A 283,791-nucleotide genomic window follows, 5' to 3' on the forward strand; every position below is an offset into this window, starting at 1 on the left:
AATCTAACCATGGGCCTATGTATACAAAATAATTTTGCAATGAGAAATAGTAAACTTAAGTGTGCAGTTTACGTGCAAAGAAATCCAATTTATTTGCAATATTTTCTTGATTTAGTTGTATTTTGATCAGATTGGTACATATTCATATTTGTAGCCTACTTTGAAGATATATAAAATTTTATGATAAAAGTGCCAGTATTTCTTAGACCAACCCAGATGTTGCATGTTGCTGATGATCTTTAACGTTATATAATTAATAGATATGTGTACACTAAGACTAGTGCCATCATTTGTTCAAACAAAAGCACTGAAAACCCAAACGTGTCCATGTTAAAAGTGATTTAGAGGCTCTCAATGCGCGCGAAGCGCGCGAAAATTTTGGGTTTTGAAGAGGAAAACTTTTTTGGCCCCCCCTTTCCTACCACCTAAAACTTTTTGGTCCCCCCTCTTTTAAGGTCCAAAACTTTTTTGGCCCCCCCTCCCTTTTTACCAGCCCCCCCACCAAAGTATTTCTGAACACTCCCTAAATACTGTCTAAACGTTCATACCCCTTCCCTTAAACAGGAAGCCCCGCTTGGCCAGTTCTCCACAGAAGAACTGACTTACACCTGTTACTTTGATGACAGACAGAACAAAATTTACATGGATAAATTTTAACCTTGGCTAATTCCCTAAGGAATTTGAACCAAAAGTGGGGCTTTCACTTTAAGCAGAGAAGATGTAAGGAAAAGGCTTCCTTACATCTTCTCTGCTGATTATACCACTTCACTTCTCAGTATCAATGAAAACTATCATAAATTATAATTTCTATCAACTACAGTCCCAGAAATTGTATCAAAAACTATCTATATAAGATAATCATGATAGGCCTAATAATAATTAGGGAGTGTTCATTAATACTTTGGTAGGGGGGGCTGGTCTAACTCAAATTTTTCGCTCGAAAACTTTTTTGACCCCCCTCGATGGACCGCTAAACTTTTTGACCCCCTCTTTTGACAGACAAAACTTTTGACCCCCCCCATTATCGTATAACAAACATTATACTTAATGTTGTTTCCAGTGGTGTGGTATCTGGGTCACATGTCATTGTGGGAGGCAAATGTTTGAAACAATTGCGCATGAAATTTTCATTTTATACTTAATTTAGATTTGTCCCAAATCAGGGTGTTTATCTGATTTTACAGGGATAAATGAAATAGAGGATTTATTTGGAGGTTCATCTACACATCAGCATATAATTAGGATCTGTGGCTATTATGATAGTACAAATGCGCGCGAACCGCACAAAAAATTTGGCCATATTGAAGCTTGAATGGTCAAATATTGTTAAAACTGGAACTAATTTATGCAAAAAGTTAAAATGGTCAAATATGAGATTAATTTGGTCACGCAAATGTACACAGGTATCAGTTTTGGCCCCCAAAGACCGTGGCACCTGGGCCTGTGCCCACTCTGTCTTATGGTAAATCTACCCATGAGTACAAATAATTTTGCAATGAGATATAGTAAACTATTTATTTGCAATATTTTCTTGATGTATTTTGATCAGATTGGTACATGTTTGTAGCCTACTTTGAAGAGATATAAAATTCTATGATAAAAAGTGCCAGTATTTCTTAGACAACCCAGATGTTGCATCATCTTTGATGTTATATTAATTAATAGATATGTGTACACTAAGTGCCATCATTTTTTCAAAGAAAAGCACTGAAAACCAAAACTTGCCCATGTTAAAAGCGATATAGAGGGTCTCAATGCGCGCGAAGCGCGCAAAAATTTTGGGTTTTTAAAGGGAAAAACTTTTTTGACCCCCTTTCCTACCACCTAAAACTTTTTGGTCCCCCCTCTTTTAAGGTCCAAAACTTTTTGGCCCCCCCCTCCCTTTTTACCAGCCCCCACCAAAGTATTTCTGAACACTCCCTTATGGCCTATCGCTTCTATCAACTAGGCAAATAAATTTCTAGTATTAGATTTTAATATAAGTCATATTTATATTTTCAAATAGGTCGGCTGCTTCCACCAGGCGTGGCTGCTTCAACCATTCTACTGCCACCACTGGAAGCAGAACCAATTCACATCACAGTCAATCAATCAATTATCTCTTATACACGTACTACAACCGTTGCTCTTTTCGTTAGATGATAACAACGGCAGGGAACGAAAGTATCTTGTGTCCGAGCTTACAGTTATCAATAACTGATAGCCGTATTGATTGGTACTGGATAACAACATTGTAATTTGTAACAGGTGAAATATGGCGGAGCGTCTCCGCAAAGAAGTGCTTCCTCCGCCCTGGTCCTACGGGGTTTCTAAAGATGGGCGGATATTCTTTATCAAGTGAGTGTTTAGTTACGATTATATTCCAACTATAAGTTGTAATTTAAAGAAGTGACAGAACTTGTGAATGATATATTTTGATGTGTTTGTATTGCACTTTGCAGTGACCAAACTCGGATCACAACTTGGATTCATCCTGTACGAGGAGTGCCAATTGGAACGGGATTCTCCAATAGAGAAGGTAGGCAAGAATTACATGTAAACACCAGGCGTGTGAATGTATTTGTATTTGATTTTTACTTGTTTCAAATGTTTTACACAACAATATATTTCTATAAACGTATGTACAGCTTGGGTGATAAGTGCGCAAATATATTCCTTCATTCAAATTGAATCACGTTTGAAGATTCACTAACTGATGCTGGATTGCTGGTGTTGTTGATATAAATCGTGATACATGTTGAAAATCACTTCCGGTCTGCGAAGGTGCTAGGTGTCCTATAGTATACAGTAGAAGATGAAGGCATGATTTCCCAAGCATGCATGAATTTACAAAAAGGTCATATGGCTTCAATTGATATGCATCAGCATTATATATAATCTGACATTTTTAGTAATAAATATATGACACATTTCTGGTCTCCCTCCCGCTTCCTTTTAAATTTTATGTTTATTTTTTAAAATTCAGTTATAACTTTTGAAAAAGATGTCAAGGAAAGTTCAGATACTTTCTATACCACCGCATTTGCGATGCATTGCTTTGCGATGCCGATATATCGATTACTTTTTGCCGCAAATCAACGCAACAAAATGGCTTCAATTGGGCCATCATTTTGCAAATTTTTGGCTTTTTCAAGTAAAATTTTACACAATAATAGTGCCAAAATGGTCTACCAAATATGGCTTCAATTAGGTTTTCATTTTACAAAAGTTTCTCACTTCTGAGGGGGCACATCCCCTCTCAGACACCCCCTGTCTTGCGCAACTTAAAGCAATGATTTATATAACAGTGAAAACTAAAATTTTACACAATAATTGTGCCAAAATGGTCCACCAAATGGCTTCAATACGTGGATTTAGGGTTTCTCCACCGGAAGTCAATTTGTGCCGAAATTCCTTCCCACAATGCAATAGGCATGGATTAATCTCCGAACTGTCAACTGTATCTTGTTATGCAATACGCTGGTTGCATTGTGGGGAGGAATTTCGGCACAAATTGACTTCCGCTAGTATACAGCTTGTCATGTTTGATCGGGTCTAAGGAGTGTCAGGAACTGGGGGTATAAAAAGGTGCAGAGGGTCCGGGAAATACTGTATTTCGTCAAATAAACGCCCCCCGGGGCATTACATTTTCCCAAGGGGGGCGTTTATTCAAGGTCAATTTTAGAACGATAATTCACGTTAAAATCATTAGGTAAACTTAAAACTCACGCTAAAATGATGAACTACATGTATGAACTAGAATCACTGACTTCTGGTTCACTTCCGGGTTTCCAATCCAGATTTTCGCCAAAAAGTGACGCTATTATCGACCATGTGGGCAATTTGGTAAGCTTACCACACAAGATAGCATGGAAATATCAGCATTTTTTAAACATCTTGGTGAAAAAAGTGGTGGGGGGGTTTATTTGAGGGGGGCGACTATTTGACGAAATACGGTATCCATCAATTGGGTTATTTTACAATAGGGTGAAAAAGAAGTGCCTGGCTGTAATATTTTGGGAAAACTTTCATCTTTCAAGATACTCCTGTAGAGCCACAGGAAGTGTCTTTGCCAGTATTTGCACATTTATGTCAGTGAAACGTATTGAAGCTTTGCAGTAGTTATCAACAACTTCCTGAATTGCTGTGAATTGATGTTTAGCATCCTGATAGGGATGTTAATGGCTTAAAAAAATACCTTTTTGCTGTGAAAGTTGAAAGAAATCTCAAGATTTTAAGCACAAACATGATGAGAGAAGTAATGATCCTCCTGGTGCTAGACACAGACTCCGCTCTCACTTTGATTGCACCTGCCTTTCCCCTCTGAGATCTCACAAAAAGGCCAGAGATTCCTCCTTTGCTGCATAGATTATCAATCTACAGCTTGTCCACTCTCAAGTACAAAGTGACAACGCGCGCGTATACAGCCATTAACAGTGCGTAGTGATGCGTCTCTGCTGCAGGTATGCGTGTTTTCAAAGTCGGCACAATGTGTGCGTCCGCGTCTGTACTTTGTACTTCAAAGTGGACTGACTGTATGTTTGTTGTCAGTGCTCCTCATATTTGGAATAACATGTCCACAGAGAATTTGTGAAGCAGGATATGTGTGTCATTTCAAGCATATCTTGAAAACACCCCCCCACTTTTTAGATTCTTGGGGTACCATGATGAAAATGGGTAAAAATTTGCAACAAATCTGAGGGTGGCCAGAATTCCACAGAGGGGTGGGCAAGAGGGGGAGGCAGGGCTTCTGAAATTCACAGTTTGAGCCCTTTTTAACCCAGACAGTTTTTGTACTATGTACAAGCCTGTCCATTTTTTGGCAATTTTAGCCAAATGGCTGCCAATTTTCAAATGGCATATATCCATTCAATAATTTCAAGATCTGTTCATTTTGTGAATTTATTTAGCTGATAATCATGTTATTATTGTGATTTCAGATTTACCATCTGGATGGCAAGAGGCAATTACTCCAGAAGGTGCTGTTTACTTTGTAGAGTAAGTACAATATCTGTTTTTAAATAATTAACAAAAGAATTTGTAGAGGGCAAAAAAAGGTTTGTATCATTGTGGGTACATGGGCTAGGTTTGATATGTTATCCTGGGATTTGACTATCTTTTAAAATAGTTTGTCTCAAAGCTGCTGATGAAGAAGATTTTGGTATACAATTAATTTTGAGGTTCATGATCATTGATGTATATTGAAAGTTAAAAATTGGTATGAAATGAACCAAAATATTATGCTTAAATAATTAGAAACTGACAATACAAAACTCTAATATTGCATCACAATTTAGGAAAAACAAATCATGAATACCAAAAGGAAAAAAAATATGAAAGAAAGAAATCTGTGTAGTGTGTAGTAATTCCTGACATGCTTTGCATGCCTGGGATGTCCCCTTTATAGGAGGTCCATCAGTGTTGAGATCAAGTGAAATATCTGCAAATACAAGGTACCATGACCTAATTAGCACCTTCCCCTAATAAGTGCCTACTTACAGATTTTTTACAACTCCATGAAGTTGGGCCCTTCTTCCACGAATATTGGGTTATAAAAGAGGAATTTTGTTCATCAATAAAATCTGCTTTTCACTACAATAAACTTTCTTGGTAACATATATGTGACACGATCTGGTCCATGGGGGCCAAAGGCAGCAAATTTGAAACTGAGATAAAGGCAAAAATATGGAGTAAAAAAAAAATACATAAGAAAGTATACATCAACAAACTTCGTAACTTTTAAGAACCAAGTATGCTAGACCTTTGGTGTTTTCAGTAAATGATAGCCTATTGTATGTATAATGTAATAATTACAGTAACTCAATTTTCAACAATACCTCCTTTGGCCCCCATGGACCAGATCGTGTCACATATTACATGCTTCGATCTACTTGTGCAATTAATGGATAATTATCAAATTTCTGTAGCTATTTATAACACATCTGCTTAAATGGAACTGGCACTTGCAGTATATTAGTGGAAGAAGGAGTCCAACTCCAGCTCGTATTAAGACCTGTACTGTTGCCATGGAAACATCATATAATTTCGTATACATATAATATATTAAATGTATTAAAGGTCCCCTGAAGATGAAAACATTCTGCCTATAAAACTTTTCTTTCCAAATATTAAGTTTTTTCTTAAAAAACAGTTTTGATGGAGTTGGGCCCTTCTTCCATTCAGGTATTCAATTGTTTCCATTGGTTACAGTGACCTTAAACAAAATTTAAATAATGGAAATTGCCTTGATAATATCTTAAGTCCTGCATATTACAGTACATAAAAAAAAGGTTCATGCTAAAATCACTAAAATCTTAGTCTTATCCTTGACCTATATTTAGCCACAAGGATTCATGGTCATAGACCTTTTATTTGTGTGGCAAAATAAGTACACTGCTGTCCACTATCTCTGCAATCTCTACAATCTCTACATACGCCATCTTTATTCTTGCATGACTGGAACTACTCTAGCATTGATAAATGCCAGGGACAAATGATTTGTGCGGAAAAAAATAGCAAATTGCGTGGAAAAAATAGCAAAATGGGCGGAAAATAACAACTAATTGCGCGAAGATTGTGCGGAACTTTTAAACATAAAACACTCATTAAATAGAGGAAGGAGTGTAAAAATATGAAATTATATACCGTGTCATGTAGGATATAGGCCTACTTTTTAGCATTTAAGGCCCCTAACAGTCAATTTTGAGTTTCCCGTCAAATATTTTCTGAACATAAGTGAGGTAACCTTTTCATTATTCATTATTTTTCTGCCTTTCATTATATGACCAACATCCAACATGCATGTAAAATGTGTTGCTATTTGCTGCTCACTCACTTGAAGATGGATGTTTAGCCCAAATGAGATTCAAAAGTATATTAAAAAGAGTCTGCAAGGTTGACGGCAAAATGTATGGACTCAGTACACGGTCGATCTTACCGCTTCCGATGTTGATTAAGATACTTCTTGCATCGATCCCGAGATGCGGAAAAACCAATAGTCATTTTGTCCCACATAAATGAATAAATAACAAAAACCCCGATCCCCGGTGGACTCACCCAAAAGGTGACGTCACACCATATGATCGTCCTTATCCTCCTTGGTCTCCGACTGACACAGACGTGCCTATCGATTGTTCATAGCACTGTGTATCAATTTATCGACCAAGGCGAGATATACGGTTGTAGTTTCACACCTTAGGTAAAACCAAACCGGTATTGTTCGGCTGAGGATAGTTTTGACGGCATTTTCTGGCGAAAAAGTGACAAAAAACGATCCAAAACTTAGCTACATATCGTGCCTCCGTTTGTATACGGGACACACGAGCAATTCAAAATGGCCGCTTGTTGACGCCATTCATTTTGTTTCCCACGTAAAACAACCATTGCAGCCTGTAAGTTACAATAGATGTTTGTACATACACATTGTATTTCATGTACGGTAGGTTATTGTTGCTATGTTAGGGTGATTACTCTATCGTTATGTCTTCATTACCGTCCGATAAGACGAGTTAATCAGATATTCATACGGTGGGGATTGGTAGGGACCCGTCTGACATTTTAGTAATAAAGTTAGCCAGTCCTTACTTTACCACTAACGTTAGCGACCAGCCTCCGTGCTCAGGTTTGCTTACTGGGCTTGAGTCGCGTGTTGGGGGGGGGGGTAGTTCCCCCCTCCCTTGCTTCTCCTCGCCTCGGCCCTGTCGGGCTTGTGACGATTGGGATAGGCTCCATCATCGCCATAAGACGAAGAAGAAATCTACCAAGGGCACTGGTAAGGTCGACACGGTGGATTCTGCTGTGACAGCCCCTATGGGTCATGGCAGGTCTGCTTAAGGGGCTCCGGTCCCCGGACAAGCAGGCGGTTCCTTCGGGACTGCTAAGCGTCCAAAGGCTCAGCAGCCAGCGAAAGCACTGACTATACGTCGGAGCAAAGTAGCAGGCAGCAGAGCGGTAACCACCAGCGAAAACCCTAGCGGGTTTTGCAGCAGGAGGATACCAGTCGACACGGTAGATTCTGCTGTGACAGCCCCTATGGGTCATGGCAGGTCTGCTTAAGGGGCTCCGGTCCCCGGACAAGCAGGCGGTTCCTTCGGGACTGCTAAGCGCGTCCAAAGGCTCAGCAGCCAGCGAAAGCACTGACTATACGCCGGAGCAAAGTAGCAGGCAGCAGAGCGGTAACCACCAGCGAAAACCCTAGCGGGTTTTGTAGCAGGAGGATACCAGTCCTCTAGCCAAAAATCCTCACGGGTTTTTAGCAGGAGGACACCCGTCTGTTGCAGGCATATCTCACGGGCTCAAACAGCCACAGTAGTAGCCAGCGACGGGCAGCATGCAAGGGTACCCGGGCTTGCCTGGGTTGAACCCTAGCATGCATGGGTTCAGCAGAGACGATACCGCTGCTAACGCTGTGGGTGTAGTCTTAGCAGAACCAACTGGGGTGTCACAAGGCAGCGTTCCATGGCGGGACCGCCGAGTGATACCCTGGGCCCTAGAATAGCTGCTGGCTGTCCACAGGGACTGGCTGGCGATTATTCAGGGGTTGGGATCGCAGTCTCTCACGGGACAGCGACCCAGGTGCATTCGGTGGCAGCTACAAAGACGAGCTACGGCTTGACTTCAGTGGTAGCCGCTATGCACCCGCCCATAGCTGCCGTGAGTGGTCCGCCACACACAGCGACCTTTGGGCGAAGCTCTAGAGGGTACAGTAAGTAGCTTGAACAGCCTAGCTGATCAACAACCCACTTATGTCCTCGAGAGCCAGCGGAGCGTGGGTGATCCATTATCGTCAATGGGTCAATTACCCTCTCTTGATCGATCACTGTCAAATCAACAGGGCGTAGCTCCATTGATTGACGCTGCCTATTCAGGTGGCGAGGTGATTGATCGGGGTATGCACGCTCAGCTACCCGTGGTACTAGGCAAGCTCCCTCTAGCCAAGGGACAGCCGGTATAGCGGGGTACCCATACACACGGCTTGATCCCCTTGCGGGGAACGCAGTGAGGCATGGGTACAGTGGTACACAGCCGGGAGCCCTCACGGGCACCTACGCTGGAACCACGCATACAGCGGTACACAGCCGGAACCCTCACGGGTACCCATGCTAGTACCGCGCGCACGTACCACGCCAGCACACAGCTTGATCCCCAAACAGGGAACGCGGTGTGGCGAGGGTACAGCGGTCCACAGTTGGGAACCCTCAAGGGTACCCACGCTGATACCGCACCGGTACCGCAGCACCGCTTTAGTCGCCACAGTCTCTGTGGCAACAAGGGGAGGCGGTGCTGGTACTGCAGTACCATGGGGTTACCCTGGTGGCGGATCTTTTCAGGGTCAGCTGCCGGCTGGGTATGCCCCGTGCGACCCGCCGCAGGGTGCTTCTTCCACGGCCTAGCACCGTGGCAAGTGTCGCCTAGCGATGGCCACGCAGTACCAACATCAGCTGTTGACCAGGCCAGCCGGCATGGGGCTAACCCAGATCTTGATCAGGGTAGGCCCGTGCTGCTAGCGCTAGGACGACGGCTGCGAGAGCATGCGGACCCAGTGGTGCCATGGCGGATACCTCAGGGTCTTGCGGGAGTACTCCCTCTTCTGCTGGCAGGTAGTCGGCGAGCCACACAGTGGTTATGCCTTCTTACCCGCTTTCAGATGCCCGTCCTCAGTTACCGTCATGATCGGAGCATGATACGGATACTGTGGGCGAGGGAAAGGAGTCGGAAGCTGAGTCCGGTAGTGACATCACTACAATCTCCTTCCCCCTGCTGCTGCGAGGGGAGCAACAGCACTGATCTTCCCGGACACCCCCTAAGGGGAGTCCATGGAGGAGGACCAGGGGATCCTTTCAGTAGGATGCTCAGCTGCTGCTTCCTCACCGGGGACGCCTGCACTATCATTCCCGGCAAACCTTACGGGTAGATATCGTAGGGCTGTCGAGCTCAGTAGAGCTATGACGCCGCGCGCTTGCCCGCTTCCTCTGCGTGTAACGCGGGAGGACCACGGACCTACCTGAGGGGATCCGAGAGGGACCCAGATGTCGCCAAGCGTATCACGCTCAGACAACATCTGAGCTCTTCCGCGAGGTGAGCCTATTAGCGGTGCTAACAGCTAGCCTCAACGAGAGCTCCATGGGCCTAGCCCATAGGGTGTCCACTCAGCGCCGGGGTGGGGCCTGCCACTCCAATCGCTCAACGCGATGGAAAGGCAGGGTCCTTTTTCTTTGGATGCTTCTGCGCTACACGGTGGAGGACCGTGCAAAGAAGCTACCAACGGAGCACTCTGAAGAAGTCGGAAACTGCCCTTACCATGGGTAGGAGCTCCGACTTCAGCAGGCCGTCAGCACCACCAACAGTACCCGAGCCCACTACCTCTGTAGCACCCATTTCTGGGAGGCGCAAGGGTAGCACAGGAACAGCTGGCAAGCCCGAAGAAGAGCAAGCGCTCTTCCAAGGGAAGCTAGGCAGAGCATTCCTGGGGGCTCAGCGGTTTTTCCACTGGGGATCTCCCAGTGGACGACCGCTATGGCTTTCACCCAGAGGTGGGAAACCATCTCTTTGAGTGCCTGGGTATGGTCAGTGGTGAGTGGGGGTTACAGACTGGCAACCCAGTCTCCCCACATTCGCCTGCACATTTCAGAGGTCCACAGTAGTGCCGTCAGACGGCCCCCAGCGTCGGGCACTACTGACAGGGATCACACAGCTTCTCACGACGCGGGCGATTGTCCCGGTCTACCCCCCGTTCTACGGGTGATCTTGGAGCCATTGGCTCCAAGGAATACCGGCGACGGGAGCCCCATCCGGAACCGCAGGCTGTTGAACACGTTCTTCAGGCCCAAGAGGTTCAGAATGGGGACTCTCGCCTCGGTGCTAGCCTGCCCCATCAGGGGCATGGGAACAGCATCGCTAGATCTCTCGGACGCCTATCTGCATATGCCAATCGCCTCTCAAGATCGGAGGCATCTGCGCTTCTAGGTACAGGATCAAAATTACCAGTTTTGATACCGCCATCCGCCTGTCCATCTCTCCCAGGGTGTTTAACACTCTTGGTCAGAGCGGTGGCAGCGCACCTGAAGCACAGGGGTGTCAACATCAGTTGCTACCTGGACGTTTGGCTCATATACGGACGCACTCCACTGAAGACGTCGGGTCTCATGGGGTTGATAGTCCGTAGGGTGCGGGCCCCTGGATTTCTTGATCAGCTCAAAAAGTCCAGCGTGGTCCCGACGCAGACACCACTTTTTGTAGGGGCCCAGATCACCCTCACGGAGGGGTTCGCGGTGCTCTCACCCGAGCGGGTGACGAACATGGTGCGGTGTGCCTGACTCTTGGCCGAGTCTCGGGCAAAACCCGCTGTGGCATGGATGAAGGTGGTAGGCCTAATGGCCAGTATGGTAGACCTCGTACTGTACTGCCGTTTCTACGTTAGGCTTACCCAACTACACCTTCTAGCCTGGTATGTCACGTAGTGACGACCATAGCGTCAAAACGGGGCTGGGGGGTCCACATCCACGGAGACTCCGTCTCGGCCTATGGGGGCCATAGAGACAGAGTTTCACATCATCCTCCCTCGCTCACGAGGAGGTGATCGTGGAATCACATACCGTTGTCCTGACGGATAACACAACCGTGGTAGCCTACCCCAACAGACAAGGGGACTCCGGGCCACCACGATTGAGCCTGCATGCACGACACCTGATAGGGTGGTGCAAGTTCAGGCAGATTACGGCGAGAGCGATACACATCGCTGGCGTCACCAGCATCCTCGCGCACAATCTGTCACGAGGAAGGGTGTCAGGACCAGCAGAATGGTCCCTTGCTCCGCAGGTCGCTCAGACGATCTTCAAGGGGATGTACCACCCCTCGAAAGATCTGTTCGCATCTCATCGCAATCATCCACTGCCGGTGTACTGCTCAAGGGTCGCGGACCCCCAAGCATTCACCGTGGACGCTCTGTCCATAGACTGGGGAGGGATGACAGCTTATGCAGTCCCTCCGATCTCACTACTCATGAGGGTGGTGACCAAGATCGGGTGGGAAGACTGCATTGTCATTCTGCTGGCGGCAAGGCCGCTGGCACTCCCAGTACCAGATCTACTCCGGATGCCCGGAGCGGAGGTACCCAGTCTATCACTAGAGCACCTGCAGTTAGCTGCATGGCCCTTACCAGGAACGCGCGGAGGGATACTTTTCATCAGAAGCTGTTTTTCTCATCGCCGGGCTAGACGGAAGTCTACCCTCCGTGCGTATAGCCAGAGTCTGGCTCCATACTACGCTTGGTGCTATGAGACAAATAGCTCTCCCGCTAGAGCCTCTGTGCTGCTAGTTCCGGAGTTTCTGACAGAAAAGTTCCAAGCAAGACTTCAGCGGGCCACTGGGGCCAGCTATAAGTCAGCTGTCCTCTCCATTCACCGAGGTTTCGAGACGGGTTGACTATCATAACCGATGGTTACCTTATTAGTCTACGCCTCGGCGGTATGTTCAACGAGTGTCTACCAAAAAGGAAAGTGATCCTCCTAAGGGATCCCAACACAGTCTTAGATTACTTTAAGGGTCACCCTTTTGACCTTCCGTCAAAAGCGACGCTTAAATACGTAACTCTCAAGATGGCTTTCCGGTTTGGCGTTGGCTTCGGGCCGGCGGTGCTGAGTTGCACACGGTCTCGAGGTTAGCTTCCGTGTTCACAAACACTGGAGCGACACTGTTTCGGCGCTCTGTTCTCGTGGCTACGCACGGGCGCGGTGCATACCGACATTCGTCCCTCTCCAATCCCCAGGGTTGGGCAAGGTTCGGCTGAAGCCAAAGATAGGCTGGGGTGTCCGATAAGGCGCTGCAGCACTATTTCTTCCGAACACAAGCCTTGCGAGGGACTCACGACCGCATTCATCACCCTTACAGAGCCTTTCGGTCCAGCCGCTGTCGCATGGCTGGTCCAGGTGTTGTTGGGGTCCGGGGGATCGCGAAGGTTTCGCGTCCCACGACCCACTCGACACGAGCTATCTCATCATCTTGGGTATACCGTTCGGTTGTCCCTTGAGGAGATCTAGCAGGCGGTGTCCCGGAAGCCACCTTCGCCCTTCTCTACGATACTTCCGCTTACGTTAGTAATCAGAGACGGGCGGAGGTTTACCGGGACATTGTTCGGGCGATCATAATACGGTGGTGTACGGGTACCAGGTTTTCAGACTATACAGAATACTCAGCATGGTAAGAACCAGTGTCGCTATTCTTAACCACCAAACTTATTAAGTAAGGAGGTTTATGTCTGTGATCGCGTGGTCTTTTTGTTTTCCCGACCGCTGGGAGAAAATATTTCTGACCTCGCGAAAACCATCGTTACCGCTCCCGATCCCTGATCAGATGCTGACCAATCTTGTACCTCCATCCGTCGGTTACTTGCTAGATCGATCTTTCAGATGTTGATGCAAGAAGTATCTTAATCAACATCGGAAACGGTAAGATCGACCGGTGTACTGAGTCTAGTCCCAAACAAAAATGTTTGGTAGACTCATAACCGGTGCGATCTTACCTTTCCGATGTGGATTAACCCGGACCCAGGCCACCCCCTACAAGTTGGGTCCGTGTAGGGGATCCCAAGTCGGATAAGGGACGATCATATGGTGTGACGTCACCTTTTGGGTGAGTCCACCGGGGATCGGGGTTTTGTTATTTATTCATTTATGTGGGACAAAATGACTATTGGTTTTTCCGCATCTCGGATCGATGCAAGAAGTATCTTAATCAACATCGGAAAGGTAAGATCGCACCGGTTATGAGTCTACCAAACATTTTTGTTTGGGACTATTTTGATTTTGATTTTTCCACAAAAAATAAAGGTATATATCGGTATTTTTTGGAAAATCACAATAATGAATTCAAGTGAGGGTCAGAAAATGAAGTGAGGGCAGGTGATGGGAAACTCAAAATCGACTTTCATTGGCCTTATGATATCTATATATATATATATCACACAATTTGTGGCAATTTTAAACCCTTTTTAGGCATTTTGGTAGCCATTTTGAAAAGCGCCCTCTGTCTCAAGTTTCCCACCATTTGGCAAAGTTGCATACTTTTTACATGCTTCAAATTTCGCAGCACTGCGCAAAATTAATAATAATTGATAATAGCTAGAGATAATATCACTGAATGAAATGATATAGCGTTTAATATGAAAAGTGAAATTCTTATCTCAGCTATAGTATCAATCACATTGTAAAAAGCACACTGACATGGTGTGGCCAAATGATGATGAAGGTGGATGTGATCAGGGTTATAGCTAGGCAAATTTTAGTGCCGGGTGAAATTTATATGAAATGGTAAAAAAATTTAAAATTTTGATAAGAATTGCTAATTTTTATACTGATTGTTCTGATGTTCAGTGATTTTGAAACATTTAAGACTGGAGTGCCTGGTATTTGGGCTCAAAATTAATTTGAGTGCCGGGTGGAAATTAGGAGTGCCGGGCGGGTCCGCCCGCCACCGCCCAGCGTAGCTACAACCATGGATGTGATGATGGCAAATGCAAGAAATTGAAGAAAAATTAGAAATAAATGTCTGTTATGCCCGGGGGGTCACTCCCATTGTGGCCTGTACACCATCCGCGATTATCAACTTTTGAAAAGCACCATTAACAAGGATTTAACCCTTGGCTAAAATGATTCCCTAAACAGGTAACACGCGCCTGTTTTCACACCCTAAACAGGGATTTTATTCCTTGCTTCAAATTTCATACCCTTAAATTCCATTTCCGCGTATTAGCAATTGCAATTTTGCTACCCTTTTTTCCACTTTTTCATGTTTTTGACACCCTAAACACGATACGCTTTATCGTGCCTACCCACCTAAAAAGCTACCCTTTTACGCATTTTTATTACCATGGATGGTGTACAGCCCACAATGGAAGTGACCCCTGGGCTGTTATGTTACCAGATAAGAATCCTCACACACATTCCAAATCTTCTTTCATACCCTACACTTAAATATAATAAATTTAAATGATGAGCTAAAATCCATATTGAAATTTTTTTCATTAGGGCAAGGAATTGTACCATATATATGTCAGTATGTCACATTTTGTAAAATGAATATTCTCCACATGACATCAAAGTGTGAAATTATGTCATTTTAAGGCATTAAAATGGGCATTATCAGAAGGCAACTGCTGACTGTGTTTTGAATGTGATGGGTCACAATGTGCAATGTATATTGTCATACAAACTAACAAAAGGTATCTGTCTCAAATCTTCAAAAGTCTATGTTCAAATATATGAGAGGTTGTGTCTTAGCCTGCAGCAAATATCATCACATTTAAACTTGTGTATTCTGAATTATTCAGCAGAAAATGCCATATTGTAAGGTAGCTTTAGGTCATACCAGGGATACCAGCATTGCCACTCAGCAAAGAAGTGATTCACTGGAAGTCAATCCTTTTGACCTAACACCAGATTTAATATTCATTTGCAAGCAACAATCACTGTGGCAATCTCTGTGAGGATTGTTTACTAGGTTTGCAAACTTCCAAATGATAAAAAGGGGGCCAGGGACAGGGGCTACGTGAGCCAATTGACACCCCCCCATGTCCACATTTTGGGAATCAAGCAACCTCCAACCAATGATGAAAATATTGAGTATGTTCCTGGTAACCTACTAAAGCCTATAGGAGAAGTGGCTTTATATACCATGAAATTGTAAGAAGAACCTGGGAGAAAGATCCCTCTGCAAAGATCAACATAGGTACACTCCCAAGACCCATGGGCCTTGGTAATCAAACTTTGAAAATTATTTTTTTATACCAATGTATAATACTTTCAAAGCATCATTACATTGACATTCATTTACAAGTAGTATTACGTATTAAGACCGATCAAATCTTTACTCGTTGGAATCTTTCTGAAATAATCTACATGTGTGCACACGCACAAGTATTTCAAAGGAATTGTGTCTATATTGTGACCCATAACAAATAACCCCATGTACATCAGTATGACAGCTAGCTTGAGGGCACAGGGTACACCAGGTAAATGCCTGGTTGATCATTTTCAATGGCAAGTTGCCAGTGCGGAGGTTATGGATCAAATGATGTGAAGACTTTATTTTTCCAAAGTCAAATCTTACTACAACTTCAGCTCAGCATGATTGTGTGTGTGTTGATTTTCAGTATTGTGAAGTGGATATTTATAGTAAGTGTGTATTGAGCATTTTATTTGAGTGTTGATTAATATGGGCTTGCCTAAAGTCCAAAGGGCACGTATATGCACATTGTACATCCCCATAATATTATCTTTTGAAGAAGTTTGAGGATGCAACTTTTGGTAGAATAAAATGTAGAATTTAAAAGCTCATTCGTCGCAATTAGTCAAGAACAGTGGCGGCGCCAGAAATTTTTTCAGGGCGGGGGGCAAAGGGGAGCAGAGCCTCCGGGAGGGGGGGGGCACTTTCACCTAATGTTGGCTAAAAAGTGGCTTTTCACCCCTCTTTTCAATTTTTCTGGGGGAAATTGGGGGGCAGAGCTTTGGTCTGGGGGCCATGCCCCCCGTAGCGCCGCCACTGGTCAAGAAATAGAGACACTGTGATCACAGATTACTCCATTACCCTATTGATTTGTACATATTTAAATTTTTAGAAATTAGTTATTTTATTTTAAATAAAAGCAGGGAAAACTCTCAAGTCCAAAATATTGGTTAACAAAGTTCAAATGAGTCTACTAATTGATCTTATGGCACACTGACCATTTAATTAGGGAAGTACCACTATTTCAGGCTATGTTCATAAAAGGCCAATGAGAAACTCCTGAGGAACAACTATGATAGGCCTACATGTAGTAATTACAAATCTGCATGTAATTGGAGTAGAGTTCTTGCACACAGAGCTCTTAAAACAATATGTGGAGTTGGCTTACCTGAGTTGATTGTGATGACCTCATATTCAGGTCAAGCTGTCAAATGATGAGTTCAATTAGTCATGACATTTTATAGCTATGGTGAAGATGCCTATGGAGTTGTGTGTATTACTATGATCATAATGAATAATTATGTTCAGCCTAGACAAGGGTTGTTTTCAGGCCTATGACTATGAGTACAATACAAGAGTCCTACATGTACATTGAGTAAAACATGGTTTTTAATAGCGAAATAAAGTGATCAATGTTCAAAATCTTGGCCAGCATACTTTGGTTGAACAGCTCAGGTTAACGCGGCTGTGTACTCTAGACATTGTTTCTTTCGTGAAATTGAGTTTTTTTTATATGTTTGTACTTTGTTTTTTATAAATACAAGGAATGAAAATCCAGATTTATAAACTCCAACTGCAATTTTTATTTCACTATTCCACTCGTGTTTGCAATTTAAAAGGAAAGAAAATCTTTGTTGTACCAGCAGGGTACATCGCTGCAAGAACAACGCATCGCGCTTGCGTATCGCTGTAATTTGGTAACGCACAGATACGCTTACGCATACGCCAAGCACTTATCTGCATGCGTGGTGCATCTTATGGAAACACCACGGAAGCACTGATTTCACAAAAACCTAGCGGTCAAATGGCTCCGTTTTAGCTGATAAAATGTGATTTTTTTTCAAGTTCTTTCCCCCGATTTAAACATCAAGATATGAATAGATTTCGCCCAAACTTCTCAAGGAGCTGTGGATTTACCCGATGTTCACGTAATGTAAGGTAGAAAAACGAGAACTGCCGCATTCGCCCGTAAGCTTCGATCAAAGTGCAAAATGTGACCACTTAAAACTTCAACGGCCTTTATTTCAATGTTCATTTTCTCGGCAAAATGATGATTTAGGTACACGATAAGTCGATAACTCAATAAATACAGCATCTATAGGTAAGCAATTATGCTCATCATAAAAAGCATGATTGACTTAAGAAACGGTTTTCTCATTTTTTTATATTTTGGTCTATTTCCAATTTTAGGCATCATTTTGTGCAAATAGGCGGTTGTGAATTTTAAAAAGTTCATTTTGATGCCTTATATTATATGGTCAATATCTCCAAAAATAAGGCCAATATCAAAAAACTAAAAAAAAACGTTTTTGGAATGGTGCCTCAAGATTAAGAAAAAAGCAAAACAAAAATTTTTGGAAAGAGTGTTTTTTTGTTATGATGTACCGAACAAAAATTGCCAAAAATTCACTTTTTTGTGATTTTCTTCATAATATTTGTTTTTACACCAAAACTGTACTTATATTGAGATTCATTGATGTCTTGCCTTTATAAAAAGGTATACTTTTACATGTCTTGCGTGAATAATTACAAAGTTATGGCACTTTTATTACATGCGTATCTGAGAGTAAACAGCTACCTTAAACTGTATTACAATTTGGCACATTTTTTATAGAACGGACAAATAAATCATATTTTTTTGTTATACAATGTAGAAAATGACAGTGATAGATGGACCCTAGAGTAGGTATATACAATGAATGTTGGCTGGTCAAATACCTAGCAAGCACATCCAACTCTGAATAAATTTTTATGAGTAAAATGTTAACCATCAATCTGTCATTCCATATTAAATATAATTGAACCACTTAAGGTAGGAGCATCGGATAATAGGCCCATGCAGGAAAATAGCCACTATTTCAAACCAGAATTATGTATCCATTTCAAATATATAACCAATTAAAGATAAGTCTTTACTCCACTGATTTTTAATGTTTCATGAAAATTTTAACAATTCTTATGTTTTTCTTTATTTTTTGAAAATTCCCTAATTTTTTCTACTAATAATTATTGCTAGCCTAGAGGGAATGTGATATGGTTTCCATAGTTTGTGGGGTGGTTAATAAGCCTAATATCTAAATTCTCTCGCCAGATTTTTTGGATAAAATGTTTATTTTTTGAGAAAAATCATATTTTCTATTTTTAAATTAGGGAAATCTAGAAACACCCATAACTTAAAATAGAAACACTTTATTAAAAAAAGCTGGCGAGGAAAGTTTCTAAATTTAATAACCTTTCATATGAAACCTTGTTTGTTAGAATTGGCCCTATGGTTAGCTCAGACAATAATTATGAAATTGGGTCATTCAGTGTTTCTAGATCAAATCAAGAAAATTTGAGCAAGTACTAACATTACTTTCAAATATCCCCTATATTACTGACCAATATATTGGAAAAAAGTCAATAATATTATTTGGTAACATTTTTGTAATAAAAAGATCCAAAAAGCAGTTCTATAAATGGGATAGAAAGGAGAAAAAATAATATTTAAACATAGTATCCATTTTCAAACTTTTACCAATTTTAGTGAACGAGGCTTAGTGTCAAAACCACTTTATGTACAAAGTCAATAGGGTTTTCTAATGATAAAAAATGGCATAACTCAAAAACGCTTTGTTGGCAAAAATTAAAACTTGGCAGGCAAGTTTTTCTCACCCAACTACACATCCTGTATCATTTTAAACCAAATCTGTGCATGACACCGTAGCCGATGTTTCTACCTTAATATAAAATCCAAACCAATAACATCCATTTATAGCTGCCTTCCATGCTGGGAATGTGGTCTCACCCCCTTGTCAGGTGTCCTGAGTATCTTGCAGTCTCTCCAACAAGATCTTGCTTGCTAGCATCAGTTACACGGCAGAAAATGTGTTGTGTCATCGTGGATGGTGTGACAGAGATTGAGTTAATGTCCACTAAAAACTTCATATAAGTATTAAAGCGTCAATAGGCACGTTCAGACCTGAATTATTACTCGAGTTAATTTTTTTACAACCCGTGATAAAATACCACAAATATTTTCGCTAACTCGACTGATTGTCCATACATAGCTTACCCCGACCTTTTAACACAACCTGCTGACGTGAATTTACCACGACCATTTTGTACCCAGGGATAATTTCCGGAAGTAGCGCGCAGGTTCTAAAAGTAAATATGCAATCCGATTGTAAACCAATTTCATTTGAGTAAAATTCGCAACGGAAAATGGAAAACGTGATGCAAAACATTCTAAAAGAATTTGATTTAACTGTTGACAAAATATTTTACCAAAATCAAATATAATGTTTTAAAAACGTATTCATGATCTTTATATAACCCGACATTTAGGCTAAATGCTATTAAAAAGTTTTGTATAACATGTATTTGCAGGGTCATTAGGCCTACACTCTTCAGCTTAAGAAAAAACGCACGCCTTTGATTCATGTAAAGTAGTTTAGAGCAAGAACTGACTGAACGCCGATGGTTAATTTGTAGTGAGGTCAAATCTGCAGATGTTTACCTCGACTGTTACCTCTAGTGCGATCCACACGGGCATCAACCTCGACTGCTCTGACTTTTTTCAGAGGTAAATCAGTCGGGTTAAGGTCGGGATAAGCTGCCCCGACTACTGTCCAGACGGGCACAAACTCGCCATTTATCACGAGCTTACCCCGACTGGGCACTTTACTCGAGGTAAATACCCCTTTACTCGAGTTAAATACCCTACGTCTGAACACGGCTAATAGATGTATCAGAGGTAAGTATCAGGTCATTGAGCATCAAAGAGTAGGAATAAGTCCTGGTATGTAGTAAAGAGAGCACATTTTTGCAATGAAGATCTACTTTCCATGACCACACTGTATATCTGTAGGCCTACATGTTGGTAGGAAACTTAACTAGATGTATATATTCTTCAGTATCCATTTATGATGTTTCTTTGCTTAGGGGTAAGTTTTACTCACATGGACCACAGCTTAACAGCTCTATCATCTATGAACTCTTGCAGTACATTCTCAAGTAGAGAATTTTACTCTGTATCATGAAAAAGTGCCACAATCTATATTGGCACTATTTCCAATTCTATGATTGTTTTTTGATATTGTTAAATTAGGGGTACTGACATGTGCGCATAATCATAGCAGCATTTATGCCATCGAATCTGGAAATCAACCTTATAAAAGGTGGCATATGGAGTACAGAACATGAATGTTCACTCTTTACAGAGTGACAAATCAGATTGAAATAAACTTTCATGCAGATAAGTTGTAAGGGAGAGGGGTCATAAAAGTTTCTGACCTAACATGATGGGGGTCAAAAAGTTATAGTTCCACAAAGAGAGAGATAAAAAGTTCCTGGTTTGCAATGAGTAGGGTTCAAAATTTTTTCATTTGAATAGATAGATTCACAATACTTAGGGGGTTAACATACCCACCCCCGGGTACCCACCCAAAAATGATGATGTGCCTGCCCAGTGAGTGTGAACTCAAAAATGATCACTCAAAAGTCTTCACTCATAACTAGAAGATAAAGTAACAGACATGGTACAATGTATGTGTGTGCTTGGCTGGATAACTATAGTCCAATGCTTTACATGCTCTTACATTGATAAATAAGCTGGCAAACACATTTCATACTTCTGTTGTCTTGACCTATGTATATAAGACATGTCTAGAAGTTCAAAAATATGACTTCAGGCTACATTGTATGCCAGGAAACTGATTCTGCATTGAGCATGGATTTAATATGAGTTTACAATATTGTTGTCAATAGTATAGTGTATGGTACATCATGTATACGGGCTGGGTGGGTACATGAATATATGGAAACATGAAGTGTTTGCTTACAAATTTGCAGACAATACTAAGTATTTGCATTAGTGTAGCAGAAGTAACCAGATAAATCAATATTTTTTGAAAGATCTTTGGAAGTGCTTTGGCTTCTGTTTTCACAGCACTTCAACTAGTGATGTTAGGATTTTCCCATAAAGGGTGATTTGACTCGTGGGTAAAATTGTCAAGAAATAAGTTTATGATCAAGAGTAAAATAAATGAATGACCAGGCACTGGTTATCAATGATCTAAGAGTATTTAGGGACCGTTCACAAACACTTGTAAGGGGGGGCCTGATGCAAAAAAATTTTATCGAAAATTATTTTTGGGGCCCCCCTTTACAGACCTCAAAAATTTCAGAGCCCCCCTTTTTGACATGAAAATTATGGGTCAACCCCATAGAAAAGCATATAAACTCAATGGTCATTTTTTTCAGCCCCCCTTAGGAGGGTCAAACATTTTCAGGGCCCCCCTTTTTGCATCAGGTCCCCCTAATAAGTGTTTGTGAACGGTCCCTTAGTCAATTTTAGGGGTAAAGAATCAGATGGAGGAGCATCAAATACTGCCAGCTTTGAGTTTACAACTTTAGGCATTTAATATGCCTTTGCACTTGACTCTGAGTTTCCCATTACATATTTGCAGAAAACAAAGCACACAATCAATTTTGCATTATTCATTCTTTTCCTAAGTTGCATTATCAGTAAAAATGCAGAATTAAATGCAGCCTTCTATTCACCAACTTATCCAATAAACATGATAAAGGAAGGAGGCACCCGCGGGAGGCACACTCCAGCGAGTGATAACCATGCTTACAAAGCGAAATACACAATTAAGTCTCAAATCGCTACATTAAGGGCTGGGGTATGAACGTTTGGACAGTATTTATTTTGGGACATTAGAGCACATCAGACATATCGAATTGCATTCTGAATACAAAGAATGTCATTCTGATATCAAATAATTTTGAATTTTTGAAATTCGCAATTTAATACACATTTTATGGCAAATCATTAAAATTTATATTTTGATATTTAACAGTACTTGAAGTAAACTTTATAAATCTGATGATTTATACTTAAAGTGTATGTAGGTGGGTTGAAAAGCCGACGATCAATTGAAAATTTTGACCTTTTCAGATTGAAGATATGGATTTTTTCCCAAAACACCAACAAAAATTAGGTCTTTTGGGAAAAAATCCATATCTTCAATATGAAAGGTCAAAATTTTCAATTGACCGTCGGCTTTTCCTCCCTGCTACATACACTTTAAGAATATATCATTAGATTTATATAATTTACTTCGAGGACTGTTATATATCAAAAATTCATAAAATTTGTATTATATTGTGATTTTCAAAAAATGAAANTTATTTGATATCAGAAAGACATNCNTCGTATTCAGAATACAATTCGATAGGTCTGAGGTGCTCTCATGTGCCACAAAAAATACTATCGAAACGCAATAAACGCTCATTTTAGATCCCTTAAAACATTGTATGAAATTACAACAGAAACAACAACATAATAAAATGAAATTAAGCAACTTTTTAAACATTAAACAAGTAGGCCTATGTTTTCATTGAACATTTGAATTGATTAACAGTCTTATATAGAAATTTTAATATTGTGAGGACTATCAATTATTCCAGAGTTCAGCTGCAGCAGAAGTACCATAAATGCATGATATTGAAGACCAAAACACAAGAGTTGACACTGGTGGAGTTACAAGAAGAAATTGAGAAGTAGAGCGAAGATTCAAAAATGGACATTTCAATTTTGGAAAAATCACAATAAAAATGAATAAAAATGTGGTCATGAATTTCAAATGTGGGCGCGTCATGGGAAACTCAGAATCATGTGGGCATGAATTTCTAATGCAGGCGGGCAATGGGAGCTGTAGGCAGATTCATGTGCAAATAAAGATGTTGCATAAAAGTATAATCCTAAACCAAGGATAATCTTCAAAAACCTGTGATCTAAGAACTAAACAGAAATGATATTTTTGTTATTCAGATATCCAGGGTCCTTTAACATGTTCAATGTCATAATGTTTAGATATCAGAGACTAAGCAATAGGCATGTAATGAGAAATATCAATAAAAGAAAGAAAAGAAGCTGAAAACAAACAAAATTGTAGTAGAAGTCACACATGTAACTTCAGTGCTGACTGTGGAAAGTTTGGTGCATTTGGCAAGCTGAATAGTGTAGTATGTACAATACATGTATGAATCATAACAATGCAATCATGCAAATAATTGACCACACTGCTATGAAAAGAATTACTAACCTTCTGTTTCTCATGAAAAAGCAAAGATTGTTCCATTGTTGCTTGTTTTCTTGATGAGAAAGGTAATATCACAAGTTTTTAAGTGAATCTGTTTCAAATTACATACCATACTTCTTTTCTTTCTTTCTTTCCTACAATGTACTTGTACATGCCACAGTTTACTTTTGGTTGTTTTCTGGTTATTAAGATAGACTGAAGTTTGTATATAAGACTCATAACACCGTATTGATATAGAATGGCATGCACGCAGCTGGGTGTAATGCTTACGCTAGTTGTGCGTCGTGTAATATGTGACAGGCGCACGCTTATGCGAATAATTTCCGCCTTATATAAGCCGAACAAACTTTAGAACTGGTATAGTTCCTCGCACCGGTGGGAGGGGAGGCGTGCCTGGCCACAATTTTATTGTATCAGAGAGACCCTGTCACATACTAGGCATTGAACAAATACTAAGATAGACAAAAGTAAAATATACTTTGCATAGACCCACTGCAGGTTGATGTTCAATTTAAATTATAATCATGTTCTCTTTTAATTTTGCACAAATATTCTTACTTTTGTGTGACATTTTACTTTTATGTATTTCACCCTTGAAGCAGCTAACACAAAAATACAATATTGCTTCAATAGGTATGGGGATATACAAAAGAAGCTTTAGTTTAAGGGGGTACTACACCCCTGTCATGCCTGTGGTAAATTTGTGACTATTTTTGCATTTTTGGGTCATTCTTCGGTAAGGTGCACGTTTGAAGGTTTGGAAAATAGACATTTCAAAATGATTTTTCTGTTAATTTTTTTTTACAGATTAAGAAAGAGACATGTCTCCAGTGTAGTAAAAAAGTGTTTGGCTCAATCTTTATTAGCAGCTTGATGTAATTGTTTGGCTTTTTCTGCAGCTAATGTCATCTCCATCACCGTCGTCATCTCCGTCACAATTGCAATGAAGTTCAACTGATACCAAAAATGTGTCGCATATTGAACATTTGTTTTTTACCTACAGAAGAAGGGAGTATTACTAAGATTATGCAACATATCATTACATTTCCATTTGACCAGTTTTAAGGTCAAAGCAGGGCATTATCTGTAGAGTGACGGAGATGATGTCAAGGAATGGAAATTCTGCTGTATCATCTCCGACATGTGACGGAAATGATTCTCTCATAGTGAAAATCACCCCCAAACGTCATATCCGTCACAAAATTGTGACGGATATGACGTGATGGTATATTACAAAATTAACAAACTTACGACCCTAGTGGTACAACTATAACATACACAAGGTCAATAAAGGAGGTGAATAAAAATAAACGTACAACTGTTGTAGTTTTGACAAAAGTAAAATAAATAATGCGAACATTTTAGGTATCAGAAGCGTTCGGAAATGATGATTAATAAAGGTACCCACGCGTATGAGTGAAGAAATGGTTATAGTTTTGATGAATTTATTGCGCCAACATGAGGAAAAAATGTCTAAATGAATTTACTGCATATTGACTTGTGCTCTCTAGGTCAAATAAATGACCTTACAAAATTAGTATTTTTCTCCAGGCGCTTCTAAATTTTCGTGACGGTAGATGACGCAGACATATATAGGGACATGAAATTTTAGACATATAGGGTGAAATTATTTTTACTCCTGGCTATGAAAGATGTGTTACAATAACTTTTTCTACAATGTACAATAAATAAAAACTCCCTTTAAAAGGGAAGGCCAGCCTCATGCAGAAGAGGTCTTGTAAATAGTTTGGGTCACCGTGAAGGGCATTTTTTAGGATCACGCTTACATCCATGTTACATGACAGTTCACCAAACCATCAATGGTGAGAACATGCACAAAGAAAAAAAAAAAACATTAACTCCTATAACTCCTGTCAACTCTTTAATTCATGACTCCAAATTGTTCTGTATTTTTGTCTTTACTGCTTTTTACCCATGCTTATTATTAAAATCAAGAAATACACTGCAGTTGTTAGTTAATTCGCTATGTTAACTCAACTTACATGCACATTTTATTTTAAAATAATTTTATATTATTACGCAATGTATAGTTTACTATAAAGTAGATAGTGGCAAGCACATGATAAAGGACTGATCATTCACTACAATCTTCACTTTTAAACTGTATTTTTGAATGTGTTGATTGTTAGTCCGAAACTCCTGCAAAGCTATATGGACATGGCATCTTACCTACTCCATTCTGTAATAGTCTGCATTGTGTGTTTTCTCAGTCTTCAATCATTTTGTTGAATGTAATTTTATGAATCAAATAAAAAAGATAGAAATTGGCCTCACTTTAGTTATGTGTCATTTTACAGTATTTATAATTTATAAAGTAAGACAATAATTTATTTATTTTCTATAAGTGCATGTCAAAATATGGGATATATTGTTCAATATTATAGCTAGCCCTAAAAACTTTATTTTCAATCGGATTTTTCCCGTTGAAAAGACAAAACTGATGTTAAAGATAGCAATAATATCATCAATAACATTTTGAGTCAATTTTATCCATAAAACGATACAGGATAGGATAGATAATTACTTTGACTTCAATGTGGTCCATATAATGAAGATTTTGATTCTACAACATTATTAAATCTGTTATCAACATATCAATTATGCACTCACAGGCAACCAAACATCATGCTATGCTCAGTAGTCCACTGATATGACCTCGTGATCATTCCCCCGTTTTGACCATGTCATTTTTTTTTGATATGCTGATTGCTGAACAAGTTTATGTTTATATGTGTAGGCCTAACCTATGATAACTTTTTAAGTCATAATTAATTCAAACATAACTTTGGCAATACTCAATCGTTTTTAGTTCGTTGAAACGGCAAAACATACTTTCTTTTCCTTGCAAATTGAATTAGCAGACATCAAAAACATTTCCACCACGAGAAGTAAAAAAAAATAATTCATACCAATAGAAGAAGGCTATAATCTTAGCTAATCTTTAGTGTACACAAACGCCATCTCAGAATTAGGTACCAGCCCTATGGGCTGGCGATAACTTGTCATTCCCGGTGTTTTTTACGATGCTGAAGTTATCCAGTAAAAGATATCAGCATCAAAAATTTTGATGACCCCAATCGGGACATGGGGTTTTGGGGGTTGTGACACCCTGTATAAGCAAGTTTCTCGAAAATAAGAACTTCTTTTAATATTTTGATGTTTTGAGATATAAAAGGAACGTCAATACTAAACAACTGCAAAAAAATAAAATTCAAATCATGTTTCAGTATTTTAGTTATGACTCCTGAAAGTGGAGGGACTGCAATCGTGCACCTTACCGAAGAATGACCCTTTTCTCAAAAAATAATAACACACTGGTAACAAAAGTTATGTATATTATTGGGGCAAGGAATCCAACTACTACTGTATAAGTGGTTATTTTCGCGTACAGTTATTTTCGCGAATTGGAGTGAGAGAGACATTTTTGGGATTGTTATTTTCACGATTGCCTAGTCTTGCCCTATACTTGCAATACATTTATACATATATTCGCGAGGTGTTAATTTCGCGGATGGCACTCCATTCGCGAAATCCGCGAAAATAAAACCCTCGCGAAAATTACCACTTATACAGTACACTGAAATTTCAGTGATTCAAGACAAGTGGTTCAGTATTATATGACAGGAAATGAGGTACATCCTAGCGTTACCTTATTTCTTATCATAAATAACAAACCGCTTGTCGTGGGACACTGAAATTCCAGTGTAGTAACTGGATTCCTTGCCCCTATAATATACATAACTTTTGTTACCAGTGTGTTTTTAGTTTTTGAGAAAAATGCAAAAATAGACACAAATTTAACGAAGGGTGTAGTACCCCCTTAAATCATGAATTTTGCAACAAGCGAAACAGGTTTAAGTTGATGAAGCGCAAAGATTAATCTCACAAAATTCTACTTTTACACAGCGTTATATTTATTGGATGTCTGGTACATGTCATGTATAACTGATTTTGTCTGCATATACAGGGTGTCCCAGAATGATCTATACCGGGAAAGATGGAATTGTTTAGGTATGAAGGGCATGTTAAATGGTCATATTGTTTTACATTTTAAGTTTTACATATATTTAGCTTTCTCAGATTTTTTAGATTTTAAAAATTGGACGTTTCTAGTAGAAGTTATAGAAGATTGCGTAAAATGGTGAATTCTAAGTTTTGACAACACAACCTATTTTGAAAACCTGTAACATTACTAACCGTTCAGCACAAAGTTATTTGAAAAAAGTTATGCAGGTATTTTAGTTGTGCCCTGTTCATATTTCCACTAAATAGCCGATATCTATGTATTATTTATGACTTTACGAAGCAATCATTATATGGAATTAAGGATTTGCGACATAATTCCATTCTCTCTTTGGCGGTAGTTTTATTTATTGTGGTGTGAGGTCCATGTCATTTGAAATGCTTGCAGAAGTCGTGGTACAGAAAAGATGGCTCCTCAATTTATTGTACAGCAGCGTGGATTTCTTTCAAAAACTTAATGGCAAACCGGCAGCCATGTTGAGACGCAAAGAAGATTCATTAGACGATTTCTGCGAGCACGCATTCCAGTCAAAGGAGCGATAGTGTATAACGTAAAGAAGTTTGACGAGCACAGAACTGTCAGGAATCGAAGCTTCAGGTGCTCGTAAGACTGTAAGAACTAAAGCGAACATTGCAGCTGTCCGGCAAGCTTTAAGGCGCAACCCCAACAGTAGTTGTCGTCGAAATGCTGTGCCAAACATCCCACGTTCTTTATTTAATCGTATCGTACCATTTTCAAGGGTATGCGAGTCGTTTGCGCTGAAAATGAAAAGCAGGTTTTCATCGATTTTACATTATTGCATGCCACGCCAAAACAAATACAGGTAGCGTGCTGAAATTAACAGAATAATTAGGAGACATGTCCAGCATTATAATGCAGGTATCAAAAATAGCTACACTTCCCGTCTTCTATTTTTAGTTTTTTTTGCAAACACGGTACAAATCATTCTGGGACACCCTGTAGTACAACAAAGCAGTTGGAAACAAACAACAGACACAACATATCTTGGTATTTGTACAAAGACCTGTGAAGTTGACATGCATTTATCTTCAATACAATATCTATTATTTTGCTTTCCCAATCAATATCATATGCCTTACATTGACCCCATCAATTACAAACAGTTCAGTAGCCATTCATAAATAATATAGGCTTATCTGTGAACTTGAAAGTTGGCTTACTTGTCCACTCCTTGTTGACAATTTGACTAGGTGTGGGCAGGCCTGTAGTCAGAATATTTTCGTGGGGGTGCGGATTTTCCAAATGCAGACCTTTTCAAGAGAAATCTTCATTCTGGCTTAAAGTGGACCTTCATCCCCTCTGCAATCGATTTTTGGATCCTATTAACATGATTTGGGGTATGTTTATTAAAATTATTGACATTTTTGGCCCAATTTTGCTGTTTTTTACAGGCAAGGTAAATTTTTTGTAGTTTTATGTAAGTGTGAAGGGCCTGGTCTGCATGTCTGGAGCAATTGTTTGCCAATTCTCTTCTAATTTGCACCATTAACCCTAACCCACAAGTGGTGGTATCACAAGTGTTGGTGTGGGTGCTCACCTCCATCCAGGGGGTGGTACCCTGGATTTTGGGTTTTTGATAGATTTGGCTGGGTTCAGATTGAAAAAAAGACACTGCTCACACTTGAAAAACTTGCCATGATTTAAAAACCAAAAGAGTATTGAGCAAATTTTTAATAAACTTGCTAAATGCAGCATTATTTTCATTAACCCCATTTGTTGCTCTGTGATCTTGTTGAAAAAAGTTACAAGCATTTCTATGGTAAATGGTCAGATTTCAAATGTTGTGGAAGTCCTGGATCATTTTGCATAGATTACTGGATGAGTATCCAATGCGGTATATGTTTTTAACTTTGATACTGGGTTTTTATTGAATTTCCAAATGAAAAGTTATTGAAGTTCACATATTTTATTCCATATGTGAACGGAATGCTGATGAGTGAAAGTAGAAGTAAACTGATGTGAAATTCAGACACCTGGTACATCTTGTATTGTTTAAATTTGTAACCTTAGGGCAAAATATGTCCCAAAAAAGAACATTTACTATCAATATTGATATCTGAAGTGGGTCCTAATGCAGTCATCCATTCATTGATTGGTTTGTTCCAAAGATTAAGCATTGATTGTAAGTACTAATCGGTGATATACAAATAGACTTATTGAATCAATTTATGTAGTACTTGAGTATGAAATGGTCAGGGATGCAGTAATTTTGTTCATTATTAGTCATCACATAAATGAATTGAGGAGAGGGCTGGGTTACAACTTGATTCGATGAATGTTCACAGAAATATTTAAATGATGGGATTAGGGGTAATTATTCCACCATAGCTATGTATTAATTGAAAGGATACATATTTTGAGTTTCTTTCAGATTAGGCTTCAGTAGGCTGGAATTTATTACAGTTTCAATTGAATCATCTTGTTACTCACAAAATGAACTTGTATCTATTGTAGGCCTATATATCAATTAATTTGACCTGACACTTCCTTCTATCCAGGGCGGCGCCACAGGGGGGCAGGGGGGGCAATTGCCCCCCCCTATGATTTCCAAAAAAAGAGGTAAAAGGAAGGAAAAAAAAAAAAAAGAAAAGAAGGAGAGAAAAGGAGGGGAGAGAAAGGGAGGAGGAGAAGAAGAAAAGGAGCCATTCCCTTCCTGGCCATAAACTCCCCTTCGGACATCTTGCCCCTTGTGGAATGCTGACCTCACGCGGTTTTAAAGTTGTTGGTTTTATATTTTGGGCCCATTTTCGCAAATCTTCCCCATAAAAGTTACATGGTCTCTCTTGCCTTTCTCCCAAATATTTTGGAAAAATCCTGGCTACATCACTGTCCTGACGCGACACACGCAAGTCGTGTGTCATCAGTGCCAGCAATTAGGCCTAATCATTATAAATAAGTTTACTTTCAGTCCGATATCACACATTTTTACGGGCTTTCATCACATTGTATATCCAAAACCTATACTAGAACGCCTCTCTCAGATAGTGTAAAAATTATGCACCAATATAAATAAGCAATTGGCTTCTTAATACGGCCAGGGGAGTAGCCAGGAGGCATTGGGGCTGATTTTGAAAAGGTGGACCTGTTTTGGACTTTTCCCTAAAATTTTGACCAAGAAAGCATAAAGAACCCAAATTTGTTCACTCGCTACGCTCGCGAGTGGGCATTTTGGCCTTTTCTGACTGAAAAAGCATAAAAAACCTGCTTTTTTTTTTTTTTTACGCTCTCTACGCTCGCAAAGTTCACCTTTTCGCGCAACTTTATTTAACTTTTCAGTGCACCATATTTCACCAGTATAATCTTCAATATCGCAAATTTTCGCGCACTTCGTGCACATTTGTACCATGAATTTATTCTGTTGCCAAAAGGTGTTGGATTTACTACGTAATTGAGTAGGTCCATGCCTAAAACCAGCGGGCCGAAAGTCGGGCCGGTGAATGAAATCGATAAAAATATGCGGTTGGAAAATAAATAAATAACCCCCAAAAGGGTGAAAATGTTGAATCAAATGGCTTCATTTGTGCTTTCATTTTGAAAATTTTCCAAATTCTGAGGGGGGCACATCCCCCCTCAGACACCCCCCTGCGTCGCGCAAGCGCGACGGCCAGCGCTATCGCCAGTGCTGTACGGTGCAAAAACTGATTGAGGAGCCAATGGCTCCTAACTTTATATATTTAGGCGCCCAAATTTTGCTCCCAGGTTACAAATCTGAGGTGCCAACTGAACAGCCATGTGTGTTGAATGTTCATATACTCTGATCTTCATATTCCCATTGAACACTACACACTTCATACGCAGCATTTACAGTACACGTAGGCCTATATGTTTTCCAGGAAGTCCCCATTGAGATATCATGATAAATGCATATTCATAGCATACATTTGTACTCTTGAATGCTACATTACATACATGTTTTGTTTTTGGCGATTAAAAGCTTCAGCAGTTGGTCGCCATTGGCGCCAGGGATTGAATATTTAGTCGCCATCAGCAAAAATCTAGTCGCCAATGCGCCTAAAATGGTCCCACCGTACAGCACTGGCTATCGCGCCGCATACCAAATTTCACAAAATGTTTGCCCCCCCTATCAAAATACCCTGGCGCCGCCCCTGCTTCTATCATATGTCATATGGAGTGCCCGGGATGGAGTGATGATGATGTTGGATGCCCGGGGTTGGATGACTTGGTCAATGTCATTACGTCACTCAAAACTGCTACATTTTGGCATTTAGTAATAGTATTGTTATTTTGTAGAATTTCAGTTTTATCATCTGGAATCGGCTTCATTTACTGTAGATATCCACCTCTGAATTCATAAGATAAAAAATGCATATTTATAGACAGTAGAGAGAAATTGTTCCAATATGATTTTTGTAAGAAGACTGGATGCAGAAATAATTTGCTTTGAAAAAAGTTTCAAATCTTGTATTTGAGGATTCACCCTATCCTGTACTTTTCATGATCATCAGCAGCGCTGTCACTTCCATAAATTAGATATTGTTGATTTAACAACTCACATGATGGACATGTTGAAAAAATAAATTGAAAACTAGTTGATATATTTATTTGCTATGTGATCTTCAAGTGACATTTTTATGAACTTTGTAAGAGCAGTAACACCAATGTGTATGTCACTGCTAAGATGCCAAGAGCACCGATGTTGATTTAAACATTGGATGTCGGAATTTGCATATCCCATGCTCCTTTGGATGTACGTACAGAGATAAATTTGATCTCGGAGGAAGGTGTGGCTGCTAGAGACATGGCAAAGGTGCTACCCATAGATGGCCTACCGTAAAACCTCGTCTACAAGCACATAGTGTGCTTCTGATGAAAGCTACATTAATCCAGGCGCCATTATGGAGTTTGAGCAAATAAATTACGGATCCAAGCATATACAAATTAGTATTATTTTAAGACCAATCTATTGTATTGGTATATTTACACTTGTCTCAAATTAATTTAGCTTTTATAAAAAAACACTATATATGCTTGTAGACGGGGTTTTACGGTATGTGCTGCCAGTCCAGTGACCAGCCTACCCGAGTGTCCTGATTTGCAATTGAAAAGTAATGTAAACTCATGAAAATGCTGAATTGTCATCAGATTGTCTCACACTTCTCACTCTTTCATTACATACGTACATACATACATACATAAAGGTATTTATATAGCGCCTTTAAAATTTATCAAAGCGCTGAACAAGGAGAGAAAGGATGGGGGAAAAAAAGAAACACAGCGGAACAAGAAAGAAGCTAACTGAAAAGGTGAGTTTTCAGTTTCTTCCTGAAGACTGGAATTGATGGAGACTCCCTGATGGCTTTAGGGAGTTTGTTCCATTCCATTTCATTGGCCCGCTTTGCCATGATCTGATTCAACCAGGCCAAAGAAGGTCATTTTGGAAATTGAAATATTGTCACCCTCAATTTGCACAGCTATGTGTGTGTGTGACAACTGATGACATCATATATATACACTTCTGAAATATTGTTTACAAGATCCATTTTCTTTATAAATGTGTTATAAATTTTTATGCTTCCACTGCCACTGCTTATAATTCTCCAGTCTTAAAATAGCAATAAATGATTGGCTCAATTATACATTAAGTTCATGATGTACAAGTATAGTTCATGTTCCCAGAAACATTTTTGTATTTGCACGACAAATATAATGAAAATGACACTTTCTTTTGAAATAAAAACTATTCTCTTATTTTCTTTCATTTGTTTAAATTTACATTTGTTTGATTTTTTTTATCGTATATATTTTTGGGAAAAATAAATGCAAACTTTACTTACAGTATACATATTATAACAAATATGTAGGTAAACAAGCAAACGAAAACAGGAAATTGTAAATAATAGGATCAATTTTACAGTATTTGAGCATAGACTGTAGAGTGATTTGATCCTATTTGGTTTGCTTGAGAGAACTGGTCCTCCATGATATCACATATTTACAGCCAAGTCACCTTTGATACCAATATCAACACTCAACAGGGAACTGCATGCTGGGATTTCTTAAAATAGATCAGCGCATATGATTGCATTTCTATTGCTAGACAGTCATAGATGTAATTTACACCTGGTATTTCCCACGCTGCTTAGCAATAGCTAACCGTATTCCTCTGCTGGAGAGTAAGGACGGACGTGCATGTAGCCCTAGAGGTGTACATAATAGTCGTTCACTTGAGCTTTTTAAAACAAATATTGTCATTTTTATGAATATATACAAGTTCAGAGGCTAATGAGTTTGAGTGTAAAGTAATTAGCGCTTGTTATTTTGCCCTCTAGTGACTTGGGTTTAGAAACACATGGGTAGCATATTTTGATGGTCAGTATATTGTCAGAAAAAAATAGGTTTCTTTATGTATTTAATGCAAAAGTTGATTTTCAGTATTTGCTTACAACAGGGCTTACAATTGTACATGTATATGTTTATAATAAAAAAATATATTAAAATGGTTTAAAATTTGGCATTTAAAATCTGGATTGGATTTTAAAAAACTGCATGTGTGTTTACCTGAAATATAAAATGGGTAAATCGAGAAGGTTTAGGTAAAACTATTTCATTCTTGAAAATTATATCTTGTTCCTGCAAGTAACTTCTGTTGAAAAATTGTATGATTTTAATAAACAAAAAGAGAGAGAGAAAAAAAAGAAGAATTGACCATGTATAATGCATCACTATGTTGAAGCATCATGCATAAATAATGTTAGCTACCTAAATGTAAATAAATGTAAAGGTTAACCCATCAACCTTTCCTACATTAGTACATTACTTTTCCAGTGCAGTGAAATAAATTCACCATATTCAAAATAATAATTCACAAAGTCTATGTTTGATTGATGTCATTATTCATCTGAATTGAAATAGGAATAAATCAATTTTGGATTGGCGGGATAAATCAACATTATGTGACACAATCTGATTCACTCGAGCCAAAGTCTGAAGTTTTGAAAATCTAGTTGTTACCATTTCTACATTGCTCAGTACCTAAGATTACTAATGTCAAAATCCTTAAGTTCCTAGCGTTCTTGGCTGCAAAGTTAGTACTTTTTGATGTGTCTAACTATTTCTTATGTATTTTGTTTTTTACTCATTAACTTTTGCCAATATATCTCAATTTTATTATTAGCGACTTCAGCCTGAGGGGATCAGATTGTCATATATCACATATGGCTTTATACATTTTATGTATGTACTGGTATGTTTATATTATTGACTGAATGACTGTGGTAAGAAACTTTGTGGTTATGCATTCCTGAATGTGAAGTGAATTGACTTGTAACATTTTATATTTGTGTGCTTTGCTTCTTACAGTCACAATGACAGGCAGACCAGCTTCATCCATCCTATAAAAGGCAGAACAGAAGTAGAAAGTGATGACCTTTTACTCCTAGAACCGTAAGTATACATTGAATTATTTTCCTTTCATTTTCAGCCAGGTAATTACAAAATCTTATTTTCGATAACTCATGATTTTGTTTTAAGGTATGTAAATGACTGGTTAGTTGCAGGCCTTTTTTGTTTGTAGCTAGTGATCAAAAATGAAATTTACATACACTTGTTATTGTTAATTAAACTTGGGAATTAAAAATAAGAATGCAAGGCAGTTATGAATATGAGTTTCATTCATTTAGTGTTTTGTGATTGTTGAATATACCAGTTATCTTCATCAGATATCCAGTAAACTAATCACTCACAACTATAACGGCTGCTAACTGCTGGTCTAGAATCACACTAGAGAGTGATATTTGAGCACTCGCTTAGCATCATACTAGTGAGAGATTGACCACTCGCCTTCAAAATCTAGACACAAAAGGCTGTAGTTAGGTGTGTGTTGGTTATTTTCTGTAATAATAGTAGGGCCTTTATAGTGAACTTATAGTATTTTGTATTCAGAGGAAAAAGACCAATAACAGCAAAGGTTTTATAGACTAATTTGGCAGTGAAAAATTAGGAAGCCTACAAGGTCTCAGGCACTTTGGAAGGAACAGTTTGTCATGTTAGGCATATAATGCAAAGCACTGACCAATTTATATCTTTCAAAGTGTTTTTATGATGAATTAAAATGCTAAAGTAGAGTTTTAAAAAAGAAATGTATAATTTCATCAATTTAGAAAGTGCTATTTTGCTCATACTTTTGTTTGCTCATAATTTATTACTTTTACATTGTTCTTTTAGACATGATAGAGAAAGATTACACCCCAGTTCTGCAGAACAAACCATGTCGGCACCTCCTTCCTTCAACGTCTCCGCCAAAGTTGCCTCGCCTTCACCATTCAGACCTTCTACCAAACAAAACACTGCTTCCACTCCAATGTCTCCTGCATCTCCATCTGGTGGTCTATCAGACAAGCCTAGTTTCAAAGCCAGGACCATACCAAAGGTTGCCACGCCAACTCCCAAGAGAAGTGATAACTCTGACATCGCAATGGAGGGATGGCTGTATAAACAGGATAGTGGTGGACTTAGATTATGGAAGAGAAGATGGTGTGTTATATCTAACTACTGTCTATTCTACTACAGAGGTAGGATTCAATGCCTATACTTTGATCAGCTCGTAATCGGTGGGCCTTATAACATCACAGATTAATATAAATATATTTTATTTTGAAAATTGTCTTGTAACATCTCGCCAGAGTATCGCAAATTATTAATTCAAGTAGATACTTTGTCTACTTTATTTAACATGCACAATATAGACCAGACAGGTCAACTATATGACACTAAACGTGGGTCTTCTTTTCGGCGTAGTGGTAAAAGCCTAACAATTCCCACCGATTACAAGCTGATCAAAGTATATATACTTCTTTCTGGCCTGTGTTTTGACTATTTGTAGCACCATCTGAATGATCTGAACCAGCTTAGGCTATTGGCTACTTGCATTGTTCCGCCTTTATGTACTATGTGCGTGGAGAGCCTCAAATATAACATTCTGTGTAAGGTTACATAATTCTTCCTTTCATGTATGCTGCCAGTTCGAGGCTCTCCCCGCACATAGTGCATAATGGTGGAACCATGCAAGTAGCGAATAGGTGGCAATTTTGAAATCAGTTTCTGCTTTCTGCTATTAATATAACACATTTGATTGATTACTGTGCAAGTTGATGATGATAATTGCTAAATTTTCAAAATTGCCTCTTTGACTTTATTGGCTCAGATTGTGTGTAATACTCACATTTAGTTATTTTTGCTTAAAAAGAGACCTAAAATTAAAAGATACAGGATGGATCCCATTTGGCAGGATTTGTTAAACTTAATTTTTACAATATATATATAGAATGAAAAAGTATTAACTTTTATATTTTAACATATATCTTTGGGAAGGAAATGTGGGGCACTTATGTGCATGTTTTCATATATTTTCTTTGTTAATGTATGGTTAAAACATTTTGTGCATCCTATCTATTTATTTATAGAATGCAGTAAAGTAGTTATGAAGCCATGAATTTGTACAATGTTTACGGAAGACAGTCAACAGAACATCAAATAGGCATATTAATATACATCAAATCTAGCCACCACAGGCATGCATGCTGGTAGAGTATAGACAGCCAAGCACAATTTATGTATTTGATTTAAAGAGGCATGGTCTGACTTGTCATGTTCTGTTTTCTATCTTCGATTGAGGCCTACCATAAAGACAATATGTTTCCAAATTTTGAGCTGTATTGCTCCAGTGGTTCTGATGTGAGAAACAAAAACGTGTATAATGCCCCATAGGATAGTACATACACTTCTGGTGTGGTTACCACAAAGCACTAAAAAAATATATCGTGCGGAAAATTTCACAGGAGAAAATTATGAGTTTTCGAAATTTCTTCTGATACCAAAATCTCAATTTTGAAGAAGGAAAATAGGGATGAGACTGTTGATTTGATCAAGGACCTTAAATGTAAAAGTACATTGAATGTAAAGTATTGGTTTTGATTAAATTGACAAATTCTTCATTACTATTTTCCTAACATTTGTTATATTCAGAGAACCTTTATGGATAGCAGACTTCCTTCTATCTATCTTACTTTGTCAGGTCAGACACAAGTGTCTGCACATCCACCAATGCTTTAGTGTAAGAAATCATCAAATAACTGTGAATGTTGACAAGAATGTGATTGAATAACGGTGATTGTGGAAAAGAAAATGGCATTTAATTATCCTCAACATTTATATTTCTTGACTTCAGAAATTTAATTTACAAGTTTTCCTTAGTTGCGCTGGACAAAAGTGGGCGTTTCTTTTTTTTCTTCTTTTATTGTTACATTTTCTACATTATATTTCCTATCTTTGTCTTTTTAATTGAATGAATATTTGAAGAATTCAGAACAAAACATGATATATCCGAAAAGGCTGCTGCATGTATTTTTTTTAAATTAATATTGTTATGCATAGATTTAACCATCACTGTATCGAAGACAAACAGCACAGAGCAGCACATAGTGTATAACATGTTCTGTACCTGAATTTGTTATTTATTTTTAGCCTTTCAATTCAGTTGTAGCATCCTTATTAGAAATGGCCTCTCAATGGTCAATCCAAGCGAATATTTTCATGTTTTTATTGCAAAACCTTTCTATATATACAATCTTGAGGTCATTAACATTGAATAACTCCAAAGCGTTACTACATTTGAAGGATGCAACATACAGTTAGTGATGTAACAATTGGCGGTGGGGGAATGTATTTTCCTACACTTTTTGTTAACAAATGAAAGAAGAACTACTTATAGAATTTTATGTAAGGCAATAACAAATTGAGTTTTGGAATTGAATCTAATACTGGAATGTACCTTTTTTGCAGCTTTTGCAATAACAAATTATGAGTAGGGGAGAGCGGGGAGTGTTCGCCCTATTTTTTTCTGACCAGCCTAGCGATGTCAATTTTAAGGTTAGGGATGACCTGATTAGCCCATGTGAAAGCCCTATGTCTTAACTATATACGGCCACAATCCCAGACCTATAGGCCTTACAATAGCAACAGGATAGAGCAAACAAAAAAGTTTTGCAAAGTGGCGAACTTGCCCCATATTGGGACAGGTTCGCCCATATGGTGGGGTAAGTTCACCCTAATCACAAAAAAGGTTTAAACATTGCATAACAATAACATATTCAATGCAAACATTTAGCAAGAGTATACAGGGCATTCGTTCTCTTCTGGGGAGTCACTAAATTTGTTGCAGGGGTCGGGTCAGGGTAAAATGTAGGGGTCCAAAGTGAGCTTAAACGTATCATGTTTACAACTTCGGGGAGAAATGGATTAGGACATAAACTGTGGTATGAGTAATACCGATATCACATAACTTTAAAAAAACATGTTTTTCAGTAGTTTTACCTTGTTTAATGGTTTAATTATCAATATTTTGCATAATACGCTGATGGGGCAGGTTCGCCCTCCAGTTTGGGGTAAGTCCGCCCGGGGAAGATATAGGGCGAACATGCCCCGTTCTCAAAAGGGTGAACGAGCCCCTTGTGCACATTTTTGTATTTTCTTCAGGGTATGCAAAACACAAATCGAATCAGGAGATTATAACTGCATTAAATCTTTGACAAATCCCATATGTTCCCAATACAGATTTCCATTAAAACCATCTGTATTTATGTGTCAATGATATTGATAATACAACATTATGAATGCAAGAAAAAATTACGTTTTGGTGTAATTTTTTGTTTTGGCTGCAGTTCGATGAACACGTCTCTATATGTCGCGTAGCTAATATGAGAAGTTTATAATGACATATGTCACCTAATTTTGCCATCACCAAATTCCCTGATAGCCGTAGTGCTGAGAAACAAGGGATGGGCGAACCTGCCCCTAAGGCGAACACTCCCCGCTCTCTCCTAAATGTTCCCATCATTGGAGTGGTACTATATACACATAATAGTGTTTTGTAATCAATGCATTGTTAAATGGGAAGCCAGTGAAGTTCATTTGTGAGTTCGGTGTACTTAAGTGATCTTGAATTACCTACAATGGGTAAGGATCCAAAATAGGTTCTTATTAATTTATACATACGTTTGTGCATTGAAATTGTAAAATTAATGTATTCATGAAATAAGAAGGTCCTTTCCAGTAGACAAATTATGGAAATGTTATACATAATCACATATGTGCTGTAAAGAATGTGTTATCAAGATGTTTGCAATTTTCTCCCATCGTATGCTGTCCATACATTTTATGCCATCCGTACATCTGGTCATTCATCCCAACCTGAGCTATATTTATCTAAATATTTGCCAGTGATGCCAATAGTATTTCATTCATCTGCGGTGAAAACAAAGGTCAAAGGTTACCAAGGGCTGTGGTAACCCGGTATTTTGTGGATGGAGTATAGGGACATAGGTCACTTGGTTGGTGGCACTCAAAAGTGTAAGATTTATCAAGTTGATAATTAAAATCTAGTCAACTGGACTTACTATTTTTGACTGGCGATGTTTCACACCCTATCCTGGATGCTTCCTCAAGCTGTCTGATTTTTCGGGTCACAGATCTGACAGCATCCAGGATAGGATGTGAAACATCACCAGTCAAAAATAGTAAGTCCAGTTGACTAGATTTTTATTATCAACTTGATATTTTATGTTGAGCCACTTTTTACATTTACTGTCACTATGCTCAAATAAATAAAGCAGGACCCAAGTGCAGTGTTACAAATGAAACATATGTATGTTTACTTGGTTATGATACCACAAAACTTTAATCAATATTTTGCACTTTCTCACAGTGAGGCGCCAAAAATCATTTGCAAATTGGCTCAACTTACCCCAATGGTGGGGTAAGTTGAGTCAATCGCTAGAACAAGTTGAGCCACCATAGAAATGCACAGTATATGCCATAGCTGTGAAATTCAATTTTGCCTTTTTTTTTTTTTTTGTTGTTTTCAGGTATTTATTTCGAAATATAGTTTGATATAGAAGTAGTTTGATCTAAATATTGCATACAAGTAATTTCTGACAAGGTTTTGGGGAAATTTCTACAGGTTTTTCCTATGCTCAACTTGCCCCATGGCCTGTGGCTCAACTTACCCCATGTGACCCTTTTTGTCAACAACCAAGCCTCCCGCCTGACTAAAACTTGTTACAGTTGTAAATAGTTTTCTAAAATAGTGTTCATATATCACATCCTCAATACCCAGAATGCTATCATTTTAGCCTTTTTCTTTCTGGGTGAAACATGAAAAAAATTGGTTTTTGCCAAAAGTTCAAAAAAAGTGCGAAAAATGAACTTTTTAATGCAGCTTTCTTACCTTATGTGCAAGTGATTATACCCGCATGCAATAGCATGCAGGGTATCTTCCCATCCTGTGGTTTCTTCTCCTTCTTATACCCGCATGCGAAGCATGGACGGGTATATTGCCATCCTTGGGTTTCATCTCCTTCTCCTCCTTCTCCTTCATCAAACACATCATTCTGTCAAGGCTAGCGCTAAAACTACAAAGGCCCTGGGGCCCATATGTGGTACACTTATGGGCCCTACCCAGTAAAGTGCCTTTTGCCCATCTTGGCCCCAGAGGTCAAAGGTCACGGGCCCCAGGGGCCCAAATGTGAAAATACAAAGCACGCCATTTCTCATCATATGAAGCAGCCTCAGGGCCCTGAGTTGGTACACTAATAGCCCTAGGGGTACTCTATATATACAAATATACAAGAGCCCATATGTTATATATTATGGGCCCCAGGGGCCCATATGTTAAAATATGGTGCAACAGATTGACAAGCCTAGCTCTATAAGTATAAGATGACTAGGGCTCATATGTGGCATATGTATGGGCCCTAAGTTGTAGATGTGCCTTTTGCCCATTTTGGCCCCAAATGTACAAGGCTAGGGGCCCCAGGGGCCTAAATGTTAAAACAAAGGGCCGGCCGTTTCTCAGCAAATAAAGTAGCTACAGGGTTCAGATTTGGTACACAGATAGGTCTTTAGTATTATATTGTCATATGTATATATAACCCCCATATGTCACATAATATGGGCCCCAGGGCCCCAAAAGCTAAAACATAGGGCCGGCCGTTACTCAGTAAATAAAGCAGCTACAGTGCCCAGCTTGAGTTTTCTGATAGTACTTGAGAATTTTACTTCAACATATGTACATGAGCCCCATAAGTCAAATATTATGGGCCCCAGGGCCCCAAATGTTAAAACAAAGGGCCGGCCGTTTCTCATCAAATAAAGCAGCTTCAGGGCTCAGAGTTTGTACACAGATTGCACCTGAGAATTATATAGTTATATGTGCATATGAGCCCCATATGTCACATAATATGGGCCCAGGGCCCCAAACGCTAAAACACAGGGCCGGCCGTTACTCAGTAAATAAAGCAGCTACACTGTCCAGCTTGAGTCTACTGATAGCACTTGAGAATTATACTTCAACATAATTATGTAAGTCATAAGTCAAATATTATGGGCCCCAGGGCCCCAAATGTTAAAACAAAGGGCGGGCTGTTTCTCATCAAAGAAATCAGCTTCCGGGCTCAGAATTTGTACACAGATAGCACCTGAGAATTGTATTTTTACTAACACCCACACACCCATCCACCCCACACACGTGGACTAAACAGACAGATCGTGCGTATTATGTCATTATTGGAAATACCAGCGTGAAGCGTTAAGGCTGTTCAGTTAAATTACATACCCATTGGCTGTTCCATTTAATTTACATACTCCCTCTGAAATGTCCCCCTAAAGGCTGTTCCGTTTAATTTACCTACCCCCTCTGAAATGGCGGTTCCATTTAATTTACATACTCCCTCTGGAATAGTTTCCCCTAATCATATTGCATAGCCTCACTGTGAGTAAGAGAGACTGACAACAGCAACTTATGGAGAGTAAGAGAGCGACTCCCCTGGGAGGGACTTTATACAATTTCTTTATTTTAAGTGCTAAGACAGTGCAACCTACATTCAATTAAAGCTTGTGACTTGGACTTTCACTTTTTACACATTTTCTGCCCAATTGGACGACTTTTTACAATTTCTTTATTTTAAGTCCTCAGAAATAAGGACTATAAGTTTGGCTACACCGATAACATGCGGGTATAGCCGTATTTGTGTACAAATATATAGCCTTCTAGTTCTTTTCCTCCTTCTCCATCAAACACATCATTCTGTCAAGGCTAGCGCTAAAACTACAAAGGCCCTGGGGCCCATATGTGGTACACTTATGTGCCTTACCCCGTAGAAGTGCCTTTTGCCCATCTTGGCCCCAGAGGTCTTAGGTCACGGGCCCCAGGGGCCCAAATGTGAAAATACAAAGCACGTCATTTCTCATCAAATGAAGCAGCCTCAGGGCCCTGAGTTGGTACACTGATAGCCCTAGGGGTACTCTATATTTACAAATATAAAAGAGCCCCATGTGTTATATATTATGGGCCCCAGGGGCCCAAATGTTAAATTATGGTGCAACAGATTGACAAGCCTAGCTCTAAATGTACAAGATCACTAGGGCTCATATGTGGCATATGTATGGGCCCTAAGTTGTAGATGTGCCTTTTGCCCATTTTGGCCCCAGATGTACAAGGCTGGGGGCCCCAGGGGCCCAAATGTTAAAACAAAGGGCCGGCCGTTTCTCAGCATATAAAGTAGCTACAGGGTTCAGATTTAGTACACAGATAGGTCTTTAGTATTATATTGTCATAGGTATATATAATCCCCAAATGTCACATAATATGGGCCCCAGGGCCCCAAACGCTAAAACATAGGGCCGGCCGTTACTCAGTAAATAAAGTAGCTACAGTGGCCAGCTTGAGTCTACTGAAAGCACTTGAGAATCATACTTCAACATATGTACATGAGCCCCATAAGTCATATATATTGGGCCCCAGGGCCCCAAATGTTAAAACAAAGGGCCGGTCGTTTCTCAGCAAATAAAGTAGCTACAGGGTTCAGATTTGGTACACAGATAGGTCTTTAGTATTATATTGTCATAGGTATATATAATCCCGTATGTCACATAATATGGGCCCCAGGGCCCCAAACGCTAAAACATAGGGCCGGCCGTTACTCAGTAAATAAAGTAGCTACAGTGGCCAGCTTGAGTCTACTGATAGCACTTGAGAATCATACTTCAGCATATGTACATGAGCCCCATAAGTCATATATATTGGGCCCCAGGGCCCCAAATGTTAAAACAAAGGGCCGGTCGTTTCTCAGCAAATAAAGTAGCTACAGGGTTCAGATTTGGTACACAGATAGGTCTTTAGTATTATATTGTCAAAGGTATATATAATCCCCATATGTCACATAATATGGGCCCCAGGGCCCCAAACGCTAATACATAGGGCCGGCCGTTACTCAGTAAATAAAGTAGCTACAGTGGCCAGCTTGAGCCTACTGATAGCACTAGAAAATTATACATCAACATAATTATGTGCATAGGTCTCATAAGTCAAATATTATGGGCCCCAGGGCCCCAATTGTTAAAACAAAGGGCGGGCCGTTTCTCATCAAAGAAAGCAGCTTCCGGGCTCAGAATTTGTACACAGATAGCGCCTGAGAATAATATTGTTACTAACACCCACACACCCATCCACCCCACACATGTAGGACTAAACAAACAGATCGTATTATATCATAATTGAAAATACCAGCGTGAAGCGTTAAGGCTGTTCCAGTTAAATTACATACCCATTGGCTGTTCCATTTAATTTACATACTCCCTCTGAAATGCCCCCAAAAAAGCTGTTCCATTTAATTTACATACTCCCTCTGAAATGGCTGTTCTATTTAATTTACATACTCCCTCTGGAATAGTTTCCCCTGAATCATATTGCATAGCCTCACTGTGAGTAAGAGAGACTGACAACAGCAACCTATGGAGAGTAAGAGAGCGACTCCCTGGGAGGGACTTTTACAATTTCTTTATTTTAAGTGCTACGACAGTGCAACCTACATTCAATTAAAGCTTGTGACTTGGACTTTCACTTTTTACACATGCAATTTCTTTATTTTAAGTCCTCTGCAAATAAGGACTATAAGTTTGGGTACACCGATAACATGCGGGTATAGCCGTATTTGTGTACAAATATATAGCCTTCTAATTCCATATTACACTTGAGAAGCCTCTGTTATGTCATATACAAATAAGTGGAACTGCAAAGTAAGATAAGTTTTTAATTTTCTTTCTAGAGGGGGTGGCTCAACTTACCCCTTGGCTCAATTTACCCCACTCTCCCCTACCTGGATGACTGAGAATATACACAAATATATAAGATTTTGTATCAATATGTTTTTCAAAGTTTTAGGGGCCTGAGCTTTCGATCCTAGCAGGATCTTTATCAAAGGCAGATAAAGATCCTGCTAGGATCGAAAGCTCAGGCCCCTAAAACTTTGAAATTTTACTTAACAGGCTATTTTTGTGGATAAGCAGTTTACAACAGCTCACTTTTTAATGTCAATATGTTTTTGGCGCTTATTGATCATAGCAGTAAGAGATGAAGCGTATCAGCCCTGTGTGTGGATGATGTCATTTCCTCTGATAGCTAGTGATCTATCTTTAATGAGAGCTTCAACAAAATCTTTAGGATGTACAGGTGTAGTGGCAGGCATTCTCTTGTGTAAATTTTGTTTTCAGATTCAGAATGTCTAGCTGCTTTCATTGATTGGCATTAATTACAATGTATGCCTATATATCATATCATCCATACAACTATTATACAGGTCTACTGATGAGAACATTTTCTTCTCTGTGCGTTAGTAGTACGTATCTACAGGCTTGTTCCTTCTTTGTAAAATAATAATGCTTTTAAAGCTTTATTTTGCAGTTCCAGCTAAAAGCATTATATTTTTTAATGAATTTGCACATTAGTTATCCATATTGTAACAGTTTTTTGTTGTATTATTTAGTTGTATTATTTTAAGAAGTTAAAAAAAACACAAAGGAAAAAGTTCAGTTAAAAAAAGCATTTCAAATACATGTTTTACAGAGTGTGTGCTCTCTTTTCATGTGCAACCTAATTTCCTCCTGAAAAGTGCAAATTCAGGAATTGACACATAAAAATTAATGAACATACATACATTTATATTAACAAATAAAACATACAATTTCTCACTAAGTATGTATACTTAAATTGATTATGCTTAATTAATTAATTAGGCTAAAAAACTACTATAGTTTGTTTCCCATAGATGACCTGAAATGTTTTAAAACACATTTTTTAAGAGTCTAAATACATATGCCTCAAGCGATAATACTCCCCATTCCAGAAGAATACACTTAACTACTTTTTTAGAATTAAAAAAATATTATCCTGTTTTGCCAAATGAAACATAGCTAAATCCTAATCCTTTAGTTAGTCCTAACTGGCAATAAAAGTCAAATTTTAATAATTTTGCAATTTGAGGGAAAATGGTCCAAAAACATGCAATTTTGCAGGTTTTCTTACAATTGTAGTCACAAAATTGTAAGACTTGGCACAAGTCTAAGCATTCAAAATATTGAGTATAAGGTAAGAGTTAGCTCATAACTTTAATATTACATGTATTTTTACTCATTGGTTATGAAAAAGATTCCAAAAATTAGATTGCATAACTTGAAAATTAGTCTTTATTCAAGTCAGGGTTCCCGTTAAGGTTTTAAAAATGTGCGTCCGTAATGACGCAAGTTTGCTGACGAGGTTGCAAAAACTTGCGTCCAGACAGATTTTTGTGCATCCATGACGATACACACGTACCCCGGGTCTACACCTCATCAAATGTTGATTGTTAAAAAAAAATAAAAGTGCATTTTCGCCGTGATATTCCATCTCCATTCGCTATGATAATTTTTCTCATTTCTGTGTCTGTTTTGGTCCGAAACGTGGTCAAAACAGGTGCAAAAACATGAGCAAAGTCTGTCAATCTTGAGCAATTTTCGTTCGTACTTTCACTTCCGCATTTCTATTTTTAAATTAACGTGTTGTTGATGCTACAAAAACTAAAACATGCGCTGCCACAAATAATACGAAAAAGGGTTATCATTTGGATTTTGTCTTTAAAATTGCTTTTATTCATCGTAACAATAATACTAATAAAGGAAACCTAGATTATTTATGAGAAAATAAAATATTAAAAATTGAATATTGTCAGGTTGTGATAAATAATTAAATAAACATTAACCGCACGTTAGCGGCATGTGCTTGCTTGTAAACAAATCAATCGGGACTTCCCCAGGCCATCAATCAGCTGTACAGCGATCGTTTCGAAAGCATGCAAAAAGTGCACGATTTCCTGACGTTGCATTTACAAATATTGCAGAATTTACTTCAATTCTCAGCAGGTGGGTCAAAATTTTGGGGCTTTTATTATCTTAAAAATATAAAAGAATAAATATTTCTTATTTTTATCATCAATTAATGATAAAATTTCGAAGTTTTGTCTGCGTCCACATGCATGTGACATGGACGCAAAATACTTGATTAGCCATGTGAACTTGCGTCCAAATTTGTAAAATACGCTGCCTGGGCGCAAATGACGCTTTTACACTAACGGGAAGCCTGATTCAAGTCTTTGGTCTTGATTGTCATTGAATACGAAAAAGGTAGAAAAACTCCTTAAAAATGCATGTTTTTGGCACTTATTTCTAAAAATTGACCAAATATTAAAATTTTATTGCCAGTTAGGACTAACTAAAGGATTAGGATTTAGCTATGTTTCATTTGGCAAAATAGGATAATATTTGTTTAAGTGGAGTGGAGTGGGGAGTAAGTCACAAATATTTATTGTCAAATCAGTGCAGAGTAGGTTAGAAATTAATATCATAAGTTTTAGGAAAATTATAAATTGATTTTCATATGCAGACATTTCCATGTCATAATATATGTCAGAATAAGTAAGTAAAACTGGCATTTATAGATTTTTATATTGCTTGTAAAACAAAATGTTCCAAAAAAAATTTAGCCATTCATTTCTTGCTTGAAAATGATTTTTTCTTATTTCTCAAATAAAAAATATGAAATGCGGTAAAAATGGCTATTTTGGAACATAACCAACAAATCAATAACATGACATGTGCCGATCAGTATCATCATCTGTGATCATCATCTAAAGATGTGAGGAATTAGCCTATGGGTTCATATAAGTGAAACTTATACCCTCACATCATGTCATCCTTATGGCATGTCATCAGTTTGAATTTCATGCCCAGCTATCAAAATAAAAGCAGAATGTACGCTGTCTTCAGAAGATGGAAGAATGAGTTGCATTCTTCCACGTTATATCAGTTTTGGCTATTGTTTCTAGAATATCTTTGATCAATCAACTGATTAATCAAAAATAGTAGTAATTTTAAATCTCTTCAATGCAAATATAATATTGCAAATGACTTTATTAATTTAGTAAGAATACAAAAGTGACAACCTTGAAGTTGATATTGAAAATACTTGGCATTTATGTAAAGAGTTTCTGTTATGATTCTGAATACTGAATGGTCCTTTACATTGGTTATTTTTGGATTTAACCTTATAGGTAAAGATTTTCTGTATATGATTTTGAATATTGAATGGGCCTTAAAGTGATCGGATAGCAACGTTTGCACAGTATTTTATGTGTGACCTATCGGATACACCAAATTGCATTCTGAATATAAGGAATGACCTACTGATATCAAATAATTTTGATTAAAAAAAACATTGAAATACAATACAAATTTTATGGAAAATTATTAAAATTTGATATTTTTGATATTTAATAGTCATCAAATTAAACTCTACTACTTAAAGTGTAGGCCTATGTAGCTTGTTTTGCACAATTAGTCATTATGTAGATGTAACAGGGCAAAGAACTTTACTCTTTTTTGTGTGTGAGCCTTATACACCCATCACTACCAAATCCACCCGGTCTTACCATTTCACGCAAGTTGCCCACAAGGAGACAACAGGGATACCTCTGACGGTTTGTTTGGCCATAGCTCAGCATCAGTTGCTCAACATACAATAAGTTTAATATATGTCGCATGATGATAACACACAAAATTGGTTGTGAAAATTGCATTCCTACATTTTTTCTCTACCCTCTGATTCAGGTGCTGATGAAATGAGCAAACCAGGCGCTATTATGTTGCCCAGTTACAAGATAAGCCCAGTTACACCCAAAGACAAAATCAATCGCAGGTTTGCATTCAAGGTAAGTGTTAGTAATTATCACTGTATAGTGTAAGAGTATTTGCTGTTAGATAGGGTGTCAAAAAGTATTTAGAGGTGGAAGTAGTTTTCATGCAATATCATTTTCGTCTACAGTTTCAAACAAATTTGGATTATTTTGTCACTCCTCCACAACGAGTCTATTTAACTCACCTGCATAAGTAGGTACCCATTTTACATGTGGGTGAAGTGAAGCAACCATTGTGTCATTTCCCAAAATAAATATACAATATGCTGGCTATGATGTGACTGGAACTCGCAACCCTATGATTACGGATCAGATCACTTCATTCCTGTTATCTTTTTTGAATTCATTTCAATTAAGTTCAAGATTTCCAGGTGTTTTTAAGTCTGGCTTTAATCCATGTGTATTAAAGTTTCTGCTTTCCATAAATAATCCCTATACATATGATATACAAGCTTACACACCGAGCAATATGGTTGAATATTACGTATTTATCCAAATTAGCAATCAAAAATCATAAGTGAAATATTTTGATATTTCATAATTTCATTTATACTAGATCAATATGTCAAAATTTGATTATGCCTGAATACTGATCTTATCTGGGTTGGTTGTTTTTTTTGCTTGACTGAAAGAACACACATGCTTGACTTTCAGGGTCTGCATGAATGTCCATATACATTAGGTTTTGTATAATTATATAGGTGTCATTTAGGTTTAAGTTTTTATGGTCTCATTGTGCAGTTTGAACATGGTATGGACCAAGGTGCAAATGCAGCAGTATTCATCATTGTATAGCGCATTGGTGACAAGTAAGATATATTTTATAGGGGCAAGGACTACAACTACTGCAATGAAAATTCAGCAACTCAGGGCAAGTAGTTATTGATTTATTGATGAAATATTAGTTTTCCCTCATTTATGACTGTAACTCCACAACTGTTGTCTGTGCTGAAATAAAATTTCCAGTGCAGTAGTTGTAGTGCTTGCCCCTATAATATACATATCTTACTTGTCACCAATGCGCTATAATTTTTGAGAAAAATTCAAAAATAGGCACAAAATTGGGCAAGGGTGTAGTACCCCCTTAAGTGAACTAAAGATGTAACAATATAATCTAGCAAAGTTTATTAAGAGTTAAAAATTATTTGACATGAAATTCTGCTTGTGGTCCAAGAACTATATGTTACTGCCATGATATAATTGTGATTTCACTTATATGTGTGCATCAAATATTTGAGGCATGTGGCCATTCTACAATTAGGTTAAGTGTCCTGACCTATTTGATTGCAATGCTGTCCAGCATGCAATTAATCTAATGACCACAACTTTGCTAATTCAATTGTATCTAGGCTAAATCAAATCACCCACATATATACCTTTTAACTGTATTTTTCATACCAATTATAAAATAACTTGAGTATATTTTTATTGGAATTCCAATTGCAGCAATTTGGAGTCAAGGTAATCTACCATGGATATTTGTATTTGCATGAAAGAAAGCAAAGTCAGGCATATCTAGGTAGATACGTAAATTTTACATGAACAGCAATACAAAAGTTATGACAAGTAAAAAACATAATTTCTTTACTGATAGTGCTGCCATCCACAGGACTGTACACTTTTATTTACATAGCCGGACTGATAAACATGATGTACTACTACCTCCGTGGACTTGAACATTTTAGATGAGTGATATAGACTATCCTTAGAAACTCTTGAAATTGCCTTTCTTTTCAAAATATATAGTTTTTTATGGTATTTTGTAGTTGTCTAAAGCACACAGATCTTGTGCAATACATTATACTTCTCCATTTTTACCTGCAGATAGTAGGCGTCTTAAGTGCTTTGACATTCAATTATCCAACCATCTTTTGAAAACTCTCCTTTACAATTTGTGAATTTACGGTCACATTCTATGATTCTATATAATTTTGCTTTAAGTGATTGTAGTTTGCTGCAAATAAATCCATTTGTTTAAAATCAAATTAACTTAATTTCCAAATTCAGAGCATTTGCATATTTATCTGTCACTCTTACGAATTCCCTAAGTAAAACTGATAAGACCATACAAATCATTGAGTATGCAAAGTTACATTGTATTGTCAGTTTTAATCAATTGTGACGTGTCAAGTCAAAAGGAGACACTTTTGGGCAGCTTATCAATTTTGAGATTTTTACATATCTTAAATATAGAGATATTTTGCTCCCAGTGGCGGCGCCAGGAATTTTTTTTCGGGGGGGCATTAGGGGGGCAAAGTGAATTTCAGGGGGGGCAAAATCAACAAACTTTTGCGCAAAATTACCGTAAAAAGTAGAAATTTTCGTAATTTTGTGTTTTTTCTGGGGGCAACAGGGGGGCAAGAGTTCTGACTGGGGGCATTTGCCCCCATGCCCCCCCGTGGCGCCGCCACTGTTTGCTCCACAACGCCGTTTCCCCCCCATGAAATCGGATCGTCCTAAGCGAAGATATTGAGTTCGTAATTATATATAAGTTGGGGTATTATAAAATTGGAAATTTAGATATCGGCCTTTACAAATATTATTGGCAATGTTGAGAGTAGGAATTACCTTGCAAAATGTCTCAAAAATACAAGATGCCAGTTGTATTATATTCCGGTCTGAAACTACCAGACAATATTCTAAACATTAATAATATCACAAATTCGCTACAAATGCAAATTGTGAAAAAATCACACCCGGGCAGGTTTTTGGCTATTTCTCCATTTACGATCCTGCCCAAAAGTGACATGACACACCAAATAATGATATTATGTGATTTGTTACACACAGTGTGAACATGAGAACATGAGGACCTATTACTTTGCTGCAGAGAACCAGGGTCAAATGAACAGGTGGCTCCCTGCCTTCAAGTTGGCTAGTATGGTGAGACAAGACAACGTTGCTGGGTAAGTGAACACCTCCGAAATTCCCTAAAAATTATTGCAAATTTGAAAGCCTTGTTTGGCAGGATATTATCAAGTTCAGTGTTAGTTTTTGGACTCTATTGATCACAATTGACCACAACCTATATTAATGGTGTTATTCCACCAACAAAGCATTCTAGAGAGTGAAAACTGACTTTATTGGACTTATTTTTACATAATAAACAGTTTCGTTAAAAATCATAGAAGTTTTAATTTTTTAGCCGCAGTGGAGCCTTTTTTACCGCATCCACTTCCGCTGGGAACAAAATCAAAACCCGGTTAGTATCCGTGGCTGGGGGTGTAGGGTCAGTATGCACTGAGGAAAATAAAACTTGGAAGAGTCCACAGTAAGACCAATAAAACTCAAATGGGCGTGTCCTGCAAGATGAATAAAATTCAAAATACTTCTGGGAGAGATTTAGGGTGTATAAAATAATAATATTACTTTATATTTTGAAACAGTTCAGACATGTCTCTTAAATGCAAAGAACACTCTGTATTGGTAAATCATAGAAAATTTTTGGTCAGTATACTGTCTTAGCACTTAATCCGCTTTGTTCATACTCACTTGTAATCAACTTCATTTCAGAACACCACAAAATGGTGACACAATAGTGATGCCAGATGACGATGATGATGCTGGGTTTGGCGAATATGTACCACGATCAAGACAAAACACAGCCACAAGTAGCCAACCAACTTCACCCACATCTCCCAATGGTAGCCTCCCAAGAGATCATGCCTACTACCCACCTCATCAGCAAAATGGTCGGAGACCACATCCTGAATTTGATGATCCAAGGTACGCCGCACCATCAGGTCCTCAAAGACCTCAAGACAGACATAGCAGCATATCATCTGGAGGAAGCCGTGACCAACCTGCTGATGGTTACGGATCAACAACAGGAAGTGATAGACAGAGACCAAGGAAAGGACAATCACCTGCCAAAAGAAAGCTCTGTGATGACTATTCTTCTCCAGAGGAAGGTGCCGGATCACGGTATGATCCTAGCTTGGATCCGTTCGCGGATGATGATGATGATGAAAATCTAGCCCCGGTGGCAGTTGATTTTGACCAGTTTGCACAAGACAGTGTGGATAGCTATGCAACACCATCTGATGATGATGTCTTTCCCAAAAAGAAAGTGCCTCCATCTTCACGTGACCAACACAGAGTGCCTGAAGTGGACAAGTTACAAAGGAGTAGTGCGCAGCAGGATCATGCTGGGTACCCAACGAACAGAGGTGATGGCAGACGTCCTCGAGGTCCAAAAAATGACTATGAGGATATGACGGGTGAGTTGCAATCTGTTTGTAAGATCCTATGATAGTAGTGTTGAATTGCAGTACATTCAATAGTTATGATAATCAATGAGTTGCTGTTCATCAATTGCATGCCTGTTTTTTAGATCAAAATAAAAAAATGCACATGAGTTTAAAAATATCGTAATGCAATTAAACAGAGTGAAATTTAGCATGTATCATAGTTTTTAGTTAAACTTTTTCAGATATGCTTTGCACTACTATAAATCGCAACTTATCTGAACATGTCATAGTGTTTAATAGAACCATAGTTAAATGTGCATACATGTAGTGCATAGTGTTTTATTTAGGTAATTATACATGCATCTAGATTGGATGGAGAGTAACAGTGACACATTTTGTTCAATTATAGAGAAACAAACCACTTTGAGACAGCTGCGGTAATTAAGCATGTAATCAGTATAACAATAACTTGCATCATGATATATTTTAGCTGTACATGCACATGATATGGCATGTTGAATACCATTTCTAAAGCATAGTCATTTGCATGTCAGTGTATATATGAGTCAGTGGGGAGGTCTGGAAGGGTGGAGCCAATAACATGTGGAAGAACCACCTTAATCCCTTTACAGGAATTGATTTAGATTTTTCAGTTTTAGTTAATTTGATGCCAATCGTTCACAATTTTTTTTTATTGAACAGTAGGTTTTGTGATTTTCTTAAAGTAATGGAGAATTTCAATCCTGATAATGTGCAAAGATTAGTTGGTCTAAAAATGTCAGTAATTATTTAGTTTTTTTTTTTTAATTGATTTTGTGATTTATAGTTTTCTAACAATCATAGAATTATTGTGTGTACCTTTATATTTTTGGTAGTAAACATGTCTGTTTGATATGCAAAAGCTCACCTTTTCAACAATCAATTTAGCATCCATTACACAATGCTCTGGCTTAACGATACTGACGGTGTAAAAGAAGTGCCATTAATGTACTACTCTCAAAATAACTTATAACTAATCCCATCTTGAGTTGTACTCAATCTTCTTACATCTTTCCTTAAATCCGGTAACTTATCAAAGTGATGATGTACACTTGAGCAAATTGTGATCCTTTTATGAGTGGAATTGTAATTCTTTTTGTAGCGACTTTGAGCTATTTCACATTGTTTGTAAAAAAGCCCTTTTTCAGCGTATATTAGTCAATATTGACTAAAAATGGCCACTTGAATTTGTAAGTTAAATTATTGTTTAAATTTGTGTGACTTTTCGAGAATTTTTTTTCTAAGCTTGTTTGTGGCTGTAAGATAACATGTCCAAATCAATATTCAGTCATGCGATCCTACATGTGAAGCGATATTATGGTCAAAGCGAAATTATGGTCAAATTATTTTTATATCCAGAAGTTGCTCAACTGAATCAATCTCCAATATAAAGAAAAGCTAAAAACCATATGTACATCACCATGTTACTCACCAATGTCACTTCTATATATATAAAGCATTGTGTAACTGGATGCTATATTTAATCAGACTCTGTTTAGATTTTTTTGGTGTCATAGGCCCTATCGTATAGTTTCAACAAGCTCATTATTCAATCTCAAGTAATTTTTATCTTCAATTCTATTACTCTTACGACCCATTATTCAAAATCGCGCACTGTGATTTGTTAAAACACGTCATGTGAGAGCCCATTATTCTGCAATAATGGGTCAAGCGCCATAACATTCTAAACACAGCATTACGCTTGGTTACGCATGCAATATTTCCGCGATACGCGCTGTTACTTACGCGTTCGCGTTCCACCTTAAACAACTTAAAATATTTGTACCAAAAAATAATATTTTCTCTTTAAATTCTCTTTAAATCGCACTATTTCCTGGTAATAGAATAGAAATAAAGGGTGCAGCATTATCCTTTACGCAAATAATGTGTCCTCGGCAGTAAAAGCGTTTAAATAATGGGTTCGGCTCGCCTCACCCATTATTTACGCTTTTACTGCCTCGGCACATTATTTGGGTGTAAAGGATAATGCATTACCCTTTATTTCTTAAATATTTGGTGGCAAAGACAAAAATGACATGAAACGGATAAATACCAAATGCTTGTTGAAAGTATACCGGGAAGTATAATACTTGACCAAATAAAAAAAAGTCGAACTGAGCCTTAGTTTGTGCATTAAGTCAGATTCTTACTCCACATCACAGTGTGATGCTGTAATGCTATTAAAACATTGCAGCATCGTGTGATGAAATTGAAATGTACATTTTAATTTCATCGCGCGATGTTTCAAAAGTATGTGGGGTCTGCATCTCATTCTGCTGACCTTGATTTTCCAGCAGCCAATCACAAGCATGCACGGCTGCAGTTATATTGCAGTGTGATGCTATAAAGTTTTACAACTCAACCGCGGACCGAAATTTCCATCGCGCGATGAGAATTTTCACTGCCAAGCTCCTAAATCCTGGCTCAGATTTCCAGTTTTTATAGCTACACAGCATCGCATCGCACTGCGATGTGGAGTAAGAGTCAGACTTTACACATGAAATTCAAATCTGACTGGCTCTCTGTATGTACACATGGATGATGCTAGGCTCACAAATCAATCTTAGTTTTATTAGCCACAAATTGTCTGTCACATGGTGTAATGATTTTTAATAGATACAAGGAATATATTACAAACTGCATAAAATATCTATGGGTGGCTCTGGGGTGAATTTATCTGAAATGTGACAAGATCAAAGCAAAGTTATTTGATAAAAGAATGATCATTTTGAAGAAAATGACCAATGAAGTTTTGTTTTTTTAATTTCCATTATCAAGTAACAGAAACTTGATGATGGAATTTTTTGTTGTAACTTCAGTATAGTGGATCATAATCCTAACTCTTAAACTAAAGCCATAACTTTTATCCTAACCCCACATTGAACCTAACCATAACATTTATCCTATCCTAAAATCTAACCAAATCCTAATCGGCTGGAGTTGCAGTAATAAGTCTCATCAAGTCTCTGATCAACTCTTAAAATAGTTTTTTGTTATTTAATTATTAAAACACCATTTGATTCACTTTGTTTGATCTTGTCATATTTCTTGGTTTGAGTAAGCTTAAAACTCAAAGTATAGACCTATCAATGGTACAGTACTATTGTAATGACGTCATACTCTATCACTTCTAGGATATACACACATTGTAGAAACCATTGACATTATCTAGTCAATCGCTTTTGACAGTTTTAGGTTTCAAGACATGTGTTCACCATTACATGCGTAATCCCCTACACATAGAGAAAGCATTTAGTATAATGTAATCTATGTTTCATCATTCTCTTTTCAACTGATGATGGATGGCATATACAGTCATGTGTAAAATGGATACTATTACATACAGGCATAATTTTATTAGAGCATACTTGCTCTTGATATTAATTCTTTTTTGTCATCATGGACCTTTTTTAATGGCATTTTTTAAAGGAAGAAAATATGAAAAACATAAGGTTGCTTGATGTTGGATTGTATCTGCAAATTTGTTGCCTCAGTTGAGAGTTTGAAAATTTTGTCTCAACCATTTTAAAGACAATGTACAATTTCCATCAAATTTTAATTTTTTTATTCTTTACTCAAAATGCTGAAATAATATTAAAATAACTAACTGTCAGGAAGGTTTTTAACCATTTATAAGCCAAAATAACAAGGTGAAGTGAAAGAAACTCACTGGTTATTTTAGCCTTGGAACATAGAGTTATATGGGGGACTTAATGTCTGAATACGATATTATACCAAAACTGCTCTGTCGAACCAACAAACACAACCAATTTGGCTGATTCCATTTAGTTGTAAGTTTGGACATATGTGTAAATAACACAAATTGCCCCCCCCCCCCCAAAAAAATCATGTTTGAAAAAATCGAACCAATTTTATATTATAAGAACATACATGGCTTTAAATGAGAGATAAATTTGCTGAAGAAAATGAAGAAAAGTGTCTGAAGGCAGGCCCTTTAGGGGTGCCAAACCAAAAATAATTTGAAAATTTGAAAATACTTAAAAGTGTGTTTTTCACAGTATATATCCAGAAGAAACAATGTGACTGCCATCCAACCTCAATTGAGAATTTTCAATTAAACCTACTATATAGAAATCATTCCCTATTTATATATAATTAACATGCATGCTAGGTGGCCAGCGACCAGATTGGAGAAATGGTGCTATACCTGATGAATACCTGGAGATGAACAATCTCCCAACTGTTGATGTCGACCAGCAATGGGACACAGGATCAGAATCAGGTTCTTCAGAGTCCGAAACAGATTCCTATTCTGATGAGGCAGAAGATGAAGAACAGGAAGAGGAAGATGATGAATCAGCAGAACCAACATCTCCAGGAGATACCCCATCATCCCCTCAAGATGACCCATCATCATCATCATCATTAGCTCATCATCAAGATGCTGATGCCCCGTCTTCCCCAAGGAATGCAACCCGATCTCCACCCAAAAGCCCCCCTCATACCCCAGGGCAATATCCAGCTTCATACAACACACTACCAAGACGCAAGTCAAGAAGTAGATCTAGCAGTACATCTAAGGAAGGTAAAAATACACAACATTATCCTGAATTCTTTAAAACAAAAACAAAATGAGCATAAATGAGGAATTTCAGAGGTTTTAGTCAGTAAATTTGAGATGATGTTAGTTTGTTTATTTAACAAAGTATTTGAAACATTAAAAGAAAGTAGCCAACAGCCAAATTTAATTTTTGTTAAGTCGATTTATCTTTTGACTAACAACATTAAGAAAAAGTATCTTTGTGTCATAATATTTAGAAATTCACTACTTTTAATCAAAAAGTACTATTAATACATCATTCAGTATATTTTACTAAGAAATACAAATGGCAGTCCAGCAGAAAGCATATTGGTAGATAGTACAAATGACATTGTAATTAAAAACTTGAAGGAATGAAAAAACCTTTCAAAACTAAACAGAAAATACCTTCACAACATGCTGTTAGAATTTGACAGCTGTCTGGTTACCAGTCCAGTTCACACCTTGCACACTCAAAATTATATATCCTCATATCTATCATACTGAATAACTTGTGCAACATTACTAAACCATTCATCATACCCATATAGCATTGATCAGTAAATATGGTGTAATATTAAGAAGGGTATTCATTAGCATTTAGCAAGGAAGTCTACATTTTTGTAGTTGTGGTATTTTAACACACTACTGTACAAATTTTCCTCTAATAATGGTTATTAAATCAAAACAATCTAGGAATTGTCTTTTGCACGGGGCTTCTGGTGAAAACAAATTACTAACATTGATCATTAACCTTGCTCAAGCAGTTTTTAGAGTGTGTGCAGATTAACAAAATCCTGAGTGAAATGAGAGTGATTTGCTGTTTACAAGAATGAACATGTGCATGCATTTAATGCATCATGCATGTTTGAAAAAACATGAAGATCATGTTGTTGGAATGTTTTTAGTAATGTGGGTCTTGGCATGAGATGATACGTTATCATCAAGATCTCATATGCTCAAATAAAGATGTGTGGATGCATATCTATGTTATAGCTATTCTGGTATATATATGGCTAAAATTGGAGCACAAAAGATGTGTTCTTTCATAGTATTTATAAATTACTCATTTTTGTGAGGAATTTAGTATCACAAATGTGGGAAAGAGCTCAGATGTATAAAATTAATTTTTCACAAAATTCGGATTGTCATGGATTTGTTCAGAATGTTATTATGAGGTAGGGATAATGCAATAGATTCCATTTTGTTGGTGTAACTTTAAATGAGACAGTTTCAAATGAAATCTTTGACGCAAGTCGCAAGTCTTTTTCTGTTAATTGTCTTATTATACAATTTTTCATCTTGATGAGGCAGTGGCATCAGCACCTTGAGGCATTTGTTTGCTTGGGCATCTATGTGGCATCTTTATACGTGTGTGCGATGTGTGTGTATGCCAGCAAATTTAACGAACACTCGTGATTTGAAGCTGCTCCCAATGATATGCAGGCACTAATGTAACTGCCTCTCCAAGGTGAACAATTGTATTGTATTCACTTTGAATGCTGATTAAGCTTGTGATTTGATAATATTGCAAAATCATTCCTGATTTGATGCTAAACAATTAAGGAACACATATTGAAAAAGGCAGCTATTGCAATGAAAATCCAATTAAAATTCTATGAAAGTGGGTGGGAATGCATTCTTATGGTCCATCCAGATCCAGATAGAAGTGGATCAAGTCATACTGCAGCTCATTTATAGATAACCCACTAGTGATGAGCAAGTGCTTTCTATCCAAATAACTGATTAATTTTGGGACAAGAGATGAGGAACTATCTTAACAGTTACCAGTTACCATCTTAACAGTTACCAGTTACCATCTTAACAGTTACCAGTGAATAGCTGTTTAAATCTTTATATCATGTATATTCTGTAAGTAAAGCTGGTTTCATACTACCCTGCCGCTTGCTGCTGAGCGGCGTGGCGCACGCGCATTGCAGACAAACGGACACAATCAAGGCTTGTCATTGGTTGAAACGCCCTGCCGCTTGCCGCAGCGGCAAGCGACAGGAAAGTATGCTGGGGGCATAATGTGTACAGATGGGCTACCATGGTCTGAATGGATCCTCTCTACTAAGCTTGTGTTTTGCACATTTATTGCATTGTTGTATTCATAAACTTTAATTTGTAGATGGTCAGCTATCACCTCGGTCATTATCCAGTGAACGTGACCCATCAGCCAGGCCATCAACATTACCTCTCCCAAGGAAGCAATCACCAAGAGAGGCTGATAGGCGTCACAGACGTACATCTGATCCACCTGAGTAAGTAACTTACCCTTTGTTGTAGGGGCTGTGCAATAATCTGACATAGGGCAGTTTCAAAATAGTGTGCCTCCACTCTCCAAAAGTCATGGTGAATCCATATTCCAAACTTAATGGGTATCATTGGAAGATGCAAATTAACAGTTTGGACCTGCAAAAAGTTTTTTTTACAATTGGGAGTAATGACATCGTATTTGAAATCAGTTCAAATAAATCTAGTCATCATTGAAATTACATTTCTTGAAATTTACCTGGTTACCTTAATAACATTTGCTTTTGGCTTGTGTCAAATTAAAATATAACTTGTGTGTCCAGCTGTTTTCAGAATTTTGCTTTATCAAATATCACAAATTCATAACCTCATCATATCTTATTAATTATAAACAAGTGCACGTAAACATTGGTTATTGATATCATATAATGATTGCGTCTGGTGACGTAATACCTAAATAGGCTTTATAATGACCGCATTGGACGACATGTTATGCGTTCGAACAATTTGCACGCACCCTTGCTGCCATATTTGGACATTTGATATCATATAATGATTGCATCTGGTGACGTAATACCTAAATAGGCTTTATAATGACCGCATTGGACGACATGTTATGCGTTCGAACAATTTGCACGCACCCTTGCTGCCATATTTGGACATTTGATATCATATAATGATTGCGTCTGGTGACGTAATACCTAAATAGGCTTTATAATGACCGCATTGGACGACATGTTATGCGTTCGAATAATTTACACACGCCCTTGCTGCCATATTTGGACATTCCATGATTGCGCGCTGTGTGATTGGTCATTAGCGGTATGTCCCTCAGCTGTTCATTTTTTTACAGGGAAAATGAAAGACAAAGTTACAATTCTAAATGAAGAAAATGTGATGCAGAGGGAATTAAACAAATGTGAAAAATGATGATTGTGAATGAAGTTAATGACTGTGCACAAGTTATTTGTCATGTATTGTGAAATATCTAAACATTGTGCTTTGGATCTCGGAATATCCCTTGCAATATTCCTTGGTTCCAATGTTTAGATGTCACAATACCTCATACAACTGAATATGAATCAATAAATTACCCACAAAACCTTCAAATAATTCCACTTCAATGAATATTTTCTCTGGCCTTCAGCATGTACGCAGGGGAAATATGAACATTGATGCTTGCCTTCAACATGTGCATTTTCATTCTAGTCGATTGACCGTTCCAACATGTCGTCAATTTAATGTGTTCAAAAATACATTCCTACAGAATGACTTGTGTATCATGTATACGTTCAATAATTGGTCATGTCTATGTTACATGAGCCAATCTTAATACAGTGTTCTTGTGCTTTGATGCAAATGTGGATTGCTGCCAAAGCTCTAGTGCGGTATGTTTTTGCAATTTGATCAACAACAGCAGTAATATTTTAACTATCAAAACAGGGTTGAGTACTGTCATTGCTAAAGGAAGATGAATCAAGTAGAGTACTGGTGTGTAATAACCAGGCTTTGCTGCAGACAATTACTGTAGCTAGAAAGTAACAATAATTTTCTTTCTACATTTTCCAAAAGCAAAGAAAATATTCACCAATGTTTATCCGCATGAGATATGGTAATTTTGTTGTATGTTAGTGATAAGTGGATTGTAGCAAAAAAGTAAAATAAAATTAGAATTAATTAAGAGTACAATATTAATGATGCTGATAATGACATTGATAATATTGATAATGAAAATTTATGATGACAAAGACGTTGATGACAATGTGTGTGCCCCAGGAATATATATGAAGTCAGATTGATTTTTATCTTCACATGAGCAGGCAGCATGAAATTCAAATACATAACAATGCAAATAAACAATGTAATCTTAGTGCCCATTTCAGTCTGACTCTATGGAGATTCCAGAGAATGCAAAATGTTCTTTCTATTCATATAGTGAGCATTTAAGTCTGACTCAGTGTTGTCTGGTAGCTCAGTGGTTAGAGTGTCCGCCCGACAATCAGAAGGTCTTGGGTTCAAGTCCCCGCACAGGCAGGTATGTCCGGAGTTTTTTCTCTGGTTTATTTGCCTGGGCATGTTAAGTTTCCAATACAATTTCATGATTAATTGTGCTAGTGTGTGATGCATGGTTCTTCTTTTCCCTGTTTATTTATAAAGTAAGATTTAAATCCAAGATATGCATCCAAGATGGTTGAAATCATCCAAAGGTAAAGTGCTAGACCATAATGGGAGCTGAATAATAAATTTGAATTAAAATGACATTAATTTTAATAATTAATGTAGCTGTATCAACACAAGTCCAAATTAATTAATTAAACTAAGATTTATACACCTGAAACTAACAAGAACATTAAATGATTTTAGAAGATATTAGGAAGTTAAACGGTACACCATATGTCATGTTGCCTGAACACATGAACAAATGGGCAAGTCATTGCTGCATTTTCTAAACAATAGTCTTCTGTATTGATAGGAATGTCAAAATACTGGAGAAAAGATGACACTTCTATGTTAGAACAAGGACCTGTCACCTTGCATTCAGTTACAGTAACCCATATTATATTTTGCATACAGACCATCACACCAATCTCACCAACAACCTCCATCACAAGCTCAGCCATATGCCAGACCGCCATCTTACCAGGATCCAAGAGGTCCAGCTTCATCACCACCTTCTTCCCAACGTGTTTCATCACCAAGTTCTGTTTCTAGTGGATCACGCAGTGGTGATGTCAGACCCACACATGGAAGAGATGACAGGTATAGCAAGGGACCTGACAAACCACCAAGAGATCAGAATGAAAATGTCTTCCATTATCCAAAGCAACCAAAACATGTAAGTAGATTGGTTTTGTTAGGTATCCCAGACTTACAGAATTTTTATTAGGTAGCCCCCGGTCTTGTAAACCTTTGTACTATCTCTGAAGCTCCTTGTACATATTGCAGTAACACATCAAATATTGTCTTTCAGGTGGAACCCAAGTCACCAGAGCAGCGTTCCTTCCTGCAGAGTCCATTGGTACAACCAACCTATCCTGTGACACCAGAGCAACGTATTGATATCAATAGCCCAATGACGTATGATGGGCGCCCTCAGTGGCCACAATCACAACAGCCAAAACATCCAAGAGATGCAAAACAAAGGTAAGATTGTAAGGAATTCGTCTTTCATACTTGATACAAAATCAGCTACAAAATAGCTGTAAAGAGACATTTGGGACACCCTGTACAAATGTTAAATGCACATAGGCCTAGAGATAGCATTTTGCTAACTTTTTTATTTGTTGAACTTTGTGTTAATGGACAGATTTGCATGATATATCACACATGAACACATACTAATTAATATAAGTGAGAGAAAAATGATCATAATAAAAGAATCTTACAGAGTAATTTCAAGTGCATTTGATGTACTTCAATTGATTCTAAATATATCTTATCATACATAAGAATCTATTGTGAAGTACGATGTTGTTTGCTTACAATACATGATAGCATCCTGGACATTCCATGCTTGCATGGTTGAATGCTAATATCATTTGCCAATTTACATTGGCTGTAATTTTTGTTTAAATCTTCTTTGGTATGACAGAAACACTTCAGTCTAAAATTTTCATTTGAAATGTAGGTGTTACATGCTTATAAATATAACCTTTATGTCTATATTTCTACATTTATTATTAATTAAGGATTTTAGGGAAATTAGTGAAAATAAAACAACAAATTTACCACTCACAAGTATATTAGCCAAGACAGATAGGGATACAAAGTAATAACAGACAAAATTGATTTGCACACCAATCTTCTCCTCAGATTTAATTAGAATTTATCATGGTATTGTTATGTATCAAATCGCCATGTGATTTTCTTGTGTTGGCCTTCTATAAGTTCCTCTTAATCTTTAAGGCAAAGTAATTACATATCATGATTTTGATTTAAACTTTTGATCCAAACACAAGGAATTAATTCCTACCTCGGAATTTTCAGATGGTACTCCATCTTTCATCACCGAGTGAGTGACTGTATCAGGTCGTGATCTTTTTGACCTTTGACCTGATAACAGACTCGTAGACTCCTGAGAGTTTGAACCGCCCCGTCTTTGTTGAGAGATGGTTGGTTGGCTTTGATGTGAACTGCTTCCTTGACTCCACGTTGGAACCACCTGCTGTCCCTATCGAGTATGTGAACTTTATCCAAGTCCACAAAATGTCCAGGAGACTCGATATGGATGTGGTTTGAGACCTCTGATGCTGTACTGCTGGGCCTCCTATGTTCCTGAAACCGTGTTTTTAAGGAGCGTTCAGTTTCACCAATATAAGATTCTTTGCACTGTCCGGTTACAGTTTTGCCCTGGCATGGGATGTAATATACATATCATTGTGCATTATTGTTTGTTGTCACACTCAATAGTATTACGGTGAGTATATAATTATTAAATATTGGAAGTTAAATAAGTAATAATGAATTTTAATTCATTATTAGCCTGACTAAAATATTACTTGTACATCCTAGATATTTTGTCACTATTAAGGAAGACTAGGAATAAGGTTGTTTTATCCATAATTTTGCTTTATGTGGATATCTTCAAATTTGCATAAACATTATGGAAAGCATTTTACATTGAAGACTAGAGAAGTACCCAGATTTTTTCAGAAATAGTTGTATGAATAAATAAAATGGTCTTGATTTTTCAATTAGAGATTAAAAGTATTGTTTTGAGACCCAGCAGTGTGTCAGTCAGGCCCGTACGCAGGATTTCAATTGGGGGTGCCGATTTTGAAAAAGTGGATTTTTTCCAAGGGTGGGGCCGATTTTGTGAAAAGTGGACTTTCTTCCCAAAATTTTGACCCTTTTTGTCCAAAAAAGTTTAAAAAACCTTTTTTTGCTCGCTACGCTCGCAAATTCTGAAATTTTGGGACTTTTTGTATATTTTTTCAAATTTGGGTGCGTCGCACCCCGCACTCCCCTGCGTATGGGCCTGGTGTGTCTGTTGTCTGATATATGAGTGGATTAACAGGTATCTATCTGTGTTATATCAGGCGATAGATATAAGGCTGGATTTCAAAACAATATTTTTATGCCTCCCTTATGCCTCCACCGCGAGGCATACTGTTTTTGCAACGTCCATGCTTCCGTGCTTCCGTCCATCCGTCCGGAGGCTATATCTCGGGCATGGATGGGCGGATTAACTTCAGATTTTCAGGATAGGTGGGTCATGGTCAAAAACTCTGGCTACTTTTTTTTTGGGTGAGGTTCAAGGTCATCTACTGAGGTAAAAGGTCATTTGAGGTCAAGGGCCCCATTTTCCTTATTTACCTCTTTTCTCGGAGACTAGGGGTCGCACGTTCCTCAAACTTGGTGGGTGGGTGCATCTTGACCCCAGACAGAACAAGTTTGTATTGGTTAGTGGGTCAAAGTCTCCTGAGGTCATGTAGGGGTCATTTGAGGTCAAATTAGCAAAAATAGTCATATGGCCATGAAACGTGGTAGGTACAGTCAACATTTAGAGCCAAATTTTTGGAGGGGCATTTTGGGGTCATCTGGGGTCACCCAGGGGTCATCTGAGGTCAAATTAGTAAAAACTGTCATATGGGCATGAAACTTGGTGGGTACAGTCAACATTTAGAGCCTTATTTTTTGAAGGTCATTTTGGGGTCATCCAGGGTCACCCAGGGGTCACCTGAGGTCAAATTAGTAAAAATTGTCATATGACCATGAAATTTGATGGGTACAGTCAATATTCAGAGCCAAATTTTTGAAAGGTCATTTCAGGGTCATCTGAGGTCATCCAGGGGTCATCTGAGGTCAAATTAGTAAAAACTGTCATATGGGCATGAAACTTGGTGGGTACAGTCAACATTTAGAGCCAAATTTTGGAAGGTCATTTTGTGGTCACCAGGGGTCATCTGAGATCAAATTAGTAAAAACTATCTTATGGGCATGAAACTTGGTGGGTACAGTCAACATTTAGAGCCAAATTTTTGGAAGGTCATTTTGGGGTCAGCCGGGTCACCCAGGAGTCATTGAAAGGTTGTTTTGGGGTCATCCAGGTGTTGTCTAAGGTCAAATTCAGTCTCCTCTTTTAGGCCACATCACACCCTTTGGTGGAGGCATCACGGTCTACGCTGTGCGTCGAAAACCGCGACATCCGAGAACCGCGGTCCATCTAGTTATTGTTATTCTTAAACAGATCAACCCGAAATATTGTGTTTGGATGCAATTTATGTACACTTTTATGACCTTTTTTTATATAGTTCACTCTATTATGAAGTTGGGGAATCTACTAAGTCTTTATTCATCCACACGAATGCAAAATGTGACACTAATGCGTGACGTGTGTATTGTGCATTTTTGTCATATATGGTGTGTGCATATCTATTGTGAGATATAACACGGTTCAGATATGAGAATAAGGCAGGCGGATTGCCAAAATTATTATAGCTGTTTAAGAATTTTGTTTATAGGTCACAAATATTCATATTTTCAACCAGGCATAGATGAAATTGACACAACAACTTAATATTATAACTTTTAAATAAGACAAGTGAAGATTCTGGTTCACAACTTAAGAATATGTCCCTACATGAGATAGGTATTACCATAGACTAATGATATACAGATACCATCCACCAACAGGCAAAGTCTGTGCTTTGCATATTCATGAGGGCCAATCATTCAGATGCCATTGTCTAACAAATCATGCACATACCATTTGAGCTGTGTTAGGGTTTATTATCAGCTTTACATAGTGCCTAAACATTGACACAATAGATGCCAAAACTGTGTTGGAAAAATAAGCCGTAATAAGCACAGAATGGGTGTAGCTTTTTCATGAGCATGATTTATGGACCGATTGGTTCTCATTAAGAGATGATGCGGGACTTTGCCTGTTGGTGATTGGTCTGTATAGTATTAGTCTGTGGGTATTACTTTCAAGTGTTTGCCCATTAAGATGCTCACTCTTAGCCCTGCATGAGACCGGTATTACTTTCAATGGTTTGCTGGCCCATTTAGATGCTCACTCTCGGTGCATGTTATTTATAGTTCACAGTCTTCCAAAGATTTTGGTAGCTCTGATCGCATAGTGCCAACAATCCAAGAACCAGTGCAGGCTAGTTCATCACCATGGCAGCAGTCAGCTCCACCACCTCATAGCAGTCAGAATGGAGATGTGCCACCACAGAAGAGAACCCCGCCTAGTTACGATATTGCTACAAAGAGGAGTGCTAGCAGGGATAAATTGTCTGCATGTAAGTTCTGGAACAGATTGTTGTGCACAAATTTTAGAGTCAAAGAATGAGAAAATTGTCTTTGGAAATATATGATTAATGTTACTTCAAATCAACAATTGTGAAATCAATGAAGTTCTGGATTCTATCATGAAACAATGCATATTTGGTGTGTGTTTAATGCTATGCAGTAATGCCAGTTCACTCTCATGACAAGGAATTTACTGTTGAACTTTAGGTTTTACCATGATTAGCCATGACTAGCCATGATTAACCATGATTTAACCATGAATTTGTTCAATCATCTTGTGTTAAATGGTTCGCCAAATGATTTCAGTGTGGTCAATTGGTTCATCAGGTGTCTCCAATGTGATCAGTGACAATTGCAGAACAGAAGCTGCATAGGTTTTGCAGAGAGCTGAGTAAATCTGATCACCAACCAGGATGCAGATGGCAGACTTTTAAAACAATGTTAATGTTTGTATACTACCACATCCCATTCTTCCTGGGAATTCTGAATATCTGGAATAATTATTGGACTTTTATAACTTAAATATCTTCCTTGCAATAATTTTCTCATTCATTTCACTTTGTTTGACCTTTTTCTGTCAGCTCGAGACCAGGTTGATATAGCGCCATCAAGAGAACACATAAGACCATCACCAAAAACCAGAAAGAGGGATACACTTGAGAGACAAGAGATAGAAGCAGGAGATGAATTCCCATCAATGGATCATGAGAGGCTGAAATTGGTAAGGTTAAATGGGCTTTTCCAATTGAATTCCATATACCCACTATGGAAGAAGTGACCTTAATCTTCCACACAGGGAGTGTGAATTTCAAACAGGGTTGCATGAATGGGTGACTTCATTTGAAATTTACACCCAGTGAGGAAGATTAATGTATTGTTTTCCATAGAGGTGTATGGATTTTAACTAGGATAGCCCAAAACCATGTAATGCCAATTTGTCCCATTTTATAAGATAAGTAATAATTTTCTTCCAATAAGAATATGTCTCAAGTGTGTGCAAACCTGGCATTCATTCTGCATTCACCACATCAAGTGTATTCAGGCTAGCGGCACTCTGTACAAATTGCCTATACCGATTCCGAAGACAAAACCTGTGGCACAGTCGCATCCCCTGCTTTGTACATGTTTCCCAGGTCACGGTACGTTTACGTGACAAACACTCAAGGTCAGAGAACAGCGCAATCTGTCTGCTGCCGAGAGCCGTAATATATTCTATTAGTCACCTTTTGTACCGTTCGCAGAGAGCGTGGCGCCTGCCCAACAACAACAATATGGGCATATTTTATTTTATTTATTTATTTGAACGGACGTTTTTAGGCCTATATCAGTGGCACACACCTTAATTGGCGGTGCGTTCATATAAAAGACAAAAAAAAACATTTAAAACAACAACAACAATAACTCATAGGAAAATGAACCACATACATCCAATGACAGCGCCTTTTCGTAGCTACGTCACATTAGCTCATTCATATCATTACATATTCAAAATCACCTTTCAGGATTTGCGGCGTGACGAACAGACTCTTATACAGGTACTGAGCTCACACTGTCCTCACTTTAGCGATCGATGTAGCGTTCTCTTAATTTAGTACTCGCAGGTGTATTCTTGTTTACCAATGAACTGCTCAGTTTTAAAATTGACAGCAGAGAAAGACATACACTACCAGATAGCTGTTGCTGCTGCCCCAGAGGTACCCAGCTACTTTATTGATACTCTAGACTATACTTTACATGTACACTGAATTGGTGCTGCACTGGTAGTAGCCATAAAGAAGATGGGCAGTGTACATCTGGGGTCAGCAGCAATAGGAATCTTGTGGTGTATAAAAGAATTAAGAAGTAAGAATGTTGAACTAGCATTCACGTGTTGGATACATTTCAAAATTTAAATGTGCAGATAGTAACAAATTGTTGAAGTATTAAGATAAATGTACTTACACAAAACCTATTCATTGACAGGAAAAGTATTTTCGGCACACAAGAATGACCTGTAATAATGTCTCCTCTTCATTTATCATTTCAAGGGTGTTCAACCAACCAGTCGTTTCCGAAAATGGCAGCAGAAGATTCAACCCTACATCACCTTATCAACCGGTATTCGGTTACGTTTAAGCATAGCAGGTGATGAACTACTGGGAAAGTCGGTAAGAAAACATGTTTATGAAAAAGTTTTGTTGTCACTGATCAGGAACTTGCAATAGATAAGAATGGCATTAGGTATGGTGAGTAAATACCCATTTGTAAACAATTAGGGTTATAATGTACTGTACAGGCCAAAAGGGTTACCATATTATGTTTCTCAGCAGCTAGAGAAAAGCAGCATCAAACTGATGATGAAAAGAATGTGTTAAAAAGTAATATTTGAAAATGTGTATGTTTATTTTATTTTTGTGAACAGCATGAAGAATTGGTGCTACTGTTAATCCAATTGCGTCGTGATCAAGCTAACTTACAATGCTGGTTAGAAATGTTGGATGATGAGCTCTCCTTAGTGAGAGACCCAGATTCCCTTCAGGGTAGTCCTACAAGGATGAGACACAGGTTAGCATACTTCTTTGTTATTTCATTTATTGCTATCATTGTATTGCCAATAACACTCTTGTTGACAATGGTTTTCCTATTTCTTCCTTTGTTCTTGTCTTTGCCATTTTCATCCTCCTTTAGTTTCTTTCTTTCTGTGTCTTCTTTCTTTCTACCTCATTTCAGTATTTTTAGACTGTAATAAATATTGAAACCAGATTTCTTAAATTTTGAATATATTTACATTATTTTGGGAGGGGCTTCAATTTCCAAGACTTCTCAAGAAAATTTCTTGTTGTTTCTTTGTTAGAGTTTGCACCAACTAATTTCTGTTGCCAAAATGTAGAATGCAAAAATGACAACAAAAAAGTGCTTTTATAAACTATGCACTTCATTTAACTGGGAAAGGTGGGAGAAAGTGAAGGAAACAAGGAAAAAGACAGGAGTTAGTGATCTCCAATATTGTGATCAAGGAACTATGCTGTTTGACTTGCTATGTAATACATACAATTTTTCATAACTTTTGTTTTGAAAATGGAATACTTCACAAGTCTTGTTAAAGTATCCAACTTTAATGACCTGTATAAATATTTATTTTGCAGGGATCAGATGAGACAATCAAATCCTGATCTTACAGAGGATCAACAGTACTACAAGGAATTACAGAAAGAAAGAGATGAAGTTGAGACAGAGTTAGAAATCAGCAGACCACTTATCAACTTGGTGGATAACTTGGTCAGAATGGGTAGTTTATATGGTGGACAGAATGAACTTATTGCCCAGGAATTTTATAAAGTAAGTTTATTTTGTTATTGTCATATCAGTGATAGTTGTTGATCTGGAAAGGACAGACTTGCATGCTTGGACAATATTAAAAGTATATGAACCATTGATGAAGTTGATTTAATGCCTCTGTGTTTGTTGTAGTTAAATGCTAGCAAGGGCTTAAGGTGAATAATACATATTTTGAATTGATAAATTGCATTATAAAAATGTATTGCCATCATGGGTGGGGAAGTACTATGTTTCATAGGTACTATCAAAATGCTTTTTCTTATGTTATGTATATGGCAAACTGATACTTCATTAAGTTGGGATGATTTTCAAGGCAGAGTGCGATTCCACTCAGGAGGCTAGATCACTTGAAATCACACCATGAGCATTCTACACATATACACACCCCAACATGCTGTAATACACATACAAGAAATGCGATTATTTCCCAGATGTGGATCCAAATGCAATGTATTGACCTTTTTCCCTCTATCCCACAATGCACTATTCCAGGGGGGTATGGCGTAGTTCATCAACCTCATAGATCGTGTGCATCCGATGGTCTTTGCTAGGCCTTTGCAATTATTTTGTCTTAATATGGGCATGCTGATTCCATGTATGCGGATTATCGTAAAGGCCATCGATGTTACTAATTATGCAATTATTGAATACACAAGTGATGCAGTAACGGAGCGATGCAGAACATCTGTGTAAGAGATTTTGTTTACATTTTATTTTCATCTCCGAAAAAAGTGAAATGGACGCCGACAAAATATCACTGTGTGTCCCGTCATCAGTTTTTCACCATTAGGTCTATAAAATGTATACAAAGTTAGGTTTCAATAACAGGAAACTTTTTTTGGCAACGACACCATGTCAATAAGGCATAGAAATGTTGTTTTTTTTCCCCCGAAAGGTATTAGTGATCGCGGCGCCATTATCATGATTATCAGCTATTATCAGCGATTCCTTTTTTGTGATGAAGGCACCAGCCGAAATGTTCCGTATTCCAGAATGTAATGAACATAACTCTGTACTCCCCGGGAGATGATGTATTTTATGACACTCATACCCCTGGAATAGTGCATGATGGGAAAGAGGGAAAAAGGTCTATATAGAACTTTGCTATTATTGATGCAAATCTCAAGAGAACACATTTATGGACATGGCTGCAGATCTGGCTCTCCTGTATAGTCTCCCTCTATGTGTGGGGGTGTGTGGAGTGTACTTAGGTGTGGGGGTGTGTTTAGATGTTGCGGATATACAGTAACAATGTTTTTATGACTTTTTTTGATAGGACAAAGCTGGCATGGATGCTCAGTTTCCACCGCCCAAGAAACTGATTGAATTCAATCGTCGACGTGAAGAAGAACTTCTTAAGAGAGACCTTGATGATGAATGGAATCAGGTCCAGACTGCTGAAGACAGACAATTAGAGGTATGTACAAAATATGCTGAGTCCAACAAAGCTTTTTGTGAGAGTTATTTGTTATGCCTTTTATCGATATAAAAAATTTTGGGAAACTGTCCTCTATTTTTGATTTTGTTTTGCTTTGATGTTGTTGAGCTATAATGCTCGAGGTGAATGATTAATTAATCGTACTATCTGAAAAATGCGATTTTAGGTTAAAAACTGTATATTTGTTGATCAGAAAGGAATTTGGTATCTCTTTACAATAAAATAACACAACACTAAAAACAAAGACAAATACACCGGACAGTCTGTGGAATAACATAAAAACTTGATAGTTAGCTTATATGCTTACTATCAAGTGCTTTTGAAAACATGAAATTGTACCATAGTCCAGCGCTTTACCAACTGAGCTAATGGGGTTGAGACACAAATTTGCAGGTTTACTTGTTCGTATATAACTATGTGTATCGATGCTTTGTTCAAAACCCTTTACACTTTTGTGGATGGGGCTCTTCATGTTTGCATGTTTTAAAAGTGCTTGATAGTAAGCACATTATGCTAACTATCGAGTTTTTACAGTACATCACATATTACTGAACTCTGCGTTTGTTGCGTTCAAACATCTTTGCAGGACAAACTTGATCAGCTTCATAGACTAGACAGAAAACTGCAAGAAATCTCCACACAAGTAAGCTTACTAAAAGAAGAGAAAGACAAGATTGAGTCCTCCATGGAGAGACTTCATAAGGAGATGAGGAGAAGCTGGGAAAACCCTGACAGAATGATGAGTCTGGAGGAACAACAGAAAGACTTGAAGAAAGAACTGGTTAAAGTCAGGACCCAACTGGCACAAGGGACAAAGGTAGGTCTATTTCTTTGATATGTTAAAGTGTAGTTAGAAGAATTCGTGAAGATCACTATACAGAGATTGAAGGAAAAAAAATTTGCCCATTCAAGCTATATTGATAGAAAAGACAAAGATTCAGAAATTCTTTTGGGGGGAAGTTGTAATGTTTGGAGTTTTAAATTTTTGGACATGTAACAACTGCATTGTTCTACATTATTAGGTAAAAACTTACTGTGAACACCATGGGTTTTGTGGTTGGTGCTTTGGTTTCATCTTGAGCATCTTTCTTATCATTTCAATCTTTTCACAAATAAATGCCTGTAAATAATCTCTCTGATCTCCTAAAACTTGTGGATGTAAGCAACCCAATATTGGTAAGCAAATTGTAGAAAATCTCATGTTGTATTTTTTTCTTGGGCAGGAATTGGAGGAAATCACCGCAGAGAATGCCAAGATAGAACATGATGTAGCAGTACTGAAATCTAAACTTCAAACTCAGAGGAACGCTACACCCCATGATCCAGTCAATGTAAGTTCACTTTATTTGTCACATTTGATATGTAAAAAAAAACTTCTTACAGGGTGCAATAGTAAAAAATAAAATGGGAAATTCAGTTGGTCAATCAATGTTGGGGTTTTTCCCCTCTACAATTATAACATCCCTCTGACAATTTCTCATTTAAAATAGAAATATTTGTGAGGCTCGTAGTTAATTTTGTATACATTTGCCACTTGGAGCTATTAAGCCATACACTGCAATGCATGATGGGATATCCCCTTCAGCTCCTGTGATTGAAATCATAAAAAGTGTAAAACAAAAACAAACAAAAAGCCACTCTCAAAATTAAGTAAAGAAGAGAAAGGTAACTTTTACTTATGGATGCATTATTAGGATATCTACTTATTCTATATTTTGTTATTTTATAGGGTGGAAACACCACAAAGCAGAAACTTCAGATGGAGAGAGAAGTGTCCAGAGTTCAGTCGCTGTTGTCTAATCTAGACCAACAAAGAGATCTTCTCAAAACACAGATGCAAGGAATACGTAAAAATGGAGACGGTAAGAATTATTATTGACATTGCTTTACTATCTCTATGATTTATAGGCATATTTTTGTTAAGTTAAGAATGTCACCAGGGATGAACTCTATATAAGCCTAATGCTAATTTCAAAAACTGAAATCCTTCATTCTAATTGTACCCCAAAGAGGTCAGACTACTTCCAATTCCAGAAAAATACAGCACTAATAATTTTGGATTAGAATTTTGCAACTACAGTTGTAAGAAAACAGGTAAAATTGCATAATTTTGGCCCATCTTCCCTAAAATTGCAAAAATATTGAAAGTTTACTTTTATTACCGGTTAGAACTAACTAAAGAATTAGGATTTAGCTATGTTTCATTTGGCAAAACAAGAATATATTTTTTTAAATTCCAAAACATTAGTGCTGTATGTTTCAGGAATCAGGAGTAGAAGAGTTCAGACTTGGACATGTTTTGTATCACTCATGGCAGGGATAATTCTGGATTATTTTACCATGTGCCCAGCAAATATTTGGTTTATAAGCCTTGTGCTAAATTATTTGCATGTGTAAACCTTCGTCACTCATGTTTTGTGACAAAAGTCAAATTATTATTGAATTTCATTCCTTTGCTGAGATAAGTGCAAGAGGTACTCTATTTTAATCCCACCCAATGCATGACATTCTACTATGTCAGGTTTCACTGAGTAAATGTACATGTTGCTATAAAGCAACTAGTTTGTTCACTATGTCAGAATGATTTGGTATGCCATTACATATGATCCAGTAATATATATTTCTTCTTTTTCTTGTTCTTTCTTTGATCCAGTTACACCACAAGACAAAGGAAGCCAAGATGGACTGAATTCTCCCCAAGAAGAATTTGGTCATTATTACTCCACTAATCTGGATACCATGGAAACCATTGATATGTCTCCCAGTTACCGTAGGTCGCAGTCAAACTTACAAAATAGGTCCACGCCTACCAACAGTTTCTCTCCTGCTGGTAGAAGACAAATTCCACCAAGCAGTCATGAGGTACCATCAAGAAATGCCGTTAGCAGTCGAGTGAATGTAGCACCACCCAAAGGCCAAGATTGGAGAGGCAGTGGCAGCAATATTGGTGGAAGACCATCATCTGGATCAAGTGGAAGTGGTAGACATAGCATGCCACCTGATACGAGAAGGAGTTATCCGCCATATCAAACAGGAAGTCCAAAGTCACAAGATGGCTACCAACAGAGTCCAATTCAACCAAGACGTGCTGATCAGCTCCAAGCAAGTCCATCATCACCTGTGGACTACAGGGGCAGTCCAAGGCAGCAGAGGCGTAGCATGGATCCACGACTTGGCCCAGCACAGCAGCAGCAGCAACAACAGCAGCAACAGCAACAACAGCAACAGCAACAGCAACAACCTTATGGTAGCCAAGGACAACAGAGACATAGAGGTTACCAATCAGGAAGGCAGAGCTATCCTGAACACCAAAGGGAATCTGCAGTGCCTAGGAGGAGGGACTATGAAGACCCTCATAATGAGAACTATAGACACAGTGCACCACCTGATACATATAGGCAAGATTATGATCCGAGCGGACATACAAATTCATTTGATAGACCAATCACTCACTCATCTTCCATGCCAAGAGAAAGGAGGGATGTACCAAGACACTCAGATCCTGTAAATAGACATTCAGCGCATCCTGCAGAACAGAAGTCCAATACACTTCCAAGTAGAAAACCTTACACTGTAACAGATCTAGACACAAATGAATCGCAACAAATATCACCAGAATTGTATGATAGAGATCCCCCATCTGGTAGCAGCTCAAGTCAAAAGTCAGCAGACACCGCTGATGAATATTTTGTGACTCCTGAGACTCGAATTGGAGAGTCGCAAGGAGCGCCCTCGTATGGAGGACAGTATTCAACTCTCCCTGGGAGTCGAGAGTATGACTCTCAACCTGGACATGAAAGATATCATACCCCAAACTATGCAGCTCGTACACAGTCATTGCCCCATCCCCAGCCATCTCATCAAGGGTCATCAAGTAAACCGTACCTAGTAACAGATCTTGATACAAAGGAGTCCAAAAACATATCTGAAGTTGATCTTGGCATGCCAAGTGGTAATCGTCCTCGGAGTGAAAATGGGAGTCGACAAGCGCCACCAACGCAACAGAGATCGGACAGCTTGACAAGAGTAAGAGTGAGTGCATGATCTGCATGGCATGCAGGCATTAATCTTTTGTTAACCCATTCTAACATCATCAGCATTTATTTGTACCATTTGTATGTTTGGCAGGTTTCTTGTATTTTTTAAAATCTGATTTGAGTACAAGGCATGGCTGTACTTTGCATATATATATCGGTCATCCTAGTGCTTAAATCAACCACAGGTTAAGTGAAGCGTGTCTTAAAATTGCCTTTTGCATGTATTAACATCGGATTTGATCAAAGTTAAATACCATTACAAATTAATCAATTCAATAATATTAAAAATTGAACTTGACCAGTTATCACATGAGACCCAATGAAGTAAATTTTCCTAATCTAGAGACATTTCAATAATTGAAAAGAAAAGAAAAGTATTTTTATCCATAACATAGATAATTTAATTGCATGTCTCCAAAATGTATTACTTCATATTCTGGTTTGTTTAAAAATTATGATCTTGTAAATAAGTCCATGGCAAAATGTTTTGCAAACATCTCAAATAAAATTCCCATCTGTGTTTCTTGGAATTTAAGTGATTTGTCTGGTAGATGTGATATCCAAATGACCATTTATGTTTGTTCCTATAAACCATAGAACAATTGCCAATGTCAGCCTTAAATTCATTTTACTTGTGTTCAGTTACATAGGAATGGATATGACATGTCATACCTACAAAATGCCAGCCTTATCAATCACAGAGTATGTAATCTCAATTGATTTAGCACTGCATGGTCATAATGTTTCCATTATCATACCACTAATACTTGTCACTATAGCATGTCTGTAGTTATGAGCAAAGACAGTTTCTCAAGATTTATCAATGCTATAGCCCATCAGAATAATATCTATATTGGAATATTTGTGCTGTTGATGGGGTGAGCATTGATATCAGATCAGTAACACATATTACAAAATAGAGAAAACAAGGTCCAGACAGGTATATGTGATTACTTTGTTATTTTACAATCATGTGATACACATCTTGATCTCAGGTTTGTTGTTTTATAATACATGATTTAGATATGATATTGATGTTCACCTCACCAACGATAGGACAGTGCTAATTACAGGAATGGTCTATTATATTTATCTTAGTTTCTTAACAGCAACATTTACTACACGCATGAGGTTTCTCCTTCAATGTATTTTGTAACTTCCATGATACCTCCTTGGCATGTGTTAACATTTCAGTAAAATGTCTTTTTCTCGGTTTCGCATGTGGTTCATACAATGTTGCATGTTTTCAGTACCACACTTTCGTCTCAGATTGCTCCCTATTGGATCTGCTGTTGCCAATGTATAAAGAATTTTATAAAGAATATTTTACATAAATTACCTCAGATTTAAAAAAAAATTCTAGGATATACCATACAAAATTTATTGCTTCAGAAAGACATCGCTACAGAAAATCACCATTTTGGATTTGTGATCTTGACCCAAACCACTTCTTGGTTTTTTTGTGGACTTAAGTTTTTTTGGAAGCTAAAAAATCGTAAATAGATAGTTGACAGCATGGAAAATGACACCATCATGATATAAAAATGTTGCGATATTGCTACCTTACATTACATATTGCAGACCGTTAGAGAAAGGACTTCGATAAATGTTTTACTTCTACTTCCATTTGCATCTATTCACAGGAAATGCAAGGGCAGATGGCATCACCCTACCAAGGTTACCATCAATACTCTAGCCCCACTAATCCTACTCAACCCCCACCAGATGTAATCAACTCACCCATCCAAGATGGCGTCTATTTTGCTGTGCCTTCACCTCGTCACTCCATGACAGAGAGCAATGATGCTGATGAGTGGTCTCGAATTGATGCCAGAACTATAGAGAGGAATTGTAAGTAAATGTACTTTGTCTTCTGTGCATATTTTTCTCACCTTTGTAACTTGAGTTTCAAAAGAAGCTTTTATTGTGATGTCAATATAGGTTAATTGAAAAACAGAATAGAATTACCAATACTCCGTAGATAAGGGGGATATAGTGCATCTCATCTTTAGTGATTAGAGTAAAGCCATTTTGGATTAAATTTATTTACCCAGTTACATCGCCAGAGTATGGACAAATAGTGCTTCTATGTGTGTTTACACCCCACACAGGATTAGATTAGCATGCGTGATTCAAATCTGCTAATGCGCGATCCAACATGATGATTTTATTGATCCCTGAGTAAAAACTGGGTTGAAGCACAATGGCCAGGGGTTCAAATCATGGTCAAAGATGATTTCTTTTAATTATTTGGTCAGTTCATAGGAAAGAATATCTCTGATAAACTAGTATTTCTTCCTACAATATAAAACAAGTAGGGAACATACAAAAGTAGGTGGAATGTGTTTGGAGTATCATCAGTAGAAATGAAAACACCTCAGCTACTTTCATAACAAAGTAAATTTAAGTAATATAATTAATGTTATCACAATTTAGAAGGAAAAATGTTAAAGGTGAGATAGCAATTAAATAAATCCATTTGTTACTGCTTACAGATCCCCCATCTACATCGGTGCCAACTAGGAATGGTATGCCGGAAGACAGACATGAAATGATTTCAAAAACTCAAGCTGTGGTAAGTTTGTAATGTATTTTATTTGGCTCCCTGAGTGAATACACTGTTAAAACAAAAATCATCACAACATAATGTCCTTTCTGTATGAGGGGTGCATTATAAAAACAAAATAGATTTCATATGTAATTGACCACAGAATGAAGTAAAGATTGTGTAAAGTAGATATATGAGAGCATCTTGTCAAGCGTAAGGAGCTTGTATATCGCTCATTCTACAAAATCCGGTGCCAATAGCCCTTTTTCCATTCTTTGGTCCACAAATACTTTGTCGAGCATTTAGGGCATCAAATATGTTGTTTTTCTGGTAGAACTAAACGAGATCTACACGGACATATATAGTTGTCCATACTTTAAATGCTTTCTTCAGCCTGATTAACCTTGCAAAGGCTCGAAAATCGCTAAAATTATGTTTCCACTGCTCAAGTGTCAAATCTGATCCTTAATATTTTCTTTGAATAAATGCGATATCTTTACATATTTGTTGTTTTTAATTAGATAAGGCGTCATCATATTGCATATCAACATTATTTTTAGTGATTAAAACGTCTTTGTGTAATTCTAAAATAAATTGCACTTTCCACCAAAACGCTGTGAGCTACGTTACCCCTTCTTAACACACAATATTGGAAAGACGTAAAACAGAGGTATCAACGTAGTTTACGGTTTTTGAAAGGAAACACTCATAGGTTTTAAAAAATAACAGTAAAAATCGTGATGCTGTAGCATTTTTGGCATAGAAATGTTGTAAACATTGAGATTTCGACCGACCATGTTAAGATTGGTGAGCTACGTTACCAGAATTCCATAGTATGCACTTGTATAACAAGTACTTCCTAATAATATGTGATAGGTACCAGTGATCGAACCCCATTTATATTAGAATTAACCGACATAACATTCTAACGCTTCGCAAATCACATCAAAAACATTAAAACCCCGTGAACTACGTTACTGTGAGCTACGTTACGCACTCATTTATGCATCTTCAAAACTTCTATGAAATGGTGAAATCGGTGTTACATTTCACTCAAGTGATCTTTCGTTTGCTTTTTATGACCTTGGATTAAGTAAAACCAGTCCATTTTGTAGCCGTAACGTAGCTCACATTACATTGAGTTTTAGTGTTAAAAAACATCATGAAGTCCTGAAAGAAAAATATACAAGTGGTGTTGACAATCTTTTACATCTGAAAGTAGTGATACATTTGCTCTTAAAAAACACAAAAAGCAGGTCTTTTTGAACAACTTTATTTTTTTCAATTTTTACAGTGGATTGGCACCGGATTTTGTAGAATGAGCGATATGACCATCTGAGACTTCGACCTTTTGCATATACAATGAGGTTTCCTATAAGTCATGTATGGCTATGTTGTGTTTTGCATTTACATCATGCTTGGGGCATGCATCAACCAAGCATACTGGAACTCTGAATATTTTATGATACTGTACCAAGTTTAACTGTGTTTAAAAAATAAACCTCAAATGATCACTCATTTATAGACTAAAATTGTTATACCCAACCTTTTTATTTCCCTCAAATAATCCAGGACCAGCACATGGCTCCACAGACATCATATCACCATTCTGATGGTCTGAGTAGTGACCGAGAAGTTTTGTCCGAATCGGAATTGGGCAGTGATCAGGTATTTCATTTTGTTGCATAAATACTCTATTTGAATACATGGATATTATTATACACCATGACAGTTTCTTCAGTATATCTCTAGATACTTATTTTGCTTAAATGTATATAATAATATTTGAATGGGTTACCAGAAACCATCCTAATATAAAATGTGGCTTTATACTTGGCACTTTATACATAGTGCTAACCAAGACTATTATGAACAGACAGAGTTTTATACTATAAAAAATATAATGGCATCATCTCTATTCTTTGGTGCATATGTAAGGAATGTTTGCAGCAATTCGCTGTAGAAGTGACATAAGGCTACCATAGCAATAGATGAATACAATTTTTGATTAGGTAGCCCTGCACTCTATTCAAAAATTGTATTCATCTATTGCTACAGTAGTTAATCCGATTATTACTTCACTTCTACAGCGAATAGGAAATATATCCTTATGAAGAAATCGCAGTAACTTTCCTGGATTTTTCGTGAAATTTGGATCTGGGGCTGTAAAATTTTAAATAATTAGATGTGGTTTTCAGAATTTATGACAAGTACCTGTGTTACATTTATGCAAGATACAAGATAAAATTATTTTAAAAAGTTGTACATAATTATTATTCTAAGGACCCAGGATTGCTAACCCTTTGGTGGTGGATTAAACTAACATTTATTTAGTGTATGTGACATTAAACAATGATATATCTTCTGTAAACTAAAACACAGTATCTGTAGCAGTGGTTTTATCGGTTTTCAACTAAGCATCATAAATTTTTCAAATGCAGAATGTTGCCCAGCATGTCGTGCCTTTGGAATGAATGCATGAATTGATAATATATAACACTATAATAGCATGCTGGATAGACTACAATCCAGGAAAAAAAGGTTGGCACAGTTTGCCTGTCTTTTGGTATATCTCTGCCCCCGCTCCCCCAATTCAATGTTGGACCAAGCCATGTTGTCAACAGGTCCGTGAGACCCTCCAACATTGAATGATGGGGAGTGGGGAAGGGTGAGATATAGGGGGGAGTCTGTACTTCACATATATTGCATGCATGTTTCCCTCGCCTCCCCAATTTTAATAGGGCACGCATTTCCATTGTTTAGTGCATGTGTGCCAACTATTAATTTCGCGGATTGTCCGAATCAATTCCAAAAATATACATCTAATTTCATATTTTGGCTTGTAAAATAAAAACCACTAAAGGTATGGCCACCAAATTTTCAGGGAATAATCCTCACATTCATATCAATATATGAAATTAATATTAACAAAAAATATTGTGAAATAAGGTATAAGTCAAAAGAATATTATATAATTGCCGATTATTTTCGTAGTTTAAAGCTATGATAACTCGTCCAAAATATGCATCTAATTTCATATTTTGGTTTATAAAATAAAAACCATAAAAGGTATGACCACCAAATTTTCAGGGAGTAATCCTCACATTCATATCAATATGTAAAGTTCATATTGATAAAAAATATTGTGAAATAAGGGATTAGTCAAAAGAATATTATATGATTGCCGATTATTTTCGTAGTTTAAAGCTATGATAATTGTTCCAAAAATGCATCTAATTTCATATTTTGGCTTATAAAATATAAAGCATTAAGCATATGGCCACCAAATTTTCAGGGATTAATCCCCACATTCGTTTCAATATGCAAAAATTAAAATTAATCAAAAATATTATCGATAATCAATTATTATCGATTGTCGATAATCAATAAATCCTTTTTTAATATTCAATGTTTAAAAATGTATAGGCCTACGCAACCAACAAAACTGTATATCTGCAGTAATTTGAAAATATGACTTTCTCCTAAGTGCTATAAAAGCATCATTTTTTACCATTTATATGCACATCATATCTCATGCAACCTGAAGGAACGAATCTTGTTTCCGGTTTGGATTGTAACACCTTAAAATTCACATTTTTCGTAAAATACGGTTCAAATATTTTTTTCTGAATTGAACAATCTCTCATGGTATATAATGGCCATATTAGGCATTGTGATTGTCAATTTCAAACTTTTTTTAGTTCAATCATCATGGCCGTGGACACGTGATGCTCTGTTTTGAAAGCCATCCGAGTTTCCATTTTGACAAACAACTCGGTGCGGCAATTATGGTGATATTTGTACAGTGCCGTAAAATAAAGGTAGAAATACAGAAAAAAAGAAGGACGGACATTGGCAAAAATTAATCGAATGACGAATATAATATGATGAAGGAAATTGTAAAATAATAACAAAAAAGAAAAGAAAAAGAAATCTAAATATATTCAGGGGCTCGAACCCGGGTTCCACTGCGCCTGTGGCAGATGCCGTATCCATTGCACCACAGAGCTGTGTTACTTCAACAGGCGTAAACTATAATATAATGCTATTCAAGATGCATGTATATAACTATACGCTCTACAGACGATAAACGGTCAAACAAATCACACTTTTACGGCATGTGTTTCATTAACTGAATATTTATCATATAGCAGGTGTTGGCTGACATTGTGCTCGACATTTATTTCAGTTTTGGGCCGGGGTATAATGACTTTGGGACAAAAACGAACGATATACACGTTTGTATAAATAAAAAGAAAGTAATATTATATTAAAATTCTTTACTCTTTAAAGACGTGTATACCGTCCGATTTTGTCCCGTAGTCATTTATCTCGGACAAAAACTGAACTAAATGTGAAGCACAATGTCAGCCAACACCTGCTATATGATAAATATTCAGTTAATGAAACAAATGCCGAAAATGTAATTTTTGGACTGTATATCGCCTGTAGAGCGATATTTATATACATGCATCTTGAATAGCATTATATTATAGTTTAAGCCTGTTGAAGTTACACAGCTCTGTGGCGCAATTGATACGGCATCTGCCTCAGGCGCAGTGGAACACGGGTTCGAGCCCCTGAATGCATTTAGATTTCTTTTTCATTATTATTTTACAATATTCTTCATCATATTATATTTGTCATAAGCCAATGTCCGTCCTTTTTCTGTATGTCTACCTATATTTTACGGCACTGTACAAATATCATCGTAATTTCCGCACTGATGATGTTTTTATATAAACATACGTAAAATTGCCCTATCTATGATACGGGTGCAATTACATTAACTTGATGTAATAATAGCTGATTGAAAATTGCTCATTCAGTTCTTTTTATTTATCATTTGAATTAGAAGCAATTCGATGTAATACTGCATTTAAAAATCATTCTTTCTTTTTTTTTTTGTCAAAGAGTTTTCGCGTAATTCAGACCCAAGCCAAGACGCAAAACCAGGCATTAGCGATGTTTTTAATGACCACCCCCTAAATAAACAAATACATTTTTTCTATTATTTTTATTTATCGTAAAGCCCTATCACTTATATGTTTTTGTGTGAAATATGAAGATAATACAACATTCCGTTGCAAAGTTATTGAGTAAAAACGGAAAACAGATGCAATATTTAGGATTTGACTCGGACAATCCAGGAAAAAAAGGTTGGCACAGTTTGCCTGTCTTTTGGTATATCTCTGCCCCCGATCCCCCAATTCAATGTTGGACCAAGCCATGTTGCCAACAGGTCCGTGAGACCCTCCAACATTGAATGATGGGGAGTGGGGAAGGTGAATATAGGGGGAGTCTGTACTTCACATATATTGCATGCATGTTTCCCTCGCCTCCCCAATTTTAATAGGGCACACATTTCCATTGTTTAGTGCATGTGTGCCAACTATTAATTTCGCGGATTGTAGTCTCGGTTTAAGTATGAAGTAAAATGGCTTTATTGGTATTGTTGTATCTTCTTCCTATATACGTGCTGTACCACAATTTTGATATCGCACAGGCTTTACATGCACAGTTTACCTATATGCACAATCCTGGAACCTAGGATTGATTGTAGATATCAGAATTGGAGATGGTCCCACTTCTCTTTTCGAATAGCTCTGACACTTTCTGTGCACAAGGATGACTCTTCCTGTACACGGGACCAGTAGCTTTATGTGACCTCCAAACCACACATTATCTATATCTGCATATGCTGAGCAGTGTATGGGTATTTTTTTCTATGATTATGATTGGAACTTTTGATCAAACACAAATTTGCTCTGCAACTAATTGAATCAAAGATATCTTGCTCTATACGATGGTTTAAAATTACCTTTATATTTATCCAACATGATTTTACTTCATACGTAAGCCTAGAAGACATTATGCATTTTAATATAACTTGTTTGGTAATCACAATTAACACTTTTTATTTGGTATGTTCTCTCCTCCACATACTATCATCATCATCTGATTCCTTGTCAATATCATCTATCTATACACTTTCAATTTTCACTCCTCTTCACTTTACAATCTTTCACGGCTTCATTCCATTTGATGGTGTGAATCACAGCTCAAATCGAGGGCGCCACATTTGCCGACACTTACACCTGCACGACGGTCTCTTCCTAATCTGGCACAACTCCCGGCGTCAGATTTGCATGCAAATCCTGGGAAGAAACAACAATCTCCTATCGCTGCTGCTAAACTCAAAAGATACGCATCTCTTGATGGGTCGAAAAGGCTACCGATGCGAGTGCCGTCATTTCAGGCATGCAGTATTATAACTAATCTGAATTGTAGTTTGATAAGTATCAAAAAAGCTAGCTGTTAAACTACCTCAATAAATTTCCTGGGAAAAAATTAAAGATTTATCTATCAACCAATTTTGTTTTGAAGGTGTTTTGATGTGCCCAATTTACATTGCAATCAAGAAGGAACTAGTAAGCTTTTATATGCTGATCAAAGTATAATAACTGGGATCTGTTCGTTTGGTAGTGTGCAAATTTTGTTGTAGATGAAACTTGAACGTGTATGGGTGTAGTGTGGTGTGGGATGTGTGGGGTGTGTATGTGTGTGAGAGAGAGATATAGAGAAAGAGACTGAATTAGTGTGAGAGAGGCAAAGTGAGTAAATATTTGTAGTCTCTTGTGGACTAATCAACTAATTATTGCATGTGAAACTCTGCTTGCATGCTATTATATCTATATTTCTGTCATAGACCCAATTATTGTGGACTTACTAACCAGTGCTATATGTTCTATATTCTTGTTTTGATACTAATTCTCTGACTTTCATATTAATGATAACTTTTAAAAGATCTGTCTTAATGCATGAAATAGTAATTTCTGTCTAATTCTTAAATTTGGGCATGATGTGTTAGTTTTTGTACTTTGATGATGTTTGCATACATGTACATTTTAAATAATACATGTAAAGCTCTGTTTGTAAACTGCTGAAAATTAAAGTGAAAATAACAGACTAGATGTGATGTGAATTTAGTTACATGTGTAGACTAATAACAATGATATATCAATGTGATATCAGGAATCAGTTATCAATTCTATGTAATGTTTCTTGTAGGTTGAGATATTGGCATGAGATGTGAATATATCATACAAATCTATAAAAACCCCTTCATTGTAAGGTTGGCAAAATGCTAATAAAATCACTCAGGAAGTGCATTTGGACTCTGAATTATCAAAGTTAATTTCATGTGGAATTGAATAACTGTACAATTTATGGTTGGACTACCAGTACAATGGAAAATATCTGCACATTAGATTTAATGTTAAACTTGCATCCCAAAAATTATTTAATTAAAACCAATTCCAAGATGGTTACCCCTCTCCACATGGGTGTCGACTGCAGACGACAAGTTTGAAATTTTCTCTAAAAAATTCAGAATTGTACACTTTCGTGACCATATTTAGAATCATCATGAAAAGTGCATTTAAATTAATACAAACAGGTGGTTTTTGAGAAAGCTCTTGATATTTGTGAGAAAATGTCTTTTTATGTTGAAGCCTATAGGCAGCATGCAAGCATTAACATTGCTCATTCTTTTGATTTACAGCGTCTAGGAGATGACATTGACATCTATGACATAGAGAGGGCTCTGAAGACCCAAGAGGATGAAGATGATGAGGATGACATGCAAAGAGTGCGTGGTTCACAGGTATACCGTGCCAATGGCAAATCAGTGGAGGTAGATGAGTCTACTGGTGGTGGCTTGGTAATTATCCCTGCTTGGCTAACTCTGAATATCATAAAAGCATCTTAGGAATCATGGGCCATTAAATAATTAATAGCAACATTTCTCCTTGTAGAATACTATAATATCGTTATTGCCCTATACCTAACCTCAATGTCATGGGTAAATCTAGGGGATGTGGAATTTGCTTCTGCATTCAGATGTATGGAACAATGAAAGAAAATATAGTCATTGAAATAAAAGCAATAACCACTGAATCCAAATTTTGCATAAAAATGCTTCAAATTGTAGCTGTTCTAGATAAGGTATTTATCTAATGTTTCTATATAGAGGAATAGAGCAAGAAATAATGATGACGGAAATTAAACTATTAAAGTGGAATTTGCTCACCTGAGAGCTTTTGGAAGTAGCACTATTCCTTGTCCTATCAGTGATGGACTGGTAAATGATGCTTGTTACTGGTCACAGACTGTCTGACTGAAATTAGTCACATGACATGCTCTGACATAGTAAAGAGTTGTAAGCCCTGGAAAATTTATGGCAGCCCTGGTCCTTGTTCAAGCAAGAAATCCACTAACACCAAGGTGCCAGATCCCACACTCCTAGATATATCCCATGGATTATTGATAAGATTGAGAATGTTGTGTACCATTCCAAGTCTGAATACCTCATTTAAGATGCAGTTCTTCCCTGAAACAGTAAACCTTAACTGGCATGCTAGGGTATTCTAAAGTTTTTGGAAACACATGATGTATATTGGAGATAGACTCTCATTTTGATTTTTTTGCAATTAATAAAATAAAAAGACAAAGCAAATGTGAAATTTTACATGAATTTTGCTATGAAAATGGAATATGTTCCACTTACTTCGAAACAATTTCTGTTGAGCTTTTCAAGGTTGGATAGTAGATAGTTTTTATGCATTTTGAAAGTCTGTATCTAAACACCACTCTAGTATATCAGCAAGCATCTTGCCAATTTAATATTATGAGGTAGAATGTTGAGCTTTTTTTTTAGGGATAAGTCAAATATAGTTCACTTATAGCATTTAGTTTGTCCAATTCAGATTACGAAGCTTTTCAATGACATTCAAGCAATATTCATGCTTTGTGAGATAAATTACGCCAATCAGCTCTATTAATCATCTGCATGTTTTTTCTCTCTCTTTCTCTCTTTGTAACAAATTTTCTTTCACATTATGTCATTCATCCATCTTCATGTTGGGCTTTCAAAAGTTTCATCGCCAAGATTCTGTGCCGCTAACATACCAGCAGGCCAAGCGCCAATGGGCACGTCAGAAATTCTTTTACCCTGATCCTCAGGTTTCTCATTTTCTTACAATTCATTTCTTAGATGTTTGTTTGGTTTTGAAATGGCTTCAAATCTAAACTGCTGGTTGTCTAATAAGATCAAAAATAATTTTGGTAGCAATAGAGGTTTCTGTTTGATTATTGTAAACTTATTTTTTCAAATTAAATCATGAGAGAGGGTTATAATTACCAGCAGTTAATATTTGAATGTCTTTTGTGAAGTTGCATGCATGCTATTTAATTTTGTATAACTGAGAGTAATTAAAACACCAATGCAACCAAATTATGAAAGACTATGGCATAACTGTATGTACTACCACTTGTGACCTTTCATTTCTTTCTCTTAGAGTTCTTCATTATTACATGTACATTCATGTTTTTCTATTGTCATCAGAAAAATTCAAAATTAGGCAATTATGTATACATTTATTACTAACTTGCTTCTTGCTAACTCATACAATTGTTTCATACACCATTGAAATGTGTGAATTTGTATGTTATTCTGTATGTAAGTTGTATATACTTTTATTCTTAACACTTTGTTTGATGTCCTATAAACACCATTGTAAATTCCCATATAGTTTCATATGGCACAATTAACCTTCCCACACATGGTTAATAAACCTACCTCTTTTGTTTTGTTTACAACTTTATGGTATTGTGTTGCTATTAATGTGTATCTACATATTGACCATTCCACGGTTTTAGGTCAAAGGTAGGTAACTTGAGTAACCAGCAATATTTCCTCTCTCACATACATGAAGCAAGTCATAAGAATTCTAATTGCAAAGACCCAAAGTATTGTCCTTGATATGATATCATATTTTTACTGTGTAACTTGTTTCATATGAAAAAGAGAAGAGGCAGTGTTGACTACTCACATTACTTTCCTTTGTCCAAAAACTGTGGAATAACCCATATCTGTTATGCAATACATCAAGTGAAAATAAACATTAACAGTATTGATTCAGTATTTCTTGAGATAAGTCACTTAATGAAGATTTTCAGCCTGCATAACGTTAGTAAATCTACTCAGCAATATTATATAACAAGCTGAATTAACCAACTACTGCTCTGTTATCTTGTGACTGATGTGCACTGCACATGCACTAAATATTAGATGATGAAATCATGTGTACCTTTGTTGTTGAAGTTGACAAAAAATAGATTGGTTCTCTAAAGGTGTAGATCACTCTGTCATGCACAATACCACACAGTCAGAGAAAATGTCCACTGACTCTTCAGAGTTTTATTTGCCTTAAATAAGGTTCAAAATCAATGCTATCTGAACCCTTGTACTTAGTTATTGGTATCAAATATATTCTTAATTTCTGCCTGCCCCATGATAAATTAAGAATTGGACAAATGAACAATGAGGGTGCTTGTACCTAAGATGCAACATTGAAGCTCTTAAGTTCTATGGTTTTACTGTCAGTTTTGGAAATGTCCATGTTGCATTCAAAAGCAGTGCTTCCATTACCAAAATGAAAACCCAATTATATTTTAGGTTACATTTTTCAGCATAATCATATTGCTTTAAAATGATTTCACCTTGGAGACTAAGAACTTCAAACGGGATTACCTGAATGGGTGACTCATTTGAAATCTACACCTCCTGTGTGGGAGATTAAGATCATGTCTTCCATAGGGGTTGTATGGATTTTAACTAGAATAGCCAGTGTGTTTGGTAAGTGTCAACACAAAGCCAGAATAGAAACAAACGCAGAGTGAAATGGCACCAGAATAGAACCATGGGGCACATCCAAATAATCAATATTTTGTTTTATGTTGTTTGGTTCAGTGTGAAAATTAGAAGTTAACAAATTGTAGTCACACATGGGTGAATGTTTAATGTGCATTAATTTTTCAGCTTGGAATGCCAGCTAAAATCGTCATCCCAGAGAGATACAACCCCTTAGAAGATGACTCGGAGGATGACACCGGCTTATCTCCTGAAGAACGTGTCCAACGTGAGAGACGAGTCGAGAACATCCAGAAGATGCTATCCTCTCATAGGTAAGGCTTATGGCTGCCATGACGACTCATCTCCATGACAGTTGTCATGGTAATTACTATGTTTGGATGTACTGGTGGTGGGGTTTTACTTTTTTTCCATTTCTGTGTGTTCTTTTCATTGAGTGTGTGAATCTTAATTTAGCACCACTGAGCACAAACTGTTGTATTTCAGTTTTAAAAAACTCAATTTTGATCACATCTTTTAAACAAGGAGCACACTTAATTAATTTTATTTTTATGAAATTTTAATTAACATTTTATAATCTTGATTTCTGCCAATTTAAATTGAAAAAGTGATTATATGATGGTGATATGTTTAAAATAAAGATATCTTTATTCTGCTTTTTCTTATAGTTTGAATTAATTCCAACTCTCAAAGTTATTTTGGGTAATAATACATAACTATCTCTTGATATATACAAAAGGGGAAGTGAACACAAAAATTTACCATTACTAAAATCAGTGTTTCGGGATAAGACAAGAAACTTGCCATGGTCTGTCAAATACAAGTTTATCATCAGAATTTCAATCACTTTATCACAATTTTCAATCACCGCTTTATTGATCCTAACACAGCACAATAAATGATCTGTGAACGAATTCTAAATGTATATGAAATCACCTCATGTTCTGTACCAAGCTTTTTGTGTTCATGTGCCAGTGTGTGTGCTAATGTTTTATTCCTTCATGTCATGTATTCAAACTTTATACAGCTTCTTACATCCTGTACGGAATACTTTCAGGCAAGCAAGCAAACATTCATTGAAAAATATCCCATGCAACTTCCCATCCCAAAGACTCAGTTCAGTGATTTGTATGTGTATCAGGGTTGTAGCTATGCCGGCTGGGGCCAGCAGGCAATGATGCTGGCCAACCGGCACAAAGAAAAATTAACATAATACTTTTTTTTTAATGATATTTTTTTTCATCATAAAAAGAGCAAAAAACAATGATTCCCGATCCCTCATGTTCACTAGAAAGATTATGCCCTGAGCCTGCACTCTAATTCATGAATTGCTCAGTAAAATTAGCCAACACTCAACTTGGGCTAGCTACAAGCCTGATGTGTATGCATGATTTATATTGTAATGCATGCCCCAAATCACAGGTTGTACTTGTGAGTGTGCATCAGTGAATGCAGCTTATTGAACTGTGTCATTGGACATTGGACCATTTTGTCTCATAGTTGGCAGTGTGTATCCATGCTGCTGCTTGATTGCAAAGTCCATGCTTATTTTTCATTACTCCTCCAAAACCCTATAAATCCAACCAAATATGACAGCAAAATATAGTTAAATATTGCTACTTCTGGTTTAATTTATCTGTAAAAGAGTTAAATAATTCTAGAACCTTGTCAAATTTGTGTAAGTCCTGTTTGAGCTATTGTAACCAAGTATCACCCCTATATTTTCCACCCTGTGTTTTCTATTTTGATTCTTTCTTTCTTCAGTTTGCAAGAGTGGCACCCCTCTGAGATGTAAGTCTCTCTGGGAAAAAATATGCATTTGCATTTTGGATATTGCATGTTGAGTAATAAGCCTAACCTCAAAACCCTTCCCTCAAAACATTTTGCCAAGCTGTTTTTGTAACCTTCCGCCATAAATCTGGCTTATAATTTAATTTTGAATGAAAACTTTGTGATTTGCATTATTGAATAACATCAGCAACAAAATTTTGCAGAAAACATTGTTTGGTTATTATGTTGATATGAAGTGATGCTTAACATTAACAGCTGTTTTGATAGCTTTTTCACATATTTTAATCAGGGGTTTGATTTGTCTGGGTTTTTCCAGATTGTCTGGACTTTTTGTGACCAAAATTTACACAATTTTATTGATTTTCAGCCTGTGTTGGGGTATTTTTGCCCAATTTCATGCTGTTTTTCTGGATTTTTTTTACTATTTTCTGAATATTTCACAAGCTTTAAATCACATCCCTGTTTAATGAAGAATTTTAATTAAAAATGGGTATGTGCATCTTCGAGAGAATTTGTCAAGAAAATCAATTACTGCATTCGCAGTTCTGTACATCTTGTGGTTCCTGCATTAAGGTGGTACTACACCCCCTGATAAATTTTGTACACACTGGTAACAAAAGTTATTGTATATTATAGGGACAAGGAATCCAATTACTTCACTGAAATTTCAGTGATTCTAGACAAATGGTTCATTTTAGCGGTACCTCTTTTCTTATAATAAATAATGTACCTCTTGTCTTGAGTCCCTGTAATTCCAATGTTGTAACTGGATTCCTTGCCCGTATAATACACATAACTTTTGTTACCAGTGTGTTATTATTTTTTGAGAAAAATGCAAAAATAGTCACAAATTTATCAAGGGGTGTAGTACCACCTTAAGGCCAAGTAAGTATTGCATATATGAGGTGACACTTATCTACAGCACCGTAAAACCCATTAAAAGTACAATTATTTCTCGGAGCCTCATTAGTGAATTCTGAAGAAGATTACCTAGGAGCATCACCTTAATATCTGAAAACATGCAATCAAACAACACAATACATATGTTGACCTATCAGAAAATGCCAGCCAACGCATTGATTGAACACCATGCTATATCATTCAGGCTATTACAATGTGCAATTTCCATTATGCGAGTGCTTGTTTGACCCATTGAAAAATAACTTCTCTGTGAACACTGTAATAACTAACAAGCACTTACATTATAATCTAGTGAATGTAATCTTGTGACTAATGGCAACCCTACACCTGCTAGACTAATAAATGTATTACCTTCATATGTGTATATGTTAGTTGATGTTGTTTGTTTTGTTCCAAAGGTTGTTTTTTTACATCAAAGATCCAGAAATGTAGGATTTTTTTCCAGATAAAGAACTAATTTATAATTACAAACACCAGATTTGGATTACATAGTTCCTAAGTGGTAGTCAAGTTTTGACAAGAGTAAGGCATAAACCCCTTACTGTCCTAGGTGCTGTGTGGATATTCACATACATGATCTCCACCAAGGCTGCTGTTGTGGAGGAAGTGTACTGATTCTGAACAGCAGGGATGTATTCTTGATGAAATTGTGTATTTGTATATTTCTGATCGGGAGCCACATCCTGTCAAAGTGGTTCTTGGTTCAGCAAAAACATTTTCAGCAAATTTTAAACCAATTTCAGAAATCACTGGACCTTAAGCGACAATGATAAAGCAGTTGCCTATGATATGATAGAGTCACAGATACTTCTTCAGACAGGAGCAATAAATCCCTTTTTTGGGATTTTAATGATATTTGAAGATAGACCCTTTTCTGAGAATGAGTGACAGTTGCACTCTGGCCTAATTCAAGTATCTGTTTGTATTAAGCTTAAAAGGGCATTTCGTGATCCACAGCCTCATCCCCCCACTTTTCTCAAAAAAAGTTGAGATTTTTATATTACTGGAAACCTCTGGCTACATAATGTTTATGTACAAAATATTTCTTGCAGATTAATTCGTTTAGCAAAGATATCGTGAAATTTACAACGTATTGTCTATGGAGCAGTGTAATACATATAATCATGCATAACTCGCAAACGCAAAATCGGAATCAACTGAAATTTTGGGAATATGCTTTTTTCGTGGATATGTACTGAAAAATGTCATAAAAAGAGGATGCTAGGATCATGAAATACTCCTTTAACTATATTTTGATATATTTGGAATATAAAAAAAATGTTGAAGAAATGCTTCGGAGAACCAGAGTATCCCACTTTCTTGGCATGTAGCCTGAAAGACCCTCTCTTTGGAAGGTGGAATTGAAAATCTGAAGCAACAAAAACTTGATCAAGATGGTAAGAAACAATATTTATATACATGTATAATAAAAAGGCCCGTGTTGTCTGTTGATGTTGTGCATGCATGTTTCTAGTAGGCATGATTTACCAGGTCTAACATTCACCACAGGCTCCTTTGGGTATGAATTGTGAGAACCGATAATTGTAGTAAAATATATGATTTTACCCTATACATGTACATTGCATTACAGTGTATTCCATCAGTGTTGGGTGGGGTGATTGCATGATATTTAACTGTGAACACAGGCTTTTATATAGATGTGTTAATCATTACAGTGAATGCTGTTAACCTTTTTTGATTTAAAGAAACATTTTTAGTAATGTATGAGAATAATGGCAAGTGCTTACGAGACCTTGGATTACAATTCCTATAGTGTCACAACAAGCCTGTGTACCCAGCAAAATGTCATGAATATCCTCTCGTCATGATTCATTGCAAGCTATGCCTCATTATTACCAGCTACTTAACTCATTCAATGAACCATTGGCATTATATGTGTTTTTTGTGTTTGTTGCTTAGTAATACAGTTTAGTCATGGTATGAGGTACCAGCAATATGTGGGGATCATTAGTCACACCATACCCTCATCATTTCATTGAATTTGGTCATGAGACAGGGTTGCCAAAATTTTTAAGAAGCAAAAATCCTAAGCAGCATATGCCCAGAAATGGCTTTCAAGAACCACAGTTTCCATATTAAAGGGAAATACACCCGAGGCACATACTGCAAGATGCTTCATGGATATGCAATATTTAATGCAGGGGAGTTAAAGCATGCAGGAGAATTGCTTGCCTGCTTGCCTGCTTGCCTGCTTGACCCCCACCCCTTCCTAGGATCTCCAAATTCTGCCCACCCCCTTTTTTTGATATGTAGAGACTATATGTCCTTCTATCAGTATGTGATGAAGTGTATCTAGGTAGATATATTAAATTGTGTGTACTACTTTAGTACTTTTATTGTATCATTCAAAGTATCTTAAACATTGCATGCCAAAAGATGCTCCATCCTGCACTTGACCTGCCAAAGAATTTACTCCTCCTTCACCCACAGCTGGTAAAATTGTAATTTCATAAGGTCAGCAACTTTTGGCATTTTAAAGGATTACACTAAGATCCTATATTAGGGAATTTCCCTTTCATCATTATATTTCATCCAGTTATTATGTACTTGTTTGTATCATGTTGGTGAAACATACTATACACATATATCATATATGGGCAAATTCGTATTTGTTATTGCATGTATGTACCCAAATCCATCTGTATATCCCAAACCTATTTTAGTCTTCTTCATATGTTATTGAAAACTGGGTTGTATCTTTACATCCGTTCATACACCAGTGGCAGATAACGTGCCTGTTGGGTGGGTACAATTTCAGAAACCCCACCTGTATGGTAGTAGGACTATAATTTTTTATTTTAGAATTACCAACTTAGCTACATGTATACAATCAAGGGAAATAATGTTGGCACACTTTCAACATGCTAACATCAATCGCAATCCCCTTCCCCAATACAACAATGAGTAAAGCCATGTCAGCAGCACATCTGCAAGAGCTCTCAATGTGGAATGTGGCATAAAGGAGGGAGCAAATATATGGCAGACATGTGTAAACTGGATGCAAGGTTGTGATACTGTACTTATTTGAAAATAAAATAGACAAATGTGCCAAATATATTTTTCTTGATTGTAGCAAGAAGCAATAAAAATATGTTAAGGTACAGCCCAGAGTGAAGAGGGCCAATCATGCTTGAGTATTAATATGACAAAAGTAACATGGTGAAGCTGGTGCTGGGAGCATAATCAGCCTGTTTGCTCCGAGCATGCAAGGGGCAACATTCTGGCTGCTCAGAGCAATAGGGCAACAACCCAGTTGTTGCTCCATTGATTGGGAAATGGATAAAAAAGTATGATGTATATTAGATGTATTAACAAAAGCTGTGTAGTAGCAGAGAAGATCATCTTCTCTGAGTCTGGTAGTAGCCATACATCCAGAACACTTGTGAGCTGGATACATTACACAGGTTTGTAGTTTGTACTCTCTGTTGGTGTGTCCTTGTTAATATGCTTTAAATTTCTTGTGACATGCATTTGGTACAAAAAATTATGCAACATATTATGATATGCATGGTATTTAGGGTAGTATTAACTGTAGATGACATACTAGTAATATTAGTATGAAGACTCCATTCTTGTTCATTTTAAAATTATAGTGTTCAGACAAATTTACAAAAACAAGTTACAAAAATAAATATTACTTTGTTTTGTTTTCTTGATTAACAAGATATTTTCCAAAATTAACCACAAAAGCATTTTCCTATATCTGCCTTTTTTCTGATAAGGTACTGTAAACACTTTCTTCATTTATCTTTTGATGAATGCCAGAGAGTGTTGGGAAAAAATAGGCAAACAAATTACAATTTTTAACACTGATTCTTATTAATTTGTTTTCTAGTATGCCTGAGTGGGGACAAACAGAAGATGGGGAGGAGCAGGATTATCTGAAACGCAAGGTGGAAGAAGAGAAGATGATGAGACAAGAGGTTTTAGTGAAACGCAGGGAATTGGCGACAGAGATTAAACAGCAGACAAGGATTATTGCAGGTTAGATACCTAGTTTTTTTTTATGCAAATGCAAAATTCTGACAAAAGTCACTGGAATGAACCTCTTTTTATGAGGTACATGTAAATATGAATTCAAGAACAATTAAACTCACAATTTATAGGCCTATTTTAGTATATATTGTAATTAATTGACAAGTTTGTTAATATTGTTTTATATTTTCATTCAAATAACCAGTTTTTTTTAATACATGAAAGTGGTAATTTTAAAAGCTTTTGCTTAAGAAACACTACAAAGAAAAACTACAAAAACTCACATAAAGCTGTCAAAATTTATTAAAAGAAAATGTGCACAATTAAAGTAAGTAGTACTTTTTTCTGAAACTAAATTTATATTCTTGTGAAAATACAATGCATGACATACTAGTTTATATCAAAAATGGTTACTGCTTGTTGTCTTGAAATTTCCTAGTATAAAAATGCAACAAAATAATTTTTTTCATTGATCCAGTCATTTTAAAATTACTTATTTTTCTGCTTTTGTGTTTACATTTCAGCTCAAAACATGACTAGAGTTGGTGGTGATCACAACAATGTTAACCTTTATCGCTACTAACTATGGCTGACAGACAGATGTGTAAAACTAATTAGTTTCTGAATCCTCATGCCCGAAGGAACTTAGAAAAGTTTTTGATCCAGAATCCTTGGGATTGATACATGTGTATCCATAGGTGTATTAGACATGAGGAAATCAGGAATACAACATTCAGTGAACCAGTTTCTTTGAGTGAAAACACCAAGAATGCATTCACAAAGTATGGTAGGACAATACAGCTGTACCACTGTTTATTGCATATAAGTCGGTGCTATATGGTAAGGGATGGCAATAGTTTTGTGCAGAAACGTAATAGATTGGTGACAGATATAAGTGCCCTTAACCAACATCCAAAAGTATGTCAGTGGCATTTCTTCATTCCTTCTAGTGGAGAGGGACATAGCAGCATAACACAAGGGACACCAAGAAATGGCTGCTTTCATACAGCAGTAGACGGAAAACAGTTGAAGCCAACACTGATGAAAAAGAAGTAAGCTTGAAACTCCAAAGTTATACAGAAAAACAGCTTAATTCAGTGTACAGGTTTCAAGAGATTCCAATTTATAAAATTTCTGCTGAGAATATGCGTATTTGTAATTGTGGACCAACATTTGCAAAAGTTAATCAAATCAAAATAACAGATTTTTGTAACATTTTGCATTGAAATATTGTTCCAAAAATAACTTGTTTCACAGTTATCAGATAAGACCCCGAAAGTGCTATTTGCATGTGTATTTAGTTATATGTATACCATGAAGGAAAGAGGATGTTTTGTATGATGCATGATTTACAATCATGATAATTTGATGAATGTAAGATTATGTTTAAAAATACATTTCCTAGTAATCAACTAATCTGTGAAGGTACATTGACAATTTAGATGAAAATGAATGCTGGTGTGCTCACCAGTGGCTGGTAAAATTTTCACCTTGATCATGTAAGGTCTCTCCACAACGCCTTATATTTTCCTGAAATATATTGGGCAGCATTGTCTCGCAATCTTTTATGGTTTATCCTTTGTGTAAAGCTGCATGGAATTAGCCTATAGCCTAGTTGACTTCATTTAGACTGTTGTGTCCACATGTGATACATGCTCGATCCAACGTGCAGTCACTCTATGCTGCATTGTGTGCTACAGATGAACCACTTTTGATCGCGCATGTATCACAAGCGGACGCTAGACTCAAGGAAGGTACATGGACTGTAAAACTGAAATCTTCTATTGAAGGATTATAATGCTTTATTATATAAGTTGCTTAATTTCTCAATGGAGTACTTACACTACACTGGGTTTCAAAGAAGAACGGCAGTCCCTTGCTCAGATTGATGTGAGCGCCCTGTTAAATAAGCGACATACGCGAAACTTTGTGTTCCCTTCTAGGGTGCCGATCAAGGATTTGACGCACAATCGGCCAATCAGATTATCGGTCTGTTGCTATGATTGTCAGACGATTGATTCAGCCAATTAGAACCCCACTCCCATGTATACGCTCTGCACGCTCTCAAAATGTAAACAAGTGACAAAAACTTAAGTTTAACTCATGAATTCTTACACAAGAATACACCATTTTACCCTGTAAATCAGTGCCAAAATATTTTATACAATACAAGCAATTTGTACCATCATCATGGAAAGTGATTTTGTATTTGTAATTTGTAGGTTTATTGACCCTAATCATCAGTATGAAATGTGCCATTAATTTCAGCATACATATAGTATTATGTGTTTTAGTTTGATCACATTAAAGTGGAATTCATAAATCAATCCAATACCAGATAAAATCGCATATCTGCTTTATTGAATGTATTTCAGTCGGTATTAATCGGGTTTGAAATTTGTAAAATAAAATTGGTGCATGAGAAAGTAATATGTTGATGTGTGCATGCCTTATAAAATATACATAATACCAACATAATACAAACTCTATATGGAATAAACATACATGTGAAAGTTGACCCAATTTTATTGTAATATTTCAAGCTTTTGCCATTCTCGCCAATGTTTTTGTTAATTTTTGTATTTTCGTTAACTTTCAATTATTGAACAGATAATGGAATGAGAGTCATTTCTAGAAATCAGACAGTTCTAGGGCTGTTAATTGGTCCACAGTCCCCCCCCCCACCATTCTCATATTAGATAGGTTAATGAAGCAATATTGTATGATTGGCATTAAAATATATTTTCTTTTTTTGCTAAATATTGATAGTTTCCACTGCAAGATTTGTCTTCTTTTAATTTCGGGCCTAACAAACAAGAGAAAATTGCTATTTCATGTATATCGTTCAATATGTGTATATCAGTTGCGGTTGATCTGCTGAAAATCACATACATGGTAACATGCATAGCTTCATGCAAAGGACGTATAAATAAGATGTTTAAACCTCTGCTGCATAGTAATAGCATAGTTTATACGTCAATGACTCATGTTTGACTGGATTCATTACCAGGATTCATTACTGTAGTTTTAGGCTTTAGTCTTTCACAGAGTATTTAAATACATCATTGGGTATTACAAGTGTGCAAAGAGTAGCAGTTCAAGAGAAATTGAAGGCATTGATGTGAGCAAATCGCACATTATTGCTTTAGTTAACAATAGGTCGTACATGACCAGCTTGCCGTAACTTAAACTTGTGCCTTACACCATACGACTCAATGGCTTATTACTTAGTTATGTGGTGTCACATGCTAGCCACCTTCAAATTATGTAGCATAAAGGTAATTGCTATATTGACAGTTTTTACATAACATTTTCTTATGTATTTTATAAATGTTTGATTGTGAATAGAGAGGATTTCTAAGTATTATCAAATATTTTTGTATAGATTGTATGGGGATTGATATCTCATAATTCACACTATAGTGTCGTCATCCTGGTATCAGTAATGAACACTGTCATCAGTAATGATGAGTGTTTGTTCTCAGATCATATAGATTTTCAGTTGGTTGATTTAGAGTACATGTATGTGCATGAATTTCTGCATATTACCCGTAACCACCCGGGTATAAGCCCACCTTCAGGTATAAGCCCACCACCTATTTTTCAAAACATTCTGGGAACAAGGGTGCACTGGGCTTATAGCCCAGTACTAAATTTTGGCCAAGTTCTTAAATCAAATCAATGCTTTTCTCTCACATTTAAGAACAAATTAAAAAAAAATCAGCTGATGATTAACATTCCAAACTTAGAATGTTAAGAAATTGACATAGATGATAGAAATTACTGGTACATTGGGCATATACAAATGGGGATGATTCCCGGGGATGATTTTTCTTATTTCTAAATTCAAGTACTAGCCCCTCCCCAGGTATAAGCCCACCCCATTGTGAAGTGAAATCTGCCATCTAGGGGGTGGGCTTATACCCGAGTGGTTACGGTAATTACAGGTGTGTGCCTTTGGTAGTTTTTAAGCATTATAGTAAAAATGTACAAAATGAAACTAATCAAGATTGCAGTGCAATTTTGAATTGAGTTCATTATTCATTCCCACTTTAAAAATACTAAAGTGTGGTCCAAATCCTGGTAAAATTTGATTTTAAGGTTATGAGTGATTCTATAGGAGTAATAACAAAAGTAAAACATAGGAACATATATCCCTGTTTTATCAATAACTCAAAGTCAATATTAGCAACATTTATTCTCTTGATCGTGCCAATTTTGAACCAATCATGCTGTATGTATTGATGTTTTATACTTGCGATGTAAATGAGTGTAGATTTTACAGTGGCTGGCCCACTGTGGTTAAAGGTGTGGAGAACTGGGCCCAGTTTCACAAACACTTGAAATGCATCATAAGGGTGTATATATATATTGTAAGCCTTCAAACTTACGGTAACTGACTTGGAAATTATGTTAGGCATGATAAATGTGTTTCAAATGCTTGTGAAATCACACCCAATAGGATTTGACCAATTATGAAGTGACAAAAGTTGTTTATATTCCAGTCGCTTGTGATAAGTTATCAATTGTTGACCAATGGAATGAACTGGTTTTTTTTCTTTCAAAAAAGTTATAGCTGATTTAACCCATTGTGGGACGTTTTTCCAACAAATCCAGGCTGCCGGTCAATCATCTGTACCTCGTCTTTAGCGTCATATGCATGATCATCCGGTAGCCTGAATTTGTTTGAAAAACGTCCCACGATGGGTTGAATCTGCTTTAACAACAATCATCCTTCTTCGTCAACTTTCAATCTCTCATCAAAAGTGTCTGGAGCATAAATGCTGATTTATTTAATATATTTAGAAGCAATTTGGATATATATAGTATTAAATGTTTAACAGGTGATCTTGATTTCTTCTTACCTTGATATATCTAGCCATGGTTTAGCCTTACCACACATGAATGGAAAAATGTGTGAAAACTTGCCTTACTTTGAATTGAATATTTATATCACCATATAGTCATGCTTTTGTATTCATTCACAGTATAGCCATACTTTTGTATTCATACCAATCTTGCAGATGAGCAAATCATGGTGATTTTGTGAATAATAGTTATATTTGGCAGTAATAAAATGCCTGTATTGAAAGAGACACTTAGCTCTAAGGGCTGCTACAGACTTGGGGTATTCAGTCGATGTATAATATTATACAAATATTAACTGCTATGAGGGGCATGGTTAAAATTATAGGCCCAAGGTAATCTCAAAACCATGCATGGTTTTGAGATCACCGCGAGCCTATAATCTTAACCGTGTCCCGATAAAGCAGTCAATATTTGTTTTATATACCGAATGGATATGTGGATGTTGCGATTGCGTAGTTTGATCGGGACGCACGTGACCGGTCCATAGTTCATTTCCATGGACCGGTCCATAGTTCATTTTGCGGGCATAGTTAATTCAATGACTGCACTTTTAACCAATCAGATGACAGGAATCTATATTATGAGGTATATAATTGGTAATATATTTATTTACGTTATTTAATCTAGTCCCATTCTATTTCCAGTAATGTTTAAGTTCTAACGAATGTTTGATGACGTAAAATCGATAATATGTTACATATAATATCTGGTAGAAATATATTATCGATTTTACGTCATCAAAGATTCGTTAGAACTTAAACATTACTGGATATAGAATGAGACTAGATTAAATAACGTTGATATGTTACATCAAATATATTTTACATAGAATAAAAAGCCTGTAGGGTCACTTAGTTTAGTAAATGTGATCTTGAATGTTTGTGAAACACTTGTTAGTCAGAAGAACTTTGGTGACGTTTTTATGACTAGCTCCAGAGCTCTTCCAAGGATGATTCATGCATGTCACATGCCGGCATAGTCAAGAGAAGTCTCATTTGCAATTATGTGCTGAGAATCTGTTTAATTATGTAAAATGTTATGGTAACAGCATGGATGAACATGCATGCGATGACTGTAATGGTGTTGGCTAAGAAAATTGCAAAGAAAAAGCCATATCATATTATATAATTCATTGATTATGCCTTAAATTGTTATAAAGTTACTTTCGTAGAGTTTATAAACTTATAATATATAGTTTTTTATTATTATTGTTTCTTCCATGTAAGTTACATATTTCAAATTCAGTGTAAAAATTTATTGTAATACTAATGTATTTCCAAAATGTCATATTTTCATAAAGTGCGATGATTGTCACTAAATTTAGCATGTTTTTCTAGTCTGAAAAGGACAGATCATCTGTTTAGTTTTATCACTGGCCGTGAAATTAGTGATGTACTATGATTTATAATTATGTTGGAAATTGCAATACTACGAATACTCCAATGTGATGTATTTAGGATATGTGGATTGATACATTGTATGTTGTATGAAAATGAGAGAAAATAGAGCCAAGTGTAAAACACAAATGCTGCTTCCTTAACTAGTTGCTCCTTGTTTAGTAGATAATGTTAGGATTTTCTCATACTCACAAACCCCAGATAATATGAATCATCTCTTTGTATTTAATCAACTGTAGAGGGCGACATCTAATTTTTTGCAGCCATTTTTGTCATTTTTGCTACATTACAGGGTTGCCAGACCTGTGATTTGGGAGCCCAATTGGGTGACTTTTGAATATTTGGTCCAATAGAAACCAATGGTTAAGTAAAAAAATGGGGAACTTTTAAACATTGGCGCCAAAACTCCCAGGAGTTTCCTGTCCTAAGAGAAAAATTGGTTGTCTTTTCAATTATTTGACTGATTATGGCTGAAATTTGATGTCAAGCCTGCTACATTGGTGCAAGGTTATGTATCATAGGGAAGATTTGTAGTTATCTGGGATTTATGAGTATGTAGAAATCTGGATGGTTATGAATATAGGTTTTACCCACCCAAAGCATGCTTATAGAATTTTGTACTGTACACAGTGCAACCCAACACCTGACATAACCTTTATATTAATAACTTGTATGTAATATTTTATTATTAGAATATTGTACTGTCTCTTGCTATATATTATGCCTTAAAAAGTTTCTATTATATCAATGATTTGTAATATAAATATGAAAGTTTGCCTTTAAATGAATTGTATTCAATAATCAAATTTTGTGATCAGTTGGATTGAATAAATGCATGAGAAGCATATTTTGAATTGGTTTCTTTTTGTACTTTTTTCATCCCTTGGCCTAAACGAAGTGTCACATCTGAGAAGGATTTTTATTCGATTTTTTTTTAAAGATGCTTATCGCAAGCAAAATCAGGGTTTTCAACACCACCTATGAAACAGAGCTTTTATATAGCTGTGAATCTTGGGTAAATAGGCCTATATGGGACATGGAAAGGAAGATACATGCATTCGTATACCGTATTATGCTACTGTCTCTTACAGGATTGTGCTCAGTCGTCCAATTTTTTTCTTAACCATTTGTTTCAAAATATAATTAGGGAAGTTAGATTAATTGATGTTTATATACAGTTCCATCTCTTCGTGCATTTTTAAAGTGCTCTAGTCTCAGGTTCTCAGTAGTTGAATGAAATGTCTGCAGTGCACCCAACTAATGCGGGCTCATGTGCCTATTATTCTACAAAAGCTTACATGCAGTAGCAAATTCTGACAACCTATTAACAGATTCTAAAGAGAAAGAAATGTACAAAAATGGAAATTTAAAAGACAAGGTGTTTTCTTGGCCTAAACGCAGTTCCATATCTGGTCATAGACACAAACTCATAAAAAGAGTCGCAAATTGGAGCTATAAAATTATTGTTTCACAATAGTTTATTGTTACATTATTATTATAGCATCTGAAACATGTATCAACAACGATTGATGACATTTTAGAGAGCAGCCCAGCAAACACAAAACGTTTCACAGAAAATGTTTACAGGTCGGGTATGTATAAAGGGCAGGCCTACAAAACGTTTTTAAAATAACATCTGTTGAGATGCAGGTACCTGCTTACACGGAGTAGGGCCTAACAATCCAGATATATAATCCGCCATTTAAATGCTATTAAAACATTTCGACCAAAACACGTTTATAACGTTTTAAAACATTGTGTTTGCTGGGAGTATGCTCAATGAGCATAAGCATTGCCCATGCTTCAAACCCATTATAACTTATAAGGCTTATACACTCTAAAACAACGTGGTCAAAATGTTAACCCCCTAACATGGTCATTTTAAAATGACCTAAGTGTAGTCATTTTGGGGTCAGTTTCTTTATCGTCCTTATTAGCACCCCCATTAATCATATGCCCTCAAACATAGATTTTGACCCATCATAATTTAAACCCTGTTGAGGGTACTTTTGAGCGCAATTTGGGGTCAAATAGATGACCATGTTTGTGGGGTTAAATTCTACCTTTTATATAGTCTGTGCATAGTTGACTCAGGAAATGGGGTCAAAAATGACACTTTTGGGGTCTAATTTTGACCTCGTAGTTTTAAGTGTACAATTAATAGGCTACAATAAAAAAGTGTACAGTAACATCAGACGGAATTACACACCAAATATTACACTTGTAAAACTGATAGGATAGCACAATATATCAAACAGTACAAAATTTAAACAATAGTGATAACAATAAAAGTACTGATATTGGTAATACACTTCAGACGAACATTTTGATATTTCAATATAAGAATATACGATTTATGACAAAATATATTGCATCAAAAGAAAGTCCTGTCTTTTTTTCAATTATAGAGGCAGTCTATATTTCATTGCAAAATCAGAATCTTGACTCAGTCATACAGTGGTCAAGATTGAAAATTGCTCATTATTGAGACTGCCTCGCCAAATTAATAAAAGTTAAAAATTTCAAAACCACAGTTCCAAGTTCTGTGTATTTTTATTAGGTATGATTATAGTGCGTTATAAAAAATCCATGACTTCAAAGACCACGATCATTCTGGTCCGCAGCGAAAATAGAAAATGGTTTTAGTGTTATTTTCCCAATTCATAAACCATTTTAATGCAACTTCAGAAAAGAGTGCACGTTTTTTCCTCAAAAGCCCCGTTAACACGCAAGAGCATACACTGCCAAAACGTGGGTTAAAATTTTTAACCAACAGGATTACCAGGTGAACCACATAATTGTTGGTTACAATTTTTAACCAACAAGTTTAAACTTCTGATGACATGGGTTAAAAAGTTTAAACTTGTTGGTAAAAATTTTAACCAACGTTTGTGGTGTCACCTGGTAACTCTGTTGGTTAAACATTTTAACCCACGTTTTGGCAGTGCAGATAATTTATACTGAATGATATAACACGGAAAACGTTGTATATGTCCCTTCCTGAAAATATTTTCTTTAGAAAAAAGGTCATGTAATTTTACGTTAAAAAGCAATAGTTGATACAAAAATATACCATGAGAATACAACAGATCAAAAATATATCAAAACAAAATCAAAATAATAAAGACTGGGATATCCGACCAGGAATCGAACTCACAACCTTCAGAAGCAAAATCAAACACCTAGCTGACTGTGCCAACAAAGTCAAGAAATATTTGTGTGTTTTGGGGTCATTTTGCTACACAATAGTGATTTTTACACATCTTTACCAAAACAGCATTGTAATCTATTTAGTACATATTTATTTTAAACTAGGGTACCCCAAAAACTGCCTCAAGCTTTGGAATCTATGAAATGTGCTTGATAACTATCTATAGAAAAATGACAAAACTTATTCAAAATTGGTTGTTACTGAGCATTTTTTCCTTAAAACAGCAGGGATGCAAGTTTTCCTGCTTATGCAGGAATTCCTGCTTTCATGCAGTCCAAATTCCCGCACTTTTTATTATTTTCAGCCCGCTTTTGAGGCTTTTGGCCCAGATTCGGGCTTTTCCCTTCAGGTCAGCTTGCTTCCCTGAAACACCAAAATATGTCCATTTTGGTACAAAGTTATTACACTTTTATACAGATATTTTGCTCTACATATTTTGTTGCAATCTGGCAAGCCTTCAAAAGTTCCTCTTAAAATGTGTTGCCAACAAACAAAATGTTATTTCGCGTAGTTTTTAGGTCATTGTATCCAAATTTAGATATTTTACGCAATACAGATCAATCAATTTATACACCTTAAAATGTCAAATTCATGAGCTTTGGAATCAAGAGAAACTACCCAATAAAATATGTCTTCTTTTGATAAAGTGACAAAAAGATTCACAAATGGGTCGTGCAGTGCCTATTTTCCTTTAAAACACCGTAATTTGGTGATTTTTACTAATTTCAGTTTTAATGTACAGTAGGCGTATATACAAACTGTATTGGTTACCGTACTCTCTGAACCGAAGTCCAAGAGGGTTGTATCAGATCTCTGATGTATGCTGCAGTACAAAAATTCACTTTTATAACATTTACATTTCGCAGTTTGATATTTGGATTTACATCTACGTTACATAAGACTCTGGAACTGATGGAACTGCTGATGGAATCATTGATGACCACACCATCTCCAGATAGTCATTCATTCCAGTCCATCCACTAGTCGCTAGTGCTATATAGGTATCGACATGATCGAGGAACCGACTGTTTGTATTTGCCAAACCCTTGGCTTTAGTTACAGCAAGCAACATGTAATTTTTCAAGATCTTTCTGACCACTCTCAAGTATAAGCCATGTTGGTCATGATAAATATCCTTTTGAAGATTTGTAACATACAACATCCATACAAAGATCTGCAAAAGAACAGCTTGACTTCCTTGAAGGGCTTATCCTTTACTATCCCGGCAATAATGAGTGAAATGGATGTTATATGCCAAGGCTTGCTTGTGGTACACTCTGGCCAGTTTGATGAACAAGAGTGGTCATGATTTCTTTCGGTGTTCAGTTACCATGGTTACTACCAAGCACTTGCATAGGCCTACCATTGATACCTCAACATCTCGCTTTCTTCCTTTTGGAAATGTAGCAACAAGGGGGAACATTGGTGTCTCTCACACTGTGGTGTCTCTTAATCTGTTGGAAACATCATTGTAATATAAATTGCGTATGGGTCCACATCCTCGTGTGAACAGACCTTAAATCCTGGAGCTTTCCTGTTGTCGAAGACTGAGCCTTCTGATGATCCTCAAACCGCCTATACATTACTGTTATGACATATTCACGAATACAAGTTGTTGCCATACTTGTAGAAGTGAAACAATATTCCATGCTCTATGATCTTTTTGTGTTCTTTCGTAGGAATATCTAGCACTTCCCATTCCTTTTGCTTGTGCTTTGATTGACTGGCTGTTTGATATATGCATCCGAAGAGCAGGAACACCTCGGCATATTCATTGAATGTGCCAGTGATACAGTTTCTGTGAAGTTCCACGTGTCTGAATTTGCCGTAAATTAAGTCACAAGTCCTTTGACTGTGTCTGGAATTGGGTACAAAGGGGGATATGTCCTGAGACAAAATAGTCAGAATATCTGATTTTGTACTTTGAGTCAAGTAGCCAACATTATCTTCCTTCTTCATTAAAGCTTACAACCGAGACCAACATGTTTGTCCCAAATCTTAAAAATTTAATTGAATATGTTCAAGAAATCGTGCATTTTGACAGTAATTATATCATTATTTTCCATCAAGTAGGTATCATCAATTGAGAATCGTCAAGTCTTGTCAGCCTGTAAAATACAAAAACAAAACAACAACAACAACAACAACAAAAATCTTCGGACAAGATTTGGAATCTTCAATGTGTTCAAGAACATTTTTGGAAAAAAAAATGGTTTTAAAGGGCAAATATGAAACGAAACTTGTTAGGAATCACTTACTAAGACAAGAAGGCAAATGGTTTAGGACAAACAAAAACTCAAGACATCTTGGAAGCAACTAAACACGTGAAATGGAATTGGGCAGGGCACATCATATCAGTAGAAGAACAGAAAACAGATGGACAGCAGCCATTAACTGCATGGAGACCTACGGTGGGCAGGAAAAACCGGGAAAGACAATGCAAGAGATGGAGAGATTAGATAGACTAATACTGCATGAAGTAAATTGGTCAACAAGGCTGTACTAGAGACTACGCAGCGGAAACATGCTGAGGCACTTCGTCCAGCAGTGGACTAACAAAGGCTGATGATGCATGATGTTATTTTATTGCGGTCACATTTTGTCACGTTTTAACATTTAGGTGGTGTTCTAGGTTTGAACATCCAGTGTTCAATAGTGGAACAGACCTAGAAGAACACCTTGAACACTGCCGTTCATATTTGGAACACCACCTTGAACACTGCCGTTCAAATTTGAACACCAGTGTTCAATAGTGGAACATATTACGGTGTTCAAGAACTGTTACAAAAAAGGTATTATCAGGCGTCCAAAAATGTTAGAGTTAGGAATCTGCATGCTGGGTTTCTGCAACTTTGCTACGGAGAAGATTCCCTTTGGTTAGGGCCTATATTGGGCTATTCCAGTTGAAATCGGCTATTTCAAGAAAGACATGACCTCACTCAAGGGGTGCGAATTTCAATTGGAGTCACCCATTTAGCGGGCCATTTAGGTATTAACTAAATTTAAAATACATATATTCCCTTCCATAGGGGCTGTATGAATTTCAACTGGAATAACTCATTGCAGTGCAGGCTACTATATCTATCACATGTGAGTACACGTGGTCTAGCAAAGTTTGCCATGGTTTATACATAGATTTATACATAGATTTATACTATCAAAGACTGCCTAAAGCCAGCATTTGTACAAAAAACAAAATGAGTGTTTTTAAGGATAAAATTGCCAGTAACAACCTCTTCTGGATAATTTTTCTCACTTTTTTTTACTTCTATTCCCTTGATTCCAAAACTTAATTTAAAACAAATATGACCTAAAGTAAATTACAATGCTTATATTGTAAAAGATGTGTAAACTTACAATTCTTGGGCGAAATGACCCATAAACTACTGAATTGTTTTTTTTTTGGCAACACCCTATTCCATACAGAGTCGTATAGACGAATCCAACTTCACGCATTCCTACTCCTCAGTGGCAGCCATAGCCGCGACGGGGACCCAGCTATCTCACCTAAAATGTGATATGATGCGGCCTTAAAGGGTATTTTAAACTGCATTCTATCACCCGTGTTACACGTAGACAAAAGAATAATGACAGTTTACAACACAGAAAAGAATCTAACATCGAATTTTAAGCGGGTTTAATCCACCCAATTGGGCACTCACAACACCTGTTTAGTGCAATATGCGGGGAACCAAATATGGACGACCAAATCCTGACCATGACTTGGCTCGTTGGATTCGTCTATATTGGGATGAAGTTCCGAAGAATTGCCAACATGTAATACAAAAATACCGACAACATGTTTAATTTGATCCAATGGCCATCCATCTATTGATCGTCATTTTCACGATGGATAAATGGGTCGGATCCTGAGCCACGTCTAAATAGACAAGATAAAAATGAAAAACTAAACAAAATAAATAAATGATGAATAAATAAAGAACTTGAGTTTATCTTCAAGTTGCTTGATCAGGAATATGAAAATATTACCATTTTCGTTTTTGTCATACGTCTATATTTTGCGTGTTGCGGTTTTAGCGTAAGTGTTAGCAAATTTCACGTCAAATGTGTTTGTGTACAGGTGTAGGGATAATTATTATGGATAAATATGCAACTATTGTTAATGGCATAGGCCTACTAAGCTATTAATTTGCTCATTCGTAAAATCGTTAAAATCATCAAAAATCAATTTTTTGCCACTTTAGCTCTGTTAGTATAAGATGTGCTATTAGGCCCTATATAAGCCGTGTACTAAAGACAAGATAATAGCTCTACTTAAAGGAAGTGTCCGGCAATCACAACATTATGTCTTATATGTTAGAAAAATAATTATCAAGCACGAATGACATAGTTTTATTTAAAACAAAGTCATATTAACCATAAAAACTAATAAAAACAGCCATCTCTTAAAGGGGCATTTCGTGATCCACAGCCTCATCCCCCACTTTTCTCAAAAAAGTTGAGATTTTTATATCACTGGAAACCTCTGGCTACATAATGTTTATGTACAAAATATTTCTTGCAGATTAATTCGTTTTGCAAAGATATCGTGAAATTTGAATTTCGTTCTGGTGCACCAGAACGAAATTACAACGCATTGTCTATGGAGCAGTGTAATACACATAATCATGCATAACTCGCAAATGCAAAATCGGAATCAACTGAAATTTTGGGAATAGGCTTTTTTCGTGGATATGTACTGAAAAATGTCATAAAAAGAGGATGCTAGGATCACGAAATACTCCTTTAACACGCGATATTCAAAATTCCCGCGCCGAAATTGTCCAGAGCAATGACGTACTAATAATTCAATGAAGCCTGACGACAATGAGCACAAATAACCATGACGTCATTGCTCTAGAAAATTTCGGCGCGGGAATTTTGAATATCGCGTTTGAGAGATTGCTGTTTTTATTCGTTTTTATGTTAATATGAGTTTGTTTTAAATAAAACCATAGTGTGATTCGTGCTTGATAATTATTTTTCCAACATATAAGACATAATGTTGTGATTGCCGGACACTTCCTTTAAGTAGAGGAATCAGCTGCATGCATGTATTTGAATGGGGCTTCAACTTTGTCAAGCTGTTTTCCTTGTTTTTGTTTGTTTTTGCCAAATTATTTCAAATATCTAATGACAATTTTAATGACTTACCTTTTATTTTAAGGTTAAGGCAAATATACACAATTTTATTTTTTTAACACTTTTGCTAGAGAGGATCACTGAATGGGCATTTAAATGGCAAGGTTATTTTGAACATTGGAATAGAATGAACATAATAATGGTTTCACTGGGTTTTTTTTCATGTTTTTAATTCATTCTATCAAATCCATTTTTGGTAACATAAATTAGTAACAGATACATACTGTAAGTAGTTTCATGCTGCTACGCAGCACTTCATCAGACCGGCAACCTTGCTTCTTCCTTCCTGAAGTTCCTATACGTTGGCGGTGCTAGAAGCTGGTCGACAATATTCGGGAAGAAATAGTTCCCGTCATCTCTATTCATGGCGTTTCAGGATGAAATTGTAACGAAGGTATGTGACCATAAAGGGATTTGATAGTAGGCCTTTGAATTCCAATCAAACAGTTTTTAATTGACAATCCATTGAACCTAATACCCGGGCCTATACAACATATAAATCGTTTCAGTGTCACTGTTTTGACAAGAATTCCATTCCTGCAGTGAATAATAATCTATATAGGCTATAGTACAGCAAAAGATAATCTCAAAAACGCCGAAAAGACTGAAGACCAGAGGTCCGAACAAACCTTATCATATGAGCGGAAAATCGCGGTGGAGAACCCAAACACCCATAAAAGCGAATGAAATGGACTTTTACTTTTAAAGGCCTATCGACGTCTTGCGCGGAGGGTTTAATGTTGTACGGGGGACACTCACTAAAAATGGGTGACGGGCATGTGTGGCCATATAGACCCCTTTCTTCAACTCCCTCTCACCCAATTACCCCGTTTTTTGTTTTCCTGTCACCAAAAGACCCCTTTTTTTCAAAACTTTTGGGGAAATTTCTGATTATTTCCCACTGAATGACCCTGTTTTTTCATTATTTTTAAAAATTTTGTATCAACTTTTAGATTTTAATCCAAAAATTTCCCAGTCTCTTGAATGAGCCCTCTTTTTGGTAAGATTTCCCCCAGTCTCATGGAAAGACCCCCTTTTTGGAGGCCTTCTCACTCTTTTTCGGTGTCTACGCCCGGGGTCTACGCTCTCACCGAAAGACCCCTAGAACTGCTGTCCGCACATCCCCGTCACTTTGAGTACCCCCTCCCCCTCCCGGGGATGGTGCATCAGACGTAACAGCTCATTTACCGTAGCGTCTACCCCCCTTCTCCGCTGCGGGAAAAGAAGAGGAATAAAGCCTCAAACAAAGATGATCATTTAGCGAAAAGAACAGCAGACAAAAAAAATAGCTGCGAAGAACGGAAAATGCGACGTCTATCGCAACGGCAAATGCCCACAAAAACCTGGACGTTTGTTGCTGTGTAAACCGCGGCGGAAATATCTGTTATACGATTGTCGCAATGGCATGTATTATAGGATGTGTATACAGGCAAAACATGGAAGTATTCTAGCCTTTTCTGGCCCTTTTGTAGCTCTGAAAGACACTGGCTTGGTGAGTATTTTCATTGCCTGCATGTAGACCTATTTATCTACCTTTTGCAAGATTGCACAAGTAATATTGCTACTACGATGATTAAAATCAGAATTACTCCTCCCAGTACTGCTCCAACTATAATGGTTTCTTCTTTGGCGCGTTGCGACTCTATGGAAAGAAAATTGACAGATGAAATTATCAATGCATGTCCAATGTCAAGAGATCTTCCAACTTCATCGTCGTCATTATTATCGTCATCCTCGCTGTAACGGTCAATTGCTATCATCACCATCATCATCATCGTCATCGTCATCATCATCATCATCATTATCGTCGTCGTCCCTAACATCATCATCATTTAATGTAATTTGGGGTCATTGTTGTCTTCATTGCTGCCATCGTTGTCATCATCATCATAACCATCATCATCGTCATCATCACCATCATCATCATCATCATCATCATCATCATCATCAGCAGCAGCAGCATCATCACCACATCGTCGTCATCATCAATGGGCTATTCCATTTAAAATCCACACTACCCCTGTGGAAGATTTTGGAAATATCTTCCACAGGGGAGTATGAATTTTAAATGGAATGAACACATTCATTTCAGCTCCATTTGCATTTCATACACCCTCTGAGAAAGATTCAACCTGAATTAATCTCGCACTATTAAAGGGAGGGTGAGTTTCAAGTGGAGCTGCTAAATTCCATTTGAAATTCATACTCCCCCTGTGGAAGATATTTCCAAAATCTTCCACAGGGGAGTGTGAATTTTAAATGAAATAGCCCAATATTTTCATCATTGACATCGTCATCACTAAAGAGACAGAGGCCTAATTTTGAAACAAATTTTGTGTTTTCAATTGACTGACAGATAATTAGCTTTATGTCTCTACTGTTCGTAAACTAATTCATACCTTGTTTATCGCCTCTACATGCTTTGTATTCCAGAGGATTTTCTAGTGTTGTACATTGGATGTACCGAAATTCACTGAAAGTGAAAAAAAAAGATGTGTTATAGGCCTACTCACTAGAGAATGAATTTGGAGAAAACCTTCTGATAATTACAAACACTTGCTGAGCAGCAAGACCTTCCCTTTAAGCTTTTAATCCGATAAGCTGATTATCTATTTGTTTTCATGAATTGGAAGACATTCTTTGATGTATTACTGAGCTCAATCATCTGAAGTTACTGGAGCGTGAGTCACCCAGGCTGGTGGCTCAGCATAGTATTTTATTAACAGAAGGATTTCTCTAAATTCGTTTCCTAATGTGCATATTATATACTAGTACATACAGCAAATAATAGCGTTCGATATATTTTTGATACTTTCATATAAAACGATAAACGATATTGCAATGAAAACATATTATCTCGTTTATATAATTTCTTGAAGAGGGTTTAACAAAATTTAAGGTGCTTCAAGCACATAGATACATTTTAGCCAAATTGATATTAATCTTTTAAATACCCAACTTTATATTGCATATTTGCGAATTAGACTGATAATGGAAATTTACAAAATTATTTAATGGTGTTAATTCAAATTTATATTTTAATAAACATACCGTATGCAACTATAAACAAAAGAGGCAAAATTATTTTTGGTGCCAACCGTAATATTTTCGAACATGATAGATGTCACAAAGGCCAAATATGTAGGGAAAATACACTTAATCAATGTATGAAATTAAAAAAAAGGGCAGTGATTTATAGTGCGCTACGCACAGGCGCAACGCCTAGACGTTGATCCACAAGCCTCAGCAGTCAGCACACTTTACAGGTTGTCGCTGACCACTACGGCCCCAAATTATTGACTCTCGTTGTTACCCATTATATTTGAATACTCACAGAGGATCGTAGGTACAAATCCATGGTAATCCAGCTACGTCGAGACGTCTTTCCAATTCTTTAATAGATCCCTTTCCACACTTTTCACTGTAAATGGAAAAAGTTTAAAGTGGTGAGTGATTGGCTAGATAATCGATGGAATGATTAATCGATTAATTTGTTAACTGATTAATCGAGGGAGTGATGTTCATTGTCAATCTCATCAAGATAGATTTGACACTGAATTATTTCCAGTGATGCTAACTAATGTTTTTAAACGAATGTTTGAAGACGTAAAATCAATAATATGTTATGTAGAATGTCTAAAGGAATTATCAATTTTACGTCATCAAACAGTCGTTAGACCTTAAGGGTATACGAGGTATTGTTGGTCGAAGCAGCCAAATAAAATCGATTTTCATTATCTGAATCAATATATTATTGAAAAATAACACTTTGGTGTTTTGCAAAAGAATCATATACTTTGAAAACTTGCTTAATTTAGTGTTGTTAATGAGTTATGTGGGTTTTACAAAAGTGTTGTTGTTTCTCTGAGTCCTCTTCACAACATAACTCAAGAACCACAGGCCCTACAAAAGTATATCTGTGATATTTGAATTCTTCAACACGCTCGCTATGAATTGAGCAATGCAATTTTTGCTAAAGCTCACTACCATTCGCAAGATGCTGTGAACTACTTTTTTCTGCTGCTTCGACCAACAATACATCGTATACCCTTAAATATTACTGGAAATAGAGTGGAAATTGATTGAATAACGAAGACATGTATACATCGAATACTCTACATCCACTAAACAGTCTGTAGCGGCCCTAACGGATCTCCGTTGTTCCTTGTTCGATTTTAGATTGTCAAAAATGAGGTGTCAAATTACAAGGAGGCATCTTCTGTAACAAAATGTACCGGTATACTTGGTTTTTTTGTTTTATTGAACGAATTATGAACAATGGTGACTTATAAAACAGATTAATTACTGGTGTTAGGGTGTATCATCATCCCAGAGAAGATGTATAATTACACCTTCTCTGATCATCCAAAGACACTTACCCTTCCTCTGTTGACGTAATATCTGGCACCAACAAGATCTCTACCATGGTAACTGTGTCTGGGTTTAAATTTGGTAGTTCAACGGTAGCGAACACGCTGTATGAAATAATAAAACAGTTTTATTCATGTTGTCAGGCTTGTGAGTTTACACCAACGAACTGTAGCATCTATTCATCTATTGTTTCCGATTCGAGCGCTGACATATTGGAAAATGTTACCAATCAATATTCATGAGAGTGTACATTCAACGTCCTGTTTTCGAAATTGGGTGACTTGTGTTTGGCAGGTAGAATACATCTGACTGGGTGTTTTAATTACGTAACGCACAAAGGTTTCGGCATCATTGAATGGCTGCCTAGTGCTGTTAGGTGTTTAGTTTCCATAATAAAAATTATTAGCTTCTTTATTCATTCCTTTCTTATACCTTTAGGGGCCTATAGTATCACTCACGTACTCTACTTCTCCCTCTCTCCCCTTCCCTCTCCCTTCTTTCTTTCTTTTTATTTTTGTCTCCCTCCCCTCCTCCCCACCCACTCGATCGCCCATCCGCTTCTCTTTTCACCCCTCCCTCCTGCGCTCCCTCACATTCCCCCGGCTTTTATAATTGATATTCCATTATTTAAAAAAAAATACTTACATGAATAGAAGCATGATAATGAAATATACTGCGAAATAGTTAATTGATAGAAAGTAACACAGCTAGACATGGACCTATTATACCTGGCAGCCACGCCATGTTGTTACTACATAGTAATCGATCAGCAGCTGTATTCAGTATTTTAAAATGATGCGCCTCAAATATGGTGGGTAATAAATAACTACATCAACGGCTAAAGTGTGCTTTATTGTGCCTGCGACGGCTCTGTCACTTATGTGGGCTGTGTGATAACAAAAGGTACCACTTGCGCAAGTGGGCGCTTTCACATGACTTTCTTTTGTCTTGAACAAATTAATGTTATACCACTTGCTGAGTAGCTTGTCGGTAAATCAAATCAGCACAAAGGAACAATGCGTTACGTAATCACCTCCATTCTTATTTCAACCTCCCTGGTTTACACAAAGAAACGATACAACAAAAAAGAGTCTTCACAGAAGTAGTTTATCTCAGGTTTTATGTTTACCTTGTGTTCCTGAAAGCTCCACCGTCTCTGTGTGCATTTAATGCTACAGATACTTTTCCTGTCGCTTGTCTCGAAAACTGTCGAATTTGATGAAAAATATACAAATAAAGCGTTCTAGATAATAATAATCATTAATCACATTGTTTGGTTTCAAAAGTTTATTCACAAATCTTGTTTGTAAGAACATCATACCAAACGAAAAAAACATTATCATAGCGGTTGTATGTAATCATTCTTTAACACAAGTTGAGTATACTTGAACTACAGCAGATGGGCTGATAATTTATTAGCCTAGTCTACGGCTGACAAATTTTTATACGAGCAGTATAATAGTGATAAAAAAAAAGAACTTGACATTTCTATAATCTGAGTGCATATACAATCATATATGTTTAAAGTTACCTCTCTTGACGCGGCTTGCCAGAATCTAAAAGATGTCTCGTTTTCGCATGCACCCCATTCTGGACATTTTTCGTAATTGATTCCATCTACACTGGCTGGGTCATCGTCACCACACCATACTAGCTGATTGGCCATATATCCTGGTAGAGATTCTTCCAGTATCCTAAATTTTGAATATTCATTTTTAATACAGCGCAATATACGTCAATTTATAACCATCTTAGAGACGCACCATTTTGAAAAACAAACAAACAAAACAAAACAACAACAACTTCCGCCACTACATGAGCAAAAAAACCCAAAAAACAAGAATCAAATAAAAAAAAACACCCGGGCAATACCTAGTGTAACGGGGAAAAAATCGGCTGCGAATTTTGTGTGTGTTTTTGTTTTTGTTGTTGTTATTTTGCCCTACCTCAACTCCCCCAAGTCAAATGGTGTGTTCCTTATATCAACATTATTTTTTGCGAGGATAACAAGAGTGTGGAAAGTCTACATTACTCGTATCATAATTATATTGTGCTGTGCCGGGTCAGTATCTTACCATGCTTACGTGTATCGTGTCAAAACAAGCATAGCAATAAAACATTCATGTCCTTTTGTAAAATTCTACTGATCTTCAATTTAACTAACGATGTATTAATTGATTTGATTGATTCTATTTTAATTTATCTATTTTATAATTAATATAATTTTATTTACCCTGACATGAATAGTTACGCGTGAGTTATCGAACTTACGTGTAACTTTCTTATACAGGCCTATTCAGAAATCTTTAGCTCTGATTATTTGTGGGGTAATTTTGACCGGGAATTTTGATATTTGAAATTTGCAACCCTTACCTGTATTGCATGGAAACTCGTGCTACATTTAAAGCAGCATCTAACAAGCCTGACCAGAAAAGCGTCTGTATAACATGATTGAATTGAAAATAAGAAATGAGACCATTATTTCCTAAATGATGACCCATATAGTATATTTCACTGCAAATACATACTTAATTCACTGCAAATATCGGGCCCGTATAAGATTTACTAGAATGTATTGGAATAGACATGTCTTTAACAACAGAACACCTAACATTTAGAAACCCGTGTCTTAGCTGACATAAGTAAGTCATGTTCAAATAGAAGACATAAAATCAAGACGTGTCTCAAACTGGCTTCGCGCGACACGTCTTACATTTTCGACATGTTTTGCATCGAGACATGACTAATGATGACTTGTGTGAAATGTCGTGAGTATAGAGACGTGATTTTGTTTCTTTCTGGAGAAGTGTCTCATAACTGCATGCATGGTCATGTCTAAAATGCAAGACACCATTGCTAAGACGCACTTTTTATAATGTGCGGGTTTATGCGTATCTGCCTCAACCTTCCTAGTCTTACTATTTGTTGGATATTCATACTATCAAATTCATTTTTGGTGACATACCTAACAGTTTCATGCTGCTACGCAGCACTTCATCAGACTGGCAACCTTGCTTCTAGGCTTTCCTGAAGTTGCTGCCGGAGGCGGGGCTAGAAGCTGGTCGAAAATATTGGTAAGAAATAGTTCCCCTCGTCTCTGTTCATGGTGTTTCGTCCTCGTTTCCTGATCCGAATTGCCTCTCTAATCTGTCTTTTGTTCCTGTTAGCCTCCCTTGATCTGACATTTTCGACCAGCTTCTAACGCCGCCTCTGGCAGCAACTTCAGGAAAGAAGAAGCAAGGTTGCCAGTCTGATGAAGTGCTGCGTAGCAGCATGAAACTGTATAAACAAGGTAGGCCTATGTCACCAAAAATGGATTTGATAGTCATGATAGTATGAATTTCCATCAAATAGTATTTATGAACAATCCAGATGAACCTAATACATCAACTTCCTAGTCTTAAATTAACATACCTGGTCATCTGGTGTTATCGGTACAGCCATGGTGAGAACATCATCGTAGACATCCGCAGATGTATTACACGGGTTCTGGTGCTGAAACGCCCCTAGAAATTCAATCCATATTGCCGTGCAATTAATAACTTTTGGTCTGAAAACAAAACACAACAAATGATTTGCTGTTATATACTATTTTCATGTTCTCATTTTGACTAAGACGATTTATACGGTTCTGCCAAAAATGCACTATATTTATTTTCAAATGAAGGGCATGCTAAAATAAGATCTCTTTTAATATAGGCTCGATGCAGAGGAAGGTAATAATTATGACGAAGAAGAACAAGAAGGGAAGAATTCAGAAGAAAAATTACGAGAAGTTCTAATGGATTGTAATATGATGATAAAGGAGAAAAGGAAAATATTTTTCCGAAGCATCGGCGTAGATCGGGGGGGGTCCATACAATCATCCCCCCCATGTTGACGCCTGTATGGGTTTCTGACTAAGGGGCCGTCCATAATTTTCGCCATTTTAAGTTATGCACAAAGCGTGCATAAGAGGGGGGGGGGGAAAAGGGGTAAAAATTTGGGCATGTGTGCATAAGAAAAATGGCGATTTGTTTGAGCAATTAAAAAATATGAAAGTGTAAAATAATGGTATTTTCCCAACATTTTATTCATCGCTCTTTTAAAAACCTAAGAAAATTTTAATGAAATTGTTTAACAAATTCTATTATACCAATAGTGATTTTATCTTTAATGTTTTATTATGCACAGGAGTCCTATACCTTTTGCTGAATACAAAACTTAATTATAGCACTCTATACAGCATCTTACCTTAATTTTCAACAGAAAATTCCTAAAAGTTGAAATAGTAAATTCAAGTCTCTCTTTCGTCAAACACGGTTTAAATTCTGGGCAAGTTTTCTGAGACCCAGTAGGACATACTCAAAAGAAAATAAAGTTGCAAGGAGACCTTAACACCATTCCTACTGTTTAATTTTGATTTATAGTGGGTACTCCCGCACCAAAGTTGCATCGTATAGGCTACGCCTGTACTAAGGTATCCACAGAGTATTTTGGATCAGTAGTAGGTCCCCATTCATAGCAAATTTTTCGCCATTTTATTTGTGCATAACTCGAGGGGGGAGGGGGGTAAAAAGTTATGCACCTTTTGTGCGTAAGTGAAAATGGCGAAAATTATGGATGGCCCCTAAATTAACGTCATATTTGACCATTTTAGCCCCAAAGGTGCCAATTTTGTGCCATTTTCGCACCATATTTCATCATTTTAGCTTCTTAGCTTCAATATGGCAAAAAATTTTGCACGCTACACGCGCATTTCTGCAATAAACTTGGTCTCCAAAAGGTGCTGGATTCACTATACTTCATCAAGAATGTTTTTCCAACCACATCTCACCAATAAAAGAAATCTAAGCCACTGTTCTGAAGAACCTAAGAAATAATATTAAATAACAAGAACCTCCTGTTGCATTGATCAGTTTGCAGACACTGTATATGTTCATGGCATCTTCCTTGGAATATTTCTGCTATATTTTTTGTTGTTCCTGGACCAGCATCCGCCTGTCTTCGCCACATGTGTGCGTTTGCTTCAAGAGATGTCAGAAGAACAATACATAAGATGATGCAGAAATGAACAACGGGTTGCAAAGTGGTGTTTTTGCCATCCATATTGTCAATACCAAGCTGTTAAAATAAAACAAAATACGGTAGGTCGACATCACAATAAAACGTTATTTGCAGTTTATTTGTATAAATCAGTTGGTTTCAAAAATAATAACGTTTAGATCAACCTGTCCAATATTCAGAATACATTGAAGCAGTTGCTATAACTTGCAACGTGTCCTTCGATATTTCTACTCTCCTGGTGATATTCTTGCTATAAGTGTATCCATGACAATTCCGTTTTGTTTTATAGGTGACATCACCAAACACAAACATGTTTTTAAAACGTTATAAACGAATTATAAACGCGTTTTGATTTTTTAAATTATTATTAAAACAATTTTTTAAATATTGAATAGAATCGCAAATTCCTAAAACGTAGGACTTATTTTTTATGGGAGCAGTTTTTTGTTTAAAGAACAAATAAATTGACGTAGGGACTTATTTGCTTTTGATAGCATCGGTTTAAGGTGGGACAGGTGTAATTGACACTTTTTTGTGTGGAAAGATCATAGAAACTCTTTACATGATTCATTGTAACAGGCATAGAATTAAATGTAGAAAAACAGATTCAATTCAAATTTTATGCATATTAATTAGCTAATTTGCATATTTAATTAGTGAATATTAGCCGTTTTTCTATCAATTGGTTACTTGACGCCAAGACTTTAATTTCTAAAAGATAACGTTAAATGTCGGGTTATATAAAAGACTTTAAAAAAAAATTTTAACATTTTATACAAAAAACACTACAACAACATATTTTTGAAAATGTTGTCAAAATGTTATTGCGTATTTTTGGCAAAAAGGTTTGCAAATTATTTTTTCAACTCTTTAAATAACATTTATTTATAGGCTAGAATGTTTTGCATCAAGTTTTCAAAATGTTTTCTACATAATTAGAACGTTTTGAACTCTTTACACCGTATAGCGTTCAAATTCAAGTTATCGGATACACGGTATGCAGAAGCTGCAGTTTGACTTCTGTATTTGTAAAACTCTTTGATATTTACAGCCGATTACATTTAATTTCTCTAATTCATGAAATTTAACGATATTTTGTGCACTTGGTGTGTATTCATGCATGGACTAATATATGACCTCTTTATTACTAGGCCTGATTCGGAACGAGTGATTCGGAACATGGACATGCTGAATACATCCTGATCACCTGATCTTGGTATCATGGTAATCAATACCTTGCAATAATTACATGGTGTCTCAAAATTATTAGAATACTTTGGTATAATCACTCCAGGTGATTTAGATAACAAACTTATAATTTCAATATCTTTCCCGCAACTGCTAGAAACACTTGATTTTATTTTCATTTTTATGACAGTAACATTCCTACATTAAAGCACTAATTGATTTAGCAATAGTGATTTACATAAAGAATTGATTCCTATTTAAATGTTAGATTTCACTGATCACATTGTCCCCTTTTGATTTCGTCCCAAACATATGAACTATAAAACGAAGAAAATTGCTATTTCATTCTAGCGCCTACAAATAAATTATGCGTGTACATATAGCTCACCGATCGCATCATGAATATTGGCGTATAGCTTCACGCAGCTGGGACGAACAAACAAGACGTTAGACGAACAGCGACATGCACACAGTTTATACGCCACTGATTCGATGATTCAATAAAACACATGCACGCGATGCACGATATACCACTCGATCGGAGAACTCGGAATAAAACCGGAAATTTCCGGATTTAATATAAAAACTTAAATTTTAATGCAATTAGAGCACTTCAGGCTTAGTCTTTCACGTGGTATTTAGTACCGTACACCATTGGGCATTACAATCATGAAAAAAGTAGAAATTCGAGAAAAATTCACATATTAAGGCTTTAAAGTAGGGTCACTGGGGTTAGCAGCACTTTTGGACAGATGTTGATGGTTTTAAAGCAAAAAAAAAAAAAAAATGAAAATGGCGTATATCGCCTTCATCTGATCTCTTATTGTGTTCAATGACACTACAAGGAAATGGCCGCCAAAATGGTGAAAATCATCGTCATTACCAATTTGGTAAAACTGACGCATGAAACGCTTCTAGAAATTGAAACGTTCTGGAGCTTCTGCTTGCTTCGCATAAGGCCAAATTAAAAAAGCCCTATTGCCCTTTCCCGACCGATCCACATTTGTAATATTTCTAAAATGTTTTTACTGTGCAAAAGAATACCTACCCAAATATTTGATTTTCAGGATTTTTTTATATTCATATTCATAAATTGACACTTCTTATATACTCAGAACATATAGTTTTTAAATAGTCATACCCATTGCAGTGTTTACAATGAATAACGGTCCCGAAAAAAAAACAAGAAGAAAAAAGAATTTATCGACCTATACCGACCATCACAATTTTGGAATCGAAAGGGAAATAGTTTTTTTTAGGACTAAACCAACGGATAGTAGTAGCCTAGGCCTAAATAAAAATTCCCTTTAAAAGGGAAAGCCAGCCTCAATGTAGAAGAGGTCTTGTAATTAGTTTTGGTCAATGTGAAAGGCATTTTTAGGATCACGGCTTACTACATCCATGTTACATGACAGTCCACCAAACCATCAACGGTGAGAAGATGTACACTGAAACTGCAGAAAACATTAACTCCTAATCTCCTGTCAACTCTTTAATTCATTATTGTTCATTATTATTAATTCATTATTGTTCTCTAAATTGTTCTGTTCTGGTTTTATTTGTCTTTTCAGCTTTTTACCCACGATATTTCAATTTTCAATTTTTAATACCATAACTTACGAACTCAATTTCTTCGCTTAGGAATGTCCGATTTTATTGGGGAAAACGGCGTTGTGGAGCAAAATAGCTCTTTATGTGAAAGCCTCCAAATTTATAAGCTGTCCAAAAGATGTCTGTTTTTGACATGATACGCCACATTTCTTAAAGACCCATTCAGTGATCCCAGTGCAAGAGTAAAAAATTAAAATTGTTTATAAATTGCTTAAAAGAGAAGGATAGGCCTAAGTCATTCAAATTGTCATTTGGTATTTTTGATACTGTCAGTATCTAAAAATACAGATTCGTGTAAAATGTCTTATTTTGTCTTAAATAGGCCTACACGGCTTTTGGCTGAACCATTCGCAGACTTAGCACATCTATGTAATAACAAAGGTACGGTACCAAAATTTTGATGATTTTTACGATCGTCCGGATGAGCAAATCACTGAATGGGCCTTTAATATTAATAATAGATAAGCTGCCTTTAAAAATATAAATTGCTTAAAAGAGAAGGATAGGCCTAAGTCATTCAAATTGTCATTTGGTATTTTTGAACTGCCAAATTTGGCAAAAAAATTAAAAAAAACAGCAGTACTGACGAAGTTCAAGCCCCGCCATTCAAATACTTGTAGCTAATTTTAGATACTGTCAGTATCTAAAAATACAGATTCGTGTAAAATGTCTTATTTTGTCTTAAATAGGCCTACACGGCTTTTGGCTGAACCATTCGCAGACTTAGCACATCTATGTAATAACAAAGGTACGGTACCAAAATTTTGATGATTTTTACGATCGTCCGGATGAGCAAATCACTGAATGGGCCTTTAATATTAATAATAGATAAGCTGCCTTTAAAAATATTATTGACAATGTTGAGAGTATAGGAATTACCTTGAAAAATGTCTCAAAAATACAACATGCCAGTTATATTCCGGTCTGAAACGATCAGACAATATTTTAAACATTAATAACATCATAAACCCAAATCGTGAAAAAATCACCCCGGGTAGATTTTTGGCTATTTCTCCATTTACGATCCTGCCCAAAAGTGTCTGCTTTCGATATACCACGTCACAAATACTACACTGCACTGACTGCAGGTTTTAGTTAAAAGGGCATTTCGTGATCCACAGCATCATCCCTAACTTTTCTCAAAAAAGTTGAGATTTTTATATCACTGGAAACCTCTGGCTACATAATGTTTATGTACAAAATATTTCTTGCAGATTAATTCGTTAGCAAAGTAATCGTGAAATTTGAATTTCGTTCTGGTATACCAGAACAAAATTGCAACACATTGTGTACACATAACCATGCATAACTCGTAAAGGCAAAATCGGAATCAACTGAAATTTTTAGAATAAGCTTTTTTGTGGATATCTACTGAAAATGTCATAAAAAGAGGATGCTAGGATCACGAAATACTCCTTAAATTCGCCATATAACATAATATAAACTCACCTTACATGTACATTTTTTATTTTAAAATAATTTGATATTAATTCGCAATGTATAGTTTACTATATGATAGATGGTGGCAAGAACATTTATAAAGGACTGATTACTCACTGCAATCTTCACTCTTGTGTGTTTTGACTGTAAGTTTATGAATCAAATAAAAAAGATAGAAAGTAGCTTCACTTACGTTATGTGTCATTTTATTTATAACATAGAAGTTATTAAATTAATAAAGTAAGACAATTTATTTATCTATAAGTGCATGTCAAATGGGTACATTGTTCAATACTATAGGCCTACATGCATAAATTATGCCCATATTATAGCTAGGCCCTAAAAACTTTATTTTGCATCGGATTTTTCCCGTTGAAAAGGCAAAACTGATGTTCATGATAGCAACTATTTCATCAATAGCATTTTGAGTCATTTTTATCCATAAAACGACACAGGATAGGATAGATAATTACTTTGACATCAATATGGTCCATATGATGAAGATTTTGATTCTTAGATCTGTTATCAACATGATATCACCACATCTGTGATATCACGCTGTTCAGTGGTCAAGGACCCCGGGTCAAAGACACTGAAATGACATACTTTTCTTCTGCTGACCATATGATGCTGTATAACTATTATTGTTACATTTTAGTATACCTAAAACTTTTATTATTAATTCAAACATAACTTTGTTACATTTTTCGTTCGTTGAGGCCATATACTTTTCTAAAACTTTTTAAAAAAATTTAACCACAAAAAGTAAAAAAAAAATCATATTAATTCAAAACATAACTTTTTGTCCACTCCTTTACCGACATAATACTCACTCCCCGTTTTGATTGGTATTGTATTCGTTCGTTGAAACGGCAAAACATACTTACTTTTTTTCCTAACAAATCGAATTAAAATATTTTTTTTTTTTTTTTTTTAACCAAAAAGTAAAAAAAAAAAATCATTTCAATACCACTAAAATATAATCTCTTGAGTAAACTGACCCCAAACCTGAAACAGATCCAGCCCCGAATGGGCCGATCAAGCTTCTTCCATGAGTAAACTGACCCCAAACCTGAAACAGATCCAGCCCCGAATGGGCTGGCGAGCTGGCGCCCAAAAATGCCACCCCCACAAAAAAAAAACTAATACATTTCCGCCACTCATATACCCAGTAACAATTAGGGCATTAAAGTTAAACCGATATTTTCAGAAATTAAAGTCTTGGCGTCAAGTAACCAACTCATAGAAACTTAAACCGATGCTATCAAAAGCAAATAAGTCCCTACGTTAATTTATTTGTTCTTAAAACAAACAAAAAACTGCTCCCATAAAAATAAGTCCTATACGTTTTATAAATTTGCGACTTTCTTCAATATTTAATTAACATTTGTTTAAATTAAGCAATCTACATAGTTTAGAGCTAATTCTTCTCAACTTCAATTAAAAACCAGTCACGTCAAAATGTGCGTTTCAAAAGTGGTCAGAACATAATTAATTCTGACTGCAGATTATTTCATTTTGTAATATAGCATATTAAACGCGTGTATATCGATGGTCCACAGATTATGGTCTGTGTAGTAACTAGCCTTGATCAAGGCTTCCTCCTTACTTTTTCTCTATTCATGCTCTTCTTAGGACCCATGGTCGAAGTATCATGGTCGAAGTATACTGGACTCCCTCAAATTTTTAGTCAGGTCAGAATTTTTGTGTGGAACATGAGCTTAGGGAGGAAGTATACCGTGTGGACATGGTGTGCATTTTGCTCAAACACTACATGTACCCCTGCAGTGCACAGTATGCCTGGGATAAAGTGTGATAAGAAAGTCCACTATCTAGCAATTCAAATGTCAAATAGATTTTCCCAAAGTTATGATGATAAATATATATGTTGAAAGAATAAATAACTTCAAATTTTGGAAAGAAATAGAAATTTTTGGCAAAGTTTCCATGAATTTTACATTCACTAACTATGGACGCCAAAGGACTTGAAGCAAGTCTATGTAGTAACAGGTACCGGATTGGCACTGTACTGCACTGGTATTCTAGAGTAGCCAGTAGCTGGGCAGCAGCACCTATGGGTCGGCTGCAATAAGAATCTGGTTGTGTAAACGTAGAATGAACTTGTAAACCTATTTGAGCGTGACAGGTCACGTTTACGTTTACGTACTCCACGTAGGGTCTAAAACAAATAGACAACCTGGAACAAAATTCCGAAAACTGTCTTTGAACCCAACTAGGCATGAAAATTCCAAAACTAAATATTAAATGTACTATATAAACACATCCAAAAAAAGAAAGTCCCTACTAGTCTAGTCTGAGTGGTCATAACTTTGAGCACAATTAATTAAAAACAATAAGACTTGATAAACGTGTGGAGAATTTTGTTCGCTGGCTAGGCCTATATCATGATACCAAACTTGTGTGCAACAAATTAACAATTTTTTGTGAAATTTCGTGCGATTCGAAAGTTGCACCGTCATTTAGGCCTATAAATACGTTTGAATGTGTCAATTTTGGAGAGCATTTAAAAATGCTCTCCAAATTGAAAAGACCGCGATCAAAGTGGGTCATATCCATTGATGGCTCACTCTGACCAGGGAAGTGCCACTAGCACTTCCCTGCTCTGACCACCGCCTACTTCAGGCGAGTGGAACATGTTAAGCCATGCAATTGTGCAAGTTTTCAAATTGCACCAAGTTACGTTATACGTCATTTCGATTCGTTTTGACTCGATCAATCTTATTGCTTTTAAATTGTGGTCAAAGTTATGACTACTAAAAGTAACGGGGACTTTCTTTTTTTGGATATGTTTAACAAAATACACCAAGGGGCTGTGCAATAATTATGTGTACCCCCATGGTGGTGGATTCTCAAATGCCCCCCCCCCAAATCGCTTGCTCCCTTTTTAACATGCCAAAAAATCTTTGACCCCTCTTCCGACATGCTAACAAATCTTTGTCACCCCCTTTACATTAAAACATATCGAAATATCGAAACGGTGCCCAAATAGCTGTGTCAAAAATCGCTTGCCATTCCATTCTTTTGGCCTGCCAGAAAATCTTTGCTCACCCTTTTTTGGCCTGTCAAAACACCCCCCCTTTTTTTTTGTTGACATGTTCTCGAACCCCATAATTCACCTCCCCGGGGTAGGGGGCCTACACACCGGCACACCGTGATAATTGCAATACCCCTAACAAACCTTAAAAATACAATCTTGCTATATAGGCCTACACGTACGTAGGACCACAGGCCTAAAATACTTCCAAAACGGAATACAAGCATGACTTCCATGCAGTTTACTGACTTCATTACTTCCAAATATAGGTATCTTTAATTTTAAAATGTAATTCCTTACCTGCAACCACTTCAATGAATGCTTTTTACACTGCTTGTGTCTGAGTTCACAACTGCCTACTATCCTAGTGACTACTATATAACATGTGCGTGCGAGAAATCGAAACTATGCATGTAGAAGTTCACTTCCTCATATTATTGCCAAATTTTACCATATATTTGGAATGATGTAAGAGGTCACCGGAAAGATATAGGATGCATAGAAAATGTATACCTTGGAAACACTGTGAAAAGGTTCACAAAGAATGTAGAGTTTTTCAATGAATTTAAATGTGACGATTGCATGGCGACCATAATCTACACACCCCCTTAAGGCGAGTCGGAGGGAAGCATGACCTATAGCGGTGTCTGATAAAGCTGACACACAAGAGGAATGGCAATATATATGGCATGGTCATTCAATAAGTTCTACCTCTACTTTTATAACTTGGTTCTGTAGATGCGAGCTTCTTCAAACTTGTGGTGATAAAAAGTCACCTGCACTTCCTTGCAAATGTATATAATATACTGATACCTTTTCCAGAGCTTTCAAGATTTTTGTAGGTGATCTCAGAACCAATATCAGATTTGATATACCGTAAACGGTAAAAAGTCTTAAAACATTTAAATGAAAATATGTGTATGTGTCCCTCTTATAAGATTAGCTCGATTGTAAGTGTTATGATTAGAAGATTAGAACTGAAACAACATCTAATGTAACAACAATAACATGAAATGCATTGTATTTTTTTAAACTTATCCCAGCATCCAATTTACAATTTTTTTTAAAACTTTTTTTCTACAAATTTACACTGTTATATCTATAAATGGCCTTTCGGAGCATCTGCTTAAGTTGGGACCATCTGTATGAAATTTAAGTTCCGTATGAGAGCTGGAAGTTGTGGTCACTTTCTATTTCAAATTAGTTTCCTTCTGAGTTTCCTTGGTGTTCAATTGTCAATTTACCAAGTACCATTTTCATAGCAGTGATTATTATGCCGTTAGCCCTTTTTCCAATACAGACACTTTCTGCATTAATGACTTTTAGGCATTTTAAAGAAAAATGTTAAATTTGATTACGTCTTTTATACGACTATGTTGCTTCAGAACTGCTCTTTTTTTGCAGAATTATCAGCCTATATTAGTGATAAGTGTATGTTACTTACTTACTTACAAGAACCGCAAGACATATTGAAATATAAATATATTGGCTCTCCTGACTCGTTTCCTATGATAGTAATGCATTATTATTAAGAAATATAGGCCTACTGCAGTTTTTTTAAATTTTTTAATTGCTAAAACTGGAAAAATATGGCTATAAATGGCTCCTGCCATCCGACTCGCCATAAATACACGATGTTATTGCACACCTTGGGTATTCCCCAATCGTCAGTCGTCACACTTCCATGATCAAAATGAACCAGGCCTTCACTTTGACTTTGACCTATGGACTCAACTGATTTGCCGAACTTTTATTTTACATGCAACTGTATTCCATTACAGTACACTCTAGGCTATACGCCGGTCTCGAATGAGCAGCACCGGTATTCTATGTTAGGTTCAATGAGCTTGTGTGTACTTTCAATTTTTCAAAGATACCACTTCACTTTGACTCTAAACCAAACACAAGTAGGCCTATGTTTTAAAACGTTTTAGACAGAGTTTTTAAAACACATTTTAAGGCATCATTTGTTATTGTTTGAAAATGTATTAAGTTAAACTTCGTTTAAAACATTTATAACCCAAAATTTACACGATTTCTGTCAACCTTTGCTGTGCGCCCTTTTGTATGTTTTGAAACCATCGCAAAAGGATTCGGCCTGTTTGTCCAAAGGGTCAATAGTCCGAAGGTTCCTTAATACGAAACCAAAATTGAATTATTTATCCAGAAAACCCATTTGTGTTGCAGCATATGTTTGTTTGTTTGTTTGTTTATTTATTACTTACGTATGCATTTATTGATTTTTAAATCTACTCTTTCTGTCTCTCCTGCCTTCATAATATACGAAGTTTTGGGATATCTCCATTCCCAATGTTTCTTTTAAAGCAAGAAATAACTCCGGCTCCGGTCACTTTCTGCTCCTGCTTGTGCAATAGGCCTACTGTGATAGACGACATTTGAAACCGTATTTGTTTGTTGTGGCGTTTGGGGGCGTTAATTAATTGTTTGATTAATAATTGTTTGATTAATAATTAATTAATTAACTAATTAATTTTCAGAGCCATCAACCCTTTAATTTAGCAGATAGGTGAGGTCTGCTTATTGTAAGGGGCGGTTTTCAGTGAACGGCTCTTTTTAGAGCCACCAAACCATTTAAATTAGCAGATAGGCGAGGTCTTCGAGGTGTTCAGTGAACGGCTATTTTCAGAGCCACCAAACCTTAGCAGATAGGCGGGGTATGCTTGTTCTCTGTTGACAAGGGAGCCATCAGTAGGTAAGGGGCGGCCTACATGTCTCATACTTAGGTACATTGTCCTGAAGAAGTCAGAGCTACTCCTGATGAAAGCTTGACAGTTCTTAACTTGTCCGACGGCGAACCCGCTAAAAACTTACCAATTGTTATGAACTCCCGTCGTAAAAGCCGCTCCCACAATTTTTATAGCTATATTGTTAGGTTGAAATTCTATGAAGAAATTATTTCAATCTATCATCATCAACCATATCATTACAGAATAAGATAATTTTTTCTCTACATTTCACTGGAAAAGAAGGGAAAAGCGATGTCTAAAAATTTCATATTTTTAAATTCTCAACGAGAAACTTAGGCACATTTTTGTTTACCAGTATTGACATTGTCCATATGTCTTAACGAAGGAAACTGTAGCATGTTTGGTATCCAAATAATTGCATGAATCTACTATATCCAAATATGTAGTTTGATTTCCCCCTATATGACAGTTCAAAATGGTATCGAGACTTTTGGGACACCCTGTATTTAGAGTAGTCAACGTGACGCATGACGGGTCTCAACACTATATTTTTGTACCTTTGCGTTGATTGAATAAAATACGCCCACAAAATGAAAATCTTTGTTCTTGTCATATTAATTAGGCAACAAAAACAAGTGTTTTTTTCGGTAGGTACCCGCGTATAATTTCGTTTTTGGGAACGAGTTTACCGTATTCGTTTTGCTATTATTTTGAGAAAGCCTGAAAAATGAAATTTTAAAGCAAATAATTAATGACAAGATTTTTTCTTATACATTTTATTTACAAGCAATATGATATCATTTAATCCAATGAACATCAATCTATTTTTCTACAACTTAAAATGTAATTTCTTATCTAACCTACTCTGCACTGGTGTGACAATAAATATTTGTCATTTTGAGGCATAAATCTTGACTCTACAATACATCAAAAACATATATTATAAAACACATTAGCATGCACCCCGGTTTATAGATATACTAGAAACAAACTTGTTTCGGCTTTCAAAAAACACCTTCGTATATTTGTTCATCAAATCAAAGTTACATAAGACATTTGAAAAAAAAAAAAACCCGAAGGCACAGCAAATCGAAGTTAGGCCAATATCTAATGAAGTTTCGAAATGTTTAATTTTTTGGCCAAAATATTTGATTGTCTAAAAATGGTGTCAAAATACTCCAGGACTGATAAATCGATATAGAAAATTCTTTTTTTAGATCGAAAGTTCCAAAACTATAATTTTTGAGACCATTTTTGAATGTCCAAAAAAGTTTCTATGTTGTCAATAATTGTATCAACATATTACTAAACCTTACTCAAGACCATCATTTTCATTATTACATGCTAAATACACATATAGATATAATATGAAATCTTATGGACTTGTTATTTCTTTAAAATTAAGATAATCTAAGTGCGGGTCAAAATTTAGACAATGAACTTGTCTGAACAAATTTCAAATACTTACCACATTTTGTAATTAATAATCGTTTGGTTAGTAAACTTACTGACCTGTTAACAGGTTTTTGTGCATGATTTATCAGATATATATTAATCAATCGAGTGTGTTATCAAAATTAAAGAAAAGACGCAAGTTGTGGAATAATTGTAAAAAGTTGGCCTTTTTTGGCCTCGTCCTCGCCCTCGCATTGTTCTTGTTTGTGATTTTATACTTCTTCAGAACTGATAACCAAATTGGTCTCAAACTGATGACAGTGGACTTAGTAGTTTTACAGATTATTCACATATTATGCCAGTTTAATCATTTACTGATAATTTGTTGATTTCGTTGGAGGACGGAAATATTTCTGACACCCGAGATCATCAGAGACATGTATAAGATAACTTGACTTAGCATCTATTTCTAACCAAATTGGAGAAATACAGTTATATACTATTGCGGTGAGTACTCGTAGAAACGGTTATTAGGGATAGTGTTAAAATATATTAGGGTTGCATTTTCATGCTTTCATATTCATATTTTAAGAACCAAAAGACCGGGCAAGCTGAGTGCTATATTGAACAAGAAGGTGATGCCGGGAAGGCGATTGGTTTTCACTCTATACTTAAGTGATTTGTTAGACCACACCACACTGAGTTTCTGATATCTTAAGTTTAGGATTTGGGGTTATGCTTAGGCTTATTTTTGACAGGGTATAGGGTGCAGAGGGTATTCTATTATTTACCTATATATACACACTGTAAACTGTTAATTTTAGTGATTTTACCCTGTTTTTATTTCTATAAAGTGACGTGAATTGAGATAGTTTGATTTGATTAATGCATTTCCAGTTTTTAATAAATAAAGTAAACTGTGTTAAAATTGCTGTGGAGAATAAATTTCACATGCATATTCAACATCCATCATCATCCGATGAAAAAATGCATCATTATCCGATGCACCGGTATGTGAATAATAACAATATCTTGGACATTTGCACAAATAGTCAATGCGATTTTCTGTCTCATAATTTTATTATAGTCTTTGATCTAAAACCAAAACAACCCCCACAATACACACCCCACACACCCCCTCACACACCCCCACACATAAAAACAAAGCAAAAACAGCCTTACCGATTGAGTGAATTTTCATCATTGAATCATTTTTAAAACTGGGTCATCCATATCGATTTCTAAGGTATCATTTACAAAATTATCCATATCTTGAAAAGTATTGATGCTATGTATACAATTTTAGTATCATTTTAAAGCTTATTGTCCCGTGCTTACAATTTTATTCAAATCATGAAATGACAAAAATGCGACTTGTTCTTGGTTTTGTCGGAACGAGTCACATATTTGCAAACATTTTTTGCCAAATATTTTGTCAACACAAAAATGTTTTTTGTTGTTAATGTTATGAAAAAGTTTTATATCCTTTATTTAGACCTACCCTTTATATAACCCGCCATTTAAACCTTTTCTGATAACCTTTTATAACATTTTACGAATGATGTTGAAAACGTTTTGTGTTTACTGCGTACGGTCCTTTTCAGCGTTCAAGCGAAATATTGAGTTCCAATGCAATAGACTGATGACGTATATTTATGAATAGAAGTCTCCTGCACAGCCAGTTTGGTTACGCGTAACCAAACTGGCTACGGAGGAGACGATACGTTTCCAAACCATTGCGGTACAGCAAACTCTTTTGATGTTCATTGATGTATATAAAGAACGGCCCTCGCCACAAAAAATTGGGAAGATTAGTTCCCGATTGATGCACACAGTTATGTGGGTCATGTAATGGTTACTTGCATAATAAATACAATATTAAATCCTTGTCTATAGCACGTTTGTGTGTAAATGATTTGTCATGGATGCTAATTCTAAAATGTTTTTTTTTTAAAAATTTTAGTCCAAGTATTTCTCATCAAGTTGATATAGGCCTACATATGAATCACATTTTACTAATATATAATAAAAAAAAAAGCGGCCTGATTTTATTCATATGTGTAAAACCATTAAATTCAGATTTGATTCAGAGGTGTTTTTTTTCTGATCATGACACCAGTAGGGCCTATACGTATGTGCGTTGACAGTGTTGGCAGTTCATTCTCTCAAAGTTGACCGTGTTCATATTTTTACGTCACTGTAGTTTCTAGGTCAAATTTGTTCGTTTTTCTGGAATATCAATTTTAAACAACTTGCTTACTTGCTTAGCTTAAGATGAGTGGTGTCCTCGAACTACAACAGCACGCCAAACCCTTCTGTCCTGCATGGCCGTTCGTTCCCAAATCCATAACATCCAGTCCAGTGTCCTGTTTCAATACATCCACGTATGTTAGAGGGGGTCTGCCAGGTTTTCTGTTTCCATGTTTTGGTGTCCAATGGATCAGCTTGGCTACAGGCTCATTTTTGCTTCTGTATGCATGCCCAGCGAAACGTGTCCTCCTCTCTCTGATCTTCTGTGAAAGTTTCGGTAGGTCCCCATACAGCTATTTGTTTGTGATGTGCTGCTTCCAATTGATGTTGTAAACTGCTCTAAGCATTCTTGTGTAGCAACCATCAAGTTCTTTACATAATTTGGGAGACATGGTCCATGCTTCACATCCATAGGTTAGTACAGATTCGACGGTAGCAGAAAATAAACGAGTCTTGAATTTCCTTGGGAGAGTTGACCTCCAGATTTTGTTGAGGCTGTTACATGCTCTCCATGCAGCTGCTTTGCGTGTTTTTACGTCTTTTTCCGTGCTAGCCATCCATGCACCCAGATACTTGAAGTCGCTCACCTCATCTAGTTTGGTGCCATTGTTTGTCTGCATAGATATCTCTTGACTATGGTTGAAAGACATGAACTTTGTTTTTGAAGCATTCATTTTGAGGCCAACTTTTCCAACAGATGATTCAACCCTTTGCAGTAGCTCTTGTGCTTGGTGGATTTCCTCTGAAAGTAGGGCTATGTCGTCTGCAAAGTCTAAATCTGTTAGCACTTCAGGTCCTATTCGTCTGCTTCGTCTCTTTTCCAGCTGGAATCCAAGCTGCTCTTCTCTGCCTTCGACTGCCTCCCTCAATGCGTAGTCCAAAACCACCACAAAGAGGTATGGGGCAAGGGTGTCTCCTTGCAGTACACCAGCAAGTATATCAAACAGATCAGTTTCTGCATCTGGAGAAACTACTTTTGCCTTGGTATCTTCATACATTCTTGCTATACCTTCCACAAGTTGATTAGGGATTCCATAGGCTTTGAGAATTTGCAGCATCTTTCCTCTATGAATGGTATCAAAGGCTTTCCTGAAGTCTATGAAAGTTATTATTGCAGGCAGGTTTTTGGCCTTCACTCCTTCAATGATCCTCCTTAGGGCCAGTATGTGGCTTACTGTTGTTCGGCCTACCCTGAAACCATTCTGGTTGATCCTAAGCACTTTGTCTACTTCAGGCCTGATCCTATTGAGAATCATTTTGTTGAATATCTTGGCTACAACTGAGCTTAAGCTTATCCCTCGATAGTTTCCTGCTTGACTAAGATCTCCTGACTTAGGAATTGGTACTATGTTGAGGATAGACCACTGGTCAGGCTTGCTTCCTTTAATCAGTGCATTGTTGCAAAAGTCCAACACTATGCCATCCAGATCACATCTTTTAAGTACCTCTGGTGGAATGCCATCCTCTCCACAACTCTTCCCTTCTACTAGTGCAGACTTTGGCTTTGCATATTCCTCCTGACTAAATGGTGCCACATTGATGTTGAGATCCTTGGCCACCGGTACAATATCCTCATCTTCTCCATCTATTTCTGGAGGGCTACCTAGGAGATCTTTGAAGTGGGTGAACCAGTTGTTAATCCTTTCATTCTGTGTGTCTCCCTTCAGCTGACCTTTCATTGATGCTTTTTGTCCAGTTATTTCATTAATTAGCTTCCAGCTTTGTCCATGCTTGCAGTTGTCATGCGCTTCCTCAACTGCTCTTAGCCTTTTACTTAGATCTTCTTCCGTAGCAGTGTTATATGCTTCCTCTAAGTTTGCCTTGGCTTCCTTATATCTGTGTCTGTTTTCCTCAGTTGCATCCAACTGGTACGCATCATAGGTTTCTCTGATGTCATCTCTTGCTCTCGTCACTCTGATATCACTTGAAAGCCGCACCTTCCTATTCTTCTTTTTAACTGGTATCACCTTTTCTGCTGCTTCCCTGTTGGCTTTTAAGAATCTTTCATACCTATCAGTAGCTGTTTCCTCCACTTCCTCCAAGGGTTGAAACCTGTTGTGTACTTCAACAGTATATAGCTCCTGAAGCTTGGAGTCTGAGCAGAGTGTTTTCCAGTCATGGTTCTTCCCTCTAGGCAGGGTCTTGGTCTTTCTCAGGCTGAGTCTGATCTTTGATGTCACAATTCTATGATCTGATCCTACACTTGAGAAGGTATTGTATGCTTCTGCATTTAGTAGGCTGTTTCTCCACTTTTTACGAAGAAGGATATAATCCAGTTGGTACTTGCTTCCTGCTGGGCTGCAGAAAGTCCACAGCTTTCCTTTCCTCTTCCTAAAATAAGTGTTAGCACAAATCAGGTTCTTTTCAATTGCCAGATCAACCAAGAACTTCCCATTCCTATTAGTCATGTCATGGTAGGTGAACTTTGCATCCTCTGTTCCAATTCTGCCATTGAAATCTCCTATAACCATCAAGACATTATGCGCAGGGATGGAATCTATAGTTCTCCTCAAGTTGTCATAGTGATCTTCTACCTTGTCTTCGTCTTCCACATTGGTGGGACAATAGGTAACAATAACAGTAGTTGCAGGGTTTCCTTGGAAGTTAGCAACCAATATTCTTTCTGTATGTGGTACCACACCAGCCAGTGAAGCCTTTGCATTTGCACTTAGCACTATTCCTACTCCCCCTGTAGCTGCACCTGCTCTGTTCCTGGTAGCTGATGTTGTGATAAGAGTCTGTCCCAGGATGTCTTCATATTTGACTGGTTCTTTATGTACTATGCGGTGCTCCTGGATCCCCAGGATGTCGATGTTGTATTCAATCAAATTTGACACTAGCTCTTCTCTACATCTGTTCTCTCGGATGGTTCTCACATATTCATTGTGGAGATGTTGACGATTTTCTTGCAGTTCATTAGGTTTTTCCTGTTACAAACGCTCTTATCAGACTTGTCCCTTCCCGGCTTTGAAGAAAAGTCGTCATTTGACTTCTTCAAATCAGCGTCAGTTTCAGAAATTGATGTTTTGTTAGGGACTTTAACCCTAGTGTTATATAGGTTTGCTGTCATAGTTTTTCTGTTGCTCTATAATATCTGTGGTCGCAACTCCTACAGAATGGTTTAACATTGGAGTTTTCCTTCTCACAGCTGTCCAGTGGCCGATGCATACGAGATATTATCTGATCCACATCGCCCTTCACTCTTACCATCCCGTCTCCAACCAGATATGGCAAGTAGTACAGGTCCCAGGACTCCCTGTTTGCGTTCACTGGCCGTGATATGAATGTAATCCATGACACCCTTATGTTCTCAAAAAAGAGGAGTCATTTTCATTGTCCTCATAATATGATGATTGTCAATGATATGATATTGTCCGAGCAATATATATGACCTTTAAAGAGAATTAGCCATTGCTCATTGCAATGAATCTAGACTATAGACAATATAAGTGTGCTCTTTCAGTTAATGACTTGAAATTTGCAAAATATTGTATGGATCAATCGGGGTTTTGACTTTTAAAACCTACATCTTGGTCAAAAATTGTGCACGAAGAGGCCGTTTCAACAGATTTACCACATTTGCCTTGCTATAAACATTGAATTTCGTCATCTGTTGACGTACATTTGTAATGAAAAAAATTGTTTTTAGCGGAAAGTGGTAGCTTTCGTTCGATGTAAAAACTTTTCTGATTGGATGAAGGAAACTATCGGGGTTTTGACAAAACCAATCACAGATGCTGTATTTTCCACTAGTCAGCAGCTAGAAGCTCACACAGCTCTTATGATCCTATGCACTCAACCGTATAGTGTAAACACAGACTCACTGTGCTTGGACAAATTTGTGTACTCAGGTTTATCGAGGTGGAAACTGTGCATAGATGCATTTATAATAGTATCGTTTAGCCAAACCTTTCGATATGTTGTTTATAGAAGTGTGGATAGAACAGACGCGCATTGGCCTGAATCAAAGTCAAAGGTCCATTCTGTGATCAATGTGGTTAGCATCAGCCAAAGAATGTTATTTTGAGCCATTTTGAACAAAAATGCCATCTTTAGTAAGTTTGTGACTGTCAAAAAATAACAGAATTTCTATACTTATTGGTTCTAAAGATGCCTGTGTAAATTCTTATGCCCTAACAAATTCTCTGATTTTCTAGCTGTCTTATATTTTAACAGATGTACAACATGGCCGAATTTATGCTTCTGATGGTGATCACTATTATTACTTATGTATCTAATTCTGTACAAGCAGGTACGTTTACAAATTATTATAGCCCCAAATACATGCATGAAAATACACTACAAGTAGGGATGCCCACTGTCAATAAAGTTTACACTAGAACGATTCTTCATTTACTGTGTGCGTGCACTCACACACGTATTGTCTATGGAGAAACTGATCGATACAAGAAATCCCAGGCCTGTTAAATGGCGTACATACTTGTTTTGATCCAAATGTAGGCCAATATCAGGGTGTTTCAAGAAATTCCTGATTCCACCAGAAAACATTAACCAAACTTTTTCCTGTTTGGTCAGTAAATAGAGAGGACCATCCTTCATGAAGAGATCAACTTTTTTAATGAAAAATTTAATGAGATGAGAACTACAACAGGTTGAAGTGACACCATTCCGTGCATCAGGTGTTCAAACGCAATTATCTCCGAATTTGGAGTGAATCAGACAAGCAAACTTACATACTCATAACATTTAACTATTTTTGAAGACAAAATGTGTAGGATGTTAAGAAATTTAAGAATGTTTAAGCCTGCGGCCCATCTCAAATCATGCACTTCCCCGTGCACTTCTCACTACCATGTCCATTTCATATGCTATCCACCGGGGCTATCCATCATGGCTTCCATGCACACACAGTGTATTGCTCAATGTAGTAAAGTTAACCTTTGAGTTGGAGCAAATTTCTCAAAATTGGTAGTGATTAATGTTACCAAACTTATGCCATGATGAAATATAATAATTTTTGAAGATAAAATGTGCTGACCTTAAAAGATTGAACAATGTTTAAGACTACCGCTTTTCATTTGAAATAATGCACTTATTGTACATCTCCTCTATGGAGATATTTTCCATGGCGGCCATCTATATGATCATGCTTGAGGTTTCACCAAACAAACCATGGGTTTTGAGGTCTTATATTTTTTGTTGTATGTCAACAAAATCGATTAAATTTTCAGGATGATCTTATTTTCATGTTGTTATAAGCAAATATAATGTTCCAGATAAGCTAGTTAATAAATACATTAAGAAAAAGTACCTTAAACTTGCACTTTCTGTTAGTATTATTTTTTGGACTTTAACTTTTTTAAATGTTCTAGCAGCCCTATATAAAACCGTGACACTCGAAAGGCCATATCTCTGGAATGAAACGTCCGATTAAGATTATTTAAACGCCAAAATGTTTCTTTCGTTAATTCCCAGCCAATAAGTTAGGTCTGAATCAATTTAAAAGTACTTCAATTTTTAGTGGACATGCCTACTACAAGACATCAGATATACAACTAATCCCTCTGCATGGTAAGACACATCCTCATTCAACCCCAACCCCCCACATACACGCCCCACGAAAACACCACATACCCCCACTCCACCCACCCCAACACCTGCAACCACCCACCCCATCCATACGGATTAATAGTAACGAAATTAAGTTTCCCATGCGCAATGGAAGTGGATGCGGTATATTTTAGGCTACACATGTGGCCAAAAACGAAAATTACCAAATATTAACGAAAAGGAACAAATTTCGAAACAAATTATTAGTCGTATAAAAATAATCCAAATAAGGAATGGTTTGCACAGTCTAGAATTCTTCGTTACTAGAGTAATAACAAGAAAGACATTTACCGTGTCCGACTGGCGGAATTTTTCCCACCACCAGCGCCACCTCTGATACGACCGTTTTCTTCTGTTCTGCTATTGTTTTCTATGTAAAGACAAAACAAAACCTTATGACAATTGTATTGGCTTATCCTTCATGTTTAAGCCAATCCATACCAATGTTAAGTTTTAACTCCGAAATCACCGATAGAGCCTTTACAGGCCAGTAGCCTATATTATATATTTCATAGTCCCACAAGTACTGCAAGCTACGGCCTGTATGTCCTGTCATGAGTGTTTTGTGATTTTGTACTAAGATATATTTTCTGTCTGTTTCAACTTCTAATACAAACACTCTTAATTGTTTGTCTTAATTGCAGAAGATCTGGCCTTTATTTCTGATTACACTCTAAATAAGATTTACAAGGCGACAGTTCCCGAGAATGGTGACGGCACATATGCGTTTACGACACTTGTTGCCGCTGATCCGTCAGCAGGTCTTCGGCAGGTTGCTTATGATCCGCTTGAAGAAAAGGTATACTGGGCTGAGTATCTTTTACATCGAATTGGACGCTGTGATGTGACTGGATTGAATGTGGAATACTTTACAACTGTTTTTAGTAAGTTGTCAAAAGTAGTTTCATATTTTCAAATATCGTGCATGGGTAATTTCCTGAAGATTGTCATGAAATTTGCTTCATGAAAAGATAAAAATGTCAACTTCCATTTCACGATAAACACAGGTAATTTGAAAGGTTTATTCCTAATGACAATATCTTGCGTCTGTTCTAGCACAGATCCTTTTTTTCAGGATTATAGGCAATGTCAATGGGTTGTGCATTTTAGTATATGTCAAATATTTGGTATATATTATTATGTATGTACTACAAATACACCAAATTGCAAAAATGAATATGGCGTAATTTGTAATATATTAATCTGATAATTATGTCATACTATGTTGGGTAGGAGTAACAATTTATTCATGACGATGCGTGAGATATTACTCATTTTCCAGCTTTTTGCGTGAGATTTACTACCTGGGCGTGAAATTATACTACCTTGGCGTGAGACCGTGAGAAAATGACCCAATGCGTGAGACTCACGGCCAATGCGTGAGAGTTGACAGCCCTGGTTCTATTGACCGACGTAAGAGCACGAATAGCCTCATAGCCTTTTCAAGCTTTGGGGTCTTTCACGCACGTTACTGAGCATAACACGTGGTCATGAATTTTGCAAATAGATCGATATCGTATTGTTGTCAATGACGAAGGCCATGTTTGTCTTTTATCTCCACATGAAGATTGACATACGATGTACACCAGGCACAAAAAGAAACTCGTCAGTTATATTCATCCTTGCTGTTCAATACAATAACTTGATAGTGTTGGATTATTCTGAAATATACATTTTGTTAATTGGACTTATTTTTCATTTGACACCCTGTTCGTGAACATTGAGCAAGAATTGACCAAGATATGCGCCTCAAACTCTCAAACCTCCAACTGTGCCTGTTACACTGTGTGCTTTATTGATTGGCCCGTGGTGCTTGTGTGCAATACAACGATGCGTTCCCATTGAAAATTGTTGAAAATGCAACTTTTGATTTTGGGGTTTGAGGCTTTGGAGGCGCATATCTTGGTCGATTCTTGTTCGTTTTTCACGAACAGGGTGTCAAATGAGAAAGCAAAGTCCAAGTAACAAAATGTATATTTCAGAATAATCCAAAATTATCAAGTTATTGAACAGCAAGGATGAATATAACTGACGAGTTTCTTTTTGTGCCTGGTGTACTTTGTGTAAACACTCGACAGCCGTGTAAAGCCGTGTACAAATCGGGAAATTCGGTATACCGATTCAGCCTATGGTCTAGTTTCTTTCTTTAACACTACGCTATTTGTTGCTCACATCTGGAACATTTTCTCTAGGTCGACTAGCGTCTTCAGCAGATCGTAATGATGTGATCATCATGATATCTTGTCTACAATCGGGATAGTCCTTTTTGATACTGTCAATCACATGACGTCATCAAAAAGGGCTATTCTTATTGTATACAAGATTATCATCACAACATTACCTGCTGATAAACGTCTATACAACAAAGCAACACATATGACAAAAGTGTATTCCAAAATAATTTGTAAAGTCCTGCAGAGTCCTGTAAAGCCCCGCAGAGTCTCCCATATGCAAAATACTGCACTGCATGACCAGGGGTGTATACGTAGCAAGTGCCTCGGGGCACATGAAAAGGAGCCCTAACATCTGCTTTATCAACCCTATCCCTAATCCACCTCATTTTCGCTATTGTTCGGGCCCCTGAACCATTGGGCCCATAGATTTCGTCCATCCTGTCCAGTCGTTGCTACGCCCTTGTGGTTATGGTTAGAATTGTTCTGCGCGTGTATGTGAGAAGAATGGCTAGTCAGTTAAAAGTTTTAAAAGTTTGATCGATTAATAATTATTTGTCCTCTTTGTACACAGACCCTTGGGGTGTTGCACTGGATATAACCAATCGTATCATTTACTACAGTGACTACACGAATGACGGTGTAAGCTCATTGGCTATGGCTGATTTTCTTGGTGGTACATCGTCTCTAATAAGCGGAACTACAGGTTTAGGAATGAATCCGAGACAAATCGCTTTCGGTCCAGAAACAATGTTAGTCAACGAGAATGTAGCATGTAATCTTTCTATAAAGGCTCCACATCATTGACCAGATGTCTTATTTCTCGATATGATCAAAAATATTATCCGCAGGAACCAATGATCCTGTCTTCAAATACAACAAAGTCACAAATGACATATGTAGCACTTAGTCGTATTCCCAAATGCCCAGGCCAAATGCTAAAAGAAATCTTGGCACTCTTTCTTTTATTAATCGTAGTCATGATAGTATAAGCCTGAGAAATATGACTTGTATTCTTGGACTTGTATTGTATAGGCCTACATTTGTTTTGATGCCTCCAGCACCCTTGAAGCTCATCTGTTAAGAGCACTTGTCCAGTGACCCAGAGGTCCCGGATGCGGACACATTATCAGTCCTAATGCACCTACAGGAAAATACGCGGTGACTTCAGTATTTATACAACCGTAATATTTTTCATTTAAACCTTTTTTATTTAAGTCATGATCTTTGGCTAAATACATTGATGTTGTACATTTGGGCATGGAGTCATAGGATATCCATACCCCAGAAGGATATCATTCCTGACTGACATGACACTTTGATTTTCAACAGGTCTTTGTATGTAACGTATACTAGTACTGCCGGTACGGGCCAAGTCTTTCGTTATGATGTGAGTGGTAGCGGACAGACGCAATTATTTGCTAATACCCTCATGATGAAGCCGAACGGGATTTACGTCGACGAAATCGGTATGTTGAATTTTGAATAAATTATACAAAACGATAGATCGAATTCTTCTTAGTTGGGCATCCAGAAAAGAAATGACATTTTACTTGGATTTCTATCGGAGTTCTTCTCCTACAATGAACCATGAATTCTAACAATACTATATAAATAACCAGGTTGTCTATATTGAAATGCACTAATTTTGAAAATGCATAATTTATTAATTTATTTACAGCACAAGAACTCTTCTACAGCGATGTGGACGATAATACAATTTTGTCGCTGAATCTCCAAAATATGGCACAATATAATGTATATTCAGGTAATATAGTATTACTGGGACACTTGACGAGAAATATTTTTGAAGCCTTTTTGGCTTGAACATTACCAACGGTGTGTTGGTTTCAGTTCAGGAACTTACCCAAAGTGATACTAATAATTTGATAAATAATATTTTTGAAATTGAAAACCACAGGGAAGATGATTAACTTAAATAAGGCAAAGATGTGAACCTTGCGATGAAAGAAAAAAATTGATATCATCAACCATTCACATATTTTGTGAAGTGATCTTCCGAATTTTGTTTGTCTACGATTTCAATTTGTGACTCGAATATTGCATAAATAACCTTATGTCCGGAGTTTTCGGTATATTAACGAACTCCGTACTAGTTAATTTCTAAAGAGTTAGTGCAACATATTTGACTTGCGAACAAACCTTCCCATTGGCCCCCCATTGGTCAATAAATGTTCAGGTGATAAACAAATCACAGAAATAGCTGACGACGGTCGGTGAAACCGTGAAATGGTACCTATAGGCGATACATTAGTTTTACATATACTGCTCAAAGAAAGTATCCTTACACTTGAAAAAAATAATTACAATTTCAAAACTGAACCATATTGGGGTAACTTTGTATCTTTAATAGATGCACTATCTAATCCGGCACATCTTGACACCCCATGGAATCCAATGTGACTTCAAGAAGCAAAGTAACACGCATTTGGATAGACGAAGGTCCAGTTTTAAAAGTGACACACTGGTCTATTCAAAACTCCACGGACTAGACATCTGGTTTGAGAGTGGCTAATTTGTGTGTGCCTTTAATTTAAAAAAAAAGGAACAAAAGAAAACTGAAACAAAAGAGCTGACAAATAAAATGCAAGTTATGAAAAGTACAGAGAAGTAAAATCTGAAATAAACACTGCTTTTAAATAAGGCTTCATTGAAGAAACTGTGTAGTCTCTTTGTTGTGCTTGTTGAAATCTTTTGCGCATTGTACACTGTTGTAGGCCAATTTGTCACTTTAAAAACTGGATCTTCGTCTATTCAAATTGCTGTAACTTTAATTCTTGAGGTCATATTGGATTCAACGTGGTGTCACAATGTGCAGGATTAGAGAGTGCATCTATTACAAAAACAAATTTACAAGTTTTGAAATTGTGATTATTTTTCCAAGTCTAAGGATACTTTCTTGTCGCAGTATAGCTGCAATGTTACATGACACTATCAATCAACCACTTAGTAGCCTACTACTGTACTAAGAGGGTACTTCGAATGTTTTGAAGTACAAAACTCATCAGCGACTTGTTCTTTACCACACACAGGTTCAGCAACTTCGCCACGCGGATTGGATATCTATGGAGATCAGCTCTACTTTTGTGACTTTGAAAAAAATGTCCTTTTTAAAAGTCCAAAAGACGGCAGTGCTCCATCATCGCCTACGGAAGTCCCTGTAACACTTGATGGCGCTATGGGTACCCCCGGGAATTCGTTTCCTGGATGTTCCGATATCCACTTTTACAAAAGTAAGTTGTACGATCAAATGTCTCCGTTTGGGGCGCGATAAAGAATATAAAAGTAAAAGTAAAATGGTGGTTTAAAAAAAATCTTTTTACAAGAAATGAAAGAGAAGTCTGGCCCAAGTTGTTTCAAAAGAGGGCACACCGGCCTGTGGTGAACACTTGTTCGTCCCCTTTTTACAACAAAGAGGACTGTTTTATCTACCATGCTTAACTTGTGCAAGTGTTGGCGTACGCACCAAGAGATGAAGCCGGATTTCCTAAATACCAAACGTTTGTAAAGGGGTTCTGGTCACGTGATTTTACATTGTTGTGGTTAAGCTCTCGCCATACCTATTGAGTGTTATCAACATCTTTGTTCAACACCTTTGTCACTTGACAAAAGTGTTTTCGGGCTTGGTTTTAGTTTCGTTGGTAGGCAGAAGTGTCTTACGACTAGAGAGCTAAATGCAATAACTCCATGGTCAACTGCCGTCTAAGCGGGGGTCTAAGAGTTATAGTGCGTGTACATGTTAAAACGACTTCATAATATAGAGCATTAAGGTATATACTAACTATTTTCAACTGTTGTGATTTGGTCGTTCACAGCATCCTGCGAACGGTAGTGAGCTTTGGCAAAAAATGCAAAGATCATTTTATAGCGAGCGTGTAGAAGGATTCAAATATAACAGATATACTTTTGCAGGTCCTGTGGTTCTTGAGTTATCTTGTACAGAGGGCTGAAACCACAGCATCTTTGTAAAACGTACATGACTCATTAACAGCAATAAATCAAGCACATTTTCAAAGTATATGATTTGTTATATTGACTGAACATCTTTTTGACTACCTCGACCAACAATATTAGTTAACTCTTAAACTAATAATTACAGGCAAGTTTTATTTTTTCGTCTTGAGGGCAGTGGACACATTTCTGGAATAGGCCAATGATCAGAAAAATACATCAGGCCAGCCCAAAGAAGCTAAAGCAACATCAAAGTTCCTATTTATGCTAAATATATGGTGAACATTTTCCCAATACAGTACCAGTAGCGTGTATTGCGAACCTGATAGTTACTTCTGTGTCAGCGAATCAACTTTCATTCACATGGGATGCTTCAACCAGCGCATGCCCTGCTGATCTATTCCAAATTTCATACGAACCTATCAATGCTGATCAGTGTTTCGCCACTGTGAGTGACACATATCCGGTTACTCTGGAATGGCAGACAGGTACATCGACAGTTCTGGATGACTTAATGCCATATACAACCTACAAGATCACTGTTACTCCAGCTTTAAGGGATATACGAGATAGCAGCATCATTAGGGCAGGGATATCTGAAGAAACTTATCAAGATACTGCGGAAGATGGTGAGTGGTGCAATCAGAATAAATAGCAGTACTATGTTGTTGTTACCCCGCAAAATTCGCGTCAAATGAAGAGCATGGTTCCAAGCTATGTTAAATCCACAAAATACATGTTTCTGATTTTACCTGTGCGATATTGCAATGGATTGTGATGCTATAGGTATAGTAATTTCAGTTAGATGCACCATTACAAAGCAAACAGTGGATGGATGCAAAGTAACAATACTGTGTGAGTCATTTGGTTCCCAAATGAGAACAATGGTCTTCATATTGTAAAGCAGCATTGTAAATAATGGCTTGTTGATGGTACAACTCATTGTTGCTATGTGAAACTTGTCAAAGTAGTTGTGATTGTATCCCACAAGTAAATGAGAAACACATGGTTTAGAAACAAGCTCTTCAAATATGGAGAGTATTAAAATCAACGGAACTGACTGTAGATGCTGCAAAGAGTTCCAGAGCTTACATTTAAAACGTATGAAGCTTGAAGCAAAGGTCTTCAATATTATGTCTTGGTAGAATGATTGAGATCTAAACGAGTTGTATCATAACAGATTATTCTCAGGTCCAATTATTGATCTTCTTTTTCAACAACTCCTCCTATACCTTTGTACAGGAGCCAACCGTTGTTAATCCGTGATGAATCCACACTTTTACTGTAGCGTATACGCGAAAGCGAGCGAGACTACGCGAAAGCGCGTAAAATTCGTCATGCCTGGAACGGGGCCTGGAACCTTTGTGCGTATGCAAGCTTACAAGTTGAATTGAGTATTTTTCAGGTAGCGGCTAAACTTTGCCGTTTTATTCTGTAGTCATTGCTGATATTAACAGAGAAATCATCGAAGTTTTTGTAAGGCTTAGTGACAATGATTAACTGACATTTCCTCGTGAAATAATCGTGAATTATACGATCTTCAGTTTCTTTTCGTTGTTGAAAGGGATTCAATCATGTTTCACCGTTGTGCATCACCGTTTAACAACTCGCGTCCGGCGCGTCTGCGTGGTTTACTTCGCTCGGGCAGCTAAAGCTGCCCTCGCGAAGTAAACCACGCAGACGACGCGGCCGCATCGTTGTTAAACGGTGATGAACAACGGTGAAACATGATTGAATCCCTAAATACCTTGATATTCTGAAAGTTTAAGGGGAAATGAATGTGATAAGGGTGGACATGTTAACGTGTAGGTACTTCGTAAGTTCATAGTCATACCAACTTTCCCTTGGGTGACGATGTTGATAAACTAAATTGGATAAACAACAAGCATAGAACTCAGATGTTTAATCATTACTTCAAATTTAATTCCTATGACTTCAAATTGCAGTTCCTTATGGGCCACCTGGTGAATTGATAGTTAATACTGCCACTGAAGATTCGGCCACCTTCTCCTGGAGCGAAATACTTTGTGGATCTCGAAGCGGAGTAATTCAATCGTACATGTACCGACTGACTTCCAACAATCAAGTGATCTATTCTGGTGTCACATCTGATAGATTCTTTACATATGATGACGTATTCGACGATCTTCCTTGTGGTTTGGTTACATTTGAAGTTGCAGGAGTGACAAACATTGGTACATCACCGGTTTTTAAAAGCACAGGATATGACGTTGTGTCGTCAGGTATGTTTTGTCAATCATTTAATATTCAAGGTATTTAAGTCTAAAAAGGATCAAACTGTTTTCACATGCATCAAAGGCAAACTGGCGAAACAGATGTGCTGATTTCAACCGATCAGTTTCACGAAGCAGAATCTAGGTACAGGTCGGTGCAATTGTTATTGTGAAAAATGGTATTGAGGTTATTGGAAGCAGTAGCACATGTATGCTTTTAGTAAGGGTTGATATGAACACAATGTATTTTATCGAAGATGAGAAATTTAAACTGATATTATTTTTTTTACATTTAAGAACCGTTTAAGCCAGGCACAGATATATCTATATCCGGAGTCACACATACTAGCGTAATGGTATCCTGGAATCCTTCTGAATGTCAACCTTCAAATTACACAGTCACTGCCCTTAATCTTGATCAGCATGATCAATGTCCAGCTGCTCAAACTGAAACATGGTTTGGAATCGTTCGTGAACCACCCGTGACACTATCGGGATTGGCACCAGGGTCCTTTTACCAAGTTGTAGTCAGGGCATCAACTGAGGGTGGTGATTTGCGCATACGTACCACAACATTTCAAACAACCGAATTTTGTAAGTACACTATATACTGGATGGGTGGGTGGTTGGGATGGGTGGGTGGTTGGGATGGGTGGGTGTTGTGGTAAACTAAGGGGCGGTGGTAAACTAAGGGGTCAGATGTGGAATTGCATGACAGCTATATAATGTGTAAGCGCACTATGGGGGCATAAAATAATGGTTAGTCTATTTACAATAGAAATCATTGATGTAAAGGCAACTCGAGTATAAAAGCGTTACCGTACTATGTCAAACTGACATTATCTTTAGCCTTACTTATTTGTGTGAGGGTGTGGGTGGGGTGTGGGTGGAGGGGGGGGGGGGGGCGTGCGAAGGGGGCGATTCAGTTGTTGGAGATACTAACGAAGTCGAGAAGTTTAAGTACGGGAGGTAGCAAGATATGGGATGTGTGAACTGCGGACATACATTTGAGTTATGCTTTACGTAAAACCTTCGTAGGGATGAAATCAAAACTTGCCGCCGGTTCCGTCCGGTGCCATTGTTTAGAATAACAGAAACCGGACGGAACTGACGGTCAACAACCGGTCGAGTTTTGATTTCATCCCTTTGTATGTACTAGAAAGGCCACGATTCAGAATTAAGAATACATCTAAACTATGGTGACTATATTTCTTCATCATATATTGCAATCTAAAAATACCGCAATACGATGATCTATTAAAAGAAGTAATCTAATGGTCAATATGAATTAAACCACCAGCATATAATGGGGCGCAAGTGAATATTGAAGGTCAAACAACAGGAACCACTACCAGCTTTGTATGGGATGAGATTCCATGCGACTCTCGTGATGGCATTATCCCAACTTACTTCTGGAGAGTCTTTGTCGGTGGAAATGAGTTTCTTTCAGGTCAAACTACGAGCAGAATGGTTATGTTGAGAGATGTGCCTTGCGGTACAATAACATTCAGTGTTGCTGTTGGTTCAAGTGATGTGCCCAGTGCGACCGTAGCAGAATTACAGTTAGAGGTGGCATCTTCAGGTAAAGAATAAAGGGAAGCAATGAAGATACCATGCTTGCATGACCAGCTCAAGAAGCTTTAGAGCTGTTGTAATATCACTTTCTATAATAACGTCGCTATGCATCTGAACGAAAAGTTGTTGATGAATACAAATATTGCTTCTCATGGTACTCTAGACCTTGTGATCTTGAGTTAAGGTTACAAAGTGCGATAATAATTAAAAAATAATATTTTGACAATATGGTAAAACATGTATCGACTCAGTACCCTGTACGAACGCGTGCCTTAGCCAGATGAAACTTCGACATGTGAATGTTGCAAATGGCTGTAAAAAAACGTTGAATTCCTCTACTGACATGGGGTATATAGAGTTGGGGTCATAGTCAAGGTGTTTAAAAAGACGACTGGGTGGATCTCGCATTTTGTATTTCGTATTGTATTGTTTTTGCTGCAAATACGTAGGATTGCCAATGTCCAAAATAGAACGAACTTGTGATGAAAATAATAATAATAGAAACTAATACGAAACACTGATTGGCAACTGGCGATTCACCTTTTAATTTATTTCCTTTCTCAGATCCTTTTCTACCCAATACTGCTCTGGAAGTAATACCACTCTCGGATACATCGGCCCAAATTTCCTGGACAAGTAGTCGATGCCCCTCATCACTATTCACGGTCACCTATGCGTTAACAAATTTGGAAGAGTGCAGCGAAACAAGCTCTATTACCCATTACACGAGTGCAACGTCAGTAACATTAACGGATCTGCTACGGGAATCCTCATATAGGGTGACAGTTAGTGGACAAACATCGTCTGGAAATACGGTTGTTATGGAAACAGGATTTGTCACACAAGATGGCGGTAAGTTGTCAAGAACAGTTATATGTATGATAATTAGCGAAGAAATATGTGAGGCATAAAAATGTAGTATTGTTTATAATTCACTGAGTGTGTCGATAGAGTGCACAGGAACTAGAGTTGAAGGTATACAGGGTGTGCAAAAAAAGATGCTTTCATTTTGTTACAACTCCAAGCCATCAAATTCAAAAAGGATCAAGTAGCACGAAAGTGCAAATTGCGTTCGATTCCAAACAGTATGGTTACAAAGAAACTGATGATAACGTATGTCACAATACAGTTCATTCCAAATTTGGGAGCGATTGCCGAATAGGGTGCAACTCTACTAGTCTTATTACAAGACTGCCCTACCCCAACCCTAAACTCTAACCCTAAACTCCGTAAACGAGGACTGGACTCAAGTCTAGCAAGTTGCACCCTATTCGGTAATTGTAATAACGGCAACATATCATTTGCATTTCAATTTTTCAAATGTTTCAAATTAAGCCAGAAAAAAACCCGGCAATGGTGCATCTGATGCCGAATTCTGAAATGTTGCTATAATATAGAGCCAATTATGTCTACAATGATCTTAGAGATCTTTAAAGTGACAGTAATTATTGATCATTTTTCAGTTTTATTTCAATTTGCTATTCTTCCATATTAGGAAACCTCGGAACAGGTACAACACACACTTTGCAGATAACGATCACCTCCATAGACACTCAACCTGCTGTCTGTTTGCCTCAATATGAAGATTCCAATTCGCCAGAGTTTATCGCAATTACATCAAGATTTATTGCACAAGTGAGCTTTGTCTTGTTTTTGGTGATGGTATATAAAGTGAAAATGTTGGATAAGTCTTTTTTTATGAAGTTACTCAAATATTGTATAAATATACATATAATCACGGTGGGGGGGGGGGTATCAACTTGGTATATGGATGGGTAATATTTCAACATGTTCCCAATTATTTTTGAATTTTTGCCTATTACTTAGCCACAATTTTTCGAAATTTGCTAACAATTTTGGAAAGAATGGCAAAAAATTTGGTAGTTTGCATTCAATTTAGCCGAACAATTCGACTTTTGTTGTAGCGATGGGTACAATTGTTTTCTTGGAAATTGATATATAAATGAATCCGCGTTCAAACTTCGCAGTGGTACATCCCCACCTAAACCAAACTTGAGTATCTCCCAGGCATTCACTGATTGTCACATACATGGGTCGGGTTGTGTTCAAGTAAATCGATAATGTTGAATTATTCTTGATTAGCTGATGTATTGTGATATCTCTATATTCCCTTATTTCAAATTTCAAATTTGGTTTCCCTTTTGTTCAGAAACCAAAAAGCATGGGATTAAAAAGTAGAGCAGATCTGGTCTGCAATCATAACACTATTGTGCTAGGAGATCACAGTATAGGGTATATAACCATAAGTATAATGGCCTAACATAATTTATCGATATCTATCACTGCGGGTGGTATATTTGATGTGTTTGAAATCTGATTTAGTCTTACTTCAGATAAGTATGTCGTAGGTGGCATACTTTTATGTCACCGTATAATTACACCCCAAGTTCTAGGCTTAGACATCATGCGCGTATATTGAGGGAGGAGCTTTGTTTGTATGAAACAAAAACGATGATGGAGATGATTTGATTATGAATTAGTTTATTGCCCCCGGTAAGCACAATTAACCCATACCTCTTACCTAGGCTCCTCTCTACCCACCTATATAACCTCCTCTTCCCTAAGTGTCTCCTTCCTCATTCCTCTCCTCCCCCTTTTCCTTTCCCATCTGTTTCTCTTTCTACCTTCCCTTACATCCCCACACACCCTCTTTCCCCCCTCTCTCCCTCTGATCATTTTATAATATCTCGAGTAATAAATAAAAGTCAATTTAAACCAGCCTAGATATTGGAAGTCATATAGCTTTCTGTTCTATCGATCGTATGCATTATGCATGCGATATACATATAAATAGAGAAGTGTATAATTGTATATTTATCACTCAAGTGTCTATTCTCAGGGTATTCTTTTGTTATATCGGTGGAAATATTTCGATGGTCTATATTTTTTCACAGTGAAATAAGCCTTAGCTATTTCCAAAACTAAATCACGCTCTTAAATGAAGATTGACTTGTGCGACTTCTCTGCTCGCGAATATCAGATATTGCACTGCGAAATTTAAAAACTTCTTTTGTATAATTTGATCAAGGTAACTTCAAACCTGATTTCCGATTACATAATAAACTGAATTAAAAACCGAAACGGCTTGATACCAATTTTAAGTTTCTAACAAAGGGTACAGACAAAGATATCGATAGCTATCGATAATGACGTCACTCAAGAACTTAGACAGGGTAATAGGAAATCGACTTCAAAAAACTAAAAATGTAATTTAAATGATTTATTTATTTTATCGACCAGCTGATCAAAAATCTCCGTGAATTAATAATTGCGTGTATAATATATTTTTTGTATTCCCCTCTTGTTCTATTGATACAACTACTTCTATAGATGAATAATATCCTTGGAAACGAATTAGCTTACCAAAGTTGCCTTGTGCATAGCATTCAATGTGGAAGCCTTATTCTTCAATTTGATGTTGTATATAACACCGCCTACGATCTCAATAATGTGGTGAATACTATCAAAGCAGCTGCTGGAACTACTGGATATATTGGAGACCAAATTTATGTTGTCTTAGGACAAGAATATTCTGGTGAGACTGATGGTGGCTGTGGTGGTGGTGGTGGCGGTAACATGCAATAAGGAGGTGACTGTTTTACAGCATCATCCATTCACTCTGTCGGACATCCGGAAACATTGTCCCCTTCGTCCCCTTTGTACAAGCGCGAGCATAGCAACCAGCTCGAGAAAGGGGAACTGCACATGCGCACACTGGTTTTACAAGGCTATTTCCCCTTTGTGACGTCAGCCCGATCAAGAGAATGAGAACATCTTCCCCTACTTTTGTTTCTTTGCCAGACGACCTATATAACTCTATTGTATGGAAAGTTCATTATTGTTCATATTTTCTATTATTTTATTCTTTGTCCAACATCGTTAAATTTGTTGACATATTTTAAATGTTGCAGATCTATGTCCTGCAAATTATTGTGCAAATGATGAAGATTGCATCGCGGATATTTCATACGGTATCTCTTTATGCAGGTAATATCTTAAAATGTACCATCTTTTTGGTTACTCTTTTTCTAACCATTTGTTTTTGTTTCTTTACACTTCGTCCACGTTCAATGTATATTTGTAGGGCAACAGAGCAATAAGCGAATTAGTTGTTTGTTCAGACATTTAAATCCCTACATAGAGCATTACAATTAAGTGTTCAGGATAATGAGTGGATTGTCTTTAATTCTACCTCAATTAAAATGACAAGAACATCTTCATGACAGCTGTTACTAATTCAATTACGACTATTGCATTCCCTTTTCTATCGAGAATTTGTTTTTGCTTCATCGATATTATTATTAATTATAGATGCGAGTCTGGAATAGTTGCTGCTACCTGTTCAGAGAAAACCACAGCCTCAACCTCAAATGGTAAGTTGTGGAGAAAACTTACTGTTGTTACAATAGTTAAAACTAAACATTATGTTCTTATCCACTGAGTTGTTCTTGCTATGAACAATTGGTATTTTCATTATGAATGTATAAGGTAGGAATAGGGTCCTCTAAAATATTATGATTCATATACTTTGATGTAAAGCAAATAAGCATGGGCTCTCTTTTGTGTGCTGTTTCAAGTTTTAAAACAACTTTATGCATATGGAGGTCTGCAAATCTCAAATAATTGTTAACATGACTATAATTTTTTGTTTCTGATACCACCACCCAGATGTTCTCATACCAGTCATTTCAGTGGTTGCATCTTTGATCATAATTTTGAGCATCGTCACTGTCTGTATTTGCTTTTATCGCCGTCGTACCAGCATGAAAAGTGAGATTCCGTCTCCGATCTACGGTGAGGCAATAAGTGATGACGTATTCTTTGGGTCAAGGAACCAACCTCAATTTTCCAGGATTGCCTCACCATGGGGCATGTATGAACGTGAAATCTGGAGTCCGAGGTAGGATATACATTAACACAATTAATTCAATTTCAATTATAATACCGCGGCAACATCTTTGCATCAGTTATGTACAGATCGACCAAAATGTTCAAATCATGAGTACTTGATGTGAGGCCACTCTCAACTTTTGTTAGTTGTTGCTGTAACACATTCTTCTCTTACAAGAGTAATCAACAGAGATTTCATGCAGACATTTTCAAATTTTGCAATCTATTTCATGCAATATGAGTTGCATATTCTTACGCGTAAATGAGCAAATTCAAATAGTTTTACAGATAAAGTGATGTATCTAGATTTAGACGTATTATTAATCACACTCACTTCCCTGATCACACCCAACTCTTATTTCCTATCGTATCTAGAGGACCTGATGACAATAAAAAATACACTGTTGTTATTTTATTTCAGATTCATCGGATTTGACCAAAATGCTATGTAAACCGCCAAAACATTATGAAAGATGCAAGAAGGATCACGTTCGGCGGGATATTTTATAACTTATTTTCACCATAGCTTACGAAGTGATAGGAAGTGTAGGAATCTGGAATGAATAATTCAGTTTTGCGAAAATGACACAAAACCGATGTTTAAAACCGTCTACCTGTCAGCATCAAAGTAACACATAATTTTCAGTCAAGTGAGAATGGCTCTTCAAATTTCAAGTGTGTGAATTTGATGAACGACGTTGAAATACAGGGTTCAAAAGGTGCAAGTCCCCCTAAGACATTTTGGTCTGATCCAAAAACTACTTGACCAATCTCTTGTTTTAAAGTTTGGAACTGATTGGTTCTGCCAGTGAATATTGTTTTTATTTTATCATTAAGAACAGTCATTTATAACATTTCTGGCCAAGAACGTTTTATACATAGGCTTTTTATGCATGCATTTGTGTTTTATCAGATAATATTTATTATATAGCCTCGTCAGGCATGTTTTATTTCTTTACTGTGAAAAATGAAGAAAATACTATACAAATATTATTTTAGATGCATGTGCATATTCGAAGAGTTTTTGGGTTTGTTTTTTGGTGATTATTTGCATAATAATAATTGCTTGATATCTCCTCTGACATACATTTTCACGATAAACCTGAACTTTTTCACGATACACTGTGTTACTTAATGTTCTTGGGAAGTGCATGCTGGTAGGTAGCAAGTTTGGTGTCTGTTTGGTGTCATTTTTATTTTGTGTATGTCGGGTGTGCACGGTTGTTTGATGATATTTAGAACTGTATTCATTTTAAAGCAAGATTGAACACTGATGGTGCTATTTATCTTAAATCTTGTTTGCATCTTTACAAAGGGGTAGGCATTTGTATAATGACATTAAAACATTGAAAAAATACAAATAGCAAGGAAATTTTCTATTTTTTTCATCATGAAATGAAAGAAATAACTCACATTAATGGGCTAAATTTAACTTAAAAATATATGTAAATAGCGCCCTCAATTTCCACACAAATATACAATCTACCATAAAAGGCAGAGTAAGGTGACAATTTTTATAAAGAAAAGAAAATCTATGTTAAAAATAGCTACAAATATATGTGTATATTAGTATGATAGCAGTTGGTATTGTCCTGGTCTAGAATTTAAAATTATGTAATGTTTTGTTAGAAAACTCAAACAACCGCGTGTGTGTGTATGTAGTATGTATATTATATCTATTTATATGAACACAATTAATTATTTAATTTTACTGCTGTTAGTAGCGCTGTACATTGGCATTCTTACTGTAAGATTTATAGCTCATAATGGGAGAAGGCAAACTCATGTAATTATGATAGCTTCAACAAGTAAATATGGGTGTGCACGATTGTTTGATAACATGTAGAATTGTATTCATTTTAAAGCAAAATTGAACACTGATGGCGCTATTTATCTTAAATCTTGTTTGCATCTTGCAGGGGTAGGCACTTGTATAATGACATTAAAACATTAGAAAAATGAGTAACTAATAGCAAGGAGAATTTCCATTATTTTGAATCATTAAATGAAAGCAATAAATCACATTATTGGGCTAAATTAAATTGAAAATATATGTAAATAGCGCCCTCAGTTTGCACACAAATATACAATTTACAGAATAAAAATTACAAAAAAAAAAGGCAGAGCAAGGTGAAATTTTTTATAAAGAAAGGAACATCTATGTTAAAAATAGCTAAAAATATATATGTACTAAGTATATATTAGTATGATAGCTGTTGGTATGTCCTTGTCTAGAACTGTTAAGTATGTATGTTTTGTTAGAAAAATCAAGTAGGGGTGTGTGTGTATGTAGTATGTATCCTATATATTTATTTATATGAATACGATTAATTATTTAATATTACTGTATAGCTTGTGTTCATGACATATGGGAGGTGGCAAACTCTTGCAATCTCTTGCAATTATGATAGCTACAACAAGTACATTCAGGCAGTTCTTTTTCATTTCTTGTATCTATGTTTCCACACGTTCTACTGTCCATGGACTATCCTTGTAGGTCTACTTGGAATGCACAATATAATACAATAAGTGACAAAAAAAATCTTGGTGTGTGTGTGTGGGGGGGGGGGGTGTGTGTTTATTTTGAAGCTGTTTAAGGGGATTTTATTCAAGGTCGTTTATTACAAATGGACCAGTGCCATCCAAGACCTGTGAGGCTGCGAGTAAAAGAATAAAAATGCTTCCCCTCCAGGTTTCAAACCAGGCCCGTGTACATGTTTTAGGTCAAAGTCGACAATTAAAGACTCTGTAAAAACAAACCAAGAACGATCAGGGATAATTCATTTAAAATTAAGAATAGATGCAACTCGTGAAACGTAGCTGCCAAATGCACTAATTGTTATCGTCCTATATTCATTTCTCGATAAAACAAACTTTAAAGACAGTAGCCCACATACATTTTGCCCAAAAGATCCTCTCCCCTTGATAATTGCTTGGCAAATCCTTTAGGAAAGTTGAAATATACAGGCGATGGTAAGAATGTTGCTGTGTATATATGCCATTTGTGGCGTCTAATATCAGTGCAAAACAGATGATAATATCCTTTTTGAATTTACTTTGGTCATACCTATGAGCCCATCCCTTGTTGTTACATTTTTGATTTCCCATAGAAATCACATATAAATAGCTAGAATAACTAGACCAATGACGAGCTGGCTGGAGGAATATGCAAATATGTATTTGTTTTATTGTACATGTGCATTGTATTCCTTATGTTTTTCTCATTCATTTTGACACTCACCCAACACTCTCAAATTTACCAAATACAATCTTCGATTCAAAAGTGAATCTGAAGCCTCCCGGCGTAAAGAAAGAAGAGTGAGTACGCCCTCTTATATTAACATTTCTTTGTCCTTGATACATTATGCTAAACCAATATGAATATACACATTATACTTTGCATCTTTAGTATTCTGCCAGATTTACACGTTAAGCTTTATAAATAGACATAAAAGTCAATTTTACAGTAGATGCAGACTCCAAAGCCCAGTCGTAATGATTTGTAGCTATATTTTGGTTATCAGAGGCGAGGTACCAAACATGCACTGTTTTCACTCGATGTGCTTTCAAAACGGCGAAGTCAAATATTATTAAAACCTTTGATTTACATAGTGTGGTTCAGTTCCCAGTTGTGGCAACTTGCTGGGGCATTGGCTTGGAAAAATTCTTATGCGGCCCATACACGATCAAAATATTGATCAATATTGGGGACCCTAGACGCAGGAGTGGATACAAAATCTACTATTGTGCATGTTCAATGGTAGATTTTGTATCCACTATCTTATCTACGGTCTTTGAATTTGATTGACAACATCTGTAGATAAAAATCAGGCGTCTTACTCGGGGAGCTAGGACAACTTTCTGTGCACCCCCACAGGACCAAACCAAACCAACCTTTTTAGGTTCCTGAGATGACCCCAAAACATAATCAGGATGTTCCCAAAAATATAAACTGGGCCCAAGGGGGGTAAAAGGTCATCGAACTTTGCATAGGTCAAAATCCTAGTCACAAGGATTCAGAAAATGTATAGTTTGACCTATCTAGGACGTATTGTTCTTGAGTTATAACCAAAAAGGTCAAAGGTCACATTTTTGCTTCTATAGGGGTCGAAAACAACAAAGTGCTCCGATTTTGCCAAAAGAGGTGTCAAATTGTTCGTTTTGGTTAAACAAATCAAATGAGGATATTGACCTTGTAATATCTTGATGCTTCGTTACCTAGGTAACACAAAAATCCAAGATCAAGTAGGCCCTACCATTGATCTATTATTTGACCTTTGTTGTGTCATCAAAACGAACATTTTGACACCTCTTTTGGCAAAAATCGAACACTTTTGATGTTTTCGAACCCCATAGAGGCAAAAACGTGACCTTTGACCTTTTTGGTTATAACTCAAGAACGGTACATCCTAGATAGGTCAAACTATACATTTCCTGAATCCTTGTGACTCGGGGAATACATTGGAATGGTTTTCAACACAATTTGAGCAACTTCAAAATTTTGACCCTATGCAAAGTTCGATGACCTTTTACCGCCCTTGGGGCCAGTTTATATTTTTGGGAACATCCTGATTATGTTTTAGGGTCGTCTTAGGAACCTAAAAAATTTGGTTTGGTATGGTCCTGTGGGGGGTGCACAGAAAGTGGTCCTAGCTCTCCGAGTATCTGCTCTTGCCATGGTTTACTAGTATTCATAATTGGTAATTGACACATACGAGTACTATGTACTCTGTCCTACGGAGGGGACGTTAAACCGTCGGTCGCGTGTGTACGGAGTAATGTAGAGGCCGCAGAGGACAAATAATGCCACTCAATAATAAACATAATTAGATGAATAATTTTTTTAAATACGACCAAAAGTGGGGGAAAATATACAATCGGCAGCAAAATCAAGTGATTTCCTGCTTAATTAACGTACCACGACCATCATCATCAGTGACTACAAGTGCTGACTGGGCGTTAATGCTTGCAGTCATATATTCTATCTTAGGTGCGCTGATGACAAGGCCTAGATCTGCTGCTGCAGTTGTAGTCCTAGTAAGCTGTGACTGGGCCCAGGCTATGGAAGATTCCAACTGGGCAATATCACCAGCAAATTCCAGGTCATTCAGCATCCTAGTAGGATACCTGTTTGGCTAACGTGGGTAGGTAACAATTCCAGCTTCAATTCCAGAAGTTGATTTCTTCAGAAGGTAGTCTACCAGGATAATGGACAGGAATGGTGCCAACACGTCACCCTGAAGCACTCCAGTTGTTACTTGGAAAGGCTCTGAGATACTTCCATTTACCATAACGGCACTATTGGAGTCCTTTTTTTGAAGTCCACAAAAGTGACTGTCAAGGGAAGTTGGTACTCCTTGAAGCCTTCCATGATCCTCCTCAAAATGTGTATTTATTGAGCACAGCTGAGACCTGATCTAAAACCAGCCTGGTTACTTCTCAGTAAAGGACCAATGTGAGGTCGAATCCTGTTCAGAAGGATCTTGTTGTACCATTTTGCGGCAATAGACATAAGCGAAATACCACGGCAGTTTGTCATGAGACAGAGGTCGCCTTTCTTTGGTAGAGGAGTGATTACATTTGTGACCTATATTGACGTGGCCGTGTCAGCGACCACGGACAAGATATCAAACATTGTACAAAGCAAAAATAAGTGTTGAAATATATTGGAAATAATGAAGCTTTAACATGCCCAAAGTCTGGCCAGATGAAGGGGGCTATACCCGGCTACCTGTACATGTATAGACCCGTGACGTCACGCAGACGTCACGGGTCTATTAGATCTGTCGATTAAATGCACTTTTTTGGCCCAGATATCTATGCTGTTTCGTATATTTATCAGCGTTTCCAATATATCGGGCATCTCAGAGCATTACCTGGTTTTTCCATATGGAAGTAATTAAGGTGTTCCATCAAAGCTTTCGTCGTGTGCTGCCATCTAGCGGTGGTTCCGGGAACGTTGCGTCTAGAAGAAAGAAAAAGCGACAAACTCAGAAATTAGTGTCATGTCAAACTTGTCAAAAGCTAGCTTTTCTGATAATTTGTGGTTGCTTTATATATGCCTACGACTAGTCGCATGTTCAACTGTTGGGTTTCAGATCACCTTGTGAGTGAATTCTGTCACGCGATGTATACACGGACGGCTGATTTTTCCACCTTAAAACTTATTAATAATTGTCCTTTGTTGGTTATTTACCTTGAAAAAATACTCCCTATATAATTCAGCCTCATTTAAATGCATATGGGGATTGCTCACTAGCGATCTGCCTGTTAAGACTTTGTATAGTCTCAAACTATTATCAAATTATTAATGTTATAAGATTTTACACGAGTCTTTGTTTTATTGTAGAATGATCTCTGTCCTAGCATAGACTCTGTCTTAAGAGTCTATGGTCCCAGACGGTTTGTGGCTCCTTCATCTGAGAACGAGACTATTGTATGCAGTTGGTGTTATCTTCTGTACAGATGTGTTTCAAGTTTATTACTACTCCACTATGGTTTGGTACGTGCAAAAACATTGATACAAGAAAAAAGATACAACTAGATCTGGTTACAGATCTGGACCTAGCCGGGGCCGGAAATGCCAGTCTTAACTTAAAGTTTGACCTTTGACCGGCTATTATGGACATCTCACACCATTAATGGTGCATCACTGTAGCATGTAGGGGCTTTATCCATCTTCCATAGGCTGAGATACAGCTACTTTTCCGTAATTTTAAATTTTTTTTTGCAAATTTGACGTTTTGACCTCCTTAATGACCTTTGACCCCAATATAAAAAAAACCTCATATACACCAAAAAAATGCATTGTTACAGTTAAAATTTAAAAAATTTACAATACTTAGTTATGGAGATAAAAATTCTTGAAGTTATTTAGCTTAAAACCGGAAATGACGTCTAAATGACCTTTGACCAACAAAATAAAAATACCGTGCATATATCGGGTAACACTAATGCATATATGAAGTTTATATTACTCTGGTCTGGTTACGTTTTGAGATTTAAAAAATGAACATATTTGATAATTTTTGGTTTTTGACCGGAAGCGACCCCTTAATGACCTTTGACCCCGTAACTGTAGACACCCCAAAGACCCTGGTTAGTAGCGATGCATGTGTGGTAATGACAACACTCTGCTATGTAATTTGTAAAGACAGTGATTTTTTGAATATTTTTAGCATTCTCACCGGAAATGACCCCCTTAATGACCTTTGACCCCTTATCTGTGAACACCCTATAGACACCAACCCAAGTCAAGTCACATGACTTAAGCATGTTACCATCACATGTAATTTGTGGAAGAAGAAGCATTTTGAAGATATTTGGTTTTATACCGGAAATGACCCCTTAATGACCTTTGACCCCAAATCTGTGAACACCCTATATACACTGGATGTAGACGATGCATATGTGCAAGTGACGTCATTGTACGATGTAACATGTAAGAGAAGAAGCATTTTGAAATTTGTTGCCAGAAGAAAGAAAGATCCGATAGCATCACAAGACCTAGCCGGTGTCCCGGCTAGGTAACTGTATGTACTTGTTGTAGCTATCATAATTGCAGGAGTTCGCCACCTCCCATTATGTCATGAACACAAGCTATAAATCTTACAGTAAGAATGCCAATGTACAGCGCTACTAACAGCAGTAATATTAAATAATTAATTGTGTTTGCCATGTTTATAGAAACGTTACTAGATAACACTATTTATTCTTAAGTGTGAGCATTACGTCATTTCAATATATGTATATGGTCGAATCCAACCAAAAGTGTCCACGGGCCAAAAATAAAAGTCCGAAATAAAAATGTCTCCACAATTTTTTCCTTTTGCCCATTGATTGATGACATATTGGCCTTATAGGAACCAAAAGTGCCATTACTAATCTTGAAAAATAAATCCAGGACGTGTGATAGTAAATGTGATATCAAAACCCAATGTTACCTACGAATACCACTAGGATGCTTTCACTATCGCAATACTAATCAACCTAAAACAAATGGAACATTCCCATTAACGATTTTTTCGTGTAATGCAGACCACAGGGTGTCAGGAAAATGCTAGCTCAACTAGAAAATATTTGTTTTATTTTTATAACGCGATCAATATGATCTTAGTCAATTTATGCTAGTTTATTTTTGAAAATGAAGTTTAGGTCAGTTTCTGTATTTTATTTATCAAATGAGTATGAATCAATTTACACATTGTATTAGAACGAGTAGGATATATGTTTTCAAGAATATTAGGAATTATACACATACACCTAACGCTTTATACAATGAAAAGGTGAAGAAACCCGGGTATTCGTAGGTAACATGAGCGATTTAACAATATCTATATTGAGTTTAGAGGTTTAAATTTTGCTATTATGGTAATGAATTAATAAAATCGTAGTTTTTAGATCTCTTTCAGATGGTACGTCCAAATGAATAAATGCTATTACCTTAGATCAAAAAATTTTGATGCTTTTAGCAAGATTTTGACCACTTCATTTTGATATACAAGTAGTTAATCAATAATTTTACATAATAAATAATTGTTGAATGAATCCGTATATGGGTAATAATAGTGTCCTGGGGTACCGCTTAAAGTTTTTGACAATTAATTTCCATTGGTAGAGACACTTCATTACACATGTCATGTATTATGCTGTATTCGTAAGTAACATTTCAGTATTTGTTGGTAAGAATTAGACTTTTGGTGGATATCGCTATCAAATCTTCATTTTATAAAGCACTTTGAATGTATTATTTTTTATGTGCGTTTATTGATACTTTAGACCCTATCATGTATTAATAATGTCGGTTCACAGCGGTTGAAAGAGGATTGAAGTAAGAAACAAAGGCACTAAAGTGACTTTAATTTGCTTAATTGCACACAAATCGCTTAAAACCGTTATTGCAGACTTGTGAAGTCCATCTTGGAGTCAGTTACGTCTTGTGGCCTTTCGTTTGAGGGCAACTACAATTAGCTTTATACCAGGGTCCATCAATGTGTTGTCTAGATCATGAGACAATGAGAACAGTAGTTTTTTCCATGGTATTCGTAGGTAACCTTAGCGAAAACGTCAAAAGTTACCTTCGAATAAATCAATTTGGACACAAATTACTCAGAAACCAGAAGGTCGGTAAACATTTAAAATGAAGCACACATGACAGTTGACAAATCCACGTATTTATCCCCTTCTAATCTTCTTTGAATCTGATTTTTCTTTCAAATGAGCAGACCGTCATCTATTTCAGTACATATTTTTCACCAATTAAGCCGTATTCAGTTTTGCATGGTGGGCATGTATGTGAATTCGCAACTTTCATTGACAAATGATTTGATAGCAAACATACAGGCCTTTGTTATGTACCAATATGGGCATTGGCATGAATGGCGGTGTTTCACAATACTGTCATGATGTCAAATTGTATTCGTAGGTAACATTCGGTTACCGAAATTTACCTACGAATACTTGCTTTTATTGTTGACATCTCAGAAATATTTAAACGCAGGCTATTGAAACTTGGTAGAAATAAAGAGTGTATTACCCTGCACCTATTGCTTAACTATTGTTTACTATTCTCTCACTTTGTGGAAATGGCACAGCTTTTAACATGTATTCGGAGGTAATGCATATTTTTTACCAAACCTACCTTTGTGCCATTTAGAATTTCTGGCAGCTAAACACAATAATAAAGATGTCCGAATGCAATGCATTTCAGTATTGGACATATCAAAGCTTGTATCAATTGCGCATTTATTAGTGATTTCCATTTTTAAAGATATATCTAGTGCTATGAAAAATTGTATTCGTAGGTAATGTAAAAAATACCACTCAAAAATTATCACAAAAATTCATAATTATGTACAAATATGTGAAAAATTGAACAGGCAATCTTTAAATACACACCTTTCAGGAAATCAATTTAGATTCAATCCAATGACTTCTTTTCATAACTGATTTATATGTTTTTAAAAATACTATAAGAAATATTTTGAAAAAATGGGTAAAAATAGCATGTTTTGGGGTCTCTGTGTCTAAGTTTTTCACAGAAGGGGGTCTTATTATATATGGCGCAAAGCGTATGATCAAGGCGAATAAACACAATACAAACACGAATGCCAATTGATTAATACTTTTAAGTTATGGCCCTGAACATGCCGTGTACACTTTTCGTTGGATTTGACCATATGCCTAGGTCGGTTTGCATGTGTTGCACAAAGGATTATATGCGCTGCTCACATTACATATGAATGTTAGATAGATAGATAGATAGATAGAAATCTTTCTTTATTGAGGGTAAAACAGCTTCAGTGACAAGCACTGCTTTCCAAGCAGGCCCTCATACAAAGTACATTATAATATATACAAACATCATAATTAAAATTTACACAAGATGTACACATTAAAAAAAAACAAAGCAAAAAGGTATCAAGTTACTAGAAATACAAAGTTATGTGATAATAATGAAATTGAATGAAACTTACAATGTACTCAAGGATAAACTTTTCAGACAGGAGCTTGGTAAACTTTTGATTTGAATTGGCCTATTGAAATATTCTCCAACTCTGCTCTAACTACCGGAGATAAATTATTCCATGCATAGGCTGCTCTCACATGAAATGTACGTAGCCCTGAATTTGATTTAAATTTTGGCACAATCAATGTATTTGTACTATGATTTCTAGTTTGGTGGGTATGGATATCATGTACAAAGTTAAATTGAGATGATAAGTATGATGGACTTAAGTTCCTTAAGCATTTAAAAATGAGCAGTAATAATTGATTATGCCATCTATTATCTAGTTTAAGCCACTGAAGTGTTTCCATCAATTCATTTATTGGCGTTCTAATATCTGCAGAAAGTATTGTTCTGGCCAAATTATTATGAAGAACCTGTAATTTGTTATGAAATTCAATTGAAAAATTTGACCAAACTGTGCTTCCATAGTCAAGGTGAGGAAGAACAAGGGCATTGGATAACATTACAGTGGTATGGAATGGAAGAAAGTGTTTTACACGCCGTATAATACCAGTTCTTTTTGAAACATTCTTACACATATAATCAACATGAGCTGACCAGGACAAGTTACAGTCAAATTTTACACCTAGATACTTAAATTCATCAACTCTTTCAATAATGTTACTATCATAGATAAGTTGAATTTCACTGAACCTTTCAAGCTTATGTTTTGTGCCAAATATCATAAATTTAGTTTTATCAACATTTAAAGTGAGTTTGTTAGCTTTGAACCAATCAGCTACTTTACTTAGACATGACTCTAATTGCATTTGAAGATCAGAAACAGTCTTAGCTTTGCACATTAATGATGTGTCATCAGCATACATAACAGTTTTACAATTACAACCAACAACATCAGGCAGGCAATTGACAAAAATTATGAATAATAATGGACCTAGTATAGAGCCTTGAGGAATTCCTATGTTGACAGATTGAAAATCAGAAAGTGTTGAGTTTACACTAACAGTCTGCGATCTGTTACTCAAATACGATTTAAACCATAAAAGTTCACTGTTCTCTATGCCATACTTCTGAAGTTTGTTAATAAGAATTTCATGGCTCACTGTATCAAATGCTTTCTTTAAATCAAGAAATATTACACCTGTAGCATATCCATCATCCATATTATTTAGAATGAAATCTTGAACATCAAGTAGTGTGGTGGAAGTGGAATGATTTGCACGAAAACCTGATTGAGCATTAGACAGTAGGCCTGCATTAGTTAAATACATATACAATTGATCATGCACAGCCCTTTCCATAATTTTAGACAGAATTGACAATACTGAAATGGGCCTAAAGTTCCCTACATCTGTTTTATCACCTGACTTAAATATTGGTGTCACCTTTGCTTTTTTCCATTCATCAGGAAAAGTAGATCCATTCAATGACAGGTTGCAGATATGAGCTAGACTATTTGAAATGAAGGGTCCAGCCAATTTCAACAACCTGACATTAAACTGATCCAATCCTGGTGATTTGTTATTTTGCATATTACTAATATGATTACAAACAAATTCAGGTGTAATTTCATTAAATTTAAACTTACATGTATTTACTTTACAATATTGTCCAGAACACACATTATTACATGGACATTTGATATTATCATGCTCATTAAATTTTTTGCCAAGTTGATTACCAATAGATGTAAAGTACTCATTGAATTCATTGGCAATCGCTTTATCATTTGATACACATGTGCCCTTATTGGAAATTGAAGTTGGTACACTTGAAGACTTGTTTGGTATAATTTTCTTGATTGTTTTCCATAAGTTCTTACTATCATGCATATTATTAATAATAGCATCATTACAATAACTTTTTTTCAGATAAAACCTCATATTGTTGACTTTATTTCTGAGTGACTTTGCCTGTTTCCAATCCTCTTGATTATTTGTTTTATGTGCCTTTGCAAAATAATGGTCCCTATCTTTGCACAGTCTTAAAAAGTCTCCATTGATCCACTCTGGCAGATACCCTTTAATTTTTTTCTCTTTAAATGGTGCATGCTTATCACAAGCTTCTGTGAATAAGGTTTCAAATTTGTTTAGAGCATTGTTTACATTGTCAATAGAGCAAATGTTGTCCCAATCAATATTATTGACAGTGTTGATAAATTCCAATTCATTGAAATTCTTAAAGCATCTTGATTTTACAATTCTTGGAGGAAGTTTAGGTAGTTTACATTTTCTTACAACATAAATTAATGAGTGATCACTGAGCCCTAAACTATGTACACCAGATGATATCACACTCTCTGGCTTAGACACAAATATTAAATCAATTATAGTTTTACTAGTTTCTGTTATTCTTGTATAATCTTTAATTAGCTGTTTCATGTGTGAATTGTTTGCCAAATTTGACACTTTCTTTTTCTTATCAGTTTTGGAAATATCCAAATTGAAATCACCTAAAATATAGACATCATCATAAAGATTATTGCACTTTTGGAACATAATATCAAGTTTATCTAAGTATTCTACAGTACAGCTTGGTGGACGATACACATTTCCAATGACAATAGGTTTGGTTTTTGGCAAGTTAATTTCCATGAAAAGAGCTTCAATATCTGTATCATATAGATCAGTATTTTGCTTATATGGAATATTATCTTTTATGTAATATAATACTCCACCATGAGATTCATCATTTTCATTTTGCCTGTCAAGCCTACATACACTACTATAGCCATTTATCTTAATCTCTGAATCATCAATATCCTTTGTAAGCCAAGTTTCTGTTAAACAAAGCACATCAATACCATTATCATGTAAAAGGAGATTGACATAATCCACTTTATGGATGAGACTTCTGATGTTTAGATGAGCTATTTTTAATCCCTTTTGCAATTTACAGTTTAAATCAATAAAGCCATCACTGAAAGGAAGTTCATCATCACAGGTCTTAGAGAAACAACATTTGCAAAACCAAGTTTTAGATTTATCAACATCAGAAATATCAATACAATTAACATGGAAATCAAGACTACATTTGTTACAAGTTACAAAAATATCAAATTTGATTATTTTGTTTAAACAATTACCACACATAGAATTACAATTATTATCTTTGCATATTGTCACATTTTTCAAGTGTTCAAGCTGCTGGCTGTCGTATATCTTAAAAAAGAAATAAAGTTCTTTGCCAGTGTTGTAGTACCACTTCTCTTGAGATGCAGTCCATCGCGTGCTATGTGATTAGGTCCTATATTTGAATTATCGATGAATGTCCAATCAAACAGTTTACATTTTTCAGAGAGTCTAGTATTGTACTCTTTCAGCCATGCAGTCCTTCCAGAATGGATATTTTGCGCGGTTAGTGATGACACAGCAATGTGAACATTAGCGTTAGTCCTTTTAATAATATTTCCAAGTTCAAGTAGTAAATCAAGACACTCTTCAGGGTAGCAAGCTCCCATGTTATTTGTTCCACAATGGATGATCACACAAGATGGTTGAGTATCTGCAATTAGGGTGGGGGCAAGTTTGATCCAATGTTCGATATTGCTTCCACGTATGCATTCGTTGATAACTTTCAGTCTACGTGATAAGCGTCTTCCTACAAGATATTTGGGTATCGAGTCCCCAATGATGAGTACAGTTCGGCTCTTTGTATGGAGATGCGGAGATGGAGATGCGGGTTTTGGATCTGGCGGGGGAGTAGATGTACTTGAAGCTTCTGTAGGCTGAACATTTGCAGATTTAGTAGATGTACTTGAAGCTTCTGTAGGCTTAACGTTTGCAGATTTAGTTGATTTCTGGGAAGAGTTCTTGGAAGATACAGTTTTCCATGGTAAGGGAATAGGGGGTAGATCATCATCAGGTTCCTCAGGGGTATCATCCACTTCAAGGACACTGAAGGGATTACTTGTAGGAATTGATGGAACATCATTTAGATCAGCAGAAGGGTGTTCAAAGTTGGATGCATTCACTTGTTGAACTTCAGGTTCATGTACAATGGGGTCACATACATGTATTTCGGTTGCAGTAGTGTTTATATCATCAGTCTCTGTTGAAACAGTTGATGTTGAGACATGGCAAATGTCTGTCTGACAAGAAGCGTCACAGTGTGTAGGTACAACATGTACAGTGGTGGTTTGTATTCCAACTGAAACAAGGGAGGACTGTTCTGCCTTTGGAGTAGATGTAACTGGTAAAGGGAGTGGAATTATATCTTCTTCATCACTGTCCATTAGTAAGGATGAGTTGCAGGTTTCAGGAGTAGCCTGCTTAACAAATGATGTTTCAGAGTCAATTCTGTCACTGATTTCAGGAAGCACAGAGTCTACCCATTCAGTATGTTGGGTGCCTTGGACAGAAATAGTAGATGTTGAAGTATACACAGTAATAGTTGCCATTGGAGTTAAAGATCTGAAGATAAGTCCACATTTGCCCTTGCTTTCAGGGGAACCATACATAGCTGATAAGTGGTAGAGAATTTCGTCAACACACTCAGGATCCACAGCTATTGTAGTGGAGAATGTTTTTGGAGTAATTTTCCATTTTTCAGTGTTGTAGATTTCTCCATTTGTAAATCCAGCAAAGGACAAGTTCATAAAACTATGTAAAGTACTCCATGCTGAGCCAATTGTCCTGTTCAGAGAAGATGCCATTGTTCAATTCATTGATTTACTAGATTCGGCGTCTCCATTTACGTGACGATTTCAACAGTTCTATTAAAAGTCATGGAAAGTTTGCGTGTGTACGAAGATGTTTATGTGGGCGGTGATGATGGTGGTGGTGGTGGCGGGGGTGGGGGTGGTGCTATGGTGTTTGTGCGTACTGATATTTATAGGTTATTTTGCAATGACATGCAGAGACAGGAAAGTCTACCTTGATGTCTTCCTTGAGAATACAATGGCCCGAGACTGCTACGTCATGCTACCCTCTTTCCCCTTTGTGTTTATGTGCGGGTTATAAAGTGCAGTGGCGTAGAGAGTGGAGGGGGGGGGCAAGGCAACGTCCAAGGGAGAGCGAGTTGGCGCAGCGGTTGTTCTCTCTCCTTGCACCACTAAAGTCCCACGTTCAAGCCCCGGCCATGCCCTAGGACCGTTTATCGCTCTCGCAGGTTTTCTCCGGGATCTCCGGTTTCCTACAGCTTTAAAAAAAATCGGTGATTAGTTATTTGGTTATCAAAAATTTCCTTCACCCAATGAAATTTGGGGAGTTTGAATGATAATTGGAAGATAGGTATGCGCCAGATTCAGCTGCAAGTGGCCTCTGATTGTGATGATTCACAATGGCAGCAAAATTACAGCGCTTTGAATCCTCCAAGATCTGGACAATAGCGCTATATAAATCCGAAATTTAAGGGGGCAAACTTTAACGAAAATAGTCAAAATGTGCTAAAAGTACAAAAAACAATCTTAAATATCAGGGCGGCCAGAGCATCAGGTAGGGGGGGGGGGGGGCTTCTCACAGGGGGCAGACCTGCGTAAAAATGTAAGCTTCAAATTTTAAACGATTTGTTGAATCTAACCGATATTATATTGTACGAGTTGAAAGGAGTTAGATACACAAAGCAAGAAATGCGTGTGATCTTGGCGAGATTATAAATTGCTGCAAAAAATCAAGGAAGCATATTTGCAATGTATTCAGAAGTTCACTCCAAAAAATCCATCTAGTGTTTTTGTGCAAAAGTCGTATTGTAGTGGAGAAATCTGGGTAATTGAGCCACCTGCTGTCTTTCAGACATACCGTACTATGTCATCTTTTAATATGATAGAGACATTTCCGCGGGGCTTATCAACTTGGATCGAGGAAACAAAACTAGTTTTGGTTTTGAACTCTGACAGTGTGAACCTAGACCATATTGACATTCTTGAAAATTTCTCGCTGCAATAAGCAGACTTCGCCTCGAGTCATCTTTGCATCGTGACCAACAGTATCATCTATTTTTGATAATGTGTAGTAGTTTATATATATTGTAATAAACAAACACCACTTTGTAATCGAATTAAAGTTTTAATATACCATGATGTAGTTATAATTATTTAAATTAATGTTTTAGTTTCTCTCCGCAAGGTACAATCTGACTTGTGTATCACTCTGTGCTTAATACTCCTTTTATATCGAAAAGGGTAGCATCACTATGTACATATCTCGTATGACACTAAACACCCTAATTGTACCCACCATGATAACTATAGTTAAAGTCAACGATCGCATTGATGACTGCATATATTGTGACTACATATTATAAAAACAAGGTAACGGTAATTTCATGAGAGGTTGAATCTAGGATCTATTGGGGCGTTTTTCTTCATATATGTATTTAAGGATTTTAATAGTGTCTTTTAGCAAGGGGAAGAAGATGTCAACGTACATGTCCTTGCTTTGTGATCCCGTAATGGTTTTTTAGATAACATTAAACATTGACTCTTTCTTGCAAAGTGGGTCTGTAAATCCTGACATAACTTAATCATATCATAATATTTTTAAAGGAAAAGACAAAGTTCTCGATAGAAACCACAGAATACCTATTCTTCTACAGTCCATTTGATTTCGCTGTGTAGAAACCTGGGTACCATATACGTCACCTATTATCATACACTGGGTCTGAACATAGCAAACGTCCCTGTCGTTCCTGTTTTACTTTAGATATATTACTGCCCTGTAACGTGCTTTGCCTGTGGGTAAATCATTTTACCCTCTATCCCCTTTGCTGAAATAAATGTTGTGTTCATATGCGGGTCATGAAGTGGTGCTGACTTAACAGGTCAGAGTAAAAAGGTACACTTATAACGTTATGATTTGTTGAATCTAACCCAGGTTTGATGGATGGTACCATACTAAAAGAGTTGGAACGAGTTTGGTGCAAAATGGCAGAAACCCGTATGATCATATAGAGATTATAAATGATAAATTGCTGGGAAAAAGTCAAGAAAGCTTTAAAATGTGTTCAGAAGTACGATTCAATAACTACATCCAGGTTTTTAGTGCTTAACTTTAGAGAATCTGGGTAATTGAGCCACCTGCTGTCTTTCAGACATATCGTACTTATGCCATCTTTTATCATGATATAGAGATTTCCTCGGGGCTGCTCAACTTTGATCGAGGAAAAAAAAGCAAGTAGCGATTTTGTTTTCAAACTGTGACAGTGTGAACCTAGACCATGTTGACATTCTTGAAATTTCTCGCCGTGATAAGCAGACTTCGCCTGAAGTCATCTTTGCGTCGCGACCAACAGTATTATCTACTTTTTAAAACTATATAAAGCAGATTACAATTAAGTAGTGCATGTGGTATAACTATCAGCTACTATCCTACAGTTGGAAAATCATCATACAGGTATCAGAGTACAGCACAGAAACCAGTGCTAGTGCATACCATTGCAATCGCCTTTGAATGTACTCCACATTCCAATAAATAACTTTTCACAGGCTTAATATCGAGATTGTACAAATTGATATTATTATAGAATCTGAAGCCTTAAGGTAATTATTCATATCTGAAGATGATGAACGTACTGCTATATTAATAATGACTGCTGGAATAATCTAATATAATATAAGGTATCATAGGTTCATAGCATGCAGATTGTATTCCTACAGTTGTAACTGTTCGTAGTTTATAGTAACTGCTTGAAAAGTCAAAATCATCTTTGTGGATATTGCATAGAGACTTGAAATATTCGATATCCATTTGTAACACAAGTATTCAGCTGGTACATAATTTATTTTACCTCTTGTACAGTAACTCCATGTTCTAAATTAATGGGAATAATTTCGGAACCTCTGACCCAGAATACTAGTAATCCACCTTCACCCAATGAAATTTGAGGAGTTGCACAGATAATTGGTGGATAGGTTTGCGCCAGATTCGGGTGCAACTGGCCTCTGATTGTGATGATTCACAATGGCAGCGAAATTACAGCGCTTTGATCTGGACAATGGCGCTATATAAATCCGAAATTTAAGGGGGGGGGGGGGCAAACTTCAACGAGAATGGTCAAAAAGCCCTAACAATCTTGAATATCAAGGCGACCAGAGCATCCGGGGTGGAGTGGGGGGACTTCTCACAGGGAGAGCTTCACCTTTGCCCCCTAGGCTATGCTAGTGATGTGTGGTGTTAATGTGCTAATCAGACCTGCGTAAAAATGTAAGCTTCAAAATTAAACGATTTGTTGAATCTAACCGAGATTTGAAAGATGAACGATACCATACTGTACGAGTTGAAAGGAGTTACATAATAAATACACAATGCAAGAAACGCGTGTGGTCTTGGAGAGATTATAAATTGCTGCAAAAAATCAGGAAAGCATTACAATGTACTCAAAAATTCACTCCAAAAAATCCATCTAGTGTTTTTGTGCTAAAGTCGTATTGTAGTGGAGAAATCTGGGTAATTGAGCCACCTGCTGTCTTTCAGACATACCGTACTATGTCAGCTTTTAATATGATAGAGACATTTCCGCGGGGCTTCTCAACTTGGATTGAGGAAACAAAACTAGTAGCCATTTTGGTTTCGAACTGTGACAGTGTGAACCTAGACCAGGCTGACATTCTTTAAAATTTCTCGCCACAACAAGCAGACTTCGCCTCGAGTCATCTTTGCGTCGCGACCAACAGTATTATCTATTTTTAATAATGTGTAGTAGTATATATATATTGTAATAAACAAACACCACTTTGTAATCGAATTAAAGTTGTAATATACCATGATGTAGTTATAATTATTTAAATTAATGTTTTATGTTTCTTTCCGCAAGGTACAATCTGACTTGTGTATCACTCTGTGCTTAAAGCTCCTTTTATATCGAAAAGTGTAGTATCACTATGTACATATCTCGTATGAGACTAAACACCCTAATTGTACCCATCGTGATAACTATAGTTAAAGTCAACGATCGCATTGATGACTGCATATATTGTGACTATATATTATAAAAACAAGGTACCGGTAATTTCATGAGAGGTTGAATCTAGGATCTATTGGGGCGATTTGCTTCATCTATGTATTTAAGTATTTTAATCGTGTCTTTTAGCAAGGGGAAGAAGATGTCAACAGACATGTCCTTGGTTTCATGTGATCCCTTAATGGTTTTTTAAATAACAATAAACATTGACTCTTTCTTGCAAGGTGGTTCTGTAAATTATGACATAACTTAATCATATCATAATATTTTTAAAGGAAAAGACAAAGTTCTCGATAGAAACCACAAACTATCTTTTCTTCTACAGTCCATGCTCTATTTGATTTCGCTCGGGCATTTCGCTGTGTAGAAACCTGGGTACCATATACGTCACCAATTATCTAAACATAGCAAACGTCCCTGTCGTTCCCGTTTTATTTTAGATATATTTACTCCCCTGTCACGTGATTTGCCTGTGGGTAAATCATTTTACCCTCTGTCCCCTTTGCTCAAGTAAATGTTGTGTTCATATGCGGGTCATGAAGTGGTGCTGACTAAACAGGTCAGGGCAAAATGGTTATGATTCGTTGAATCTAGCCCAGCTTTGAAAGATGGATGGTACCATACTATAAGAGTTGGAACGAGTTTGGTGCAAAATGGCAGAAACCCCCATTGATCATATAGAGATTATAAATGATAAATTGCTGAGAAAAAGTCAAGAAAGCTTTAAAATGTGTTCAGAAGTACGATTCAATAGCTACATCCAGGTTTTTAGTGCTAAACGTACAGTGGAGAATCTGGGTAATTGAGCCACCTGCTGTCTTTCAGACATATCGTACTTATGCCATCTTTTTATCATGATAGAGAGATTTCCTCGGGGCTGCTCAACTCTGATCGAGGAAAAAAACTAGTAACCATTTTGTTTTCAAACTGTGACAGAGTGAACCTAGACCATGTTGACATTCTTGAAATTTCTCGCCGTGATAAGCAGACTTCGCCTTAGGTCATCTTTGCGTCGCGACCAACAGTATTATCTACTTTTTAAAACTATATAAAGCAGATTACAATTAAGTAGTACATGTGGTATATACGTTTGAAGCGTATTATAATCGCTTAATGTTTTTAAATAACAATTTAAGACAAAAACACAGTTCTCGATCAAAACCACAGAGTACCTATTTCAGGTATTTAGTTTCGTTCACTTGCCTAATGTTACAATTGTTGTCTAAGAATGTCCTTTTTTAAATTGGGTAAATTTTGAATTTTTGGAAAGTTAACTGCCTTAAGCACCCTTTGGGAGATGGGTAAACCACCACGTCCGTACTTATAAATTAATATCCACATTATCCACAAATATTTCTGTTCATTTGCACACTATCTGGAAGACGATTCGCATAGCGAATGTCTTCCCTTTTGTTTTGTCCTTTGCATGAAATTAAAGTTCTTTTTACGGTAGACGTTCTATAGACAATACCTACATTATGCATACCATTGCAATCGCCTTTGAATGTACTCCACATTTCAATAAACAACCTTTCACAGGCTTAATATCGAGATTGTACAAATTGATATTATTACAGAATCTGAAGCCTTAAGCTAATTATTCATATCTGAAGATGATAAACGTACTGCTATATTAATAATGACTACTGGAATAATCTAATATAATATAAGGTATCATAGCATGCAGATTGTATTCCTACAGTTATAACTGTTCGTAGTTTATAGTAATTGCTTGAAAAGGCAAAATTATCTTTGTGGATATTTCATAGATACTTGAAATATTCGTCCAGAAACCATTTGTATCAAACGCAAGTATTCAGCTGGTACATAATTTATTTTACCTCTTGTACAGTAACCCCATCTTCTAAATTAATGGGAATAATTTTGGAGCCTCTGATCCAGAATACTATAGTAATCCACCAAGCACACATACGGAAAGTATCGTTAAACTTCAAAGATTTATTTTTTATTTTTTTCAACTTTATTTTGATACGGTAGGTCAAGATTCAGCAACATGCTGTTATTCCCTGTGGTGTGTTACAGGTAGAAATTAAAATTGCAATGAGATCCAGAAACAGGAAAGTCTACCTTGATGGCTTACTTGGTTAGTGTACAATGTCAAGAGTATAATTGGCATGATTTAATCTTTACCTTGTCCTTCGGTGCATTTGTGTGTGAGGTTTGGCATGTGCAAAGCGTACAGATGTGGGGTATGTTTGTGTATGTGTGTAGGGTGTGACGCTGCATTGGTGTCAACAACACGCGATCGCCAGAGCTAAGTATGTGATAGTTCTGCATTATCTTTGTATAATAGTTGCAAATGCACACATTCAGTTTACACCCCCCCCCCCGACAATCCTGGCGGAAAATCGTTACCACTCCGGCGTATGCAGCATTGGTGTTAAAAGCATGCAATCGCCAGAGCTAAGTAGGTTATGGAATAGGTCCACATTATCGTTGTATAATAGTTGCGAATGCACACATTCAGTTTACACCCCCCCCACAATCCTGGCGGAAATTCGTTACCACTCCGGCGCATGTAGCATTGGTGTTAAAAGCACGCAATCGCCAGAGCTAAGTAGGTTATGTAATAGGTCCACATTATCGTTGTATATAGTTGCGAATGCACACACATTCAGCTTACACCCCTTCCTTGGGAGACTGTAGTGTAAAGCCCAAAATTTTCTGCTTTACAATTGTCAAATTCCGCTTTTCTCCGCTTTACAAATTTTGCGTTAATAAAATGTTCACAAAAAAGTGTTTTTCGGGGCGTTTTTGGAGGAAAATTCCGATCAGGTGATTGCAATATCACAAGACAGAGCCTATGCGGGTGAAATGACAGTTTGTTAACTTTATTTCACTTTATTATGTTGAATTCTGAAGCCGACTTTATTATTTAGTAATTTCAGTTCATTTAAAAAATATTTTTTTATTAACATTTTTTTCTCTTTTTAGTAAAACTGTGCTTTTTCCGCAGAAAAGCCGCAACGCGGAGGACTTCTGACTTTACTGTAATGTAAATGTGATGACGATGTTGTCCAAATCAACATTGCAATAGGGGATCGGGGGGAGGATGTTGGCAAATTAATGCTTTAGTGTGGTAAGCTTTTTCGCGCAAGGATTGTAATACTGATCGTAGGGCTTCTCCTTATAACTCCTACATGATTGCAGGATCTGATTTTAATGGAAAATTTAACAAACTTCCCTATCAAATCATTCCGAGAACTCGTTTTATGTTAGATATATCTAGTACTGCCCTGTCACGTGCTTTGCCCGTGGGTAAATCATTCTACCCTCTGTCGCCTTTGCTCTAATAAATATTGTGTTCATATCCGGGGCACGCAGTGGTGTTTACTAAACAGGTCGGGATAAAAATGTAGGTTTAAAACGTTAACGATTTGAATCTAACCCAGATTTGAAAGATGGATGGTATCATACTATACGAGTTAAAACGATGATGCAAAATAGAAGAAACGCGTGTGATCATGGAGATATTAAAATGAGAATTTGCTGGATCTTTTTTAAAAATAATTTTAATGTATTCCTTTATACAGATATGAGTGGGAATTTTTTTAAATATTTTTTACTGTAAATCAGGGATGCAATTTTTTTTTCATCTCACTAGTGGGCAATGTTTTTTGCTCACAAGTGGGCGAAGTTTTTTTTTCTTTCAAAAACTCCCATGCTACCCACTGGAAATCTAATGGTGCGCCCCTAACCGCACCACCATGATAACTATAGTTAAAGTCGACGATCGCATTGATAATATTACATATTATGTGACTACATAAAACAAGGTAACTTAATGAGAGATTGAGACTATAATCAAATTAAGTAATTCTTGGCCAAACTGGAACATGCGCGTTGCGTCCATGTAGTGTACTAAGCGTGTACGCAGTGTAAGGCGCGTGTATACTTTCTTATGTACCGCGCTATATTCGCGTGTGTTTATCGCGGAGCCACTAGCGTTCACAGTGTTCCAGTTTGGCCAAGAATTACTTAATTTGATTATAGGATCTATAAATGGGGGCAATTTGCTTCATCTATGTGTTTAAGTCCTAGAATAGTGTCTGCTTAAAGCAAGGGGAAGAAGATGTCAACAGACATGTCCTTGGTTTCAAGTGATCCCTTAATGTTTTTTAATAATCTTAAACATTCGCTCTTTCTTGCAATGTGGTTTTGTAAATTCTGACATAACTTAATTATATCATATTTTTTAAAGGCAAAAATAAAGTTCTCGATAGAAACCACAGAATACCTATTCTTCTACAGTCCATGCTATATTTGATTTCGCTGTGTAGAAACCTGGGTACCATATACGTCACCAATTATCTAAACATAGCAAACGTCCCTGTCGTTCCCGTTTTATTTTATTTACTCCCCTGTCACGTGCTTTGCCTGTGGGTAAATCATTTTACCCTCTGTCCCCTTTACTCAAATAAATGTTGTGTTCATATGCGGGTCATGAAGTGGTGCTGACGAAACAGGTCAGAGTAAAAAGGCACACTTATAACGTTATGATTTGTTGAATCTAACCCAGGTTTGATATATGGATGGTACCATACTATAACTTGGAACGAGTTTGGTGCAAAATGGCAGAAACCCGTGTGATCATGGAGAGATTATAACGGTTGCCCTCGTCTCGGTTGAAAGTGGGGCCAACACATTCAACCGAGACGAGAGCAACCACTTCCTACCACACATTTACGACCAATTACTCCACTCCAAAACGCCACCAACGTCGAGTTCCAGCAGGAAACAGATTAGGAGTGTGAGAGTTGATCAGTCAATTTAAGAATGAACTACGATGTAGTACGAAACGTCATTGAGGTATGTTTATAACATTTTTATACCGAAATACTTTTGGATTTGTACACCAGAACTTTTGTAAATAACGTGACGGGGTGGGTTGCCACACCAACAGCATATGCTGCATTAGTGTTAAAAGCACGCGATCGCCAGAGCTCAGTATGTGATAGTTGCGCATTATCTTTGTATAATATTTGCAATTGCACACATTCAGCTCACCCCCCCCCCCCCTCAACAATCCTGGCAGAAATTCGTTACCACTCCGACGCATGCAGCACACAATCGCCAGAGTTAAGTAGGTTATGTAATAGGTCCACATTATCGTTGTATAATAGTTGAGAATGCACACATTCAGCTTACACCCCTTGCTTGGGAGACTGTAGTCTTTGTCAAAGACTGACTCGAGATAGTGTCGGACTAGCGATCAAGGGTGGGGGGTGAGCGGCGAAGCCGCGATATTCGAGCCGCGAAGCGGCAAGTACGAGCCAGTCTTTGTCTTTTACGAGCCAGTCTTTGTCTTTTGTGTGCCCACTATGGTTTCCGAGAGTGTGTGGTTCCCAGTAGTTTCTCTCCCTATGGATAATATAGGTACACGGTCTGTAACACAGACTAGGGAGACTGTAGTGTAAAGCCCAAAATTTACAAATGTCAAATTCCTCTTTTCTCCGCTTTGTTAATTTTGCGTTAATAAAATTTTCACAAAAAAGTGTTTTTGATGGAAAATTCCGATCAGGTGATTGCAATATCACAAGACAGAGCCTATGCAGGTGAAATGATAGTTTGTTAACTTTATTTCACTTTATTATATTGAATTTTGAAGCCGACTTTATTATTTAGTAATTTTAATTCCTTTAAAAAAATATTTTTTTATAAATTTTTTTAAAGCATTTTCAGTTCATTTTTTTCGCTTTTTAGCAAACCTACTTTTCAGCATTTCTTCCCGAATTCCGTGATTTTCGCGGAAAAGCACAAACGCGGAGGACTTCTGGCTTTACTGTAATGTAAATGTGATGACGATGTTGTCCAAATCAACATTGCAATTGGGGATCGGGGGAGGATGCATTGGCCAATTAATGCTTTAGTGTGGCAAGCTTTTCGCGCAAGGATTGTAATACTGATTGTGGGGCTTCTCCTTATAACTCCTACATAATTGCAGGATCTGATTTTAATGGAAAATTTAACAAACTTCCCTATCAAATCATTCCGAGAACTCGTTTTATGTTAGATATATTTAGTACTGCCCTGTCACGTGCTTTGCCCGTGGGTAAATCATTCTACCCTCTGTCGCCTTTGCTCTAATAAATATTGTGTTCATATCCGGGACGCAGTGGTGTTTACTAAACAGGTCGGGATAAAAATGTAGGTTTAAAACGTTAACGATTTGAATCTAACCCAGATTTGAAAGATGGATGGTATCATACTATACGAGTTAAAACGATGATGCAAAATAGAAGAAACGCGCGTGATCATTAAAATGAAAATTTGCTCGGAAAAAGTCAGGAAAGCTTAATATGCATTCAGGTATACAATTCAATAAGTACATCCAGATTTTTGCGCTAAACTTATAGTGGAGAATTTGGGTAATTGAGCCACCTGCTGTCTTTCAGACATATTGTACTTAAGTTATGCCATCTTTTATCGTGATAGAGAGATTTCCACGGGCTGCTCAACTTTCAATCGAGGAAAAACCTAGTAGCCATTTTTTTTCAAACTGTGACATTATGAACCTATACCAGGCTGACATTCTTGAAATTTCTCGTCGCAATAAGCAGACTTCACCTCACGTCATCTTTGCGTCGCGACCAACAATATTATCTACTTTTTAAAACTCTACAGCAGGTTATCTTAATTGTTATAAAAAACACCCCAAAACACCTTTTTTGTATAATTGAAAACAATTGCAATATACCATGATGTAGTTTTAAGTTTACTAATTTTTGTATGTCTCTCCGCAATGTAAATTCTGACTCGTATATCAATAAGCATCTCTCTTTTATATCGAAGACTGTGTAATCATCTCTGAATGAGACTATGAGACAATGAGCCTAAACACCCTAACAGTGCCTACAATGATAACTATATGTGACGTGTCATGTCAAAAGGAGACACTTTTGGGCAGGATCGTAAATGGAGAAATAGCCAAAAATCTACCCGGGGTTATTTTTTCACAATTTGGGTTTCTTGCGAATTTGTGACATTATTAATGTTAAAAATATTGGCCAATAGTTTCAGACCGGAATATAACTGGCATCTTGTATTTTTGAGACATTTTTCAAGGTAATTCCTACTCTCAACATTGTCAATAATATTTTTAAAGGCTGATATCTGAATTTCCAATTATATAATACAATAACTTACGAACTCAATATCTTCGCTTAGGAATGTCCGATTTGATTGGGGAAAACGGCGTTGTGGAGCAAAATATCTCTATATTTAAGAATATTTAAGAATGTAAAAACCATAAAATTGATAACCTGCCCAAAAGTGTCTCCTTTTGACATGACACGTCACATATTAAAGATCGCATTGATGCTTACATAGCCTATATGATATGATACTACACAAAACAAGGACTATCATGAGAGATTAAAATCCAGGATCTATTGAGGTGATTTACTTCATTTATGTACGTATCTCAGTATTAAGAATAGTGTCTGCATTTTAACTCCTACCCAAGGGCAAGTAAATATCAACCGAGATGTCCTTGTTTTTAAGTAGTACATGTGGTATTTATGCTATTTTAAAATTCAAGGTATTGAAAGACCAAATTACCAAGTCCGTTCTCATGTCATCTTACTCATCTTCAACTCGAGACATGAGCCAAAGTGGAATGTCCAAGAAGTCATATAACTGTTTTCTCACCGCCATGATGTATTTCCTCATTGTTTATGTGTATATTTGCTGTTTGTAATTGTGTTTACCCTTGCCTGAGATCGGTATGGACCTCAGTTGATCTTGGGGTTATATGTTCTTCTTCTTTTGGTTAATAAAGATGATTAAATAAAAATCATAATCGTTTTAATGCTTTTCAAGTAGGTCCTGTGGTTCTTGAGTTATGTTGTAAAGGAGGCTGAAACAACAACACTTTTGTAAAATGTACATAACTCATTAATAACAATAATTCAAGCAAGTTTTCAAAGTATATGATTTGTAGAATGATCTTTTGCAAAACATCAAAGTGTTATTTTTCAATAATATATTAATTTAGGTAATAAAAATCGATTTTGTGACTGCTTCGACTATGTGTACTCTTAATGTTAGACCTAGAAAGGCTTAACATATTATGTAGATATTGCATAGAGACTTAAAATATTCGTCCAGATATCCATTTGAAACACAGGTATTCAGCTGGTACATAATTCTGTTTTACCTCTTGTACAGTAACCCCCTTTTCTACATTAAATGGAATATTTTTTGGACAATCTGATCCAGTATATCATAGTAACACACCAATCAGATACACGGAAAATATAGTTAAACTTCAAAGATATATTTTCATTTATTTCAACTTTATTTTGATACGGTAGACTAAGATTCAGCAACATTGTGCCGTGTTTACAGTGAGAAATTCAAATTGAAATGAAAGACAGCAACAGGAAAGTCAATCTTGATGTCTTCCTTGGTTAGAGCAGTGTTCAATGACAAGAGTACAATTGTCATGCTTTAGTGTTTACCTTATCATTGGCTGCATTTGTGTGTGTGGGGTTGGGGGTGTGGGGTGTTGGGGTGTGGGGGTGTGGGTGTGGGAGTGTTGGGGTCGTGGGGCATGTGGGGTGTGGCACTAATATGCACTGCAGCAAATCAACGACGTAAGTGCCCATAATGAACGCACAATGGCTAATCATATTTAAGTCGTGAATTGCCGATTATTATACCATTTAGCTGTGTAAAAACTTTAAATTAGTTACCATATACGCCAGCGTATCAACTTACCGTCCTGCCCTAAAACATAACAGCCAACTGCCATTCACTGGGCTCCATTTCACAGAGTAGCCAATTAACAAACGAACGATTGCGACAAAGAAAAATACAGAAGTAGCTAATTAGAATATTTATCATTCTAGAGTTGTGTGTGTTTATTTTCGTGATTCCCCTTTACATACAATTACACCAGCGTGTGATAAAATACCGGTAACCTAAAATCTAAGTTGTCCTGTGCGGATGAAAATCAAATGTATTATTCATTCCTGTAATACGGTTCCGCAGGGATCTAAATGGGAATGACTTTCAAATCCGTCGTGTTATATAACTCTATAACAGCAGCAGTCGAGTTTACTTTACTACTAAAGACAACATCTGGCAACAAGGATACGTATCAAATCAGTGTTAACAACCAGTACTGAACGCAGGGCTTCACCTTATAACTGGATAAAAGATCGTGCATAATCTGATTTTAATGGAAAATTTAGCACTCGGCCAACTTGGGACCGTTTCATGTTAGATATATCTACTGCCCTGTCACGTGCTTTACCCTCAGTCAATCCTCTTTGCTCAAATAAAATGTTATGTTCATATGCGGGTCATGAGGTGGTGTTTACTAAACAGGTCGGGGTAAGATATGCTTAAAATGTTAAAAATTTGTTGAATCTAACCCAGATCTGGAAGATGGACGGTATCATACTATACAAACAAATTCTATGCGTGTTATAGAAATATTATTGATAAATTGCTGGGAAAAATGTATCCAGATTTTTAGTGTTAAACTTATAATGGGCAATTGAGCCACCTGCTTGCTTTCAGAAATATTGTATTTTGTCATCTTTTAATATGATAGAGAATTATTTTTCTCGGGGTTGCTCAACTTGGATCGAGGCAGTAGTGTAGGTAGGGGTTGTGGCGCCCAGGGCTAAGGATGCAGAATGGCGCCACCCACCCCAATTCTTGAAATAATTGCTCGCGGAGCGCGCGAAAAATTTCACAAAATAATATGGTTAATCACTAATTAATTTTGGTTATACTGTAAACATGGTTCGTTTTGAGCAATTCCAGTGCAAAATGATGTTGATCTACTCACATTTTCAGTGACGTTTCACCACTACACTAGTGGTTTCGTCAGACTGCAACTCATCACATCTTGACTGCTTCCTTTTATAGTCCACAGTAGCCGTTGAGGGCGTGATGAGTTGGTCAAAGATGTTGTTGAGTGAATAGGCCCCTCGTCCTTGTTTAGAGTGTCTTTTCCTTTTCGGCGTATCCAGATAGCCTCTTTTAGCCATCTGGTGGTCTTGTCAGCTTCCCTGTCGATAACTTTTGCGTCCTCCCAATTGATGGAATGATTAGAAGAAGCTACGTGGTCGGTGATAGCTGACTTGTGAATATCTGTGATAGATGATTTTCGGCTAGCTCGAGTATATGGTTTGCTTTCAAGTTTCTCCACCTCTTTTTGGTGTTCTTTCAAGCAGACTCCCAAGGGACGGCCGGTTTCTCCAATATATGAACTAGCACAGTCTCCGCAGGGGATTTCGTAAATCGCCTCCGCTTTTTGTTGAGGGAGGAGTTTGTCCTTGGGATGAACGAGCATGCAACGTATTGTACGGTGTGGTTTCATAGCAGTTGCGAAGCCATGTTTTTTAAAAACTCGCGAGACTCGCTCAGTAAGTGGTAAGGCCCTCTATATAAGGAACTACAACCATGCCTTTTGACTTTTCACCGTCATCTTTTTGCTTAGAGGTAGGCTTTGTTTTGGGAGTAACTCTGTCTTGTTTTACTTTCTTTATTGACCAATCCGGGTATCCGCAGCACGATAAGGCTTCACGGATATTTTTCTCCTCTTTTTGCTTGTCCGCTTCTCAGTGACTAAAGCATCACTCCGATCTAACAGAGTTCTGACCACTCCTAATTTTTGATGTAATGGATGGTGGGAGGAAAACTGCAAGTATTGATCAGTGTGCGTTTTCTTTCTATAAATGCTAAGTTTCACTGAACCGTCGGGTTTTCTGGTGATAAGAGTATCAAGGATGGGAATAGAACCCTCTTGCTCTTGCTCGTAGGTGAATTTTACACTGTTGGTGGGATCAATGGTGTTTAAATGATCTGTAAGATTGTCTACTTGTCCTTTGCGTACTATTTCCAAAACATCGTCAACATATCTCTTCCAGAGACGGGGGCGACAGCTTGCCGGAGCTTTCTGCTCAAGCCACTCCATAAAGATGTTGCAAGCGAGGGGGCTGAGGGGACTACTCATGGCCATGCCGAAACGTTGGCGATAGATTTGACCTGAGTAACTGAAATATGCGACCGTAGCAAGGCAAAATTTGGTAAGTTCTATTATGTCGTCGATGGAGAGGAGAGTTCTGTTTTTAAGATCTTTATCCTCATTTAGTCTTTCTCTGAGCACATGAAGAGTGAGATCAATAGGCGTACTCGTGAAAAGCGCCACCACATCATGCGAGTTAAGGATCTCATCTTCCTCAAGGGTTACATCTTTTAGATCTTCAGCTAGACTTTTTGAGTTCAGAGCATGGTGCTCAGATTGGCCAACGATAGGACTCAAAATATCAGCAAGGGACTTGGTCACGTCGTAACCGATTGAGCCTGTAAAGTCTACTATAGGTCGAAGCGGAGTACCGTCTTTATGAATTTTGGGGCTACCATAAATTCGAGGTACATTTTCCGAGGTGGGGTACAGAAACTGCTTGTCCGTTTTTCTGATCTTATCTTCTTTTTCAAGCCTATGTAAAATTGCAACCAGTTCTCTTTTGTGTTTTGGTGTGGGATCACGATCTAATTTTTCATAAGTCTTTGAGTCGCTGAGGAGGGTAGCCTACACATTTTATCTTGGTACTCTGTTTTGTCCATGACAACTGTTGCCCGTCCTTTATCAGCACCCAGGACCATGATATAATCCTCTTTTTGAAGCTGGTTAATCGCGACTCGCTCATCTTTACTGATATTTGAGGGAGGTAATTTCGCGGATTTTAATGTTCCTACAATCCCCGCACGTAATTGTGCTGCTTCAGGTTTGGGAAGCTTCCAACATGCTTTCTCACAACTCATCACGCCCTCAACGGCTACTGTGGACTATAAAAGGAAGCAGTCAAGATGTGATGAGATGCAGTCTGAAGAAACCACTAGTGTAGTGGTGAAACGTCACTGAAAATGTGAGTAGATCAACATTTTGCACTGGAATTGTTCAAAACGAACCACGTTTACAGTTCAATCCAACATTCCAAATGAACTTGTTCAAAAAAAAAAATAATAATAATAATTTTGGTTATAATTCATTTGGCGCGCGAAAATGTTGACTTTCATCGGTTGGAGGGCGCAGAATTGATCCCTAATTGGTCAATTCGGCGCCCCCTAAGGGTGGCGCCCAGGACACGTGCCACCTCTTGCCTCTTCCCCGTCGCTACGCCACCGGATCGAGGAAAAGACCTGGTAGCCATTTTTGTTTTCAAACTGTGACAGTGTGAACCTAGACCAGGTTGACATTCTTGAAATTTATCGCAGCAATAAGCGGACGTAGCTCAACGTCATCTTTGTGTCGCAACAAACAGCATTATCTAATTTTTAAAACTCCACAGTAGATTATCTCTATTGTACTAAAACTAAAACAAACAAAAAACACTTTTTCACAAAATTGAATGATTTAAGTTAATGTTTTATGTGTCTCCGCAAGGTAAAATCTGAATAAATGATTAAATGATAACTATAGTTCACGTCGACGATCGTATTGGTGCTTGTATGCATGTTACTACACAAAAGCAGACAACTATCATGAGAGGTTGTAAACAAGGATCTATTGAGGTGATTTGCTTCATCTGTGTATCGCAGTATTAAGAATAGTGTCTGCTTTTTAGCTCCTACCCAAGGGCAAGTAAATATCAAGGAGATATCCCTTGGTTTCAAGTAGTACACGTGGTGTACTCTTTAAAGCGTATCATAATCACTTAAGGGTACAGTACACGATGTATTGTTGGTCGAAGCAGCCAAAAAAGCATTATCTAAATTAAAACATTTTTGAAACATAACACTTTGATGTTTTGCAAATGTTCATTCTGAAAATCACATACTTTGAAAACTTGCTTGATTTATTGTTTTTAATGAGTTGTGTACGTTTTACTAAAGTGTTGTTGTGTGTTTCAGCCTTCTTTACAACATAACTCAAGAACCACAGGCCTTACAAAAGTATATCTGTGATATTTGAATTCTTCGACACACTCTCTAAGTCGATCCGAGAAGGAATGTATTTTTCGCCACACCCTACCCTACATACCATTCTCATCTCCTTTTATACTCCAGATTCCAATAAATAATCTTTCACAACTTTAATATCGAGATTGTACAAATTAAAATTATTACAGAATCTGAATTATTTATACCTGAAGATGATGGCCGTACTACTATATTAATACTACTGATATAATCATACACTAATTGTATATGTAATCATATATATATATATATATAAGGCACTATAGCATGCAGATTATATTCCTGCTTTTCTTGTAACTGTTGATGCTATATGGCTACTGCTGCTTCTTAGTCTAATGTTTGTTAGTAACCTTCTGGAAAGGCACAATAATTTATATGGATATTGCATAGATACTTCGTCCAGATATTGATTTTAACCCATGAATTCAGTACATAATTTTGTTTTACCTCTGGAACAGTAACTCTTTTTCTAAATTAATTGCAGTATTGGTGTATTCCAAGGCTGCCCATTATCCTGCATCCTATTTCTGGCTGTCTTCAACTTAGGTCTTGATCTGCTTGATAAACACAGCCACCTTGTGTACCGTGTGAGTAACACAACCACCGAATCATCAGCTAAAGCCTACGCAGATGATCTCACCCTGATTGCCAAAAGCCCAGAGGATTGCCATAAATTGATCAACACAGTCAATTACTTCCTCAGGTGGACACGAATCAATCAAATGTCGGTCGCATGCAATGAAAAAGTTCGTCCAAAACGCTATGCAATGCCAAGACGAGAATTACGTTCCTCGAGAATATGGAGACTACCTGCACCAAACACTTGAAGAGATGGGCTGGAGTAAGCCGATGCACCACCAACACCGCCCGTACCGAAGTAGGAATATATACGGCTTACAGCTAAAGAGGCTCACAACTTCTGTAAAGTGCATGCAAGTCACCAAGTATCATCGCAACAAATACTGGGAGCATTCAAGCTCAATACTGTCTCCGAAAGAAGGCAAAGCAATTCAGATAAAATGTAGTCAATGAACAAGAGCAGAGAAAACTCTACCTCATACTAAATAATATGTGCAGAGGACAAACAGATGAGCAAGAATCAGAAGTTAATCAAAGCTGTTGTCGTTTCATATCAATGCCATACATGACCAACTGTCAACCCCCACGAGCCTAAGATTGTGGGGCACGACCAATCTTGGATCCTGCCAGCTATGTCATCACAGCAACAGTACACTGTTCCATATACTCAATGGCTGCGACACTTCTCACTGCAAAGTGGGCGATACAACTGGCGTCATGACCAAACCTTAAAAGCCATAGCAACTGGTGTAATACCCTGTGCTCTATGAATTTAGAGCAGCAATGTGTTCACAAAGTTGAACACTTGGAATCAGCCTACTTGGAAGTAAGTGAAACTAACTTCAATGTGAGTGTCGTCATTGCCAAAGGATTTGCATTGAAAGTTGAAACTGAACATTATTTCTGAGAGTCGTCCGGAACATTGAGTGCAACAGAACTTTATAATCAACAATAAGAATGCTGGATATCTAGCCTAAACATGTATATTTTGTTGATTGTAATTGATTGTATCATTCATATATATTGTGATGTGCCCTGAGTAATTTAATTTGATGATTTAACTTTGTGTACAATTAAAATCTATTTCATGAGACATTTTAGGGATTCCCCTTTCTTGCATCAACTTGATCAAAAACAAATTGAATCATTTCTAATTTGGATCATTCTGAGATTGTAACGTTAAAATGACATCACAAGTGGGAAAAAACCCCACAGGAAGTGATGTAATGTGAAAGGTTAATGTTATGCTTAAGACTTGGGAATTCCCCAGATTGCAGCATAGTGTGAAGGTAGTAATTGGTTATTAATAGAATGTGTTTGGTATATAAGAAAATGTAAACATGATTCTTCACAGTTTATAGTGTTGTTTTGGGCTAGCCAATGTGCTTATAGTCCATTACTATACCTTCAAAGAAAGGAAATTGCGAACCAGAATTATTTTATGTAGTCGATGCACTGCAACCTGCCAGTGTTGTCGAAGAAGATCTAGAATACGTCAAAGAACGTATTTCTTCCAAGAAAGGAATATATTATATTCTTCTGTCGACTTGCTGAAGTCTGGTTTAAGAAACAACACATCTGTCAGTATAAGTGGGGACAACTGCATCACAGTCCTGATTCCTGAAGATATTATGTGAAAGGTGGAAATAGCAGTTTGTAGAAAGCAGCGCAAGGAGTTGAATGTTTGGAGAAAACAGCACCATTTTTGTGTGAGGATTTTATACGCAAGGATATGCAAGTGTACAAAGGACTCCGCTGATTTTCGCAGGACATGTGATTTACATCAGCCGTCCAGAACATTACAAGAACTCTATGATCACCTACTGCTGGTTAAGTACTGTCAGAGTAGTTAAAATATTATTGTAATTGTGTGATTATTTTTGTATATGCATTTGTTGTCATATATTGTACCTATCATATTTTGCTTTTAATTAAGGATCTTTTTAGCTTAATCAATCAGTGTATTTGTGTTGTGCATTCGTGTGAATTTGGGTAAAAGGTAATTTTGGCCTTGTGTCAGTACGACTCGTAACAACATTTATATGCAACGATATTGTCCAATAATACTCTATTTTTAATCACAGATTAAAATTATGTTATATAAACAGTGTGTTATCGTTGTGCATTCGTGTGAGAAGTGGAAAAAGGCGTATTAGGCATTGAGCCCCCCCCCCCCACCACCATCACCAACTCGTAACAAAAGATACGTACCTAATCATTGTTAATTCAACTGCCCTGTCACGTGCTTTGCCCGTGGGTAAATCATTCTACCCTCTGTCGCATTTGCGCAAATAAATGTTGTGTTCATATCCGGGTCATGAAGTGATGCTGACTAAACAGTTCAGGGCAAAAAAGCACACTTAAAACGTTATGATTTGTTCAATCTAACACAGTTTGAAAGATGGTCCAAGTTGGAAAGAGTTTGGTGCAAAATGACAAAAACTGACAAAAATTGCTGCAAGAAAGTCAGTTAAGCTTTGTATTGTACTCAGAAGTACAATCTAAAACATCCATCTAGTGTTTTTCTGTTAAGCGTATTGTAGTGGCGAAATCTGGGTAATTGAGCCACCTGCTGTCTTTCAGACATACCGTACTTTGTCATCTTTTAATATGATAGAGACATTTCCGCGGGGCTTCTCAACTTGGATCGAGGAAAAAACCTAGTAGCCATTTTTTTTTCGAACTGTGACAGTGTGAACCTAGACCAGGTTGACATTCTTGAAATTTCTCGGCGCAATAAGCAGACTTCGCCTCGAGTCATCTTTGCAATCGCGACCAACAGTATTATCTATTTTTTAATAATCTGCAGTAGCTTATATATATATATATATTGTAATAAGCAAAAGCCACTTGTAATCAAATTAAAATTGTAATATACCATGATGTATTTTTAATTATTTAAGTTAATGTTTTATGTTTCTCCCCGCAAGATAAAATCTGACTCGTATATCACTCTGAGCTTTCAATCGCCTCTATATCGAAGAGGGTAGCATCACTGTGTATTCGTCTCTTACGACACTAAACACCCTAACAGTGCCCATAATGATAACTATAGTTAAAGTCGACGATCTCATTGATGCTACATATATCTGACTACATAAACAAGGTAACTATCATGGAGATTGAAAACCAGGATCTATAATTTGAGGTGATTTGTATATCTCATTATTAAGAACAGTGTCTGATGTTAGCCCCTAATACAAGACAAGAGTGATATCTTCTTTGTTGTTTACAGTCTGCGATATTTAACATATTGGCTAATGGCCGCCAAATGGCTGCTCGGAATTTCTCTTTATGAAGATTCTTTGAAGTAAGCATACTTCAAAACCTCTTGTTTTAATTTTGTGATTTTTGCCAGAAGTGAACATCTATAAGGCAGATACCTGCCATGTTCCAAAATGGGGACCATATTGGGAAGTTTGGTGGCCAGCTAGAATGTTATGATTCCAGAATCATGGGAAATATTATTTTGATTTTATTTGTCACTAACAACATTAAGTAATTAATAAAAACTTAAAATAATTGGAATCATTTTGAAATTGCTGCTCCCACCACCACTACAACCCATATCACCTCTCCTCTCACGGCAGGTATAAAAGACTGGTCACTGATTACTGATTGCTGATCACTGACTGCTGATTGCTGATTGACCAGTTACTGATTACTGAATGGGTACCTGATTACTGATTGATCAGGAGCTGATTACTGATTGTTCAGTCACTGATTGCTGATCGTTCAGTAGCTGATTACTGATTGTTCAGCAGGTATAAGACTGATCACTGAATGCTGATTGTTCAGTAGCTGATTACTGATTGGATTGCAAACTTGCTGAATGACTTTTTAAAGGGGCATTCGCAAATTTGTGAATGAAAAAAATCTAAATTAAAGGAATATTAATCAAGTTGTTTAAAGGGGCATTTGTAACTTTACGGTTATTACCTCTAAATTAAAGGATCTTTAATGAGCTGTGATTGACAGATTAATGGGGCATTCGCAATTGTAGAGCTATAAATTGAAATTTAAGGAATATTAATTGGGTTGTTGGATAACTTGTTTAAGAGGCATATGTAGTTCAACATCGTTTGGTATTTTGCACGAGTCAATGATTTTCAGGGCATAAATAAAAGTGAAACCCTTGCCTAATCGTAATTTAATACTGTTGGTTTTTTTTGGTTAGCCCAATGCAACTAAGGGGAAAAGATTCAAATTACTATCTTTTGGAAAATATCAACATCACGTTCTTCTTCAAATGAGCCCAACAGTTGAGGCTAATGCAAGAGACTTACACGAACAAAATGTGCTACAAACAACAATATTCAAATAACAATCATTTTATTACCTCTTTCGCATGAAACAGCAAATAATTTATACAGTAATTAATAGCTAATAAATAAATCTTTATCCCCGCCAAAACATCAATTTATTTACTTTTTTTTTTTTTTTGACCGTTCACAAAGACATGTTAGAGGGGGCCTGATGTAAACAGGAAAATTCACATTTTTCAGGGACCCATTTGCGGACCTAAAATTATTTTCAGCCCCCTCCCTTGAAAAATGTCTGTACGCATGTCAACTCATAGAAAGTAGTGTAAGATCATGGCACCCCTTCCCAGTGCCTCCATTTGCATCAACCCCCATAAGTGTTTGTGAACGGTCCATTAATTAGCACTTTACGTACTAAACTTAGCGGGAAACTTGGTAGCAAACTAATAAAAAAAAATACTGAAATACTAAAGGTCTAATTGTTACACAATTTGGAAATCAACTTGCAATATTATTATTTGATACTTTCATCTGCTTTTTCCTTTTAAAAAGTATCAACACCGAAATTGAATCCCGATGGGCATTTTTGAATTGAACATAAAAAAAAAAAAAAAACCTACATTAATTTCTTAGCAAAGTTGAGCTACCGTGATTAGACCCTAATCGTAGGCTAAGATTGTTGATTTCTCTTGTTTTGAAAGAAAATAATGTTATCTATGTGTGCTTTCCAGCAAGTTTTCTAGTCTAAACATATTAAGAGTATAAAAAAGCACATTTTCCTGTTTATGCCATCAAAGGTATGTGCTTATTTTATGGATGACACACCAATTTATACTGGGAGCTAGCACTGACCACCACCTTTGCATCCTCCAGGTTTTTATGGTTCCAAAACAGATTCAAGATGTTTCCTATCCCGGGGGGGCACTCAACACAAGTGAACATAAGGGTATGCTCCCCTGGAAAGCCCCCCCCCCCTTTGGATTTCGCAGCTCCGAAAGACTCCCTATATTTGACCAAAATAGAGCTCCGAAAGATTTTTTTCAGGCAATTTTCAACCAGAAAGCCCCTTGATTTGGACTGTTTGCAGCTCCAAAAGACCCCCTTTTATCGGTACGCTGTCAGCTCCCAAAGACCCACCACCTCACAATTCCGGGGGGGGGGATACCCACCAAAATTTTTCGTTGTGCCCCCTCCCCGGTTTCCTAACTTAAGCAGGCATGAGAATGATCATGCATGAAAAAAACCTGAATAAGTATGTGAAATTAGGCTGAAATTAGGCTAAAAAGGCCAAAAACGGGCTGAAATTAAAAGATATTGCCAAAAAAAAAAAAAAAAAAAGCTTTACAATTCGGCAAGGAAAAATGTGACGTGTCATCAAAAGGAGACACTTATGGGCAGGTTATCAATTTTGAGGTTTTTACATATCTTAAATATAGAGATATTTTGCTCCACAATGCCGTTTTCCCCAATGAAATCGGATATTCCTAAGCAAAGATATTGAGTTCGTAAGTTATGGTATTATAAAATTGGAAATTGAGATATCGGCCTTTAAAGATATTATTGACAATGTTGAGAGCAGGAATTACCTTGAAAAATGTCTCAAAAAATACAAGATGCACCCTCAGACAATATTTTTAACATTAATAACATCACAATTTCATAACAAACCCAAATTGTGAAAAAATCACCCACGGGCAGATTTTTGGCTATTTCTCCATTTACGATCCTGCCCAAAAGTGTCTCCTTTTGACATGACACGTCACAAATAATGTTATAATGGTGCCCTAGGGGTTAAAAAATGAAGAAAAAAATATAAAAAATGATCTTCGCTGTAAATGGCAAGTTGTTTTTGTGACATTTGACCCTTGCAAAATTAATCAAGCACACATCCTTGCTCACAAATATCGATTTTTATTTTATGTAAAAAAATGCTCATTTTTGGTCAAAAATTGGACATGAGTAACTAGTATTTCTTCTAAATATATTTCTTAATAAATTGACACTAAATATGACTAAAAACAATATTACTGTACGAAAATATGACCAAAGTTACCCCATTTTACGGTAGTCTTCAGTGTTTTTATAAATGATAATCATCATGTAATAAATTGATATCAAATGAAAGATCCTATTTTTCTCATTAACATACTGAAATCAGGAGCTCCAAATTGGTGTATTTCTTAAGATGTCAAAAAACTACTGAATTAGTCGAAAACATGGTATACCGCAGTTGAGATTAAATCGATTAAAGAGCCGACCAACCGACCCTACTTGAAAAGTCTGTCCGCCCGTAGAACAGGGTTTCTTTTTTTTGTCGTCTTAACAATAAACATCTGAATTGGTGATTACAATTAGGCACGGTGAAGTTGGCTCGAGATTAGAGATTCGTTATTATACGTTGAATATTACACTTTTAATATTTTTTCTGTATCGATCAAGGGTAGGCCTAATGGCGTCATTTGAGACCGTTTTTGAACTTTCAAAAATTTTTGGCCCAAAAGTTTTTGAACTTCGTTAGGCCAAGTAAAAATTAAAACATGTTTCACGTCCGGGTTTTCGAAAAAAAGGAGGAAGAGGGGGCTTTTTATTTTCTATTTTTTATCGCAAAATTGGTGTAAATAAGCTTAAATACCCATACTTAGAGCTGTTTTAGTGGAAAAAGGAGGAGGCCCTTTTTTATTTGTTGTTCTGAGAGTTGCACCCCTCTAATGATCACAAAACCTTCCTAAAATGTTTCTTGTATCTTAACAAGGCTATTCGCTACTTGCACGGTTCCGCCATTATGCACTATGTGCGGGAGAGCCTCGAACTGGCAGCATACATGAAAGGAAGAATTATGTAACCTTACACAGAACGTTATGACTAGTTCAATTCCCATTCATGTATGCTGCCAGTTCGAGGCTCTCCCCGCACATAGTGCATAATGGCGGAACCGTGCAAGTAGCGAATAGAAAGCATCCCAACTTCCTAGACATATTTTTTGAAAAGTTATAACTGAATTTCAAAAAATAAAAATATATTTGAGGAAACATCAAAAAAGAAGCGGGAGGGGGCGTGAAACATGTTTATTTTTTTATTTGGCCTTATTTGGGCCTAATAACCACTTTTATGTATCGGTCAAATGTTCTAGAGTATTTTGACACCATTTTAGGACATTCAAAAATTTTAGCCAAAAATTAGAACTTCAATATGGTAAATTTCGACTTAATAGCCACTTTTATGTATCGCTCAAGTGTTCTAGAGTATTTTGACACCATTTTTGGACATTCAAAAATTGTAGCCAAAAATTTTGGAACTTCCTTATTTGGCGAATTTCTACCTAATAACCACATTTATGTGAAATTTATGGGAAATCACGAAAGTCTTATAACCTTGAATTTCTAAAATGCAATTTTGGGTAAAAAATAGTGTCAAAACTGTAGAAGACTTAAAACTATATATTAGAGTTGTTTTTAGGTCAAAATTCGGCCAAATAATGAAGATTCTTCAAAATTTTGAAATTTTTAGCCATTTTTTTGCAAAAAATGGTGCCAAAAGACTGTAGAAGACTTAAACTATAAATAAGAGTTGTTTTTAGGTCGAAATTTGGCCAAATAACGAAGATCCAATATTTTGGCAAAATTTTTCGGATGTCCAAAAATGATGTCAAAACCCTTAAGAAGACTTATACTATATAAGTAAGAGTAGTTTTTAGGTCTAAATTCATCAAAATAAAGGAATTTCAAAAACTTTATATTCAACGTATTGAATTATTCAATTGCGAATGTCTAATCTCGAGCCAACACCACCACGCTGATTACAAGCTACAGCTACCTACTTAGGCCTTGTTTGATTGGCGTAACCGGACTGACCCTACAAATAGGCCCAACCCTTTTTTTTTTTTTTTTTTTTTGCAAAAAAAATTAAATAAAAAACCCACAAAACCTGAAGTTAAAAAAATAAATAAAAAAAAGCAATTTACAGCATAAGATGTGTGTAAAAAATAAATAAAAAATATAATAAAATACCAACGACCCTATTTTTTTTTATGTTACCCCAATCAAACAATTTTTAGGCCTTATAAAGACTGCACAAAAAGTAACGCAGGCTGTTATAAAATGCGTATAGCTTAGAACTAATACCTGTTTTTACAATGTTTCAACACTGATAAAGGACAATTTATTTATTGTGATACCCCACATTTTGATACCCCATTCGTCCAATATCAACAACACAGCAGTTTTTTTAAAGAAAAATATCCGAATTTAAAAGTTGCAGCTATTTGTAATGAGTTTAACTGTGCAAAGATAATGGAGCGTTTTATGTGCCAGGGTGCTTGCGTAATAACCATTGATCGCTGTAAACTTTTAAATTTGGGTATTTTTCTTTAAAAGCACCACTGTGTTGTATTGAACAACGTTGGACAAATGAGGTTATTGAGGTATCAAAATGCGCATAAATTGTCCTTTCTATGTCAAGATATTGTGAAAACAATAATTATAGTTCTGAAGCTATACCAGTAGGTGTGTTTATAACAGCTGCATTACTTTTTTGTGCAGTCTTTAGATAAAAGGCGCTCTTACTTCCATGATCATATACCATGCATGCTGGTCGTTACCTCCAGTTCGATTTCAGATCAAATAATAAGGGACCGTTCACAAACACTTGTTAGGGGGGCCTGATGCAAAAAAAAAGGGAGGGGCCTGAAAAAGTTCGAGCCTCCTAAGGGGGGGGGGGGGGCCTGAAAAATGAGTTTCTATGGGGTTTACCGATAATTTTCATGTCAAAATTTTCGAGGTCTGTAAAGGGGGGACCCCGTAAAATTTTCGCGATAACATTTTTTGCATCAGGCCCCCCTTACACAAGTGTTTGTGAACCGTCCATAATGGCAGAAGTTTTCTCTTAAAACAGTAAAATACATGTAGCTATATTTTTATGTTTTTTAAGTGAAATAAACTTTAGTCCAGTATATAAAATTGTTCTCTCCTTTAGGGTTTAAGTTGCATGACTTAACATTTTCTTGCTTAAAATTGATGCCTAACATGTTGCGACGTCAAAAATGACAGGGCAACAGGGAAGGTGTTATGCTATGGTTACCAAAATTAAGCTTAATGGTCGCATGTCAGAAGGTGGTCCATTTTGCGTTACAGGCCAAAAACTTACCAAAAAATGATTTTGGGATATTTTGGAGGTTTTGACCCTTTTTATTAATCAACATGACTTTTGAAGAAAAAATATGTTCCGTTTTTGCGAAAACTGACGGTTTCTGCCTAATTAATGTACAGGATTCAATGTAAATTTGAAACTTTAAATGCATTTTTCTCCTTTTCGACTATTATCAGAGCAATTTACATTGCACATCATTGAAATAGCTTGTTTGGAATATTTTGTATCAGAATATGTTCCAAACATGATTGTGAACATCTGGGAGTCAATAAATGACTCTTTCAATAAAAGGCGTCTTGTATACAGGGTGCGGAAAAAGTATGTAAAATGAATTACAATTATTTTTTTGAATTTTTAAGGACAATTTGTTAACACTTCCACCTACTCAATTTTGAATGCAAATTTTGAATTTGTCAGCAAATTTCACCCCAGAAAATGTATACTTTTAGCATAGTAGGGTGACTAATAAGCGTGCTATGGCAAAATGCTGTTTCTTCAAATTCGATATTAGAAAACAATAGAATACATAAGGAATTACAAGTGCATTCCATGCAAATGAGCGTACCACTTTACAAGTACTGATACTAAAAATGTTTAAATGTTTCAGAACAATACTCTCATGTGTTACTCACAATTAAATACTTAAAACAGCTCCTTATATATTGTTTAAAAGATATTCATTGCAAAACATGTCTGGGTGTGAAAAAAAAACAATATTCCCATTCACTCAGCACACTCAACCTCCTCCTGACCCACCTGCTCCTCCACACCCCTGCAATTACAAATGTAAACTGCTGCCATTTTTTTGTTTAAACTTCTGTTTCATTGACATTTTCCACAATTTTTACCCTATCCTTCAACTTTAAAATGAGACCTCATCTAGCTCAATAGGACAAGGGGGTTGTTGCAGTATAACATTTTTCATTCCGTCCCATTTAGAAAAATGTAAACACCTCCACCTTTTTAGGGTACGACCTTGTGACATGCGACCTAATACCTAAATTCTCTCACCATGATTTTGGATGAAAGGTTTACTTTTTTCCAGCTTGTATTTTAGGGAATGTTAGAAACACTGTAGCTTAAAATAGAAACACTGAATTGGAAAAAGCTGGTCATCTTTAAAACCCCTGAAAGTTTGGTAACCATTAGCATCTTCCCTATTGGCTAATAAAATCCTAGAATTTTAGTAATTAATTGTTTCTACAAACAATACAGATAACATGAAAAAGTACCATCAGTTCTTTTAAATATATTCTTACTTGGTTGGTTTGCATTATTCTGTGATATATTGGCAGCAAATATACAACTGCTAGTTCTAATAAAATCTTTGTTTTCAAAGGTTTGGCTATTTTGAGAAATTGGCAAAGTGCCAAAAACACTTCCCTGTAGTACATGTAATTCATTGGGATTTTGAGATGACAAACAAATTGCAGATATCAAAACTGCTATTTTTTGGGGAAAACCTTAAGCAATCAAGGTTTACTCATCAATACACAGTGTATCATTTTCAAGTAATTCTGTGCATGACACCGGAGCCGATACAGCCATCTTAAAGCAAAATATTTTAGGCATACCCAAATTAACTAACCCACAAGTAAGTTCTACCTGACTTACTCATTAAATACTGACAGACCCTCATATCTTATTCTCTGCAGAATAAACTACACAAGCTTTTGTATTCCAGGGAACAGACTGACCTGCATCACATGTTCAGTATTTTGTAAATACTACACAGGATTTTTTAAAAATAGAATGTGTTTCCTTGTTTTGGGCCTGGGGGGTCACTCCCATTGGGCCTGTACACCATCTGCGATAATCAACTTTTGAAAAGCACCCTAAACAAGGATTTAACCCTTGGCTAAAACGATACCCTAAACAGGTGCGTTCACACCCTAAACACGGGTTTTCTAACGGGTTTACCCTAAATTTCATTTCCGCGTATTAGCAATTGCAATTTTGCTACCCTTTTTTCCAATATTTCATGTTTTTGACACCCACGAAAAACTACCCTTTTTACGCGTTTTCACTATCGCGGATGGTGTACAGGCCACAATGGGAGTGACCCCCCGGGGTTTTGGGCTCAAAAGATAATGGTAAAAAGACATGAAGCACAGTTAATCTTTTTTTAATTACTTTTGGTTTTAAAGCAAATAATATCCAAATTGTTAGCAAACTTGATTACAGGTCAATCTAATACTGGAACTAAAACTTTGCAACTCACTACGTTGCATTCGAAACCATCTGACATCGTCAGGCATCTGATGTGACATCAAACCTTCAATTTGGTTCCAGTATTAGATTTAATTTACAAAATAATATTGATTACATGTGCCACAAGCTACCTGTGGGTCTCTCCGAGACACAAAATATCATATTTTTTCATATTCAAGAATATTTATGATCCCTTTTCAACCTGCAGATTAAAAAAGGCTTTAAAAAATGTGATATTTTCTCCAGTATAAAAATTATTTTCACTACGCTCGTTTGTTGTGTGACATGTAAATGTTTACTCCAGTAGTGTTTTATATTATTCTTTGCGATTTTGTTTTCAGAATTTTTTCTTTGTAAGTGAAAAAAATTCTAATGCGCAAAATAAAACCTAATGGGCATGTTACAGGAAACAAACTTTTTTTTTTGTCTAGAAACATTAACAAGACATAAATAAACACCAAAATTCCATTTAAACTGTCCATCTTTAATTCAATGGGGTTTTGAGATGACTTTTTTCTTCAAAAATGCTTTCTTTAAAACTGTGCGAGTCTATTTGTTCTGATCAGGTAGTGGCTTCCAGTTCCTTTCAAATTTTGTTCTCTGGTGGTTGCTTTAGTTCCAATCCATGGGAATCACTCCAACCCTGCGTAAGTAGAAAAAATTTTTTTAGTTATATGGGAGCAATATGCTATTTTACCATGATTACCGATCCACAGTCTATTATTCAAAATCATGCACTGTGATTTGAACAAACTCATCTCGGGAGGGTATATTACATCTAAAATGCAACACATTCCATGCATACAGGCAATAAGAAAAGAAAAAGTAAATTCATGCTTGGACGTGGTGCCATAATAAGAAATCTAACAGGAATCCAATGCAATTGAAAATATAATTGGAATGTTATTAAAATAACACATTTTTGTAGCTGCACACGCTTTCTCTTGCATACATTTGGTATCGATTGGTATATCACAAAATTCAAAGTCGATGGCAGTGCTGCAGTTTTTATGGATACAATTTCATATGTAAATGAATCCATCAAGCCAAGTGATGGTCAAAACTAATTTGGGGTGTTTGGTACAAGTTGGAGGTGGGGGTGTCAAAGCAGGTAGTTGACATCATGAGCTACCAGAGGATGATTTAAGGAAGCCCCATCATGCACTGTAAAAGTGTTATCACTAGAGTTTCAACTGCCACTTTACTTTTCAAATCCCATTGAACTCTGTGCAAAAGATGTTGTTTTAGAATTGCCCGTGTGTCATTATTACTTGGTCGATTTCAGATCGAGAGTGATGTATGCATGAAGGATATATTCACACCTTCTGTAGATAACATAAAATGTGAAATCGACTGGCATTTTGAATGTGTATTTATTGTAAATATATCAGTCCAAATTCAAATTTAACCATGCACGTGTGTATGCAGTGGGCGGGCAGTGGTGTCATGTTCACTCACACAGCTGTGCTAACCGCAAGACTTGCTGGGAAGTGCTTAAATCATCCTCTGATGAGCTACATAAAATGCCTGATAGTAATTGAACTGGAGTAGCTTTTGATGGGTAAAGGTCATCAAACTTTACACAGGGTCCAATTTCAAACTTGCTCAAATTGTGTTTCAAACCATTTCATTGTATTCCTCTTGTCAAACGGATTCAGAAAATGTATAGTTTGACCTATCTAGGACATCCCGCTCTTGAGTTATAACCAAAATGGTCAAAGGTTCTATGGGGGTCAAAAACATCCAAGTGCTCCGATTTTGACAAAAGAGGTGTCAAAATTGTTCATTTTGATAAAACAGTTCAAATAGGGATAGGATTGCACCATCTAGGACGTTAGGTAACACAACAAAATAAGTCGAGTACCATTGAGGCCTGCGCCTGTTGACCTTGACCTATTTTGCTGTTTTTCGACGGAAAATGTTAGGAAAATTAGTATTAACAGAAAATTTGAGGGAAAAAAACATTAATTACCGGAAATCAGGCATCCCTGATTGGAATGGTTTTTAACACAATTTGAGCAATTTTGAAATTTGACCCTGTGTAAAGTTCGATGACCTTTTTTTTTTTTTTTGACCTTTTTCCGGTTCAATTGCTATGCGTTTTTATGCAGCCCATGATGTTAACTACCTATGGTAAATGTGCAGCTTTGCCCCCTCCCCCCAGCTCATATATATCATCAATCTTTATTCAGCAAAACAGACAAACAAAGAAAGTAATGAAAAACAAAGACTGGACTTACGCCCAGGACAAGTTGGTAGACAAAAGTCATCAACTATGCAGGGCTATACATGCAACGACGCGAGCAACGAAAAACTATAAACTGGACGAGTGCCAAAGAAGATTAAAGCTGGAGATGGGGTTGATCAGCAGTGCCCCAGGAAGGATCATGGCGGGCATTCCAAATAGTGTAGCTGGTCAACAGGGAAATTTTGCTGAGGTCTTTTGGCAAAGATCTCGGTGGTTTTGACTTACCAAAAGAAAATATAGTAACCAAACGCTCTTTGGTTTCAGGGGTAACCAACCCACGGGATCCGATTTCGATGCAGGTGATGTTGCATGCATAGCCATTGTCAACAATATCAGAAACTAAGTTCTCATACTTAAGAGTTTTACGCGCATGTGCACTAGAGATATTTTGTTCAAATGGCACAGTTACCGTAACTCAATCAAGTGGATAGATTTCTGTTTTTCATTGACCATGACAATATCGGGACGTAGTTTGGAAATGACAATGTTGACTGGGAGGGTCCCTCCTGTTGTAATTAGCCAAAAAAAAAGGTGAAAAACACAAAATTTAATTTCCCAGTTTAAAAGGGCATTTTGTGATCCACAGCATCACTTTACTTAAAAAAGTTGCGATTTTTATATCACTGGAAACATCTGGCTACATAAAAAAAAAAAATCAAAAATTTTCTTGTAGATTAATTCGTTAGCAAGTTAGATATCCTGAAATTTGAAGTTTGATCTGGTATACCAGAACGAAATTACAACACATTGTCTATGGAGCAGTGTAATACACATAATCATACAGAACTCACAAATGCAAAATCGGAATCAACTGAAATTTTGGGTATAAGCTTTTTTTTGTTGATATCTGCTGAAAATGTCATAAAAAGAGGATGCTAGGATCACAAAATACTCCTTCAAGCCATTAAACCAAAAAACAATGTATACGTGTACATCCTAGTGCTAATATTTGAATGGTACACATAGGAACCCAGTAAGGGACTGTTCACAAACACTTGTTAGGGAGGCATGATGCAAAAAGGGGGGACTTTTACAGTTTTGACCCTCCTATGGGGGGGGCCTGAAAAAATGACCACAAATTTTCCCAGGAAAAATGAGTTTAGATGCTTTTCTATGGAGCTGACCCATAATTTTCATGTCAAAAAGTGAGGTTTGAAAAGTGGGGCCCCGCAAAACTATGCGATAATTTTTTTTGCATCAGGCCCCCAAACAAGTGTTTGTGAACATTCCCGAATTGCTTTTATAATGTTATATCATGTTAACTAGTATTACTATAACTACCAATGTACCTAAAACTAGCCATGTCCTTTAATTCATGTGCTTCTAATTCTTACCTTTATGAGGCTGAATGCCTGTTGGCATCAGATTTGACAAATTCATCATGATATGCATAGTTCCAGCAGTCACTGATAGTATTAACTGCATTGCTGCAAGAATAGATCAAAGCAAAATCCAATTCATAAGTCTATAAACATCAGCAGATTAACAGATCAAATTGAGATCATGAAATTATACAACTTAATGGCAGGTTGCCAGATTTTTTCGTATTGTACCTCACATTGAGGCCTGTACCGAAATAATAAAATTCCCAAGTTTTGATGCAATTTGCACTAGCTGTTTTTAAATTAGAAAACATGTTTCACTATTGTCCCATAGATCAGTATACTGCACTCACTGAGGATGAGGCTATCACTTTTTCATTCATAACATCAAAACAGAACATAATTTGGGCTAAAATTTCACTGGGATTATGAAAAAAATATGAGCTCTCTTCTGATGCCAAAATCTCCACTTTGATAATAAAAAAAAAAAGAGGGGGGGGGGGTTGATGCTGTTGATCAGGACAAGCATCTGTAAATTCCTATTCACATTCTGATATACATTTGTCCTGTGGCACTTTTCCACTTGAGACAAATATCGCTTCAACATGTACTATCTATACAATATTTCTAATCATAGTACCGTAACTAATACATTTTCGCCATGGCACTGTTCCAAATTCCACTTTTAAAGACAAACAATGGTTAAAACATTTACTATATACATAGTAAATAATCCTAATCAATTAGGACTTTATTTTAAATACATTTTGCCATGGCCCTGTTCCACTTGGGACAAATTTCATGGCAAGATGCAGAATGCACTATTCTTTTAATTATAGTATTCATGTCAATACATTCTGCCCTGTGGCACTGTTCTACTTAGGACAAACATTGGTTCATTGTACTATTTTTCCTAATCAATATATTTTAGCTAATACAATAACCCTATAACACTGTTTCAGTTGGAACAAATATTTAAGCTCACCATGTATTTGTCTTCATCAAAATATTCTAGTTAATAATACATGTTGTCCTGTGGCACTGTTCCACTTGGGACAACCAAGGGGTTCAACATACACTAATCAAAGTAATCTAGTTAATAATACATTCGGTCTTGTGTGACTATTCCACTTGGGACAAACACTGCATGGTTCAACATGTACTGTTGTTACATTTTGTCTTGTGGCACTGTTCCACTTGGGACCAACACTGGTACAACATGTACTATTATTCCATTTTGTCCTGTGGCACTGTTCCACTTGGGACAACCATGGGGCTCAACATGCACTAATCAAAGTAATCTAGATAATAATACATTAATTCCTGTGGCACTATTCCACTTGGGACAAACACTAGTTCAACATGTACTGTAATTACATTTTGTCCTGTGGCACTGTTCCACTTGGGACCAACACTGGTGCAACATATTCTATTATTCCATTTTGTCTTGTGGCACTGTTCCACTTGGGACAAACACTGGTTCAACATGTACTGTTATTACGTTGTCCTGTGGCACTGTTCCACTTGGGACAACCATGGGGCTCAACATGCACTAATCAAAGTAATCTAGATAATAATACATTTTGTCCTGTGGCACTGTTCCACTTGGGACAACTATGGGGCTCAACATGCACTAATCAAAGTAATCTAGATAATAATACATTTTGTCCTGTGGCACTATTCCACTTGGGACCAATACTGGTGCAACATGTACCATTATTCCATTTTGTCCTGTGGCACTGTTCCACTTGGGACAACCATGGGGATCAACATGCAATAATCAAAGTAATCTAGATAATATTTAATACATTTTGTCCTGTGGCACTATTCCACTTGGGACAAACACTGGTTCAGCATGTACTGTTATTACATTTTCTCCTGTGGCACTGTTCCACTTGGGACAACCATGGGGCTCAACATGCACTAATCAAAGTAATCTAGATAATAATACATTTTGTCCTGTGGTACTATTCCACTTGCAACAAACACTGGTTCAACATCTACTGTTATTACATTTTGTCCTGTAGCACTGTTCCACTTGGGACAACTATGGGGCTCAACATGCACTAATCTAGATAATAATACATTTTGTCCTGTGGCACTATTCCACTTGGGACAAACACTGGTTCAACATGTACTGTTATTACGTTGTCCTGTGGCACTGTTCCACTTGGGACAACCATGGGGCTCAACATGCACTTATCAAAGTAATCTAGATAATAATACATTTTGTCCTGTGGCACTGTTCCACTTGGGACAACCATGGGGCTCAACATGCACTAATCAAAGTAATCTAGATAATAATACATTTTGTCCTGTGGTACTATTCCACTTGCAACAAACACTGGTTCAACATGTACTGTTATTACATTTTGTCCTGTGGCACTGTTCCACTTGGGACAAACACTAGTTCAACATGTACTGTTATTACATTTTGTCCTGTGGCACTGTTCCACTTGAGACAACTATGGGGCTCAACATGCACTAATCAAAGTAATCTAGATAATAATACATTTTGTCCTGTGGCACTATTCCACTTGGGACAAACACTAATTCAACATGTACTGTAATTACATTTTGTCCTGTGGCACTGTTCCACTTGGGACAACTATGGGGCTCAACATGCACTAATCAAAAACAAAATTTTTTTTCATATTAGACTTTAAAAAATCTATTTTTTTTCAATTGAGCACAATCTGGCAGTTGATGTTGTTGTTGCAAACTGTGCGCGCAGTAATAAAACAATAATTTGTTTTAAATATTTGGTTTTTCTGATGACTTGCAGTTAATGTAAGATTTATATTTGTGTGGCTATAGTGTAAATGATGATGATGACGACGACGACGACGATGATGATGATGATGATATGATGATGATGATGATGATGACGATGACGATGATGATGATGATGATGATGATGGTGTTGTTGTTGTTGTTGTTGTTGATGATAATGATGATGATGGTGATGTTGTTGTTGATGATGATGATGATGATGATGATGATGATGGTGATGGTGATGTTGTTGTTGTTGATGATGATGATGATGATGATGATGATGATGATGATGATGATGATGATAATGATGATGATGATGATGATGATGATGAGTCGTGATGGTGACGATGATGGCAGTGATGAAGGATTTAATTTAGTAATAAATTTTCAAACCCCTCCCGCCCCCACCCAGTCAATGTTGTTTTGATACTGAGACAGGAACGGACAATTGGTCTAGTATTGGCTCCAACATTGCTTTGGGGGAGGGGGGGAGGATTGCAAGCAATATGAAACATTAATGTTTGCCACTCATGTTACTTGTAATGTTTAAACAAAGAGAACGTTTCTATGGTATCACTCACAGTAACCTGCTTACTTCTCATGTATGTTTTTGCTTAACACGTGTGCTATGAGCCATCATCTCCAAATACACAGTTCAGTGACCTCGAGGCCTCCATTCAACAAGAAAGTAAACCTGCTGTTATCGAGGATGAGGCCCACGTGCCAAGGCCAAATCGACTTTTACAATGTTTATTGAAGAGATAAAATATGCATAATCTTAGTTTGCGAGAAGATAAGAGGTCGAATTTTTCCATGTTAAAATAGAATTACATGCTAGGCATGTTTGTTCCTCTTTATCGTTTGTGTATTAATTAACATCATCATCATCATCATCATCATCGTCATCATTATCATCATCATCGTCGTCGTCGTCGTCGTCGTCGTCATCATCATATCATCATCATCATCATCGCCTTCATCATTACCTGACTACTAGCCACAAACCCATACCAAGGAAAATAAAATATCAATTTTGCTGCAAGCCCTCAGAGAAAATTAATATACAAATGTTTAAAATCATGTTTTATTACAACGTATCTAATAGTAATTAGAGTCACGCGGTAGCTTGACCAGCAAGTTTTAAAAAAACGACTGATAAAGAAGAATAAACAGATGCACCGCGGGACTATATTTACACGAAACAAAACGCTATTGTTCTATGATATTTTTAAGCTGGGTACAAAATATATCTAAAACCATGCTAAATCTTATTTACTGTCCAAAGTGTAATATTTTAATAACTCATTAATTCAAAATGTTACACCAATCTTACAGTCAATCCGATTGTTTGACAATAAACAAACATTCTTGCTTCATTTCACGCGGTATTTTATAACCAAAATTAGTGGCAAATCATAGCTAATCATACTGATATCCAGAATCTTTCGACACTGCTACAGCCATACATGGCTGTCACTGTCGCACTACCTTTTGAGATTCACTTCCAAATATACCCTAGCATTTTCCTGGATACCCTCCATACAAATTCTGGATCCCATTCGCCAAAAAATCAAATTTTTCACTATTCTTTTATTCTTTCCGGACCACAGCATACATTCATATTAATAAATACTCCACTTTTACACGTCGTTATATCGAGACATCCCCGTGGTGAAGCGGTTAAGGCCATGGACTTCTAATCCATTTATGACTTTTTGCTCAAATTCGAAACTTCCCACCACCTTTTTTTTCAATGTTTTATTAACCAATTTATTGTCATAAATCAAGAATAACACCATTTTGAACACCCATTGGTATGGTGATATTATTTTTTTTTCATCAAACAAACAATTTATCAGTGGCTCTGTTCACAGCTCAGACTGAAATTATATTTGGAATAAATATTATAAATTGTCACAAATTAAAATCACAAACCGCGAAAGATCGCCAACAACTGCCGCTAAATATTGATATCCAACTAGATTTCCCCACAGGGCTATAAAGAACCACAAACCGCGAAATTTGGATATCCAACTACATTGCCCCGCAGGGCTACAAAGAATCACACACCACGAAATATGGATATATCCTACAAGCTTACATTATAAATTAGCTCCCGATAGAGGGCAGGGCTTGATAAGGGAAATTCAAATCACAAACCGCGAAAGATCGCCGACAACCGCCTTTTAATAGGGATATCCAAATATATTGCCCCGCAGGGCTACAAAGAACCACAAACCGCGAAATTTGGATATGCAACTATTGCCCCACAGGGCTTCAAAGAACCACAACCACGAAATATGGATATCCAACAAGCTTAAACTATAAATTAGCTCCCGGTAGAGGGCAGGGCTTGATGAGGTAAATTAAAACCACAAACCACAAAAGATCGCCGATAACAGCCGCTTAATAGGGATATCCAACTAGATTGCCCCGCAGGGCTACAAAGAACCACAAACCGCGAAATTTGGATATCCAACTAGATTGGCCGCAGGCCTATCGATTATAAAGAACCACAAGCCATGAAATATGGATATCCAACAAATTAAGACCACAAACCGTGAAAGATCAACAACAACTGCCGCTCAATATTGATATCCAACTAGATTGCCCGCAGGGCTATAAAGAACCACAAACCGCGAAAGTTGGATATGCAACTAGATTGCCCATTGCGCAGGGGCTACAAAGAACCACAAACCGCGAAATTTGGATATCCAACAAGCTTAAACTATAAATTAGCTCCCGATAGAGGGCAGGGCTTGCTGAAAACAACAAACCACGAAAGATCGCCGACAACCGCCGCGTAATAGGAATATCCAACTAGGTTGCCCCGAAGGTCTATACAAAGAACCACAAACCGCGAAATTCGGATAGCCAAGTAAATTGCCCCGCAGGGCTACAAAGAACCACAAACATCGGAATTACTCTCTGTGTCTCTCTGGCATTGTCAACATTGGGTGTGTGTTGTTCATATTTACATTTTCTTTACATATTTACGTGTATTAAAATGTATATTAACATTACAGTCACGCGTGATTTGAGCAAGTTTTAAAAACAAACGACTGATAAAGTTTTGTTTAATTTATTTTTTATTGTCATGAATCAAGAATAGCAATCTCAAACATCTATTTTTCGTTTTATTCGTTTTATGGAGCACTTCGTAACTTGATGACTTTCCAAGCTTGGAGCTGATTGACTACATTCATAAAAAGAAAAGAAATCTACCAAAAAAACGTTGACAACGTAAAGAAATCAGCAAGTTTAAAAAAACCCACCTCGGCTCACTTTTTGAAACTTGGTCCCATTTTGAACACCAACACCAAATCACTGTTTTTATTTGATTTCAACAGAATACAGCGTTTCCAACAAGATTACAAGCCTACTTGTTATTCGTTTAATTCAATCATTAATCATGATTATTATAAAACAAAACACAATAGGATATTGGTTTACCATGCAAGAACAAGATGATAACCTTTCAGGTCGTTTCATTTGCACATTAAAGATACATATAACACTACTGGAAATGTTTTAAATTTATATAAATATGATAAAGTTTAAATCAGTATCTTTTACAAATGGGACCAAGTTTCAAAAAGTGAGCCGAGGTGGGTTTTTTTATACTTTCTGATTTCTTTACGTTGTCAACGTTTTTTTGGTAGATAGTAATTTACACACAACCATGACAACTGCTAAATTAAGCTGAAATGAAAAAAATATAGACTATAAAAAAGTCTATAATGAAAATAAATGTTGTTCAAAGTAATCTAGATAATAATACATTTTGTCCTGTGGCACTATTCCACTTGGGACAAACACTAATTCAACATGTACTGTAATTACATTTTGTCCTGTGGCACTGTTCCACTTGGGACAACTATGGGGCTCAACATGCACTAATCAAAGTAATCTAGATAATAATACATTTTGTCCTGTGGCACTATTCCACTTGGGACAAACACTGGTTCCAACATGTACTGTTATTACATTTTGTCCTGTGGCACTGTTCCACTTGGGACAACTATGGGGTTCAACATGCACTAATCAAAGTATAAATCTAGATAATAATACATTTTGTCCTGGGGCACTATTCCACTTGGGACAAACACTTGTTCAACATGTACTGTTATTACATTTTGTTCTGTGGCACTATTCCACTTGGGACAACTATGGGGTTCAACATGCACTAATCAAAGTAATCTAGTTTTAAATAATACATTTTGTCCTGTGGGGCTATTCCACTTGGGACAAACACTGCATGGTTCAACATGTACTGTTATTACATTTTGTCCTGTGCCACTGTTCCACTTGGGACTAACACTGGTGTAACATGTACTATTATTATGGACAAACACTGGTTCCAACATGTACTGTTATTACATTTTGTCCTGTGGCACTGTTCCACTTGGGACAACTATGGGGTTCAACATGCACTAATCAAAGTATAAATCTAGATAATAATACATTTTGTCCTGTGGCACTATTCCACTTGGGACAAACACTGGTTCAACATGTACTGTTATTCCATTTTGTCCTGTGGCACTGTTCCACTTGGGACAACTTTGGGGCTCAACATGCACTAATCAAAGTAATCTAGATAATAATACATTTTGTCATGGGGCACTATTCCACTTGGGACAAACACTTGTTCAACGTGTACTGTTATTACATTTTGTCCTGTGGCACTGTTCCACGTGGGACAACTATGGGGCTCAATATGCACTAATCAAAGTAATCTAGATAATAATACATTTTGTCCTGTGGCACTATTCCACTTGGGACAAACACTGGTTCAACATGTACTGTTATTACATTTTGTCCTGTGGCACTGTTCCACTTGGGACAACTATGGGGCTCAACATGCACTAATCAAAGTAATCTATATAATAATACATTTTGTCCTGTGGCACTATTCCACTTGGGACAAACACTGGTTCAACATGTACTGTTATTACATTTTGTCCTGTGGCACTGTTCCACTTGGGACAACTATGGGGCTCAACTTGCACTAATCAAAGTAATCTAGATAATAATACATTTTGTCCTGTGGCACTATTCCACTTGGGACAAACACTGGTTCAACATGTACTGTTATTACATTTTGTCCTGTGGCACTGTTCCACTTGGGACAACTATGGGGCTCAACATGCACTAATCAAAGTAATCTATATAATAATACATTTTGTCCTGTGGCACTATTCCACTTGGGACAAACACTGGTTCAACATGTACTGTTATTACATTTTGTCCTGTGGCACTGTTCCACTTGGGACAACTATGGGGCTCAACATGCACTAATCATTTGAAGTAATCTAGATAATAATACATTTTGTCCTGTGGCCCTATTCCACTTGGGACAAACACTGGTTCAACATGTACTGTTATTACATTTTGTCCTGTGGCACTGTTCCACTTGGGACAACTATGGGGTTCAACATGCACTAATCAAAGTAATCTATATAATAATACATTTTGTCCTGTGGCACTATTCCACTTGGGACAAACACTGGTTCAACATGTACTGTTATTACATTTTGTCCTGTGGCACTGTTCCACTTGGGACAACTATGGGGCTCAACATGCACTAATCAAAGTAATCTATATAATAATACATTTTGTCCTGTGGCACTATTCCACTTGGGACAAACACTGGTTCAACATGTACTGTTATTACATTTTGTCCTGTGGCACTGTTCCACTTGGGACAACTATGGGGCTCAACTTGCACTAATCAAAGTAATCTAGATAATAATACATTTTGTCCTGTGGCACTATTCCACTGGGACAAACACTGGTTCAACATGTACTGTTATTACATTTTGTCCTGTGGCACTGTTCCACTTGGGACAACTATGGGGCTCAACATGCACTAATCATTTGAAGTAATCTAGATAATAATACATTTTGTCCTGTGGCCCTATTCCACTTGGGACAAACACTGGTTCAACATGTACTGTTATTACATTTTGTCCTGTGGCACTGTTCCACTTGGGACAACTATGGGGTTCAACATGCACTAATCAAAGTAATCTATATAATAATACATTTTGTCCTGTGGCACTATTCCACTTGGGACAAACACTGGTTCAACATGTACTGTTATTACATTTTGTCCTGTGGCACTGTTCCACTTGGGACAACTATGGGGCTCAACATGCACTAATCAAAGTAATCTATATAATAATACATTTTGTCCTGTGGCACTATTCCACTTGGGACAAACACTGGTTCAACATGTACTGTTATTACATTTTGTCCTGTGGCACTGTTCCACTTGGGACAACTATGGGGCTCAACTTGCACTAATCAAAGTAATCTAGATAATAATACATTTTGTCCTGTGGCACTATTCCACTTGGGACAAACACTGGTTCAACATGTACTGTTATTACATTTTGTCCTGTGGCACTGTTCCACTTGGGACAACTATGGGGCTCAACATGCACTAATCAAAGTAATCTATATAATAATACATTTTGTCCTGTGGCACTATTCCACTTGGGACAAACACTGGTTCCAACATGTACTGTTATTACATTTTGTCCTGTGGCACTGTTCCACTTGGGACAACTATGGGGTTCAACATGCACTAATCAAAGTATAAATCTAGATAATAATACATTTTGTCCTGGGGCACTATTCCACTTGGGACAAACACTTGTTCAACATGTACTGTTATTACATTTTGTTCTGTGGCACTATTCCACTTGGGACAACTATGGGGTTCAACATGCACTAATCAAAGTAATCTAGTTTTAAATAATACATTTTGTCCTGTGGGGCTATTCCACTTGGGACAAACACTGCATGGTTCAACATGTACTGTTATTACATTTTGTCCTGTGCCACTGTTCCACTTGGGACTAACACTGGTGTAACATGTACTATTATTATGGACAAACACTGGTTCCAACATGTACTGTTATTACATTTTGTCCTGTGGCACTGTTCCACTTGGGACAACTATGGGGTTCAACATGCACTAATCAAAGTATAAATCTAGATAATAATACATTTTGTCCTGTGGCACTATTCCACTTGGGACAAACACTGGTTCAACATGTACTGTTATTACATTTTGTCCTGTGGCACTGTTCCACTTGGGACAACTTTGGGGCTCAACATGCACTAATCAAAGTAATCTAGATAATAATACATTTTGTCATGGGGCACTATTCCACTTGGGACAAACACTTGTTCAACGTGTACTGTTATTACATTTTGTCCTGTGGCACTGTTCCACGTGGGACAACTATGGGGCTCAATATGCACTAATCAAAGTAATCTAGATAATAATACATTTTGTCCTGTGGCACTATTCCACTTGGGACAAACACTGGTTCAACATGTACTGTTATTACATTTTGTCCTGTGGCACTGTTCCACTTGGGACAACTATGGGGCTCAACATGCACTAATCAAAGTAATCTATATAATAATACATTTTGTCCTGTGGCACTATTCCACTTGGGACAAACACTGGTTCAACATGTACTGTTATTACATTTTGTCCTGTGGCACTGTTCCTCTTGGGACAACTATGGGGCTCAACTTGCACTAATCAAAGTAATCTAGATAATAATACATTTTGTCCTGTGGCACTATTCCACTTGGGACAAACACTGGTTCAACATGTACTGTTATTACATTTTGTCCTGTGGCACTGTTCCACTTGGGACAACTATGGGGCTCAACATGCACTAATCAAAGTAATCTATATAATAATACATTTTGTCCTGTGGCACTATTCCACTTGGGACAAACACTGGTTCAACATGTACTGTTATTACATTTTGTCCTGTGGCACTGTTCCACTTGGGACAACTATGGGGCTCAACATGCACTAATCATTTGAAGTAATCTAGATAATAATACATTTTGTCCTGTGGCCCTATTCCACTTGGGACAAACACTGGTTCAACATGTACTGTTATTACATTTTGTCCTGTGGCACTGTTCCACTTGGGACAACTATGGGGTTCAACATGCACTAATCAAAGTAATCTATATAATAATACATTTTGTCCTGTGGCACTATTCCACTTGGGACAAACACTGGTTCAACATGTACTGTTATTACATTTTGTCCTGTGGCACTGTTCCACTTGGGACAACTATGGGGCTCAACATGCACTAATCAAAGTAATCTATATAATAATACATTTTGTCCTGTGGCACTATTCCACTTGGGACAAACACTGGTTCCAACATGTACTGTTATTACATTTTGTCCTGTGGCACTGTTCCACTTGGGACAACTATGGGGTTCAACATGCACTAATCAAAGTATAAATCTAGATAATAATACATTTTGTCCTGGGGCACTATTCCACTTGGGACAAACACTTGTTCAACATGTACTGTTATTACATTTTGTTCTGTGGCACTATTCCACTTGGGACAACTATGGGGTTCAACATGCACTAATCAAAGTAATCTAGTTTTAAATAATACATTTTGTCCTGTGGGGCTATTCCACTTGGGACAAACACTGCATGGTTCAACATGTACTGTTATTACATTTTGTCCTGTGCCACTGTTCCACTTGGGACTAACACTGGTGTAACATGTACTATTATTATGGACAAACACTGGTTCCAACATGTACTGTTATTACATTTTGTCCTGTGGCACTGTTCCACTTGGGACAACTATGGGGTTCAACATGCACTAATCAAAGTATAAATCTAGATAATAATACATTTTGTCCTGTGGCACTATTCCACTTGGGACAAACACTGGTTCAACATGTACTGTTATTACATTTTGTCCTGTGGCACTGTTCCACTTGGGACAACTTTGGGGCTCAACATGCACTAATCAAAGTAATCTAGATAATAATACATTTTGTCATGGGGCACTATTCCACTTGGGACAAACACTTGTTCAACGTGTACTGTTATTACATTTTGTCCTGTGGCACTGTTCCACGTGGGACAACTATGGGGCTCAATATGCACTAATCAAAGTAATCTAGATAATAATACATTTTGTCCTGTGGCACTATTCCACTTGGGACAAACACTGGTTCAACATGTACTGTTATTACATTTTGTCCTGTGGCACTGTTCCACTTGGGACAACTATGGGGCTCAACATGCACTAATCAAAGTAATCTATATAATAATACATTTTGTCCTGTGGCACTATTCCACTTGGGACAAACACTGGTTCAACATGTACTGTTATTACATTTTGTCCTGTGGCACTGTTCCACTTGGGACAACTATGGGGCTCAACTTGCACTAATCAAAGTAATCTAGATAATAATACATTTTGTCCTGTGGCACTATTCCACTTGGGACAAACACTGGTTCAACATGTACTGTTATTACATTTTGTCCTGTGGCACTGTTCCACTTGGGACAACTATGGGGCTCAACATGCACTAATCAAAGTAATCTATATAATAATACATTTTGTCCTGTGGCACTATTCCACTTGGGACAAACACTGGTTCAACATGTACTGTTATTACATTTTGTCCTGTGGCACTGTTCCACTTGGGACAACTATGGGGCTCAACTTGCACTAATCAAAGTAATCTAGATAATAATACATTTTGTCCTGTGGCACTATTCCACTTGGGACAAACACTGGTTCAACATGTACTGTTATTACATTTTGTCCTGTGGCACTGTTCCACTTGGGACAACTATGGGGCTCAACATGCACTAATCAAAGTAATCTATATAATAATACATTTTGTCCTGTGGCACTATTCCACTTGGGACAAACACTGGTTCAACATGTACTGTTATTACATTTTGTCCTGTGGCACTGTTCCACTTGGGACAACTATGGGGCTCAACATGCACTAATCATTTGAAGTAATCTAGATAATAATACATTTTGTCCTGTGGCCCTATTCCACTTGGGACAAACACTGGTTCAACATGTACTGTTATTACATTTTGTCCTGTGGCACTGTTCCACTTGGGACAACTATGGGGTTCAACATGCACTAATCAAAGTAATCTATATAATAATACATTTTGTCCTGTGGCACTATTCCACTTGGGACAAACACTGGTTCAACATGTACTGTTATTACATTTTGTCCTGTGGCACTGTTCCACTTGGGACAACTATGGGGCTCAACATGCACTAATCAAAGTAATCTATATAATAATACATTTTGTCCTGTGGCACTATTCCACTTGGGACAAACACTGGTTCAACATGTACTGTTATTACATTTTGTCCTGTGGCACTGTTCCACTTGGGACAACTATGGGGCTCAACTTGCACTAATCAAAGTAATCTAGATAATAACATTTTGTCCTGTGGCACTATTCCACTTGGGACAAACACTGGTTCAACATGTACTGTTATTACATTTTGTCCTGTGGCACTGTTCCACTTGGGACAACTATGGGGCTCAACATGCACTAATCATTTGAAGTAATCTAGATAATAATACATTTTGTCCTGTGGCCCTATTCCACTTGGGACAAACACTGGTTCAACATGTACTGTTATTACATTTTGTCCTGTGGCACTGTTCCACTTGGGACAACTATGGGGTTCAACATGCACTAATCAAAGTAATCTATATAATAATACATTTTGTCCTGTGGCACTATTCCACTTGGGACAAACACTGGTTCAACATGTACTGTTATTACATTTTGTCCTGTGGCACTGTTCCACTTGGGACAACTATGGGGCTCAACATGCACTAATCAAAGTAATCTATATAATAATACATTTTGTCCTGTGGCACTATTCCACTTGGGACAAACACTGGTTCAACATGTACTGTTATTACATTTTGTCCTGTGGCACTGTTCCACTTGGGACAACTATGGGGCTCAACTTGCACTAATCAAAGTAATCTAGATAATAATACATTTTGTCCTGTGGCACTATTCCACTTGGGACAAACACTGGTTCAACATGTACTGTTATTACATTTTGTCCTGTGGCACTGTTCCACTTGGGACAACTATGGGGCTCAACATGCACTAATCAAAGTAATCTATATAATAATACATTTTGTCTTGTGGCACTATTCCACTTGGGACAAACACTGGTTCAACATGTACTGTTATTACATTTTGTCATGTGGCACTGTTCCACTTGGGACAACTATGGGGCTCAACATGCACTAATCATTTGAAGTAATCTAGATAATAATACATTTTGTCCTGTGGCCCTATTCCACTTGGGACAAACACTGGTTCAACATGTACTGTTATTACATTTTGTCCTGTGGCACTGTTCCACTTGGGACAACTATGGGGTTCAACATGCACTAATCAAAGTAATCTATATAATAATACATTTTGTCCTGTGGCACTATTCCACTTGGGACAAACACTTGTTCAACATGTACTGTTATTACATTTTGTCCTGTGGCACTGTTCCACTTGGGACAACTATGGGGCTCAACTTGCACTAATCAAAGTAATCTAGATAATAATACATTTTGTCCTGTGGCACTATTCCACTTGGGACAAACACTGGTTCAACATGTACTGTTATTACATTTTGTCCTGTGGCACTATTCCACTTGGACAAACACTGGTTCAACATGTACTGTTATTACATTTTGTCCTGTGGCACTGTTCCACTTGGGACAACTGTGGGGTTCAACATGCACTAATCAAAGTAATCTAGATAATAAATTATTTTGTCCTGGGACACTATTCCACTTGGGACAACTATGGGGTTCAACATGCACTAATCAAAGTAATCTATATAATAATACATTTTGTCCTGTGGCACTATTCCACTTGGGACAAACACTGGTTCAACATGTACTGTTACTATATTTTGTCCTGTGGCACTGTTCCACTTGGGACAACCATGTGGATCAACATGCTCTAATGGAAGCAATCTAGTTAATAATTCATTTTGTCTTGTGGCACTATTCCACTTGGGACAAACACTGGTTCAACATGTACTGTTATTACATTTTGTCCTGTGGTACTGTTCCACTTGGGACAAACACTGCATGCAAAACATTTGTAACATCATGCAAGAGAACTGTAACTCAACACTGCATGCAAACATTTGTAACATCATGCAAGAGAACTGTAACTCAACACTGCATGCAAAACATTTGTAACATCATGCAAGAGAACTGTAACTCAACACTACATGCAAAACATTTTTAACATCATGCAAGAGAACTATAACTTAACACTGCATGCAAAATATTTGTAACATCATGCAAGAGAACTGTAACTCAACACTACATGCAAAACATTTGTAACATCATGCAAGAAAACTGTAACTCAACACTACATGCAAAACATTCTTAACATCATGCAAGAGAACTGCAACCCAACACTGCATGCAAAACATTTGTAACATCATGCAAGATAACTGTAATTCAACACTACGTGCTACACATTTGTAACATCATGCAAGAGAACTGTAACTCAACACATCATACAAAACATTTGTAACATCATGCAAGAGAACTATAACTCAACACTACATGCAAAATATTTGTAACATCATGCAAGAGAACTGTAACTCAACACTACATGCAATATATTTGTAACATCATGCAAGAGAACTGCAACTCAACACTACATGCAAAATATTTGTAACATCATGCAAGAGAACTATAATTCAACACTGCATGCAAAACATAAATGTAACATCATGCAAGAGAACTATAATTGAACACTACATGCAATAGATTTGTAACATCATGCAAAAGAACTATAATTCAACACAGCATGCAAAAGATTTGTAACAACATGCAAAAGAACTATAATTCAACACTACATGCAAAACATTTGTAACATGCAGAAGAACTATAATTCAACACTACATGCAAAACATTTGTAACATCATGCAAAAGAACTATAATTCAAAACTACATGCAAGACATTTGTATCATGCAAAAGAACTAATTTAACGTAAAACATTTGTAACATCATGCAAAAGAAATATAATTCAACACTACAAGTAAAACATTTGTAACATCATGCAAGAGAACTAAGTATAATTTAACACTACATGCAAAACATTTGTAACATCATGCAAAAGAACTATAATTCAACACTACATGCAAAACATTTGTAACATCATGCAAGAGAACTGCAACTCAACACTACAAGTAAAACATTTGTAACATCATGCAAGAGAACTAAGTATAATTTAACACTACATGCAAAACATTTGTAACATCATGCAAAAGAACTATAATTCAACACTACATGCAAAACATTTGTAACATCATGCAAGAGAACTGCAACTCAACACTACAAGTAAAACATTTGTAACATCATGCAAGAGAACTAAGTATAATTTAACACTACATGCAAAACATTTGTAACATCATGCAAAAGAACTATAATTCAACACTACATGCAAAACATTTGTAACATCATGCAAGAGAACTGCAACTCAACACTACAAGTAAAACATTTGTAACATCATGCAAGAGAACTAAGTATAATTTAACACTACATGCAAAACATTTGTAACATCATGCAAAAGAACTATAATTCAACACTACATGCAAAACATTTGTAACATCATGCAAAAGGAATATAATTCAACACTACATGCAAAACATTTGTAACATCATGCAAGAGAACTGCAACTCACCACTACAAGTAAAACATTTGTAACATCATGCAAGAGAACTAAGTATAATTTAACACTACATGCAAAACATTTGTAACATCATGCAAAAGAACTATAATTCAAAACTACATGCAAAACATTTGTAATCATGCAAAAGAACTATAATTCAAAACTACATGCAAAACATTTGTAACATCATGCAAGAGCACTGTAACTCAACACTACATGCAAAACATTTGTAACATCATGCAAGAGAACTGCAACTCAACACTACAAGTAAAACATTTGTAACATCATGCAAGAGAACTAAGTATAATTTAACACTACATGCAAAACATTTGTAACATCATGCAAAAGAACTATAATTCAACACTACATGCAAAACATTTGTAACATCATGCAAAAGGAATATAATTCAACACTACATGCAAAACATTTGTAACATCATGCAAAAGAACTATGATTCAACACTACATGCAAAACATTTGTAACATCATGAAAAAGAACTATAATTCAAAACTACATGCAAAACATTTGTAACATCATGCAAAAGAACTATAATTCAACACTACATGCAAAACATGTGTACCCGGCATGTGTAACATCATGCAAAAGAACTATAATTCAACACTACATACAAAACATTTGTAACATCATGCAAAAGAACTATAATTCAACACTACATGCAAAACATTTGTAACATCATGCAAAAGAACTATAAATCAACACTACATTACTCCAGACAGCATGCAAAACTCTTGCAATGCCAATTAAATTGCAACATAACACAGTATATGAAACGTTTGTAACACCAATTACACTATGCAACTCAACAGTCAAATACATTTTAATCATTTTCAAATTTCAAACAGAATACTTATCTGAAATCATCTGAAGTATAGTGCATTATCACATTGTTGAAGCTCTGCAGTTCTATTTCAATGCGGATTCGACATATAAAAATGGCTGGATTCAAATCAATGTTTAATGGGAAGACATGATGTCATCTTTTATCCTAGCTTAGTTCTGTGAACTTCTGTCAGGCTGCGCTCCTCCCTTCATTATTCTATCTTTAGAAGGGTAGAACCGTACAGTAGGTATAAGCACCTGAGACGCAAATACAAAAACAGTTTTGTTTAATGTTAGCACATTCAAAAGACAAGGCGGTTTTGAACCACAAGCCTCGCCCGTAAGTGTTTATTTGTAACATGGAAAATGTGCATAATTAATATAAGTAACTTTCAGGAAATGTTACATCATCAATGACTGTGCTCAACCTAAAAAGTCACCCCGAAAAAATAATGTGTGAATTGAAAAAACATTTTCTTTAGCCAGGTCAAATTTGTTTCAACCATTTTTTAAAATTAGTACCGTATTTGTTCCATTTACCACTCAGGGCGCTTGACAAAGTCAATTTTTTTTTATCTTCATGTATTTTTATTATCAAAACATAGAAATTACATTGTTTAGGCCTACTATACATAAAAAGGGGCAAAATATTCATCCATCATCATCAGTGTGTTTCCAACCATGTTTAAGATTTGCTTGTACCCGGTAGTTCGATCATAAACTAATATCACAATTTGCTCGTTATAAAGTAACTGGGTGGGCGCTTAAAGGGGCATGGGCGGTTAATGGAATGAATACGGTAACTACTATAACATGAACAATATGCCTATTTCAGTAACACTCTTGCAATTTGCAGACAATCGCATAGCTTTCACTACATTTGCCGAACAATCACATGGTGTTGGCGACAACAGTCAATTTTGCCGACAAAAATTGTGTGTGTGTGGGGGGGGGGGTTCACACACCATAACCCAAATACTTGCACAATGTTCTTCAGTATGATGGCATATTGAATTCGAGCTCGGTAATTAACCAATCTTACGGTTAATTAACCAGTTAAATAACCACCATTTATTTTAACTGGTTAATCAAGAAAGCTGGGGTCAGTAACATTGAAAATAGATTGGTTCACAAGACTGTACCTTTACTCGGGGAGCTAGGACCACTTTCTGTGCACCCCCACAGGACCAAACCAAACCAACTTTTTAGGTTCCTGAGATGACCCCATCAGGATGTTCCCAAAAATATAAACTGGCCCCAAGGGGGGTAAAAGGTCATCGAACTTTGCATAGGGTCAAAATTTCAAACTTGCTCAAATTGTGTTGAAAACCATTCCAATGTATTTCTCTTGTCACATGGATTCAGAAAATGTATAGTTTGGCCTATCTAGGACGTATTGTTCTTTAGTTATAACCAAAAAGGTCAAAGGTCACATTTTTGCCTCTATAGGGTCGAAAACAACAAAGTGCTCGATTTTGCCAAAAGAGGTGTCAAATTGTTCGTTTTGGTTAAACAAATCAAATAAGGATAGGATTGTAATATCTTGGATGCTTCGTTACCTAGGTAACACAGCAAAATAGGTCAAGTAGGCCCCCTACCATTGAGGCCTATTGACCTTGACCTATTTTGCTGTGTAACCTAGGTAACGAAACATCCAAGATGGTGCAATCCTATACTTATTTGATTTGTTTCATCAAAACAAACATTTTGACCCTCTTTTGGCAAAATCGAGCACTTTGATGTTTTCGACTTCATAGAGGCAAAAACGTGACCTTTGACCTTTTTGGTTATAACTCAAGAACGGTACATCCTAGATAGGTCAAACTATACATTTTCTGAATCCTTGTGACTAGGGGAATACATTGGAATGGTTTTCAACACAATTTGAGCAAGTTTGAAATTTTGACCCTATGCAAAGTTCGATGACCTTTACCCCTTGGGGCCAGTTTATATTTTTGGGAACATCCTGATTATGTTTTGGGGTCATCTCAGGAACCTAAAAAAGTTGGGTTGGTTTGGTCCTGTGGGGGTGCACAGAAAGTGGTCCTAGCTCCCCGAGTACTTCAAAAATCTGTGAAGTTCATAACCTACTCAAAAACAATATTCCCTCTTAATCTGCTGTTATACAGAAATCATATTGGTTTAGGTTCATAGGACAACTTGTAAGAGGCTGCATGAAATAACCAACATTCAAACAGTTTGATATTTAACCCCACACATCTAGGGCTTCTGTAACTTTACTTGATTTTAACATTTGTGGGCCCTCATTATTCTATTCTATAGCAAGGATGTGCCTTCAGCGTACTTTTCATGGAACAACACGCCGATTGCACAACCAAAGACCGTAATTGGTCAATTCTCAAAAGATGCGCTTGCGCCCGTAAGCATGTGGTCTCACTCGGCGCAAATATCTGTGCGTACCCAAGTTGGTTGTGATGATCGAGAATTATGAGTTGGATGTCGGAAATATTGATTTTGAGACAGAGTCAATATTATTATTTCTTCCTTTGTATTTTATTATTATGAGCAACACTAGTGCTTGTCACTGAAGCAGTATTACCCTCAATAAAGAAAGAATAAATAAATAAATAAATAAATGGCCATATCTCTGGAACCATTGTAATGGCATATTCAGCAAAATAAGCTCTCAGAATGGCCAATGTAATGAAATTGAAAAATGAATTTTGTGTTTGATCGACATCACACTCATTTTACTCATTGTGAAATTTAAATGTTATACAGGTCCACATTTAGGCGACACTTTGTAAGACTTCAAACTAGCCACTCAACAATGATTTTTCATCGGGGGCTCACATAGGTATACAGGGATGTGCCACTTTATTTTACAAGAAAACCCTGAATATGGGTCCAGATTTGCAACAAACAAAACTGTCATATCAGCTGTGTTTTAGGTAACAAAAATCTAAACATGTGTCCTGATTTGAAAAAAAAATTGACACAAACTATCAAAACTTAAAAAGCAAGCAAAACACACACATCATTTATCGGTATGACATTTTCGTTATTGGTGCTGCCCTTAAGTTTGCACTGAACATGCTGAAGTGCCATCTCAGTCTAGGTGCACCGATTTGGGGGATTTATTCTGGGGGATTCTCTTTCAAGTGAAAGAACTTTCAGCTAAAAATATTGAACTTCAAAATTGTATGAACATCCCTACCTTAGGCATGAACTGTAAAAAAGCTATGGGAAGCATTGGGAGTCCTGTACATTTTAACTCTAATTGAAATCATGCAGGTATGAGAGGCAATCTAGAAACCTCAACAAAATGCTGTTTTGGGGAATTTTGCTAGTAGAATCTTTTTGATGAAAGTCAACCTTTGACAAGATGTAACTTTGCTAGGGAATATGCTATGACAAAAAGGTTTTCAGTTTTGGCTTTATGATCAAGGGGAATGAGTCACATGTCGACCCTGGTCGAAAATGAGTTTTACACAGGATTATAAAGAAGACATTTAGAGCTTTCAGAAACTGAAAACCCCATGCTGATACGATCTTTTTTTGGGAAGCTACATCAATTTATCAATCACTGAAAACAATATAAAACAAAAGAATTTAAGCACTTTCTTTGCCAATATCTCAAAATCAATATTAGCGACATCAGACTCATTTCCCTTGATCGTGTCACATATAAAATGATGCAGTTTGATGGCAAATTTGAATTCACCTAGCATACCTAAATCATGCAATTGTGTTGCACTTTCGCTTCACCGGTAGGCTATATACCGGTACACGTTTAGTCCCATTTAGGTGTCTTTGTGCATAGCTACTACGGTATCAGTATGGGTTCCTGTACGGTGTACCATGCTAGTAAAACCCTCATGGACACGGTAGGGGTTTCAGAGTTCCAGCCCTGTGAAATTTAATTCGAGTACCCTCTCAATTGTCGGCGATAGTGCATGTAGTAACGCATTTATGTCATGAAGTTCATGATGAATGCCCGCATGAATGCTGCGCAGTGATTTCTCAGGCATTTGACCCGAAGGTCAATATTTACGCAATGACAGCAATGTTGTAACAGTACATGAGTAGGCCTACATCCACTATTCAATCAATGAATGTGATAGCTTTAAAAAATGTAGGCCTGCCACGTTACCCGGCATATACATTTTTAACGGGCAACTGCGGTAGCAAGCCATTCATCATGCAGGTTGCTGTACAGACAGCAATACCAATTTACCATGTCATGATTGACTCTGAGTCTGAGCGCGGCAGTTGGAGTGCCTCAGGCTCAAGTGCATGCTTGCGAATTGCCGCGTTGACAGATGTTCATGTGTTACAGAGTACAAACTATACTAAATTGACTTTAATAACTCACCGAACTATGCGACAATCACCCTGGAAGCTCCTGCAAACTTGTCAGTATCAACTGTTATCATAAGGTAGTCAAACATGGTTAATTTACTTCACCTCAATTGACCGTAACTTTCCCGGTAACGATATCGATGCACTGCAATTTAAAATGGCGTTGTGGCTCGGTCATGTGACTTTAACCAATCGACCAATCAGGTGGCGGCATTTTGCCACGCATGCGCTACTTACGGAAATTCAAAATAAAAAAAAACCAACACAAATAAATAAAATAATGAATGGCCTATAATTATTATGAAAGTTTTGTCAGCAATAAATAAATAAATAAATAAATAAATAAATAAATAAATAAATAAATAAATAAATAAATAAATAAATAAATAAATAAATAAATAAATAAATAATAAATAAATAATAAATAATAAATAAATAATAAATAAATAATAAATAAATAATAAATAAAAAAATAAATTAATTAATTAATTAAAAATAAAATTAAAACATTAAAAAATTAAAAATTTAATTAATTATAAATAGAATAAATAAAAAATAAATGAAATGAAAGAAAGAATACATAAATGAATAAATAAATAATGAATGAATAAATAAATAATGAAATAAATGAATGAATAAATAAATAATGAAATAAATGAATGAATAAATAAATAATGAAATAAATGAATGAATAAATAAATATTGAAATAAATGAATGAATAAATAAATATTGAAATAAATGAATAAATAAATATTGAATAATGAATGAATAAACAAATAATAAATAAATGAATAAATAAATAAATAATAAATACATGAATGAATAAATAAATAAATAAATAAATAATAAACAAATGAATAAATAAATAAATAATAAATAAATGAATGAATAAATAAATAAATAATAAATGAATGAATAAATAAATAATAAATGAATGAATAAATAAATAATAAATAAATGAATGAATAAATAAATAATAAATAAATGAACGAATAAATAAATAATGCATGAATGAATGAATAAATAAATAATAAGTAAATGAATGAATAAATAAATAATAATTGAATAAATAAATAAATGAATGAATGAATAAATAAATAAATGATTGAATAAATAAATAATGAATCAATAAATAAATAATAAATAAATGAATGAATGAATGAAACAATAAATAATAAATAAATGAATGAATTATAGCAGTCAAGTTAGCTCAATCGTTAAGGCGTTCGACTATGGTGCTAGAGGTTGCGGGTTCAAACCCTGGCGGTGCCTAGTACATGTATACTCTCGTGGAAAGTTGAGTTAGCTTGAAATTCCCCTGGATAAGGAACTTACTGCTAATTGTCTTGTTGTAACCCTACGAAACTCGGGGAGCTGATCCTGGTTGCGATGGTTTAAGTTTGTGGAATGTCTAGGGTGTGCGCTCTTGAAGTAGCAAAGTCCCTGATTTGTTGTTAAATGGTTTATGGAATGATGTGGGGCCGTAGTGGTCAGCGACAACCTGTAAAGTGTGCTGAGGCTTGTGGATCACTGTTTTTTTTTTTTTTTTAATAAATAGTAAATAAGTAAATAAACAATTAATGGTATAGCAAACAAACAGCCAATTAATGGGGACACTGACTCGCATTCCTCAAAACTCAAAGGCTCTAAAGCCTGCCCACCGCCACTGGGACTGCCCCCCCCCGTGCCGTACACCCAGGGCTCATAATTATTGCACGGTCCATAGGGCCTGCACTTTGGCTCGACATTTGAAAGGGGCGTGAATTCATTTTTGGATACGCCCCTATTATAATTAGGTAATACTCACACACATTCCCTATATGTATATACATGTTCCAAATGTAGTAAATCTGTCTGCTTTATCTGTATTGTGCCGTTCTTAAGCAAATAGTTAAACACGATTTCATCAAACATTATAACAATAGCTCTTTTACAGTGTGCAATCATCCCGGGCAATAAATTGGGCAATAATAGAGGATGTGCGTGAAATTATTGATTGGCCCCATACAAAGGATTTGAACCGGTGTCCTTCACCGTAATCATGGCGCAATGCAGTGCATTCAATCAAACGTTATCGTCAACCTATTTGATCGTATAGTGCATTTGTTATGTGTGTGAGACGAGCTGTCGCGGTAGATTGCAATAGCTTGTAATCATGGTTTTGTTGAATGAATTTGAGTACTCCGCCATATCATGGAAGAAAGAGATGAGAAGGAACCACAACGACTTCGATCGGGCAAGTTTTAATCCGCTTATCTATTGACGCATGAAAAGAAAAGCTATCAATGGTACTTACTTTCATGTATGATCCATTTACCGCGATCAATGCTTGGCGAAATCATTACTGGAAAAAAACTATAACAAACCCATCCAAGAACAAACAAACGCTACCCAGAAGTAAGATTATGGAATTTCACTGATGCTCTGAACATGAATAGTAGCTTTGTTTTGGGATCTACAGTCAAACTGTTTTCTTGATCGTGTTGTGTAGAAAATGTCCTTTAAAACATCGAAAAGGTCATCAAAATCGGCCGTTTTTTTGCTGAGTTTCATCTTTAGCAAATAAGGTAAGATTTTGGTGACTTTTTAAGATGAAAAATAGATGCAAAATATTCTTTAATAATGTACAATGTTCCGGTTGAGTCCGGTACATGAAACCTGTTTAATTTAATAGTTTATATGTGTATAATCGTAACTAGCTAACTCGTTTCAGTGCCAAAGACTGCCAACTCTGAGAAAAAAGTCATCAAAGTTCGGGAAAATTGGGCGAAATGGAAGAAAAGATGTAGGCCATCAATGACCGATGATCACGTCACCAGAGAAAATCCTATAGAGTGCTTGCACGGAAGGTCATTAGTTCAAATCATCCTTCAGACACGCTCCAGAAGACATGCAAATACATGGAGTACAATACCAATCACCTATTTAACGCGGGGTATTGATGAAAGTAAATCCTCATGAATAACAATGTCAATTAAATGTCGGTAAAGGGAGTGGACAAAGTGAATGCGTTCGTTGTGGTTCCTTCTCATCTCTTTCTTCCATGGCCATATTTACAGTATGATACGTCATAATCTAGGTGATTATTTGCATTGGATGCCTTGAATACGCTGGCGAAGTTGTGTAATAATCGGATTAATGCTATAACAGTAGGTGAATAAGTTTTGAATATATCGCGTTGCAAAGCCCCATTCAGTGATCCCAGCGAAAGTGAAAAAAAAATCAAATTGTTACTTTTATAAATTTTTTAAATGAAAAAAAATGGCAAAAAACCCAAGAAAACGGCAGTATCGACGAAGTTGAAGCCCCATTCAAATACATGTAGCTAATTTATATATACTGTCTGTATATAAATTACAGATTCACGTAAATGCATTATTTTTGTCTTAAGGCTGCGTTCACATAGAAGTATACTATTCGGGTATACGGTGCACGTTTTGCAGGTGCAGGTTTGACTTTGCTTCAGTGGTCATGAAAGAATTCAAAAGATAACCTCTGCCCCAACAATCCCAAGCAATTGTCTGAAACTGCTCTTCGGATGATGTATCATAAGAACTCAGTCGTCAAATGATGATAGTCATATAATGACCAAAAGATTATTACTGACTATATCATTGAAGACTGAGTTCCGCAGTCTAGTACAAAATCTGAATTTTGATGATTTTTACGTTCGCCCGGATGAAAAAATCACTGAATGTGCCGTTAGTACCGTCCTCTCCTTACCCTGGCAATATGAATCAAAGAAAAATAAAGAAAAAATAAATAAATAAAACAAGAGAAAAAAAGACAAAGAAAAGAAACAATAAAAGAAAAAACAAATATGAAAAGTTCGAACAATATTTGGTTTATAAAATTAATGTGACCGTGATGAGGCTCAAACTCACCACCTTCCGATTTAAAGTTCGAAGCGCTCGTGTACCAAATTCTGATGCCTTACCAAGATACGAAATAAAAATAAAATAATACACTGTATACCTGCATGTGTCGGTAATTGATTTGCTCTAATTCCATAATGGTACAGTGCAACAGAGCAAAAATGCCCAAAATTTAAAACCTATATAATTTATGAACAATATACACTACACATAAAAATACTAATACAACGGAATTTCAACATAAGAATCCAAACAATTAAGTACCAACATGCACAGCTTTGCCCTGATATCATTTTTGGGTTTTTAACAAAATGTTATCAAACCTCTACTGTGATTGGCAGCTGCACAAGGCATCTCTTTGATAGCTGATAATGGCCATCCGTTCAGCAAGTGGCTACTAACTGACCTTAACAGGCTTGAAAGAGCACTGTCGTCTGCTACAAAACCATCACACTCTAGGACCTGGTCACTCCATAATGCAGAGAGCACAGTACTTTGACAATGGAGTGAAATTATTGATTAGGTGCGGATTTTAAAAGTACAGCTCCTATGCATGTATAGCAAAAAAATTGGAATAGAATGTTTGGAATCATGTAACTAAAATACTAAATGCATTCTGCAAAATGTGCTCTGACCAATATATAAAGCATTTCATTAGCTTTAATTTGACATATTGTTTGACATGTTTGGAATTATGGTAAATCATTAAATAAAATATTTAAAATTAAATGTCAATTAATTAAAAATTTAATGCAAATATGCATATTTTCTCTGACAGAATTGTAGGATTTCACAAGAGCCATCTTTCTTGTATGTTTGATTCTTATAACATACCGGTATCGTATTGCGTCCTGCAGAAAAAAATACGCGTGCAGGACACACATACGCACCCCCCCCCCACACCCACCCAGAGGATCGTACCGTTTTACAATCGTATAACATTCATTGGCGCTAGTAGTAAATTCCAATTTTCTTTGCTTTACCTCACTTGTTAGGCTCAAAAATTAAAAGGGGACATATCTGACAGTAAAAGCTTACATTTTATGGAAATTATGTTTAACTATTTGCTTAAACAGCACAAAACAGATAAAGCAGACAAATTTACTATACATAGGCCTATACATGTATGGTATGCCAGGGACTGTGTTGAAGGGACTGGAAACGGCTTCCACCCATTGTCCCATGCGGGTTGTTGGTTTACAAATTATCCTCAGTTGAGCAAGCATGAATAATACGTTCGTAGTCCGAATAATCAGCCCCAGAACAAGTGGCGTAGCGTGGGTCATCTGATTGGGGGCACCGACCATGATTGGGGGGAGCGCACCGGGTCTGATTGGGGGGCACAAGCCGTTTTTGGCAATTTTCCTATGGAATTTTTAAAATTTTGCAATCGATTGGGGGTGCGGGCACGTGACCCACCCCCTCCCCCCCCCATACCCCTATGACGCTACGTCACTGCCCAGAACAAAATATAAATTTCTGACATGATCGTGCTCTGGGTCTGAACTGTTTCCGTTTGAAATATTGATGGCAAATTGGACAAAAGAAGCACATGGTTCTACTTGACAGCTTTTTAATCCCTGTTACCATGGTTACGTGAATCACGCTATTGTGGACCATCCTTCTGATACTTGAATGTTTGGACAATTGGAACGGTCTTTTGTCTACCTCTCTATTTCTAAATAGATGAGGACGTCAAAATTGTCATCCTCGCCGAATAGGAAAGTCAGTGTAATAGTACGGCACTACGTTGATCGATACGCCCTGGTACGAACCCAAGCACAGTTACAACACAGCGTGTGGCTTGTCTTCCCGGGCTTGTCTTGAACATTGCGAAATGAAACATGTTTGCCTATAATGATAGACTCTAGAAATGCCAACATAAATAATCAAAGAACGTTATTTTAATAATTATTTCAGTATCAAAATCAGTAGGAACAGCAAGCGTACGGTGTACACATTCCAGAAAAATGTAAATTTGTTATAGCATTCTTAGTAGAGGACCAGCCTGTAGACTCCGTGACTAAATCATAGAACAAAAGTTTGAGAGTCATTTTGGGATCTTTGATTGATTGTGAATAAATTTAGCTTGGGCTCACCTCCTGAAACTTCCGGGCATTCCGGGGAGGGGTCAATCAAGGTCACATGGGGGTCAAATTTTCAGAGTGCTCCAACTATGCCAAGTAATATATCAAAATACTCGTATGGTCATGAGGATTCCAAAAATGTATAGTTTGTTATGCGTCAGACCTTTCTAGAGGGCGCTTTGATGATAAATTTCCAAAGGTCAACGACCTTTTTGAATTCTGACCATGAGTTAACAACGTCTGATTTTGGTAATTTTGATGTCTAATTATATGTTTTCTTGCATGAGAAATAAAACTAAGCAAATTAAAAAACTATACAAGGAACCGATGACCCTCTTTTGCAACAAGGCTGCTAAAAACATCCATATTGTAATTATTAGGTTATTGGTTTCATGTACAGTTTTTTAAGTTGCGTAGTTGTATTTCTCATGCAAGAAAACATAATTAGATACCAAAATCACCATCGTTACACAGAAATTATATTCTACAAAGGATAGACATTTTACACAATAGGGTGCTTGCACGGAAGATCATAAGTTCAAATCATCCTCCAGACACGCTCCAGAAGACATATGCAAATGCATGGAGTACAATACCAATCACCTGTAAACTGGTATAGATCAAAGTAAATCTTTGTACTCCATGCATTAGCATATCTTATGGAGCTTGTCTGGAGGATGATTTGAACTAATGACCATTCATGCAAGCACTCTATTTGACATAACTTTAGAAATATTTGAATAGGGCAACATGAGTAAATAATAAGAAAACAAACATCACGCCCTCGATGCAACTCGCATGTAATCGAAGGCCATAAAAGATAACCTGATAACAATAGCTTGACAATAGCTATCTATAATCCGTTTCGAGTCCCTTCATACACAGTCCCTGGTCCAATGCATATACTGTGTGTATTGTTCCCGGTATTGTCAATGCAGTCAAGCAAACATTTTGAAAAGGCTATAGTGTATCACAGGCATGTATTGAATGGCCAGTCATACAGGAATTAATCAACTTGCAGTGACTGGTTCCTTTGTTACCACATGTCAGTCATCTATTGGTTTTTTGACCATCGTATCACAGTGATGGCCAATCACAGGCGAAGTAATCAAATAGCAGTGACTGTTGCCTTTGTTACTACATGTCAGTCATCTTGTGATTATTGGACCATGTAAACCTGCAAAAAACGAGCCAAAGTGCAGGCCCTATGCCCTAAAAGAAATATATAAGTTATGATGATGGCCATGGCTATGGCTAGTGCATGCACATCGATTAGGGACACACCACTAGACCTCAATGAGGATGAAGTGTTTGAAAAAAAAACATACCCCACTACATGAGCAAAAAGGAAACTTTCCCCCTATCACTAGAAAAAAATAATAATAACTCCTGGGCAACATATAGTGCCAAAAAAAATCTTGCCCAACATATAGTGCAAAAATATCTTGCCGCTTTCGGCGGCGAAAAATAAAATTGCACCGACCCCAACTTCCTCCACTCCCTTGAAGTCTAATGGTGCGCCCCGGGGTGCGTCGCTTGGTAAACAACATAACGGTCATCACCTGACCCAGCAAATTCCAGACTTTCATGTACTTGTACGCTCATGTGGTTATGGCAAGCCATTGGATCCATAACGCAATTGTTCAACGACGGCGGCGTGAAAATGTTACAAACTCATTATGGAATTTCCACAATAGGCCTACAATTATTGCAAGCCATCAGATTGTCACTAGATTGAGTCAATCAATACTGCAGCTAAGCGTCTTACGTTTAATAATACTAACGAATCGTGTTTGTTTGTCTGATTGTTTGTTTGCTTGTTTTGGACAGGCCATCATGCAGTTATTGTTAACTACATGTATGCACACAACACAGGGGCACTCACAATAGGCAATTGAACCCTACTGGTAGCGCTGTGTTGTAGATATATGAGATAAACTAGTTAGCGTCATATATGAAAAAGTATAAAAGCTATGATTTCAGTACTTTTTATGTTTCAATTAGTCTTTTCAAAATATCTGAATTTTCAACCCGGTACAAGCTTTAATAACGGGAGAACATACATTTGTATGAGAAAGAAATATACCATCTATATCCAAACTCCCGTGTTATTCCAATGCACATTTTGCTTCACCGGGCCGTCCTGGCTTGGTCGCAGTTGCAAGAAGGGTGTCGCTAAACCATAATAGGTACAAATTTAGTACTTTATGTTAATCAAGTATGGTTTATTCTATACATGTCAAACTTCATATCATTATCATAGTCCTTATAATAACGTTGGACCGCCTTGATGAGTAAATGATAGCAAACCAGTGAAAAATACCCCAAAACTCAGTCAGTGAAGCTCCGCCGTACATGTCAATAGCGTCATTATCGATTGGATTAGTCGACCGTAGCGGACAATTCGATCGCTCATTGGATTAATATTATCACGTGGTAATAAATTTGCGTTGGACAATCGATTACTTTAATGGTTTAGTACTGCATATCTCGGTTTAATAAGCGGGCTTATGGCTGGAAAGGTCACGGTGAATTTGCCGTGGACATAAGTGCACTATATTATTATCTATAGGCCTATACCGGTATAACAGTGTAGGCCTGCGGTACTTTCAATCATATTCAATACGGAACTTGATTCCCCTCTCAGAAGTGAGAGGGACATACACAAGCGCACGATACTTACCTCCCACGACCTGATCTATGCACAAAACGAAGTTTGGGACCACAAGAAACCCCCTGTACCACAGAAAAGGTTTTGGCACCCCCGGAAGAACGGGGATGACAACGCCCAGGTGTTGGTGTCGCCCAACACTAACGAGATATCGCCCTCACCAACACACGTTTCTTGCGACCCTCTACGTGTGAGAACGTATGACTTTCTTGAGGGGTGGAACGCATAAAACGCGGGAAGGGCTCAGGTCGTGGGAGGTAAGTATCGTGCGCTTGTGTATGTCCCTCTCACTTCTGAGAGGGGAATACACTGCGCACCCTCTACTTACCTCCCACGACCTGATCTATGCACAGAATACCACTGAGAGCAAGGAGGTGGAAGAAAGTCGTGAGAGGTAAGGAGGGCACACAGTGCAAACTCCGCTCAACCACAACAAAAACCACCCAACCCAAGACTCACCTAACGTCCTCGATCCGATCCCTGGCGGCCTGCAAGCAGTGCTGAAGTACCTACAGCTGAATGACTTGCGAGGACGTCCTTGAGGTAGGTCGACTGGAAGGTGGTGGGGCTCTTCCAGCCTGCTGCGTCGAGCACCTCCCTCAGGGACACCCCAGAGTGGAAAGCCCAAGATGCTGCTTGGGATCGAATGTCGTGACACCTGACCTGTGACTGTGACTGTGTCTGAGGACCCGTCATCCGTTCGTGATGTTTTTGGTGGGCGCAACGGATGACGGAGGCAACCCAGTGGCTGATAGTGCTCCTAGCGGCCGGCCTAAATGGCCTGGCCGATGTAATGAAAAGCTGCCTGATGTCCCCCTGATCTTCTCGGTACGCTTTAAGTACGATCTAAGGGCCCTAACGGGACATGACGGTTTCTCCGCCTGTCCTGCGACCAGGACCAGATCAGGGAGGAACACCGGGGAAGGAGTAAATGACATGGTCTGGTTCTTGGCCAAGAAACCGGTCCTAGGCAGGATGGAGACACCCCGGTTGGTAAAGCGTAGATGGTGCTCGTCGATCGACAGAGCATGAATATCAGAACAACGCCGACCGCAGGCCACTGCCACTAAGAACACTGTCTTTAGTGTCAGGTCCTGCAGCGAGAGGTCCTCCATGGGCTCGAAGGATTCGGCTAGATATCGCAACACCAACGGGAGGTCCCACTCCGGAACCAGGGAACGGATTGGGGGCCTCTCCGAGAACATGCCCTTAATGAGGGCGGAGAGGGCTGGACTAGAGGAGACAGTCATGCCTCCCCCAAAGCCATGATGGACCGCTGCTATGGCCGTCCTGTACGCTTGGGCGGTCCGAGGCATACAGCCGCCGTGGAAAACTTCTGTAAGGAAGTCCGCGACTTCGCCTACAGGGGCAAAATGGGGGTCGATTTCTCGACCGGCACACCACCTGTAGAACCGGCGAAGTCGCGAATCGTAAGTCTGTCGAGTCGACTGTCGCCTTGCCTTTGCAGCGAGCGCGGCAGCCGACTCAGAAAGTCCCGCCGCCTGGTAGGACTGGCGGAAATACGCCAAACAGTCAGATGGAGGTTGTTGATCACTCCCATCTGAACCTGCTGGCGTGACGGAACGGACAGAAGATCCCCACGGCGAGGAAGGCTGACTGGCTCCCCCACTAGGAGGTCCAGGAGGCGGGGGAACCACCACTGCTTGGGCCAGAGAGGAGCGACTAGAAGGAGAATACAGCCTGGAGAGCGGGCTACCTTCTCCAGCACCCGAGGGATCAGAGCAATGGGAGGGAAGGCGTAACCGAATACGCCCTCCCAGCTCTCCCGCATGGCGTCTCTGCCTATCGCCTGGGGGTCTAGGCCCCAGGAGAAGTAGGTCGGAAGTTGGTGGTTCCGATGAGACGCGAACAGGTCGACATGCGGGCGATCTAACCTCTGGAAGATGGAACGGCAGACTGCTGGATGAAGATGCCACTCTACTGACGCTCCCCTCTGGGCCAGGCGCGTGGATGACTGAAGCCCCCCTCGGGACAGTGAATCGGCCAGGGTGTTGTCTACCCCGGCCAGATGCTCCGCACGGAGGGAAATATCCCTCCGTAGACACCACAGGAGGAGGGACACCGTCTCCTTGCAAAGGCTGGGACTTCTGGTGCCCCCCCCCCTGTTGATGTAGGACACAACTGTCATGCTGTCGCATCTGACCAGGATGAACAGGCCGTGAATCCGTAGACCCAACTGGCGGAGGGCGAGGAAAATGGCCCATAGCTCGAGGAGATTGATGTGTCTCCGAGCTTGAGTCCTCGACCAACGCCCGGAGAGCCTGACGCCCTGAAAGTGGGCTCCCCACCCTGACTTGGATGCATCCGTGGTAAGGACGTGGGAAGGGCGGGGTTTCGGGAATGGAACGCCTATCTGAACACTCGGCTGACCTATCCACCAGGAGAGGCAGGGGAGGAGATGCCGAGTGACCGGAATCCTGAGGCTCAAAGGATGGCGCCACGCTCGATACCGTCCGAGGAAGTACAACTGTATCTTCCTCGTGCGTAGCCGGCAGCCTGGAACCAGATCTATGAGGCTGGCCATCAGCCCTAGAAGGCGAAGCCACGACCGAGCCTGGACCGATGCTGCCTGCCTGATCTGCAGAGCGCAGAGCCGAACGTCGGCGATCCTCGAGTCTATAGGAGAAACCCGGCCCCTGGCGAAGTCTATAGTCGCCCCTAGGAACTGAGGCGACTGAGATGGGGAGAGAAAAGACTTCTGGTGGTTTATGATAAACCCCAGGGACTCTACCAGCCTGCACACCCCCTGAACATCCTGGCGCAGACACTGCGGCGAGGGGCTACCAACAACCAGTCGTCTAGGTAGACGAAGATCGTGATCCCCTTCCTCCGGAGAAACTCTGCCACCGACTTGACCAGTCGAGTGAATGTCCGGGGGGCCGTGGAGAGGCCAAACGGGAGGACCCGGAACTGAAAGGCGGTACCGTCGAACACGAAGCGAAGCCATTTCTGGTCTGACTCGCAGATTGGTACGTGGAGGTATGCATCTTTCAGATCTAGGGTGACTCCCCACCAGCCTGGCTGAAGGACAGATAACACCGCCCGCAGCGTCTCCATCCGGAAACGTGGGGCCTTGATGTAGGCATTCAGGGGCTTCAAGTTGAGGATTGGGCGCCACTCCCCGGATTTCTTTGTGGTAAGGAAGAACGTGGAGTAATGGCCTGTACGGAAGGCCCTGGGGAGAGGTGTGATGGCTCTCTTTGTTAGGAGAGCTTCGATCTCCCCACCAAGGCCTCCCTCTGTAAGGGATCCAGCGGTGACGGGGTGACTCGAGCCCCCCGGAACCGAGGAGGACGGGAGGTGAACTCGATCTGGTAGCCTAGAGACACTGTCTTTAGGACCCATCGGTCTGAGGTCACCCCCCGCCAAGCCCTGGCAAATGCCAGGAGACGACCACCCACTGGGAGCGGGCGGTCGGGTCCCGGAAGGAGTCAGAACCGGCGTCCCCGACCGCGTCCGCCATAGGCGGACGGGTCGTTACGACCGGCACCGTCACTCTTGCCTCGCCCTCCCTTGCGACTGCGATTGCGGTTGTGATTCCGCCTGCCGCCTCTTGCACCTCGCACGGGGCCAGAGGGGGCATGGGTGGCTGGCGGAAATAACGGTTGCAAGAGGGAAGGATACTGCTGCTGCTGCTGCTGAAATTGCTGAGCAACCAGCTGCTGCTGCTGGGGCACCTGGATATAGGTCGGGTTGGCTGTCTGACCTTTGGACCGAAACCGCTTGGGCGCTGATGTGGCCGGTGCCTTTGGTTGGCTGGCCTCCTTAGCCGCCTTCCGTCTGGTACGTTCATCTTCGGTCAGCCTGGGAAAGGCCCCGCCGAATAGATCAGTACCAAACGGAGCAGACCTCAACTCTCTTTTGTCCGAGAAGTTGAGCGCCTGGGCGACCAAGGCTCGGCGCGCCAGGACAGACCGAGTTGAAATCCGAGCGAAATGCTCCGCTGAGAGATGATTGAGGTCAGCCAGCACATGTACCGCCCTCAGTGTCGCCTCAGGAGACAAGGACCTTTCCTTGTCCAGCAAGCTCCGTGCTAGATGAGCGCTGACGAGCTGTTGGACATTGGAAATGCGGAGCCCGTCTCTGGCGAGAGACTCCAGGGACCGTAGCTCCTCATCCCGGGCTTTATCCCAGGGAGGTACCTTGTGGGGCGCCTTTGGTCCAGCCTGCCTGGGGGCTCCCTCAACTCCTGAGGGGAGGGAGCTCTCCGGGCGACACTTGGTCCCCTTATCCCGCTCCATCTGGCGATAGGCCGCCTCCGGGCAGAGGGGGGTTTCTAAGAACGCCACATCCTCTGTAACGTGGGGGAACGCCCGTGCCAGCCACGGGAGGCGGTCTACCTCACCCTTATCCTGTACGGCCGTGGTGAGTGCCTTGATGTCACGCGATAAGGGGATGAAGGGCATTGACTTGGGGGGCTTAGCTGGCTTTGCCGCATATCCTAAGTCGGAAGCCAGTTGCGGAGGTGTCTCGAACTCCAGTCGCATCTTAGCGTCCGATAGGACGGCTGCGAAAAAGGGAGCCGAGACCTTAGGAGTAAGGAGCCTCTCCCGCAACTGGTCCTCCTCGGAGCCTTGAGTCGGTGCTGGGAATGAATAAGGGTCCCCCCAGCCTCGACACTGATCATAACTCCACTGGTACCGTCCAGGTGAAGCCGGGTCGGGCTGAGGAACCCCTCCCCACCGAGATCGCTCCTGATTGGGGCCACGCTCTGGACCGAGGCGGCCCGACCGCTCTGCGGTCGAATGTAAGGAGAAACCTTGAGTTTCTGCAGCGAACGTCGAGCCAGCTAAGCTCGGGGAAGGTGTGGAATCTGAGCCTGTGAGCCTGACGGAAGGAAGGACTGGGTCATACTCACTGGCGGAGGAAACGACGAGGGGCCTGGGACCAAACGCGAGAGAGAGTAGGATCGACCCTGTTGGTCGGCCACGGTGAACGTGTCTGGCCAAAGTGCTTGGCTCTGCAAGGGAATACCGACCGAAGAGGGTTGTTGGGAAGCTCCGAGGGAGACCGAGAAAGGCGCTGAATGACTGACGGGGTCGCGATGAACCCCAACGGGGATATCAGAGCCCTCTCTGTCAGCCCTGGGGGGAGTCGAAAAATCCCGAAAAGACTCTACCTCCGTCTGACTCTGAGAGCCATCTGAAAGCTCATCATAGCTAGCCTCTATGCTAATCGCATCGGACTGCGGATCCGGACCTGTTGAAGGCAAACCTGGACCCACTGGTCGGGTTACCGCCGAGGGCACCTGACCGGGATCTTTGCCTAACAAACCAATGAGTTGGTTCATGCGGTCTAACGCCGACGGGTCCGAAAGTGATGAGATGAGCGTTGACAGTGCCTCAGCCTGAGATGCCGAGCATTGACTGCTCTGGGATCTCGGATGCTCAACCATCGAGGGAGCAGCTAGGGCAGAGGAGGGATCCCGAAACACGCTCTGGCCAGGGGCCGAGCGTAAGGGATCCGAGCGGTTGACCGGTGGACCATGGCTGCCGCCGGGGGACGCTCTACCGTCCTGGACGGACGGGAGGCCTTCCGACGGTCGAGCCGTGTAACCATTGAGGTCGACCGCACACGGGGAGGACGCCTGAGCAGCGCCTACGCCCGGGGCACTCAACCCGACCGCAACTGGTGCCGTCGAGGAGTGGCCGCTCGGGCGCGAGCCAGCCCATTGCTCAGAGGATGCCGGGGCCGCATACCCACCTACGGCACTCGACCCGGACGCCGTAGCGCTCAGGGAGCCGCCGAGAGGGTACGAGCCTCCTAGCATAAGGGCGGGCGGAGCCAAAAAGGCTTGGGGACTGCCCGATCGAGGGACAGATAGAGAGATTGACTCTCTCATACCTAGTCTCCTGGAGCTAGAGGACCCAGGGGACGGAGGACAAACTCCCTGGCTGGCGGGGGCTAGGGACACTTTCTTCGCCGAGCCAGACGACTCCTGCGAAGAAGAACGGCGTTTGCGGTTCCTGTTCCTAAGCCCCTCCACCTTACGTTGGTGAGACTTCTGTAGTTTCACCTTATGGGCCAGGGACCTAGCCCAGGCCTCCTTGGACCAGTCACGGTCAATGGTGCACGGTTGGTCCGGTGAGCACGACCTACAAAGCAGGCATGCCTCATGCGCATCGTCTTTCCCAAGGAATGCCTTGCACGCAACACACTGCCGAGGTTTGCTTCTGGTCCCCAACGCCTTGGAGGGAGTACTCTCTTTAGACATTTTGATAACTACCTGTAATGGAGAAAGGGTAAGAAAACATGTAAACTCCCTCTCGTCTCCGAAGGGACTGGAGGGAGGGACCCCCGGCGTAAGAGGAGGGGGATAAGCAAGAGTGTCAACCTGTAAGGGGTCACAGACTCCCCCAAGGGGAGAACCCCCTCCTCTACCGCCAGAGAACCCAAAACATGAAAAGGCGCACGGGATCCAAAAAAGTGAACACGAGATCCCCTACTACTGAGAGGTGCGCATGGGAACAGTTTTGACATAGGCCCCCGCACTATTAAGCGAAAAAACCGCGAATTTTAAGCTTACCACATGTGCGAGGGAAAAATGAATCAAAACACCGACTACGAAAGCCAAAGAAGCCGGGACAGAAGGGGAGATCGCCAAGAAAAAATCCCGGCGACCTCCCAGTGGAATTACCAGGGGGGAGCCGAGTGAAAACCTATGAATATTTTACTTGGGCGGTCTCACTTCGGCCACAAAGACTACGAGAAACTAGCAAGAAAAAAACATCACAAATGGAAAAAAAATCTTGCTAAAGTTACAGAAAATATCACCGAAGTGATTACTGATACTTGCGTAACCGTTACTCGGAAATAAGCCTCACGCTGTACGATATTTCTCAACAGAAATTGGAGCTCTTCGTAAACACGTCCTTGTTGGTCGCAAGAAACGAATTGGTGAGGGCGATATCTCGTTAGTGTTGGGCGACACCAACACCTGGGCGTTGTCATCCCCGTTCTTCCGGGGTGCCAAAACCTTTTCTGTGGTACAGGGGTTTCTTGTGGTCCCAAACTTCGTTTTGTGCATAGATCAGGTCGTGGGAGGTAAGTAGAGGGTGCGCAGTGTATCCGAAATATTGCAATCATGGAAGAAAGTCCACTTTTAGATGCCGAGGAGGAAACTAGTGAACCCGGGCTCCCCAGTGGCGTAGCGTCATAGGGGCAAGGGGGGGGGCACGTACCTCAAATCCCAAATCGACTGCAAAATTTACAAATCCCATGGGAAAATTGCCAAAAAACGTCTTGTGCCCTCCCACCACCAGACCCGTTGCCCCCAGCATGGTCGGTCCCCATGGTCCGTAAGCAGGATTTCATTGGGGGGGTTCTGATTTTGAAAAGGTGGACTTTTTTCCAAGGAGAGGGGGGGGTCATGTGTTCCGCTGTCTCATATCCGCATGCCGTTGCCCCCTCATGTCTGCTCAAGTTTCCATTCAAAACGTAGCATCCCCCTATCCCCTATAACCAAGAAAATTCGGATTCCCCGCCCACCGAGACTTCCCCCTCATAAATATTGACCGGTCGTTTAGTGCAGTATTTCATATACGCGTACAGCGTTCAGTGAAAGACTAATAGTGATCAGTCTTTTACAGTAATCAGGTAACCATTCAGTAATCAGCTACTGAACGATCAGCAATCAGCGGTCAGTGACTGAACAATCAGTAATCAGCTCCTGATCAATCAGTAATCAGCTCCTGATCAATCAGTAATCAGGTAACCGTTCAGTAATCAGCAACTGATCAATCAGTAGTCAGTGATCAGCAATCAGTAATCAGTGATCAGTCTTTTATACCTGCCGCTCCTCTCACATGCAAAACATGTGTCAAATACTGAAGCCAAGAAAAGCAACATTCCATAATGTCCTAGACATACGTAGTACATTACGGACTTGATATCAACATGGGATGACCATCTCGGAGACAGCAGCACCCTACTTTCTCACTACCTATTAGAGAATTAATGCTATAAGACTGCTATAGGGGTTGGGGTATGTGTTGCAGGTGTCAACGAATATAAGTTAATCAATGGCACGAAGATGCATGCTGCGTGGAGAGACAAGAACATTGCGCGATTAGAGGGATAAGAAAACGCACTACAAAACCGGGATAATATGACGATTATACGAAGATCCGAGTATATACCACTAATACGCCTGGACGGTGCATGAAAATATGACGAGAAACAAGGGCTGATTTTTTATGCTTTGATATGGTATTTTTCTTTTATTATATAACATTTTTTTGTTAAAATATTACCAACATTCATCCAATCCAATTGTAACTTCAGCGCACTGTCATATGAAGGTGTTAACGGCTTAGTGCGAAAACAAGAAAGGTCTTAGGTTAACCTATGTTGAGGTTTTGGTCATTTGACACCTAAATTTAACTGAGAGATTTTTGAATATGAGAAAATTCAGTAGGACATTAGCCACTTTTCCATTGAAAACAGTGAAATACGCACTTAGTGATATTCAACCTATTATTTTGCATTCATTGCCACCATTACCAGTTTTAGAAACTGGTAACTAATTAAAATAAAATCCTAACAGAGTTACTCTGAATTGTAGTTTTATTTTACGTAATTGGAGCCGAAATCCCTGGTTGCGAAAAAATGATTTCCCGAGAGTAATTAGAGAGAAAACACCCAAATGCTGAAAAAAACAAAACAATACAAAAGCAAACAAACAAAAAACAACTTCAAGCAACCAGAAAATGATGAATGTAGGATTTTGAAGGGTTAAACAAAATGTATATTTAAACATTACTACTAATTTTGCGATAGTCGCGCATTTTGCTGGTACATAGTAAAAGCATGGGCAGTAATACCTATATGATTTGCATTTGTGTGAGGCACTATTGCGATATCAATATAAATATCACTATATATTAGACACGAACCTTTGACGAAATTGATGGAAACATTTTGTTAATCAAATATATAATGCATTGGTAACAAAATTGTAATTTTCAAATCACAAGTAGGATATACACATGCACAACGATATATATTGAAGCTGTAAAATCGAATTAACGGGCAGTGGATATTTTGCATGTGAGCCCTGTTTGCTTGTTAGCTTTTTCCAAGATAAACGATTTACAGGTAATTTCGAGTTGCAAAGATGTAAAGATCAGACATAATTAACGCCAAAATCATGAAATGTTTTTTTGTTTTATTTTCAGCAAAGTATTATCTTTTTAGTATTTTAAAGAAAAAAACCAAATAATATAGATGTAAATATATTGCTTGATACAAAGTGGTTCTCGACATAGTCTCTTAAAAAATTCTAAGAGTTCGTTGACATAACCACGTGGAGAACTAGATTTCGTAGAAGCATGCTAAGTGGAGTCAACATCAATGTGCACTAGTTTAATGTGAACCTAACGGATATTTGTGTGAAATGTCAACGGCGGAATATAAACAGCGTTAAAAGCTTACAATGTAGTGTATATAAGTTTTAAGAAAGGCTACTGCAACGGTTAAATGTCTATTTTGATATCATCAAGTAAAGAAAGGGTAAACACAAAGGTTAGGACATTTCAAAGCTTCTCAAGTGCAATTGCCGCTATATATTATTGCTAACTCCTACAGTTTTATACACCGTAGAACCTTCTTACTTACTCATTGGTATCTTGTGTAACATGCGACGACATACTGCCTGTCCCAAAACATTGGTGCAGCCCAAATGGACTTGCTCCTAAAAGTTTTGGGTTGGCGCAATCCCGAGCGCAAAACGTGGACTCTGGGTTTCTCCACTGGAAATTTTTTTGAAATTCTTTCCCACAATACTATAACTTAAGCGTATTGTATAACAAAGGAGATTTATTAACAATCAAGATGTATGCGTATTGCACAACAAAGGAGATTGATGTATCTCCGAGCTGTATATCTATTGTTTTGCAATGCGCATATGTCATGTGATCAAGCAAAATCAGTCGGATACATTGATTTTCAGATATAGCCAAACAAAGACAATAATTTCTTTTGTTGCATATTGTTTTGGAAACACTTCAACTGTTCATATCTTTGGAACTAGATGTTCAATTTCAATAGGATTTTCTGCAAAACGTAGCTTTGCAAATGTTTTATACAATCATGTATGGGATCATGAGACATTGATTAGATCTAAGGTCATTTTAGGCAGGGCCGTTCCGACCATTAGGCCAGGTAAGGCGGTCGCCTAGGGCGGCAAACGTAGAGGGGCGCAAAAAAGGGCGAAAAAAAACGGGAATGGAGAACGAAAAGGGAAGAAGAAATGACAGCGCCTCCCTTAGGGGGCGCCGAATTGACCAATTCAGGATTGATTCTGCGCCCCTCCAAGTGATAAAAGTCAATTTTTTCGCGCGCTTCGCGCGCATTTCCACAAAATCAATTGCAATATCAATTTAAGACCGATTTTCAATATCATTATTACCAAAATTAATTAGTGGTAAGCCCTATTTGTGCACATTTTTGCTTGCTCCGCGCGCAATTGTTTTAAGAATTAGAGGGGGGGGGTGTCATTATCCTTAGCCCAGGGCGCCACAAACCCTAGCTCCGCCACTGGAAAACAACTGATGAGTTTTCAAGGGGGTAACCCCTTAACACTTTTTTGCTATGCTCTGGTGGGGCGGCAGGGAGAGGCTTTGCCTAGGGCGGCAAAACCCCTAGGAACGGCCCTGATTTTAGGTCAATCGTGAAGTCAACTCCTTCACAACATCCTTGGAGCTCTCCTGATGAGGACGTGTGTCACACGTCGAAATATTGAGGTTAGTTCTTAGTAATTTTGTGTTGAATGACTGTTTAAACTTTACCTGCAGACATTAAGTTTGTAAATACGAATAATTTGTTTCCTTTGTCAGCATTCTATATATAGGTGGGTATATATGGCTGCCATTTTATGTTATTGACTTTTGTCTCTTAGTTTATTTCCATCTTCCATTTCTTCATGATACTTTATCGTGAAGAGTGTTGAAAGATGTAGGCATTCTAGGCAAGGCAGATACAGATATAGCACATTGCAGCCTGAGGCAGGCTGCAATCCAGAGAAAAGGGATATTTGCCCCAGACTTGTATAGCTTTGTTCATAACAGAATAACTCACTCATGTACAATGTATACCCCATGGAAAAATATAGAATAGGGTGCGTAGAAAATGTGTTAAGTGTCACCCTGGGAAAAGCGATGAAAACATTTCATGACTGAAATAAACAATCAATTATTTTGTAATACCGAATCATATTTCTGCACAATATGAAGTGTAGTAATTTCCGTTTCCTGGAATCTAGCTGATCACAATTTTCTTGTAATTTGTATTTCAAGCGAAGGTTAACTGATCGAAATAGAAATAGAAAATAGTTAAATAATGATAATGAAGTAGGAGAGATTAAAAACAAAGAGTGTACATTGAGGTATACACACTTTGACTTAAGTAAAATAATTTCATTGCTCACAATAAGATTTCTGCCTACATTTAAAATGATATTTCGGCTTCCATAGCTCTAAATTGTTAATCAGGTCACCACAATGTCACACATGATGACATAATGGACATGATGACTTTGTATTTTCCGTTATTTTGTATATATATTTTTAAAATAATATCATTTAAAAAAAATCATAAATCATACCCAGGATACCACATTCTGAACACATGAGGCCCAAATTGCCATCCAAATCTTGTGACAAAATGTTATGTTATTGGCTAAAAACAAAAACTGTGAAGGGCGTGATAAATTCAACCCAACGTTTCTAACTTAATCGAAAATGTACAGAAGAAATGATTGAAAAATAACTAATCTTAAATTTGTTGACTTCATTTTATTAATGAAATGTGTTAAAGAGGTTATGTTTCCTGCAGATTAAAAGGCAAAGAATTTTTTTGGCCCCAGGGACGTATTCTGTTGGGAAGCACACGTTGAGTGGACAGATTGGGTTGCATTGTCCTTTGTAAAATATTAATCGTTCAAGATATAATTTCCCTGGATCAAGCTATTGTTAGCTAAAACGTAAAGTCCTTTAAATCTACTTTTATGTAATGTCATGATAGGATATGTAATTTATGCCATACTTTTATAGTCAGACGTGACGACAGCATATACAATGAAGTAGTGTACGTTACAGATTTTGCTGAATCGATATGAAGAAGGTTACAAGATTGATCCCAGTGTTCCACGATTCATTTCAAAGCACTTGTCTAAAGGTAATGCAGATTGGGGAATTCGAGCTCAACCTGATGCTAGCGAGAATGTGGTTGTAATAAATGTTCTTATTCTCGTTCCACTTCTCGTTCAAACAAAAATTAAACAAGCCTAGCATACCAACTGCATTTGAACTATGAGATAAAACAGCTTTCAACGTGTATTCACTTATGATTCGTTAGAACAATAAAAATGTCATAGTCTTGGATATTTTTGATAGAAAAAGTTGATGTTTTTAGATAATTGAAGTAAAGTCTTCAACGAAAACAGTGATTCCCTTCCAAGTGACCTAAAGTAAACTAATTGTTTTATCTGCAGCGGTGTTATTGCTAGTTTAAATGCTTCTTATGTTAGGCAAACATAAAGCGCTAGAAAGCTATTCAAGGGCTCTTACGCATACTCAATGTTGTAAATAATCCTGCTAATAAACGCGGTAATCTCGTGAATTGGAGGGAACTGATACTTGAGCATTGTTGAGTTTTCCTTTGTTGATTTTACATACACAGATTCACTCTGATAGCTTAACATGCTAGTCGCTTGTGATTTGCATCCGGCTTTTAATATTATATTGTGTTCAACTTGACTTTCAATTTATTTGCTAGGAGAAACGAAACTCTATCAATATTTTAACTGAAATAATTCATTCTTTCTTTGGGTCTAATAACAGCTTTGGGTGAAACAAAATCCTTAGATATTGCTCAATTACTTCAAGAGAAGAGAATTTTCTGTTATTTATTCCATTTCAAGCATATGTGGGTGAATACAGGACCATAGGTTTGTTTCCAATTTAAAATCACGTTGTAATAGCAACCGGCATTTACATAAGAGAATAAACTATATTCTATCGTGTGATAACGATTAGGCAGGGGAGGATAGGTAGATCCATATTGCGATAAAATATTTCACCCATTTATCCTCTGTTGCACGATAGATAATAGTTACAACAGCATAGCTAGGCTTTTTGTTCACGCCAGTGAACATTAAAACCATTTGAACCCACATCTCATATGCACAGTTTATCCCTTACAATAGCTATGTAACATACAAATCCTATGGTAAAGAGGCTATGAAATAATTCCTAATATCTCATACCCTCGTTTGTATGCCTTTATCTAATCCTGCTCCCCATGACAAGGACAATTTAGCACATTTAATCTTCAGAGAGACTGCTCTGTGTAGGGACTTTTAGCCTTTTTATTAAACATGTTTGTAATTGGCTTATATCAATCACATGCTGACAATACACATAACTGATTGGTTAAGCAGGTCACCATGGTCAGTATAATTAGCTATAATTTTATTTATTTAGTGATAAGGCATAGAAACCGGCAATAGGCGATTTACTTCAGAATATAACTACAGCGCACAAAATTAAGTCCATTCTCTATAGTTAATTGAACACTGTTAATTGATTGTATATTGACTCTTGAAATAACCAAGCAATGTGTGTATAAACATATCCAAATCCAATGTTATATTTTCTGTTACAAAATAATAATTGGTGTTCATAAAAGCTCATATGCTGACAAAAACTAGTAAGACCATGTAGTGTAATGTGTTTACTTTAGTGATAATAGAAAACTATTCAACAAAATAATTTGAGATGTATACCAATTAAACATGCAGTGTTCCTGATACACATTAGGCGATTTGCTTCCAAATAAAATTTCTTTTAAAAAGGAATGGGGTGTCGAATGGGAAATAGCATCTGATGGGCTGATACAGTGGACATTTTGATGTAAGTTTGTTTCCTGTAGGTGGCTTAAAAACCTAATTTATGCAAAATGAGGTTTTTTGAAAATTATTTTCCAGAGTCAAGATGCAAGTATCATTTATGCCTCAAATCACTTATTTCTTGTTAAATCAGTGCAGAGTAGGTTAGGATCTGTGGGTTAGTATAATAATATTGAAAGTTAGAGCAAAGTAGAGTACTATACACCTGATCCGTGAACTTTGTCTTTTTAAAGACAAATTCTTGTTAAGTATAGGGGAGCAAACCCAATTTTTTTTTTATCCCTATTTGTCAATTGTTTGTCGTCCCCATTTTATCCATGAAAAATTTCTGGTGTGACAATTTGCTACCAACCCTCTCTCCCTGGCTACGCCACTGAATGGTAGAAACAACAAATCATATCGTTTATTTTCATTCTTAGTCAGTTAAACATTATTTGGTAACGAAATAATATTTTCATTTAGCAAAAATTAAGTTACATTCATGAAAAATCCCCTTATTCTAAATTTTTTTTTTACAAATTAAGATCTGCGTACTGCGATCGCGTTCGAATATTACGCTCTATAACGCGCTACATACGTGGCCACTATCCTCTATCGTGTCATAGACGACAGCTAGGAACCAGTGACATTTCTCACCAAAATTGTTTGGTTTGAAAATAATTATGAGATTTTCTATATTTAAATTTGAATTTTGTTGTTCTGTGAATAAATTAATTTAATATTCTTTCATGCCCAAAATGGCGAGAAAGTGTGTTTTAGAGAAATATGAATCCTGTGTCACTTTTGAAAATATTCTGATTTAAATGAGACACATTATGGGTATCTTAAATTTACGGTATAGGTAAAAACAGAAGGGTGTTAAATATTTAACACCTTTTATCTGGGCAAAACGCATACCTTAATTGATAACTTCATCCTCTTTCATAGTTACATGGGGGGATATAACGAACGATATTAAATTACGCTTTGATGGTGGTTGACACGCACTACTTTCGATTCACCTCTTTTCTTTGAGGCGTAAATAGCCTTTATTTCTTCCTCAAACATGTCAAAGGGAAGAATAATATCTCCTCTAAATCCTGTTTATATATGCAGGTTGTGGTGCATTTTAGGTGATTTATAACAGGAATAATAAAACATTTTTTTTTGTACAGAAAAGTTTTGAAACGGCAAGTGTCATTGATCTTAATACCGACACCTCAACTTTCCAATGTCGCTGTAATTTTGTTGCGTTATGTCACTTATGATTGTTTATGGATAACATTAAGAATTGCAATGTCTGATATTAAATTAATCATTAATATTAAAAATGTGTCAAGTGTCAGGAAAAGTGATGAAAACATTTCATACATGTAAATGAATCAAACAATACTTTTATAATACCGAATCTACCGAATATAAATGGCAGTTTTCCGCAAGAAAACGGAAATCAGAAGAGGATTATTTTGGACAAAATTAATATTAAATAGATCAAGCACTTTTGACAAACTACTAAACCTGGAATTAAAATCTTTAAAATGATTCATACCTCTTAATTTTCAGATAGCTCTCCAGAGTTAGAGAGAGAAAGATCCTTTCCGTAGATCCTGGAAGTTTGTATCCGTCCATCTATGTTGAGAGATGACTGGTTAACTTTGATTTGCATTGTCTCCTTAATGCCTTGTTCAAACCACTTGTGGTCTCTGTCCAAGATCTTCACCTGCTCTAAGTTCACAAAATGTCCAGGTGAATCATTGTGTACGGGTTTAAGACTTCTTATTTCGAAGAACTTCACCTGAAGAACTTAGTCTTCTTTGTTCCAGAAACCGCGTTGTTATTAGGAGCTAATCTCCCTTATTTTATGCAGACAGTTAAACTCATTTAAAATCTCTGAAAATGGGTGGTTAGACTGTCATTAAGAAAGTTATTTCAAAAGTTTTTAGCACCAGTTTGTGTGGAAGATGCTAGATATTTCATAAAATTGTTTTAAGCTTTATCCGTGACTTTACGCCATCAGCTATGACCGTTAAAGAAAGTAATGAATCCCTTTCAAAGTGTTATTCTTACGACAAGTTAAATATTACATCATAGAGTAGACATATCAGTATTAATTATACATCTTAAGAGGCTTTTAAAAAGATAAGATTAATCATTATATTATAAGGATACAATAATGTCATTGCCATTTGTATCATTGCCGTTTCTTTGAGGTTTTAAGTAAAAATAGAAAAATCGTCTTATTATAAAGCTTCATAAGAGATTTATAACGAGGTGCATTGTCCTATTGTACCATTTCTAGCTATGAAAGCCTTGTACAACGACACATTGGGTTATGCCTGATGAAATCCCATATGGGAAGAGACAACGAACGGATTATCAACTTTTTTGTCTCCCAATGGAAAGCACAGTAAACTTGATGAAAACCCCGGGTGAAAACATTTCCAACTGGAATTAGGTGTAATAGAAAAAAATCTCGGAATTAAGGGGTATGATGCGATTGCAACACAATTATGTTGATTCCAGCTTGGATGAAAGACCTTGAACCCCACTTCCATTGATTGATTTTCTTGATAATTGTCAATTCCTTTTGATTGAAGGCTCATAGAATAGTTTGATTGACAAAAAAGGTTAACATACCTTAGACATATTTTGGCGTACAAAATAAAAACAATCTTTCAGCTCCATTATCTCTCATGTCATTATGAAAGATTATAGACTATCCTCTGAGCTCTGATACCGACACCTGAATATGTTAATCGAGAAAACGTGGGGATGACGTAGGTTTGAAGTAATTTTTTTTATGAACCGTTTATCTTTATTCGTTTCAGTTTCTCCTTTTACGATATATCCGTTAAATATCAGCATGTGAATACAATTAATGAGTATACCTCAATTTTGTGGTTTGTAAGCAGGGGACCCTTTGATGCACTAACTGCTCTCTAATTAATTTCATGCGGCTTTTGGTTAAATACATAAGGTAAAGTATGCTGACCTAAACGATTTCTGATAAGTTATAATTTCTTGTTTTTGAAATTGCGTACAAAAAGAGCTCATTATTTCATTGTTTTAATATGACAAGGTTCGAAATGTCACCCCGGTTTGACCGACAAATTTGCCAAAAAGTAAAGTTATTGCTAAAACAATAAAATACACTTTTTCTATAGTGAAATTTTGTGTAGAATCCGAATCTGAAGTCAAAAATACCTACAGTGCTTTCGTTTTCAAAATCCAAAATTCCTATGGCAATTTCCTATACGAAAAAGTGTGTCCAGGGCTCTAAAATGGGCATATCAGATTGTTAAAAAAATGAGCACCAATAACTCAAACTTGTTATAGCCAAGTATCTTGGGCACATCAAGTTTGAATTTTAAGTCCATAGGTTGATTATTAAAAAAGCCTGGATTTTTTTAACAAACTCATGTATTTTTTTCACGCCCTTGAAAATTAAGGGGTAGGGGTTACATTTTGTGATTTTTCTGAATATTTATAAACAATAATAAATACAAAATTAATATCAGCATTTAGCTTATTAAATGCTGAATAGTATGAAGGGTAAATCTTCTTTGTAGTACCGTCTGATCAAATTTTATGAATGTTACAAGCCGTTTGTCGTCCAAAAATTGAGTTTTTTCGTGAATCTTTTGTCACGGCAAATGTCAATTTTCAGTGACCATTTCAAGAAAAATAAATGATCAATATGGTAAATAATGGTTTTGACTGAAAAGTACTACCCTAAATTAATGAATAAAAGTGATAAATGGATCATCATTAAAGGTTAAATGGGTATAATCAGTGATTCTAATTGAAGGCTCCAAAATTTTGTCACGCGAAAATGGTGTTTTTCGGACAAAAATGACCCAAAATCAATAATTTTCTCAAAAACTATACAAGATACAAGGTTTTAAGTGGTAAAATTAGAAACTACAGACAATTTTACCCCAGAAATGACCTATAAGCATATGTTTTATTGTTATTTTTACCCTCAAATATTTTTTTCACGCTCGTGTCAGTCAAATCGGGGTGAGTTCTTGAATGCTGTCATATATATAGCAGTATGCTACTGTATCTCAGAGCCTTTCCAAGTAACAACTGGAGTGCTTTAGGGTGATGTGTTGGCACCATTCCTGATCATTATCCTGGTAGACTACCTTCGGAAGAAATCAACTTCTGGAATTGACGCTAGAATTGTTACCTACCCATGTCGGTCAAGAAGGCATCCTGCTAGGATGCTGAATGACCTGGATTTTGCCGATGATAGGGCCCTGTTGGAATCGTCCATAGCCCGGGCCCAGTCACAGCTTGCTAGGACTGCAACTGTAGTAGCAGATCGATCTAGGTCTTTCCATCAGCGCACCTAAGATAGAATATATGACAGCAAACTGTAACGCCCAGCCAGCACTTGCAGTCTATGGTAGTACCATCAACCATGTCACAGACTTCAAGTACTTGGGTACTAAGATGGGCTCTAGTGTTGGAGACATAAAAGAAGAAAGGCACTAGCCTGTGCAGCTTTCTGGAAAATGGAATGCCTTTAGAGAAGTCCATCAATGCCAATCGAAACAAAAATCAAGCTGTTTGATACAACTTGTGTTACTGTCTTTCTGTATGGGTGCGAGTCATGGGTAATCACCAAGGACATGGAAAATAAAATCAATGCCTTTGCAACATCTTGTTACAGATTCATGTTAAACATCAAGCGTGTGGATTGGATTCCAAATGAAACCATCTAAAATCTGACCAACAACACTCCACTGGTTGCCAGAGTCTAGATTCGTCAACTAAATTTCTCGGCCTTATACAGAACTATCCCCGTTCAACAAACCGCGACGCCTATCGAATAGCGAGCGAAGCGAGCACCGACCGTAGGATTGTACTGTTGGTGGAATATATCTTGGATCATCATCATAGGTATAAGAGTACAGCACAGAGCCTGCGCTGGCCATATACTGCGTCTTAAAGACTACAAGCCTGTGAAAGAATAGGCCCTCTATATTCTAACACATGGGAAGAGGATACCGGGACGGCCACGCGCCCTGTACTTACTGTATGTCCAGCATCTCCTGGGAAGTACTGAAAGGATGCTGCAATCAAACAAAATTGTTAACGTGCGTCTGAACAGAATGATCATATAAAAACAATGTTAATCAATATAATAAAAAAATCAATTCAACAACGAAGAAACAAAAGAAGATGAATCTTCGACCTCGTTCGATCTCATCAATATCCAGCAAGAAGAGTATGTTGACATAATGAATCCAGAGTATTTATGTGTTAACCCATTCAAGCATTTAGAAAGCATTAATATTTCAAATAATAATACTCGAGAATGGTGGCTGTTAGAGTTCGTTTAGAAATCAATGCCAACTTATACCCATAAAACCGTTATCTAACACATTTGGTGAACCTCTTCATCCGCTACTTGGGACTAACTTAAATCCCATTGGAGTAACCGAAAGCATAATAAGTGCATTAGTTCCTGATGTAAATGTAGATTAAATACTTCAGTGATGTGTAAAACACATACTGATAGTTGGTGATGATTTTAATCATTTCAATCCGTCAAATCTAACCTGCAGCAATATATTTGTTGTTGGCTTTTATGTATTTTTATTTAACACATACTTTGTAATCGTGTAATATAAAACAAAGCTTAAAAAAGAGGAAAGCATATACTTCTATATTTTGCGAAAGGATTTCTTAACCCTCGTCTACCCGAGATCGAGGTTGTTGAATTCTCCCACGGGTCTCTCATTCCATGTGTCAAAATGCTCACTAGATGACTTCGGCTAATTGTGGTGCCATGCTAACGCTTGCACTCATTTCAGGAAAAACTTCCTGTGCCTACATTGGTTGTTTTGTTTATTGTGTCTGCGTATGTGGAAAGTGATTTTCATCACTTGTTTTAATGAACTTTTGTATTGTCATTGATCCTTGTTGTTTTTGCAGGTTTAACACTTCTGTTGGCCTTGGAATTGGTCATTTTTGTTTATCTATCTTTACCTACTTCTATGCCTAAATTTGTTTTTTTTTTTTATCCCCCTCTGCGTACTCTCTAATCTGTATTTTACCTGTTTCCCCACGTCAAGTTGGTGTACCTTGATCTCTTTCTTCCCAGTTCTTGGTATATTTAAGGTATCCTCTTGTATCATTTATTGATCCTTGACGTGTTTTGTGTCCTCGTCCGTTGGATTCACCATTACCCACTCTAACTTGACAAAACTAAACAAGCAAGGGAATATTCCGGCGCGATAATCGAACCCACGTCCTGCCGTTTACTAGTATGGCACCCTATCCATTAGCTCCCACTGATAAACGGCGATGAAGCTAGATGCTAATTAATGTAGGCAGCCTGGGTATGCAATACACAAAACAAATATGGTATTACGCAAGGACACTAGTGCAGGAAATCACTTAGGCTTAATCGTTATCCCTTGTCACGAGCAATCGTTCCCTATTGGGTTAATATTGTGATGCACCCTGAGTAATCTAATGTCATCATTTACTTTTACATTTAAAACTATTTCAAGACCAATGGGAATTCCTGTCATGTAATCACATTAACAAAGTCAGTTAGATCTATCTATGGACTAGGAAATCAAAACACATCGTGATCATTGCATTATTTTATATTATTATCAGAATGTTCCAAGTGTCAGTGTATAGGATTGCAAACCACTCAATTTTACGCAGCTAAAAGACCTACTATACAGGTTTTCTCAGTTAATTTAACACTTTTTTCGTTCTATTTAATATCCCGTTAAGTTTGAATTCGTCCATAAAATGTTGAAGTCTCTATTTGTAAACTTAAATTTCGTCTTTGGTCAAATATATTCATATTTTGATCAAACATATTCATACAATGTTCATTTAATTTCGTCCAAATGTATTTAAATTTCGTCCAATGTAGGGGTTATCAACTTAATGTGTAAATATATTTCGTCTTTGATCAAATCTTTTCATATTCGGGTCATTTAATTTCGTCTTTAACATACATGTAAAGCATGTAGAAGTAGGCCTGTATATTTTCTTTTTCCTTTTGTCTTTCTCTCTTTTATACTTTCTGTTTATCTTTAAATTTTTATATATTTCATATTTCTTTATTTTCTTTATTTTCTTTTAATTTTTTCCGTTATTTCTTTCTTTCTTTTTGATTTTTGTTTGTTTGTTGTTGTTTTGTTTTTGTTAAATTTTTATATCATTATATATTTCAAACGTGGTTGTATGGCCTCTTTGTCTCGCTGCCATATTATTGGGATAACTGTTATTTGGTCAGAATAAATTTAGACACGTCTGTTCGGATTAAATATCAGCAAGGTGAGAACTAGTGTTATTTCAATGCATTGGAATAAGAATTGAGTGGAATTTGATTTAGGCCATTTTTCATTTCAATTCAGTGAAGTGAATCAAAATGTTTTTGTTTTTTCATTTGAATTCAATTAAATTCATTTGAATTCAATGTTTTATTCTTTCATTTCAATTAAATGCATTGATTCGAAATGTATTTGCTGTTCATTTCAATTCAATTCATTGGATAGGCCTACACCATGTATTTGATTCTACCATTTCACCTGTATTGTCAGCTTATCAGTTACAATGAACTTTCTCCCTGAACTGCTTTGAGCCAAATGCCCGGTAAAATGTATCAGTGTTGGTAATAAGAATTGAATTTGAATATGAATTGAATTCAAATCCTGTGAATTGGAATTGAATTCAAATGCTGTGAATTAGAATTGAAATTGGTTAGCAGTTAATTTCAATGCATTGAATTGGAATTGAATCAAAATGATTTAAAGTAGAGAAGAATTGAATTGAAATTGCATCAAAATGATTTTATACAATAAGAAAGTGAATCTGAATTGAATTGAAATTCATTTTCGGAAGTAACACCAGTGAAAACTCAATACCAGTGGTTGAAATCTAAGATGTAATTAATAAAGGCCTACAATGCATTATGGAGGACGAATTGCTTTGATCAAAGCATGAAACTTAATGAACAAAGACGAATTATATTTGTGCAAGTACTGTCCATGCAGCAGGTGAGACGATTTCAATGCTCTCTAGGACGAAATCAAATGAACATTGTATGAATCTTTTTGATCAAAATATGAATTTATTTGACCAAAGACGAAATTTAAGATTACAAATAGACACTTCCAATTTTTTAGGACGAATTCAAACTTAACGGGATACTAAATATAACGAAAAATGTGTTAAATTAACTGAGAAAACCTATATTAGACTAGAACGAAGAAGATTTTGAGTACACCAATAGGGCGCATATTGTCCAAAAATGCATATTTCTGTATCCTCTTACTAGTTGCGGAAGTTAAGTTTATGAAGTGACACGTCTGTCAATGAAAGTTTTGGACATTGCCATCTGTGTAAGGACTTCGCTGCACAGATTTGAAACAATATATATATTATATCAGTCGTCAGGAGTGCATCATAACTTTCTATCAAGATCCAGAAGCTGGTAATATTGTTATATACCTGTAGTAGTGATATTGATTTATTATGTACACGTACCGTCCATTCATAGTTATGACACTTTATGAAGTGAAGTGTATTGCAAAATAAAGGTAAGGCAGGTACATAGCACATTGCAGGCTGAGGCAGGCTGGAATCCAGAGAAAAGGTATATTTGCCCCAGACTTGTATAGTATTGTTCATAACAGAACAACTCACTCATGTACAATGTATGCATATACCCATGGAAAAATTAGGGTGTGTAGAAAATGTGTCAAGTGTCAGGAAAAGTGATGAAAACATTTCATAAATGAACTAAACAATACTTTTCTAATACCGAATCACAATATAAATGGCAGTTTTCCGCTTCCTGGAATCGAGCTGGTCACAACTTTTCAGTAATTTGTATTTCAACCAAAGGTTAACTGAACGGTATAGAAATTTAAAAAAACCCAGTTCAATAAAGAGGATGAAGTGGAATAGATTAAAACAAGCAGTGCACATTACCCACGAGGTATACACGCACTGAATTATAATAAAGAAAAGTAAATTGTTCACAATAAGATTTAGATAGCTCTAAATTATTATTCACGTGACAACAACTCGAACACACGTTGCGTATGTATTTTCACGTCATTTGTTATAAATTATTCTTGATCATAAATCATGCCCAGGATTCTACATTCAGGTCACATCTGCGTGTTTTTGGACGATTAGTAGTGTGAATGTAAACCTATCATAACTAAACACATGAGTCCCAAATTGCCATTAAAAACTTGAGACGAAATGTTATGTAATTTGCCAAAAAACACTTCTACAGTGGATGGACGTGATAACTTATTCGACAATATACGGAAGAAATGATTGAAAAACAAATCTTAAATGAAAAGTAATCTCCTTTGTTGACTTCAGTTTGTCATATTTTATTAATGGACTTTGTTAAACAGGTTATGCTTCCTGGAGATTAAAAGGAAAAGCAAATCTTTTTTCGCCCAGGGACATATTCTGCTGGGAAACACACGTAGATTGTAGAGATTGGGTTGCACTGTCCTTTGTAAAATATTAACTCGTTCCAGATATGATTTCCCTAGATCGAGCCATTGTTAGCTAAAACCTAAAGTCCTTTTAATCCACTTTTGTGTAAATGTCATAATAGTTTGTAGTTTATGCCATAGTGTATTTTATAGTCAGACGTGACGACAGCATCAACAATGAAGTAGTGTAGTTTACAAATTTTGCTGAATCGATCTGAAGAATATACGAGTGGATATTCATACGTAGTGGTAGATAAAATAATAGAAGAGTTTAACTTCAAATGACTATTTTTCGCCCACCTGGAACGTTTTCACTAGTTCGCCCAACGTCTTCAGCAGATGGTGACGCTGTGATGATATCTTGTCAACAATCGGGATATCACTCACTGATGACGTCATATGATTGACAGGATGACGTCATGCTACGATGTTAACCTGCTGATACCGGGGGCACTACATCGTAACATCCTATGACGTTATCCTGTCAATTACGATTCACTTCAAAGCACTTGTCAAACGATTGGGGATCATTTACCTTTCACCATAGAGTCTGGAGATTCGAGCTTACCTGGTACAAGCGAGAATGTGTTTGTATTTTCAATCACCGAAAGTGAAACATAGGTGTAATTTATCGTTTCCACTTCTCGTTTCTGTGTAGATTAAACAAGCCTAGTATACGCACTGCATTTTAACTATGAGATAAAACAGCTTTCAACGCGTATTCACTTAAGTTAGAACAATAAAATGTCGGTATCATCGTCTTAGATATTGTTGTTAGACAAAACTTTTTTAGATAATTGAAGTAAAGTCTTAAACGAACCAGTGATTTCCTTCCAAATGACCTAAAGTAAACTAATTGTTTTATCTGCAGCAGTGTTATTACTGGTTTGAATGCTTCTTATGTTAGGCAAACATAAAGCGCTAGAAAGCTATTCAAGGGCTCTTACTCATACTCAATTTTGTAAATAATCTTACTAATAAACGCGGTAATGTCGTGAATTGGAGGAAACTGATACTTGAGTTTTCACTTTGTTGATTTTACATACACAGATTCACTCTGATATATCCACATACTAGTCCCTTATGATTTGCAATCGTATTTTAATTATATGTGTTTAACTTGACTTTCAATATATTTGCTAGGAGAAGAAGCTCAATTACTATTTCTAAGGAAATAATTAATTCTTTCTTTGGGTCAAATAACAGATTTTTGTTTAAAACAACATACTTAGATATTGAGCAATTACGTCAAAATTGTGAGAGAATTTTTACTATAATTTATTATATCATTTCGAGTTCGTGAATACAGGTTTGTTTCTAATTAAAAATCACTTTACAATAGCAACCGGAATTACTAAGAGAATAACTACCCAGCAAACACAAAAATGCTCTGAAAACGTTTTAAATGTGTTATATTGTTTTATTCAAAACGTGTTATTGACATTTAAATGCTCGGTTTTATAAAGGTCATTAAAACACTTTATAAGCAAAAAAAAACACAAAAAACCAACAAACTACAACAACATTTTTAAAATGTTAGAATGTTTTGCATCACGTTACGGTTTTCAAAAATGTTTTTTTTAATATTATTGAAACGTTTATAAAACGTTATCTGTAAATCGTTTTGTTTTTACTGGGTATACTCTATCGTGTGATAACGAACGGAAAAGTTCTGAAACGGGAAAGTGTCATTTTTACTATGACATTGATCTTGTATATGATTCCAACACCTCAATTTTTTTTTTTTTTTTTTGACCTTAGGCTTGGTCACAGTCTCGTAGACTCCTGGAAGATTGTAGCCGCCCGTCTATGTTGAGAGATGACTGGTTAACTTTGATTTACATTGTCTCCTTAATGCCTCGTTCAAACTATCTGTAATCTCTATCTAAGATCTCTAAGTTCACAAAATGTCCAGGTGACTCAATGTGGACGTGGTTTGAGAGAAGAACTTGGTCTTCTATGTTCCAGAAACCGTGTTGCTTAAGGAGCGTTCTGTCTCGCCTATGTATTAACGTTTTGTGCAAAACATTCATGACCAATTAGTCGAGGATAGAGACCATTGACGACACAGATAACCGTGAAGTAGCGTACTAATGCAATTTATTTTGTTTCAGGTAATATATAGAGGAGAGCATCATTTTGTCAAGACGGATAATTTGAGACCATTATTTTTTTTTTTTTTCTATTGGAGCATTTTGAAAATTTTACCCATTTTTTTACCCTTTGACCTATTTTTGACTTTTTTTTTACTCCTTAGGACCCAAAGATTTATTTCATTTAGTATACTTCTTACAACTCTGCAACATTTTATGCAAACAGTTCTTGCTCATTAAAGTCGGTCAAAATGCGTGTGAAGACTGTCATTGCGAAAGTTATCTCAAAAGTCTTTAACACCAGCTTGTGTGGAAGATATATACTTTCGTAAAATTGTTTTAAGCTTCATCCGTGACTTTGCAATGGTATTAACGCCATCAGCTATGACCGTAATGAACCCTCTTCAAAGTGTTATTCTTTTGACAAGTTAAATATTACATCACAGAGTAGAAATACCAGTATTAATTATACATCTTAAGAGGCTTTTAGAAAGATGAGATTAATCATTATATTACAAGGATACAATTGTCCTGTTGTCATTGCCGTTTCTTGATAAACAGGTTTTTAAGTAAAATGGATAATCGTCTTCTTTAAAGCTTCATAATCATAAGAGAATTAAAATGAGGTGCATTGTCCTCGTATACCATTTCTAGCTAAGAAAGCCGTGTACTACGACACATTGAGATATGCCTGATAGATTTCCCGTATGGGAAGAGACAACCAGGATTTAGGGAACTGATTATCAACTTTTGCAGCTCAGATTTGTCTCCCAATGGAAAGCACAGTCAACTTGGTGATAACATTTCCGACTGATTTTCCAGCTTGGATGAAAGCCCTTGAAACCCATTTCCACTTGTTGACTTCCATTACGATTTTCAATCCTTTTGATAGAAGGCTTGTAGAATGATGTGATTGAAAATTGAAAAAACGAAGATTAATACATATGTAAGTAAACACATTTTGGCTTACAAAATAAAATCCTCTGATACTGGCATCTGAATATGTTGATCAATAAAACGTGGGGATGACTCGTGGGTACGAGTCCTTTAAGAATAATTTATCTTTGTTCTTTTCATCTCCCACTTTTACGATATATTCGTTAGAGTCATGGGCGTCAATCCAGGGGGCGTGTCTCTTCCACCTTTTGGCAAAATGACCCATTTTGTTATTCTTTTGAGCCACTTTTGACAATCCAGACCCACATTTCAACCCGGATTGGCGCTAATAGTAACAGTTACATATCATACATATCAGCATTCGAAAGGCTATTAATTCTTTAATTTATTTTAATGACTATTGTTTTTGCATTTTCAAAACCCCTGTGAATTTTCAACAAGACACAAATGAGTAGGCGAATTGTACTTAGAATACCCCGATTTCATGGTTTGTACGCAAGGGATTCTTTGATGCACTAACTGCTCTCTAATTCATTTCATGCTGCTTTACAAAGTTACAAATACATAAAGTAAGTTATGCATGTCCCAGACAAAATAAAATAATCTTTCAGCTCCAATATCTTCCACGTCATTAAGGGATCTGGAATGAGCGTTTTGAGCGTTTCGACAGTATTTTTGTGGGACATGAGAGCACATCAGACATATCGAATTGCATTCTGAATACGAAGAATGTCTTTCTGATATCAAATAATTTTCATTTTTGAAATTCGCGATATAATACAAATTTAATTCAATCCAGGGGGTGTCCCCGCCACCTTTTGGCAAAATGACCCATTTTGTTCTTTTCAGCCACTTTTTGACAACCCAGGCCGAATGGCCCCCACATTTCAACCTGGATTGGCGCTAATAGTAACAGTTACATATCAGCATTCGAAAGGCTATTAATTCTTTAATTTATTCTAATGACTATTGTTTTGTATTTTCAAAACCCCTGTGAATTTTCAACAAGACACAAATGAGTAGGCGAATTGTACTTAGAATACCCCAATTTCATGGTTTGTACGCAAGGGATTCTTTGATGCACTAACTGCTCTCTAATTCATTTCATGCTGCTTTACAAAGTTATAAATACATAAGGTAAGTTATGCATGCCCCAGACAATTTCTGATAAGTTATAATTTCTTGTTTTTGAAATTTCGTTATCAATTTTTTACATTTGTACAAAAGGAGCTCATTCTTTTATTGTTTTAATATAGCATTATGCTGCTTTTGTTTACGCGCGTCTGAACAGAATGATCATATAAAAACAATGTTGATCAATATAATAAAGAATGTGAATCAAGCCAACAACGAAGAAACAAAAGATGAACTTTCGCCCTCGTTCAACAATATCCGGCAAGAAGAGTGTGTTGACACGATGAATCCAGAGTATTTATGTATTAACCCATTCAAGCATTACGAAAGCATTAACATTTCGAATAATAATACTCGAGAATGGCGGCTGTTAGAGTTCATACCAATTCATTTAGAAATCAATGTCAACTAATCCCCATAAAACCGTTATCTAACACATTTGGTGAACCTCTTCATCCGCTACTTGGGACTAACTTGAATCCCATTGGAGTTACCGAAAGCATAATAAGTGCATTAGTTCCCGATGTAAAATGTAGATTAAATACTTCAGTGATGTGTAAAAACACATACTGATAGTGGGTGATGATTTTAATCATTTCAATCCGCCAAATCTAACCTGCAGCAATATATTTGTTGTTGGCTTTTTATGTACTTTTATTATACCTTCATATTTTGCGAAAAGATTTCTTAAATTTTCAAAAACCTTTTATTATGAAATGTAAGGAATATGTCATATTATTTGGCTGATTTAAATTAAAAATATATTTCAAAAGCGCCCTCAATTTGCACACAAATGTACAGTTTATAGAAAAAGAATTATCACAAAAAGCAGAAAAGGATGAATGATTTAATATAGATACGAAAATCTATGTTAAAACTAACTAAAAAATAATGTGTATATTAGTGTGATAGCTATTGTACGTTGTCCGGGTTCAAATTCAATATAATGTTTTCAAAACAAAATTAATAAATGATCACATCAAACAACCGTGGTACCCGAGGTCGAGGTTGTTGCTAATGACTTTGACTAACTGTAGTACCATACTTGCTCTTATTTCAGGAAAAACGTTACAAGCAACGTTCCAAGGGCCTGCGATAAGGCAACATTTTCCATACACTCCGCACTGCAGTGTTCCGAGTACTGGTACGTGAGGGACAATTTCGAAAGGCTATATTGAAAGGTGTGTTGGGATATGGGGTCAAATAATTCTTTAACAGAAAATGTGCTTTCCATGAGTTCACATTATGGTGCTTATAATGTAGTGAATTATCCTGAAATGGTGGATTTAAGGACACTGAATTTGAGTTTTGTTGGGGGTAAAATTTCTGAACATTGTTCTGATTTATCAAATTTATTGAAGTTTGAGGTGGTAGATATGACACTGGGAAGAGTGTGCACACATGCTACAAGAGCTCCTGAAATAATTCATCTGGAAACTGGTTTTAGTAACATTTGGTCTTCACAATTTACATCATCTTTTCGAGCTAATCATCAGCTAACTACAGATATGCTTTTCATGTTATTTCATTAAGGATTTAATGAAATATTTGGAATATTCTACTTCATTTTCTGACTTGAAAGTTGGAAATTTGTAGCTGTATTTATTCATAGGATGTGTTTAAGGGTACATGCCCATGAGTTTCATTCAGGGGCGTGTTTGTAAAACGGCACAGCGCATTAGTAAAAGAATAAAAATACTAAAATTTTCACCGGGGTTCGAACCACTGCCAATTTCACTGAATGCTAAAGATGCCTATGTTGTGCCACGGTGACTGTGGTTAACATTCGGCGATTTTCAAAGATATACATATCAACACGTTTCTAGTGTATTGAAAATCATTTTGATTTTGATTTTGGTAGGAATACGGTCATAGAAAGACATGACTCTACTTGTCTGTTTGTTTTTCATTTAATACAAATTAATTTTGATGAATTGAACTGGTACAACTCTTAGCACTCGTGATAAGGGATCTGGAATGAGCGTTCAATAAAATGAAAACGCTGGGTCATTCACGACGTCATTTGTAATTTATGTCAAAACCTGGGGAGGACCACACACATCCGTGCTGCATGTATACGTGCTCAATCGATACTCAATGATCCAGACAATAGCGTTTGAATATACCGCCCTGCTTGACACATCTTGTCACTTACGGGAAGATATACTATAGGCCTACCCTAATAGCTTACAATAGATACCCCACCGTAAATAGCTCTGTTCGTTATCTCGCTGTGCTAGTTTATACACGCAGCGTACGGACTTTTGAACCATATTTTGTTCAAATATGATAGGAAGGACTGTTTTCAGCTAAAATGTTGGTTATCAGCAGATGCTTAATGATACCGGGAAGTGTTGCAGAAAGGTAAGCGTACTCTTTATTTATTCAAAATATGTATATCAATAAATTTAAATTTGAAATCCAAAAAGTAAATGTCAGGTCAAAATTCTCACCTTAGAATTATTGTGAAATAAAATCAAACCAAATTTAGGCTCCGCAAACAACGTCCAATTATTCCCATTGGTGTTTGCTACACATGCATATAATAAATTATGATTTGGGGCTAATTTGAGAAGAGTTAATGCCTCGAGTTTCAAAATACACCGAGTGATGTTTTTTTTTTTTTTTCATCGACAATTCAAGACTCTGTAAAAACAAATCAAGAATTTTCTGGGATAATTGCAACTAAGTGCAATGAAAGTTATGATCTAAGCTACCAGATGCATCATTAATTTCCTGACTATGATATTTAGTTGTGGCAAAAGATTACTTTAATGTTTTGGCGGGATTATTTCCCGCCAAAAATGTCAACCAAAAAGAGCATGTAGCCTTAAGCAGTGAGTCACCACCTTGAAACTAACTCCTCTTCAAAAATCAATACATCTTCTATTCACATTGGACAATGGCAACTAATTGGACAATGGCAACTTCCTTTAACAAATCAATGGACACAGCAGGTAGCAGACAGCATAATTATAGTGCACACATGAACTTATCTTTTGCTGGATTTTCCAATGGAGATATATTTTGTGGTGAAAAATGGCAAGTTATACCAAGAACTTTTTCAACTACAATTTCTGTTGATAAGGACTACATATATGAAGTTCTATACCATATAGGAGCTATGCATGGAACCCCACAGGACAATGGTACTAAAGGGCTCATTTTCAGATCTTCAGAACCCACAGCAACATTTACAGTTTACACTACTACATGCACTTTATCTATTCAAGGAAGTCAACATGCTGATTGGGTCGAAACTGTTCTTCCCGAAATTGAAGAGAGGATAGATACAGATAAACAAGAACATGACAGTATTCCATTTGAATATGACCATGATGACTATGCTGACCCAAGTATGCCAGTCACACCAACCCCTAGGGTATCCATATGTATACCAGATATACCTACATGTATATCAACTAGTACTAAGACCCCCACTCATCAACTTCAACTGGAACCCAACATGGAGAAACTCTGAACAGCTTCAAAAACTTGCAAACAAAACATGATACCCTTAAGAATGCTAATCATGATCTGAAACAGTGCAATAAAGAACTCAAATGTGAACTTAAGGAACTCAGAGAGCTGCATACACAACTAGCTAGATCCTTCAATGAACTATGTGAGAGAAATGCTCTTTTACAAGTGCAGAATGCAAGCCTGCACACACAACAGGCCCCCCATTTTTCAGAGCACCGTGTGTCAACCACTCAACCAACTACTCCAACCTACTCCCAGTCTAAACCAGTGGACTCTAACTCTTCAATCCCACTTCAGAACTACTACAATGTGCTCAATGTTGAACCAACACCAACTGCACCAAGTGCCCCAAATATTTCGCAAATGTCAACACCCCCTAGACAGTCCCAACAGAGCAGTAGAAAACCCCAGACACCAAAACAACCACCAAGATCCAAACCATCTGAAGTTGAACCAGTATCACCGGTATCAGATCCAGACATCCTCCTCTTTAGTAATTCAATGTGCTCACGGATTCGAGAACGCAGGTTCTACAGAGGCAAAACTACAAGAGTCATTGCTAAAAGTGGAGCCAACATCCCAGACGTACAAAGAGAAGTTACATCCTTTGAAGGCAACACTTCAAAAGTTAGATGTGTCATTTTACAAGCATGGACTAACAGCACTGCCAGAGAATCTGTAGAAACCTGTGAGAGACAAAGCAGGGCACTCATTGAAGCAACTCTTTCAAAATTCCCGCAGGCCCATGTCATAATTTCTGGCGTTCTACCTAGACATTACCATGAGAGAGGTAACCGCGTCTCAAAGCAACTAAATGGAACCTTTCGCAGAAATGCTCTAGCTAGTACACGTGTCACTTTTGTTGACAATCCGCCAACTTTCCTCGATGGTACTAGAGTTAGAGATGATTTGTACTGGGACTATGTTCATTTAAATAACTACGGACTTGGTAAACTAGTACATAACCTACGTAGAGCTATCACAGATAATGTATTCCCTTTCAGACAAGAACTGCAACAAGGAGTGAAATAAATTACTGCTCCAAGGATAGTACTGATCTTCATGCTGACTCTTTAAATGAAATTAGAAAAAACAATACTGATGATAATATTACTAACAGTGAAACCAAAGCCAACTTATTTAGTAATTCTGTTAATTTACATGTTTGTAATGATCATAGTGATAAATCAGATGATGCTTCAGATGCAAACAATGTTAATGATATTTATGATGACAAGGATAATGATAATTTAAATATTGTAAATAATGAGAGTGATACTGATCATGTTACATATTATGCTATTAGGAACTCGGTACATATAACTATTGCTAATGATGTTTCAATCAGTACAAGTGTTATTGAAAACGAAAATTCTCAAGATATTCATGCCAAAGGTTTAAACAATGGTTATAACTTGGATGATGAACAAACTAGTAATAGTGTTTATAAAGTAACAACATGTAACCATATTGAATGTACAAACAAGTGTTGTAAGGTAAAAGATACTGTAGTAAGTGTAGTTAACTCTGGTATTAATGAAAATGTTTATAGTTCTACTTTATGTGAATATACTAAATTGAATGATGATACACAAAAAGTTGCTAAAAACGAAGTCAAAGATGCAAATAAGGCCATAAACCATCTTGTTGAAATTAATAGCGTCAAAAATGAAAATACAATTGTGAGAAATAATGTTCATGTTAACGTAAAGAATGGTAATGATGTTGATCCTAATGATAATGGTGACGAAGTGATCAACGAATTAACAACTAGCATCCACCTTTTAAATGAAAATAGGGCTGAAGATAGCAATGACAGCTATACTGATTATGTTTTAAATGATATTAGTGAAGTTTGTATGGGCATTGAAAGCAAAAATAGTTTGAATATATCAAGTGACAATTCAAACCAAATCAGTCAAGACAGTGATATTAATGATATTAATCACTTGAATAATTTTAATCCCTACAAAGTTCTTAATACACATGGGAAAAATATTGTTTTAGCAAACCTAAACATTTGCAGTCTTACTGGTAATATTGATGAGCTAAAACATATACTTAATGATAATCCCATTGATGTAATGGGACTTGGTGAAACTTTCTTAAATGAACATATATCAGATGACATTATAGATATTAATAATTATTTTTTTTGTATAGACATGATAGAGTACTAAATGGAAATTATGTTAATAATAGGCGTGGCGGTGTAGCTTTTTATGTAAACAAAAACTGTATTCACAAAGTAAGAGATGATTTAGCTTCAAATCAACTTGAACTGCTTACTATTGAACTAATGCCTCTTAAAAGGAAGCCCATTATAGTTATATTATGGTATAGAGTGCCTGGGTCAGCTATTGATCTATTCAATCATCTTAATCATCTTCTTCAAGTAGTTGAGTCAGAAGGTAAAGATTATATACTTATGGGTGATCTAAATTGTGATCTATTAACAAGCACTCCTCATTGTTATACAAATAGACTCAAAGAAATTTGTAGTAATATGAACCTTGTACAATTAATTAAGGAACCAACCAGGATAACTAAGAATAGTGAAACACTCATTGATGTTATATATTGTACAAATCCTTCTAAGATATGTGATTCTGGAGTAATTCATGTTGGTTTAAGTGACCATTCAATATCATATGCAATATGGTGTAAAAAACACAGGATATGTAATGAACCAATAAATGAAAATGATGATGATAAAATGCATGCAGATAAACATAACTTCAGAACATCTCGTTCTTACAAGAAATTCAATGAAACTGACTTCTTAAATGATTTGTGTCAAACAAACTGGGATAGTGTATTTAATACTGGTAATGTTAACACTTCAGCTGAACTATTTGAAAAATTATTTCTTGAAGTAATTGACAGGCATGCACCTTTTAAAAAGCATAGAATTCGTAAAAAGTGTTCTCCATGGATCACCGATGATGTGCTAAATATGATGCGTAAACGTGACAAACTTAAACAAATTGCTATTAAATCAAGTAATGATAACAAATGCTGGGAAAATTTCCGTAAAATTAGAAACGAAACTAACAAACTTATAAAAGATAAAAAGAAAGAGTTTCTTAAACAAGGTTTTGATGCACACAAGAATAATATTAAAAAAAGCTGGGAACATCTACGGCATATTGTTCCATCTAAAGGTAAAAATACAAAAATCTCTGTTATTAACTCTGAAAATGGCCTGGCACTAACTGAACCTAAGGATAAAGCAAATGAATTGAACAATTTTTTTGCCAATATAGGCCCTAAACTTGCAAGTAAGATTGCTAAAAATAACTATTGTAATTATGAAGTCAATGAAAAGCAGCAAACTGATCAGTCACATTTTGAATTTGTAAATGTATCAAATGACTATGTATTCAATCAACTCAATAAGTTAGCAAATGATAAAGCTACTGGTTTAGATAACATTCCATCTCGACTACTGAAAATAGCATCACCAGTAATCACGCCAACTGTAACTTATTTAATAAATAATTCTTTTGCATCATGTACTTTTCCTACATGCTGGAAACGTGCAAAGGTGATTCCTGTATTTAAAGCTGGTGATCCCAATGATCCTAGCAATTATAGACCTATCTCAATTCTAGTTGTTATCTCTAAAATTATTGAAAGGGCCGTGTTTGATCAACTGTACGAGTACTTAAATGTAAATTGTTTAATTAATATAAACCAATCTGGTTTCCGGCCATCTCACTCCACTTCTTCTTCTCTTATAAACATCACGGAGGACTGGTATAATGAAATTGATAAAGGTAATTTAATTGGATTATGTCTGCTGGATCTGAAGAAAGCATTTGACACCGTAGACCATAATATCTTCTTGAGTAAGCTTAAAATGTATAAAGTAGGTGAATATTGTATTAAGTGGTTTATTAGTTATCTTTCTGGTCGCACCCAATGTACATCTGTAAATGGGACTCTATCAGACTTTAAAGAAACTGTTTGTGGAATGCCCCAGGGCTCAATTGACGGACCACTCTCTTTTCTCATTTATATAAATGATTTACCAAATTATGTTTCTCATTGTAAAGTTAATATGTATGCAGATGATACTGTGTTGTACTATGCCTAAACTATGCCTAACTCGTCAAATGATATCACGGAATGTATTAATAATGATTTAAAAATTATAAATAATTGGTTACAAAGTAATAAACTTAGTCTGAATACTGATAAAACGGAATTTATGCTAATAGGATCTAGACAAAGACTCAATACAATTAAGAACAGTGTTAATGAATTATCTATCAACATAAATGGTGTAACTATAAAGAAAGTTAATAAATGTAAACATCTGGGTGTAATTATTGATGACACATTAACTTGGAATGAGCAAATCAATAATGTACGTAAAAAAAGTCTAAAAGGTATGTTCATGCTCAAACAATGCAGGGCAAATAGTCTCCCTAAGGAGAAACTTCAAGTTATTCAAAACAGGGCTGCAAGAACTATCTGTGGTGCACAATGGGACACACCTAGCATAGATGTCCGTGCTGAACTTAATTGGAAACCATTAATTGACAGACAAAACTCAAATTGTTTAATTTTAACCTACAAAATCTTAAATCATCTTGCACCTCCTTATTTGAGTCATATTTTCAGTCACGTAAACAATACCTATAATTTTCGTCAAAGCCAAAGCAATGTAACTATTCCCTGCCAAGAACAGAGTACAAAAAGCGCAGTCTGTCATATAGAGGTGCTGTAAGCTGGAATGAACTAGAAAATAATATCCAAAACTCTCCAACATTGTATACTTTCAAAAATAATCTTAAAAAATCATAAAGCCATGCCTGTAAGCATGGTATGTATGTAACCATAAGTATCATTTTGACTTGACAATTAATAATTTTGAGTTTGTAATATGTTTAAGTCTAGATAATAAGCTTTTGTAATTATTTGTTATTTTGTACATGTATGTTTGTTTATGCACGGCCCCAAGGAAGAACAACTTTTGTTGAATTGGGCTTTCCATGTTGAAATAAAGTCTAATATATACTGAACTTAAATACCAATAGGTGTTGATCAGAACTGAAATGCACTTGTAATGTACCAGTTTTGAATGTGGGAGGAGCTTTTTAACAAATGGCTCTTAAAAGTGGTACGCACTAAGAGAATTTGAATGGCCTGCTGGGGCCAAGTGTTATAAACTTACTTACACAAACAAACATCGTGAGTTTATTGGACAACCAGGAATTGGTGGATTTGTTTTTGTACCGTAAGTTTATAACATTTGACCTCAGTGGGGGACATTCAAACTTTCTGAATACTTACCACATTTAAGAGCCAAATTTTAAACTCCCCCATTTTCAAAACATTGTTGCATAAAGTCTGAAATTGTGTCCCCCACAAAGCTCAAAATCAACCACCTTAAATCCGCCATTTTTGGCAAATGCATTACATTATGAGCACCATAATCTAAACTCACGGAAAGCACATTTTCTATCGAACAATTATTTTACACCATTTCCCGACACACCCCAATTAATATTTAGCCCGTGCGGTTTATGCCGGGGTTATATGCAGACCCTTCTAAATTAGTCTTGGCACTTCATGAAGAAATATTAGTATTCCAAATTAAATGTCAAGTCTGTCTTATGAGACAAATTATGAATTATGAGAAAAACATTGAAAATAAGGATCTATAAAAAAAAGTAACTCTTATGTTTGACTTTGTTTATGAGGGTCAGGAGATCTATTTCTTTTGTTTACGTTATATTATGAGGAAAATTATGAGAATTGAAAATAGATGATCTCGAAAAAAGTTATTATTATGTTTGACTTTGTTTTATGAGGGTTTGAATATCTATTACTTTTATTTTACATTATATTATGAGGGAACTTAATGAGAAATGAAAAATAAGGATCTAGAAAAAAGTCATTCCTATGTTTGACTTTGTTTTATGAGGGTTTGAGGACCTATTTCTTTTGTTTTATATTATATTATGAGGAAAATTATGTAAATTGAAATTTAGAAAATTCATTCTTATGTTTGACCTTGTTTTGCTAGGATTTGAAAATCTATTTCTTTTGTTTTATATTATATTATGAGGGAAATAATGAGAATTGAAAATAAGAATCGGGAAAAAGGTCATTCTTATGTTTGATTTTGTTCTATTAGGATTTTAAATTCTATTTCTAAATTATGAGAATTGAAAATAAGGATCTAGAAATAGAAAGTCATTCTATGTTTGACTTTGTTTTATGAGGCTTTGAAGATCTATTTGTTATTTTAACATTATATTAATGGAAAATTATGAGAATTGAAAATAAGGATTGAGACCAAGGTCATTTTTATGTTTGACTTTGTTTTATTAGGATTTCAAAATCCATTTCTTTTATTTATTTTTTTCCAGCAAAATTTGCATTTTTTCTGCACACTTAGTTCAGCCTTGTCTAATGACAGGTAGAACGGTTGTTTCAACAAGTCAATGACTGAAACATGAACCATTAATTTGTAATCACCACCTCACAAATTGTAACCAATTATATCTTAATGGACAACGATATTGATCAACACAATATACAAGAGATTTATGATCTGGACTATGTTATCATTATAGCAGGGTTGATTACAGTTTGAAATTGGTGTTACATGTAACATAATATGATACTTTATCCGGTGTCCCTCAAAATGACATTAGCTGAATTAAAGCCATAATGTGTGAAAAATGTTGATTTTGATGAGGGAAACTTGACATAATGACACATTCTTCAGACCGATGTTTTTTTATAATCGAGTATTTTTACCCCTCCCCTAAACGAAACTGGTTTCATTTATATGACGTCATCAATCTTTTCGTTTGTTCCCTAATATTCAGTCTATATCGCACTGAATATATGGCATAAACAACGCCCTCATCAGTTGGTGCAACATTTCATTAAAGTTTTGGTCAATGTTGGTTTCATTAAAAATGATATTTTGGTTTACATAGCTCTAAATAATTGTTCACGTGACCACAGCTCGAACACAGGTTGCTTGTATTTTCACGTCATTTGTTATATAAATTATTCTTTATCATAAATCATGCCCAGTATACCACATTCTGAATAATGGACCCATCTGCGTGTTTTGGACGATTAGTAGTGTGAATGTAAATCTATCAAAACTAAACACATGAGTCCCAAATTGCCATCAAAAACCTGTGACGAAATGTTATGTAATTTGCCAAAAAACACTTCTAAAGTGGATGGACGTGATAACTTAGTCGACAATATACCGAATAAATGATTGTAAAACAAATCTTAAATGGAAAGTAATCTCCTTTGTTGACTTAAGTTTGTCATATGTTATTAATGGACTTTGTTAAACATGTTATGCTTCCTGGAGATTAAAAGGAAAAGCAAATCTTTTTTTCGCCCAGGGACGTATTCTGCTGGGAAGCACACGCATAGTGGAGAGATTGGGTTGCACTGTCCTTTGTAAAATATTAACTCGTTCCAGATATGATTTCTCTAGAATGAGCCATTGTTAACTAAAATGCCATAGTTTATACTTTGCATATCAAAATAAAAAACAGAAAAACAGAAACAAACCCGCAGTTGATTGATCCACAAGTCTCAGCACACTTTACAGGTTGTCGCTGACCACTACGGCCCCACATCATTCCATAAACCATTTAACAACAACACAGGACTTTGCTTGCAGCTTCAAGAGCGCACAACCTAGACATTCCACAAATGACCATCGCAACCAGGATCAGCTCCCCCAAGTTTCTTACGGGTTACAACGAGACAATTAGCAGTAAATTCCTTGTCCATGTGAATTACAAGCTATAATTTGTCCACGAGCGCACCTAGGTTTCATTATCATTGAGGTATAGGACTTTTTATTTTTTCGGAGAAGAGCAGGTAGGGCAACTACTTGATTATAACAATTAGTGGGTTTTAGCGGGTTCGCCGTCGGACAAGTTTAGAACTGTCAAGCTTTCGTCAGGAGTAGCTCTGACTTCTTCAGGACAAAGTACCTAAGAATGAGACATGTTCTCTGTTGACAAGGGGCAGTCTTCATTGAACAGCTCTTCCTCAGAGCGCACAAACCTTTAATTTAGCAGATAGGCGAGGTCTGCTTGTTTTCTGTTGACAAGGGGCAGTCTTCAGTGAACGGCTCTTTTCAGAGCCACCAAAACTTAAAAATCAGCAGATAGGCGAGATCTGCTTGTTTCTGCTGGACAAGGGGCAGTCTTCAGCAAACGGCTCTTTTCAGAGCCACCAAAACTTACAAATTCAGCAGATAGGCGAGATCTGCTTGTTTCTGTAGACAAGGGGCAGTCTTCAGCAAACGGCTCTTTTCAGAGCCACCAAAACCTTTATATTAGCAGATAGGCGAGATCTGCTAGTTCTCTGTAGACAAGGGGCAGTCTTCACTGAACGGCTCTTTTCAGAGCCACCAAAACTTACAAAATCAGCAGATAGGCGAGATCTGCTAGTTTCTGTTGACAAGGGGCAGTCTTCAGCAAACGGCTCTTTTCAGAGTCATCAGTAGACAAGGGGCGGTCTACATGTCTCTCTCCCGAGTAAGTTGTTCTACAGCGGACCGGCATACTCCTGACGAAAGCTTGACAGTTCTAAACTTGTCCGACGGCGAACCCGCTAAAAACCCAATAATTGTTATGAATTCCCGTCGTAAAAGCCTATCCCACAATTTACTTGATTATATTTCTACATGTTCATACTATATACACTGAAAATTTTAGAAAATTAGCACATGTCAGTTTTTTTTTTTAATCACATCAACGGGCACTCTCTCCATAGGGCTACATGTAAAGACCAGTTATAGAAAAATGGCCCTAAAATAAAAATGCCTGGTTCATTTTTCCTCAAATTTTGCATATGATGTAGATTTAACATCTGGAATGTAATTTCATTTATAAAATGTCCGCCCCAGATCAAGGTGGAGCGTACTAAACCACCGTCAGGGTTCGAACCACAACCTCTCGCACCATAGTCGAACGCCTTATCGATTGAACTAACTTGGATAACTCCAGCCAATAGTGGAGTAGTGTAGGTTACAGATTGTGCTTTATTGCTCTGAAGAAGGTTATGAGATTGATGGTCGGATAGAACTTGCTTATTTGTGTAAAGTTGGGTATGACCAACATGTTTTGCTTTAATATTGACATCAATTTTGACGAAACTGGTCTCACAATATTTGCATCGTTATAATCATTCAGAAAATCAATATTTTGCACTATCTACGATGTTTCGTTACCGAGTGATCAAAATCAGATAAACTATATGTGTTTGACCCCAATAGAGCCCAAATTTCAACCTTTAGCCTTTTAGCCAATAACTCCAGAATAATTTGTCGTAGGTAGGTCAAACTATACATTTTCTGAATCGTTGTGACCTGCGGACTATTTTGGTATGGCTTTTAACCGGATCGGGACAATTTTGAGATTCGATCCTGTATAACATTTGACCTCGTATATCATTTATTACTCAAGGGTGCCGACTGGGCACCTGTCAATTTTTACCTTTCAGCATGTTAGGTATCAACTATAAATAAGAAAATGTTAGTCATATGCAACCTTACACGAAAGAAAAAAGAACAAAAGACATCTACTCGACTACAATCCCAGTGTTTCACGATTCACTTCAAAGCACTTGTTTAAAGATGGGGGGGGGGGGGTGTGCTGGAGGGATCAGTTCCTTTCAACATAGCGTCTGGAGATTTGAGCTTACCTGGTACAAGCTAGAATGTATTTTTATTCAATAACCGAAATTGAAACGTTGGTTTAATTTTTCGATCCAACTTATGTATAGATAAAACAAGCCTAGTATATCCACTGCGTTTCAACTATGAGATGAAACAGCTTTCAACACGTATTCACTTGTGATACCTTTGAACAATAACAATGTCGTTTTCAATAGTTTTGATAAACAAAGTTTATTCTTTTGGATAATTGAAGTAATGTTTTAAACGAAAACAGCAATTTCCTTCCAAGTGATCTAAAGTAATTATTTTATCTGCAGCGGTGTTATTCCTAGTTTGCATGCTTCTTATGTTAGGCAAACATAAAGCGCCAGAAAGCTATTGAAAGGCTCTTACGCATACTTAATTGTGTAAATAATCCTGCTAATAAACGCGATAATGTCGTGAATTGGAGGGAACTGATACTTGAGTTTTCCCTTTGTTGATTTTATATACACATATTCACTCTGATATATCCGTATACTAGTCCCTTATGATTTGTAATCGTCTTAATTATACAGGGTATCATATAAAAAGCGGGTTCCAAAGAATGTGGTGATATTTAATGTGTTTCAATCGTTTGATAAAACTATTTTGAAAATATGATCTTGGATATAAAAATGGTTGGAGGATATACAATTTTGAATGCTCACTCATTAGAGAGTTTTTTGAGACAATACGTTCGTTCATTTGTGGCTCACTTTGTGTCTCATTTTTCTCTTTTTTTCATAAAAGTGACACGTGTTTCTTAAAGGAAATTGTCTGAGAATGTCAAAATGACAAATTTATTAGGATTAACAGTTTTGAGTTATAGGAAAAATGCAAAAAAAGTTCTCTATATTTTTGCCAATAACTTAAAACAAACAGACTTGCATATCATTTTTGAAATTTCCTATACAATCCATCACTATATCACTATTGACAAACGTGTTTTGATTTTTGTTAAGAAATAGAAATTGGTCTTATAACCATTTACATTCGAGGTCATATCTTTAAAAAATGGTTTTATCAAATGAACCTTGGTATCCGGCAAATTACATCTATTTTTTTTTTTGGCTTTCATCTAATGCGTGATGGTTGAAAACAGATTTTAGAATATCACCCACGGTCGTAAGAACCCGTTTTTTATGTGACACCCTGTATTGTGTTCAACTTGACTTTCAATTTATTGTCCAGGAGAAAAAAACCTCTATTAATATTTTAAATGATATAAGGCTTTTATCTCACAATTTTCCTCAAAAATAAACATTTTTTACGTTTTGCCTTTTCAAAAATCGATCAAAAATCGATAAAACAGAATGACCAATAACAGAAGTGCGTATCACAATCCGTGCAAATATGGTGGTGCGCAATCCAAATACGGCAACCAGCGCTGTTGCAATTTGTTCGACGGGCAACAGGGTTAGCTTTAATTCGCACAGTTTCATTGATGCCTCATTCATGCTCTCTGTGTTCTCTGTCCAAGATCTTGACCTGTTCTAAGTTCACAAATGTCCAGATGTGGATGTGGTCTGAGACTTCTGCTTTTGAAGAAATAATATATTCTTCTCCTGGATATTTCCTATGTATTTAATGTTCTTTATAAATATGCAAACTCATTAATGACCAATTGACCACAAAACCGTGATTTGTATATATACTTCTTATAATAACATTTTATCCAGACAGTTAAAGTTAGTCAAAATGCGTGGGTATATTGTTATTACGAAAAGTCCTTCACACTGTAAGCTTGTCTGGAAGATACTTAAGAGGTTTCATAAAGTTGTTTTAAACTTTGTCCATAACTTCGTAATTATGCATAGTGGCGTGCATTTTCCTACGTCTTTTACGCCATCAGCTATGACCGTTGCCGAAAGTAATGAATCCCTTTCAAAGTGTTATTCTTACGACAAGTTAAATATTACATCATAAAGTAGAAATATCAGTATAAATTATACATCTTAAGAGGCTTTTAGAATTACAAGGATACTATTGTCCTTGTGTCATTGCCGTTTCTTGATAAACAGGTTTTAAGTAAAATGGATAATCGTCTTCTTATAAAGATTTATAAGAGAATTATAACGAGGTGCATTGTCCTCTTGTACCATTTCTATAAAATAAAAGCAGTACACTACATTGGCTGTGCCTGATGAATTCTCTCTATGGGAAGAGACAACCAGGATTTAGGGAAATTATTATCTACTTTTTGCAACCGACGAAGAACATTCTCAGCTATTTGTCTCCCAATGGAAAGCACAGTGAAATTGGTGATAACATTTCCGACTGGAATTAGACATTATAGAAAAACATCTCGGAATTAGGGAAAATGGTTCGATTTCAACACGATCATGTTGATTCCAGCTTGGATGAAAGACCTTGAACCTCACTTCCTTTTATTGAGTTTCATGACGGTTTTCAACTCCTTCCGATTGAAGGTTCCTGGAATACTTTGATTGGAAAAAGGGTTACACCTTAGACACATTTTGGCTTACAGCTCCAATATCTCACACGTCATTAAAAAGATAATAGTTATCCTCAGAAATCTGAATATATTAATAGGGAAGAAACGTGGCGATGTTGGGATGAAGTTATTTGCCTTTAAATAACAATTTATCCTTACCCTTTATCGATTTCTACTTAGACTCGTTACATATCATATGTGAAAGGCTGTTGAATCTTTGATTTATTTAAATTACTATTATTTTGTATTGTCAACACCCTTATGAATTTTCAACGAGACATACGTGAGTAGATGAACTGTGCTTCGGATACCTCAATGTTGTAGCTTCTGCTGCTCTTTAATTATTATTTTGCATGCGGCTTAATGCCGGCGCGCCGGTTATAGTCTAGATTATAATATTTGGCTGTTGTGAATTGGTCGAATGGCGGTATTATGTGAATGACCTCATGACGAAAATTGTTGTGTTTTACTTTGAAGCGGGCTTGAGTAAGAATTCAAATACCACAATTGCACTTTGTAGGTCTTGTGGTTCTTGAGATATGATGTAGTAGTAGTATGCAATTATAGTAATAATAATCAACCACAGTGGCAAATCCCATCAGCTCATCGATTTGCTATTATCCGCTACATGTCCAAGATAATTTCTGGTAAGTTATAATGTCTTGAAATTTCGTTATCAATCCCTTACAGTTGAGAACAAAAAAAATGTTTTATTGTTTTAATAAAGTTGTATTCTGTTTTTGTTAAGGGCTTCTGAACAGAATAGTCATGTTAATCCATATAATTGTTATGAATTTTTAATTGGGGAATTAGTCATGGGAAAGGAGAGCGAGGTACCAGATTTGGAGTCCCAAGGGATGAGGGAATGAACGGAAACGAGAATGACTATCTCGAAATAATCAGATGAAACAGAAATTAAGTATAAGAATTTATTAGCAATTTACATGATCAGTTATAATGTGTGTATTAATATAAAATCTTACCAGAGTTACATCACTTAAGAAGTATAATTGAATATGATTCACGTGCAAGACATGATGACATTATAATCGTCATCATGTTACCAGTCTAACTATTCATCATGAAGCAAAGTTGAGTAGGTCTGCATCAGTCGCAGGGCTAGCAAGGAGTGAAGAATTTATTAACGGAGAAACAAATCCTTGCTTCACTCAGTGCAATTGATGCACAGAATCGGATATAAAAACGTTCACTTGATGAATGTTTATCATAGCTTTCCGCACTATGATCAATAATCAATTATTGACTGAATTATCGTCACAACATAATAACGAAAACAAATCAAACAAACAATAAATAAAGAAGATGAACCTTCAACCTTCATTTGACCACATCAATATATGGTGAGAATATACTATGTTGGCACAATGAACCCAGAGTGTTTATGTCCTAACCCAATCAAACATTAAGCGAATAACATTTCAAATAATAATAAAGAAGAGATGCTGCTAGGGTTCAATCTGATTCACTGGTAAATCAATGTCAACTAATCCTCCATAAAATCGGTATAAACGCATTTGGTGAACCTCTTCATCCGCTACTTGGGACTAGCTTAAATCCCATTGGAGTTACCGAAAGCATAATATAAGTGCATTAGTTCTCATGTAAATGTAGATAAAATACTTCAGTGATGTGTGAAAACACATACCGATAGTAGATAGTAATTTGAATCATTTCAATCCGCCAAATATGCAAGAATATACTAGTTGTTAGTATTTTATGTATTTTTTTTTTTATTGACGTACCTTCGTGTAAAAATATAAAATAAAGCTTAAAAAGATACCATACTTGAAGTTTGCGAACATTTGTGAAAGGATTTCTTAACCCTCGTCTACCCGAGGTCGAGGTTGTTGAATTCTCCCACGAGTGTCAACTCTCATATCACCAGATGACGTGGGCTACTTGTGGTGCCATGCTTGCGCACATTTCAGGAAAAAAGATTTCAACAATGTTTCAAGGGCCCGCGGTAAAACTAAACATCCGTAATGGGGTTTGTGAGACCTCATGAATTTAATGTAATAGATATATTACAAGATGGACTTCTAATATAATGTTTCATATAACGTTTGTTCAAATTGTCACTTGCCACGTGTTATATTGGCCTCTTTTAATAAACATAATAAAGTAGTATGATAAAGATTCATGTATTGCATACTTGTTTGACCTTTATTTGCCGAACGGCCAAATGCTCAATGATGTAATAATGAAAAGTATTTCGATGCATTAAAAAAAGGATAGAATAATCCAATTCCTAAAGTGCTTACTATCTCTCACAATGTTGTTGTTATTTTTATTTTATCATATTGTGAAACATCATGAAAACAGGCCGTACAAGCTCATCTCATCTCATATTGATATATGTGGTCATATTTTGTGGTCATTAAGTAAAACGGACCTAAATATATTTAATAAAATGTCATTGATTTATCTTTATGGGTTAACAACAATTGCTTATTCAACACTAACACTTAAGTAAAAAATTGAAAAAGAAATTTATGTGGTACATTTTGTGTCAACTTACATCATAGAGAGTAAGTAACGGGTCATATTCATCTCCAGGTTTCCACTTTCTCATTTTAGAAACGGAATGGTTTGCTCACAATACTGCATCTGTACCCTGATTTTGGAAGTACAGGCAAACAGTACTAAGTGACTACCGGTGTGATGAATTTGAACCTAGAACTGCAGTCACGTTCCTTTTTTTGAAGTAACTCATTCGACATCACTAACCAATAAGTATGAATCCTCATCATGGTAATCTGATTCTGGTAGAGGAGACCCATATGGGTATACAACAACATTGGTTCACATCAAGTTGAAAAATAAGGATAAGCTATGATATCAACAGCAATACCCTTCGCTTATAAGTGTTTCAACAATGACCTCTGAAATATTGGAATTGTTTTGCTTTATTGAAGCCTTGCAAGCCAATACCTTTCATAGTTGAAATTACACACATTATACATGTTATAACTCGCTTATCAAATAACAAAACCTCGGGCGTACGTAGCATTGTTTCGTAAACGTTATACCAATTAGCCCATCTATTGTCATTTATTATATTTCAACATCACGTAATTATGTTACAGTACAATAGAAAACTGGATAAATAGATTTCAGTCGTGATGAAACACTTTTTTCTCGTATTGACTTGGAACTTTCGGAAAATTTTACTAGGTACTTACTACTATTGTACTAGCAAGATCGGAGGCAGTAGATATGCACAAAATCCCTACTTATTCGCTAATTCTTACTGTATAACTCTATCGAAATCAGTAGAAACAACCTGGAAAATTAGACATCCAGATGACATCAAACCAATATTAAATCATTTGGTAGTTTGTTTTTCCTCTAGACACCAAATTAGCGAGCAGTCTCCAATCCTAAACATTTTATTTTGACAAGACAGTAAAGTCATCGATGATATTTGCGTTGCTAAATTAAGTCATTAGGGGTAGCATCGTCCAAACCCAGTTTTACTGTAAAATTTCCCAATTTTAGTCTTGTTAATAGATTGTTTACCCAAAATAAATGACTGATTTTCCGGTAGTCATGTTTTTCACCAGAGGTCAAAAGGTCACACCATCAAATTACTGTAACCGTTGAAGGGGTCAATGACCCTTTCCCCAGTGTTATTCTTAGAATATCAAATATCATATATCATTATCAAATATATATTTTGCATGTTAAGCTATTTAAGAGGCTTAGAAAACGAGCTGTAATATTTATGGGATACCATTGTTTGTGTCATTGCCGTTTGTGTTTAAAGATTTATAAAGAATTATAACGATTGTTAATACATTTGTCCTTTGAAATTTGACCATTTCTAGCTATGAAAGTCTTGTACTCAAAATCCCCAAACCTTGGGACTATGCCTTATAAATAACCCCTAATTGGGATATGCTTTGTAAATAACCCCTAGAACCAGGATTTAGGAATGTTATCGTCAATTTCAAAGGAAACCTTTGGTCCTTTTTTCCCCACCATGTTTCCATCCTAAACACACAGACAGTGTCAAATAAGTGATAAACATCTCAGACGAATTAGGCTCAAAAGAACAAAGTATGGTTGAGATTAAAATTTTTTAAACTTGTCCGATGAAAGATGTTGAACCCCACGCCATCAGCTATGACTTTCACGCCGCTTCTCAATACGTGTTTTAATATCACATATTTAGATATCAGTATTAAATTTATTTTAGGCATGGTGCATCTAAAACGTCTTAATAACACGGGCGACATTGCATTATTTTAAAGCTTTATAAGACAATTAAAATAATAAAATATTATTGAGCTATGAAAATTTTAATCAAATTAAATTGTAAATTACCTTAAATGACTACCAGGATTTAGGGAAAATCGTCAGTCCTGTTGTCAATGAAGTGCGCCTCCCATTGGTCTCCCCGATGGAAAACAGCGAAATACGTATAACATCGTCGATGACTAAAATTTAGGGCAAAAGACCAAAGTATCATTTTTATCTTGTCATATCACACGATGTAAGAAACCCAATATGGATTGCAGCCGCATTCTCAATACGTGTTTAAGAATTAGGGTGTGAAGGTCTATATAATACGGCGTGAATAATAAACAAATGGGTTAACCCACTTTAGACACATTTTGTCTTGCAAAATACAAATAAAATCATCTAAATTTTTACGTGGGGATGATGGAGGAACAAGGTTGTTGCCCTTTAGAACAATCCTCGTCCTTATCAATTTCTCCTTTCATATATTTTCATTATAACGGTTTTTGATTCTATTATTTATTTATTTCAATTACTATTATGTTCATGTTCAACAGAACCAAATTAATTCGATCTTTCAATCGACCACCGATACTTGGTCGATCATAATTATTTATCAAAGTGAATTAATTGAATGATTTGGCCAATTCCAATTTATCTGTAATTCTGATTAAGTAGTTGATAGTCCATTAATTACAAGCATCGAAGCAGCATCGGTGTTCGATCCAAAGATCGAACCAATTTGGCTCTGGAGACAAAAATGATTTGGTGAATAAACTTCGAATACCTCAACTTCGTAGTTTATACGCAGGGAATCCTTTAGTGCCCTAGCTGCTCTCACATTCTTTCATGTTGATTTGTAATGGTCTAAATTTATACGGTTAAGTTATGTAGGTTCCAAAAATGATAATTTGTGATTTAAATTTCGTTATCAATATTGACTACATTTAGATCGAAAGTCTTTTCGTATGCATAGGGTCTAAAATACTCGATCCTCGTCCACTAGATGCTATCATAGCTAAGCAATGTGGAGGTCGTTGGTTCGAGTCATCCTGGCAGTCAATTACATTTTAATGATTTTCATGCTACTACGATTTGTTCAAATTTTGTACGATTTGTTTTTTATTTTTTATATTTATTTATTTATTTATTTGTTGATTATTGCTTATTATTGCTTGATTGATTGATCGTTTCATAGCCATTTTACAGGCATACTAGTTTCTATGACCTTATATATATTTAAATTGCATCGTACATCAGATAAATTGACAGTATTGATTTATTCTATTAAGCAATTATCAAGGAAATACTATCACACTTCTCCCAGCAAATAGTTGGTTTAGTGGTAATTCACTGTGTTTCACCATCCGGAGGTGCTGTGTTCGATTCCCAGCTCAGCCTGATATATTGTTTTCCAAAAAGGTGCAATTTCTGAACTTAAATTATTTGGTGCGCGATCTGAGCTAGTCCTTTTATGATGGCTGTGTCTCTTACATACACACTCCCTCTGGAATCCAAACCACGTTCACGGCCTCTTAACCTCCCTTATAAGCGCTCCTGAAACGAATAAACAAACAAAACCAATATCAATATAATGAGTCATCACCATGAGCTTTTAAGCTACTTATCCCATTTGACAAAAACAACAAAATTCAAGCAAACAACAAACAAATAAAATATGAGAAATAAAGATGAACCTTCGACCTCGTTCGACCTCATCAATATCCAGCTAGAAGAGTATGTTGACATAATGAATCCAGAGTATTTATGTTTTAACCCAATCAATCCCAAGAAAAGCATTAACAATAATCATATAATAATCCAGAGTGGTGGCTATTAGAGTTCGTACCAACTCACTTAGAAATTCATGTCAACTGATCCACAATAAATTCGTTATATAACACAATTGGTGAACCTCTTTATCTGGTCTGTCATTCATTGGCTTAAATCCATTGGCGTTACGGAAGGCATATGAAGTATATTAGTACCCAAAGTAAAATGATAGATTAAATACTTATGTGATGTGAAATCACAAACAGATAGTGGGTAATGATAGCCATGGATTTTACTCATTTTAAACAGCCAAATCTTTAAGCTAACCTGCAGCAGTATTATTTTGTTGTTTGTTTACGTTATGTTATTGACACGTATCTTGTAATCGTGTAAAATAAAACAAAGAGAAAACACAATTTATTTTTGCACTTAAAGTTTTAACAGGGTTTCTAACTCTCGTCTGCCCAGAGTTATTGCAGTCTCACAAGGGCCTTTCACTCCACGTGTCAAAACGGTCATAATCACCAGATGGCTTCGGGTAATTGCAGTACCACGCTCAACGCATATTTCGGGAAAACTTAACAACAATTGGTGAAATATCATTAATTTTATTAATATTTCTAATAGATATAACAAACATAAAAATATCACGTTTGTACGATTTCGTGTCGTGTAATTTTGTGTACATTCACGATTTCTTAATTTTGTGTTGGCTTGATCAGCACGTCATTTACCAATGGCTATGAAATAGACGTGTAGTCATCAATTGGTACCAAAGTATGTCAGAATAATTGGATCAGGTGTCATGTTACCCCAAATACATATGTTTTATCATTTAATTTTTGTCATTTTTTAAGGATTATACGTGATAGTAAAACGTAAAACGACCTCCTTACATAATAGCCTATAAAGTTTTAATGGGATTGCTGCTGTAACGCGTAACGGAATCTTGCCTTACATTTATGCAAGTTATAAAAATACCTTTCCTTCGTTTTCATTTACCCTACATTGCGTGTTAACCTATTTTCCCGGAGGGTTTCCTGCACAAATACATTTAACACACAATTTACAACTTTTACTTTACTCCTAATAAGTGATGCTTAAAAAGAAGAAGATTTTATACTTTTGCAGAATTATCCTTTTTAGAATATTAGGAAAAGAGTTTGTATTTTGCTGGAATCATAAGTACACTATATGAGAAATCATCTTATATATCTTTTGTGTATCAGATGTCATCTATCTACGCGATATTAATTGCAATAATTACATTCCAATCTGCATTCTTGTTGTTGCTTGCTTACTTGCTTAAGTCGAGTGTTGTCCTCGAACTGTGATGGCCCTCCATATCTTCCTGTCTTGCATTGCTGTTACCATGTCAGTAGATTCAAGTCCTGTGTCTTGTCTTAGGATGTCGACAAATGTTAGGGCGGGTCTTCCTTATTTTCTTTTCCCATGCTTTGGAATCCAGTGCACCAATTTAGATATAGGTTCTGTCTTGCTTCTGTAGCAGTGGCCAGCAAATGGTGTCCTTCTTTCCTTTTTTGTTAATTAAAAACAAAGTCACATCAGGAGTGCTAATGGAGGTGTTACAGCATCTCAGGTAAATCTTTGTAGGCATAATGGTAGTCATTCAAATGAATTCAGGAATATTTTCAGTTTATATAGACTATTCATAGGCGGTGAAATTTTTATAGCCATGTTTCTAATATTTGACTTTAATTTGATAACTGTTGTGTCGGCATGGACAATATTATAACACATTCATGATCCAATATTATTGCTCACGTCATATAATCATCTTATCGGCACTAATCCCAGATTTCTAGTATAGTCCATAAAGTAATCGGATATAATAAGCTTTCACTTTTATATGCTTGATAATCAAATATTTAGATTCTATTTGAAATACGATAGTCATAATTTATACCTCTCTTTTTATCGCTTAAAATTTACCGTTATTGGTTATAATATTCTACACTGATGTTTTTGTTATCTTGATTGGCAATAGAAATAGGTTTTTTACAGTTGGCGCAATCTACGCACACTCCGCATTCTTTTCCCTCGTTAACATCCATTTAAAGTTGAGCGTTCGATTCTAAAAGTCACTAAAACTTCAGGCTGCAAGACAATTTGGGTACTTTCGTAATAGATCAAACTAGACTATAGCGTCGGATGAAATGAAGATTAGTAAAATAAAGCTTCGCTCATGATTGTATGAATGCGTTATAATGTACACAACAAGATCCCTTCATG

The 283,791-nt window shown here is 37.0% G+C and overlaps 4 protein-coding genes across 12 annotated transcripts; 1 reads left to right on the top strand and 3 right to left on the bottom strand.

Annotated features, from left to right (window-relative positions):
- Positions 1-2,233: 2,233 nt before the first annotated feature.
- LOC140155085 (uncharacterized) lies at positions 2,234-103,100 on the top strand. Of its 9 annotated transcripts, none has more exons than XM_072177776.1 (32): positions 2,234-2,337; positions 2,442-2,518; positions 4,920-4,977; positions 35,176-35,259; positions 36,040-36,386; positions 48,847-48,947; positions 51,723-51,838; positions 52,446-53,152; positions 57,294-57,707; positions 59,833-59,965; positions 61,894-61,992; positions 62,532-62,793; positions 62,929-63,101; positions 67,002-67,207; positions 67,799-67,938; positions 69,245-69,364; positions 69,619-69,761; positions 70,343-70,535; positions 71,812-71,952; positions 72,560-72,790; positions 73,197-73,304; positions 73,703-73,835; positions 74,627-76,005; positions 77,654-77,861; positions 78,506-78,585; positions 80,131-80,226; positions 86,123-86,281; positions 87,496-87,582; positions 89,441-89,586; positions 91,037-91,063; positions 95,841-95,989; positions 96,505-103,100. In XM_072177776.1, the coding sequence occupies exons 1-32, from the start codon at positions 2,255-2,257 to the stop codon at positions 96,561-96,563; spliced, it is 6,459 nt and encodes a 2,152-aa protein (XP_072033877.1). In that variant the 5' UTR covers positions 2,234-2,254; the 3' UTR covers positions 96,564-103,100. The 9 variants fall into 9 exon arrangements, with proteins under 9 accessions (XP_072033877.1, XP_072033878.1, XP_072033879.1 ...); XM_072177777.1 differs by having other exon boundaries at positions 74,627-75,999; XM_072177778.1 differs by lacking the exon at positions 91,037-91,063.
- A 606-nt stretch (positions 103,101-103,706) lies between these two features.
- Positions 103,707-127,847, bottom strand: LOC140155088 (ADP-ribosyl cyclase/cyclic ADP-ribose hydrolase-like). Its single transcript, XM_072177787.1, has 11 exons — positions 127,611-127,847; positions 119,850-120,073; positions 118,385-118,520; positions 117,344-117,408; positions 116,502-116,664; positions 116,100-116,176; positions 114,979-115,074; positions 113,934-114,020; positions 112,999-113,072; positions 112,133-112,241; positions 103,707-107,565 (listed from the first exon to the last, which is right to left on the bottom strand). The coding sequence occupies exons 2-11, from the start codon at positions 120,056-120,058 to the stop codon at positions 107,523-107,525; spliced, it is 1,059 nt and encodes a 352-aa protein (XP_072033888.1). The 5' UTR covers positions 120,059-120,073; positions 127,611-127,847; the 3' UTR covers positions 103,707-107,522.
- On the bottom strand, positions 126,252-136,958 carry LOC140154382 (uncharacterized). Its single transcript, XM_072176949.1, has 3 exons — positions 136,810-136,958; positions 134,419-136,516; positions 126,252-126,434 (listed from the first exon to the last, which is right to left on the bottom strand). The coding sequence occupies exons 1-3, from the start codon at positions 136,956-136,958 to the stop codon at positions 126,252-126,254; spliced, it is 2,430 nt and encodes an 809-aa protein (XP_072033050.1).
- A 47,030-nt stretch (positions 136,959-183,988) lies between these two features.
- On the bottom strand, positions 183,989-185,660 carry LOC140154384 (uncharacterized). Its single transcript, XM_072176950.1, has 2 exons — positions 185,611-185,660; positions 183,989-184,946 (listed from the first exon to the last, which is right to left on the bottom strand). The coding sequence occupies exons 1-2, from the start codon at positions 185,658-185,660 to the stop codon at positions 183,989-183,991; spliced, it is 1,008 nt and encodes a 335-aa protein (XP_072033051.1).
- Positions 185,661-283,791: the final 98,131 nt, after the last annotated feature.

The sequence above is a fragment of the Amphiura filiformis genome, chromosome 6, assembly GCF_039555335.1.
Source record: "Amphiura filiformis chromosome 6, Afil_fr2py, whole genome shotgun sequence".
Taxonomy (NCBI): domain Eukaryota; kingdom Metazoa; phylum Echinodermata; class Ophiuroidea; order Amphilepidida; family Amphiuridae; genus Amphiura; species Amphiura filiformis.

What these genes read in the sequence shown, in the direction of transcription:
- LOC140155085 (XM_072177776.1), top strand. Translation starts at nt 2,255, where the DNA reads ATGGCGGAGCGTCTCCGCAAAGAAGTGCTTCCTCCGCCCTGGTCCTAC. An exon ending in ATGAACTACTGGGAAAGTCG is followed by an intron (nt 69,365 to 69,618) that starts GTAAGAAAACAT and finishes TTTTGTGAACAG; the next exon opens with CATGAAGAATTGGTGCTACT. An exon ending in GAGTGGCACCCCTCTGAGAT is followed by an intron (nt 91,064 to 95,840) that starts GTAAGTCTCTCT and finishes TTTGTTTTCTAG; the next exon opens with TATGCCTGAGTGGGGACAAA.
- LOC140155088 (XM_072177787.1), bottom strand. Translation starts at nt 120,058, where the DNA reads ATGGATGGCAAAAACACCACTTTGCAACCCGTTGTTCATTTCTGCATC. An exon ending in CGAGTTTCCATGCAATACAG is followed by an intron (nt 116,665 to 117,343) that starts GTAAGGGTTGCA and finishes TTCAAAATTTAG; the next exon opens with GATACTGGAAGAATCTCTAC. An exon ending in CTTGTGCAATCTTGCAAAAG is followed by an intron (nt 107,566 to 112,132) that starts GTAGATAAATAG and finishes TGTATTTTACAG; the next exon opens with GCTGACAAGACTTGACGATT.
- LOC140154382 (XM_072176949.1), bottom strand. Translation starts at nt 136,958, where the DNA reads ATGGATTACATTCATATCACGGCCAGTGAACGCAAACAGGGAGTCCTG. An exon ending in GCATCGGCCACTGGACAGCT is followed by an intron (nt 136,517 to 136,809) that starts GTGAGAAGGAAA and finishes CCGAGAGAACAG; the next exon opens with ATGTAGAGAAGAGCTAGTGT. An exon ending in TAGACTTTGCAGACGACATA is followed by an intron (nt 126,435 to 134,418) that starts GCCCTACTTTCA and finishes TATTTGTTTTAG; the next exon opens with ACCCTACGTGGAGTACGTAA.
- LOC140154384 (XM_072176950.1), bottom strand. Translation starts at nt 185,660, where the DNA reads ATGGCTACCAGGTCTTTTCCTCGATCCGGTGGCGTAGCGACGGGGAAG. An exon ending in GGCGTAGCGACGGGGAAGAG is followed by an intron (nt 184,947 to 185,610) that starts GCAAGAGGTGGC and finishes AATTTTACATAG; the next exon opens with GCTTGAAAAAGAAGATAAGA.